Genomic DNA, 282167 nt, shown 5'->3' with positions numbered 1-282167 from the left:
CGAGATCTGGAATCAGGGCTGGGTGGGTAGCCGAGGTCAGAACGGCAGCGTGGGTGTCTGCATCCCATTCTGGAGCACCTGGGTTCAAGTGCTGGCTCTGTTTCCAATCCCAGCTCCCTGCTAATGCGCACCGGGGAGGCGCCCGTTGGTGGCTCAAGTGCTTGGTCCCTGCCGCCCACATGGGAGACCCAGACTGTGTTCCAGGTTCCCGGCTTTGGTTTGATCCAGCCTGGCTGCTGCAGGTATTTTGAGAGAGAGCCAGTGGATGCAAGATCTCTCTCCCTCTCTCTCTCTCTCTCTCTATATATATATATATATATATAGATAGATAGATAGATAGATAGATAGATAGATGTGTGTGTGTGTTTGTGTGTGTGTGTATCTGCCTTTTCCACAAAAAATAAATAAATATTTTTTTAAAAAAGGATCTGGGGCCCAGTGCCTTGGCTCACTTGGCTAATCCTCCACCTGCAGCGCTGGCATCCCATATGGCCTCTGGGTTCTAGTCCTGGTTGCCCCTCTTCCAGTCCAGCTCTCTGCTGTGGCCTGGGAAGGCAGTGGAGGATGGCCCAAGTGCTTGGGCCCCTGCACCCGCATGGGAGACCAGGAGGAAGTGCCTGGCTCCTGGCTTCAGATTGGCAGATCGGCGCAGCGCTGGCCGTAGTAGCCATCTGGGGGGTGAACCAGTGGAAGGAAGACCTTTCTCTCTCTCTCTCTCTCTCTCTCTCTGTTTGTAACTCTACCTGTCAAATAAATAAATAAATAATCTTAAAAAAAAGGATCTGGATTCCAATTACTGGTGTGTGATCTTCAGCAGACGTCTTCACTTCTTTGAGCTGTTTGTTTCCCTGTCTACCAAACTTGGTTACAAAAGCCAGCCGCAGAAGGTGGAAGCGACTGAGAGACCGAAGACTGAAGACAGAGGACAAATCCAAGACGACACCAAGTGTCTCTTCCTGGGGGGACTTACCAACAGGAGCATGACCTTGGCTTACCTTAGGGTCATCTTGAACACAAGAAGATGGCGATGATGTCCAAGACAGCAGCAGTCACGTCAAGAGCTAGAATTTCAGAACCCCTCTGTGCGCCTGCGTGCATTTCTGTAGGCCTGTGTGACAAGGCCAGGCTGCACAAGCCGCCAGCGGGCAATGCGGGCAGAGAATCAGGGCAAAGTGACTGAGTCTTGGGAGGGGCAAAGGGCGGTACTGTGGCGGAGAGAACAGCAAGAGGCATTTTTATACATATTAATCAGGGCAAGCTAGGTAATGCTACGGTAGCAAAACACCCAGGAATGACCAGGGCTGAACACAACCTAAGTGGATTTCTTGCTCGTGTCACATATGCCGGGTCCAGGACAGCTGTCTTCTGTGTAGTAGGCGGGCCCGGCGGGAGCGCTTCAGCTCACTGGGGGTGTTGCCCTCAGAGGCAGGTGCTGCGAGTGGGTTGGTCACCTGAGCTGGGCGTTCTGCCTCTGTTTACTGGCTCCCCACGTGATTGCTCCTCTACACCTGCTGCACCATGGCCGCCCCCCTCCCCCAGATGCCAGGCTGACAGCACTGCCCAATCCTGAACTATGAACCTCCCAACTGGAGCCTGTTTCTTCCCATGAGCCCCCCTCAGGTCCCTTACAGTGATGGGAAGCTGACTAACCCATGCAAGGGGGTGTGGTGGTGAGACTTCAGGGACTGTGGCCAGGAAGTGGGGGCAGGAGGAGTCGCCACAGTGGGTGGGTGTGTGGTTCCAACTTCTCTCCAGTGCCGAGAGAGGGAGATATGGTTTTCCTAGAGATGGAGCAAAGGAGGGGTGAGGAGGCTCTAAAGCAGCCATTGGCCAAATGTCCAAACTGGAGTGGTCATCTGCATTGCTTCATGCTTGCTTGACGCTGCCCCGGCTCAGAGGTCCCACAGGTCCCTGCCACCTGCCGGCAGTTTCCACAAAGTGGAGGGAAAGAGCAGGACCCGGGGCTGGCGAGATTCACAGCGCGGCCTGTGCCTTGGGGTGGGGGAAGGAACAGGAGGCTGAAGGGTAGAGACTCCACCTCCGGCCTGCAGAGGGAGAGGCCGGGAGCCTGGGCAGAAACCAGGCCTAGCAGAGGAGGAAGGGCGGGTTACACGAGGGGGCCTGGGGCTCTTCCTCTGCGTGTCAAGATTATCCCACAACTCAACCCAAAGAGGTTTAGAAGAAAATGAACTCACTAGGCCGGCGCCACGGCTCAACAGGCTAATTCTCCGCCTGCAGCGCCAGCATCCTGGGTTCTAGTCCCAGTTGGGGCACCGGATTCTGTCCCGGTTGCTCCTCTTCCAGGCCAGCTCTCTGCTGTGACCCTGGAGTGCAGTGGAGGATGGCCCAGGTCCTTGGGCCCTGCACCGGCATGGGAGACCAGGAGAAGCACCTGGCTCCTGGCTTCGGATCAGCACGGTGTGGCGGCCATTGGAGGGTGAACCAACCGAAAAAGACCTTTCTCTCTGTCTCTCTATCTCACTGTCCACTCTGCCTGTCAAAAAAAAAAAAAAAAAAAAAAAAATAGGCCGGCGCCGTGGCTCAACAGGCTAATCCTCCGCCTTGTGGCGCCGGCACACCGGGTTCTAGTCCCGGTCGGGGCACCGATCCTGTCCCGGTTGCCCCTCTTCCAGGCCAGCTCTCTGCTGTGGCCAGGGAGTGCAGTGGAGGATGGCCCAAGTGTTTGGGCTCTGCACCCCAGGGGAGACCAGGATGAGCACCCGGCTCCTGCCATCGGAACAGCGCGGTGCGCCGGCCGCAGCGCACTACCGAGGCGGCCATTGGAGGGTGAACCAACGGCAAAAGGAATACCTTTCTCTCTGTCTCTCTCTCACTATCCACTCTGCCTGTCAAAAATTTAAAAAAAAAAAAAAATGAATTCACTGGCTTCTGTGACCTCAGAGTCCAGGGGGTAGAGCCAGCTGGCTGAAAGCAGAGCGTGTTCCAAGGCTCAGAGGAAGGTGCCGGAACCTGGCTCCACTCTCTCCTCTGTTGGCTTCAGTCTGAGTCCACATGGTGATAAGGTGGCTGCCAGTAACCAGAGCCAATGTTCATGTCCAGGGGAAAAGACAGCCTCACCTTTGTGACTCTTGTACAAACCCTCTGACTGCACAAGCTGGTTTTCATGTTCCTCCAAACCCACTGCCAAGGCCATGGCACCACGATGAGTCTCATGGCTACCCCTTGAAGCAACCTCTGAGTCTGGAGGGTTCCGAGTTCTGGCGTGGACAGAGCTCTACTCAGCTTCATGGACGGAGAATGGGAGAGGGAATTCAGCGTTACCAAGAGAAGGGGAGCAATGGGCCTTGGTCACGCAGGATCTTTGCTAATGGGAGTCTATAGGGGACTAACTTTTGTATCTAACTCAAAGCCATGCAAACCATCATTGGCACAACTTGTATATGGTGTATTCAATCTTTACTGGTTTCCAAATGATAGAAGTCAAAGTATTATAAGATGGTCGGTGACTCGCTACCAATTTCAGCTCTCTTCCTAATGCAGTAGTGTTAGGAATGAATTCTACCCACTTCAGGGGGCTTAGCTGTCTTGCCCACTTGCATGGTGATTCTCTCTATCAGTCAGTGCGCAGGCAGATACTCAGGGTGTTTGAAATCAACAGAATTTACTCTAGGGAAACAGTGAGGCAGCTCGGAGCTCAGCAGCCACCGAAAGATGTCATCAGTGATGTGATGGGGGTGATGGGGGTGATGGGGGTGATGGGGGTGGGTGCAGGGCCACAGATCTGGGCCCTCTTAAAGGAGCCGGATCCACGGGGGAGACAGGAGAAGGCTCCGGACATCGCAGGGGAGGAAGGGTTGGGGAGGGGAGAACTACCTGGCCTCGCTCTTCCCCTCCCTCCAATCTTCAGGCAGATCCAGAAGCCGGAGAGCAAAGGAGGCTGGGAAACAGATCCCAGGGATAGTGGGCAGAGCAAGGGAGGCCCACAGGTGAATGACCAGCATGCTGTCTCCTCTTCTCTGTCCCTCTCCTGCCCTCAGGTCTAGTGCAGTGCTCTCCTGGGAGGGGACCGACGGGGAGGAGAGCTACACCTGCCGCACACAGCCTGGGGTTGGCACAATTTCTGTGTTCTGGTTGGGGAGACACACTGGTCTGCGAAAGGGACTTTGTACTTGAACTTCTTAAACACTTTCCATCTTCATGAATATGTTGCCAATTTCACCTGCTGAAGAAAAGAAAGTGTTAAGGGTGTAGATACCCTCGGCCATTGCACTGTGGTTCTGACTGTGTCCAGCTGGACGTGCTGGGCAGTTGGGGGCCAAGTGCTCCCCTCCCACGACTGCCGTGGCCATGGCAGAGAGTACACAGCCTTCTAAAGGTGCAGGTCAAGAAAGAGCAGCCCGACAGCACCGCTGGCTCTGTGTCCTTGCTTATTAGAATAATAACACAGGGGCAGATATCGTGGCACGGGGAGCTGAGCTGCCACCTGCAACACCTCCCATCCTGTCCTGGAGCACAGCTTCAAGTCCTGACTGCTCCGCTTCCAATCCAGCTCCCTGCTAATGTGCCTGGGAAGGCAACAGAAGATGGCCCAAGTGCTTGGGTCCCTGCCAAACATGTGGGGGACCTAGGTAGAGTCCCTGGCTCCTGGATTCAGCCTGGCTCTGCCTTGGTCATTTTGCCCATTTGTGGTGGGAGTTTGGCACAGGAGGTAAGACACTGCCTGCATCCCATATTCAAGTGCCTGGGTTTGAGTCCCGGCTCAGCTTCCAACTCCCAGCTTCCTGCAAATGTGCACCCTGAGGGGCAGCAGATGATGGCTTGCATACTTGGGTCCCAGCAACCCACTGTGGGAAACTCCAGGGGGGTGGGGCTCCTTGCCTTAGCCTGGCCCAGCCCTGGCTGGTGGGGACATTTGGAGAGTGAAACTGCCGATGGAAGGTCTGTCCATTTCTCTGTCTTTCTGCCTTTCAAATAGAAAATTAAAAACAAGTAAATTTAAAAAAATAAATAAACCTCAGGGCTGGTGCTGTGGTGTGGCAGGTACAGCTGCCGCCTGCGGTGCCCGCATCCTGGGCACTGGTTTGAGTCCGGGCTGCTCCACTTCTGATCCAGCTCTCTGCTATGGCCTCGGAAAGCAGTACAAGATGGCCCAAGTCCTTGGGCTCCTGCACCCACGTGGGAGACCTGGAAGAAGCTCTTGACTCCTGGCTTTGGATCAGCACAGTTCCACTCATTGCGGCCATCTGGGGAGTGAACCAGCGGATGGAAAATCTCTCTCTCTCTCTCTCCCTCCCTCCCTCCCTCCCTCTGCCTCTCTGTAACTCTGCCTTTCAAATAAATAAATCTTTAAAAATAAATAAATAAATAATAAAAATAAATAAGCTTCTAAAACCAGAACTTCTGAGTTCTAACTGGGTTCGTGGATGTCCAGATGAAAGCTGCCCTCCCATCTCCCTTGCAGCTAGCTGCAGCGATGTGACGATGTTTTGCTCAACAGGATGTGGCTGAAAGACTCAGGGGACTCCTTGCACTGCCCCTGAGAGGCAGGGTAGGAATTCACTGTCCATCTCTCTCTCCTCTCAGTGGAATGTGGACCTTGATCTTGGAGAGGAAGAAAAACACTTCCAGGGCAGAGCTTCCTAGCTGGTGTGCTGGGGACACCATCCCCTTAGCTCTCAGGACAGCCTCTGCAGGGACCCCAAGCCCAGATACAAGTAGCCCTCAACCTATGATGGTCCAACTCACGAAGGTTCAACTCAACATTTCTCAATTATATGATGGTGCAATGGGGAAGAAGCACAGCCTACAACTATCTTGTTTTTCACTTTCGGGAGAATAATAAATTACGCGAGATATTCAGCACTTGATTATAAAACAGCTTTTGTGTTAGATGCTGCCTGCCCCGCTATAGGCTAACATAAGCCTTCTGAGTGCATTTAAGGCAGGTTAGGCTAACCTGTGGTGTATCAAGTGCATTTTGGTCTTATGATATTTTCAACTTACGATGAGTTTCTTAGGATGTAGCCCCATTATGCACTGAGCAGCACCGGTATCTTGTTCCCCGGGTACCAGGTTGTAGGAGAGACGGGTGGGGCAGGAGAGCAGCAGGTGACTGAGTAAGAGGATGGGAAGAGGTGGGAACACAGCCCCACCCAGCAGAGCCTCCTCCAGAGAAATCACTGGCCTTGCTTGAGCCATTGTTAGGCTGAGGTTTTATTTCTGCAGCCATAAATGTGTATCCTAAAGAACAGAGATAGTTTGCCTTTGGAAATGACCCTGATGTCTGCCCATAGGGAAATAGCTACCTGGCCCACATAATAGTAACTGGGCAGTCATTAATGTTTTTGAAAATGCTTTGGGAGAACTGACAAGATACAGTGACAAAGAGAAAGAGCCAGCCCTCATCTGTGGGAGAGGCAGAGGGTCTCCGAGGCACCCTGTGGTTACGGCAGGGGAGGGGTGGTGCTGCAGCTTGACTATGTCCCCCGGAGTCCAGGTGCTGGAAACAGAGCCCTCAATGCAAAAGCCCTGTGCAGTGTGGCCTAAGGGGCGGGCACGGGGTCCTGAGAGCAGTGCGTCACGGGCTCTGGAGTGGGTTAACCACCGAGTGGGCAGGCTTGTTACCAGAAGCACAAGCTCTGCCCCCTCTTGTTCTCTGCACCTGCTCTCTCGCCCTTCCACCTGCTGCCATGGGACGACGCAGCAAAAAGTCCTCACCAGCTCCTGAGCAGCTGTTAGGGCCATGCCGTTGGACGTGTCAGCCTCCATAACCATGAGCCAAGCGAACGTCTTGCCTTTAGCGATTCTCCATTCTGTTGTGTTCTGTTCTAACAGCCAAAACTGGACTGAGGCCGGTGGTGAGCAGGTCGAGGGCAGGGGGCTCCCAGGGCACATTGAGCTTAGGGTGAGGGATGGACTCAGGGTACCAGTGTGACCAAGAAGAATGAGAGAGCCGAGAACAGAGGTCTTCAGCAGGGTCTGGGGAGGAGAAGAGGCAGAGGTCTGAGTTCCACCTCTGTCAATGCCTTTCCAGGCTATGGGGACAGCAGGTAGAACCTGAACACATCTTTCCTTTAGCATTTCCCATCCTGCACGGAACCCACAGCAAACTCTCAACAACGATTGGTGCAGGAAGACTAAGCCAATTTTATCGGGATCAGTCTTGGGATGTGGGCTGAGAACCATGCAACAGCGATGCTTTCTTTCTTGGAGGACTTGGCTCGGTGCGGCCAGTGGGCTTGTAGTTAAGACCCTGTAAGTCCCAGCTCCACCCCTTACTCTGGGATACCAGACACCCTCTCTGTAGAGTGGGCATAATTATAGAACTTCCCGTAACCTTGCCCACAATGAGCTAACAGAGCCAAGAAAGCACTTTGCACAGTGAATGGACCCCAGGGAGAGCTCAACAAACCTTAGCCGTGGGTCTCAGGCTCCACCTGCAAATGTTGCAGCTGCTGGGAAGGAGTCAGCCTGGGGGCCTTGGAACCTGGCTGGATTCACCCCAGCCTGAGGCCTGCCCTGTCTCTAGGACTTCCACTTCCCGCCACCAATAAATTCTTCCTTCGTCTAGACTAAGTGTGGGTTGGCTTTTCAGACACCCGCAGCAGAAAGGGTCCTGGCTGAGATGCCGGTGGCAGGATCCAGGGCAAGCCAGGCGGCTCCTCTGAGCCTCAGCGTCTTTATCCATACAATGGGACCAATGCCAGATGAGTGAACAGAGAGAAACGTCACTGCACCACGTCTCTTCCTAGCACCAGCGTGCGTGTTTCGGCTCCTTCTCCCAGTTGCTCTCCCCACCACCCTCATCTTCAGCTCAACAAAACCTTCTGGTCCCCAGTCCCTGCCCACCACACACACACCCTCAGGCACCTCAACCTCCTGTGCTCGCCAGGTGCATCCCTCAGCCCCATCCCTCAGCCCCCCCACACCTTCCTGCAGCTCCACCCTCCTCCCCACCCCAGGACCTGCTTCCCTGTCTCCAGCTTCCCCTGCGGCTCGCCCCCAGATCGGACCCATCTGCCCCGGGGCCCCTTGCCCAGAAAGTGCAGACAAAGGCCAGAGCCAGCAAGTGAATTTAATGCATCAGGGACTGGATTTGGAGCAAGCTGGGGGAGCCCAGGGCCTGTGGCCCGGAGGAGGGGGAGGGGATGGCAGTGAGCAGCTCGTGTCCTCCTCTAAATGATGTGACACCGTCGGGGACACATCGTGTCCTTGGCTATGCAATTCAAGCCCCGGCGGCAAGGGCACATGAGGTTGAAGGCTCCCTTGGTCTGCAGGGGTGGACACGAGAGGGGGCAGTCACCAGCGTGCAGGAAGCAAAGGGACTTGGGCTTCCCAGGGATGCAGAGAGAGAGCACAGGTGCTGGAGGGAGACGGACCCGGGGTCTCTGGCCCAGTCTTTAACCTGCAGGACCTGAGGCATGGTAAGAGGCTTCTCTGGCTCAGTTTCCCCATCTCTCAAATGGGGATAATGCCAGTAACCTGCTGTGAGATAAAGTAGATCCCATAAAAAAGTATAGCAGCTGGGGCCAGAGCTGTGGTGTAGAGGATGAAGCACCTCCATATGGGCACTGGTTCAAGACCTGGCTGCTCTACTTCCAATCTAGCTCTCTGCTGCGGCCTGGGAAAGCAGTAGAAGATGGCCCAAGAACTTGGGCCCCTGCACCAGCGTGGGAGACCCAGAAAAGCTCCTGGCTCCTGACTTCAGATTGGCACAGCTCCAGCCATTGCAGCCATCTGGGGAGTGAACCAGCAGATGGAAGACTAATCTCTCTCTCTCTCTCTCTCTCTCTCTCTCTGTTTGCAACTCTGCCTTTCATAAATAAATAAATCTTGAAAAAAAAAAAAAAAGGTGCACCAGCTGCCTTAGCTGTGGGGTCAGGCCGCCACAGGGGCCCAGCTGGTTTCTTAGGGCCCTGGCAGCTCCCCAGATGGAGGCACGGGGCTGGGTCCACCCTCCTAAGAAAGGTCTGGGCCTGGGGCCAGACAAGCAAGGACAAGACCTTCTGCTCCCCGCTAGTGATGGCTGCGCTTGATGGCACACGGCCCCGGCCAAAGCCCAGGTGCCCTTCCCAGCAACCTGGCGGGCAGGTACTTTAGTCGCCCTTGACAGATGAGGCAGCCAAGGCTCGGAGCGTGTGACGCCCCATCTGCAGTCACAAAGACAGGGACAGAAAAACCTGCCTTTCCAGTGCAGCGCTGTGGTCCTGCCCCTGCTGGTCACCGTGGCAGGGGACAGGGAGGGGAGGGGCCAGGCCTTTTCCCACCCACCTTGCTTCAAGGATGTGAGGGTAGAGACATGCCTGCATTCAACAGCACGAATTGAGCACCTGCTATGTGCAGATACTATGTTAGCAAAAACGATGCAGTCAATCCCTGCTTTTGTAGGAGCTCCCACCACCAGGGAGGCAGACGGCAGCGAGAAGACACAGCTCTGCTCGTAGCGTGGGGCCTCCAAGCAGGGAAGACGCCTCGGAGGAGGTGGCTGAGGTGCCACTGCAGGATGAGCAGGAGTTTGTGGGGTGGAGAAGGGGAAAGGCACACGAGGGCAGAGGATTCAAGCGAATGTTCCCCCACCCTCCCTGCTCACCTGGGGCAAGCACACGTTGTTGAGTCTGGCCTTGGGGGCGCAGAAGTTCCCACCAGTGTCCAAGTCCATGAGGCAACAGTTGCTGAAACACTCGGTGCGGTGTGAGCACCTGACCCTGTTTGCCTGTGGGGACAGGCGGGGTGTCTGCCAGGCTGGGGATGGCTCCCGAGTCACCAGGACTTTTGCCAGGAGGGCTCTGGGCACCGACAGAAAACCCAGAGGGTGAGGGAGAGGAGCCGTGAGACTGTCACCCCCACATGCCCCTGCAAGACTCGGGAGCCGGAGAGAGGAAGATCAAGCATTAGCACTCTTGCTTTCCTGGGGCCCCCTCATCTCTTCCGGTCCCAAAGGGTGACCTGGACTGGGAGTGGGAGTGGGGCAAATATGCTGGCTCTAACTTTAGTGGGGGGTGGACAGACTGAGAGGAAGCGAGAAAGGGGGAAGAGAGGAGCCACTGTGTTGGAAGGGTCACCAGGCAGTAGGGTGGGGGAGAGGAACCAGTGCAGGTGGGGGATGGCGGGAAGAGTGGCTGGGGATACCTGTGGGGGGTGTCTGGAGGTACCTTGGGAGGGGGGTGGCTGGGGGTACCTGTGGGAGAGGAAGTGAGCCCAGGACTGAGAGCCAGGGTAGGGTGCTGGGATCGTGTGGGTCATAACAGTTTCCCTTGCTTCCAAGACCACCAGGTAACACGGAGCTTTGAAGTCCTTTTGGGAGCCCCCACTTCCAAGCTTCCAGCCTGGGCACAAGTACCAAATTTGAGGAAGGCTCCTGCTACCCCCACCTCTCTTTCCCAAGCTCCCTGGCTCGGTGGGCCTCCCAGAACTGGAGCACAGACCACCGCCCTCTCTGTCCAGCAGAGGGCGCACGCTCTCGTCTCACCTTTTTTGACTTGGAGAGCTCGCCGCAGCAAAGTAGCAGGACGCCCATCAGCAGCACCAGGGCTGTGGCCATGGGCCTGGGTGGCCGCTGGGAGTCTGGCTGCCGCTTTAACCCCTTCCCCCGCCTCGTGACCTGGCGCCCGGGCCGCTCTTGTGGAGAGGGCGGGGGAGGGTGGCAGGTAATGGTCACAGAGTGCTTTGCCCTGTGAGCCTCAGCAGCTGTGGGAGGGGCAGGCATGGGATGAGCAAAGGCCTGGAGCAGGATTTCACATGGATGTGTTGCTTCCAAACACAATAAAACTGTTTCTAACAATCATACCACATGCTGACCTCTGCACCAAGTCGCCAAGCTGTCTTGGGTAAACCCAGAGCCACCCTCTGCTGCCCCACTGTGGGTCCCAGACCTCCCTCTGCAAGGGGCAGGGGGCGGGGCCAAGGTGACCTCTCCAGCCTAGAGGCTTCCCACTGAAATGGCTCCCTGCATGGTCTGGGGCGCTGTGAATCTTAGGAGAAGCAGGAGGGGGCAAATGGAGGGGCAGGGGTTGAGGGCAGCTGCATGCAGCCTGTGGTGAAACCAGGGGCGCAGGTCTTCCTCAGGGCCTCCCCAGGATGGTGCTCCCACCTGGGCCTGGCCCTGCCGCCCACCGGCAGACTCATCTGGGGAGGTCTCTCCTCTCTCTGGGCCTCGGAATCTTTCCCTTGAGGTGAACAGCCAGTCATTTCAAGGAGACCTCTGGGGGTGAGGACATGCCCGGGACTGTCCCCAGACCCAGCAGGAGAGGCTGTGCGAAGCCTTAAAGGGGGACTGGCTCTGGGACAGCAGAGGCGGAGGGCACAGAGTGGGCACAGGTTTGGAGGAGAGAGGGTGGGGGCTGTGGAGGCACGGGGTGGGGAAGGGGCACCAGGGTCTATCGAACGGACCCCAGCTGGGGGAACGCTGGTGGTGGCAGCGCTGGAGTGAGGGCTGGGGCCCGGGGAGCGGTGGGGTCCCAGCCTGGGAACTCAGGGCGCTCTGACAGTCTCCTGAGGGAGGTGGAGGCTGGCGTGCCCCGAGGGAGACCCATTCCCGCCCAGCTTCCGGTCGGTGCACCACGAACCCGGGCCAGCTCAGAACACCGCCGGGACAGGCTGTGCCCGGTGAGGGACAGAGGGACACAGTGTGTCCGCACCGCTGCACACCAGGTGTGCTGCCCCACCTCCTTCTGCCTACGGGAGGGACCAAGCCTAGGCTGACAGGCTGGCCTATGACGAGGGCTTTCCTCAGAGGGGCTGGGGGCTCCCCACAGTGTGTGTGTGTGCCCATGCTGGCGCAGCAGGGGTCCCAGGGCTCCGTGCAGCTTCAGGGCCTGCAGTGGGCACACCGCGCCCTGTTCCTTGCCCACACAGGGCCCTGCTCACCCAGTGGGAGCTGCCGCAGCAGCCAGTGGCTTTGGTGGGGAGAGCTCCTCACTCCCCTCCAAGAGCCGTCAGGTGATTGCAACCCTAGTAGCTGCCAATGAAAGAAACCCAAGCTGAACTAATGTATTTTATTTCCTGTTCACTTACTCTAATGTTTAGCTACTCGAAAGGCAGAGCTATAGAGAGATCTTCCATCTGCTGGTTCACAGCCCCAGTGCCTGCAACAGCTGGGGCTGGGCCAGGCCAAAGCCAGCAGCCTGGAGCTTCTTCCAGGTCTCCTACGTGGGTGGCAGGTGCCCGAGCACTTGGGCCACCATCTGTGGTTTCCCAGGATGCATTAGCAGGAAGCTGACTCCCAAGAGGCGCAACCTGATTCATGAACCGGCACTCTGGTGTGGGATGCGGGTGAACCAAGTGGTGCTTAACCGGCTGCACCACAACTCCGGCCCCCTAAACTAATAGGCTTTAAGAATAAAAACCCGGGGGCTGGCGCCGTGGCTCACTTGGTTAATTCTCCGCCTGCGCACTGGCATCCCCTATGGGCGACAGGTTCTAGTCCTGGTTGCTCCTCTTCCAATCCAGCTCTCTGCTGTGGCCCAGGAAGGCAGTGGAGGATGGCCCAAGTACTTGGGCTCCTGCACCTGCATGGGAGTCCAGGAGAAGCACCTGGCTCCTGGCTTCGGATCGGCGCAGCGCTGGCTGTAGCGGCCATTTGGGGGGTGAACCAATGGAAGGAAAACCTTTCTCTCTGTCTCTCTCTCACTGTCTATAACTCTGTCAACAACAACAACAAAAAAGAATAAAAACCTGAAGGAACAGTCCTGGTCAGCAGCTACGAGAGACTGGCCTCTGGGGTCCAAAGATACACACAGTTACTTTAGGGGTCTCTGTCCTGAGCTCGGCCTTCCTGGAGGCCTCATTCTCTCTCTCTCTCTCTCTCTCTCTCTCTCTCTCTCTCTCTCTCTTCAGGTTCTCCCTGTCCTCTGGGAATTTGGACGTCCCCCTGGAAGCCACTGAGATTCGTACACTTGTCCTGGTGGCCTGGCTCTTCTGGTGCCTTCTGTAGAATCCCAGGAAACAGCCGGAGGTTTAGTCCCAATTCTTGAACTCAGCTCTCGTTGTCTGCCTGTATTCCTCTCTCACTCTGTGGTACGTACCTGGGTCACTGCATCTCGAACAACAATACTAAACTGTTTGAAGAATCACCTTTCTACGCTTTCCGGTGAGTGCTTGCTCCTTGCTCACTCATGCTGCCATCTGTAACTCCTGAGCTGATAAGCTACAGCAGGTGCTGGGTATTCGGGGAGTGACGATGGGAAAATTCACTCATTCATTTACCTTTGCGCTCCCAATCAGGAAAAGTGAAGCATCACCTAGTTTTAACCATTGAACTCCTTGGCGTGAACGAGAGACATTCTGAGTGGCGATCCCTGAGAAACTGGCGTCTGGACAGAGTTTGGGGGAAAGCAAAGGGCAACTTCTCGGACTGGGGTTTGGGTTCAGCTTTTGGCTCGGTGAAAGCAGGGGTCGTGGAGGGGGGAAGCTCTCTCTCCACCCTCGTTTCCCTCAAAGAAATCCAGGTCATGTTCCAGGACACACACAGCTGACCACAGGGGTCACAGCCAGTGAAGGAGCTGCCCTTGGACGTGGTGTTGGGGTCTTCTCATCCTTGAGTGGGGGAGGGGAACTCACCTGAGCCCTGGGTCAGGCATTTGTGACTTGGTGACCCTCCCTGCATATGGATTGCCTCAAGGTTTTGTGGTTTTACACTTCCTTCATTTTTTAAAAAAAGATTTATTTATTTGGGGCATCATTGTGGCGTAGCAAGTAAAGCCACTGCCTGCCCTGCAGGGCCAACATCCCATATGGGCACTAGTGTGAGTCCCAGCTGCTCCACTTCTGATCCAGCTCCCTGCTAATGTGCCTGGGAAAGCAGTGAAGATGGCCCAGGTGCTTGGGTCCCTCTATCCATGTGGGAGACCCATGAGAAGCTCCTGACTCCTGGCTTTGGCCTGGGCCAGCGCTGGCCATAGCAGCCATCTGGGGAGTGAACCACAGGATGGGAGCTGTCTGTCTTTCCTTCTATCTCTCTGCCTTTCAAACAAATAAATCAATCTTAAAAAAAAAAAAAAAAAGATTTGCCTTCCATAGCCTTGGCAGTCCATGGCAAGAGCCTCGGGTGATCACTGACGTCATAAATAAGAGTGTCAATTGTTAAATGAACAACAGGAGTCACTGTGCACTTGCTCCCCATGTAGGACCTCTGTCCTTATTGAATTGTACTATGAGAATTAACTGCAAAACTGGTTCTCAAACAGTACTTTATGTGTTGTGTATGTGTGTGGGTGCAAACTGTTGAAATCTTTACTTGGTATAGAGTTGGTCTTCTGTATATAAAGTTAATTAAAAATGAATCTTAATGAAGATGGGAGAGGGAGTAGGAGGTGGGATGGGAGTGGGGGTGGGAGGGTGGGTATGGGGGGAAGAATCGCTATATTCCTAAAGTTGTACCTATGAAATTTGCATTCATTAAATAAAAGTTCTAAAAATTTTTTAAAAGGATTCACTCATTTGAAAGGCAGAGGTAGCGAGAGAGAGAGAGAGAAAGAGAGAGAGAGAGAGAAGGACATTTGTTACCTGGCAGCAGGTAACTAACACGTGGCTCCCCCTTCCATTGCCATCAGCCCAGGGCTAGCCTGTGCTCCTATGAGCAGGCTCTTCCTTCAAGGCCTTGGTTAGCAGTCAGATGTGTCCTTCTGCCAAAAAGAACCAGGTTTACAAGTACAGGCTTTAATTTGCCAAATGAGAGGTTGGGCTCAGAGGTGCTGTAGGAAGCACCAGAGGCTGGTGTAGCTGAAGAGCGAGCTTGGCTGGGGCTGGTGCCGTGATGCAGTAGGTTAGTCCTCTGCCTGCGGCACCGGCATCCTATGTGGGTGCCGGTTCTAGTCCCAGCTGCTCCTCTTCCAGTCCAGCTCTCTGCTGTGGTCTGAGAAGGCAGTGGAGGATGGCCCAAGTGCTTGGGCCCTGCACACAAAGACCAGGAGGAATCACCTGGCTCCTGGCTTCGGATCCGCACAGCGCCGGCCGTAGTGGCCATTTGTGGGGTGAACCAACGGAAGGAAGACCTCTCCCTCTCACTGTCAAAAAGAGCTCAGTTTCAGGGGCATGTGGTCCACACCGGAGGATGCCCTTTGTGGAAAAGAGCCAGAGGGCCGCTCTGAGCTGGGGAGGTGGTGCCGAAAGTGTAGAGGCCAAACCGCACAAGGCATGCTTAGGGCAGCCAGGACTAGTTTGTTCCAGTTTGGCTGGAGCAGAGATCAGCTTGCACAGCCTGTGAGTTGGAGCCCGTGTCCATTTTCATGGGGCTCAGGCCAAAAAAATGTGAGAGAACAAAAGCCAGAGACTAGGAGGTTCTCACCTCCTTCTGCCCCAGGCCATTCTTGTGACCTTGAGCCAGTGGTTTGTCCTCTTTGGGGCTATTGTCCTTCCTGTAAGTGCCAGGACTCCTCCTGGACTAGACCTAGCCTTTCAAATGCTGCTTCCACAGGGCACAGGGCTCCGCAGCTGGGCCGACATGCTCTGCTCTCCAACCCCAGTAACCATGGGGCTACTCCATGTAGCTCCAGTTTTTTAAATTAAATATTTAGTTTATTTTTATTTGAAAGGCAGGGCAAAACACAGAGAGGAAAAGACAGAGAAAGAGATCTTTTATCTGCTTGTTCACTCCCTAAATGGCCATGATGGTCAGGGCTGGGTCAGGCCGAAGCCAGGAGCTGGAGCTTCATCCGGGTCTCTCGTGGGTGCAGGAGCCCAAGGACTTGAGCCATCTTCTGTTGCTTTCCCAGGTGCATTAGCAGGAAGCTGGATCAGAAATGGAGCAGCCGGGACTCGAACTGGTGTTGCAGGCGGCAGCTTTCCTGGCTCCGCTACAGTGCCAGCCCCCAATGAAACTTTTAAGAGCCACTACCCACCACCACATTTGCTTTTCCTCCTCTAAAAGTGACAGAAACATGGGAAAGGAGCCTCCCTGAGTGTGGGACCCTGGGAAAGGATGCTGTGACGCAGGCATCCTCCCTTCCAGCCTCCCAGCCAAGCAGCAACGGCATGCAGCGTGAGTGGGGGTAACCTCTGTCATTTTTCAGCCGTTGAGGCTAGGGGCCAGTTCCTGTGCTACAGCCCAGCCTGTGCTGACCGGTCCAATCTGCTCCTGCCTCTGCTGGTTATCCTGGGTCTCGGTGCCCACACCTGCCTTCTCCCAACTCCCTGGCAGCACTGGCTTGCAAAGCAGCAGGAGAGGAAGGGGGTCAGTGCCCCCCACCCCCAGGAGTGGGGATGTGTCTTAGAAGATGCTGTGGGGCAGAGGTAACGCTGAATGAAATCCGCGCCCAGCCCTGAAGGCCACAGACACTAAAGCTGTAGGGAGCATCAACGTTCTCTCTCCCATAGTCATTTATTGGTTCTCCTTAATGTTATTCCGCGCTTTTAAAGTAGGAACGGGTCGGAGGGCAGGAGGAGGGCCGGACTCCCAAGTCCTGGGGGCATTGCAGGCTGACTATGACCTTGCAGGCCTGGATCTGGACCTCCTCGTCAGGGTGGATGACCAGGGCGAGCAGCCGGTCTGCCAGGCGAGACTCCTCCCCAAACAGGGCTTCGTGCAGGGACTGCTCGTTGTAATGCCACTTCACGGCGCGGTAGTGGGGGGAGTTGCGGCCCTCGCTCAGCCGCTCGGTGAACACCAGCACCTCGAACAGCAGACTCCCCGGCTGCGAGGACTGGAACAGCTTCAAGAAGTCACAGTGCACCTGTGATGGGCATGGAGCGAGGGGAATGAAATTCCAGGCAACTTCTCAAACTCTCCTCCTTCCATTTGCCTGTGGCCTCAGCTCCCTGAAATGCCCAAGTTTCAGACTCAACTGAATTTTTTTTAGTTTTTCTTTCACTATTGTTCTCTAATTAATTGCATCGTGATCATTCAACATGAGTGATACAATGATATTGGTTCTCGGAAGTTTGTTGAGACAAACTTTAAGGCTTAGTGTGTGGTTAATTTTCATAAATATTGTGTGTATGCTTGAGAGGAATGAACACCTGATAATTGTAGAGTGTTATAAGTATGTCTAATGGCTCCACTCTGTTTGTGTTATGCACAGCAAGTATGCCACTACTCATTTTAGTTTTTTATCCATCAATTGCTGAGCAAGTAATTAAAATCTTCCAAATATCCCACAGTGGGGGTAGAATTGTTCATTTCTCCTTATAATTTCATCAAGTCTTGCCATGTGTATTTTTGAAATTGTTATTAGGTGCATACAGGTTTTCAGTTGCTTCTGGTGAATTAAACTGCTGATTAGCGCATGGTAATACTTCCTATCCCTAATAATGCTTTTTGCCATATCATTTTCCCCCTAATACTAGCATGCTTCCATTAACTTATGCTTGATCACCAGTGTCCCTAACTCTCAGAGTTCAGAAAGCCCCCCAAAGAACATTCCTCCCAGGAAAACGGACTCCCCTTCTGTTGGGGGAATGGAGGAGGGATGGCTTTCCAGGCACTGAGGGCAGAGAAAGGAGGAAGAAGAAGCCCAGTCGTCAGGGGTAGGGGTGCCGGAAGAAGCTGGGATTCTTGCCTTGCCCGCACTGAGCCCCTCTGCAGTCCCCTTCTCACCTGGCAGTTGAGAATGTCATAAAGGAGGTCATTCTTCTGCGCCATGTAGCTCAGCAGCCGAATGACTTGCACCTGAAGAAAGGAAGGGGGAAAGCAGGGGAAGCCGGGGGAGGCTGGGCCTTAGTAGGGACGTCCCTCTCCGGGCTGTGTCAGGGCTGGGCAGGAGGGCAAGGCCTTGGCCGTGAGCCCCAGGCACCTGGGACAAGATGCAGTCCGACTGCAGGATCTCCATCAGGGCGGGCATCACGCGTCGCAGCTGCGGGTGCACGTAGTCGGGCAGTGGGAGGTTGTTGAGGAGCCGGAGGCCTGCGATGTGCAGCTCTGTGTCCCAGATGGTGGAGATGAGCTCCAGCACCTTGATGGCATGTTCCTGGCGTGGGTGTGGAGGGACAAGGGGCTGCAGCCTGCCCTCGCGGGCGCTACCCTAACCCACAATATTAAATGCTACCCAAACGTCGATAGCTCTCAAGTTCGCGTCTCCTGCTCAGGCCTCTCCCCAGACTCCAGACACACAGATACAGCTGCCAATTCTACTTTTCTCCCTGAATGTCTAACAGAACAACCAGCTGCTCAGGCCACACATCTGTGGAACCTCTGACTCAGTTCTTTTTTTTAAAGATTTATTTATTTGAAAGGCAAAGTTACAGAGGAAGGGGGTGGGGAACCTTCCATCCACTGGTTCACTCCCCAGATGGATGTAACAGCTGGGGCTGGACCAGGCTGAAGCTAGGAGCCAGGAACTCCATCCGGGTCTCCCACGTGAGTGGCAGGGTCCAAGCACTTGGGCCAGCATCTGCGGCTTCCCAGGTGCATTAGCAGGGAGCTGGACCGGAAGCACAGCAGCCAGGACTCAGCCAGTGCTGAGATACAGGATGCTGGTATTGCAAGTCATGGCTTAACCCACTGTGCCACAATGCCAGCCTCAAATATTTTAAACTTTAAGGAAGCACAATTTATTAATTTCTTCCCTTATAGACTATGCTTTTGTTGCCAAAACTCTACATTGAGCCTGAAGTCCCAAGAGATTTTCCGCACCCCTACCCCCACTCCGAGCTGGCCTTCCCCGCCCCTCCCCCTCCTTATTTCCCTGTGTGACCCTCACCCCATGGCAGATACCACATATTTCACTCTCGTGTGTTGCTTGCCTCGCCCTGTTAGAAGACACATTCCACAAGGACAGGGATCCTTTTTCTCCGGTGCCTTAGAACCATGCCTCAGGACAAAGTGCTCAATACACGTTTGTTGACTGAAAAAAGGGATCCTGGCTTCTGGGTTGCACAATGCTTGGATGGGAGGGGTTTACGGAAGACGGGGAAGGTCACAGGCTGTGCTCCTGTGAGCCACGTAAGAGGGAAGCGGGAATCCTGGCAAGCAGCCCACAGGCACCCTGCTCTTCCCTGCCCGCGTGCCTCGCTGTCTGCGGAGCACTGGAGAGGCATGGAGGAGTGGGCAGTCTGCGGCAGGGTTTCTGGGAGAAGGTGCCACAGGTGCGAGGGCCACAGCACCGGCCAGCAGGAAGCGTACAGAGTGAACCGATTGGATCAAAGCCTGATCTTCGTGCCCAGGGCCTCGAGAAGATGGAACGTGGGACCGATGGGGACAGGGCCCCCTGGGGAAGAAGGGGTCTGACCTAGGGGAATGGGGACGCGCTCTGTAACAGGTGCAGCAGCTGGCTCTGGGGAAGAAGTCAGCGGAGTCCCAGGCTGCAGAGACCCAGGCGAGCCCATCGGGGTGAAAAGAGCCCATGGGGTGAAAACTGAGATGGGGGAGGAGCTACTTGCACTTGGAGGTGAAACAGCAGCCCCAGGAACAGTGGGCAAAGAGCAACAGCAGGGCCCAGCCCGCTGGCATCGGAATCTCCTGGGGGGTGGGGGGAGCGTGAGAAACACAGCTCCCTGTTGAACAGGATGAAGGGAGGGAGGGAGGGGGTGAGACCCTCAGCCTTAGGGAAGTTGGGGAGACCGAGGCATAAGGCAGGGGACAGTCACAGCAGGCAGTGACACTGAGACTTCTTTTTCCCAAAAAAATGTTTGCTGCAAAAATGTAAAGGTTTGCCATCATCCAGTGCTGGCGAGGGCATGACACGACAGGCACATCCTGCAGGACGGGTGGGTGTGTAAACTGATGCGAGTCTTCTGGCCAAGTTCATGCACACCCTACTGCCACCCTCCCAGGGAGATGACCGCAAGAGGGTGGCACCGCCCGTGAAGCCACTGCTTGGAATGCCTGCACCCTGCCCGCAACCCACTTGAGTCCCGGCTTCTGATCCAGCTCCTTACTAATGCACCTGGAAAGGTGGCAGAAGATGGCCCAAGTCCTTGGGCCTCTGCCACCCACGTGGGTGCCACTCATGTGGGAGACTTGGATGGAGTGCCAGGCTCCTGGCTTCAGCCTGGCCTAGCCTGGCTGAAGGGGCCACTGGAGACTGAACTAGCAGATAGAAGATCTCTTTCTCTCTCTCTCATGCTCTGCCTTTCAAATAAATCAATCTCAGATCAAAAATCACAATTGGATTTACTTAATGGTCCCCTTTAGATCACACCAGGGTTTATGCTGATGAGGTGACTCTTGGTGGGCATTTAGCCTAGGGACTAAGATGCCCGGATCCCACATCAGCCTATAGGATTCAACTGCTGGCTCCGGCCTCCGAGTCCAGCCTCCTGCCAGTGCTGGTTCCTGCCTCCCACGATGGAGACCCGGATTGTCTTCCTGGCTTCCGCTTCCGCCTGTCCAGCACAGCCCCAGCTACTGTGGGCATTTGGGGAGTGATGCAGTGCTTGGAAATGCTCTCTCTCTCTCTCTCTCTCTCTCTACCTCCCTCTCCACATCTCAAATAATAGAAGACGAAGACGCCTAACGAGTGGGGGTCAGAGAGCTTCCGGGTTGCTGCCTGCATGGAGGGCCTGGGGGAGGGCAGGGGAGCCCCACCCACTCCTGGCGCTGTCCAGAGCAGTGCCATTTGTAATAAACTAGGAAGCAGAGGTGTTTTCCCGTGGGTCACGTTAGAGAATTTTCAAACCTGAAAAGAGTTGTGGGAACTCCTGAGTGTCTAGCTAGGTGGGCAGAAGCCACACATGTGCCTTGCATCTCCGGAGGGGGCAGTCTTGGGGGGGCCTGAGCTCTTAACGAATAACATCCGCACTCCACGCCGGAACCGAACTGAACTGTGGGACACGCAGCTGGTGTTTGGGCTTCCTGCTGTTTGGGTTCAGGGATGCCATTGGGGGCCTGGCTCGGCTTCACCCTGACATTCAAAGGCTTTCACAACCCTGCCGGGACCCTCACCATCATTTCCGCACTCATTTTTGGGATTCCAAACTCAGGCCAAAGAAACTTCTGGAACATGACCATTGATCCTGTGTCAATCAAAAGACCCGACGACTAGGACAACACCTGTGTGTTCTGCCCCATTGCCACCTGCCTCTGGGCTCACCTGGATTTTAAGCCTGAATTTTCTGATGCCAGAGAAAGCTTTAAGCGTGTTCAGAGCTTGGATTTTGACACTGTTGTCCTCATCGTCCAGCATGTCGCCCACCAACCTGATGTCATCAGTAGTACAAGAGGCAGCCTGGGGTGTGTGAGGAGAGATGGAAGGGGCATGAGACGACATGTCCCAGGCCCACTGCCCTCCATGTCACCAAGAACCCTTGGCACGCCCCTCCCACCACTGGCCCCAGAGGGCCAGTTCCCGGGACTCGATGCAATCAAGGGGCAGGGATGAGCGGGAGCCCCCGGGGGACAGGCTGGCTCGGAGGGCCCTCACCTCCGCCTCCAGCAGGTACACACAGCGAGTGATGCTGTGCAGGATCATGCTCTTGGCGTACTCGTCCTGCTTGTACTCCAAAGACCTGAGCAGCCTCCGGAGCTCGCCCGAGTCCCGCCCGTGCCGCTCTCGCTCGATGGCCAGGCCTAGACAGCCACCCCAGCCCAGTTCAGGCTGCGGACTCACAGCGGGTGACGAAGTGGGTTTGGGAAGTGGGAGAGAGCGATCTGGGGGCACGGCTGCCTTGTCTTCCCTGAAGAAGCACCCTAGTGTGTGCTGGGCAAGGGTGCCCTATCTGGTGTTGTACTGCCCGCGTCATCATGTCATAGATCTGTCTGCAGGAACACAAGTCGTTTCATTGTAACCACGCCACTGCCAAAAGCATTCCAGCAGATGGCAGCAGCGAGTGTGGCAGAAGGGACACTTTTTCCTGCTGTGCACAACAGTGCCACATGGGTTAGGGGAAGCCCCGATTTCCTCTTTTATTCAAGTCCTGAGCTCCTGGGACGAGGACAGGGAGGGACACAGCAGCTGCACTTCTGAGAAGCGGAACTCTCAGAGGGTGAACCCAGCATTTGCTTGTGGCGAGGGGTTGCGCAAGCAGGGACCCTGAACTAGCACCTCTGGTGGGGCCTTGCCTGGGGTACGGGAGGGTGGGCCTGAGGAAGATAGAGGAGAGAGAGGGAGGAGAGAAGAACTTGGACGAGTCACCTTCGGGCATTCCCACAGGGGAGGCCTCGGGAGCAGGTGCCTCCTGGGGCAGAGCCCTCTCCCCAGGGCCCGGACACTCACGGGCGATGCAGATGGGTGAGTTGGTGCAGAGGGGTGGTTGGCATTTTATGCCGGCCTTGATGGCCTTGTAGAGCAGGTAGATGGCCCCGGCGCCCGTGGCCAGGCTCACTACACTTTTGCGGATGTCCAGCTGCGCCAGGCACCGGGGGATGCTCTTGCCCATGTCCTCAGCGTTGCTTTGTGCCTGGGTGAGAGCTAAGCCCGAGGCACCTGGGAGGGAGCTTCCGGAACCAGAACTCTGACAGGGTCAGGAACCACGGTACCAGAATCTGGAACCCAGACAACAAAGGAAACTGGGGAGACGATGACATGGAGGGTGGCAGTCAGGAAATGGCATGCCAGAGGTGCTTGAAAGGACAGAAGGTCCTTCTGAGGCTCCCTTTTGAGGCTGCCGGCGACTTCAGGGACAATACAACACACAGCCTGTCTTTAGGGAAGCCAGGTTGGTGGGGCCCGGAGAGGCAGGATCAGCACCTGCCTCCTTCCAGTAGAGGGCAGCAGAGGCCCATTTCTGTGCTTAGGCCTTGGGCATTTCTGGGCTGGGTGTCGAGGTGGCGGGCTCCCTTGGCTCCCTTGGCCCTGCCCGTCTTGATCTTCCCACTTTACAATTACTCCTGGGCCTCCACCACCTGCCGTGCCCTGAGGACTTGGGGACAGAACAATGAGTCTGGAAAGTGGGGCTCCAGGCCCACTTAACCCTAACCGGGAAGGAGGAAGGGGCTGCCCTTGTGGGGGTCTTGCTTTCTGCCTCCTAAAGCTCTAGGATGAAAGTGTGCTGGGTCTGGACCTTTTGGTCACTGAGACCTAGAGCTGGGAATCCCACCTCCCAGCCTCCACACTGGTGGGAAGGGGCTGGACTCAGAAAATGCCTCTGCCCAGAGGGTGGGAGCCCAGCTGCGCTGGCTTTGATCTCTCCCACCAGGGAGACCAGATACGTCCATCCTGACCCCAGCAGCCCCCACACCCTCTGGCACAGAACAGGGAGGTGACCAGCCCCCAGCTAGGGTCAGCCTGTGCTGAACATGGCTGCTCGGGGTCCTGGGCTGCACCTGGGCTGGAGCGAGGTGGGGAGGCAGCACCCCCAACAGGTGCAGCGGCCAGCCAGGCCTGCCTGCCTGCTCAGAGCCGTCACCACCACATCCTAGGCTTCAGACAGGGGCTAGCAGGAGCTCCTGGGTCGCCAGTCTCTTCCTGTCCTCTCTGCCATCCTGAGCCCTCTGCAAAGGTCATTCCTGGCCCTCTGCCCAGCTCTGGGAGGGCGGCTCCCTGTCTGCTGGGGACAGCAGAGGCCTGCAGAAGCCTCCCGACCGCCATGGGACCCGCACAGCATGGCTCAGGAACTGCACACAGGAAATGGTTGCCTGATAGGGACTGTCATTTGTTGGTTCCCAGGCCACCTAGATCTGAGGACAGAGCCCTCAGGACAAACTCCCTCCAGGATAGGACCCAGAATTCCTGCTTCCTCCATTCCACGGAGTGGATCCTGCAACCTTCACATCTGAAGCAAAACAAAGGTGATACTCACTTGTTGCGGTTTTTTTCAGATTGATTTTATGGGGCCAGTGCTGTGGTGTAGTAGGTTAAGGCTTTGCCTGCAGTGCCAGCATCCCATATAGGCACTGGTTTGAGTCCCAGCTCCTCCTCTTCCCATCCAGCTCTTTGCTAATGGCCTGGGAAAGCAGCAAAGGATGACCTAAGTGCTTGGGCCCCTGCACCCACCTGGGAGACCTGGAAGAAGCTCCTGGCTCCCAGCTCCTGGCTTCAAATTGGCCCAATTCTGGCTGTTGGGATCATCTGGGGAGTGAACCAGTGGGTGGAAGACCTTTCTCTCTGTCTCTCCCTCTAACTCTGTCTCTCAAATAAATATATATAATTTAAAAAAAATATTTGCAAGGCAGAGTGACAGTGGGGGCAGGAGGAGAGATCTCTCATCTGTTGGTCCACTTCCCCAAATTCTCACAGCAGCTAGGTCTGGGTCAGGCCAGCATCTGCTGCTTGCCCAGGTACGCTAGCAGGGAGCTGGATCAGAAGCCGAGAAGCAACGACTCAAGCTGGTGCACTGATACGGATACCAGCATGGCAACCAGCGGCTTAACCATGGGTCACCAGGATGATGGGCGGCTCACTTGGGCTTAAAGATCACCAGGGACCTCTCCTTAGCTGCCGCCAAGGTGCTCGGCTCTTCCGAGGAAGCTAAGGCTGGGGTGAGGCCCTCACTTCATCCGGCGACTAGCACCGCGCTGGGCAGCGCCAGCACCGCCAGCCATGCACTCGTGCGCACCATGGCCTCTGTCTCTGGGCTCGCCCTGCACAAGGACGACGTGACGGTCACCGAGGACGAGCTCAGTGCCCTCATTAAAGCAGCCAGGGTCAGTGCGGAGCCCTTTTGGCCCGTCTTGTTCACAAAGGCCCTGGCCAGGGTCAACACTGGGAGCCTCATCTGCGGTGTATGGGCTGGGGCACCTGCAGCAGGTGCCGCCCCAGCAGGAGGCCCTGCCACCACTTGCTGTTGAGAACAAGACTCTGAGGAGTCTGGTGACGTGGGCTTGGGTCTTCTTGACTAAGGATTTTCTCATTCAAAAAAAATCAAGCAGCGTGGGTTCTGGCCTGCACCAGCCTTCTCTCGCCAGATCATTTCCCTGATGTGCCTTCCACTGATGCAGAGGGCTCAGAGGCAGAGTCACCCCAGGGCAGCATCCTCCACGGGCTGCAGTCCGGTGAAAAACAAGAGAGGAACACCTACCTGTCAGCGTAGAGTCAATGACAACCCTCCCTTGGGAATGCCCAGTTTCCATTCAGATGCAGCCGTTCCTATTTTGAGAATTACAGTGTGTTTTCTGGGGCCCACGCTGTGGTGTAGTAGGCTAAGCCTCCGCCCAAGGTGCTGGCATCCCACTAGGGTGCCCGTTCAATTCCCAGCTGCTCCACTTCCAATCCAGCTCTCTGCTATGGCCTGGGAAAGCTGCAGAAGATGGCCCAAGTCCTTGGGCCCCTGCACCCACGTGGGAGACCCAGAGGAAGCTCCTGGCTCCTGGCTTTGGATCAGCCCAGCTCTGATCACTGTGGCCACTTGGGGAGTGAACCAGTGGATGGAAGACTCTGTCTCTGCACTTCTACCTCTCAAATAAATAAAATAAAAATCTTTTAAAAAACTGTTTTCTTTGATTAAATACTGGTGATAAACAGACAGCAGGTGCGCTCTGAATGTTATTCTGGAAGATAAAGTCACAGCTGGGACTCTTTACAGACCCTGGCTTTTCTCTATTTCCATGTTTGTTGTTTTTCTATCAGATCCAGAATCTGCAACAACTGACCAGAACCAAAATGCAAACAGCACAGAAGAGGCTACGGCCACCAGCTCGGCCCCCCGGTCCCCTTGCCAGCCCTCCTTCAAGGCTGATTGATGTTACCTGTCACCAAGGGCACAGGCTGCCAGGGTTCAGAACCAGTTCAGCCATTGAGAGCTCTGTGATAGGAATCTTTGTGCCCCATTCCCCCACCTATAAGACGGGAATACTAAAAAGACCTAATTCATGGGGTTGTGTGTGTGGGGGGGAGGTGGGTTAAGTAAAGCACTTGGACCAGCGCCCTGCAAACAGAGCTCAAGGAACGCGGCCGACCATCATCACCGCACGCAGGGCTCACCTCGGCAGGACTGCTGTACGGGAAGGCACAGAGAGCCAGAGCCTGAGCGCACCCCAGCGGGAAAGGCGCACCACTCAGTCCCTGAGACTCACCCAGCAGCCCTCACCCTGATCTGCTGGCTAACCAATCCCAACTCCTGGAACCCATTTAACTACCCGCACTGACTCTGGGGCCTTCCATGAAGCCAGGAACACCATCCCCCCAAGCCATCAGGCCACCTGTCAGACCCTAAGACCCCTTCCTTGTCCTCTTCACCGGTGCCCCCAGGGCGGAGGGGTTTCAGTCTATTTAAAGCTCCAGGTGCTACTGGGGTCCACCGTGAGAGCAGTGCAGTGGCCGGCGCTGGTGCGCACAGAAGCCAGGGGGAGCCTCGCCTGCTCTGTACTTCAATGAAAAGCCCTCTGGAGTCCCAGCGGCTGGGGTTCCGATCCCAGCAGCGTGGGACTGGAGACTCCACAATCAGCGCCTACAACACCTATCTCTGTCTGCTACGCGGAGCTGCTGCGGCAGGACCGAACCGGAGAACGCGTGCGGCTTCTCCGGATGCACAGGGGATGCTCAATGCACGCGCGGTTCGTCCGCACAGAGCCGAGAGCCACCAGCGGACCCCGACCGAGGAACCAGATCCGGGAGCCTCCGGTTAGCCGAGGCGTGGGGCCGGGAGAAACCGGGCGAAAGCACGCGGGCGCGCGCAGGGGCGGCGCGCGGGGGCGGGCAGAGCCGCACCCCTCCCCGCCGGGCCTCCCCCGCCCGGCGCGCGCATCCGGCGGCGGGCACAGGATGTTCTTTCCTCGCGGCCCCCCCGCCCCCGCTCTCACTTTCTCTCCGCGCCCCTCCCCCGCCGCGCCCGGCGCCGGCACCTTGCTTAACTCCTTCGCCGCCGCGCCCGGGACACTGAGCGAGCCCGAGGGCTGCCTGGCAAGGGCCAGGCCAGGCCGAGCGCGCTGGGCCCAGGTTCTCGGGATGCTGAGGCCGGTCGGGGCCGGAGGGGTGGCGAGGGCTGGAGGGGCCGGAGGCCGGCACTCGCGGACCCCCCCACCCCGCCAGCTCACCGGGGCGGGGTGAGGTGCCCGGGTGACCAGGTGGGCGTAGCTGGCGTTGGAGCTGCGGGGAGCGAACGGGGTCGAGGGGCGCCAGCCTCATCCTACCCCCAGCTTGGGATAAAGAGGGGCCAGGGGTTGCGGCCGAGGATGGGGAGCGGCCACGCCCCCCGCTCACGTCACTATTTCCAAGGCAACCGAGGGAGGGGCCGAGGGAGGGCTAGGGGACGGACCCTGGGGAGCCCGGGCTGCCGGATGCTGTGGGAGCCGGCGGGGGCGGGCTTTTTAATCTTTCCTTCTCCCTCGTTGATGTCCAAGAAATTGAGGGAGGGGCAGCTTCTGTTCCCGAGTTCATTCCGCAAACATTCATGGCGCTTTAACTACGCTTGCTCCAGACTTGGGCACTGGGAGCTGCCCTCCTCGTTACTGTTGGCTAAGCTGGGGTGGCCATGCGCCCCGGCTTACGCCCTGCAGTGTGGTTAAGAGTAACACAGTCACTACTGATGGTGTCCCGGTCCGGGTGGTAGTTAGGGAGGCGCTTGTCTCCTGTCTCAGGGACGGCCAAGCCGCCCGTATGCCACCAGGCAAGGAGTGCTCTCGGCCGCCTGTCATTGTTGGCTCTCATTCTGCAAGACAGGTATCACCGGTGTCTTTTCCTGATGACGAAACTGGCTCAGAGAAATGGCCAAGCAGCCAACTGTTGCAACCAGGGTACAGACCCAAGTTTGAGGGCCCTGCCTTGTGTTTCCTTTTCCACATACATAGCTGATATAAAATAAAGTGACCGTCCCTACCGTGAAGGAGCCTGTAACCTATGTAGGAGGAGGGGTCGCAGATACCACGGGGTATGTGCAGGCAATAAAACAGCAGCACACTGAAGGCAGCGCAGAGCCCACAGCAAAGCTGGTGATGAATGGCCGGCTGTGGGTGGGGCCTGTCAGAACCTTCCTGTGGGAGGGAGCTTTCTAGCCAGGCCGTGGGGTGGCGATGGGGTCAGGATCCCTGGGGGTGTGTGTCAGGGGCATCAGACCAGGCAGGAATCTCTCCGCGGGCGAGAGGGTCCCTCTGCAGAGCCCACGCCTCTCTCCTGTCTGCCTCCCTCTGTGGATGTGTCTCTTCCTGGAGCAGAGGCCCCCAGGAGGCAGCTGCCCTCCCTCCACTCTGCACACAAGCTCTTTCCAGTTGGTATTTGGCACAGACTTCCTGCCGTTCACTTGGATGTGAGCTTCTCTCTTCACCACACCCCTCTGTAGATTTTGAGGAAATGGAAAACCGTGGATGCCCAAAACCAAGGGCCCAAGTGAGCAAGCATAGAGGAGGCCACAGGCTGGGTGGGCAGGGGGGGACCGAGTCTGCAGAGGGGAGCGGAAGGAGAAGGCAACAGGCCCAGAGGAGTTGGTCATCTAAGGAACACACGCTGTCCTTCTGCAAATGGGACACCAGGTGCCTTCGCCGGGATCGCGCGGCTACAGCTGGCGTGCCCCGTGCGCCCTGCTGAGGACTCAGGTTGATAACAGACACAGTAAATGGTGCTTGAGAAAGACTGTTCCGGGCGGGCGGGCGTGTGGGAGGAAGGCAGAGCCTGGGTCAGCAGGGACGGTGTGGGAATTTGGGCCAAAGGTGGCATCTGTGGTGCCAGAGGAGAAGGGGCGAGTGAGAAAAGCAATGTGCAAAGAATACGTTGAAATAAAAGCAACAGGGGTGTGTGTGTGTAGGGGGTGTTGCAGCCAGCAAAGCTGCCACTGGGACTCCTGCCTACTCTGCTTCCAATCCAGTTTTCACTAATATACACCCTGGGAGGCGCCACTTGGAAGACCTGGATGGAGTTCTGGGCTCCTGACTTTGATCTGACCAAGCCCTGGCTGCTGCAGGCATTTGGGGGATGAAGCAGCAAATAGAAGACCTCTCTCTCACTCTCTCTCTCTCTGTCTCTCTCTCTCTGTCTCTCCCCGTCTCTCTCTCTCTGTCTCTCCCCCTCTGTCACTCTGCCTTTCGAATAAATACTAAATAAATCTTTAAAAAAAAAAGAAGCAACAAAGGGAAGAATCTTCCGAGTTTGGTGACCAATCACATAAAGGATGGTGAAGGAGAGAAGATAGTTAAAAATTAATCTATCCCCCTGGTAAGTTTGGGGGTCCGGGAGAGACTGCAGTGGGCCACGGGGAAGAGCTGGTGTGAGCGGCAGGAGGATGCGGTCAGGCTGTGAGTGTAGCGGCCCGTGGGGGACTGCATGTGGCGAAGCCCAGGAAGGCAGTGCCCCCCGTCACAGCTGCAGACCTGGGACATCGGGGACGGCTGGCATGCATCACGTAGAAGGCTGGCACAGATGACAGCAAAGTGCCTCCCCTGGGGAGACTCGGTGACTGCTGGCTGAGGGGGAAAACACGTGTGGGACGTGTGCCTTGCGTGTGGGCAGGTGATGGTGGCCCAGGCCTGTGTTGGTATCCATCCGCCCACTTCGAGCTGCAGAGGGTGCAGAGATACAATCACACAGCCCTGGGGGCCGGGGGCCCCTCCCCCCAGCTCCACCCTTGAGGGCCCTGGAGCCCAGGCCTGTGCTGCCTGCCAGGGCCTTTCCTGGAATCCGACAGACGGCAAAGCCCCTCCCTGCCTGCCCTGGCACTCTCCAGGCACAGCGTGTCCCTCGGGGCACCTTGCAGACACCGCAGGAGGCCGAGCTGCTGTCATCCTCGCGATGGCCCCAGCAGGAAGGAGGAACCTGTGGCCGGGTGGGGGTGGCAAGGCACTGTGTGTGTTTGCTGTGGCTTGGGGGCAGGGGAGCCACAGCTCCGGCTTCAGAGCTGCACACCACCTGCTTCTCCCTCCCTCTCCGGAGGAAATCTTCAGGGGCCCTAGTGGTTTTGAGGGGAGGGGACAGGAAGAGACTCTGAACTCTGGGTCAGCTGAGGACAAGGATATGGGAGCTCTTGCCCCTTAACCCAGTTCTCCTGGGACCCTAATCCTCGGCTGCCGACCCCCGCCCGACTGCAACTAAAACACAAGGGCCTCTGGAGGCGGCCCAGAGTGGTGCGGTTAAGGGGACAGGGCCACCCAGCTGTGTGCAAGGCCGCACCTGTCAGGCAGGGTGAGGGGCGCGCCCCTCCCAGGTGGGCAAAGCCGGCGGGGCCCCGGGAGCCCAGGCAGCTGGGAGGAGCTTGCCGAGAGCAAGAGACGGCAGCGGGCCGCGCGGCCGGGCCACGTGGAGCGGCGCGCGCGGGCCGGGTGTCGGGTCGGCGGCGACCGCAGGCTGAGAGAGCGGTTGATCTGGTGAGCGAGCACACCCACTTACCCAGCTGCTGAGTCAGGCTGTTCTGCTCGCGCTCGCCCGCCGCCCGCTCGGGACATTGTGTTCCAGCCCCGGCGCGCTGGCAGCGGGCCCAGGCGCTCACACCAGCCTCCTCGCCCTGTTTGTGCTCGCGGCTTGCGCTCGGCGCGCAGCCTCCCCGCCGCCGCCGCCGCCGCCGACCCGGCCCCATGGCTGAGCGCGCCATCGCGGGGACGCGCGCCGCGGCCCTGCCCACTCGCCGGCGCCCCCACACCTACCCGCCCGGGCTGAGCCCCGGCTCGCGTGGGGCTTGCTGAGTACAGCTGGAGGGCGGGAGTGGGGCGGCCCACGAGAGAGAAGGGCCGCCCCCCCCCCCGCGGTCTGTCCGTGCCCCCCTCCACGCGCGCAGTCCAGGCGCATGCCGGACCCGGGCTGCGGTCACGTGACCACTGGGGCCTGTGTCGAGGGGGACCTCGGTCAAGCGATCCCCAGGAGGAGCCCCCCTCACCCCCACCTCCCCACCCCCCACCCCCCCCGTCCCTGATGCTTCACACAAGCCTGGAGCCCGGAGACTCCCGGGATTCCCGGAGCCCAGCCCTTTGGGGCAGCTTGGGAAACCCCTGGCAGGCTGCTGGCAGTAGGGCGAGTCGGACCCTGTGGGCGGCGGTGGGCGGCAGCGTAGACCAAGGGCAGAGCGAACGCGGACGCCCCACGCTGCCCCTGGCGCCCGAGCCTGCGCTTTGTCCGGCCTGAAGCCCTGGGTTTGGGCAGAGCCACGATTTCTCCTCGCCCTCCGTCCTGATGGCCGCACCCTCTCCAAACCGGCGAGGGGACAGGGAGGCCGCCTACGCTGAGCACCCACCCTGCGGAGGGCCCTGGGTTGGGTCCTGCTGAGGATGTCATGAAAAGTTTACGACACGATTCCTGAAGCCCTTTATTCTCCGCCCTTACCACCTCCGCAGCTGGCTGTGCCATCTCCTGGGCCAGCAGTGCCCGTCTTCCCCTCGTGTTCCAGTTCAGAAAGCTGCCTTGGCACAGAGCCGGCAGAAGCTGCCGGCCCCTCCTCCGGGCTTGTACCTTTCTCACGGCACAGCGTGTGGCCTGTCTCATATTCTAGCGATCTGTTGACTAATCCTGTTCTTCTCACCAGATTAAAAAGTCCTTGAGGCAGAAACAAAGTCTGCCCCTTCCTTGAGGGCCCCGCCCCCACCCCAGTCCCTGAACTCATCCCGCACAGGCCAAGCGAGGAATGGAGTTGATGGCCAATACATTGAAGTGTATGGAAGTGATTTCCTGTGGCTGGCCTGCGAGGTTAAACAGTAACCCAGGCCTGCAGGTGGTGAGTACCAGCCGCGTGGCACAGCCGCAGGCCCTCAGAGAGAAGAAGGTGGTGATGCCGGAGGAAGCTCCTGGGAGGTTGCAGGCTTGGAGCTGTGTGTGTGTGTGTGTGTGTGTGGAGGAGGACAGGAGAGTGTGGAGGTGACTCGTCTTAGGTGACGTCGCCACAAAGCAGCCTTCACGGGCAGGCGGCACTTCACATGCGTTATCTCCAGTATGCAGGGGTTTGGGAGGGCTGGAGGGGACACTGCCCAAGTCAGGCGTGCCCCTGAGCCAACCAGAACAGAGAGGCAGCCTTGGATCTGAGCTCCCCACCCTCTGTCCTGGGCACTGCCTGTTCCCTGGCCTGCCACTCCTACGTACTACGCCCAAGAGAGCTGCCCAGCGCTGCCCCGTGCTGGGTGCACTCTGGTCCCACCCTGGTGAACCACTGGCTGTAGGCACTTCCTTCCATCATCTTGCCCCCCCAAATCCTCCACAGGCCCTGGCGCTCTGAGTCAGTGTCCAACTGATGCTTGCCACCTCCCCCGTGTTACCTGGGCTGCCTGGCTGCCTACACCCTACCCCCCCCCCCCAGTCTGGAGCTGCTGAGAACACTGGGTACAGAGAGTGAGTAGGGATGCAGGCTTCCTGTGGTTGCAAAAGGAACATGGGGACTTTCCCTGCGGTGCCCGAGCTGTGGGAGAAGTGGGGGAGGTGGGGCCCGGCCAACCTCCAAGGAACCTCTGCTCCCTTCCCTCCCCTCCTCCTCAGTGCTCCCAGCTTTCAAAAAGGCTGGTACAGTTTGTTACGCTGGGCCGGAATGTTCCGTGTGTTTCGTGTGGCCTCTGTCCAGTCCTACACTGGCTGCTTTATATTTATACTTCCTTCTCCAGCCGGGGCATCCTGCTGTCGGTCACCCTTGCTCTCATCTGCCCATCTGCCTCTGGGCCCCCTGCGCCCCCATGGGTCAAGAAGGGAGTTTCCTGCTCCCCCCCAGTGTTTGCGTGGGTGGAAGGCTGGGATACAGACTGCCCAGGAGGGGGGAGGTTGGATTCCAGAAGGGCGAAGCCCCCAGTCCCTGCTCTCTCTCCCATCAGCCGGCCCTGAGGCTGCATCCAAAGCTGGGGAGTCTCCAGATTGGATCTGAAGCTTCTCTGGGCCTTTGGGATCGAGCCCTCCCCCCTCGCCACCCTCGTGTCCCCAAGGGACTTCATCAATATTCTTGAGCCCAGCTGGACAAGTGAGGGCCTGTGCAGGTTGTCGCTAGCAGCTTAGCAGGCTTGAGAATCGGTGATTTCCACCGCTCCTCCCCGACCCCAGCAGCCACAGAGAAGACAGAGGCAGGGCGCCTGGGGGAGACAGGGACCTCCCCATTGCTCAGCCCCAGGAGCCACACAGCCCATAGCAGCTACAAAATGAATTTGACACTTGGTGATTTCCTGATGAGTTTCAGAGTGGTGATCAGTTTCCTTTCCAAGTGGCTTTGATGTTCAGAGATGAAGACATTTATTGGGACCTGGCCTCCCTCTCCCAGGAGCATGTGATATTATTAATCATCATAATAGGTGATATTGATGGCTTACATGGGAGGTGCTCTCTGTACCACATCTCCCAGCCTCCACAGGTGTCTAGGACCCAAGGTGAAGGGGAGCAAATTATGGGCTCAGGGCTTTCTATAAAGGAGCTCATTTGCTCTCTGCAGCAACACAAGGGGGTTCCCTTAACAATTCAGGAAACTGAGGCACAGAGAACTGACACAGGGTTCAACTGACGTCAAAGCCCAGCACTTCTAAGTGGTTGGCTGGAGTGCCTAGATCCCATACCTGAAACAAATCCTGCATTTCTCAAGCCTCTCTCTCACCCTCTTCTCCCTTCAAATGACTCCAGGAACTCTGCCTCCTTGAAGCCCACACTTGACAGCCAGACAGCCCATTTCACAGGTAGCCCATTTCACAGGCTGAAACCTGGAGGCTAGCGATGCCCCAGAGGTCACTTTCAGCAGTGGAGTTGGGTGGGCAGGCCTGCAGGCTGTGGGCTCAGCTTGTCTCCTAGCCGGCTGGCATGCCTGCTGCCCCTCACCTTCTACCAGGAATAAACTGCTTCATTGTAATGATTTGCAGCTGGGATCTGAAAACTGGGAGCTGAGCCTAGGTTCCCAAAGTCTGAAGTCCGGTCTGCCAGTGGCTCCCAGTGACGTGGCGACCCATTCACAGAGGGCTTGGGAGATAGCACACCATTGTGTCAATCCGGGATGTTTGTCTCAGACTGTGCCTATTTCACACTCACCTGTCCTAACTCAGAATTCTCTTACAGTAAGAGGACTAGTACCCACTTTCCTGCTGGAAAAACTGAGGCAAGTGCAGCGAAGGTGCTCGTCCAAGGGCGAGAAGCCAGGGCTGCGGGTGCCGCCTGGGATGCTTCGTTCCTATCACAGGGCCTCTCCTGAACTAGGCAGAAATGATTTCCCAAGATGTCTTGAACGTGTGGCTTTTTACCCAGCTTGTCACCCTGGGAGGGGACCGCGGCATCGCAGCCCTGGCACCCTTTTCCGCCCCAGGGCGTGAGGCAAGGGCACCAGACATCCTGTGTTTCGTCAGCTCCACCTGGTCTCTGGCTTCCTGTCCTTTATGGCTGTGGTGGGCACATCGTGTCCCCGCTCGGCTTCTTCCTCTGTCCTCTCTCTCTTCCTCCTCTCGCTCTCTCTGCTGGGCCTGTCTCTCTGTCTCCATGTGTCCGTGTGTACCCTTTTACTTTTTATATTTCTGGTCGCCTGGGAAGTTCTCCCAGGGTCCCCTCTGCCTTCTTCCCCGACACCATCTTGTTTCCAAGGAAGCCCCTTCCCTTCCTACCCCCACCCCTCCTCTTTGTCTGGCCCTGGGCTTCTGCACCTAGCACCTACTTAACACACCCACTGTGTGCCTGAGGAATTGTGTTAGTTTCCTGGGACCCAAAGCCCAAATGCTGAAACCTGGGGACACAAAAACTGCTGCCACCCTCCCTCGAGACTCCTGGGCTACTTGGAGAAAGGCACAAAGTCAGATCTTTGTAATACTGTGGGACGTGGCCCCAGCAGAGGGCTCAGGGAGGGCTCCCAGGAGGAGGAGGAGGTGTTGGCGGCAAGCATTCAAATCTGAGAGGAGCCAGCCAGGCAGAGCGAGGGTTCAGGATGTTCCAGGTAGGAGGAACGGTGTGTATAAAAAAGGCACACAGGCGTGAAGCAGCCCCATGTTCTCTGGCCGGCACTTGGAGTTGTTTGGTCTGGCTGGACAAGGAGTGCAGGTTAGGGAGCCCAGGGAGATGAGGTCCAGAGGCAGGCAGGTCCAGATGGTGCAGGACCTCATGTTCCAGCGAAAGGGCTGACCTTTATCCCGGAGCAGCCGGAAGCCCAGGCAGCCCGGGAGCTTCAGGGCTGGGCCTGGACCAGACCCAAGGCACTGTCCTCCGAGCCTCCATTAACACACATTTAACTGCCCTTTGGCTCAGCAAGGCTTGGGGGAGAGTCAGACACTTAACTATCAGGCTGTTTCCCAAGCACATGCATTCATTCATTCTTAATGCTTAGCAAGCTCTGATGTTGGAATTCCACTCAGCATCTCAGAGGTCCCAGCACTCAGGAAACTCACACCCGTGGCAGGTGGGGAGGCAGACAAGCTACGAAGAAGTGAGACAAGTATATTAGCAAGATGATTTTTGCATCGTGAGAAGTACAAACAAGAAAAGAGAACAGTGATAGAACGGAGAGGGACAGGGTGTGCTGGGCGGTCAGGGAGGCTCGCTCTGAGAAGGGCTGAACCCTGGAAGGCAGGAGTGGGGTAATAATGTTGACATGTGCAGCCTGAGGATTCCAGACACAGGAAACAGCTCTTGCAAGGCCCCAGAATGTGAAAGTGTTTTCCAGGTCTAGAAAAAAGGCTGGGTCCAAAACGTTATTCTGGGGCCAGCACTGTGGCAGAGTGTTAAGCCACTGCCTGTGACGCTGCCATCCCATATGGGCGTTGGTTTGTGTCCTGGCTGCTCCACTTCCTATTCAGCTCCCCGCTAGTGCGTCAGGGAAAGTAGCAGAAGATGTCCAAGTACTTGGGCTCCTGCACCCACGTGGGAGACCTGGATGAAGTTCTTGGCTCTTGGCTTTGGCCTGGCCCAGTGCTGGCCTTTGTGGCTATTTGTGGGGAGTGAACCAAGGGATGGAAGACTTCTGTCTTGCTCTCTGTAATTCTGCCTTTCAAATAGATGAATCGTTTTTTGAAAAAATCCATTCAAGGATTAGTATACACATTTTATAGAGATGGAGAGTGAGGCTTGAAAGTGTTCAATTCCTTAGCCAAATCACACCTGGTAAACACTCCTGTTTTGGGTCTAAAGCCACTGCTGTGCTTCCTACCAAAGCATCAGGTGTAGAGCAACCCTGTGTCCTGGATCATCCAGGAAGTCCGATTTCTACCACTCTGTCTCATTGTCCTCTGGACGGTCACCTTGGACATTCTCCATGGTCCTGAGCATGACTCCAAGCCCGGTCTTAGTCGTGTGCCACCAACAGGATCCTCGTCTAGCAGTCCACCACGGTAACCCTCAGCTTCCCCATCTGCAGAAAGGGAGGGGAGTGACGTCCATTGCCGTGGGCTTGCGGGGGGGGGGGGGGGATTAAATGCGATCTTCCACTTCCAGCACAGGGCCTGGAACGTGGTGCACACTCCATTAACAGTGATTCTTCTTTATCATGACCTTGGAAAGCAGGCCAACTGTGGGCTGCCCCTGACCCGGAGGAGTTAAAGGCCCAAGCCATGCACAGAGAAACCAGCTCTGATGCAGGGGCCGGGCAGCCACCAGGGCCTCTTCCCTTCCCCTTGCTCAGCCTGGCTCTCTGCTGGGAGCCCGCGCGCAGACACATCTTGTACTTCCCGTTTCCAGGGAAATTCCTCGCCGCCGGACCACACCCACCCTTGAGGACCTCCCGATCTCTCCGAGTCCAGCGGAAGCCACACTGGGATGGGGACTAGGACTCTGAAATCCTCAACCTTGTGTGTGCCAGGAGCCCTCCCGGGAGCAGGCGACCCTGCTGCAGGATGGCAGCCCCTCCCCGCCCCCGGGTGGTGGGGGCCTAGCCTGGGCAGCAGCGGGACAGCGCAAGCCTCTCGGAGGCGGTGACGACCCCGTGGAGTACGTGACTGCACCCTGCAGTTAGCAGGACAGAGACCCCTCCCCACCGTCCCCAGACTGCCCCTGCTTCCTGCTTTGCTGCTGGGAGTCCCTGTGGCCCCACTCGCGCGCAGGCGCACAGAGCCCTCCCAGGCACCCCTGGAGGACCCGCAGCGGCTGGGGGTGGGGGGGTACAGGGAGCCCGGCCAGGAGTCTCAGATCCCAGCCCTCCCTCGCCCCCAGCTGCCGAGCCGTTTCCAGATTTAAAGCAAACCCGGCTGTGTCCTTCCTGCTGCTGGGGAGGGGGCAGCAGGATGGCCTGGGCTTATTTTTAGCAGGGATGCAGAGAAGGTTCAGTTCTCGACTTGGGCTGGGGACGACCGCACCCCCCTCCCCCCACTCCCCGAGAAGGCGCGCAGGGTACGGAAAGCCCCTCCCAGAAAGGGGAAACTGGTGTGTTTTCTGTTCCTTCAACTCCCCAGGAGTTGCAGGCACGCCTGGAGCTGTACTGATGGAAAAGTCTAGGGGTCCAGGCCCCATTCCGGGTCTTTGTATCCCCATGGATCTCGGGAGCAAGAGGCACGTGGTGTCTGGCATGGAGGTGACTGATCTGTGGGTGTGAGGTGCCAGGGCCATCGCATGGGGGTGCCTGGGCCCTGGGGACCACGCCAGGAACCAGGAGTGGCGGGTGGAGCTGACACGGTGCTGGCTTTGTGTTTGTTAAACTCAGCACGTGCTTTCTGTGTGTTTTTCTGCGTAGCTTTTAGATGCTGGCGTTGCTCGATGGAGGTTCCATCTGCGGACATTCTACACGCGGGAGAACGCCACGTCTTCAGGGTACGGCTTGATGGGTTGCGGCAGCTGCAGGTGCTTGCGTGGCCATCAGCGGGACCAAGATTCCCTAAGCTTTCCTCACCCCTGTGCCTCCTCCCAGCCAGTCCCCACCCTGCAGGGCAGCACTATTCTGGTCACCACAGGTTGGTTTCTCACGTGTGTGCGTGCCCTTCACAAAGTTAAAAGAGCTGCAGCTGCTGTCATGGCAGAGGGAAGTGAGCAATAAAATCCCGAGCGTGAAGAGGGGGCCTCGGAAAAGCAGGGTTCCGGAGACGCCAAGAAACCCAGTGGTGGGGACCGGCGGTTTCCTCGCGGGTGGACGGGGTTGGGATGCTTCTTGGAGCAGAAGGCGGGGAGTGGGGAGTGAAGGGGGGTAGGGCTGACCACCCTGCTTTCTGCTGCAGTTGGGTGCCCCTCCTCCAGCCCCTCGCCCACTGCACAGTTTTCAGCCAGGCCCAAGCTGCAGGGAAGGGCTCTCTCAAGGACATCCGCCCAGAGACAGGGAGAAGTCAGGGCTGCCCCCCTCAACACACACACACTGGGTTATTTGTCTTTCCTGCCTTCTCCTTCAAGGTCTTTGTGATTCCGGGCCTCCTTCACCCTTTGTCCTGCCTGGGGAGGGGAAAGGCTGGGGCTTCCTGGTAGACCGGTGGAGAAACCTCAGGGAGCTCCCCCTCTCTCCCTCCCTCTCTCCCTGCTTCCTTCCTCACATCCCTCCCTCCTTCCCTCCTCCCTTCCAAAACCCTTCTTTGAGCATGGGCACTGTGTGGGAGCTCCTGCCAGGTGCTGGGGCTCGTGATGGAGCCAGAGTTTGCAGCCCCAGCCGAGGCAGGGTCTTACCCATCCTGCATGTTGGAGATGAGGCATCCAGAGAGGTGACGTGCAGCCAGCCGCAGGGAGAGTGAGGCCAAGAACTCAGCTGTGGCTGAACGCTGATGCTGTGAAGGGAGTTAAGTCAAGAGCCCGGCTCCATGGCGCTCTCCCTTGTACCTGGGGCAGCAGAAAGAGCGCCACACGCTCCTCCCTCTGCCTAGATCTCCTCTCCCCTCCCCTTCTCCTCCTCCTCTTGTCCTAGAATCCCAAACCCTCTCTCTGTCTAGTTCTCCTCCTCTCCCTCCTCCTCCTCTCCCTCCTCCTCTTTTCCTTCCTCCTCCTCTTTATTTGAAAGGCAGCATTATAGAGAGGAAGAGAGAGAGAGAGATCTTCCTTCTACTGCTTCACCCCCTCCACCCCAGATGGCCACACTGGCCAGGGCTGGGCTGGGCCAGGCCAAAGCCAGGAGCCTGGAACTCTTATCTGGATCACCCGTGTGGGCGGCAGGGGCCCACATCCATGGGCCATCTTCCAAGCACTTGGGCCATCATCCGCTGCTCTCCCGGTGCCTTAGCTGGAAGCTGGATCAGAAGTGGAGCAGCCACAGTGCTTGTGTGGGATGCCAGTTGCTGGCAGTGGCATCACGCCAGCCTAGGTCTTTCTCAGAGGCACTTCCTCTCTCTGGTCCTGAGTTTTCTCCCATGAACATGAAAGCGTAGGCCCTTTCAGGGGCCCGTTAGTGCTAACTCTGGCGTGCCCTGCGGTTTCTGCCTCAGTGCCCTTGCTCAGTCCTTTTTTGCCGCTGGAACGCCCCTTCCCTCCCACTCCCTGCCTCTGACATTCTCCTACTCACGCATGACCTAACACAGAGGCTGGCCCTCAGTCTTTGAGGGGTCCTGCGAGGGGTGTCACCAGTCCCGTCCCCCACCAGAAGGCACGGATGGAGCCTCTCCTGTTTTCCAGGGCAGGGCAAGGCCTTGTCTGCTCAGCGGAGGAGCGGAGGTGAGTGCGTGCTCCCTCTTTCCACGGGCTCCTTTCTCACTCTGAGACTGATGTGTTCCTGCCTTCCAGAACTCCCTACTGGGCAGCCTGGCCCCAGTTGGAGCATCTAAGCCAGAGCATGGGCACTTTTGGAAAAGGGGATCCCAGAAGAATGAGGAGCAGCGGGGCCCCAGCCAGCCAGGTGGCTGTCCTGCGTCACCTGCCCTGTCCTCCTCATTCACAAACACCCGGCCAGAAGTCCCCCTCGCCACAAACACATGGCTCTGGCTCCCATCATCATGCCCAAACCCACTCCCTTCTACCTACCCACAAACGGACAGGAAGTGTGCAAACATGTACCCCACTGCTCCCCGCCCCTCCTGTTATTGCACATATGTGGCACATGGACAAGCATGCAGCACCTACTGGGCAACGCAGCACATACAGCGGTGCAGGCCCGGGCACTGTGCACAGACGTGGAGTCCCATGTGCACACACAGTGCACACTCGCGCACTCGCAAACACAGCCCGGCGCGCACTGTCCCCTCATGGCTCTTCCTGAGCCCCCGCTCACACTCGGCCCCAGCCTGCAGCTGCCCCTGGCTCTATTCTCTGATTTTTCCTCTGCGATGGCCTTGTGAGAATTACAGACTGTGGGTTCACCTCGGGGCAGCACCCCTGCTTTGGTGGCTGGCAGGAGTGGGGGCAGGGATTCTGTGCACAAATGTGTCCACGGAGCCGTGGTTTTGTGGGCTGGTAAACATAGGGTCGAGCTTCTCTTTGCTCTCCCTGCCACACTCCTCACTCCGTCTTCCCGTCTTCCCGTGGCTGCTCTCCTCTGCGGGCCGGCTGTGGGAAAGCTCGGCAGAGGGCCCCGTCCTCAGGGTGATGTGGCAGCTCTGGGGCATTCGCAGGGGCCCAGGCAGGCGACATCCCTGCAGATGGAAGTGCGGCTTGACTCAGATCCTCCCATGCACCCCAGTGGTCAGTGAGCACAGAACATGGGCCTGGTGTGCTGCTGGGGCCGGCCACGACGGGGAGGGGTGGTACAGAAATGAGTAAGACACAGCACCTGTCTCCCCAGAGTGTGTGTGTCTTGAATGGGGCCTAGGGAACGTCACCCGGGCAGTGGAACCCCCAAGTGGAGCTCACACACCGTCTGCTAGGCATGCAGCCCTCACTCCGCCCACCCCTCCTCACCTCCACCACGCTGCCAGACTGTCCTGTTTGGTTACTAATGCCACGTGGCAGCCTGAGGGCCACCCCAGATCCTGCCCTCTCTGCCCCTATCCAATCAGTCCTCCTCGTGTTCTAAGGACACTTGCCCCATCCCTGCAGTCCATACTGCCAGTGCCTTGGCCTCTCTCACCAGCTCCCTCCCAGGGGTTGTAAAGGAAGGAGGGACTCCCACCTGCAGGCTTATGCCATTCCTGCCCCCATCATGCTGCGGCTGGGATGACTGCCTGGAGCACACTGCTCACCTGTCACTTAGAACCCTTCCCTGGCCCCCCGTCGCCTTCAGGATGGAGGCCCCAGTGGGCTACACCTCAGAGCTTTCCTGCGTGTTGATCCTGGTGCCCAGAACGCCCTTCCCTCCATGGCCTTGCAAGGACATTGCCATTTTTCCAGGCTGGGGGAGTCCTTCTCAGTCTCCAATAGGGCACGTTTTACAAGAGTGACTTAAAAGCCAGCCTTTCTACAGATACACGTCCAGCACTGTAATGCAGGCACACCCTCTGCCCTACAGAAGCGTCTTTTCCACCCCCTGGAACACGGACAAAAACATCTCTTGACCAGGGCTGGGAAGATGGGATGAGCTTCCGAAGTTAGGAATTCTGGGAGACAGCTTAATTCATGCAGCAGCCTGGCAAGTGAGCACACCGCTGGGGTTCAGACGGCACTCGTTCCCCAGCAGTCTATGCAGGGGAGGCTTGGTCCTCCGAGTGGCTGCGTTGAAGTTGTGGAACCTGTATGAGGTGGGTCTGGCAGGAGGTGGTTACGTCGCAGGGGCCTCACCTTCAGGAGGGAGTAACTCGTTTTTTTAATATTTCAAAATAAAATTATTTTATAAAACATGATGTTTTTCTATTTTTTGTACTGCTGTGTCTTTTTAAACTTTTATTTAATAAATATAAATATAATTTATTTAATAAATATAAATTTCCAAAGTACAGTGGCTTTCCCCCCCATAACCTCCCTCCTACCCGTAACCCTACCATCTCCCACTCCCTCTCCCATCCCATTCACCTCAATATTCATTTTCAATTATATTTATATACAAAAGACCAATTTAGTATATACTAAGTAAAGATTTCAACAGTTTGCACCCACACAGAAACACAAAGTGTAAAGTACTGTTTCAGTACTAGTTATACCGTTAATTCACATAGTACAACACATTAAGGACAGAGATCCTACACGGGGAGTAAGTGCACAGTGACTCCTGTTGTTGATTTAACAATTGACACTCTTGTTTATGGCATCAGTAATCACCTGAGGCTTTTGTCATGAGTTGCCAAGGCTGTGGAAGCCTTTTGAGTTTGCCAACTCTGATCTTATTTAGACAAGGTCATAGTCAAAGTGGAAGTTGTCTTCTCCCTTCAGAGAAAGGTACCTCCTTCTTTGATGGCCCATTCTTTCTGCTGGGATCTTACTCACAGAGATCTTTTATTTAGGTAATATTTTGCCACAGTGTCTTGGCTTTCCATGCCTGAAAAACTCTTATGGGCTTTTAGCCAGATCTGAATGCCTTAAGGGCTGATTCTGAGGCCAGAGTGCTATTTAGGACATCTGCCATTCTATGAGTCTGCTGTGTATTAGGAGGGAGTAACTCTTAACAGGAGCAGGGCATTACAAAATGAGACCATCCCCCACTCTGGCCCCTTCCATGCACGCTCTTCGTTTCTGTTTCTCCACCACGTTGTGACACAGCCAGGAGGTCCTTGCCAGGACACAGGTGTCATGATGTTTGGACCTTCTGCCACCAGAACTGTGAGCCAAACAAACATCTTTTCTTGATATGTTACTCAGTTTAAAAAAAAATTATTTATTTACTTGAAAGAGTTACACAGGGAGAAGGAGAGAGAGAGAGAGAGAGAGAGAGATTCCATCCACTGGTTCTCTCCCTAAGTGACCACAATGGCCAGGGTGGAGCCAGGCTGAAGCCAGTATCCAGGAGCTTCTTCTGGGTCTCCCACACGGGTGCAGGACTTGGTCCATCTTCTACTGCTTTTCCAGGCCATAGAGGAGAGCTGGATCAGAAATGGAGCAGCCGGGTCTCGAACCAGTGGGATGCCGGCACTGTGGGCGGCAGCTAGCTGCTATGCCACAGCGCTGGCCCCACTCAGTTTTGTTATAGCAACACCAAACACACACACGCACACACATTGTGTGTGCTTCAGATCAACTTTATATTTATTTAATTATTTGAAAGGCAGAGTTACAGAGAGGCATAAGCAGAGAGAGAGAGAGAGAGAGAGAGAGAGAGAGTCTACCATCTACTGGTTCACTCCCCAAATGGCTGCAACGGCTGGAGCCATGCTGATCCAAACCCAGGAGCCAGGAGCATCATCCAGGTCTCCCACACAGGTGCAGGAGCCCAAGGACTTGGGCCATCTTCTACTGCTTTCACAGGCCATAGCACAGAGCTGGATTGGAAGTGGAGCAGCCAGGACTAGAACCAGCGCCCATATGGGATGCCAGCACTATAGGCGACGGCTTTACCCACTATGCCACAGTGCCAGCCTCTTGATCAACTTTAAAGAGGTGTAATTTATGTACAATACAATGAACCCATTTAAGTTTGTGGTTTGATGAACTTTGACAAATGTGCTTGTGTTGTCCCTATCACATTACAAATCAGTTCTGTAAGTTTTCTTATTCTGTTTCCCAATCAATTCCTTCCTGGGGAGAGGTATTTAGCCTACCAGTCATGAGTCCCACGTCCCACATTGGAGTGCTTGGGTTCTAGTCCCAGCTGCAGCTCCTGACCCCAGCTTCCCACCAGTGCAAACCTCAGGAGGCAGTGGTGATGGCTCAAGTGACTGGAGTCCTGCCTCCCAGGTAGATCTTGGTTGAATTCCCGATTCCCCATTTACGTGGCCCAGCCCTGATTACTGCAGGCATTTGGGGAGTGGGTAAGTGGATGGGATCTCTTTGTCTCTCCGCCTCTTAAATGAAAAATCAATTAACTAATTAATGAAGTCCCCACCTGGCCGTAATCTGCTCTCTGGCACGGTGAACGTAGATGTGCGTCTCCTGGAATCTCAGGTACATGGAGTCACACAGTGCATACTCTTGTATATCTGGCTTCTTTTGCTCAGCATAACGCTTCTGAAGCTTGCCTGTGATTTTGCCCAGGTTAGGAGTTTGATCCCTCTTCTTGCGGCACTGCACTCCACTGTATGGCGGTGACTCCACAATTTCTCCATGCTCTTGCCAATGGTCATTATGGCCACTCGGCCTTTGGGGCTATTCTGAAACAGCCGCTGTGAATGCTCTGTACAGCTCTTTTTGTGGGCACATGTTTTTTATTTCTGTTGGAAGAAGAATTGCTGATTGTTGAGCTGTATGTTAAGTGCACGTGCTTCCCTTCTGAAGAAAGGGTCAGCGGGCAGCGCTGTGCTGCACAAGGTTCCATAGCAGCACCTGCTGTTAAGAGTCCCAGCTGCTCCACTTCTGATCCAGCTCCCTGCTAATGCACTTGGGGAGGCAGCAGGAGATGGCTTAAGTGCTGGAGGCCCCCGCTACCCATGTAGGAGAGAGACCCAGATGGAATTCTAGGCTCCTGGCTTTGGCCTGACTCAGCCCTGGCCTTTGCACCTATTTGGGGAGTGAACCAGCAGATGGAAGATCTCTCTCTCTCTCTCTCTCCCCCTCTCATTGCCATTCAAATACATTTAAAGAGAAAGAGAAACTGCCAAGCTGTGATCCAAATGCTTTCATGTTCCCACCAGCAGGGCAGGGGCGATCCAGTTGTGCCACGCCTTAGCCAGCTCCTGGTATTGTTGCTCCTTTTCTTTTTAGCCTCTGGTTAGGCCCATGGTGATCTCTTGGCAAAGCACTCAGGTGCCCACCTCTGCTCTGACCTCCACCCCCAGGTTCTCCCCAGCGAGTGGCCATGCTAGTCTTCCCTGTTTCTTCACGCTGTAGGATCATGTCCTGGAATTCTCATCACTCGGGTCTCAGCACAAGCATTCGCTCCCCAGAGGCTGTTCCCTCACCACCCTCTCTGTGTCCTCAACGTATTTTATCCCCTCATCCTACCTGCCCCGTGAGAACGTCAGCTCCATCAGCATCAGCATCTTGTCTGTCTGTTTACCTGGAGCAGAGGAGCTCAGGACATACTGCTGCATGGACTTGCAAGTCCAAGTGTGCGTTCAGTGTGGTCATCTCTGAGGTCTGGAAATCAGCGTTATCGGGGCAGGTGTTTGTCGCAGTGGTTAAGATGCTGCTAGGGACGCCCACATGCCCTATCGGAGTGCCTGGTTACAGTCCCAGCTCTGCTTCTGATTCAGCTCCCTGCTAACATACACCCTAAGAGAAGCAGGTGGGGGCTGGCACTGTGGCGTAGCCCGTAAAGCGCTGTTTGCAGTGCCGGCATCCCAAATGGGCGCTGGTTCAAGTCCCGGCTGCTCTACTTCCAAACCAGCTCTCTGCTATGGCCTAGGAAAGCACTAGAAGATGACTCAAGTCCTTAGTCCCCTGCACCCATGTGGGAGACCTGGATGAAGCTCCTGGCTCCTGGATTTGGATCAGCGCAGCTCCAGCCATTGTGGCCATTTGGGGAGCGAGCCAGTGGATGGACGACCTCTCTCTTGCTGCCTCTGCCTCTCTCTAACTCTGCCTTTCAAATAAATAAATGAATCTTTTTTAAAAAGAGAGAGAGAGAGAGAGAGAGAAATGGGGCCCAGTAGGAGGTACTGGTACTTAGTTAACTGAGGAACTGTCCTTGAAAGGGATGAAGTATTTCCCAGGGAACCCTGTTTAAAACAAACAAACAAACGAACAAAAAAACATTATTTTAATTTAAAAAAGAAGAAGGGAAGGGCCCGTACGTGGCGTGGCGTAGAGGGTAAAGCTGCTGCCTGCAGTGCCTGCATCCCATATGGGCACCGGTTCGAGTCCTGGCAGCTCCACTTCCGTTCCAGCTCCCTGCTATGGCCTGGGAAGGCAGTGGAGGATGGCCCAAGTCCTTGCGTCCCTGCACCCATGTGGGAGACCAAGAAGAAGCTCTTGGCTCCTGGCTTCGGATCGGTGCAGCTCTGGCCATTACAGCCATTTGGGGAGTGAACCATGGGATGAAGACCTCCTTCTCTGTCTCTGCTTCTCTCTGTGTATAACTGACTTTCAAATAAATAAATAAATCTTAAAAAGAAAAAAGGGAAAACACGGGTGAGCTTACTTCTAAAATCTTGTAGCAAGGAAGGCTTTCATAAGCAAGATATAAGATCCTACAGAGAGCCGGCGCCGTGGCTCAACAGGCTAATCCTCCGCCTTGCGGCGCCGGCACACCGGGTTTTTGTCCCGGTTGGGGCGCTGGATTCTGTCCCAGTTGCCCCTCTTCCAGGCCAGCTCTCTGCTGTGGCCAGGGAGTGCAGTGGAGGATGGCCCAAGTGCTTGGGCCCTGCACCCCATAGGAGACCAGGAGAAGCACCTGGCTCCTGCCATCAGATCAGTGCGGTGCGCAGGCCGCAGTGCGCCAGCCCCAGCGGCCATTGGAGGGTGAACCAACGGCAAAAGAAGACCTTTCTCCTTTCTCTCTGTCTCTCTCTCTCACTATCCACTCTGCCTGTCAAAAAAAAAAAAAAAAAAAAAAAAAGAGATCCTACAGAGAAAAAGATTGATAAATATGTCTTCCTAAAAATGCGACACACCATAAACAAAGCCAAAAGGCAAATTTCAGCCCTGGGGAGTATGTATACACAGATGATAAAGTTTCTTATTAAAAGGCTCTGGAAAATCAGGAGGAAAAAACCAACAAGTCAAAATAAACAGGCAGGGAATACAAATAGGTAGTTTCCAGAAAGGAAAAAAAAAAGATGGTTTAAAAATGCATAAAAGGATCCGTAACCTTAGTCATAATAAAATAATGCAATTTGGGGTGAACGTGGAGGGCTAGCACTGTGGTGTAGCGGGTAAAGCTGCTGCCTGCAGCACTGGCACTCCATATGGGTACCTGTTCGAATCCCGGCTGTTCCACTTCTCATCCAGCTCTCTGCTATGGCCTGGGAAAGAAGTAGGATGGCCCAAGCCCTTAGGCCCCTGCACCCATGTGGGAGACCTGGAAGAAGCTCCTGGCTCCTGCCTTTGGATCAGCGCAGCTCCGACTGTTGCACCCATTTGGAGAGTGAACCAGCAGATGGAAGACCTCTCTCTTTCTCTGCCTCTAACTGTCTGTAACTCTACCTTCCAAGTAAATAAATACATCTTTAAAAATAAAATAAAATAAAATAAAATAAATAATGCAATTTAGTATGGTGATAACCCCTTTATAACCTATTTAATGGGTTAAAAATTGGAATATACAATTTAGACAAGGATGTGGGAAATAGAACACAGCCATTTTCAATTGTGAGAGCAGATTGTGTAAACTCTTTGTCAGGCAATTTAACAATGTTTATCAATTTTTTTAAAAGATTTATTTATTTATTCGAAAGTCAGAGTTACACAGAGAGAGGAGAGGCAGGGAGAGAGAGAGAGATCTTCCATTCTATGGTTCACTCCCCAGATGGCTGCAATGGCCGGAGCTGTACCGATCTGAAGCCAGGAGCCAGGAGCTTCTTCCTGGTTTCCCACGCAGGTGCAGGGGCCCAAGCACTTGGGCCATCTTCTACTGTTTTCCCAGACCATAGCAAAGATCTGGAACGGAAGAGGAGCAGCCAGGACTAGAACCGGTGCCCATATGGCATGCCAGCGCCTTGGGCCAGAGCATTAACCCGCTGAGCCACAGCGCCAGCCCCATGTTTATCAAATTTTAAAACCTATGTACTCAATAACCCAATATTCTACTTCTAGGAATTTATTTTGGCTATATTCCTACACATTGGCAAATCTATACATACAAGATTATAGTGTTTGAAACAGCAAGACATTGAGGGCAATTCCATCATCAGTAGCAGGAGATGGCCTTAATAAATGATGGCTTTGCCACACAACATGTACAAGAACTTAAAATGCTAAAATATATTCACATCTCTATATACTGACATAAGAAGACCTTCAAAATATATTAGATGGAAAAGCAAAATGTAGAACTTAGTATAATGGATGTTCTCACTTCTTGTAAAAAATATGGATTTTTAAATACATGTTTAAACTATATATGTTTTAGTGTAAATTTATGAAAAGATATACAAAACTCCTAATGCTCATTACTCTGTAACACAATGGATGTGGGAATCTCAGTTAGGAAGAAGGAATAAAAGGTATTCCTCTTTATATCGTTTGCATGTTTCATCTGAATAACTTTCATAGTTTAAGTCACTGGTGAGTATGAAAAGACACTTGACTTACTGTGTAATGATAGAACTATAAGCAAAAACCATTTATGTTTATTAGAAAGTGATACAACTTTCTCCCTAAAAGACTGCTGAAGTTTTATAATACAAGAAGTTGCCAAGGTGTGAGAAACGTTATATTGGTAAGAGCACAAATTGATGAAATCTCTTCAGAAGGAAATTTAGCAATGACTAGCACAGTCTTTGACCCAGCCATTCTACTTCTGAGAATTTATCTCACAGAAATACCACCACACATGCCAAGGAAATAGGGAGGTGTAAAGATAGAGTTCATTGCAGCATCATGTAACAAATATAAGCAACTGAAGGTTTGCGAATGGACTAAATGACTTATGGTGCATTTGTACTGTGCAATTCTATGTAGCATTTTTTAAAGTGAGGCAAATCTAGGCTTATAGCAGAGATAGTCAGTCATACCCCATTATCCATTCTCCTCTTACCCTCTGATTTTTGAGCTGGTTCCATGGCTGTCTGAAAGAAAGAATAAATTTCCCAGACTCCCTTGCAGCTAGGTAGGATTCTGTGTTCTAGCCAATGGGAGGTGAGCAGAAATGAAATAGGGATTGTCCTTAAGGGAAGGAAGCTCTTGACCCTCTCTTTCCTACCTTCTGCTGGCCAGGTGCAGCTTGGTAGCTCAGGCAGCCGTGTTGGGCCTTATGGCAGAAGTGCTCTGTTGACGGAGGCGTAACAAACAAGAGGACCCCTTGTATTGCCAGGCGCTGTGGTTTGAATTGGGCTCCAGTGACCCCTGAAGGCCCGTGTGTTGAAGGCTTGGCACTCAGTGTGATGGTGTTAAGATGGTGGGGCCCTTAGGAGGTGGGTCCCCATGGGGGATCCTTGGGTTATTGGGGGACATGTCCTTGGAAGGGGTCACGGTGGCTCTCGTGTGACACCTCAGTAGTTCTCTCTCCAGAGTGCTGTTGTAAAAGCCTAGGACAGTGGGAAAACAGCAGAGGATGGCCCAAGTGCTTGGGCCTCTGCACCCACATGAGAGACCTGGAAGAAGCTCCTGGCTCCTGGCTTTGGATCAGCCCAGCGCCAGCTGTTGCAGCCATTTGGGGAGTGAACCAGTGGATGGAAGACTTCTTTCCCTCTCTCTCTCTCTGACTCTGTAACTCTGCATTTCAAATAAATAAATAAATAAATCTTTTTTTTTTTTTTTTTTTGACAGGCAGAGTTAGACAGCGAGAGAGAGAGAGAGAGAGAGACAGAGAGAAAGGTCTTCCTTCCGTTGGTTCACCCCCTAAATGGCCGCTACGGCCAATGCACTGCGCCGATCTGAAGCCAGGAGCCAGGTGCTTCCTCCTGGTCTCCCATGGGGTGCAGGGCCCAAGCACTTGGGCCATCCTCCACTGCCTTCCTGGGCCACAGCAGAGAGCTGGCCTGGAAGAGGGGCAACCGGGACAGAACCGGCGCCCCAACCGGGACTAGAACCCGGTGTGCCGGTGCCGCAGGTGGAGGATTAGCCTAGTGAGATGCGGCACCGGCCAAATAAATAAATCTTAAGGGGAAAAAAAGCCTAGGCCTGGCGCCACTCAGTGCCCCTCCGGCTTCTGCTGCTGAGACATGATCACTGCTCCCACACATGTGCCTGCTGGCCCTGCCGTCCACCACGATGTGGTCTAGCCTAAGGGCCCTCAGCAAACCTGAGCCAAAACCAGGGCCATGGCCTTGAACTTTCAAAACTGTGAGCTAAATAGACCTCTTTCCTTCCTAGGTAGCCGAGGCATTTCATTAGAGTAACAAACAGCTGACTAAAATACACCTGGCTGCTTACCTCTAGACTTCATTAGAGAGAGAAATCAATGCCTAATTTTACAAGGCGTTGATATTTTGAATTTTCTGTTACTTGCTGACTCTATTTTTTTGTTTTTTAAAAAAAGACTGATTTTTTTATTTTAAAGATTTATTTTATTTCTTTGAAAGGCAGAGCTACAGAGAGGGGTGGGGAGAAAAATCTTCCATCCATTGGTTCACTCTCCAAATGGTTGTAACAGCTAGGGCTGGGCCAGGCCAAAGCCAGGGTGCAGGGGTCCAAGCACTAGGGCCATCCTCTGCTGCTTTCCCAGGCACATCAGGAAAGTACTCAAACTGGTGCCCCTTCGGAATGTAGGCATTGCAGACGGCAAAAACGCAGACAAGCTTTACCCACTATGCCACAACACTGGCCCCAGCTGATTCACAGTTTCATATATATATATATATATATATATATATATATACACACACATATATATATATAATGACTATATATATATATATATATATATAGAATGCTGTGCAATGGTACCTAAGATAAATATTAAGTGAAAACCCAAGGTGCAGAACAATGCATACAGTACAGCACTAGTTTAGGGTGAGAAATGCAGATGCACATATCTATGTTTTTGTGTGGGCAGCCTTTTCTGGAAGAATATACTGTCTGAATTTTTTTCATGTACAAAGCTAACCTAAAATATTAAAAATTATAACATAGTAAAAGTAACTTCTGATTTTAAAAATTTGTTTTTATTTATTTGAAAGAGTGACAGAAAGAGAGGGCCACAGAGAGAAAGAGAGATCTTCCATCCACTGGTTCACTCCCCAAATTACCACAACAGGGGCTGGCATTGTGGCATAGTAGGTTAAGCCTCCGCCTGTGTCATTGACATCCCATATGGGTGCTGGTTTGAGTCGCAGCTGTTCCACTTCCAATCCAGCTCCTTGCTAATGGCCTAGGAAAGCAGTGGAGGATGTCCAGGTCCTTGAGCCCCTGCACGCATGTGGGAGACCCAGAAGAAGCTCCTGGCTCCTGGCTTCAGATTGGCCCAGCTCTGGCTTTTTGGGGAGTGAACCAATAGATGAAGACTTCTCTCTCTGTCTCTCCCTCTCTCTGTAACTCTGCCTCTCAAATAAACAAGTAGATCATTTTTTTTTTTTAATGGTCACAGCAGCCAGGCCAAAGACAGGAGTCTGGAGCTCCCTCCAGTTCTTTTAAGTGGGTGGTGTGGGCACAAGCATTTGAGCCATCTGTTGCTGCTTTCCCAGGTGCATCAGCAGGCAGCCGCATCTGAAACAGAATAGTTGGCTTTGTGAGCCATGGCCCAACCTGCTGTGCTACAACACTGGCCCCAGAAATAATTTATATTTTAAACTATAATAATTTGATAAAACTGTCATTGATTTTCCTCTTCTTTTCTGTGTTCTATATTTTTCAATTTTAAGATATATACATGCAAAATAGAACAGACCCAGACAATAAAAATAATTTGTGCTTTAAATATGTCTGCTTTATGGAGCATGTGCTATGGCGCAGCAGGTTAAAACATTGCTTGGGATGCCCACGTCCCATATCGGAATGCCGGGTTGAGTCCTGACTACTCCCCTTTCAATTGAGATCCCTGCTGATGTGCCTGGGAGGCAGCAGATGATGGCTCAAGTACTTGAGTTCCTGCCACTCAGGAGACCCAGGTAGCGTTCCAGGCTCCTGGCTTCAGCCTGACCCAACCCACAGGGCTTAACCTACTAGGCCACTGTGCCGGCCCCTAAAAGAGTGTAGTTAAAAACACTGCCCAGATGAAAAGCCAGGGCTGGGCCAGGTCAAAGCCAGGAGCCAAGGGGCTGACGTTATGGCACAGTGTGTTAAGCCACCACACTGGCCTCCCAAACAAACACCGGTTCAAGTCCCTACTGCTCCACTTCCTATCCAGCTCCCAGCTAACAGCCTGGGAAAAGCAGTGGAAGATGGCCCCTGCCACCCACCTAGGAGACTGGGATGAAGCTCGCGGCTTTGGCCCGGCCCAGCCCTGGCCATTGCTGACATCTGGGGAGTGAATCAGCAGACAGATCTCCCTCTCTAACTCTCCCTCTCCCTATGTAACTCTTTCAAATAAATAAATAAATCCACATATTTTAAAATTTTATTTATTTATTTGAAAGACAGAGTTACAGAGAGGCAGAAGCAGAGAGAGAGAGAGAGGTCTTCCATCTGCTGGTTCACTTCCCAAATGGCTGCAACGGTCGAAGCTACACTGATCCAAAGCCAGGAGCCAGGAGCTTCCTCTGGGTCTCCCACGTGGGTGCAGGGGCCCAAGGACTTGGGCCATTTTCTACTGCTTTCCCAGGCCATAGCAGAGAGCTGGACTGGAAGTGGAGCAGCCAGGACTGGAACTGGTGCCCACATGGGATGCCGGCACTGCAGGTGGCGGCTTTACCCACTACGCCACAGTGCTGGCCCCCAAATAAATCAATCCTTAGGAAAAAAAAAAAGCAGCCAGGAGCCACGAACTCAGTTGAGGTCTCCCACACGGGTGGCAGGGACCCAAGTACTTGAGCCATTACCTGTCCCTCCCAAGGTGTGCATCAGTAGGAAGCTGGAATGGAGAGTGGATCTGGTAGTTGAATCTAAGACTCTGAAATGGAATGCTAGTGTCCCAAGCTGTGTCTTAATGGCTGAGCCAAACACCCACCCTTCATGTTTCCTTTTTTTTTTTTTTTTTCAGTTTTACTTATTTGTTTGAAAGGCAGAGTTAGAGAGAGAGAGAGAGAGAGAGAGAGAGAGAGAGAGATAGTCTTCCATCCGCTAGTTAACTCCCCAAGCAGCCGCAAAGGTTGGAGCTGGGCTGATCCAAAGCCAGGAGCTAGGAGCTTCTTCCAGGTTTCCATGTGGGTGCAGGGGTCTAAGCACTTGGGTCATCTTCCTTGCTTTCCCAGACCACAACAGAGAGCTGGGTCGGAAGTGGAGTAGCCGGGACTCAACCTGGCGCACATACGGGATGCCGGCACTGCAGGGGGCAGCATTACCGGCTACACCACAGTGCCAGCCCCCCATGTTTTCTTATATTATCTTTATAATTTCATCTTTTACCTTTTTATCTCTGATCCGTTTGGAGTAACTTTGGAATAAAAAAATGTAGAACAATCTAGCCCTGTTCCTTCTCACCCAAATAGCTAGTTAGTTTTCCCAATGTTATTTATTGAATGTTCAGATGTTTCCCTTACTCTAAAGTGTCCATGGGTAGTTAGGACTGTTTCTACACAAGTACTTGATATTCTTTATATTATTTTGTTAAAAATGTTTATATTTCACATGCCAGAATCAAATTGATTCAGAGACTGTAGTTTCATAGTATGTTTTAATATCTGGTAGATCCGCATCACTCTTCTTTTTCAGAATTTTCCTTGTAATCAGTACATGCCAAGTTTTCCAAATGGATTTTAGAATCAATTTGTTAAAACAAAAAATAAATCATATTGCCACTGGATTTGCAAACAGTAAATATTTTTGTCCCTCAGTCTACAAAACCACACGGTTCCTGGGGCTGGAATTGTAGTTCAGTGGGTTAAGCTGCTGCTTGTGATACTGGCATCCCATATTAGAGCACTGGTTTGGGTTCCAGCTGCTCCATGACATCCATGTATGAGACCCAAATGGAGTTTCTGACTCCTGACATCAGCGTGACCCAGCCTCGGCTGTTGTGGCCATTTGGGGAGTGAACCAGTGAATGAAACACCTCTCTCTCTCTCTCTCTCTGCCTTTCAAATAAATTCATAAACAACTTTTTAAAAAAGACAGTTGTAAACAAGGGCCTATAAGTGATAGGTGTCTATAAAGCCCCCACATATGTTGGAAAGTTGGCAGTTCTTTTCCTAAGGCTCCAAAGGATCTTGGTATTTCCAAGCAGCTTCTGGAATAGCGAAGCTGTCTCCGGAGCTAAATCCAGCCACTCAGATCTGTTCTCAGTTTTCTCCTTGATAAATGTGGGAAGCCCTTCTTTCCCCCTTTAGACATCATTGGATCCTCAGGGACAGCCCAATCAACTGGAGGCCACAGGTGCTACATTAGAGCTGAGTTCCTCAGGAAGAAGAGAAAGAAGCACCTTCAGGTTCCCAGTGGCCACCTGGGAAATCACAGGTACCATGGCCCTTCTAGGTCCCCAGTCACTGCCTCTAGGGTTGGAGACTGTTGGCCTAGAAGACCCTTCTAGATGCCCCCCTGCCCATGTATCCCACCACACACACTCTGCAGAAGTGGGAACAGGCACAAAGAAGGGGGAGGAATTTCTCAAGTTTTCACAGGTAGGTAGTGAAAGATCAGAGTGTAGTAGGTACTTACTAGTGCATCTTGGTTGCAAACAACATAATCCTTTCTGACTAGACTGAGCAGAAAAGAGGCTAATTTCAGGTTATTAGGTAACTTGCAGAATCATTGGGAGAAGTGAAAAAAAAAAAAACCCAAAAAACAAAAACAGACTAAGTTTCCAGGGGCAGTGCCTAAAACCACATTGCAGAGAAAGGCTGCTGCCAATATTGCTGAACGCTGATGCCGAGAACTTGACCATGGCCACTGCTGCCACATTTTGCTTCAGAAACTGGCAAGCTGGCCCTTACAACCTCCGAGCAGCCCCCTCAGTTGCCATTGTGACCACTAAGCCTCCCAACTCTCCCTCAGGTGTGTAGCTGGTAGAGTTACAACTTGTTTCTATGTTCTTGTTGCAAGGGAGGCTGGGAATTTGAGTTCTGATTTTTAGGTTGAGGGGCAAAATTCATAACAGGAAAATTTCTCCAAGTATAGAAAGACCATTTAGAATTTGGAGCAATCTTCCTGCCTAAGGAAACTACATATGCAACACAAATATTTTTGAATCTTAAAAGCGCCAAAATCTCATGAAATAGTGAGGATTTGCTAAACTAACACAGAAGAAATTCACACTATCTGAATTTCAGATAGTCAATGCATAAATTTTTAGTGTATATTCTAGTTAAAGTTGAATTTCAGACAAACAATAAATTATTTTTTAGCATAAGTGTGCAATATTTGGGACATCTTTACACAGTACTAAAAAATTATTTGTTGCTAATCTGAAATTCAAATGTAACTGGAAGTCTTGAATTTTATTAAATCTGGCAACTCCACCAGAGAGGTGAGCCCAGCACCTGGGGCTGCTTTTATCCAAGAACATTTGTTTGCCAATCTGAAGGAACCATCGGAGAGGCTGAGCTGTACTTTTCAAAGCTTCCTGGAATTGAGGTTACATTAGAGTTCAAGGTACCCAGGGTGGAGAGAATGATACATAGCCCAGCGATAAATGGTTTCTTTGATGGCCCCGAAAGGGGATTCATGCCTTGTATATGCCTCTTGACTCTGGGATGTGCCTATGACTTACTTTAATCAACAGAAGATAGAGGAAATGGTGTGTGGGTTCTGGTGTGAGCCCACGTGTTGGCTCTGGGGAAAGCAAGTGCCATGTAAGAAGTCTGTGTACCCTGAGGACTGGGATCTAATTAGGGGATTGGGGACATGGACCCAGCTGTGTTTCAGGACGGCTAGGGGCCCATGGCTGCTGCATGCCTACCATTTTCTCTTTTTTATGGAGAATCTGTCTTGTGATTTTTCTTCTGTTGCCTCACCCCATGTGTGGGAGCAGATAACTTGAGTTTTTCACTCAAGATCTTTAGATCAAGAGCCACATGGAGATGCCTTGTTCATACTTGACTTAGATGAGGAAGTTACAGAGCGTGGGCTCCATCCTGGTATAGAAATGAGGTAAGATTTTGGGAGTCTTCAGGGGACAGCGAGTATATTTTCCATTCAAGAGCAAGGGAGTCTTTAGGATACAGGGGTAGACTGTGATCATTTGGTGGCCCCCAGTGAATAGCTCAGTAACTACACCATTGAACCTGGGCCCTGCTCTGGTCTGTTTGAATCAACAGAACCCAAGAGAAGAGATGTTATGTCAAGTACAAGCCTAAACCTTATGAAGGACTGGAAGTTTCCATATTTGCCCTCCGGGGGAAGCCAGCCACCATGTTCACAAGTCCAGCTACCTTGGGGACACAATGCTGTGAGAAACCCAGCTAGTCCCCTGAGGAGACCATGTGGAGAAGAACAACTGGCCACCCTTACAGATGACGTCAGCTTTCCTTCCGTGTGAGTAAAGCCATTGTGGAAGTGGACTGTCTAGCCCTGGTCAAGCTGTCCAACTAATGCCACACAGACAAGAGACCAGCTGCCCTGCTGAATTCTGTTCAGATTACAGAATTGTAAGCAAACACAATAATTGTTGCTTTAAGTCAGGAGAAAGTCAACCATGGCCCCTGGCTGGCTGCTTATTATTTTATTTTTTAACAGTTTTATTGAGATATAATTCACATGCCATACAATTCACTCATTTAAATTATACCACTTAATTGGCCGGCGCCGTGGCTCAACAGGCTAATCCTCCGCCTTGCGGCGCCGGCACACCGGGTTCTAGTCCCGGTCGGGGCACCGATCCTGTCCCGGTTGCCCCTCTTCCAGGCCAGCTCTCTGCTGTGGCCAGGGAGTGCAGTGGAGGATGGCCCAAGTGCTTGGGCCCTGCACCCCATGGGAGACCGCGGCGGCCATTGGAGGGTGAACCAACGGCAAAAGGAAGACCTTTCTCTCTGTCTCTCTCTCACTGTCCACTCTGCCTGCCAAAAAAAAAAAAAAAAAAAAAAAAAATTATACCACTTAATTGTTTTCAGCATATTCACTGGTATGGGCAACCATTACCAGGCTCAACATTAATACACTTCTAACATCTCAAAATGAAATTCTGTATCCTTCTTTCCTTCTTACCCTCCCCTCCCCCTCTCCCCAGTAGTTAGCATTGCTAACCTACTTACCATCTTCCCTTCTTCCCTGTTCTGGACATTTAATATGCATGTAATCAAATAATTGTGGTCTTTCTGATGGACTTCTTTCACTGTTTTTTTTTTTAAGATTTATTTATTGGGGCCAGCGCTGTGGCGTAGTAGGCAAAGCTCCCGCCTGCAGTGCTGGCATTCCATACAGGTGCTGGTTCGAATCCCGACTGCTCTACTTCTGATCCAGCTCTCTGCTATGGCCTGGGAAAGCAGTAGAAGATGGCCCAAGTCCTTGGGCCCCTGCACCCACGTGGGAGACCTGGAAGAAGTTCCTGGCTCCTGGCTTCAGACAGGCACAGCTTCGACCTTTGTGGCCAACTGGGGAGTAAACCAGAGGATGGAAGACCTCTCTCTCTCTGCCTCTCCTTCTCTCTTTGTGTAACTCTGCCTTTCAAATGAATAAATCTATTTATATAAAATATATAAATATATGAAATATTTATATTATTTATTCATATAAATATAATTCATTTATATAAATATAAATTATATAAATCACATAAATATACATTATATAAATATTTTTATTTATATTTATTACAATATATTTATTATAATATATTTATTATTTACATATAAATTAAATAAATATAATAAATAAATATAATAAATATTTATATTTATTATATATAAAAATAAATATAGATAAATATTTATACTTATTATAATATATTATATAAATATTTATATATGTATATGAATATATATTATATAAATATAAATTCATTTATATAAATATAAATGAATAAATTTATTTATATAAATATATTAAATATTTATATTTATTATTTATTTATTTATTCATTTGAAAGGCAAAGTTACAGAGAGGCAGAGGCAGAGAGAGAAGTCTTCCATCTGCTGGTTCACTCCCCAAATGCTGCAACAGCCAGAGCTGGGCCGATCTGAAGCCAGGAGCCAGGAGCTTCTTCCAGGTCTCCCACTTGGGTGCAGGAGCCTAAAGACTTGGGCCATCTTCCACTGCTTTCCCAGGCCATAGCAGAGAGCTGGATTGGAAGTGGAGCAGCTGGGACTCAAATCAGTGCCCATATGGGATGCCGGCACTACAGGCACTGGCTTTACCTGCTATACCACAGTGTCAGCCCCAAGTATAAGGTTTTCAAGATTCATCCATGTTGTAGCATCAATTAGTACTTCATTTTTTAAAAAAGTTTTATTTATTTATTTGAAAGACAGAGTCACAGAGAGAGAGAGGGAGAGGGAGAGACAGAGAGAATGAGATCTTCCACCCACTGGTTCACTCCCCAAAAGGCTGAAACAGTTGGAGCTGGGCTGGTCTGAAGCCAGGAGCCAGGAGCTTCTTCCTGGTCTCCCACAAGGGTGCAGGGGCCCAAGGAATTGGGCCATCCTCTACTGCTTTCCCAGGCCATAGTAGAGAGCTGGATTGGAAGAGGAGCAGCCGGGATTAGAACCGGCACCCACATGGGATGCCGGCACCACAGGCAGCAGCTTAACCTGCTATACCCAACACCAGCCCCGGTACTTTTTTTTTTTTATGGCCAAATAATATTCTGCTTTGTGGATATGCTATATTTTGTTTATCTGCTCATCAGTTGATGGACATTGGAGTTGTTTCCACCTTTTGGTTATTATGAATAATGCTGATATAAATGATTGGTGCATTAGTACACATATATGTTTGAGCTCCAATTTAAATTCGTGTGGTTATATAAGCAGGTGTGGAATTGCTGGAACATATGGTAAGTCCATATTTAACATTTTAGGAACTGCCAAACTATTTTCCACAAGGACTACATCATTTTGCCAGTAACACATGAGAATTCCAGTTTCTCCATGAATGTACCAACACTTGGCACCCTTGTGGAAAATCAGCTGCCAATAACTGTGTGGGATTATTTCTGGCTCCTCACTTCTATCGTGTGGATCCATGTCTATACTTATGCCAATACTACACCATGTTGATTACTGTGGCTTTGCTGTAAGTTTTGAAAGAAGAAAGTTTGAGTCTCATTACTTTGTTTTCCTTTCAAAAGATTGTTACGGGCTACTCTGGGTCCCTTGCGATTCTGTATGAATGTTACAGTCAGATCGTCATCACAGATTCCGATGGGGATTGCACTGAATCAGAAGACTACTTTGGGGAGATTACCATCTTATCAATGCAAAGTCTTGGAATCCATGATGATAGAATCTTTCCTAATTACTTAGATTTTCTTTAATTTTGAGAGTGTTTTCTAGCTTTCAGGGTGTAAGTTTTGCATCTTTTTTGTTAAATGTACTCCTAAGTATTTTATTCTTTTAATGCTATCACAAATGGATTTTTAAAATTTAATTTTCAGATTGCAAATGTATAAACACAGAATTTTTGTTGTTGATCTTGTATGCTGCCTGTTGAATTTAACAGTTCTCAGAGATTTCTAATGGAGTCCTCAGGATTCTCAATAAACAAGATCATGTATCTGTGAAAACATGGTTTTACTACTTCCTTTCCAACCTGGATTCTTTTTATTTGTACTTCTTGCCTAATTGCCCTGGCTAGAACTGCCAGTACAATATCAAGTAGAAGCAGCTAGATAGAATGTCTTTATCTTGTCTTTGTCTTGTTCCCTAGTGAGAACGTTCAGTCTCTTACCATTAAGTGTGACGTTAGCTGTGGGTTTCTTGTAGATGCACTTTATCAGGTTGGGATGGCTGCTTGTTTTTGTAAATAAAGTTTTATTGGAACATAGCCATGCCACTTGTTTATGTACTGTCTATGGCTGCTTTGCCTTACAAGCCTAAAAATACTGCCTGACCCTTTAAGAATAAGTCTGCTGGCATCTATTTTAAGCCACTAGATTTTGGGATAGTTTGCCATGGAACAATATATTACTGAAAGAACTCAATCTTTGGGACCTCAAACTCTTTGGGACCATTGAGTAAAGGGGAAACAGGAAGCAATAAGCCCTCCCGCAGATGATAGCCGGCTTCAGGTCATCTGGGCGGATCAGAAAATCTGGAGCCCTAACATTGAGTCAAGGTGATCCCAGACAGGTGACGCCTCCAGATGTCTGGCAGAAGCAAATGGAGTTTCTTTACAGAGGAAGACATTATCATCAAATGATGTTTCAAATATGATCTCCAAAACACAATCTCAAATGATTTGAGCAGCTCCAATGACTTTTTCAAATACAGTGTCCAAAGCATAATCAGATAAATGAGCTAAGACATGAACAAGAACCAGTGGTAAAATCAACAACGGAAGCCAACTCCAGATTGGGATGATCAGAAACAGAGCGTAAAGCAAGTACAGTGACTGTTTAAGAAGAGAAGAGCAAGCTTGGAAGCTAGGGCAGGGTACATAGCCACAGGAAGCAGCATAACAGATCTAAGAAAGACCCGAATGGAAATTCTAGAACTAAAAACCAGACTAACCAAATGGAGCTCAATGGATGAGTTCAAAAGATTTTTTTAAGCTGAGAAGAGAATTCTAGTGAACAGAAAAAACAGAAGAAACTCATCAGAACAAAGCATGGAAGGACAGAGATGGAAGACACAAAAGAAAGGAAGGACGTGTTCTAACACGTGTTTCAGTGGCGCTCACGAAGAGGAAAAGGGTCAGAAGTAGTATTTGAATACGTAATGGCTGAAAATGGATCAACACTGATGAAAAACTGCTCAAAAGGTGCTAGGTGGCCGTGAAATGACAGGTGTCCACTCCACCACGTGTTCTGATCTTAGTGCATCTTGCATGTACAAAGCGGCCTTTGAAAGGACCAGAACCAAAGTGGAGACAGCTCCACAGCAATGCAATGGGGCTCTGTGGGCTGAGTGCAGGTACAAGTGCTGCCCTTTTCTAGTGCCGCCTGGAAACGGCTGCCAAACTTCAGTGTTCTCGAATAATGAGAACAGAAAGGCATACTGACCTTCCCCGCGTTGCCACTGTGAGAATCCAGCGACACAGGCAGGCGAACCGGCCTAGTGCATGCCAAGTGCTTTAAACATGAGATGTGGTTTGAGCAGGACAAGCAGGCCCAGGCACACTGATGGTGACAGGTACAACCGGGTACAAAATTTGCAGGACTCAGTGCAAAATGAAAATGCAAGGCCCTTGGTTAAAAAAAAATTACTAAGAATTTCAAGAGAGCAATAACAGCATTAATCCGAGCATAGGTCCTTTCTAAATTTGGGGCCCTTGTGACACACCCATGACACCAAACCTCAGTGATTGCATTAGGAACGGGCTGCACCACCTCCTCCCCCACCCCCCACCCCCACCCACCAGGTATCTGCAGTCTTGCATTCTGAAGGGGAGTGATGTTTAGGAGAAAGGCAAGCAACATGTTTCCAAATGCCAAGAAGGGCAAGCCTGGTGACCAGAGTGGTTTTCTGGGGGAGTGGGTGCAGCCACCCAGGCTGCTATCTGAACTATGGAACTGAGTGTTCCCCACAGACTCTGGCCTAGAGGAAAAAAAAAAAAAAAAGGCTGCAGCTGTATCTACAGGGCCTGTTGTTATTTGCCGCGGTGTGTTACAACATAGCCTGGCAGCCTCACCGGCCTTTCTGTCTTCCTCCTGGAAGAGCCCGGTCCCGGAGCATGTGACCTGTCCACACGGCCCTGCAGACCTGCCCACTGCTCCTCGCTCTGCCTTTGCCCATTGGGCTTCCCCAGGTCTGTGTGCTTTTTTGCTTATGCTACCCCCGCCCCCTCAACACACACATGCTCCCTGCGGGGACTCCCTTTCCTTCCCTGTCCACACCCCTCTCTGGCAAGACCCAGGTTTTGTGTCACCTCTTCACTGAATCCTTCTCTGCCTCTCCCAGGAAAAGGATCCTGGGATCCCTCCTTCCTGGCAAGGATCCCTCCTTCCCGGGAGCCCTCCACGCTGCCCTGTGCAGATCCCATCTCAGCCCCTGCCGGGTGAAGAGCACTGAGATGTTCAACGTGGATGTCCCTGTGTCCTAGAGTGAAGTTCTTGAGAGCCGAGGCGATGCCTCCTCACTGCTGCACACCCAGCACGGAGCACGGTGCTGAATACTTGCTGTTATTTAAGCACGGTAGATGCCTACTGGATCAGTGTTAGTATGCAGAGTAGTTTTGATCGACACTATCTGGCTGAACTAATGCATGAATAAATGGTTTCAGTGACTCTGGCAGCTGGCAAAAAAGAGACGCTTCTAGACACTGAGTACCAATGACTGAGATAGGGACCCTTGAGGAGGTCTCAGGGTTGACTCTATTTGCCTTTTCTACAGATATCACTTTTTATTTCTATTTATTGGAGAGGGAGGGAGGCAAAGAGAGGGAGAGAAAGAGAGAGCAAGCCAGTACATTCCTGGACCAGGAACTGAAAGTAGGTCTTCCAGGTGAGTGTCGAGGACCCAACTACTTGAGCCATCATTGCTGCTGCCTCCCAAGGTCTGCATTAGCAAGAAGCTGGCATTGGGAGCCCTCGCCAGGTATGGATCCTACCACTTCCGGGGGACCTGGTGCCTTAACCTTTCGGCCACATGCCACCAACCTTCTCCCCACCTCCAAATCTTGAAGCACCAGGCAGCATGGTGACTGGTTTATGGGAAGGGCCTTTACAAAGACTTCAGTGTGACAGTGTGCAAAGCCAGGAGACACGGGTCCTAATCTGACTAGGGGACATCAGATTACCATAGGCAGCTATCATGTCCCATGGGTACCCAGCTTGAGACTTCAGGTTTCTGTTTCTTCAAAAATGATGGGGCTGAGCTAAAGATTCCCTAAGGTCCCCCGCCGCCCCTGCACCCCACCTCCGCGGGGACAGCGTGGGGGCCACAGGGTTCTCACGGTCCCTAGGGTATCCAACGGAGGTGCCGTGTGCTTACCTGGTTCTTGGGGCGGGATTTTCTCAGTGCCGACCGAGCATCTCTGGCTTCCTGGGGTAGTGTCCTGGAGCTAACCTGGACTGCTAACCTAACGCAAACAGTCCGACCTGACCCCTCTCCCGCCTCAGGCCAGGCCCGCAGGACAGACAGACACGGTACGGCTGTGGGGTCAACTATCTTGCTTGGGCGTTAGTTTCTGTGGAGGGAAGGGCTGAGGTTGAGGGGGTGTCGGTCAGCTTCCTCCATCCCTTTTCTCCAGCCCCCACAAAGGGCAAGGGCCAGACACGTGGGCTAGTGGGGGGGGGGCGGAGATGCAAATAAACGTGGGCGGGGCCTTATTTGCATGGACCGCGCGCGGCCACCAATCCGGACACGCGGAGCGACAGCCCGCGCGCCTTTTGGGGGCGGACTGACAGCCCCGGGGCCCTATGGAAGGGGGGTCCTGCGGCCGGCGGGGGCGGGACCATGCCGGGCGCTGCCCGGGGGATTCGGGCCGGCTCGCGGGCGCTGCCAGTCTCGGACTGCGGTGTCCGGCGCGCGGGCTGCCTGCTGGGCGGGCTGAGGGGCGAGCGGCGCGCGGGCGAGGCGGAGAGAGCAGGAGCTGGCCAGGCACCGTGGCGACAGGTACCGGCGCCATGGCCGCAGGGCTGAGGTGGGGCGGCCGCGGGGTCCCGAGAGCCCAATTCCCTCTTTTCAGGTTCTGCCGCTGCCGCCCGGCCCCTCGCGCGGCTCCCCAGCCCGGGAGGGAGTGGCGCGAGGGGCTGCAAGTCCTCGAGGTGAGCGCCCGGGGGGCTCCCGGCCCGACTGCGGGGGCCCCCGGGCCGAGGCTCCCTCCGGGGGGCCGCGGGAGCCGCTCTCCGCCCGCGCCGCGCTCCCCCTCCCGGTCGCGCCCGCTCGCCCTCCCTCGGCTTTTGTTTCCCGCCCGGGGCGACAGGTCCCGGCTGCGGCTGTCGTCGGCGGCCCCGGACTCGCCCGAGGCCCGGCGCCGCGGGACCCTCGGAGAAGCCGGGCGGCGCCCGAGCAGCCGCAGCCGCGGGCGGGAGCGCAACTTCGCCTTCCGGGACCGGGGCGGCCGGAGGCCTGGAGCCCGGGACGCCGCGGGCGCGATGGAGACTCGCTCACCTGGCGGGCCCGCGGAGGGCGAGGATAACGGAGCGCCCCGGCCGCGCGCGGGGTGGCCGCCCGCTGGGTGTGGACGCGGGCGTGCCCCGCCGTCACCTGCCGCCCTGGCGCTCGGTGCCTGCGAGCCGCACGGCCCCTCGGCGGGGTGCGGGCGCCGCGCCGCGCTCGCAGGTGACCCGCACTCTCCGGTGCGGGCCGAGAGTTGGCGGCCGGGGTGGGTCCGGGGACGCCTGCGGCTCCGGCCGCCCCGGGAGCCGTGCGCCCCGGACGGCTTGCAGAAGCCGCGTGCGGGACCCGGGCGCTGCGGGCTGCCTGCTGCGGGCGCAGCCGCCCAGTGCGGGGCGGCCTGGGCGGCGGCGGCGACGGCTCGGGCAGGTACAGCCGGGAAGGGGAGCGCGCAGAGCCCCCGCTGCCCTCCGCGGGCCGCGTGGTTTTGGATTCGCTTTCTGGGCTGTGCTTTCCAGGGGAGTGAGGCGTATAGCTCTGAATGGGAGCTTTCTTCGCTCTCTGACCTGGACTGTTTGCTCTCATTGTCTCCCCGCCTTGTTCGATGGGGGCCCCCGGGAAGAGTTAGGGCGGACTTGGGGTGGGGGTTTGCAGTCCACGGGAGTTCCCGCCCCTGCCCCCGCGCTGGGGTCTTTGCTTTAGAGAGTCAGAGGAGCTGCCTCTCCCGGGATGGGAGTCAAACTCCAAGGGTCGCCCAGTAAAAAGGCCTCACCCTGGTGAGAGCTTTTTGTCCTGTCGTACTTTCCCTGAGCGTTTCCGTGTGTGTGTCTGCCTGCCGACCCCTGCCTAGCCCGCCACACTTAGCCCTGACCAACCTGGACATGCTATACAGTTGTATTTCTAAAATGAGGACCCTGGGAGACACAGGGGATCTCGTGTGCTCGGGTTTTCTGTTTGATGCACATGTTGGATATGTTTGACTTCCTGGGAGCAGCGTTATTAACTTTAATTTGCTTATTTACCTTGCTAATTAGAATTATGTAACAGTTAATAAGAGGTCAGAACTGTTTAGCCAAAGTTGTGACTACTTCAGAGTAAAAAAAAAAAAATAAAGATGATCTTTCTAAATCGTTTTATTTCTCTCAAGCAACAAACTTAGATAACGGGGGTCTTTAAAATTCACAGAAATGCCTATTATGAAGAAACTGTCTGGATTTAAGAATGTTTTGTACTGAAATAAATCCATCTCTTAATTCCACTTTTTCGTGAACTTTTTGAACTTCCCACGTATGTTGTAAGGGCTTTGTCTTTCCAGCATTTTGTAAAGCAGGTATGTTTTTTGGAATCTTTAACTTTTTTTACTTATGGGAAATTTGAGTGAATTTTTATTTTTAAAACAATTGTTATCAGTTCAATATGAAAAACTTAATGAATTAGGCAACTAATTAAGTCTTTAATTTTCTGTTTACTCTTGCATTGGAAAAAGAATCCATGTTTCGGGCTTTTTAGTTTCCTGAAGGCTTCTCTACTTAGAACGGATTAGTCCGGAGAAGAACATCCTCTTTGTACACCCGCAGAAGTTATTGCTGTACAAGCTGAGCTGGCTTTCGGATGCTTAGGAATCGTAGAAAGAACAGTGACTTGTCCTCACGTAGAATGGGTTTCGCCTTTACAAAGTTGTAAAGGACTTTATGGCACTTGGGCTTTCATTGTTTCCCGTTATTTATTTAATTGCTCTTTAGTGTAAAGGAATATATTTAAGTGCTGTGCTGTTAGAGGGTTTATAATCCTTATCCTGTGATGGTGCTTTAATATACCAAATACCGTAAAGTTATGTCTCATAAATTTGTTTACACAAAAGTATATTTTAGGTACTTTAATTATGAACGTATCTTAAAATGAAAACCTATTTTAAAATTCAGTTTTTGCATATTTTAACTACTGAATTTTGTTCACTTTAATTTTTTTTGTCCTTTTTTTTTTTTTTTTTTTTTGACAGGCAGAGTGGACAGTGAGAGAGACAGAGAGAAAGGTCTTCCTTTTGCCATTGGTTCACACTCCAGTGGCCTCTGCGGCCGACGCACTGTGCTGATCCGAAGCCAGGAGCCAGGTGCTTCTCCTAGTCTCCCATGGGGTGCAGGGCCCAAGGACTTGGGCCATCCTCCACTGCACTCCCGGGCCACAGCAGAGAGCTGACCTGGAAGAGGGGCAACTGGGACAGAATCTGGTGCCCCAACCGGGACTAGAACCCGGGGTGCTGGCACCGCTGGATGGAGGATTAGCCTATTGAACTGTGGCACCGGCTGTTCATTTTAATTTTTTTTTGGTTCGCTTTAATTTATCAAGCACATTTTATCTTCAAAATTAAGCACAAGCTGAATTCTCACAATAAACACTGGCAGTTTTTTTTTTTTAAGCAGTTACCCTCAGCTATGGCTCCTTTTGATTGGGGGCTGGTGGTGCGAGTGGTAAATATTTTTAAGTGAATGACTTCACAAAAAAACAAGGACTTTAGCTAAATCCAAAAGATAGATTGAACAACACTGTTACAAACATTAATACTGCTTTATTTAATAGAAACATGCATTTTGTACCTGCTATTAGGAATGTCCTCCCTAAGCTTTTAATATACTTTTTCACAATTTCTAAGGAAGAATCTATATTGTACTTATTTTTTAAAATCACATTTTCATCTGAAACAGTTTCAACACATTAAAAAATGTTAGTATATTTATTTGAGATAGAATGAGAGTTTCCGTTTGCTGGCTCACTCTCCAAATGCCCACAACAGCCTGGGCTGGGCCAGGCCAGACCAGACCTTGGTGAAGCAGGGAGCCCAGAGCTCAGTCCAGGTCTCTCATTTGGGTGTCGGAAACCCAATCACTTGAGCCAGAAATGCTGCCTCTCAGGATCTTCATTATCAGGAAGGTGCAGCCAGGAGTCAGGGCTAGGTACCGAACCCAGGTGCCCCTGATGTCTTTTTTATTTTTAAAGATTTACTTATTTATTTGAAAGGCAGAGTTACACACACACACACACACACATACACACACAATTATTTTAAGTACTGATAATTACAACCTGTTAGTAACTTTTTAAAAAAGATTTATTTATTTATTTCAAAGTCAGAGTTACACAGAGAGAGGAGAGGCACAGAGAGAGAGAGAGAGAGAGAGGTCTTCCATCCACTGGTTCACTCCCCAGTTGTTCGCAACGGCCGGAGCTGGGCCGATCCAAAGCTAGGAGCCAGGAGCTTCCTCTGGGTCTCCCATGAGGGTGCAGGGCCCAAGGACTTGGGCCATTTCCACTGCTTTCCCAGGCCATAGCAGAGAGCTGGATGGGAAGTGGAGCAGCCAGGTCTCGAACCAGCACCCATATGGGATGCTGGCGCTTCAGGCCAGGGTGTTAACCTGCTGCCACACAGCGTCGGCCCCAGTAACTTGTTAATACATATAGTTCTACTATAAATTATTTTAACCTGTCTCATTTGGCTGATCTTTTACAAGGTAAATAAAAGTTTCATTTGCAAATTAAATCACACTTAAGTCACTACTGTTTTAAATCAGTAATTACATGATTTATATACTATCATCCACCCAGTTTCTGGTATAGGTAGGTAGAATTTTCTTTATACTTTTAAGGATGTAATTTCAGGATTTTAAAACACTGTAATGTACTAAAGAAAAATTCATAAGTATAAAATATTGAAAAAACAAAATTAAGTACTAATCAATAGGCTAGAAAGTCCAGATAGTTTCAGAATTATAAAATATAGATACTTAATTGCTTACTATAAATTAATTGCAGAATTGTGTATCACAATATGTACAACAGGGGGTAGGTATTTGACCTAGCAGTTAAGACATAGGGTCTGGGGCCAGCATTGTGGTACAGCGGGTAAAGCTGCGGGCTACAACACCAGCATCCCATTCAGGTGCAGGTTTGAGTCTCGACTGTTCCACCTCCAATCCAGCTCCCTGCTAATGCACCTGGGAAAGCAGTAGAAGATGACCCAAGTGCTTAGGTCCTTGCACTGCTGTGGGAGATGCAGAAGAAGCTCCTAGCTCCTGGCTTCAGCCTGGCACAGCCCTGGCTGTGGCAGCCATTTGGGGAGTGTACCAGCAGATAGAAGCTCCTGGCTTCTAGCTTCCGTCTGGCCCAGCTCCAGCCATTGTGGCCATCTGGGGAGTGAACCAGTGGATGGACGATTTCTCTTTCTATCTCTGCCTCTCTCTGTAACTCTTTCAAATAAGTAAAATAAATCTTAAAAAAAAAAAAAAAAGGCAGAGTTTACTGAGAGAAAAGGAGACAGAGAGAGAGGTCTTCCATTCGCTGGATCACTCCCCAAATGGCCGCAATGGCCGGAGCTAGGCCAGACAGAAGCTAAGAGCCAGGAGCCCCGTTCAGGTTTCCCAAGTACGTGGGCTGTTGCCTGCCGCATTAGCAGGAAGCTGGATCTGAAGCATGGAGTGCCAGGACTTGAACCATGCACTTGAATGTGGGGTGTGGGCATCCCAAGCAGATGGCATCCCACCACTCTATTACACCTGCTTTAATGTGTGCCTCTCAGAGTTTATGAGACCTGACCTGCATCTTATGTTTGATTTAGTATTTATGTCTAGCATTTTGGAAAATGTGATTATTGAGAATGCAGGACCACCAGAGCAAGTGTGGGGTCTACACATCTGATGCACTGGTTTTGTGCTCTTGACCTAGAAGCAAAACATTTTTAAAATAAGAATAAAATTTTACTGTAGTTCTTTAAAACAATCAGGCAAAGGCTATTGGAAGCTGGTTACTGTAGCTGTTTGGAGTTGCTGTCATTTTTGTAATAAAAATTAAGGCTTAATCAAGGCTTTTTTTAGTGAAAGGTACAATTATTAGAAAAATGAAAATATGTATTTTCAGAGTAAAATAATTTTTAAAGTAAACAGTCATACATCTGTGAAAGTTAGGGAACATCCAAATGCCATGAATGTTTTTTAAGATAAAAATGTACTACATTTGAATTTTATGTTTTTGAACTTACTTATTTTTTGGAAGGAGGAATAAAAGATGAAGAAAGATCAAAGACTGGAAGAGGGTTGTTTTTTCCCTTTTGTAGTTGCAAACGCCTTCTAAGGGAGGTAACAGTAAATTTCTAGAATCATTTGTAGAACACTGCTTCAGTTGTGGCAATTTAAAAAAAAATTGTTTACTTATTTGAAGGGCAGAGTTATATAAAGAGAGAGGAAGAGACAGAGAGAGAGTCTTCCATCTGCTGGTTCACTCCCCAAATGGCCACAATGGCAGTGTCTGTGCCAGGCCGAAGCCAGGAGCCTGCAACTCTTTCCTGGTCTACCATGTGGGAGGCAGCGGCCCAGGTATTTGGGTTATCTTCTGTTGCTTTTACCAGAACATTAGCATGGGACTGGATCAGAAATGGAGCAGCTAAGACCCAAACCGGTGCTCATACAGGATGCTGGGATCACAGCCAGCGTCTTAACCCACTGTGCCACAACACTGCTGCCCAGTCTTAGCAATTTGCAGATGGTAAATGAGGAATCCCCTGAAAATGATTATCAAACGCATGCTTGGCAATTTCAAATTGATCTCAAAAAAAAAAAAAAAATCACATTTGCTTGTTTCCTGATGTTCCTTTCTCTGGAAATTAAAGGTCTCCTGATTTATCAGCTGTATGTTACATAGTAGAATTTGAAAGTAAAAATGAGGCCGGCGCCGTGGCTCAACAGGCTAATCCTCCGCCTTGCGGCGCCGGCACACCGGGTTCTAGTCCCGGTCGGGGCACCGATCCTGTCCCGGTTGCCCCTCTTCCAGGCCAGCTCTCTGCTGTGGCCAGGGAGTGCAGTGGAGGATGGCCCAAGTGTTTGGGCTCTGCACCCCATGGGAGACCAGGATAAGCACCTGGCTCCTGCCATCGGAACAGCGCGGTGCGCCGGCCGCAGCGCGCTACCGTGGCGGCCATTGGAGGACGAACCAATGGCAAAAGGAAGACCTTTCTCTCTGTCTCTCTCTCTCTCACTGTCCACTCTGCCTGTCAAAAAAAAAAAAAAAAAGTAAAAATGTATTGGGTGCTTAAAGCTGCAGGAGGCTACTTTTTCGAATGGAGAACACATCCTAAAGATTGAGTCTTTATCAGAATATATCCTGAATGAGCACGGAATGTTCTTTGATAATGTTAAATATTAATCAGTAAAATAATTTCCATGTCTAACTTTTTAAAAAAGCAAGACAATAAAACAGTCTTGTAATCTTAGCACATATTTTAAGTATTGTCCATATGGTGAAAAACTACTTTGTAGTAGATGGTAGCCTCTAACGTTTTGAAATTCCAGTTTTGGAGGAGATATTTGTTATAAAAAAGTGTTTAATTGACCCATAACAGGGTAGATTATACGGAGAGAATTTTCTTTTGACTTATTCTTAGGTTAAAGAACTTATATAAATAAATTTATTAAGAAAAATTCATATGTCATCTTTCTCATTTTAGGTTTATTTTCACTATGAACTTACCCTTTTAAGTTATTTGAAAATATCTTTTTTGGTCCTAGGTGTACGTCTCAGAATTATTTAAGCATATGTAAGGTACATACATATATGTCAATAAATATAAAATACCTATTTTTGCATTACATGTAACTATATACACATAGCTCTTATATGTATATGTGCCGCATATAGCCCCATCTACTCTTATTTTCCAGGCTTATTTGTCTGTGAAACCCTTGTTTTTCTCCAAATGAAATCTTGCTGCACCAAGAGGAGTGAAATAGATGTCCACAAAAAATTTGGTACAAAATATCTGTTGCTGCTTTTTCCACAGTAGGATTGAGTTACTGATTCACACAACAATAGAGATGAATCTCAGAAAATATTCAGAGCAATAGAGGCGGGGGAGGGGTGGCACATGCACTATATGATGCCCTAATGAAAAATACAAGAATAGGCAAAACTAAGGGGTGGTGATAAAAATCAGGACAGTTGTTGCCTCTGGATACGGACTGTGGTTGACTGGGAAAGAGCACAAAAGAACCTTCTGGGGTGATGGAAATATTCTGTATCTTGACTCGGAGGATGAAAATGGAAGTATACACTTTTTGAATAACTGTATTTTCATATAATTTTTTAAAAATAATTTTTATCTGGGGCTGGCACTGTGGCGTAACGAGTAAAGTCACTGCCTACAGCGCCAGCATCCCCATATGGCCGCTGGTTCAAGTCCTGGCTGCTCCACTTCTGATCCAGCTCTCTGCTTTGGCCTGGGAAGGCAGTGGAAGATGGCCCAGGTCCTTGGACCCCTGCACCCTCCTGGGAGCTTCTGGCTCCTGGCTTTGGATCGGCCCAGCTGTGGACGTGGTGGCCACTTGGGGAGTGGACCAGTGGATGGAAGACCTTTCTCCATCTGTCTCTGTCTCTGCCTTTCTGTAATGCAGCCTTTCAAATAAATAAATAAATAAATAATCTTTTAAAAATAATTTTTGCCGGTGCCGCGGCTCACTAGGCTAATCTTCCGTCTTGTGGCGCCGGCACACCGGGTTCTAGTCCCGGTCAGGGCACCGGATTCTGTCCCGGTTGCCCCTCTTCCAGGCCAGCTCTCTGCTGTGGCCAGGGAGTGCAGTGGAGGATGGCCCAAGTGCTTGGGCCCTGCACCCCATGGGAGACCAGGAGAAGCACCTGGCTCCTGGCTTTGGATCGGCGCGGTGCTCCGGTCGCAGCGCGCCAGCCGCAGTGGCCACTGGAGGGTGAACCAACGGCAAAGGAAGACCTTTCTCTCTGTCTCTCTCTCTCACTGTCCACTCTGCCTGTCAAAAAAAAATAATAATAATTTTTATTTATTTTAATTTACTTGAAAGGTAGAGACAGAGACAGGCAGACAGAAATCTTCTACCTGCTGGTTTACTCCCCAGATGCCCGCAACACCTTGGACTTGTACCTTGCCAGGCCGAAGCCAGGAGCCAAAAACTCTCTGTGGGTCTCCTGTGCAGGTGGCAGGGACTCAAGTCTTTGAACCATCAGTTGCTGCCTCCCACGATGTACTTTAGCAAGAAGCGGGAATCGGAACCAGAGCTGGGATTCAAACCCAGGGGCTGTGATATGGGATGTGGGCAACCCAAGCAGTATTTTAATCATTGCACCAAATACTGGCAGCCTATTTTCATGTAATTTCCTTCCTTCCTTCCTTCCTTCCTTCCTTCCTTCCTTCCTTCCTTCCTTCCTTCCTTTCTTTCTTTCTCTTCTTCTTTTCCTTTTTCTTTTTCTTTTTTTTTTTTCTTTTTGACAGGCAGAGTTAGACAGTGAGAGAGAGAGAGAGAGAGAGAAAGGTCTTCCTTTCCGTTGGTTCACCCCCCAAGTGGCTGGTGCGCTGCGTCAATCCGAAGCAAGGAGCCAGGTGCCTCTTCCTGGTCTCCCATGCGAGTGCAGGGCCCAAGCACTTGGGCCACAGCAGAGAGCTGGACTGGAAGAGGAGCAACCAAGACAGAATCCGGTGCCCCAACTGGGACTAGAACCCGGGGTGCTGGCGCTGCAGGTAGAGGATTAGCCTAGTGAGCCACGATGCCGGCCTCATGTAATTTTCAACTGCAGAAAAGTTGCAAGTCCAGTACAAGGAACTTCTGTGTAACTTCATCCAGATTCACCAACTGTCATATACATTTGTTCACATTTACTGAGCTGGATACTTGAAATCTGTACATTTTATAGTATATAAGTTTTACCAAAGGAGAAAACCCTAAAAGTGTTTCAAATGAGATGATCTTGTTATCTGGAAAAAGTGAAATACTTCAATTATCAATTAATCAGTAGTTTAATAATGATGGAAAAAAGAGTCATTGGCTGTCTTTGTACTTATACAAAGGGTCTTCAAAGAGTTCATGGAAAATGTGTATTATGAAAAGACTGCATGGATGTCAGGGTGTTTTTCTTGCACCGAAATAAACTTGTTTTTTAATTCCATTTTTTCATGGAATTTCTGAATACACCATTGTGTGTATTCTGCTTTTCACTGAAGTTTCATGACAACATGTTTTTGTGAGAAGAAACAGGAACCTGAAAATGACTCAAGGTAGAACTGCCAGCAAGTAAACCTGCTTCATTTTGTTATCCTGTGCACATCACCTGGGGAGTAAGACTGATGTGTAGCAGTAGCTTTCTGGGAGGTGAAGGTGGTTATTATTCCTGTTGGCAGAATTGCACACCTGCAGTGGGCCAGGTTTCTTGCAGACATGTGCAGGCTTCTCTATCCTGGATTTTACCAAAGAAGTCAAACGTCTGGTTGGTGTTTTGTGGTGGTGAGGAGGGGTGGGTGCTTGCAGATCAGATGAACTGTTCATGTCATCAGGAAGTGGGAAATGGTCAGCTACTCTCTACTGATTTTAGTGTCCATAGCCTCAATACTGTGATTTGATTTAAATTAACTCTATTTAAATCATAGCTTAAGTAATGATAATTGTTAAGAAAAATTCAACTTTCTTATTGTTTTATATCCTTTTAAATATGTTTTTATAACAGAATTATGTGTAATTTATTAATATTGATTCATTATTTAAAAATATATATTTTTGTATCTACCCCAGTATCTTGTCTATTTGGCTACTTTACTAGTGTAGAAGATTTTAGAAGTAACTGAAGGGCTAACCAGATGCTCAACAAATTAACCATTGATACTAAAGAAAAGCACTCACTTTGCCTTTACTTATCAAAACCATACATTTATATGTCATATATTTTTCAACAAGACCACAAGTCCATTGAGGATAAAAATCACAGATGTCTAATATCAACCACCATGGATAAGACTGTTTCCATTTAATGAATGTAATGTATTCATGTTTCTCTGAATGACAGGAGAGGCCTTTTCTCTCTTTTATATACACTTAATTTCACTGGTCTATTGAGAGGAGAAGTGCATTATTAGAAAATTATTTATCTTTTTTGAGTTGCTAGCCTTAACTGAAGATGTATTTTAAAAATATCTGTAGAGGGTAAAGCCGCCTCCTGCAGTGCCGGCATCCCCTATGGGCTGCTCCATTTCCCATCCAGCTCTCTGCTATGGCCTGGGAAAGCAGAAGATAGCCCAGGTCCTTGGGGCCCTGCACCCGCATGGGAGACCCAGAAGAAGCTCCTGGCTCCTGGCTTCGGATGGGCTCAGTTCTGGCCACTGTGGCTATTTGGGGAGTGAACCAGGGGATGGAAGACTTCTCTCTCTCTGCCTCTGCTTCTCTGTAACTCTGACTTTCAAGTAAATAAATAAATCTTTAACAAAAAATTTGTAGGTAGCCCTTTTTAGCCTTTTTTATTATGCAAGTTTCACACATTCACAGAACCGAAGAGAACAGTATAATGAATATCCATGTATCCACTCTCCAGATTCATTAATGTGATTATTCTTCAGACTCATTAATCCTTAACATTTTGGCTAATGTGTGTGTGTGTGTGTGTGTATGTTTTTAGGTTTATTTATATGAAAGTCAGAGTTAACAGAGAAAGAGGAAGAGACAGGGAGAAAGATCTTCCATTCACTGGTTCACTCTCCAGATGGCTGAAGCCAGGAGCCAGAAGCTTCATCTGGGTGTCCCATGGGGGTGGCAGGAACCCAAATACTTGAGCCATATTTCACTGCTTTTCCCAGGCCTTTAACAGGGAGCTGGGTTGGAAGTGGAGCAGCCAGGATACCAGCATCGCACATGATGGCTTTACCTTCTATGCCACGATGCCAGTCCAAGTTAATGTGTTTTTTTTGTTTTATTTATTTATTTATTTTTTTGACAGGCAGAGTGGACAGTGAGAGACAGAGAGAAAGGTCTTCCTTTTTGCCGTTGGTTCACCCTCCGATGGCCGCCACGGTTGGCGCGCTGCGGCCAGAGCACCGCGCTGATCCGATGGCAGGAGCCAGGTGCTTCTCCTGGTCTCCCATGGGGTGCAGGGCCCAAGCACTTGGGCCATCCTCCACTGCACTCCCTGGCCACAGCAGAGAGCTGGCCTGGAAGAGGGGCAACCGGGACAGGATCGATGCCCCGACCGGGACTAGAACCCGGTGTGCCGGCGCCGCAAGGTGGAGGATTAGCCTAGTGAGCCGTGGCGCCTGCCAATGTGTGTTTTTTTTTTTTTTAATAAGATTTATTTTACTTATTTGAAAGACAGAGTTAAGAGAGGGGCAGAGCCAGAGCCAGAGTTCTTCCATATGCTGGTTCACTCCCCAAATGACCACAATGGTCAGAGCTGAGTTGATCCAAAGCCGGGAGCCAGGAGCTTCTTCCAAGTCTCCCACATGAGTGCAGGGACCCGAGGTCTTGGGCCATCTTCCACTGCTTTCCAGGCCATGGCAGAGAGCTTGATCGGAAGTGGAGCAGCCGGGACTCAAACCGGAGCCCATATGGGATGCTGGCTCTGCAGGCTGGGGCTTTAACCCGCTGTGCCACAGTGACAGCCCCTCATAATGTGCTTTGAAAAACTGGTAGTATTGGTGTACCAAGTTTTCTTCTCATTTCTTTCAAAAGTTTTATAATAAATAAAACAAGCAGTGTGTTTTAACTCAGAAACTTGACTTTGGAAAATAGTAGTTGAGAGACTGTTTTTCTCTAATTTCTTTTAGTTAGTTCATAGTCTGAAAAATAAAAATTAATTTTTAAGCTTTTAATTAGAATAAATTGTTTTAGGTACTGCATATCTGTAGAATAAGTTGCTGGTCATCTAGAAAATTAGGTTTATCTCCAAAGTGTAGTATCTGAGATATGCAGCTGTCAAAATGTTCTTCTGTTACCTTGTTTTTCTCTGAAAATTCAATCATTGCCATACTTTTTTTTTTTTTATTTAGTTTGCAGGGTTTTTTTTAAAGATTTATTTATTTATTTGAAAGGCAGAGTTAGAGAAAGGCAGAGGCAGAGAGACAGAGAGAGAGAGAGAGAGACAGACAGACAGACAGAGAGAGAGAGACAAGAGGGAGAGGTGTTCCATGTGCTGGAAGCCAGGAGCCAGGAGTTTCTTCCAGTTCTCCCACGTGGGTGCAGGGGCCCCAAGGACTTAGGCCATCTTCCACTACTTTCCCAGGCCATATTAGAGAGCTGGATCAGAAGTGGAGCAGCCGGAACTCGAACCAGAGCCCATATGGGATGCCGGCACTGCAGGTGGTAGCTTTACCCACTATGCCACAGCACCAGCTCCCATTGTTATACTTTAACTGCCACCCCCTTTTAGATCTCCAGATCTATATCACTTTCTCAACTTGAGGTCTGTAACTGAAAATATTTTTACATACTCTCTCTGTAGTAGCTGTATACCAGCCCACATCTGATCTGCCCTCTCCTCCAGCCAAAACGCTTCTCCTGCTGACTTCCCTCTTCACCTGTTAATGACCCAATTATCCTTACTGGTTGTTTTTGACTTCTTAAGCTCAGTGAGCCACTAACTCCCTTTGTTTCTAACTTTATAATAACCACATTTGATCTTTTTGTACCTTTCATTTCCACTACTCTTGGCCCAATTTTGTTAGCATGTTAAAACAGGAAGTTATCCCTAATCTGTAATGAAGTTCATACATACCAAAATTAAGATATGTCCCCTAAATAAAACAGGACATTTCCTTCCAGAGAAGGCTTCAGTCAGACTTGTAGGACGAACACATACTTTTTGAGGCCAAGATAGTAATTATATTTAAACCAAGGTGATATGGAAGATTGCCAAGTCTCTCAGCTCGAATACGCTGGTGGCTGGTGGGGCCTACATTTATCCAGAGGTTTGGGCAAGGGACTTGGATGTGATCGAGGAGAACTTCCTCCAGGTTCAGAATATCTACACGTGCTTTGCAGCAAGGCAATGAACTGAGTGTACATAACATATTTTCAGGACTTTTTAGTATTTTTATGACTAAAGTGCAGGTCTGTGGGTTCAGGGATAGGGAATCTTTTTTCTTCCAATGGCCATTTAGATATTTATAACATAATTTGTGGGCCATACAGAATTATCAACTTAAACATTATCCTGCTATAGTTATTGAATTTCAAGTCCCACCTGTAGTTGCCTTGGTAGGGCCAGACCTGATGATTTTGCAGGCTGCACAGAGCCTGGGGGCCTTGACGTTCCCCACTCCTGCTTTACATGAAGACTCTCCTATCCCTTGTCCCTTATTTCTTGGTTGAGATAGTTCCTGTTAAAAAGCTACCGTTCAGTGGGGCTGGCTGTGGCATAGTGGGTAAAGCCGCCGCCTGCAGTGCTGGAATCCCATATGGGCTCTGGTTCGAGTCCCAGCTGCTTCTCTTCTGATCTCGCTCTCTGCTATGGCCTGGGAAAGCTGTAGCAGATGGCCCAAGTTTTTGGGCCCCTGCATCCACGTGGGAGACCTGGAAGAAGCTCCTGACTCCTGGCTTCAGATCTGCACAGCTCCGGTGGTTGTGGCCAATTGGGGGAGTGAACCAGCAGATGGAAGACTTCTCTCTCTCTCTGCCTCTCTTCTCTCTCTCTGTAACTCTGACTTTCAAGTAAATAAATAAATCTTAAAAAAAAAAAAAGCTACCATTCAGGGCTGCTCCACTTCCGATCCAGTTCCCTTCTAATGCACCTGGGAAGGCAGTAGAAGACAGACCAGGTGCTTGGGCCTCTGTACCCATGTGTGAGACCTGGAGGAAGCTTCTGGCTCCCGATTTTGAACTAGCCCATCCCTGGCCATTGCTGCCTTTTGGAAGTGAACCAATGGATGGAAGATTCTCTCTCTCTCTCTCTCTCTCTCTCTCTGTTTCTCTCTCAACTTTGCCTTTCAAATAAATAAAATGAAATCTTGAAAAAGAAAACTACCTTTCCTAAAAGTGATAGGATACTCTATTTCATTACTTTGCCTTTTCTTTACAGGCTCCTGGAATTGAAGTTTTTCTGACAGGTAGGAGCCTGAGGTTAGTTGGGAGCATATAACATGCAAAGGGAAAACTAAGTTATTAGCCATTGTACTTTCCACTAGCAGTTGTGTGGTCTCAGGGGCTTTGGGCCCATTCCTTTCTAGATAAGTTGTAGTTTATCAACTTGGCTTCTTTTTGATCGGCTTATGGAGACCTTTCTTGGTCTACTCTTCTAGGAGACATTAAAATTTTTTCCTTGTAGGAACCAAGACCTAATTTAAGATTACTGACTTTGGGGTTAAGAGAATGAATACTATATTATCCTAGATACCCTAGAATAGCTGATTAATTTCTTCTAAGGGAACTATGAATAACTATGGGGATTCTTGAAATATATATGCATAAATTAATTTAATGGTTATTAAGGGTGGAAAAAGGAGAAAAATACACAGCGTCTGGAATGCCTGCTGTGATAAAAACAGACAGCGGAATGAAGTTCAGCAGTGTTGCTACTAAGTAGCTCCATGTTCTTCAGCACATTAAGGTGTTTTAACCTTTCTAGCTTTAGTTGTAAAAACATTAAAATTTTAGAATGCAGCTCTGAAATCCCAGGGTGACTGGTTTCTCAGGAAAAAAAAAAAAAACCTCCTAATTTATATGTTGTTCCTAGTTAATGATTTTTCAGTGGCAGTTTCATAAATTTTTGTTTCCATTAGAGATTAGGAAAAGGAATAATTAAAGGAGTTGGCATTCATAAAATAGTGTTTTATCTACATCTGTCCACTGAATTTACTATGAACCTTTACTTTCACCTTCTGTTTGTATCCACTCCCTGCTTCTCTTCCTTTTTCTTATCTTTACAATGTGACTTTCAAATCTCTTTGCTGTTTTGCTGCTGCTTTTTTCCAGCTGCCCTTCAATACACATGTTTGACTATGGGTATGGAATTAAAATATCCAAGCTGTCTCTAATTTCAATTCAGATGCCCCAGTAATTGTTAGGATTAATGGGGGGCCATTCTGCTCTCTATTCCTGCAACTTAAGTCCTACAGAAAGGCTGTGGGCAAACCTGGAGGAGAAGGAATGATGCGGAAGATCATTTCCAAGGATTCCGAGTTTTCACGATGGTGGCTATGCCATGATAGCAAAGTTTGGTCCTGAATTCTTAATGGGGTGTAAGTTTCTTGAAGGCAGTAGCTGTGCCTCTAATTCTGAATCTTCAGGATCCAATAATGCCACAGTATGCTGCTGAGTAAGGACAAGTTGGATTGTTAGGACTGATTGTTTTATTTCAAGGCGTTTTGTAGTGGGCTGGGGATTAAGAGGATGGTATACACTCTTAAGTCAGACTGTGAGGTTTGAATCTTATCACTCACAAGATGCATAATTTTTTTAAGCCTCCGTTTCTTTATTTGTAATGTGGAGGAGCGTTAAAATTAATACTACCTCAGGTTTGTTGTGAGGCTTAAATGAACCATGTAGAGCACTTAGCTCAACATTTGTTATCTCTCTTCAGTAAATAATAAATGCTTTCATAGTTTCATTGATAAACATTGCTGTGTTGTAGATGTTTATTAAGTTGTGTTGGGTTCTAAGTAGTGTTATAAAATAAGAAAGACACTGTCCTGCTCTCAGAAAAGATAGAACACGTGTTCAAAGGATTAATAACAAACTACATCCCCTGGTGAGCAGCAAAGGAGTGGTTTACTCCAGGGATCAAGAGGCAGGAATAATTGCTAAGCAGATAAGAACATCAGGAAGGTGAAGGAACTTGACCTGAGCTCTGAAGGACTAGTTAGCAAGTTGACAGGCTCCTTGGAGCCATACTGCCAGTGTTGGAATCCTAGCTCTGCTACTGTGTAATTTTGGTAAGCCAGTTCTTTAACCTCCTGCTAGAACTGTTGAGACAACTAGAGAAGCTGATAGAATAGTGCCTCAAACATTGTTAGAGCTTGATAAATTATTGTTAATAAGTTGAGAGAAGGGAGAATGCATTTATGATAGAACATTGAGTGATAATGAAGGGGAGATAGCCAAGGTTTGTTTGAAATGATTAAACCAGATTAGCCAGCAGTAACCTGTTGGAGAGTCCATGGTGATTGTGCACGGGCAGAATGATGAGTGATTAAGCCAGGGAGCAGGACATCTTTTCCATATGTGCTGGGGGAACTTGGAAAGTCTTCTTGATTGTCAAGGCTCTTGTGTGTTGCAGATCACATTTCTAAGTCTGCATCTAGCATTTCTCACTATCTTTCTTGATTTCAAAGTAACTGAAATTTCTTCTCTAAGTAAGTTTGACAGTGAAGTTCATGATCATCTGTCCTGAACCATTATGCCTCTTGGTCCATTTTTCTTGTAAGCATGTTTGTGACTTTTTCTCCATCTTCTAGTTGTTTACATAATCCTTATTCCTTCTCTCCAAAGTACAAGTGGTATCTGCTGCTGTTTTCTCTCTGTCCTCAAAACCCCAGGCTAGAACCTAAATCACAAAGCCAAAAGTAGAAAGGAACAGAGAGGGAGAAAGGAAGAAGGTGTATGTGGGGATATCCTCTAGTCCAGCTGTCTTGTTTTCTAGACAAGGAAATTGAGGTGCCGAGGAAATAAAGTCAAGATCTACAGCTAAAATAATGAGCAGGCCTGCGCCTTCAGGGCTAGCCTCAGACTGTTTCTTGCGGTGTCATAGTGTGATTTAAACCCATGATTGCATTTCTTGAATGAGCGTCACTATTAATATGCTTAAAACTAGGATTCCAAAGTCTGCTGTGACAAGAAAAGGATTTATTTCTCTTGTTTCTAGAGTTGTAAATTATAATACTGTTGTAAACATAAATATCATTCTCTAAAAATGCGGACTTTTTTTTTCTATCATGTTGAAACATAGGTTCTTTTACAGAGCTATTGGTAGAGCAGTAATATTAGCAGGAAAAGTTGGGAATCCTTGTACTTTTTACCTGACAGGCCTGATCCTGCACTTCTATTGCATAGTCCCTAAGCTTACATCAGCTGTCTTTAGCCTCTTACATTTTAATATATGCCACTCATCACTCTGGGAACCTTGTTTAAGCATTGTTTTCTTTTACACTGATTTCCTGCCTAGATGCAATATGACAGAATAAATATATATAAAGCTTAGAGTCAGGGTACAGCAGTTGTTCAGTAATAAATGTTCCCTTCCCTTTTGACAGAACAGGTAATTTTTTCTCATACGTGAATAATGTCTTGTCAAATACCAGTTACTATCATATCACTTCTGCTTCTTCCCTGGAAATGTTGTTAAGTGGGAGATGCCCTCTCTGCACTTTGCAAATCTTTAGAGTGTACAAATATTTTGTAGTTACTATAGACATAATTTTATCATGAAATCATTTTGCAATGGGTAATATTTTTGTGTTCTGTGTTTACCATGATTAAAGAAAAGAAAACTGGTCTGGGTTACAAAAGGGTGCCCAAGACCTCCGCAAATTCTGGGACATTCTTTCCAAAAACCCAAAAACACCAGGCTCTGAACTAGATTCATTTTCACTGAAACACTGATTTTTCTTTATCATTTTTAAACACTGCAAGGTTGAATTGCATAATCTACAAATGTTTGTACGAGAAAAGATTCTTTGCCATATCTTCAATGCCTGTATCAGTTCAGTTGTTTCTGTTGCCTATGGTTTGGTTTCTTTTTCCTGTCTTCAGTTTTCTGAAGGGAGAAGGGGATTATTCCCCCTGCTTCAGGTCTGTGACTTGTATTTGGGTGGTTACCTCTTATAATACATTTTATCTTCTAATTATGCTATTAAAAGCAAGGAGAAATGCTTCAAAATTAGATTTGGGTTTTTTGGAGGGCTGAATTTGTGTGCATGTGTGTAGGTTTTTCTAAGTCCCTTCATGTTCCATCTTTTTTTTTTTTTTTCAGTTTTATTTATTTAATTTTATTTATTTATTTATTTCATGTTCCATCTTTAAAATTTTTTCTTATGTTGAGTTATCTTATTGTTGTTTGAAAAAAATCTGTTAAACCACATATCTGGGGGGTGATTGCTAGCTTTTTCTTTTAAATTATAATAGTAATAAATTTTGCTGTTACCTTGATTTTTAGAATATTAATTTTATTGTAATTCAGCTTCTTTCAGTAATAATCCTCTAGTTCTCATACTTTGAGAAAGGGACGGGATTTTTTGGGTAACTAATTTTTACATGTATTATCTAGCTCTTTTGATTTATTATCATTTTCTAGTTTATATTTGTGTCTCCTAAAATGGGAAGCTTTAATATTACTTTATACATTCTTACAGATTGTTGTCTTTAATAATAAAATTTGTTCATTTCTGTTTTCTGTTTTTAATATGACTACATTGTAGATTTTCTTTGTCTAATTCATTGTATTTTTAATTTAGGTTTTGACTACATTTGTCATTTTAGTTTGTGGTTTTTTTCTTTTTCATTTTGTGTTTGTTCATTTAAATAACACCTCACTTTTATCTCCATTTAACAAACCTTTTGGTATTATCATATACTGAACATTTTCATGTCTTTGTGTGTGTCTGTAATTCCTAAACAGGTGTGACTCAGCTTTTCTACTTTTTCTTAGACTCCTAGACTATTTGAACATTTTTATATCTATTGTCTATTTTATATCTAAGGGTGCTGATAATGGTATATGATAAGTTAAAATATTATGTGTACTTTAGTATGTGAGAATTTATTACTTTATGTGCTTAATATTTTATGTAATGTTTTAAAATTATGAGTTAATTTTTTTTACAATTTGCTAAATGAAATTTGTTCATAAATTAAAGACATTTGAACATTTCAAATCCTCCTAATCAGTGTCTCTAAATAACTTAAGCTTTGTGCTTGTGTCATTTTTATCCTTTTTTAAGCCATTAGATTTTCTAGAAATGAATCATGAGTTAATTGAAATAATTAAAGTGGAAAATATGTGAAAATCTACATTTTATATAAATTGTATTATGCAGTGAGGTAAAATATGAACTTAAAATGAACTTTTAATCCAATTTTAATTTACAATTTATGTTAACCTATTCATTGAAAAAGATTTGACAATTTATAATTAAAACAAAAAAGACAAAGACCATTAAAAGCCAAGTTGGAAAATGCGCATAAATCACGTCGGAAATCATGAACAGGATGAGAGAGGGAGAAGTAATCTTTACACCAATAATCTGAGGCATGGTAGTTTCTTGAACATTAAATTTAGCTCTGAGCATCCTGGCAAGCAAGAGAAAAAAGGAAACAGGATGGGTTTTATAATTATTGTCTGATAAAGCTTATCAGTTTTTCAGAAGAAAGAAACTTTTCCTGAGTTTTAAAAGTTATAAAGGAAGTTTGTTATATGAATTCTTCTATAAGGAACATACTTTATAGTTGCATTTTTGTAAATTATTAAGTTTCTGCCTTTTGCTGTCGTAGCTGCTATGTATTATTATATACACTATAATTATTTTGATCACATTAAGTTCACGTCCACTGTTGTCAAAAGTGGAAATACTGTGCTGGGGTGTGTTTATGCATTGCCATTGACGAACAGGAAACTGAAAGCTAAAAGTTCAGGAAATGGATTGTATTTAGACTGTGGAAAAATATATATGATACTTAACTACTGAAATCCAAGACTATTTGAAAACTGGAAATTTTGTTAATGTAGTTACTTAGGGATGAATATTAAGGATTTGTGTAACAATGCTGTCAGATCCTTAAATATGATAATAGCTACAGTGTGTGCATTGTGGGCCAGGAACATTGTGCAATGCTAGGGGAAAAATGCAGCAGATTATTCTATGTGTTCAGCTATATTCTTTCAAGAAATAAAACATCTGGCACATCAGTTGAATTCTTCAGGAATGTTTTATTTTCAGAGAATTACAGAGTTTAAATTTTAGTTTGGTTCCAAGGACAAAGAGATCCCTGTTTTACAAGATAGCCCATTTCACTCTTAAGAGAGTTTTCTTAACATTGAACTTTGTTTTCCTGTAACTTACTAATATGCTCTATAGTTTTCTTGGTGTTAAGAAGAAAATGATTAATTGATCAAAATTATTTAAAAATTAAATATATTAATTTTTTCTTAGATATTGTGGTGTTTTGGGTGTCTTATAAAACATAACCCATAGGAGTGTTTACTTTTTGAGTTATAAAAAATTTCTATCAGAGGAGATGTAATTAATGTATATGCCTACTAGACCTGTATTTCCTTAGATTTCTACACTTAGCTGTTTTAACAGGATGTGATCTTATGGTATTAACATTCTTATTGTTTGAGACGAGTATGAAGTTTAGAAAGTTTCTTAGAAATGGAAATGTTATAATATATTTGTTGCTATTTCGTTACTGTATACTTTTTAACAAAAGAAGTAACACGACCGTCTCACTGCCAGTTTTATGATTTGAAACCATTGTTACGCAGAACATTTAGGGGTTATATTAAGCAAAAATTCTGTTTGTTACAAAGTTGTTTTTAAGAATTTTAGCCACATACTAATTTTAATAATTTCATTAAAACTGGTCACTTTTCAGGATTGATTTTTGTTTGAATCTGTTGGGTTGTGTGTTCACCTGTGAGCTCTTTTGATGGTTGAGGGGTCTACTGCCTGGTACAGACTGGAGGGTAGGCCCAGGCCAGGAGGTGAGGAGCAGTGGCTTCACAGAGGAATGTCCCAGAATATTGTCTTCCAGAAAGGCAAATGGGCGTTGGACTGACAGAAACAAGGCGTCTTAACAAACCCAGCACATAAAGGGCCTGGTTTATGAGGAAAAGGAGCTGAGCTTTATGCAGTAGCTACCTGTTCCTGTTCATGCAAAGGGTTCTTTTCAAGGATAATTTTTACTTTCTTCTTATTTTTTTAAAGATTTATATTATTTGTTTGAAGGGCAGAGTTAGAGAGGTAGAGATGGAGAGAAAGGTCTTCCATCTGCTAGTTTACTCCTCAAGTGGCTGCAATGACCTGGGCTGGGCCAGGCTGAAGCCAAGAGCTAAGAGCTTCTTCTGGGTCTCCCACATGGGTGCAGGGGCCCAAGCACTTGGACCATCCTCTGCTGCTTTCCCAGGTGAAATAGCAGGGAGCTGGATCAGAAGTGGAGCAGCTGAGACTCAAACTGGCGCCCATATGGGATACTGGTGCTGCAGGCCACGGCTTTAACCCGTTGCGCCACAGCACTGGCCCCACTTTCTTCTTGTTACATTGCACATTGATTATAGAAAAATGTAGTAAACATAAATCAATAAAAAAAAAAACCCTTTTTTTTCTTTTTAAATGTTCTTAGCTAATTCCCTTAAATTTCACTTATCGTCTAGGTTTCTTTAAAATTTTTAAAAAATATTTTTGTTTTTTATTATTTTTAAAGATGTATTTATTGGCCGGTGCCGCGGCTCAATAGGCTAATCCTCCGCCTGCGGCGCCAGCACACCGGGTTCTAGTCCTGGTTGGGGTGCCGGATTCTATCCCAGTTGCCCCTCTTCCAGTCCAGCTCTCTACTGTGGCCCGGGAAGGCAGTGGAGGATGGCCCAAGTGCTTGGGCCCTGCACCCACACGGGAGACCAGGAGAAGCATCTGGCTCCTGGCTTCGGATCAGCGCGGTGCGCCGGCCGCAGCGGCCATTGGAGGGTGAACCAATGGTAAAGGAAGACCTTTCTCTCTCTGTCTCTCTCACTGTCCACTCTGCCTGTAAAAAAAAAAATAATAATGTATTTATTTATTTGAAGGGCAGAGTTACAGAGAGGCAGAGGCAGACAGAGAGAGAGAAAGGCCTTCTATCCGGCCGATCGGAAGCCAGGAGCCAGGAGTTTCTTCCGGGTCCCCAACACAGGTGCAGGGGTCCAAGGACTTGGGCCACCTTCCACTGCATTCCCAGGCCACAGCAGAGAGCTGCATTGGAAGTGAAACAGCCAGGACATGAACTGGAGCCCATATAGTATGCCAGGACTGCAGAAAGCAGCTTTACCTGCTACACCTGGGTGCCGGGTCCTTGTTTTTCATTTTATTTCAGAGGTAGAGACAGACCGACCTTCCAGCCACTGGTTCACTCCCCAGATGCCTCTAATAGCTGTGGGGCTGGACCAGGCTGAAGCCAGGAACATGGAACTCAATCCAGGTCTCCCACATGGGTGACAGAGATCCAAATACTGAACCATTATCCACTGCCTTCCAGGATGCCCCTTCCAGGAGGCTGGATTGGAAGCTGAGGAGTTATTTTCTCCCAAAATATTTCACATATTTATTACTGAACCAACCCACTAGTGCAGGGCATAGAAACAAATGGAAAGTCACACTCCCAATTAAACATATCCAACTGTCCAGACAATGGTGACATCTTCAGTTTGATGTGACTAAGATGGTGGTAACCTCGGTAATAACATAAATGTACAAGCCATCTCATACAATTCCTTATAGATACACCTTGGTTCTTCTCCAGTGTCTCCTTTTGGAGTTGTACCTGGTTTTATCAATAGTTTTTATCTGAATCCACTGGGGAATGGGATAATTTTGTTTTTGTTTATGGCCAGGAATTTTTTTTTTTTGGATTTATTTATTTATTTGAAAGCCCGAGTTACACAGAGGAAGAGACAGAAAGAGCTCTTCCATCTGCTGGTTCACTCCCCACATGGCCACCAAGGCTGGGGCTGAGCCAGGCCAAGGCCAGGAATAAGGAGCTTCTTCCAGATCTCCCAAGTCAGCACAGGGACCCAAGCAGTCGGACTATCTTCTGCTGCTTTCCCAGGCATAATAGCAAGGAGTGCTGGATACGAAATGGAGCAGCCAGGTCTCAAACCGGTGCTCATATGGGATGCTGGTGTTGCAGGTGGTGGATTTACCTGATACACCACAACTCTGGCCCCCAGGAATCTCTTGATATTGAAGGTATTGTGAGAAGACATGGAGAAGAAGAGTCAGGGATGCTCACCATGATGGGTGTGGCTTAACTGCAAGGCTAAATGTCTGCCCCCAAAGCGGTTTGTCTTTGTTTGATATAAAGATTCAATTAATTAATATCTATTTTATGGGAGGGCATACTATGTATAATGAGAGCACAAACCTGTATGTCAGAGTAGTTCTTACAGGGGAAATAGGAAAAATGGAGACTTAAAAGGCCATTATGTGAAGTCTAGGGGAGCAGAGAGTAGACATTTTTTGCTCACCATTATGGTCAGTGTCACCGGGCACAGTGCTGGACACATAGTGGGTATTCCGTAAGTAGCTGAATGAATGGAAGCGTTTCCCATGAAGCACTGTTCGTATGTTTCCTGCACTGTGTATAGTCAAGATCAGTAATGTTCATCTAAGGTTAAAAGCCTTTGCTGTATTTAGTCTCCTCTTTTCTTTTTCTTTTTCTTTCTTTTTTTTTTTTTTTGACAGGCAGAGGGGACAGTGAGAGAGAGACAGAGAGAAAGGTCTTCCTTTGCCGTTGGTTCACCCTCCAATGGCCGCCGCGCCTGGCGCGCTGCGGCTGGCTCACCACGCTGATCCGATGGCAGGAGCCAGGACTAGCCTGTTGAGCCATGGTGCCGGCCCCTCTTTCTTTATTAATAAAAAATTTAGCTGATTATTTTTAGAAAGTACAAATATATGTTTCTATCTACACAGACACACGAAACAGAAAGTTAAAATGCCTTTCTTCCCTTGAATCCCATTCTCCAGAATTAGCTACTATTAATGGTTTAGCATACAAGTATTTCTTTCTAGATATTTTTTCTGTATTTACAAATGCATATGCATTTTCTTTATACAAACAGAATATTTACATCCTATTCTGTAAATTGCATTTCTCCCCTTTGTGCCATTCTTTTTTAAGAGATGTATTTATTTATTTGAGAGACAGAGTGACCAACAGAGTGGGACAGACAGAGAGAGAGGGATTTCCATCTGCCAGTCCATTCCTCAAATGCTTGCGACAGCCAGGGCCAGGGCAGGCTGAAGCCAGGAGCCAGGAACTCTATCCAGATCTCCTATATGGGTTGCAAGAACCCAATACTTAGGCCGTCTTCCACCACCCAGAAGCTGGATGGAAGCACAGTGTAGCTATTACTGGAGCCAGGCACTCTGGTATGGGATGTGGGCATCCCAACGGGCAGTTTAACCTACTCTGCCATAACATATGCCCAGTTCTTAACATATTTCATGTCAGTTCTTGTATAGCTGCTTCTTTATTTTTAATTGTTCTGTAATTTTCCATTATAGATATAGATAATAACAGCCCATTAGGGAAATTTCCTTTTTCTTTTTTTTTTTTTTTAACTGTTGCAGCAGGGTTGTGTTTTGCATGTATTTTTGCTCCCTTGTATAAGAATATCCTCAGGTAGATTCTGATTTCCCGGATGTTATGCTGCTGGGCTAAAAGATATTTGCACTTAAACTATATTTTTAAGATTTTTAAAAAAATATTTGTTTTTGTTATTACAGAGATAGATAGATAGATAGATAGATAGATAGATAGATAGATAGAGGAGAGAGAGAGAGAGCGAGCCAGAGAGGGGGTGGAAAGAGAGAGAGAGAGAGAGAGAGAGAGAGAGATCTCTAATCTGCTGGTTCACCTCGCAAATGGCCACAATGGCCAGGGCTGTGCCAGGCCAAAGCCAGGAGACTGGAGCTTCTTCCAGGTCTCCAACATGGGTTCAGGGACCCAAGCATCTGGGCCATCTTCCGCTGGCCTCCAAGGCACATTAACAGGTAGCGGGATCAGAAGTGTAGCAGCCAGATCTCCAACCTGAGGCCATATGCAATGCCATTGTCGCGGGCAGTAGCTTAACCCACCATGCCACAGCGTGGGCCCCTGCACTTAAACTTTTTATGGATATTGTTAAATTTGCCATTAAAATACCAATCTACACACACACTAGAGATAAGAAGGGGCCAGTACTGTTTAGCAGGTAAGGCCGCTGCCTGCAGTGCCGATATCCCATATGGGCAGCGGTTCGAGTCCCAGCTGCTCCACTTCCAATCCAGCTCTCTGCTATGGCCTGGGATAGCAGTGGAATATGGCCCAAGTCCTTGGGCCCCTGAACCCACGTGGGTGAAGCAAATAGAGAAGGGGCCCCTTTTAAAAAAGTTAACTTTCTTCATAAATGTAGGAACATAAAAGGGTTCTGAGGCAATCAGAGGGTGATCAAAGGCTGGAGAGAGAGAAATGATGACTAGATTTGGAAGTTATCCCAACAGAGATGGTAGTTGAAACTGAGTGGATTAATTCTGGTATGAAGCAGTAATGGGGAAGGTTGTGGATTGAGAACCACATTTTGAAAAGGTGATAACAGCTGTGGGAGATGGGATGAAAGGATGACCAAGAAGGGCAGGCACTGTGGTGCAGCGGGTTAAGCTGCTACTTGGGATGCCTGCATCACTAATTGGAGTGCCTGGGATCAAATCTTGCCTCTGCTGCCAATCCAGTTTCCTGCTAATACACCTGGGAGATAGCTAGTACTGCCCACGTACTTGGATTCCTGCCACCCACCTGGGAGACCTGGATGGAGTTTGGCTGTTGTAGGCATTTGGGGAGTGGACCAGCAGGTAGAAGATTCTCTCTCTCTCTCTTTTCCTCTGACTCTCCATTTTCCTCTTCCTGTCTCTTCCTCTCCCTATCACTCTGCTTTTCAGTAAATTAATTAAAAATAAAAGAAGGAATAACTCCCCCCAAAAGGGGAGAGGTAAGCATTGGCCTAGTGGTTAAAATGCTGCTCTATTACCTCTGTCCCAAGTTGAAATGCCTGGGTATGATTTCCAGCTTCAGTTCCTGATTGCAGATTCCTGCTAATGTACACCTTGGGAGGCAGTAGTGATGGCTCAGTTAGTTGGGTTGCTGCCATCTACATGGGAGACTTGGATTGAGTCTGTGGCTCTAGGCTCCTGGCTTTGCCTTGGCCCAGCTCTAGCTATTGTGAGCATTTTGAGCATGATGTCTGTGTGTGTGTGTGTGTCTGTCTGTCTCAGTATCTGTTTCTCAAATAAATAAATAAGACCTTTAAAAAAAATGAGAAGAGATGCATAATCTTAGAAATAAGAAAAGAATGAGAAGAAATGTTACTGAGTCCTCACCTTCACCCTTTCATTCTGTGCATGGTACTCTATTTCCTGCATGCTTTCCTGGTAGATGTCATGTTCTTCCTTAGGAGTGACATATCAGAACAGTTTAATGATTTTATTTTAGTGAAAGGCAGAATGATAGGGAGAGATCTCCCATCCCCTGATTCACTCCCCAAATGGTTACACCCATCTCCTGATTCACTCCCCAAATGGCTACAACAACCTGGGTCTGGACCAGGCCAAAGCTAGGAGCTTGGAACTCCATTTGGGTTTCCCATGTGGGTGGTATGGGCCCAAGTAGTTGGGCCATCATTAGCTCCTTTCCCAAGTGCATTAGCAGGGAGCTGGATTGGAAGTGGAGCAGCTGGAACTCAAATCAGCAGTTTGATATAGGATGATCAGGATGTAAGTGGCAGCTTAACTTGCTGCACCACATTGCCAGTCCCTTGATGGTTATCTTAAAGATACAGTTAAATTTTATTCCTGAAGTTGAATATGATACTTGGAAGAAGACCTTAGAGAATAGTTCTGTATAAAATGCTACATTCCATCTAGTTTCTTAAATTCTTATATCTTGTTTGAGTATTTGTGAGTTTAAAACAAAAAATTTAGATAATTGTTGGATAAAATTCAGCTACCTTTTGCATATTAATTCATTATTTTAAAAAATGTTTCCTGGCTTTTAAAACACTAGCTAGGGGGCTGGCACTGTGGCATAGCATGTTAAGCTGCTACCTGCAGTGCTGGCATCCCATATGGGTGCCAGTTCGATTCCCATCTGCTCCACTTCTGATCCAACTTTCTGCTAATGTGCCTGGGAAAGCAGCAGAAGGTGGCCCAATCCCTTGGGCCTCTGTACCCTCATGGGAAACTTGGAAGAAGCTCCTGGCTCCTGGCTTCAGTCTGGCCCAGCTCTAGCTATTTGGGGAATGCGCCAGTAAATGGAAGATAGATATTCTCTCTCTCTCTCTCTCTCTCTCTCTCTCTCTCTCTCTCTCTCTCCCCCCATCCTCCTCCCGCCTTTTAAATAAAATCAATCTTTAAACAAAACAAAACTGGGCTAATAACAAATTATAAGTCTGTATCTTTTTCCAAGGACATAGGTGAATTCAGACTTCTTGTTATCTTAGTGCTTGTCAACATGGAGCCTGGTCAGAGGAGATTATCCGGAATCTGAATCAGAGACCTGTGGCACTAGGAGGCAGTCAGTGTGTGAAATGGTTAGACTGCAGGCTCACTAGTAGTTCTAGCTGGTTCCTCTGTCCACTAGCAGTATATCCAGTATATATGAATTACTTAGCCTCTCTGACTCTGAGTTTCACTGTCAGGAAATGACAGAAATGCTAATTATCGTAGAGTTACTGAGAGAGTTTATCACGCAGCTTACATTCTCGTAAGGAGGAAAGGTCAATGTACAATAAATATATGTGCCAGGTGGTGAGTGGAGGAAAAAATACAATGGAACTGTTTGCAATAATTTCTTGTTCCTTTACATCAGATAATAGGGAAATCCTCTCTGATAAGAAAATCAACAGAGACCTGAGGGAAGTGAGGGCATGGGCTGTGGAGCTCTCTGGGGAAGAAGTTCAGGGAGACAGAGAAGAAGGTGCAAAGTGTAGCTAAAGCCGGGGGTGAGGGGAGAGTAATAAGTAATTTCAGAGAAAATCAGTCACTAGCATGTAGGGGTTTAAGTGAAAGGAAGACTTTAGATTTGGTTCTGTGTGAGATGAGCAGCCATTGGAGTGTTGCCAGAGTAATTTTTTTCAAAGCCAGTCTGATTGTCACTTCTTTTTCTTAAGAATGCTTTGGTTTCCCATTTCCTTTGGAATAAAGTTCAGATCTTTATTCTGGCACACAGGGCCTTCACAATCAGGCCTCTGCCTGTTTATTTAGCATCATCTGCCTGTTTCCCACTTCAGCTGAATTGGATCACGGTAGTTCCCTGGATGGGTCACAATGACGTGTGTCTTCATGTCTTACTGCACACTGTTCTCCTGTGGTGAAAAACTTCCCTTCAGCTCACGAGGTTGCTGGCTTTGTTGTAGAGGATCCTCTCTCCCTTGCGTTCTCACCATTCTCTGCCCAGTCATTCTGTACTGAAGCCACATAGTCACCACATAGTCTTAGAATGGGCTTTTTTTTTTTTTTTAAAGATTTATTTATTTATTTGAAAGGTGGAGTTACAGAGAGGGAGAAACAGAGTCAGAGAGAGAGGAAGTCTTCCATCTGCTGGTTCACTCTCCAAATGACCACAATGGCCAGGGCTGGGTCAGACCGAAGCCGGGAACCAGGAAATTCCTCTGGGTCCCCTACGTGGGTGCAGGGGCCCAAGCACTTGGGCCATCCTCACTGCTTTCCCAGGAGCATTAGCAGAGAGTTGGATCTTAAGTGGAGCAGCTGGGGCTCGAACTGGCACCCACATGGGATGCCAGCACCGCAGAGAGCAACTTAACCCGCTACACCCACAGCACTGACCTGGGTTGTGTTCTTATACCAGCCTTGATTTGCACTTTGACTGCACCCTTGCCAGTTGAACATATGCCCATTTGTTGCAACAAAATGGATGGAATTGGAGATCATTATACTAAGTGAAATGAGCCAAACATAAGAAGACACGTACCACATGTAGAAGCTAGCATGTAGAAAAATGTGTGGATGTAGTATTATTTGATATATAGATAATTATAAATGTTGTCTTTACTGAATTACCTCCCTTAAATTATAAAACCTTCTTTTCTCACCTTATGATCTTTGTCATGAATCCCTCATTATGTGGTGTTAATATATCCATCCCTACTTTCAAGAAAAATACTACATATGTGTATGTATATAATTTTCACATATGAAGTGAATATGACAAAATATTAAATCTCTGTGTGCTCATTGAACTCTTCTTTATACTTCTGTGTGCTACTTCAAATAAAGAAAGTATGCACATTTTTTAAGAACCAGCTCAAACACTGCTATTTTCCCCTCCTTTGGATTTTTATAAATGCTTCATAGCTCTCTTCTACCCAATTATAATTTTCTTCAATTACAATGTCTCTTTGTCATACTTCACAAAAAATCCTTGACCTGACTTGTTTCCTTTGTAGCCCCTAGTATGGGATCTTAGACATGCTTCATATTCAGAAGGTACACATAATGTGCAGGATTAATAGGATAATTAGAAAATGATTGGGGCTGGCGCTGTGGTGCAGCAGGTTAAAGCCCCACCCTGAAACGCCAGCATCCTGTATAGGCACTGATTCTTTTCAAGGCTGCTCCTCTTCCTATCCAGCTCTCTGCTGTGGCCTGGGAAAGCAGAAGAAGGCACAAGTGCTTGGGCCCCTGTACCCATGTGGGAGACTGTTGCAGTTGATTTCTCAACAATGTTGCAGTGGATTGTTTCTGAGAGGAGGAGCGTGGTGGGGGCAGGCGTGGAGTCACCACACAGACCCGGGGAGTGGGGTCAAAGCCAGCTTGAGGCAAGCAGCCTGCAGACTTGTTTATTTCAGTTAGTACAACAGCTTATATAGCCAAGACCAGCCAATCTGGTCAAGGGGCGGTCTATGCCCCAACCAATCACAGCCTGTTGCCAGGCAGGCTGCATTGCCAGGTGGGTTACAAAGCTCGCTTGCCAGCCGCCATCTTGGCATGGCCTTCTCAGTCCACCACAGGAGACCTGGAAGAAGCTCCTGGCTCCTGACTTCAGATAGGCTCAGCTCCAGTGGTTACAGCCATTAGGGAGTGAACCAGCAGATTGAAGACCTCTCTCTCTCTCTCTCTAACTCTGCCTTTCAAAATTGATAAATAATCTTTAAGAAAAATATCTAGTCCGGCGCTGTGGCTCACTAGGCTAATCCTCCGCCTTGCGGCGCCGGCACACCGGGTTCTAGTCCCGGTCGGGGCACCGATTCTGTCCCGGTTGCCCCTCTTCCAGGCCAGCTCTCTGCTGTGGCCAGGGAGTGCAGTGGAGGATAGCCCAAGTGTTTGGGCTCTGCACCCCATGGGAGACCAGGAGAAGCACCTGGCTCCTGCCATTGGATCAGCGCGGTGCGCTGGCCGCAGCGCGCTACCGCGGCGGCCATTAGAGGGTGAACCAACGGCAAAGGAAGACCTTTCTCTCTGTCTCTGTCTCTCTCTCACTGTCCACTCTGCCTTTAAAAAAAAAAAAAGAAAAGAAAGAAAAATATCTAAAAAATATCTTAGGCACAAAAATTTTCACAGTAGTATTACATAGCATAAATAAAATGGCAATGAAGCATGTTCCATCCATTTAACAGAATAATTTTTTTTATATTTGTATTTACTTTTCACCTCTCAAAAGGCAGAGCGACAAAGAGCAAAACAGAGAGAGGGAGAGATCTTCCATCCACTGCTTCATGCCCCAGACACCCACGACAGCGAAGGGCTGGGCCAGGCTAAAGCCAGGAGCCCTGGACTCCATCCAGGTCTCTGCATGGGTTACATGGACCCAAGCATCTGAGCCATTATCTGCTGCCTCCCAGGATGCATTAGCAGGAAGCTGGATCGGAAGCCGAGTAGATGGGCTGCAGGTATCCCAAGCAGCAGCTTCACCCACAGTGTCATAATCCCCATCATAATAGAATAACTTTTAGAACAGCTTGGCTCTGGTAAAATTCTCATAATATTCACTCTTTTCTAATGCAGTAGTCTAGTATAGTAACAGAATTGTGTACCTGTCACCGCTGTCCCACCTCAGAACATTTTATCAGCCTGTCTTAGCCCATTTTCTGTTGATAGAACACGGAGACTATGTTATTTATAAAGAAAAGAGATTTATTTAACTTACACTTTTGGAGGCAAGGAAGTTCATCAGGTGGTCACCTGTGGTGAGAGCCTCATCCTGCATCATAACCTACTGGATGGCGTGACACAGCAGGAAGCTACAGGAGGGTGGCAAGTGGGCATGTGCAGAAGAGAGGAGGGGCAGAGGGCTGGCCTGCTGCAGAACAGTCTGCGGACGTGATGAGAACTGATGGTCTTGTTGGAAACACTTTAATCTCTCTTAAAGGACCACCTCCCAACACTGGTACATTGGCAGCCAAATTTCAACATAGGTTTTGGTGGGGAGAAACTACATCCAGACCAAAAGAAATCCATACCCATGTAGCAGACATTCCCTGTGTCCACCTCTTTCTCTTTCCCCTGTATCCCTAGGCAACCACCAGTCTACTTTCTGTTTTAACAGATTTGCCTATCCTAGATCTTTCATAGAAATGAAATAAAAAGAGACGACCTTCTGTGACTGGCTTTTTTCACTTAGCATAATATTTTCAGGGTTCATCTGTGTTGTAGTGTGTTACCAGTACATCATTGCTGAATAGTATTCCATTGTGTGGATATACCACATTAGGTTTATCCTTTCATCAGTTAATGGACATTTGGGTTGTTTCCAATCTTTATCATAAATAATGCTGTTACAAACATGTATCTGTACGTTTCTGTGTGGACATGTGTTTTCATTTTTATTGTGTGTATACCTAGGAGTGGAATTGTGTTGGGTCAGATGGCGACTGTTTAACTTTTTGAAGAAATGCCAGACTGTTTTCCAAAGCAGCCATGCAGTTTTACATTCTCACTAGCCATGAATGAGGGTCCTACTTTTTCTACACCTTTGTCATTACTTGCATTCTCTGTATTTTTTAAATTATTTATTTGCCTGGGAGGCAAAGAGACACAGAGAGAGGCAGAGAGCACTTCCATCTGCTTGTTCACTCCGCAGATGCCCTCAATGGCTGGGACTGGGCCAGGCTGAAACCTAGAGCCAGGAACTCAATCCAGGTGAGTGGCAGGATCGCAGTCACTTGAACCATCATCACTGCCTCCCAGGGTCTGTGTTAGCAGGAAGCTGGAGTCAGGAGCTGGAGCCGGATGTCAAACCCAAGGATTCTGATATGGACATGGGCATCTTAACTGCTGTGGTAAATACCCACCCTTCTGTCTTTTTGATAGTAGTCATCCTGGTAAGTATGAAGCTGTTTCTCATTGTGTGTGTATTTTTTTTTTAAGATTTTATTTATTTATTTGAGAGATGAGAGTTACAGACAGAGAAAGGTCTTCCATCTGCTGGTTCACTCCCCAAATGGCCTCAACGACCAGAGCTGTGCCAGTCTGAAGCCAGGAGCCAGGAGTTTCTTTTGGGTCTTCCATGCAGTTGCAGGGGCCCAAGCACTTGGGCCATTTTCCTCTGTTTTTCCAGGCCATCAGCAGAGAGCTGAATTGGAAGAGGAGCAGCCAGGACACAAACTGGTGGCCATATGGGATGCTGGAGCCACAGATGCAGGCTTAACCTACTACACCACAGCCCTGACCCCTGTTTAATCTTAAGACTTTTATACTTTTATAGCTTACATTTAGGTTTTTGATCCATTTTGAGTTAATTTTTATATGATATGTGGTGAGTGTTTAACTTTATAATCTTTTCCATATGCAGATCCAGTTGTCCCCTGTACTATTTGTTGAAAAGACTCTTTCCTCCCTTGAATTGTTGTAGCACTCTTTTTGGAAACAAATAAATATAAATATAAATATAAGAGTATATTTCTTGACTGTCATTTATATCCCATTGATCTACGTGTCTGTCCCTATGTCTGTAGCACATGGTCTTGATTGCTGTAGTTTTGTAGTAAGTTTTGAAACCACGAACAGTGAATCCTACAAGTTTGTTCTTTTCAGTGTTGTTTCCGCTACTTTGGATCACTTACTTTTCCATATGAATTTTAGGACAAACAGTTTCTGCAATGGAGGCAGTCCAGACTTTGGCAGGTATTTCATTACTAATCTGTGTGTGTGTGTGTGTGTTGCAGGGGAAGGGGGCACTCAGTAGAATATAATATGGTCATTTAAAATTGTGGTTATGAGGACAACAGTAGCATTTTAAAATATATGCTAGGAGACTTCAAAAACTTTGTAGAATGTGAATTCAAAGGTAACTTTGTGACAGGCATTTGCCAAGCAGATGGGACGTGAGTTAAGAGGTAGATGTCCCAAGTAATTGGGTCCCTGCCACCCATATGGGAGATGCAGCTTTGGCTCCAGCCTGGCCCTGTCCAAAAGTAAAATTTTTTTAAATTAAAAAAAGGTAACGTTACGAAATACGTTGAAATCCATGCATATATTGCATATAGTTTTTTCATGATGCACATTTTTATAAACTTTTTGAAGATCCTTTATGTGTATGGATTTATTTTTTAAAAATTTTTGCATCAAAATAAAAATCTAAATTTTATTTTCCATGAAATTTTTAAGTACTCTTTATTTGTTAATGACTTTTTTTTTTTTTAGTTTATTTGACAGATAGAGTTACAGAGAGAGAGAGAGAAAGGCATTCCCTCCGTTGGTTCACCCCCAAAATGGCCACCACGGCCAGTGTGCTGCGCCGATCCAAAACCCGGAGCCAGGTGCCTCCTCCTGGTCTCCCATGCAGGTGAAGGGCCCAAGAACCTGGGCCATCCTACACTGTCTTCCCAGGCCAAAGCAGAGAGCTGGATCGGAAGAGGAGCAACCGGGACTAGAACTGGTGCCCATATGGGATGCAGGCGCCTCAGGCGGAGGATTAACCAAGTAAGCCACGGTGCCAGGCCCCTGTTAATGACATTTTGAAATGTAGGATCACAACTTTTTTTTTTTTCTTGTAAGATTTTTTTTCTTTTTTTTTTAATTTTTTGACAGGCATAGTGGTCAGTGAGAGAGAGAGAGAGACAGAGAGAAACGTCTTCCTTTACCGTTGGTTCACCCTCCAATGGCCACCACGGCCGGCGCGCTGTGGCTGGTGCACCGCGCCGATCCGAAGCCAGGAGCCAGGTGCTTCTCCTGGTCTCCCATGTGAGTGCAGGGCCCAAGGACTTGGGCCATCCTCCACTGCCCTCCTGGGCCACGGCAGAGAGCTGGACTGGAAGAGGGGCAACCAAGACAGAATCTGGCGCCCTGACCAGGACAAGAACCTGATGTGCCTGCGCCACAGGTGGAGGATTAGCCTACTGAGCTGCGGTGCCAGCCTCTTGTAAGATTTAACATAACTGTTACAGGCTTTGGTTTTTGTAGCGTCGCGGAAAAATTATACCCTTCAAATTTCAGGCAGGCAAAATTTGATCAAATTTGTTTATTTTATGAGACACTTTTTCCCCTATTGGAAGTCCACTTAGAATACCTGTGTCTCTCTTTTTCTAGTTTAAAAATGTACTGATGAACTTGTTTTTCTGGCCAACATAGAATAACAGAGATTAGATTTGCTTTCCTGACTGTGATCAGAAAACAAGTAAACACTCAAAAACCCCAGACAAAATATATGAAGCAAGTTTCAATCATCAAACAACCTGCAGAACACAACAGTGATTCTGGAAAGGCAGAAACAAACAAGGAGAAGCCTGTGCTGATACTGGAAAATTCAGTCTGCAGGGGAACCTCAGACAAAGCTCCCTGCTCTCCTGGAGTTGAGCAGACTTGGAGCCCAGGAAGGCCAAGGCAGCTGGAGTTCGGAGATGAGAAAGCTGTACAAGGAGAGAGTTCCAGAGGTCTGCAGAAGGTTCCCGTTAAGTCTTTAGATGATTACTGCTCACTGAATGTGTGGAATCTCTCCAAACCCAGAGAAAAATTCCCACAAGGACTACAGGGAACAATCCCTGATTCTTTCTCAGGCTCAAGAATAGTTTGTGTTCCCATCAACCAGACCAGAAAAACCTCGTAAGTCACAGGACATCTGGTACAGTACTCAGAAGGGTTTGCTTTGGTACTGAGGCAAATGTAGCCCCAGACTGAAGTGTGCTCTGATCCCCTAACAAAGCTTAAAAGCAGGTCTTGAAAGGTTCAAATTGTTTCCAAATAACCAAGTCCCAGGACAAAAGTCAATATTTACAAGAATACAAAAATATCTGGCACTCACCAAGATAAAATTCAGATTTGGGTGCCAGTCAAAAATTACCAGACTTGTGAAGAAGTGGGAAAAATAAAACCGACAGGGAAAATCAATCAATAGAAACAGACCCAACAATGACATAGGTGATGGAATATTACACAAAGATATTTAAATTTATTATAACTAAATAAATCTTAAAAAAAAAATTCAGGGACCTGGCTTTGTGGCACAGTGGGTTAAAGCCATGGCCTGCAGTGTTGGCATCTCATATGAGCGCCGGTTCGAATCCTGGCTGCTCCACTTCCAGTCCAGCTCCCTGCTGATGTGCCTGGGAGGGCAGTGGAGGATGGCCCAGGGCTTTGGGTCCCTGCATTCATGTGGGAGACTGGGAGGAAGTTTCCTGGCTCCTGGCTTCAGATCGGTCCAGCTCTGGCAATTGTGGCCGTTTGAGGAGTGAACCAGCGGGTGGAAGACCTCTCTCTCTGTAACTCTCTTTCAAATAAATAAAATCTTTTTAAAAAATAATTAAACTCTCTTTAAAAAGTAAAGTTATTATAACTATACTTCATACATTTAAGAAATTAGGTTGAGAATATTAAATACAGGTATAAAGGATATAACCCAAATTGACTGTCTAGAAATGAAAAATAGACAGCAAATTAGTGCAAGAGAAAAGATTAAAAAACCCGAAGCCATAGCAATATAAACTACCTAAAGTATTCTCGAGGTTGGGGGAAGACTGGGAAAATGAATGAATAAATATCAGTGAGCTATGCAGCAACTTCAAGTGGCCTGATAACACGCAGTCTTCAGTAATGAAGAGATGGAAGGAGCAGTAGCCAAAAATGTTCTAAATTTGAAAATTTTAAGTCCAGAGATAGAAGAAAAAGGAGAAAAGGAACAAAGAACAGATATGATGAGTAAAAAACATAAGATGTCAGGCTTTTACAAACTCATGTCAGTAATCACATTGGATATAAACTGTAGGTCTGGCAGTGTGGCATAGCAGCGAAGCCTCCACCTGTGACACCGGCATTGCGTGTTGGTGCTGGTTCAAGTCCTGGCTGCTCCATTTCCCATCCAGCTCCCTGCTAATGCACCTGGGAAAGCAGCGTAAGATGGCCCAAGTGTTTGGGACCCTGTACCCTTCTTTGATAACTGGAAGAAGTTCCTGGTTCATGGCTTTGTTCTAGCCCAAACATGGCCATTGTGGCGAATTAGGGAGTGAAGCAGCAGATGGAAGATTCTCTCTCTGACTTTTAAATAAATAAATCATATGTGTGTGTGTGTGTGTGTATGGCATAAACAACACAATGAATAGGCAGGATTAGTAGACTGGATAAAAAAGCAAAACTCACCATATGCTGCCTATGAGAAACTTTTACAGTCAAAGGTACAAAGAGGGGCCAGCGTCCTCCGCCTGCGGCACCAGCATCCCATATGGGCACCAGTTCTAGTCCCAGCTGCTCCACTTCCAGTCCAGCTCTCTGCTATGGCCTCCCTACATCCACGTGGGAGACCAGGAGGAAGCTCTTGGCTCCTCGCTTCCAGTCAGCACATCTCCGGCCATTGTGGCCATTTGGGGAGTGAACCAACGGATGGAAGACCTTTCTCTGTCTCTCCGTCTCACTGTCTGTAACACTAACTCTCAAATAAAATAAATTTTAAAAATCTTTTTTTTTAAAAAAAGGTACAAATAGACTATAAGTAAAAGATTGTAAAAAGAATATTCCTGGGGCTGGGCTGTGGCACAGCAGATTAAAGTCTCAGCCTGCAGTGCTGGCATCCCATATGGGTGCTGGTTCTAGTCCCGGCTGCTCCTCTTCCAATCCAGCTCTCTGCTATGGCCTGGGAAAGCAGTAGAAGATGGCCCAAGTCCTTGGGCTATGCACCCATGTGGAAGACCCAGAAAAAGCTCCTGGCTTCTGGCTTCACATTGGCACAGCTCTGGCAGTTGCAGCCATTTGGGGAGTGAACCAGCGGGTAGAAGATCTCTCCCTCTCTCTTTCTCTGCCTCTTTCTGTAATTCTGCCTTTCAAATAAAAAATAAATAAATAAATAAAATCCCAGTAGTGTTGTCTAAGTCTACTTTAAAAAAAAAAAAATCCATTCTAATGCTAATCAAAAGAAAGCTGGAATAGCTCTACTAATTTCAGCAAATTAGATTTCGCAGCAAAGCATATTATCAGGAATAAATCTTTTAATAAGATAAAAGGGTCAGTTTATCAAATGAAATCAATAGCTCTAAATATTTACGTTCCTAATAATATTGCCTTAAAGTACATGAATCAGAAACTGATAGAACTGAAAGAACTAGATCTACAATTAGAGTTGGAGACTTCAGTACCTTGCCTCTCTAAATAGAACAAGTTGGCAGAAAAACAGCAATTTAGAAGACTTGAATAACACTATCAGCCAACAGACCCAATTGGAATTTGTGTCATGTTCTACTCAATATAGGAGAATACACGTTATTTTTCAATTGGATGCAGGACATTTTTACCAAGACAACATTTTGATTCATAAAACAGTGGAAATAGTTTTAAAATTGACCAAAATCATAAAGTATATATTCTGACCAAAAGGGAATTAAATTAAAAATCAATGTTAAAAAGATAGCTGGGGGCAGGTGTTGTGGTTCTGTGGATTAAACCACTACTTGGGACATTCACATCCCCTCTCGGAGTGCCTGGGGACGAGTTCTTTCAGCCTGACCCAGCATTTGCTGTTGTGAGCATTTGAGGAATGAGCCAGATTCTCTCTCTCCCTTCCCCCACTTCAAATAAATAAAAAGGAATAAGTAAACATAAAAAAATATTTCTGGAACACTCCTAGACATTTAAAAACTAACAAATTTCTAAGAAGCCCATGGTCAAAGAAAGGTAAAAAGGTGAAATTGGAAAGTGTTTTATATGGGGCCAGCATTGTGATATAGTGGGTAAAGCCTCCTGGGATGCCTGCATCCTATGTATATATAAATATTATAAAAGCTTAGACAAGGGGTCAACATTGTGGCATAGCAAAGTCACTGCCTGTGATACCATTTGGGTGCCAGTTCATGTCCCGGCAGATCCAATTCTGATCCATTAGCTCCCTGCTAATGTGCCTGGGAAAGTAGCAGAGGATAGCCTAAGTGCTTGGGACCTTGCAACCCATGTGAGAGACCCAGATGAAGCTCTTGACTCCTGGTTTTGGCTTGGTACAGCCCTTGTTGTTGTGGCCACGTGGGGAGTGAACCAGTGGATGGAAGACTCTTTTGTCTCTGTCCCTCTCTGTAACTCTGACTTTCAAATAAATAACCTTTTTTTAAAAAAAAAAAAATTTGTACTGACTAAAATAAATCAAAATGTGTGGGCTTCACTTAACAGAAATGCTCAGAGGAAAATTCATGGCTGTCTATATTGAAGAAGTAAAATCACAAATCAGTATTCTCAGCTTCTGCCGTAGGAAACTAGGAAAAGAAGAGAAAATTAAACCTGGGGCCAGCATTGTGGCATAGCAGGTAAAGCCACCGCCTGTGATGCCAGCATCCTATGTGGGCACTGTTCATGCCCTGGCTGCTCTACTTCTGATCCAGCACCCTGCTAATGGCCTGAGAAAAGTAGCAGAAGATAGTCCAAGTGCTTGGGCCCCTGCACCCATATGGGAGATCCTGAAGAAATTCCTGGCTCCTGACTTGAAACTGGCTCAGCCCTGGCCATTGCAGCCATCTGGGGAGTAAACTAGTGGATAGAAGATCTCTCTGTCTCTCTCTCTCTCTCTCTCTCTCTCTCTGCCTCTTTCTTTCTCCCTCTGTAACTGTGCCTTTCAAATAAATTTTAAAAAAACTTAAAAAAAAAAGAAAGTTAAACCTAAAGTTAATAAAAGAAAAAGTTAAAATCAATGAAGTAGAAAATGGAAAAATAGTAGAGAAAGTCGATGAAATAAAAAACTGACTATTTGAAAAGACCAGTAAAATTGCTAAACCTTGAGCCTGGCCAGAAGAAGAGAGAAAAGACACAAATTACCAGTATCAGGAATGAAAGAGATAAAGGTACGGACAAATGAGGGAGTGACATGAATTATTCCTGCCAACACATTAGACACATAGGTGAAATGGAAATTTCTTGTAAGACACAAAGTACCAAAGCTCACTTGAGAAGAAACAAATAACAAAGAAACGAAATTCCCACAAAGAAAAGTCTTAAGCATACATGACTTCACAGATGAATCCCAGCAAACATTTCAGGCAGTCATAGTACCAGTTTTACGTAAACTCTTCCATAAAATTTCTTTCTTTCTTTTTTTTTTTTTTTTTTTAATTTTTTTTTTTTTTGACAGGCAGAGTGGACAGTGAGAGAGAGAGAGAGACAGAGAGAAAGGTCTTCCTTTGCCGTTGGTTCACCCTCTAATGGCTGCCGCGGTAGCGCGCTGCGGCCGGCGCACCGCGCTGTTCCGATGGCAGGAGCCAGGTGCTTCTCCTGGTCTCCCATGGGGTGCAGAGCCCAAGCACTTGGGCCATCCTCCACTGCACTCCCTGGCCACAGCAGAGAGCTGGCTTGGAAGAGGGGCAACCGGGACAGGATCGGTGCCCCGACCGGGACTAGAACCCGGTGTGCCGGCGCCGCAAGGCGGAGGATTAGCCTAGTGAGCCACGGCGCCGGCCAAATTAATTTCTTAACTCATTCTGTGACACCCTGATACCAAAACCAGAAAAGAAGATTATAGATTAATATCCTTCATGGACATACTTGTAAAATTCTTAACAAAATTTTAGCAAGTTGAATCCAACAGCATATAAAATCAATAAAAGGCAATGACCAAAGAGGATTTATCCCAGGGATGCAATGTTGGTTTAAAATCTGAGAACCAGTGTCATGTACCCCATTCACAAAATGAAAAAGAGAAACTATGATCATCTCAGTAGATACAGGAAAAGTGGGTAAAACTCAGCATACCTTGTTGATAATAACTTAGCAAATTAGGAAAAGAAGAGAATTCCCTCAATCTGATAAATAAAATCCATCTATGAAAAACCAGTAGGTGGAATTATGTGTGATGCTGAAAGACTAGCTGCTTTCCCTCCACGGTCAGGAATCCATGTCTGCTGTCAGCATTTCCATTCAGTGTTGTATGGGAGGTCTAGTCAGTGCAGTAAGACAAGACAGACAGACGGCATCCAGACTGGAAGGGAAGAAGTGAAACTCCTTCACAGATGACACGATTGATTGCCTGTGATTTCTACCAAAATGCTGTTAGAACCATCAGTGCACTTAGCAAAGTGGGATACAAGATCAATGTGGAAAAGTCTATTTTTATATAGTAACAAACAGATATTGAAATTTAAAAAGAATACCATTTACATTTGAATCCATGGGAATGTTTGACCCCTGGGCCATTTAAGGCCCATGAAATCATTTGCTCTGGCCTTGCCACGGCAACCCCAGGTGGCACTTGAAATCAGTAAATCTATAGCAGACTAATTTTTAAGTTGATGATTTTGTATGGCCTGTGAATGACGTTATAAATATCCAAATGGCCCTGGGCAGAAAGTAGGTTCCTCACCCTGATAAAATAAAAAAAAAATTCGTTCCCTAATGTGCAAGACCCATACACTGAAAGCTGTAAAACACTGCTGAGAGGAATTAAAGAAAACCTAAATAAATGGGTTGGGAGACTCAATATTGCTGTTTTCCCCCAACATATAGACTCATTGCTTAAAAAAGTGACAATTTATAGAAATAAATAAGCTGATTCTAAAAGGTATATCAAAATACAAAGGACTTAGAATAGCCAAAACACTTAAAAAAAAAAAACAGAGATGGAGGACTGATTTCCAAAACTTATTGTAGTTACAGGACTCAAACTATGGTGTTGAGGTAGGTGTTGTGGCACGCTATTGCTTGGGATGCCCACATCACATATCAGAATTTCTGGTTCATGTGTTGGCTATTCTACTTCTGAAGCAGCTCCCTGATAACGTGCCTGGGAAACAGCAGATGATGGCCCAAGTACCTGAGGCCCTGCTACCCTCATCGGAGACTCGGATGAAGTTCCTGGTTCCTGGCTTTGACCTGACCCAACCCTATCCTGGCTGTTGCAGGCACTTGGGAAGTCAACCGTCAGATGGAAGATATCTCTCTTCTCTGTCTTCCCTCTGTCTCTATTACTCTGCCTTTAAAATAAATAAATCATTTAACAAATATATGACATTTGTGATAACTGCTATAATAATAAACAAGTAGATCCATGAAACAGAGTCCAGGGAAAAAAATGATAATTAGAAAATGGATAATCTTTCCAAAAACTAAAAGCTTTTTTAAAAAAAGATTATTTATTTGAAAGTCAGGATTATACAGAGAGAGGATAGGCAGAGAGAGAGAGAGAGAGGTCTTCCATCGCTGGTTCACTCCCCAGTTGGCCGCTATGGCTGGAGCTGTGCCAATCCGAAGCCAGGATCCAGGAGCTTCTTCCAGGTTTCATGTGGGTACAGAGGCCCAAGGACTTGGGCCATCTTCTGCTTTCCCAGGCCATAGCAGAGTTCGATAGGAAGTGGATTAGCTGGGTCTCAAACCAGCGCCCATATGGGATGTCGGCGCTTCAGGCCAGGCATTAACCCGCTGCACCACAGCGCCGGCCCCCAAAACAAAAAGTTTTAATGCATCTTCATATTTTAAAAATGAGCCTTGGGACCGGTGTTGTGGCCCAGTGAGTAAAGCCATTGTCTGCAATGCTGGCGTCCGATGTGGGCACCAGTTTAAGCCCTGGCTGTTCCACTTCTGATCCAGCTCCTTGCTAATGTGCCTGGGAAAGCAGCAGAAGATGGTCCAAGTGCTTGGGCCCCTGCGCCCATGCAGGAGACCCAGATGGCGTTTCAGGCTCCTGGCTTCGGCCTGGCTCAACCCTGGCCACTGAGGCTCTTAAGGGACTGAACAGCAGATGGAAGATCTCTTTCTCTCTCTCTCTATCACTCCTTCTCTGTAACTGTACCTTTCAAATACATTAATCAATCATTTTTTAAAAGAACCTTGATCCATATCTTTCATCATATGTAAATGTTAACCCAAAATTGACCATAGACCTAAATGTAATGCCCAAATCTATAAAATTTCTGGAAAAAAAATTTTGTGATGTTAGGTTTGGTAAAGATTCTTAGGTACACCACTTCATCAATATTATCTTTTCAAGGGGCCGGCGTTGTGGTGTAGTAAGCTAAGTCTCCGCCTGCAGCACCAGGATCCCTTATGGGCGCTGATTCCTATCCTGGCTGCTTCTCTTCTGATCCAGCTCTCTGCTATGGCCTGGAAAATCAGTAGAAGATGGCTCAAGTGCTTGGGCTCCTGCACCCATGTGGGAGACCCAGAAGAAGCTCCAAGCTCCTGGCTTTGAATTGGCCCAGCTCTGGCCATTGCAGCCATTTGGGGAGTGAACCAGCAGATGGAAGAGCTTTCTGTCTCCCTCTCTCTGTAACTCTATCTCTCAAATAAATAAATTAGTCTTTTTTTTTTTTTTAATATCTTTTCAAAGCCACTGTTAAGAGAGTAAAAGGACAAGTCATAGGCTTGGAGAAAATATTTTCAAATCATGCATTGATAAAAGACTTGTATTTAGAATATCTAAGGATCTCTGCTAACTCATTAACACAAACAACCTAAACAAAAGTAGGCAAATGAACAGATACTTCATCTAAGAAGACATATGGCTGGCAAATAAACACATGGGATGGTGACCAGCAGCTTTACTCACTGAGGACGTGCAGGTTAAAACCCAGTGAAGACAGCTACATTTTAGAATGTCTTCAGTCAAAGAGGCTGGTAGAGATGCCCGTGTTGTGGTGCGGGTTAAACCACCACCTGCAACCCCAGCATCCCATATGGGGGCTGGTTCAAGACCTGGCTGCTCTCCTTGTGATCCAGTTCTCTGCTAATGCTCCTGGGAAAGCAGCAGATGGCCCAGTGCTTAGGCTCCTGACCCCACATTAGAGACCCAGAAAAAGCTTCTAGCTCCTGGCTTCAGCATGGCACAGCCCTGGTGGTTGCAGTCATTTGGGGAGTGAACCAGTGGATGGAAGATCAATCTCTGTCTCTCCCTCTCTATAACTTTGCCTTTAAAAGAAATAAAAATAAATCTTAAAAAAGACACTAGTAGTACTAAGTGTTGGTGAGAAAGTGAAATATGTGAAACTTTTGTACATTGAAGGTGGGGATGTAAAATCAGACAGACAGCCGGTTTGGAAATAAATTTGACACTTTCTTAAGGACTTGAAATAGACACCTACCACTGACCCGCCATTTCCATTTCCAGGCATTTATACATGAGAAATCACATATGATCACATGGAGATCCGTACACAGATTTTTTTTTTTTTTTGGACAGGCAGAGTTAGACAGAGAGACAGAGAGAAAGGTCTCCTTTCTATTGGTTCACCCCCCAAATGGCTGCTATGGCCTGTGCTGCGCCGATCCAAAGCCAGGAGCCAGGTGCTTCCTCCTGGTCTCCCATGCGGGTACAGGGCCCAAGCAATTGGGCCATCCTCCACTGCCTTCCTGGGCCACAGCAGAGAGCTGGAGTGGAAGAGGAGCAACTGGGACAGAATCTGGCGCCCCAACCGGGACTAGAACCCAGAGTGCCAGTGCCGCAGGCAGAGGATTCACCTAGTGAGCCGAGGCGCCAGCCATGTACACAGATATTTGCAACAGCTCAATTTGTAACAGACCAAAATTGAAAAGAACCCAGATGTGCAACAACAGGCAAATTTGTGGAATATCCACACACTGAATAGTGTTCAGCAACAAATATGTTGATACCTACACCATATTTGATTCTCAGTAGAAAAAAGGACATACACGATTCCATGTGAAATTCTATAAAAATACAAACTATTCAGAAAGCAGGTCAGGGATTGCCTGGAGCTGAAGAGATGTATATTAAGAGACACAAGGAAATGTTTGTTAGTGATAGATATGAGTGTTCATTATCTTGAGTGTGGTGATGGCTTCATGGGTATATGACTATGCATGCATGGATTTCAAAATTTCTTGCACTAAAATAAACTTACCTTTAACTGTACAATTTAAGTTTAATTTAAAATTTTTGAAGTACCCTTGTATATACTATGTTGGGACTTACAAAGTTGTATACTTAAACATGTACAATTTATTGTAGATTAATTATAAAATAATTAAATTTAAATTTACAAATTAGAATTAAAAATTAAAATTAAAAAAAACAGGCAGGCTTTGTGGTGCAACATATTAAGCCACCACTTGTGAGTTCTGCACTCTATACTGGAGCACTGGTTTGGGTCCTGATTGCTCCATTTCTGAATCAGTTCCCTGCTAATGTGCTTGGAGGCAACGGATGATGACCCAACTACCTGGGGCTCTGCCACCCACGTGAGAGACCTGGATAGAATCCCCCGCCTGACATTGGTCTGGCCCAGCCCTGGCTATTGTAGCCATCTGGGGAGTGAACCAACAGATAGAAGATCTCTCTGTGTGGCTCTCCCTCTCTCTCTGTCACTCTGCCTTTTGAATAAAAAAAAAGTCTCCTTAACGAAGAAAAGATACTTGTGTGTTCAGGATAAGCACGCTGATGTTATTTCAGAATCACACAAGGGACTCAGATTAATTTGTAAAGTAGTTTTTCAGTGAGTGAGTAAATTTGAGGAAGTAGTAAAATATACATTTATGTATATCAACTTATACTTTTAACTTTCTACAAAACTCAGAAATCAACTATTTTCAAATTCCAAAGGAACTTGAAATTGATATATATTGAGATCGATAGGTATTGATATGTAATATTTGTATATAAATGTTAGATTTTATTTTACTGTCGGGGTAGAACATCATTATCCAGATGGATGGTAAATGATGGTAAATGGATGGTAAAGGGAATGATAGGAAAGACTGTTAAGAGTCCTAAGTGCAAAATGGAGGCAGTCAACAGAATTCTAGGCGTGGGAGAAATTCTTGTGATCTTAGTCTATGGGAGGTGGAATAATAACCCCTCAAAGATGTGCATATCCAGACCCCCAGAACTTGTGTGTGTGTTTCTTTATAGGGCAGAAGGACCCTTGCAGAGGTGGATAAGATTAAAGACGCGGAAGTGGGGTCATTGTCCTGCATTCCCCAGGTGGGCTGTATGTGATCATGTGGGTTCTTTAAATTAAAAAAAAAAATTTTTTTTTTTGACAGGCAGAGTTAGACAGTGAGAGAGAGAAAGACAGAGAGAAAGGTCTTCCTTCCGTTGGTTCACCCCCCAAATGGCTGCTATGGGCGGTGCTGCACCGATCTGAAGCCAGGAGCCAGGTGCTTCCTTCTGGTCTCCCATGCGGGTACAGGGCCCAAGCACTTGGGCCATCTTCCACTGCACTCCCGGGCCACAAGAGAGAGCTGGACTGGAAGAGGAGCAACCAGGACAGAACTGGTGCCCCAACTGGGACTAGAACCCGGAGTGCCAGCACCACAGGCTAGCCTAGTGAGCCGCGGCGCCGGCCAGCATGTGGGTTCTTTAAAATGGAGAACCTGATCCAGCTGTGGTTAGAGGGAAATGCGGCCACAGAAAAATGATCAAGAAAGCGCAGCTCTGTGACATCTGAAGACAGGAAGAGGACCACCAGCCTCTAGAATTTGGAAAAGGCCAGGAAGTGGATTCTGCCTCTGGCCACCAGAAGGAACACAGCCCTGCTAACACCTTGAGTTTAGCCCAGCAGATGCATTCTGGGCTTCCAACCTCTAGAACTGCGAATTAATAAATCTATATTGTTTCTGCCACCAGGTTTGTTACAGTTTATTATGGCAGCTCTAGAAAACTAAGCTAAAGCTCAGAGAAGGGGTTAAAACTTAGAATTAATGTTTTGCCAGTGGGTTGCAATAGAAAGTGAACTCTGGAATACTAAAATAACATTCTCCATTCCTTGGGAATTATTTTCCCTTGCACATATCAGACCTTGTTTTCTCATAAAGAACAACATATTTATTCATTAAAAGGTAATTCTAAGTATATTAGAGTTGGAATAAACCTTAGATGTCATTGTGGCCTTACCTCCTGAAATTTACAGATGGAGAAGCTGAGTGAGGGCCAAATGTTAAACAGCTCCTTACTGGCAGATCTGAGTGTCCTGGCCCTGTCTTCCCTCCTTACATTTTTGTGGGGATTTAAGGTAGCCAGAGTTTTTGTTCTTTTCACATAGATTTTGTTCACAGACCCAGGATGCTATTTTTTTTCCTTATTTTTATTGATTAATTCCATGTGTTCAAAACCTTGGAATAGCTCCAGAAATCATAAAGGTATACAAACAGATGTTTTACATGAAATTTTACTATCGTTTCTCTTTGAAGTACAGGAAATTTATTTTTAGAGATAATTCAAATTTTATTCTTTAATACATTTTCAAATGCTGTAAGGAAATCATTAGTTCATATCTTCAACACTCTTGATACCAAACGCTATTCTTGTATGGTTCTTCTCTTAGACATATAATAGATTTAAAAAACGTGGGGCGAAGCCATGTTTTAAATCTGCTGAACGTATTTTATAATGTTTTAATGAGACAATACTGCATTGTAAGAGGATGTGGTACTCTACAAAACTTTTATCGTAGGTTTCTTCCCTCTGCGTCTCCATCCACTGAACCATCCCTTCCTCTAGTTGCTGGTTATTATACATTCACAAACTGACAGCCAGTGTGGTCCCTTGTTCTTGACTGCCCATATTTAAACCACATTAATATAACTAATAAGATAAATAGATAAACATATTCTTATATTTATAATGTAATCCAGAGATAGGTTTTCACTGTGCTTAGGTTTTCTGAGTTATCAGTCCTGAGTAGAACTGAGTGTTATTTTGCTTTTATAGCTGGCCCTTCAGGTACAGTGTAATTCTTTAGATTAGATGGTCCAGATTAAATTTAGAGAAGAACATAGTCAACTTGTAATGGTATTTCAGCGCTGATTACAGGGTCTGATATTTGTATTGACTGTTTTTGAAAATCACAATTCATCTCACCAGTTTTTGAGTGCTACTGAAATGCCATTGTACTAGGTGATAGAAGTACAAAAATGAGCAGGACGTTCTCCACGCTGCAGTATTGACAGACTTTTGTCACACGTGGCCTCACTGACTGTTCTTAGAAGTCATCAGCAGACTTAGAACCAAACTGGCCCTTGTGATTCAACTCGGGGTAATAATCTGCCACTGTGGCACAGGTAGAAATGTGATTTTTCTATAAAAACATGAACAAGTAACAGAGGCTCACTGCTACTGTCTTCAGTACCAAAATGTGAGTTCCAGGGAGACAGGAATTGTGGTCTGTGCTTTACTGCTCCATCTCCACTAGAACGGGACCTGGCACATAGTACTCAGGAGATATTTGCAGAGTGAGTAGGTGGATAGCTTCCACTACTGATCTTTCAGCTCAGAGTGTTCTTCCCCCTGGACCAACCCTCTCTGGCTTTAAGGGCATTTTTTGCTTACATTTCGTTGGCCAGAACTTAGTCACATGGCCACACTTTTCTGCAAGAGAGGACTTTGTTGTGGGGATCTTTGTGTCCAGTTTAAAAGCAAAGGTTTTTATTGGGAAGGAAGCGTTGAAGACAAGGGTAGCAGTCTCTGACACAGCTTGAACAGCGATGTCTTTCAGACATACCTTTGAGCTCTGGAGCCTCATGGCCTGCTGTAGAACTGGATAATGCATGAGAGAGAAAAGAGGCAACGCATCACGTCAAGAAAGTACCATGGCCGGCGCCACAGCTCAATAGGCTAATCCTCCGCCTAGCGGTGCTGGCACCCCCGGTTCTAGTCCCAGTCGGGGTGCTGGATTCTGTCCCAGTTGCCCCTCTTCCAGGCCAGCTCTCTGCTGTGGCCCGGGAAGGCAGTGGAGGTTGGTGTGCAGTGGAGGATGGCCCAGGTCCTTAGGCCCTGCACCCTATGGGAGACCAGGAGAAGCACCTGGCTCCTGCCTTCAGATCAGTGCGGTGCGCCGGCCACAGCGGCCACTGGAGGGTGAACCAACGGCAAAAGGAAAACCGTTCTGTCTCTCTCTCTTTCATTGTCCACTCTGCCTGTCAAAAATAAAAATAAATAAATAAATAAATAAAGTACCAGAGGCCCATCCAGATGCTTGCTCAGGAGGTTAAAGAACAGTAGAGGGGGCCGGCGCCGCGGCTCACTAGGCTAACCCTCCACCTGCGGCGCTGGCACTCCGGGTTCTAGTCCCGGTCGGGGCACCAGATTCTGCCCCGGTTGCCCCTCTTCCAGTCCAGCTCTCTGCTGTGGCCAGGGAGTGCAGTGGAGGATGGCCCAAGTGCTTGGGCCCTGCACCCCATGGGAGACCAGGAGAAGCACCTGGCTTCTGCCATCGGATCAGCGCGGTGCGCTGGCAGCAGCGCACCGGCTGCAGCGGCCATTGGAGGGTGAACCAACGGCAAAGGAAGACCTTTCTCTCTGTCTCTCTCTCTCACTGTCCACTCTGCCTGTCCAAAAAAAAAAAAAAAAAAAAAAAAGAACAGAACAGTAGAGGGTTTTATTTCAAGGATGCTGTGCTATTGAAGGACAGTAAGAGGAATGGTGCAGCAACTCAGATGCTTTCTTTTTTTTTATTTTTTAATTTTTGACAGACAGAGAGAGAGACAGAGAGAAAGGTTTTCCTTTGCCGTTGGTTCACCCTCCAGTGGCCGCTGCGGCCGGCGCACCGCGCTGATCCGAAGGCAGGAGCCAGGTGCTTCTCCTGATCTCCCATGGGGTGCAGGGCCCAAGGACCTGGGCCATCCTCCACTGCACTCCTGGGCCACAGCAGAGAGCTGGCCTGGAAGAGGGGCAACCGAGACAGAATCCGGCGCCCTGACCGGGACTAGAACCCGGTGTGCCGGCGCCGCTAGGCGGAGGATTAGCCTGTTGAGCCGCGGCGCCGGCCTCAGATGCTTTCCTAGGGCTGCAGATCTTTTTATCGTAGGAAGTTGCTGATTTCTTCAGTGATTTTGAGTTTTCAAAACTGTTTAACTGTTCTGCCAAAGACCTGAGACTTGGACATTAAAACTGGAGAACAGCTGCAGCAGTCCTTTCGTTGTCATTACCACCCAGAATCGGGTGGCTTGCCTGCATGTGACTGTCGCCCAGCGTCTCTCCTGGGTTCAGGCTCTTCCCCTGGTTGCCTTCTGAAGAGCTCACAAGTACCCCTTGCTCACCCCAGCCAGAGTTCTCTTGCTCTCTCCAAGGAAGGCAGTCCAAACGTTTGAACTGAACTGAAGAGGAATGATAAAAAGTCCTGATAAGAGGGACCGTGAAGCATTTTGTCTCTTTCATAAATTTTAAAAGATCATGAAAATGTTATAACAGGGTTATACTATTTAAATCATGTGAAAATAGAATTTAGGACATGAAAATTACATGTTATCCCCTCTCTCAAGTCTTATTCTTCACAGGTAACACTTTTTTTTTTTTTTAAGATTTATTTATTTAATTTGAAAGGCAGCGAGAGAGAGGGATATCTTCTATCCACTGGCTTACTCCCCAGATGGCTGCAACGGCCAGGGCTGGGCCAGCCAAAGCCAGCAGTCCGGAGTCCTGAGTCTCCCACGTGGGGGCCAGAGCCCAAGCACTTGGGCCATATTTTGTTGCCTTTCCCAGACCATTATCAGGAAGCTGCATTGGAAGTGGAGCAGTTGGGACACAAACCGACCCTGAGATGCCAGTGTCTCAGACAGTGGCTTTACTTGCTAGGCCACAGTGTTGGCCCCAAGAGGTAGCACTTTTTTAACTGTGGGTATCAGTTTAGCAGACTTCTTGTGCTCTATGTAAGCAAATACATACAGATATATGCACTTTTTTTCCTAATAAAATCAGGATCATATTATAAGTTGTTACGCAACTTTTCATTCCTCCCACTCACCTAATAAGTATATCTTGTACATCTTGCCATCTTTTCATGTCAGTATTAAAAGATTATTTATTTGGAATAGCTAAGACCTTAGCTGTTCCATATTAACAATATTTTCAGAGGTTAGCTGTCCTAACCGAAGGACAACAATGATGAAAAAGATATTTGACCGATAATATGTAATATTTGTGTATTTGCAATACAGTGCTCTAAAATGTTTGCACCCACCAAAAGTTTTAAACATCTGGGAGGATGGTTGTGCTGCAGCTAATTATACCCCCCTGTTAGTATTACATATACTACTTACTTGTTGTGATATTGTCAACAGACTTCTTTTTTAAAAGATTTGCTGCTGCAGGGCTAACACTGTGGAGTGGCAGGTAAAGCACTGCCTGTGGTGACAGCATCCCATGTGGGGCACTGGTTCGAATCCTGGCTGCTCCACTTGTGGTCCAGCTCTCTGCTATGGCCTGGGAAAGCAGTGGAAGATGACCCATGTTCTTAGGCCCCTGCACCCACATGGGAGACTTGGAGGAAGCTGTAGGCTCCTGGCTTCGGATTGGCCCAGCTCTGGTCATTGAGGCCATTTGGGGAGTGGGCCAGTGGATGGAAGACCTCTTTCTCCCTCTCTGTCTCTCTTTATGCCTCTGCCTCTGTAACTCCACCTTTCAAATAAGTAAGTCAGTCTTAAAAAAAAAAAGAGTTGTTGCTTTCTGCTTTATTTTTATTTGCTTACTTATTTTAATTTGAGAACAAGTGGGAGAGTAAAACAGACAGAGCTCCCATCTGCTGGTCCACTCCCCAGATGCTGCAATGATCAGAGTTGGGTTGGACCAAAGTCAAGAGCTGGGTTGCAGAAGCCCACTTATCTTAGCCATCACTATTTCTTCCCAGGGTCTGCTTTAGCAGGAATCTGGAGTTAAGGGTCCAGAATTGAACCCTGCACTCCAATGTGGGGGTGCTAGCATCTTTTTTTTTTTTTAATTATTTACTTACAGAGAAGCAAAGGCAGAGAGAGAGAGAGAGAGAGAGAGAGATCTCTTCCATCCACTGGTTCACTCCCCAAATGGCTGCAATGGCTGGAGCTGAGCTGATCCAAAGCCAGGAGCCAGGGGCTTCGTCCAGGTCAGAAGTGGAGCAGCCGGGACTCAAACCGGTGTCCATATGAGCACCGCTGCTTTACCTTTCACGCCACAACGCTGGCCCCAAGGGGTTCTAGCATCTTAACCAGTACCTTAACCACTAAGCCAGATGCCCAACCCTCATTTTTATTAAAGGCATGGAGGGCTGACTCGTCATTGGGCACCATGCACCATAATAGTAAACCTCATTTATTACAACAATCTTTTTTAATAGATGAACATTTACAAAATCCTTTCCCAGTTTGTTTGTTTTGATGTTATTGGTATTTGGACTCTTAGCCAAATGGTATCCTACTGTATAGATTTATCTCATCCATTTCAAAAACTGCCTAACATTTTCATAGTGTATATTTGCTAAATTTTATTTAACATTCCCATGACCATCCTGTTGGAAAACCTGAAATATTTTATTTAGACATAAAGTGGATTAATTAACAATTAGCTAGCAATGGCTTAATCAGTCCGTGAATGAACAGATCTGTGCCTGTGTCCTTTCTACACTTGAATCACCTTTTCATTTCCCCTAACTCTTTCCCCTCTGTCATATGCATATCTAGTTCTTTCTTCCTCTTAATTCTCTGCTCTCCACTCCCATTTTACCTAAAGCCTCTCATTTTTTGCCTTTTACAACCCTGGTACAAATATCACCCTTCTAACCCACATTTTTGCGTCTTTACACATCTCCCATTACTCAGCATTTCTGCTTATAATACCTTTCTCTCATTTCTAGTTCTTACCTTCCCAACCATTACCTCTGTTTAGTGCCCTTGGGAGATAATAGGAAATAGATAAAATCAGTATTTTTCCCCTGAAAAAACTTTCAGCCAAATGCTTGTTCCTATCCTAAAGAGTATGCTCAGATTTGGGAGGTAATTGCATTCACAAATAGATAAAGTACTGAGAAAAGTGAACATCAGATAATAAAAGTATATAGAAATGAAAAGTGGTGTTACCAAAAAAAATTTTTTTAAAGATGTATGTATTTATTGGAAAGTCAGAGTTACACAGAGAGAGGGAGAGACAGATCTTCCATCCCCTAGTTCACTCCCTAGGTGACTGCAATGGCCTGGGCTGAACCATGCCAAAGCCAGGAACTTCACGTGGTTGGCAGGGTTCCAAACACTTGGGCCGTCTTCTGCTGCTTTTTCCTGGCCATTGACAGGGAGCTGGATCAGAAGTGGAGCAGCCAGGACAGTAATCGGCACCCACATGGGATGCCAGCGTGGCAGGCAGCTGCTTTACCCACATGCTACAAGGCCACCCCGTCCACCATTTTTTAAAAATCTCTTGAACAGACTAAATGATACATTGAACATAGCTGACTGCCAAATGATCTGAAAGTTCTGTTGAATCTCTCATAGAATATAGAGCAGAGAGATGTGTCTGACTGTACATTAGAATCACCCTGTGTGCCTTTTAAAGCATGGATGTCCTGGCTCTTCCACACATCAGTTAAATCCAGGTTCATGGGTGTGGGTGTCCAGCATCAGTAGCTTTTTAAGGCTCCAAAGGTGATTCTGATATTTAGCCCAGGTTTAGAAAAGTGCTTAAGAAACCTGAAGGATGAAATCAAAGCATTCAAAGACTCTAATAAAACTTCAGAAATAGAGCACAGAGACTTTGAAGGAAAAGAAATAATTGTAGGAAATGTCCTGCACATTCACAAAGCCTCATCTTCAGCAGTTAAAGGTCGGGATGTCAGCCCCCATTAAGGCAAATCCTTCCATGTATCCTTGTGATTGATCTGCATTCTTGTGTTTTCCAGAGAGGATGAGATCGGAGCAAACCTGTACATTCTGGTTGGAAAGAAACACACCTGGCGTAATTGCTCCTTTCCCCAGATGTGGTTCTCTAAACTCCCTCGCCCCCTCTCTGGGACATCTCAAGGCTCCCTTGGGAAGAGCTGTGCTTGGAGTTGGTGTTTGAAAGGCAGTTTGCTCTTTCTTGTTCTCTTCAGTCCGATCTCATTGTTTTCCAGCTTCCAGGAATTCCCCCAAGGTTCTAGTTCAATGACACACACCTTGTCTTGTTTTCCAGCTCCGAGTTTTACAGATACAAAAAACGTTTTGTTGTCCTTCCAGTGCCACCTGGGAGACAGTTGATGACTTAACACCATGTTTCAACCTTTTTGAGTCCTAATAGTATAAAATTATGTTGGGGGGGGGCAGGGGGATGCTGTGTTCAGGTTCATTTATTATATAATGTTAATAGTTGACTAGTATAGTATTTTCTAGACTTCTTTAGTCTTAGTATTAATATAACCATTTTTTCCTTCTTTAAAAGCGAAATTTGTCTGGCTAAGCAGTCAGAGACAAAGCAAATTTGGTCTGTTTTGCTTTATTTTCTTTAGTAATTATGTGTACTGAGAAGAAAAGTGAGTTTCCCAAAGCATTTTATGTATTTAAGAGGTACAATAAATGAAGAAAGAATCTGTAGCTAAAAGGCATCAGTTCCATTTAGGATTCTCTCTTCTTCCTGTCATCATGAGCTTTGGTCCGTGAAGAACCAATGTCATCAGAGCCAGAGGCTCAGCTCGGAACTTTGGGAACAGACGGGAGGAGACGTGAAAGGAAGGTGGGAGGAATTGAGGGGAGAGGAAGAGAGAAGTTGGGTCTGGCTGACCCATCTGTTCTAGCCGTAGGGTTGTTTTCTAATTGTGCTAAAATATACACAACATAAAACGTGTCATTTTAATCATTTTCAGTGTACAGTTTAGTGGCATTGAGTACATTCATAATGTTGTGTAAGTGTCACCCAGCTTTCCATCATCCCTAACAGAAAGTCTGTTCCATTAAATAGTAACTCCGCTTTGCTGCTTTCCCTCCAGCTCCTGTAACCTCTATTCTACTTTTTGTCTCTGTGAACTTGCCTTTTCTAGGTATTCAACATAAGCAGAATCACACACAATAGTTGTTCTTTAATGTCTGGCTTATTTCACTTCTAGGGTAATTTTTTTTTTTTCACAGTTCAGCTATACTGTAGCATATCAAACCATTTTTATGGTTTGATAGTGAGGGATCTTCACAAAGTTCATGGAAAATGCAAATTATGAAAAAAACTGCATGGATTTCAACATTTTTTATACCAAAATAAACTTGTCTTTTAATTTTCCACAAACTTTTTGAAGTACGCTTATATTCATGATATAACACATACATGCATACATAGCACATTTTGTTTATGCGGCCCTCTGATGAAGGACACTTGGATGGTTTCCACGTTTGACTGTTGCGAAATGCTGCTGTGAGCACCAGTGAGCAAGTATCTGTCTGTTTCAGTTCCTGCCTTCAGTCCTTTTGAGTGTATACCTGCGAGTGGAACAGCTGGATCATGTGGAAACTACATTAAGCATTTCTATTTAATAACGTTGAGCATCTTTTCATGAGCTTCTTGGAATTTTATTAAAATATCTTCTTATGGGGCCAGCATTGTGGCACAGTGGGTAAAGCCGCCACCTGCAAGGGTGGCATCCCATGTGGGTGCCAGGTCATGTCCTGGCTGCTCCACTTCTGATCCAGCTTTCTGCTATGGCCTGGGAAAGGCAGTGGAGAATGGCCCAAGTACTTGGGCCCCTGCACCCTTATGGAAGACCTGGAAGAAGCTCCTGGCTCCTGGCTTCAGACCGGCCCTTCTCCGACCATTGTGGCCATTTGGGGAGTGAACCAGCAGATGGAAGATCTCTTTTTCTGTCCCTCTCTCTCAAAACTCTGCCTTTCAAATAAATAAATATTTAAAAACAAAATAAAATATCTTCTTATGAATTTCTTTTTTAAAAAATTATTTAATTATTTTCATTTTATTTGAAAAGCAGAGAAAGAGACACAGGAAAACAGATATTCCATCTACTGATTCACTCCCTAAGTGCCTGCAACAGCCAGAGCTGGGTCAGGCCAAAAGTAGGAGCCTGGAACACTCCCATCTGGACCTAAGTATTTGAACCATCATCTGTTGGCTCCTAGCATGCACATTAGCTGGAAGCTGGATCAGAAGTGAAGTAGCCAGAAAAACTAGGCACTCCAATATGAGATACAGCCATCCTAAGTAGGAACTTTAACTGCTGCACCAAATGCCCACCGTATGCTTCTTTTAAAAGTAAAAACATAAGTGGGAGTGTGTAGAGGAGCATTGTTCTTCATTTTCCCATTCCTGCTCCAGTGTGGAGGAAAGAAATTTCCTGGGACATGTAATTGAATAAATACAGTCCACAGTTTCACACAGATGTGTGATCGATATCTTGTTTCCTCTCATGCATATTTATCTCTCATTTTGTCCATATGTCCTGTTTACAATTAGATAACGCCTCCTGGTTCTCCTTTGTCACTGGACTTCAGTACTTTAGAAAGGCCTGGGGCTGAAATTTACGTAAGGGCTTCCCAGCCCACCCTTACACTTACACAGTAAGGTTCCATTTATATTGCATTCCATTAGGAGCCCCAAGTGGGCCTCCTCCCTTGTGTGCGCCATCTTTCTTCTGTGTTTAGTTCTAGGAGGCTGGAACACCTGCACCCCCAGACAGCCCCCTGTCAGCGGTGTTGGGAAGCAAGTTGCTGTGCTTTTCAGTGCTTCTCACAGAGTAGCCAGATCCCCTGCTCTTACCTCCTTTCTGAACACTCTCCTGTTACATGATCTGTTGTCTAACAAAGAGAACAACAAAGTAGCACAAAGGATTAGTGAGTAAGGCTTTATACATTTATCATTTGGGGATCAATTAATTTGCTTATGGGAGCTGAAGTTTTCAGCACACTGTGGGTGAAATAGGACGCGGATTCTCATGTTTCTGTTGGTCTCAGGTGCTGGCTGAGAGTGCCTGCTTACCTGGCACATCCACACAGAAGGAACTGTGTGTTCCCTCTCGGGTGTGCTGGATAGCAGGTCCCTCCGTGGGCAGTGCAGCACAGTGAGCTTTATCACAGATTAATATCCATAGCTACACAGTAGCCTTTAAATGCAGAGTAAACCTGGGGTGACGAAGGAAAGTCTCTCTGATGAAGACAGTGAAACTTCCTCAGTGTGTCTTCAAAGCTTTTACAAATTGTCTGTTTTTACTGTCTTTTTCAAATAGCCCTCAATAAAGAAAACAGTTTTTAAAATGTATTTTGTTTGCTTACAAAAATCTATGCTCTTGGTGGTTTCATTGTAATTAAGGGAAAAAACTTGGAAAATTCAGTTTCTTTATTCTACCACATTTATCTGCTTTGAAAATTCAAAAAAGATCATTTTCTTATTTCTATCTTTGCATTTTAATTCTTCACGGTACTTCTTGTCATGCAGACTTGGGATAGCCACAAGAGTCCTCTGAGGTCACCAAAATTACTTGCATCCCTTGAAATATTAGTACCAAAAATCAAGAAGTGCTTTCTCCTATGGAAATTACAGACTTAACAGGTCAACTTACATGTAAACATTCCTTGTTTATTTGAATTTAAGTAATCCTGTTGCCAAATCAGCAAGGTTGAAACCAAATGAAAATGTATCTCTTGGCGGTATTTTCATTTGAAAATGTAGCTGAACTTTCAATGAGCATTCAGAAGACTGTTGCCTTCCCATGTGGGCTGCATGTTTGCTCAGCACTCTGCTTTCGATTTCTCCTGGTCTGTGCATGTGATCACTCACTCCATCCTAGTGATCTGAAAGTAAGTCCTGACCTGCCACCTCCAAATACTTCCCTGTGTGTGCTCCGAGAACAAAAATGTTATTCCATGCCAGACCACAATAGTGTGTCATATCCTAGAAAGCTAACAGCACGCAGCCTGGTTTTTTAAATTTTTGTCATTTCCCAAAAAATGTCCTTTTGTATCATTTTGTCTCCCACTACCTCTGTTTAGAATCCAGCTGAAGATTACTCATGTGGTTGGATTATCAGGTCTCTAGTCTAGAACAGGCTTCTTGTCTGTCTCTCTCTCTCTTCTCTTATTGTTTCTGGATCCTTTCTATCAATAGTAATTTTGAGGAGTCTAGGCCACTTGTCTTGTAGAATGCTCCACAGTCTGCTATGCATCTTTGATAGGAAAGCTGCCCAATAGTCAATTTGCCTCCCGACTGGTGGTGCAGAGTTCGGTTATGACGCAGGTCGTTGTTCAAGGGGTAGCCATCATCAATCAGTTCATTGAAAAGGTCCTTCTTCCCTTTTTAATAATAATTACGGTAGTGCCCTCTTATCTGCAAGCACACTTTCTGTATTTCAGTTAGCCACAGTCAGCTGGGATCCAAAATCATTAAATGGAAAATACCAGAAATACATAATTCATATTTTAAATTGTACTCCATTCTGAGTAGTGAGATGAAATTTCTCACTGCCCTGCGTCTCACAACCCCAAATGTGAATCATTCCTTTGTCCAGTGTTTTCATGCCATTTGTGCTGCCTGCTATTAGTCACTTAGTAACTGTCTTGGTTATGTCAACTGTCATAATATCCCCGTGCTTGTTTTCAAGGAACCCCTACTTGATGCAATAATGGCCCCAAAGTGCAAAAGTAGTGATGCTAGCAATTGGATATGCCACAGACAGATCCTAAGGTGCTTCCTTTAAGTGAAAAGATGAAAGTGCAATAAAATACTTTTTAAAGATTTATTTACCTATTTATTTGAAAGGCAAAGAGAGAGAGAGAGTGAGCGCTTCTGTCTTCAGGTTTACTCCCCAAATGGCCACAACAACCAGGGCTGGACAAGGCTGAAACCAGGAGTCAGGAATTCCACTTGGGTCTCCCACATAAGTGGCAGGGACCCAAGCACTTGGGCCGTCTTCTGCTGCCTTCCCGGGCGCATAAGCAGTTAGTTGGATGGGAACTAGAGCAGCTGGGACTCTAACTGGCACTCCAGTAGGGGATGCCCAGTTCTCAAGTGGCACCTTAACCCACCGCACGAGAGTGCTGGCCACAGTACAACAGAAGATTTTGAGAGAGAGGCTTCTGTTGTGGTGCAGCAAGTTAAACAATTATTTGTGATGCAGGCACCCCTTCCTGGAGCACCTGTTTGAGTCCCTGATGCTCCACTTCTGATCCAACTTCCTGCTAATGTTCCTGGGAGGCAGCAGTGATGGCTCAAGTACTTGAGTTCCTGTCACCCACATGTGAGACCAGGATGGGGTTCCTGACTCCTGGCTTTGGCCTGGCCCAAACCTAGCTGTTGCAGCCATTTGGAGAGTACAACCAGCATATGGAAGCTAGCTCTCTCTCTCTCTCTCTCTCTCTCTCTCTGTCTCTCCTTCTCTCTCTGTTGCTCTGCCTTTCTAATAAAAAAAAAATAAAGCTTTTTTGAAATTATTAGAAAAAAATTTGAAAGATCACTTAACTGCTATTATACCATATTGTTATAAGTGTTCTATTTTACTAAATATTTGTTATTGTTAATCTCTTGCTGAGTCTAATCTGTAAATTAAACTTTATTATATATGTGCATCTAGGAAAAAAACATAAAATATATAGGGTTTGGTACTATTTGTCATTTCAGGTATCCACTGGGGGTCTTAGAATGTGTCCCTCTGGGGGAAGGGTACTTCTGTAATCTATGGAGTGGTAGTGTGGTGTCCTTAACCAATACCCTATTACCGATTGGTTTTAATTTGTTTGATGCTTTAATCCAGGGTTTCTCAGAGGTCTCCTGATGGATATCTATCTATGAAGCCCCAGGTAACTTTCCAGGGATACAGTCCATGATCCCTAAAATATTTAAGGATCTTTTCCCTATGTTATTGAGGTGCCTTCTACACCTAAACAGGAGTATCTGTTGTAAGCAGTGGGTTTTTAGGAGCCAGCAAGCAATCCTGTTCATCTTATTTTCCTGATTTTCCAGCCCAGCGTCATGTAGAACTAGGCACTTAATTTTTGTTATTTGTCTGAGAACGATTTGTTCTGGCCTTTCACTTATCCTGAGCCAAACATTTGGATCTTTTATGTTTGGTATAAACTGTACTAGAAAATAAAGCAAAGGGGCTTAGCCCCTGGTTTTTGGTGTTCTCCTTGAAGATTTTTGGGCACAGCAGTTTGCTTTGTGTCTCCATTGACAATGAAGTGAGCTTTAGTCATTTGGAAACAAATCAAAACACAACAATATATGTCTTAGTTTTCTAATTATTGGTTGTATCATTAAGACACTTTTCACCAGTGCAGAATGGCTGCTTTTGACTATGTAGAGAAGAGAGCTCAGGAGGTAACTTTAGCCTTAAATCTACTATTAGCCTAATATAGAATGTCTTTGCAAGTGGTTGATTCTTTCTCCAGGCTGAACCAGGGAGCAATGTGGGCTTAATCACAGCAGTGGCAAGGTGTGTTTTGTTTAGCCTATTGATTAACCTATTGGTAAATTGGTTGGCCCAGAATAAAAACTGTCTGACAACTGACAATGACAATAAAAGCTAACATTTGAATATAAAAGTCTTCAGTAGGTGCATGGAAAATGCGATAATGAAAAAATTATACATGGATTTCAAAAAGCTTTGCTCTAAAATACACTTTATAAATTTCATATTCCTTGAGCTTTTCAAGAACCCTCTAAATACAGTTTATATATTATACCACTTAATCTAGGAGATCACTCTATGAAAGCAGATATTTTTATTCTAAATACACAGGTAGAGGAAAAGGCTTAAAGAAGTTAAAATAGCCAGTTCTCAAACAGCTTGTGAGGCCTGGGCTTAGCTGCAGCCATTGTGGCCATTTGGGGAGTGAACCAGCAGATGGAAGAGCTTTCTCTCTGTCTCTCCCTCTGTCTGTAACTCTACCTCTCAAGTAAATGAATAAAATCTTAAAAAAAAAAAAAGAAAGAAAGAAAAATGACTCCCAGTAGTGATGATAAGTGCTTATATTTTTAAGATGTGGGGGCCGGCGCCGTGGTTCACTTGGTTAATCCTCCGCCTGCGGCGCCGGCATCCCATATGGGCGCCCGGTTCTAGTCCCAGTTGCTCCTCTTCCAGTCCAGCTCTCTGCTGTGGCCCGGGAGGGCAGTGGAGGATGGCCCAAGTGCTTGGGCCCCTGCACCTACATGGGAGACCAGGAAGAAGCACCTGGTTCCTAGCTTTGGATCGGCGCAGCGCCAGCCGTAGCGGCCATTTGGGGAGTGAACCAACGGAAGGAAGACCTTTGTCTCTCTCTGTCTATAACTCTACCTGTTAAATAAATTTTAAAAAAGAAAAGAAAAGAAAAAAAAAACTCTTTATCCCTCTCCTTCTGTCTGATTTTCAAATAAATAATAAATAAATATTAAAAAAAAAAAGATGTGAGTAGTAATCCCCTAACATAGGTTATCTCATTAATGTACTACTGTAACCCTGTGTCTATTTCACAGATGAGAAACTAAGGCTTAGTGAAAGTAAGTAAATTGGAAATGTCAAGAGAAGGGACTAGAACTTAAACTTGGGCCTTTCAGATCTTCAAACGCCTGTTTTGTTTCCTACTATGATATATTGTCACTTATTTGTGTGTTTGTTTTAAGATTTGCTGTTTATTTTTATTTGAAAGAGTTACAGAGATAGAGATCTTCAGTCCTGTGGTTCATTCCCAAATAGCCATAATGGCCAGAGCTGGGGCAGGCCAAAGCCAGGAGCTTCATCCAGGTCTCCCACATGGGTGACAAGGGTCCAAACACTTAGGGCCATCTTTCAGCTGTTTCCCCCAGGCCCTTAGCAGGGAGCTGGATCGGAAGTGGAGCGGCCAGTACACAAACCCATGCCCATATGGGATCCTGGTATCACAGGAAGCAGCTTTACCTGCTATGCCACAACACCAGCCTCATGTCACTTTTTTTATCAGATCACCTAACAAATTCTTAATTCTCTATTAAGAATGTGGCTGTAAGAAAAGGACATTTTCGGGGGCCAGTGCTGTGGTGTTATTAGGCTAAGCCTCCACCTGTGGCGCCGGCACCCCATCAGGGTGCCGATTCATGTCCTGGCTGCTCCTCTTCCAATCCAGCTCTCTGCTTGTGGCCTGGGAAAGCAGCAGAAGATGACCCAAGTGCTTGGGCCCCTGCACCCACGTGGGAGATCCTGAGAAGCCTGCTGGCTTCTGGCTTTGGATATGCCCAGCTTTGTCCACTGTGGCCATTTGGGGTGTGAACCAGTGGATGGAAGACGTTTCTACCTCTCAACTAAATAAATGAAAATTAAAAAAAAAAAGAAAGAAAAGGACATTTTCAGAATTCTGACAGGACTGCTTCTTCCTGTGTAATCATATTAAAGGATATATTACTACCAAGTCTCACTTACTGTGCTTCCTAATTTGGTGCCAGAGCTAGAGGGAAATTGAAGAACTGGATACGGTGTTATTTGCATTGCCGGTGACACCGGTGCATGCTCACACAGATGCTTGTTTCCATTTCAGTGTCTAACCGTCCTGCCTCTAAGTAAATCTCAGGTCGAGTCAAGCTCAGTTTCCAGGGGATATAAAAGATGAATAAAAAATTATGTTTTTCATAGTTGAAATATGTTTCTTCTTGGCAGGTCTTCTACTTATAAAAGACAATGACTACTGATGAAGGTGCCAAGAACAATGGAGAAAGCCCAGCAGCCACTGTTGCTGAACAGGGAGAGGATATTACCTCCAAACAAGACCGGGGCGTGTTAAAGGTGCGTATGCAAAGATGAGTGACATACAGGGAAAACTGCTGTCCACAGAGATCCCTTATAAAAACTGTTTTATACGAGGGGATGGGGCAGATCATGTTTACTGAGGTTACCGAGTATAAACTCTGCAGCTAAATTCTTTTTTTATTTTATTTATTTTTTTGAAAATTTTAAAATTTATTTTAATATAGTTTATATATTATACATATTAAAGTATATTTTCAATATAGTTCACAGACAATTCTTTTTTTAAATTCTTCCTTTTTTTTTTTTTAGATTTCTTATTTATTTATTTGATAGGTAGAGTTATAGACAATGAGAGAGAGAGACAGAGAGAAAGGTCTTCCTTCCGTTGGTTCACTCCCCAAATGGCCACCACAGCCAGCACTGCGCCAGTCTGAAGCCAGGAGCCAGGTGCTTCTCCTGGTCTCCCATGGGGTGCAGGGCCCAAGCACTTGGGTCATCCTCCACTGCCCTCCCGGGCCACAGCAGAGAGCTGGACTGGAAGAGGAGCAACTGGGACTAGAACCGGGCGCCCATATGGGATGCCGTTGCCGCAGGTGGAGGATTAACTAAGTGAGCCACTGCGCCAGCCCCCACAGATACAATTCTAAGAATATAACGATACTCCTGTCTTCCTTACTCCCTCCTCACTTCTTCCTACCTTCCCTGATCCTTTCTTTCTGGGTTTTTTTTTTTTTTTTTTTTAGTTTTGAGATAACAAATGGTTCTTTTTTTCTTTCTTTTTTTTTTTTTTTTCTTTTTTTTGACAGGTAGAGTTTTAGACAGTGAGAGACAGAGAGAAAGGTCTTCCTTCCGTTGGTTCACTCCCCTAATGGCCACTACGGCCGGCGCGCTGCAGGTGGCAGCTTTACCAGCTAGGTCACAGCACTGGCCCCGTTAATGATTTTTTAATCAAAAAAATTTCATATGTCACAACACAGATAATCAGAGTATGTCTTGATTTTACGCATATAAGTAAATAAACTAAAGCTGAGAGAGGTTACCTGGCTTTGGTTGCTTTAAGTAGTTGCCTGTCCTATGCCATTATGCATATAAGTTTTGTACAGTTAAATTTTTTTTTTTTGCGAAGATTATCTTAACACATTATAATACTATTCAGTGGTTTCTTTTTAAGATTTTATTTATTTGAGAGGTAGAGTTACAGACAGCCTTTCAAATACAGAGACAAAGAGAAAGGTCTTCCATCCACTGGTTCACTCCCCAAATGGCTGCAATGGCTAGAGCTGGGCCAACTCAAAGCCAGGAATCAGGATCCAGGAGCTTCTTCCAGGTCTCCCACATGAGTGCAGGAGCCCAAGGACCTGGATCATCTTCCACTGCTTTCCTAGGCCATAGCAGGGAGCTGGATCAGAAGAGGAGCAGCCAGGATAGGAACTGGCACCCATATGGAATGCTGATGCCATTGGTGCAGGCTTAGCCTACTACACCACAGCACCCGCCCCTACACAGTTTTAATATCTCCCATGTCAGCAGCAGCAGATGAGAATTTTTGAGTTTGTTTTATGTAATCTCACTTACGTGGAGCCTTTCTTCTGTGCCCTGACTTTCTCTGAATGCACGTGCGTTCCTGTTAGCTTGCTCTGTGCGAAGCCAAATTTTGAAAACTTGCAGCTATTGAGAAAGGGCTTCTCAACCTTGTAGCTGTATTTGCTCATCCCAAACGCCAAATGCTCCCAGAGACACTGGAGACTCTGCAAGCTGTCCTTGAATCTCACTACTTGTGTTGGAGAGTTTCTCTTCTATGTTTTTAGTGTCCACACCCAGAGAGCATGGTCCCCAACATATTTCAGATCCAGGCTTTAGTCAGTTTCCTGTTGCTATACTAGAGTATCTGAGACTGGGTGACTTAATAAACCACAGAGGCTCATTTTGGCCCCTGGTTCCAGAGCTGAGGGGAACAAGAGCAAGGCTCTGGCATCTCTCCAGCTTCTGGAGAGGGCCCTGTGCTGCTTCAACTCATGAAAGTAGACGGGCAAGCAGGAGGGTGAGAAAGACAAAACTTGAGAAGTGGACCAGCTTTGTAACAGCCCTTTCCCAGGGACAGTTGATCCAGTCCCTCAAGAGCGAGCGCCCCCATGAGAAAGGCGTCAGTATTAAGCACTCTTAATGAACTGATCACCTCGTACAAGTCCTAAATTCCAACACAGCCACAAAGCAATACATTTCAACACAAGTTTCAGAGGGGACAACCTGTAATAACCTTAGCACCTTGCGTTGCCCTAGAGAGCAAATCTGATAACAAGACTTACAGGTTTGTAGAAATACTTGAGGCTGGAAGCCCTTTAAATCATGTCGTTTATCTCTACCTGGAGTCTCAGACGTCAGCACGGCCGTTGGTTGATTACACAGGTCTAGTACCTGAGTCCTGCGACAAAGTATTAACCTCTCTGTGGTTAAGTTTCCTGTTTGTAAAATTAGAACAACACCATCACTCTTGTAGAGTTATCAGAATCAGATAAAGCATAGTGCCTTCCTATAGTAATTTCTCTGATTAACTTTTATGTGAAAATGAAATTAAAAGCTAAGTTTTGGGTCTGGCATTGGCATAGTGGAATAAGCTGCCGCTTGCCACACCAACATCCCGTGTGGATACCGGTTCTAATCTTGGCTGCTCCACTTTTGATCCAGCTCTCTACTAATGACCTGGGAAAGCAGTGGAAGCTGGCCTGAGTGCTTGGGGCCCTGCAACCACATGGAAGACCCAGGAGAAGATCCTGGCTCCTGGCTTGTCTAAAGCCGGCCTAGCTCCGGCTGTTTCAGCCATATGGGGAGTGAACCAGTAGTTGGAGGGTCTCTCTCTGTCTGTAACGCTGCCTTTCAAATAAATAAATAAATCTTTAAAAAAAAGATAAAATAAAATAAAGGTAAGTTTGTAGAAAATGAAATTAAAAGTTCATTTGTTGAAATCAATGCATAGCTTTTTCGTAATACCCATTTTTGTGAACTTTTTGAAGACCCTTTGCACTTGATCTTAGCCAAAAGGCCAAGAAGTGATTTTGAAGACCCTTTGAATACGTGTGTTTCAAAACTATTTTGCACCAAAATAAACTTATCTTTTAATTTCATTTTCCATAAACTTTTTGAAGTATCTTCATATATTAAGAAAAAAAAAAAAACAAGGCAGTTTGGAAAGTCAGTTTTTCTCTCAGGCAGATAAAATCTAGGTTTACATTTTAAAATATATAGATCATGTTTTTAAATTATTTCTAGTTGTATTTACTATCTGAGAGACAGAGAGAACCCCCAACCCCTGAGTCACCACCCAAATGCCTGCAGCAGTGGGGGGCGGGGGCTGGGGGTGGTAGCTGGGGACTAGGAACTCAGTGTAAGTCTCCCACGTGGGTGGCAGGAACCCAACTACTTGAACCATCACTGTTGCCTCCCAGGGTCCTCATTAGCAAAGAACTGAAGTCAGGAGCCAGAGCCTGGCATTGCTTCAGGTGCTTCAGTGTGGAGTGGGCAACAAAGGACTTAACTGCTAGGCTAAACACCTGGCCCATCATGTGATTTTGTTTAGATTTATGCTTTGAAACTGTTTTTTCCTTTGGATGTCTTAAAAAGACAGTAATATTTCTTTTCCTTAAAAGATCACGTGAGTTTTTAAGTTAAGAAAGTTGTGAAACCTACGTTTGTGACTGCATATGTATAGGGATAGGGGCACATAGATTCAGGGACAGGCATTTTGGTGCAGTGTGTTAAGCAGCCACTTGGGATGCCCACATCCCATTATCCCAAAGATAATGTTCATCTTGGGGGCAGCAGATGATGGCTGAAGGACTTGAGTCCTAGCTTCCCATGTGGGAGGCCCGAATGGAGTTCCTGGCTTTTGACTTTGGTCTGACCCAGCCCTGGCTTTTGCAGCCATTTGGAGAATGAACCAGTGGATGGAAGTTTTTCTCTCTCTCTTTTTCTCTCTTCCTCCCTCCCTCTCTCTCTGTCTCTCTGCCTTTTTAAATCACAAAAAAAAAATTTCAAATAGTTGAATTCTTTAAATAAAAACTCAAACCTGTCCCCCAAAAAGATATACACTGGATGTTACCTACTAAAAATGATTAATTTGGCATACATGATTGACAGAGTAAATTACAGCACCACACGCCTGGATTTGATTTCTTTTTCCAAGAACTGACCAACTGCATTAGTGGTTTGCTGTGCCAAGAACAAAATAAATACACTGGATTTTACAATAGTTAAATACTTTTCAGCTTGGAGCTTTTTTTTTTTGGCATTTTCTTTACTAGAAAACAAGATATTCAGTAGTGAATCAAACTGTGCTGTGATACTAATGTCTTTTACAGATTGAATATTTTTAAATTACAGAAAGTATAACCTTTATACCAGGATATTTGGCTTTCTGAAATTAAACGAAACAAACAGAGCCTAGTCAGAAACTAATGTTCTTAGCAAAGGAGCAAAGCAAATAAAATCACACCTTGAGACAGCTTTAGACTTCCCTTTTGAGTCTTTGCTAAAGCCTACTGTTCTTTTCTATCAAATTGTATATAGACTAACTTACAAGTCTGTGACTGGAGAGATTTTAGTGTCAAAATATGAGGCATTACATCAGTGATACAAAATGTATTGGTTAATCATTTTGAGAGAATAAATAGTGTGACTAGCAATAAAACTAAATAAAACATAAGCGACAGATTAGTAAGGTAGTTTTCTGACAGTGAGGGTTATTGAAAGAACTATGAAGGAAGCCTTAGAAAGCACAGACACTAGTGTATTTGAAAATCTGCCTGGATAACTTGGAATGGACTGTGTGACTTCACTCTCTGATTATGAGTAAAAAGTTCCACTCCTTTTTCTTGATGTTGCCTTTTCTAGATTGTCAAAAGAGTGGGGAATAGTGAGGAAACACCAATGATTGGAGACAAAGTTTATGTCCATTACAAAGGAAAATTGTCAAATGGAAAGAAATTTGATTCCAGTCATGATAGAAATGAACCATTTGTTTTCAGTCTTGGCAAAGGTAAGAGGGTATTTTTTGAGTTGTGTTTTGCCTAAATTTCTTACTGTTTGTGTTACATAGGAGCAGTAGATCCTGTCCTTGAAATAAAGCTATTGTAGAGCAGTGATACTCAAACTGAAGTCCTCGGATCCTTTGGGGGGGGGGTGTCTCTGAGATCCTTCTAGGGGGTCCACATTGCCAGTTATTTTCATAACAATGCTAAGATTTATTTGGTTTTTTACTATGTTGGCATTTGCACTGATGACATGAAAGTTGCAGTGTTTAAAAAACAAAACAAACAAACAAACAAACAAAAACTCCTGGTTCCTTAACAAGAATCAAGAGAGTGATATACAGCTATCTCAGTAGTTAGGGTGTTTTTCACTGCCACTCGCTCACAGTTTATACAAGTGTGTGTGTGTTGGGGGTCATTTAAGAATGTCCTTGATAAAACAGTAAAAACTCTAATCTTATTAAAATGCAGTCATTGAGTTTCCCATCGTTCTGATGTTCTGGGAGGGAAAGGGAAGCTGGCAGAGAACACCTGTGCATGCTGAAGTACGATGGTTGTCTCGAGCAGAGCACTTGGCACTTGTTTCAGCAGGGAGCTGAACCTGCTGCGTTGTTTCCGTTTTTGCTTGAAAGGACAGACTCTGGTTATTTAGACATGATTCTTCAGTACCGACATGATTCTTCAGTACCTGGCAGGCATTTCCCTGAAAGTGAATGAAGGGAGCTGTCACTTCAAGGAAAACAGCCAGCGATGTTTGCCGCCATTGAGCTTTCAAATGAAAATCATAATTTTGGAAAATATGTCTCTGCCACTATGAGCTTGACAGCCTCTAAGGACTTAGGAGACTTTTCTGCTAGACCAGTGGCTATTAATGAGTGTGATTCTTTAATATTATACAGTGAAATTGTCAACATTTGGAAGATCTCAGGAACTCATTGGACCAGTATTTTCCCCAAGATGTTTTAAGATTGTGTGTGGGTAAATAATCTATCCAAAGTATATGCCAAACCAATAGATTTTAATGTAATACAATATGAAAAGTTTGTTGTTGTGCTTTCAAATTCCACGTTGCAACTAAGCTTGTAAGACCACAGCTTGTCCAGTTTTGATGTAGTGTCAGATGATTTTATTCACAATTATCTGAAAGGGCCACTAGAGTGCTCTCAACTCTTCCAACTCTCTATCTTGGTGGGCTTGACAATTTGTCATATGTTTCACCCAGAGTTGCAGCAGATGAATGCAGAATTAGATGAGAATTCAGTCGTCTAATCTTAAGTGAGAAAGATTTCACAGGGGCTGGCCCTATGGCATAGAGGATAGGACCACCGCCTGCTGTGCTGGCATCTGTGTGGGTACTGGTCCGAGTCCTGGCTGCTCCACTTCCAATCCAGCTCCCTGTTAATGTGCCTGAGAAAGCGGCAGAAGACAGCCCAAATCACTGGGCCCCTGCGCCCATGTGGGAGACCTGGAGGAAGCTCCTGGCTCTTGGCTTCAGATGGGTGGCCATCTGGGGAGTGAACCAGCAGAGGGAAGATCCTCTCCCTATCTCTCTCTCTTTCTCTCTTTCTAACCCTGCCTTTCAAATAAGTAAAATAAATCTTAAAAAAAAAAAAAAGAAACATTTTACAAATGCCATTCTCCTCACTAATTCTGTTTTATGTTTTGGAAGCTTCAGCTATTTTTATTATTTAAATATTTTATTATTTAAATAACTATTAACTGTTTTAAAAGCTTGCCATTTGATTTTTGTGTTTTATTTGAAAGTCAGAGGAAGAAAGAAAGAGACAGACAGGGAAAGATTCCATCTGCTGGGTCACTCCTCAAATGTCTGCCCCCAGCCTTCAATTTTTAGTATATAAAGAGGTCCTGAAAAAAATGATGAAGAACTACTGTTTCCAAGAATTCAGTGTAATTTTTTTGCTCATTTCTTTTCAGTGTTTTTAAGTATTTTTAGTTAATTTAGTGTTCTTTTTAGAAATTATTTATTTATTTATTTATTTGAAAGGCAAAGAGAGAAGGAGAGACAGAGAGAGAAAGAGAGATTTCTTCCATCCGCTTATTCACTCCAAAAATGACCACAACAGTGAGAGATGGGCCAGGCAGAAGCAAGGAGCCTGGAGCTTCATCTGGGTCTCCCATGTGAGTGGAGGGGCCTAAGCTCTTGGGCCATCTTCTGCTGCTTCCCCAGGTGCATTAAGCAGGGAGCTGGAATCGAAGTGGAGCAACTGGAACTCAAACTGGAGCCCATGTGAAATGCCAGTGTTGCAGGTGGCAGCTTAACTGACTACACCAGAACACTGGCCCCATGGTATTCTTATTTTTAAAAAATTTTAAAAATTATAGCCGGCCGGCCCTGTGGCTCAATAGGCTAATCCTCCGCCTGCGGCGCGGCACACCGGGTTCTAGTCCTGGTCGGGGCGCCGGATTCTGTCCCGGTTGTCCCTCTTCCAGGCCAGCTCTGTGCTGTGGCCCGGGAGTGCAGTGGAGGATGGCCCAGGTCCTTGGGCCCTGCACCCCCATGGGAGACCAGGAGAGGCACCTGGCTCCTGGCTTCGGATCAGCACAGTGCGCCTGCCGCAGCGTGCCGGCTGCAGCAGCCACTGGGGGGTGAACCAATGGAAAAGGCAGACCTTTCCCTCTGTCTCTCTCTCTCACACTGTCCACTCTGCCTGTCAAAAAAAAAAAAAAAAAAATTATAGCCAATACTTCAAGTTGAACTTGCTGGACCATGTGGGTTATTGGAAGTTAAAAGCTGAGTTATAATTTTTTAAATTCTTGTCTGCCACAGATACAAAAAGCAGTTCTAATTAATCCCTAGATTAAGTATGAGCAAAAAAGAGTCATCCCCCTGTCCATCACTACAGCTCACGTTTGCTTCTAAGTCCCTCTTCATTCTGACTGTATACATGGTTGGATTGTTAGCTAAACATAGATCTGGGAGAGGAAACAGCGAATGATGAGCCAGAGTTAAACTCTTGCTGCCTCCGTACCTTCCCTAGTACCTACAGTCATTTGTGTGTTGTGTGACATCTGTCTGTGTTTTTCTGCCCAGCTGTGCTTTTTTCAAGTTCTAGTCCTGGCTGTGTTACTGTTCCCTTCTCCATTGGGTCTTTAGTGAGTTAGTGGCTCATGCAATATTAATTTTTTGTTTGAATAAGACAGCAATCAAAATCAGACAAGTAGTCTCTCTCAGTGTAGCAGATAATTATGACTATTACTTTAGATTTTGTTTTTGTTGACTTAGGGATATGAACCTTTAGGGCTACCAAAATGAGTAGGGCATCTTATTTAATTTAAATTACCAGAGTGGGGCCGGCGCTGTAGCATAACGCGTAAAGCCACCGCTTTCAGTGCTGGCATCCCATATGGGCGACGGTTCGAGTCCCGGCTGCTCCACTTCCAGTCCAGCTCTCTGCTGTGGCCTAGGAAGGCAGTAGAAGATGGCCCGAGTCCTTGGGCCCCTGCACCCATGTGGGAGACCCCGAGGAAGCTCCTGGCTCCTGGCTTCGGATAGGCGCAGCTCCAGCCGTTGTGGCCAATTGAGGAGTGAACCAGTGGATGGAAGACCTCTCTCTCTCTCTCTCTCTCTCTGCCTCTCCTTCTCTCTCTGTGTAATTCTAACTTTCAAGTAAAATAAATAAATCTTTAAAAAAAAAAAGACTTCAGAGTGAGTGCCTTATCAGACCACCTTATTTCCTTTGTCCCCCATATTTTTATTCAACCCTTATAATTTCTGTCCTGAGAAAGCTGATAGATTTAAGATAACAGGTCCTCTCTCAGCAGTTATCTTGGCAAGAAGAATTAAGAGTTGCTGAGAATTTACACTGCTATTTTGTCTACCCAGACTTTCTCAGTAAAACAGTGTGGTGAATGAGTGTGTCATGTTTCCTAGAATTTTGAACTAAGTAAAAACATTTCCTGAGTTCTTTTTTTAAAATACAAGTTGGAAGAGAAAAGAGACAACTTCCAGTTGATTTCATACCTAGACATAACTATTTAAAGACAGTGTGGTGTCATGGGAAGAGCATCTCGCAGGGTGTCGAGACACCAGAGTTGCTGTTTTCACTGTTCCTGGTAGTACATTAACGTGAGGAAGCCACTTAGTGCGTCCTTCTCCTTTATTAAGCAGGCGTCTATGAAGAGCTTTAAGGTTAGTTTTTAATCCATTTTTGTGTCTTCTATAAAGAATGCAGGCACAAAGCCATAAAAGGCTAATGCAAACATGATGACAGAGACCTTTAGAACCCTTCTTGAGATGCTAATTAGAAATATTAGGATACGGGGTGAGGGGCCAGCACTGTGGCATAGCAGGTAAAGCCGTCACCTTTGGCACCAGCGTTCCATACAGATGAGAACTGATTCAAGTCCTGGCTGCTCCCCTTCAATTCCAGCTCCATGCTAACGCACCTGGGACAGCAGCAGAAGACAGCCCAGGTACCTGGCCCCTGCCATCCACATAGGAGACTTAGATGAAGTTCCAAGCTCATGGCTTCAGCCTGGCCTAGCCCTGGAAATAATGGCCGTTTGGAGAGTGAATTAGCAAAATGGAAGATTCCCCCCCCCCCCTCTCTTTTTTGTAACTGTGCCTTTCAAATAAATAAATAAATCTCTTTTTTAAAAGGAATATTAGAATAGAGTACCATACTTCTGGTGAAACTTCTATTACATAATGTACTCAGTTGCCTATAAAACAAGAAACACTGGTTAGGTAGTGTATAGTTTCATACTTATATTTTATAGTAGCTACCACCAAAATGAAGAAAATAATTTCAATAGTTAGCATAAAGATTGTCCATTAAACTCTCCTGACCCCTTGTACTATACCTCTCCCAAGAGAATAAATAGAAATATTTCAATGGAAGGTCATGGTAATGTTGAGATTCTAGTATGACTTCAATATTTAGAATAGGATTTTAAAAGCCTAACCATAAAAATTGCATGGAGGGGCCAGCGCTGTGGCATAGCAGGTAAAGATGCCCGCATCCTATATGGGTGCTGGTTCAAGTCTGATCCAGCTCCCTACTAATGTGCCTGGGAAAGCAGTGGAATATGGTCCAAGTACTTGGGCCCCTGTACCCACATGGGGGACCTGGAGGAAGCTCCTGGCTTCAGACCGGCCCAGCTCTGGGCGTTGCAGCCATTTGGAGAGTGAACCAATGGATGGAAGATGTCTCCCTCAGCCTCTCCAACTCCAACTCTGCCTTCCAAATAAATAAATAAATCTTTTCAAAAATTGGGTTAAAAATTGGATAAGGGAGATGTATGAATTTGAGCTCCACTTGTACATTGTGTGTATCCACTGCTTTTTCTGTACCATCTATTGAACTCTGTGCTTTACTTTTCTTTATCTGATGATTATGGTGTATACAGATACATATTTATTATATGCTACTATATTTGTGCATCACTGTCTCTGTAATGTTGAGGATTAAGTAAATAGTACACCCATTGCTTAGCATTCGGCCTCACACACAGTGACACGCAGTGTTTATTAGTGCTGTTACAGTGTCAGGATTATTAATCAGCTTTATAGTGGAATGGTAATAACTGTGTTATAACAGTTTGAGTCCTAACACCATCTACAAAGTGTTTGCCATGCATGCACACAGACCTTTTTAAATAGTGCCTAAACATCTTTTCATCCCCCAGGAAGTTGGGAAAGACAAAACTGAGTCGATCCAAGAGAACTCATTACCACCACAACAGAGTATGTAACAGAAATGAGAATGAGAAGGTGATGGTTTCCCTCACTCAACATTACAGTTTCTGAATTCCTAGAACAGTGTTCATAACCCATTAAAAAAGCTGAAGTAAGAATGACTTGGGGTTTTTATATATATTTCAATCGTAGGATTTCTTTTTGTTTTCCTTTGCTCTGTGCCCAAGAAATACATAATCACCAAGCTGGAGTGGGGAGATAGATTTGGGGATGAAAAGAACTACTTCTACCACTGTTGTCAGAAAATCCAAGAGCACTAAACCCTCACCCCTTCCACACTTACATAAAGCCCTGGTGAAGATAGCCACTACTCTAATAGAGGGCTGCTTTATTGACGTTGCTGCTGATGCTCTTGGCATGTGACTAACATAGCTGGGAATGATAAAGATAAACATCCTGTCTATTATATTCCTCTCCTCCAAACTTGAGGAGAGCAATAAACTAATAACTTTGGATTCTTGACATAACTATACTTTCCCACTCTTATTAAAATTAAACCATCTTGAAGTAAATATTAGTGATCTGTCTTTAAATAATCTTACTTATTGCATTGTGATCCACAACTGTTAGTAAAAATATCTGTTTATTTATTCAGCCATCAATATCATGGGATAGAAGGTACTGGGGTGGGGAAATATGTGTTAAAGGACTAATAGCTAATAGTTTTATTTTTTTTATTTTTCTTAAGATTTATTTTATTTATTTGAAAGACAGGGTTACAGAGAGAGGTAGAGCCAAAGAGAAAGAGAGGTCTTCTATCTGCTGGTTCACTCCCCAGATGACCACAATGGCCAGAACTGAGTCGATCCAAAGCCAGGAACCAGGACCTTTCTCCAGGTTTCCCATGTGGGCGCAGGGGCCCAAGGTCTTAGGCCATCTTCCACTGCTTTCCCAGACCATAGCAGAGCTGGATAGGAAGTGGAGCAGCCGGGACTGGAACCTGCGCCCACATGGGATGCTGGCGTTGCAGGCTGGGGCTTTTAACACTCTGTGCCACAGCGCCAGCCCCAGCTAATAGTTTTTAAATACTTACTATGCCAAGTTAGGAGTTTGAAGTGTATTATGCCATTTAATCTTCACATCAATACATTTTTTTAAGATTTTTTTTTACAGTTTATTTGGTATTGTTTAGGCGACAGTCATATTAACATTTGTATCTAAGTATCTGAATTTTTATTGAGGTAATATTTACATATAATAAAAGTCATCATTTTTCTACGGTTTATTATTTATTTATTTAAAAGGCGGAGTTACACAGAGAAAGAGGGAGAAATAGACAGAGATCCAAGTTCCAGCCACTGGTTCACTTCCCAGATGGCCACAACAGCCAGGGCAGGACCAGGTCAAAACCAAGAGCCAGGAATTTCCTCTGGGTCTCCCACGTGGGTGACAGGGGCCCAAGTACTTGGGCATCTTCTGCTTTCCCAGGCACGTTAGCTGGGAGCTGGATCAGAAGTGGAGCAGCTGGAACTGGAACCGGTGCCCATATTTGGTGCCAGCATTGCAGGAGGTGGCTTAACCTTCTACACTACAACACTGGCCCCCAAAAGTCATCATTTCAAGCATACACAGTCACTTTCCTCCCCTAAAAATTGTCCTGGATCCTTTTGCAGTCACTTTCCTTCCTGGGATCTAGGGTCCAGCCAATCACTAATCTAGTTTCTGTTATTATAGTTCTGACTTTTTGAGGATTTCTTATAACTTTGTTCACCCATATGGGTGGCAGGAATACAACCACTTGAGCCATCACCTGTTGCTTCTCAGGATGCTCATTAGCAAGAAGCTAGAATCGGGAGTGGACCTGGCCCTGAACCCAGGCACTTAGATATGGGATGTGGGCATCCAAAATGGCGTCTTAACTGCTAGACTAAAATCCTGCTCCCACCTTTTTCTTCTGTGCTTTGGTATCTGCTGTAATTAACTGTTTTTATTTTGGGGTGGTTTTGACTTTGTCCACATATGAGGAGACTAAGGTATAGAGAGGTTAAGTGATAACGATGCACAGTAAGTGGCAAAGCCAATATCCAATCCCAAGCAGCCTCTTTCCAGGTACATCAGATCTTAGATTTTAAGCATAGCCCAAACCATGTATAAAACAAAGGAGGTTCCTATCAGCAGTATTTACTGAGTTCCTGCCATACACCAGATGTTTTTCTTACAGGAATGGAATGTCATAGCAAATGATGTATCAAAAGTGAAATTATTGATAGTATGGGCCTAATTTCTATTCCTCAGTAGAGAAAGAACAGTCTCTCTCTCTCTCTCAATTTGAGAGGTATAGTCAAAGCAGAGAGAGGGAGAGACAGAGAGAAAGATCCTCCATCCATGCTTCACTCCCCAGATGGCCGAAATGGCTGGAGAAATGAGCCGAGCCAATCCAAAGCCAGGAGCCAGGAGCTTCCTCCAGATCTCCCACATGGGTACAGGGGCTCAAGAACTTGGGCCATCTTCTACTGCTTTCTCAGACCATAGCAGAGAGCTGGCTTGGAAGAGGAGCAGCTGGGACACAAACCAACACTCATATGGGACGCCAGCGCTGCAGATGGAGGTTTAGCTCACTATGCCACAGTACCAGCTCTAAAAAAGAACAATCTTTTCAATACATGGTGTTGGGAAAACTGGATTATGCAACACGTAAACGGTTGAATTTGGACCCTTACCTTTCACCATATGCAAAAAATAGCTCAAAATGGATCAAAGATCAAAACATAAGGCCTAAAACTGTAAATAACACAGAAGAAAACAAAACTTCATGACATTGAATTTGGCAGTGATTTCTTAAATATGACCCATCAAAGCACAGATAACAGAAGTAAAAGTAGATACATTGGACTAAACCAGAATTCAAAACTTTTGTACACCAAAGGATACAACAACAGAATGAAAAGCAATCTAAAGAATAGGAGAGAGATATTTACACATCATATATTTGTGATAAGAGGTTAGTATTCAGAAGATACAAAGAACTCTTAAAACTCAATGAAGGCCGGTGCCACGGCTCACTGGGCTAATCCTCCACCTGCGGCGCCGGCACCCTGGGTTCTAGACCCAGTTGGGGCACCAGGTTCTAGTCCCAGTTGCTCCTTTTCCAGTCCAGCTCTCTGCTGTGGCCCGGGAGGGCAGTGGAGGATGGCCCAAGTGCTTGGGCCCCTGCACCCCCATGGGAGACCAGGAGGAAGCACCTGGCTCCTGGCTTCGGATCGGCGCAGCACACTGGCCACAAAGTGCCGGCCGTAGCGACCACTTGGGGGGTGAACCAACGGAAAAAGGAAGACCTTTCTCTCTGTCTCTCTCTCTCTCTCTCTCACTGTCTAACTCTGCCTGTCAAAAAAAAAAAAACAACAACAACAACAACAAATAAACAAACAAACAAAAAAAACTCAATGAAAACAACAACAAAATAACCTGATCTAAAAGTAGGAAAGAACCTGAATAATAGACATTTCTCCAAAGAACATATACAAATGGCCAATAGCACATGAAAATGTGGTCAGCATCACTAATCATTAGGGGAATGCAAATCAAAACCACAGTGTTTTATCACCTCACACCTGTTATGATGGATACTAAAATAAATACATAAATAAAAAAGCAGAAAAAAATTTTTAAAAATTGTTGAGAATATAGAGAAATTGGAAACTGTGCGCAGTTAATCAGATTGCAAAATGAGGCAGACACTGTGAAAAGCAGAATGTCAGTTCCTCAAAAACTATAAATAGAATTTCCATATGATCTAGCGATTTTTCTGAGTGTATGTCCAAAAGAGCTGAATGCAGGGTCTCCGAGAGATATTTGTACATTCATGTTCCTAGTGGTGGTATTCACAGTAACCAAAAGGCAGAAGCAATCTAAGTGTTCGTCAACAGGAGTAGATAACTGAAAAGTGGTGTAACTTGCCATGGAATATTATTCAGTCCTAAACAAGAAGGAAATTCTGACACTTGCCACAACATTGATCCACCTTGACGGTACTATATTATGGGAAGTGATCTAGTCACAGAAAAATAAGTACTGTATGATCTCACTTTTATGTGAGCTATCTAGAGCACTCAAACTCATAAAAACAGAAAGTGGGATGGCAGCCACCAGGGGCTGGGCGGAGGAAGAAATTAAGCTTTTTAGTGGGTACAAGTTTCAGTTTTGCAAGATGAAACGGTTGTGGAGATTGGTTACACAACAGTGAATATGCTTCATACTGAACTTTATACTTCTAGATGGTTACAGTGGTAAATTTTAATGTGCATTTTGCCACAATCAAACAATAAAGCTGAAACTGGTAGAAAACCAGCAGTCACTCATGTTAGCCAGGAGAAGGGGACATTTGGTATTTTGCAAGGTACGCAATCACTGGGTTTTTGGTTTTGTTTTTATTTTTTTGGTCCTAGTTTAGACATGATTTTGACCTATTCTTGTTTTGTCTCACTTTATCATGGTCTCAGAGAGGCCTTGTTTGATGTTGATGTTTTTGTCCAAAGGAGAATTACATGCCTCCCCTGTGAGCCCCGGCCAGCTTTAAACAACACGGAGGCCTGGTGGTCAGTGTCCGTGCAGTTCCAGTGTCACGGACTGCTTTGTTCTTTCTCAGACTTTTCCTAAGTTATCAGTTAGAATTTCACTAGATGTTATGTAAAACAGTACAGTTAGTGTAAAATCAAAAAATTATTTCCATGAAAACCAAGCTGAATGCTCTGGAAAGAATTAAAGTGAAATGCTAAAAGCAGTTTTAAGATGGCTATTGATTTAGGGGTAGGTGAAATGCAGGTGAAATAAATAAGTGATTCAGAACATTTTTACTGGAAGGAGTCTGCATACAGATTGCTTTGTAAGTGTCTTGTCTGGTACTTGCTCCAACTTAAAGAAACCCACATTGTCAATGCTATGTCACCAGTGTGGTTTAAAGAACTCATCATTGTGGCCGGTGCCGTGGCTCAACAGGCTAATCCTCTGCCTAGCGGCGCCGGCACACCGGGTTCTAGTCTTGGTCAGGGCACTGGATTCAGTCCCGGTTGCCCCTCTTCCAGGCCAGCTCTCTGCTATGGCCCGGGAGTGCAGTGGAGGATGGCCCAAGTGCTTGGGCCCTGCACCCGCATGGGAGACCAGGAGAAGCATCTGTCTCCTGCCTTTGGATCAGCGCGATGCGCCGGCCGTGTCGGCCATTGGAGGGTGAACAAACGGCAAAGGAAGACCTTTCTCTCTGTCTCTCTCTCTCACTGTCCATTCTGCCTGTCAAAAAAAAAAAAAAAAAAGAAGAAGAAGAAGAAGCAGCCACACTCAAAAACAAGACCTCGAGGCCAGTGCCGTGGCTCACTAGGCTAATCCTCCGCCTGCGGCGCCAGCACTCTGGGTTCTAGTCCCGGTTAGGGCACCAGATTCTGTCCCAGTTGCTCCTCTTCCAGTCCAGCTCTTTGCTGTGGCCTGGGAGGGCAGTGGAGGATGGCTCAAGTGCTTGGGCCCTGCACCCACATGGGAGGAGGCACCTGGCTCCTGGTTTCGGATTAGTGCAGCGCACCAGCCGTGGTGGCCATTTGAGGGGTGAACCAACGGAAGGAAGACCTTTCTTTCTGTCTCTCTCTCTCACTGTCTAACTCTGCCTGTCAAAATAAAAATTAAATTAAATTTAAAAAAACCAAGGCCTTGGCCTGTGTGTGTGTGTGTGTGTTTTAACATTTACTTATTTATTTGAAAGTCAAAGTTACAGAGAGAGAGGGAGAGACAGAGAGAGACTGAGAGATTTTCCATCCACTGTTTTACTCCCCAGATGACCACAACATCCAGGGCTGGGCCAGGCCAAAGCCAGGAGCCAGGACCTTCTTCCGGGTCTCCCACATGGTAGAAGGGCACAAGCATTTGGGCCATCTTCCACTGTTTTTGCCAGGCCATTAGCAAGGAGCTGGATGGAGAGTGGAGCAGCCGGGACTTGAGGCACCCAAATGGGATGCAGGCATTGCAGGCAGCACTTCTACCTGCCACAAGTGCACCAGCCCTGGGCCTTGGCCTTCTAACAGAATGATCCACACAATAATCCTATACAAGATACGCTTTTTTCTTTTTCATGATTGATTGATTGATTTGAAAGTAAGAGTCACAAGAGAGGGAGAGATCTTCTATCTGTTGGTTTACTCCCCAAATGCCCATGATAGCCATGTCTGAGCCAGGCCAAATCCAGGAGCCAGGAACTCCATCTGGGTCTCCCACATGGGTGGTAGGGGCCCAAGTGCTTGGGCCATCATCTGCTGCCTTACCAAGAGCACAAGCAGGAAGCCGGATCCAGAGCAGAGCAGCTGATACCCAAGCCAGTGCTCTGACACAGTATGCAGTTGTCACCAGCAATGGCTTAACTTGCTGCACTACAACGCCAACACTTATGACTCCAATTTTAAGACTGAGTATGTGAAAATTTAATATACAAAGTATACATATATAATTGGAAGGAAATGAAACAAATCAGCAGTAGCCACATGCTGAGATTTCAGAGGTTTTAAAGAATGTATTCTCTATGCTTCTCTATGCCTTCCAGATGTTCTGAGTATGTATGATGTATGATTTTTTAAAAATCAGGGGGATATGCTATATTTTGAGAAAGAGTCCCAACCAAGGACAGCAATTTGAGAAACACCCTTGTATTCCTATCAGTCTGGCTCCCTGCTCAGTGTATTTGATTCAGTGTCTGAAGCTTTGTATGAAAGAGCCTTCTGTGTTCCCAGTGTTCTTCCAAGCTCCAAAGAAGAAAAGCAGAGGCACACGCATGATTTATTTAGCCTGAGCTCCTTTGGATTTAATTGACAGGGCTGTGCTTCCAGCTCCCAAGGCCTGGCCTAGATACCATCTGTGCATTAAGCTTTTGCTGACTGCCCCTATTCTCACCTCAAACAGAATAATGCCCCCTCCTCTGTGCCCCTGGTGTGGACTCTATTTTAGTGCTTACCACTCCTGGTGAAAACAAGAAAGAAAAGCGTGTATCTTTCTCCTCCAGTAGACACTGTGTTGCATGCTCCTGGGAAGGAAGAAGGGAATGGCCTACCCTCTTATTCTTGGTACCCAGTAGAGACCTTTGCTCCTCAGTAACTGAGTGTCTTGAGCACTGTTGCAATAGCACTCCCTCAACTACAGCTTTCCTGAAGGAGTGGGTAAGGTATTTGTCTTAAGATATTCAAGTTGATAATAAAAAGCCAAAACTCTCAGTGGCTCTTTGAAGAACATCAGTGACAGGAAAGCAGCCTGTCAATAGGAAATCTGGGATATTTCTTCTGATGATTCTGGACTGTTCACAGGAGAGCCAGTGTGATGGGCATACACTGATGTAGCTATTTTGAAAAGGCAACTGGGCAATAGATACCAAATATAGAATGCATTATCATCTTTGCACTTCAGGGAGTTTACCCCGCAGAGTAGGCAAACATGTGGTCACGGATTCTCGCTGTTAGTAGTATGTTTCTCAATAGGAGACTATAGTATTATGCAGCCATTAAGAATGTTGTAGACTGAGTGGTGGGTGTTGTGACACAGCCAGTCAACCCACCACGTGGGACACCCACATCCTATATCAGAGTGCCTGGGATCAAGTGCTGCCTCCACTTTTCAATCCAGCTTCTTCTTTCTTTCTTTTTAAGATTTATTTATTTATTTATTTATTTGAAAGGCAGAGTTAGAGAGAGAGAGAGTGCTTCTATCTGCTGGTTTGCACTCCAAATGGCCACAACAGCCAGAGCTGGGCCGATCCAAAGCCAGGAGCCAGGAACTTCTTATAGGTTTCCCCTGTGGGTACAGGGGCCCAGTCACTTGGGCCTTCCTCTGCTTCTTTCCCAGGCACATTAGTAGGGAGCTGGGTGGGAAGTGGAGCAACTGGGACTTGAACCAGCACCCATATGGGATGCTGGAGCTGCAGATGGTGCCTGCCCTTCCAACGTCCTTTCAATGTGCCTGGGAGGCTACAGATGATAGCGCAAGTACTTGGGTTCCTGCTACCCACATGGGAGACCTGGATGGAGTTCCTTGCTCCTAGCTTCTGCCTGGCTCAGCCATGGATGTTGCAGCCATCTGCAGAGTGAACCAATGAATGAAGCTGTCTCTTCCTCTCCCTCTGTCTCTCTGCCTTTCAAATAAATAAAACTTTATTAAAAAAAAAAAAAAGAATGAGGTCAATCTATTTGTGTTAATGATGGTGGCAGCTTTTTTTCATTAAATATATGTTCTACACCATGCATTTGACATTTTACTTACTAATTCTTATCACAACTATGGCAGGTTACTGGTAACCACCTACATTTTGCAAATGAGGAAACTGAGGCACAGGGGTTAAATAATTTGCACAAGGCCACTCGGCTAGTAAAGTACAGACCTGAGACTCAAGTCCAGGTGAGCTGGGAATTAGAACAGGCTGACTTTTAACTTCTAAAATGCATAGCCTCGTTTCTACTGATGAAGAAAGAAGGCCACGATGTCTATTAAATGAAAAAGCAACTCAAACTCGAAAATGTGGGATGCTGTTATTTGTGTTTTACATTTTTTTAACATGTGTAGTGTATGCTTTGGCACTCATTTTTTGTTTGTTTTTAAAGATTTATTTATTTATTTGAAAGGCAGAGTTACAGAGAGGCAGAGAGAGAGTTTTCCGTCCGCTGGTTCACTCCCTAGATGGCCTCAACGGCCAGAGCTACGCCGATCCGAAGTCAGGAGCCAGGAGCTTCCCCCAGGTCTCCCATGCTGGTGCAGGGGTCCAGGGAATTGGGCCATCCTCCACTGCTTTCCCAGGCCACAGCAGAGAGCTGGATTGGAAGTGGAGCAGCCGGGACTAGAACTGGCACCCATATGGGATGCTGGCACTGCAGGCTGCAGCTTTACCTGCTGCCACAGTGACGGCTCCATGTTTTGCATTTTTAAAAAAGTGACAGCACACACCAGGAAGATGAAAGAGAAGCATAACAGTGGCTTCCTACAAGGAGGGTGCAAATGACCTTTTACTTTTTGCTTTACATCTTTCCTGTGTCTTTTAATAATAGATATGTATAGGCATGCATTTGCATAAATTTTTCACTCAAATAAATGGAGCTGATAGTTTTAAAAGTTATAGTATTTAACGAAGACTAAGCTGAAGTCTTGAGTAACAAATGCTTGCTCTACCCCTAGTAAAACACCTCCCACTGTCAGCTCTCTCTCAGCCCAAGGGAGCAAACAGCTCACTTCAAAATTGACTCCCTTGGGGGCCGGCACTGTGGCTTGGCAGGTGAGGCCATCACTTGCAGTGCTGGCATCCCATGTGGGCACTGGTTTGAGTGCTGGCTGGCTGCTCCACTTCCGATCCAGCTCTCTGCTATGGCCTGGGAAAGCAGCAGAAGGTGGTCCAAGTCCTTGGGCCCCTGCACCCGTGTGGGAGACCTGGAGGAAGCTCCAGGTTCCTGGCTTCAGATTAGCCCAGCTTTCCATTGCAGCCATTTGGGGAGTGAACCAATGGATGGAAGATTTCTCTCTCTCTCTCTCTCTCTCTCTCTCTCTCTCTCTCTCTCTTAACTCTGCTTTTCAAATATAACTGGGTAAATCTTAAAAAAAAAAAAAAAAAGGACTTCCTCAGGGCTTTGGTGCTGATCTGACCCCACTTTGAATACCTAAGATTTTGGTTAACTTAGCCCCTCAAGTTTTAAAGGCCTCCCTTTTCTGTGGTTTTCCAGAGGATTAGAGACTGTGCAGCAGGATAAAGTGAATAATGCTGGACATGATAAAAGCTGTGAATATTGGCATTGTGATTACATAGCCAAATACAGTTCTACAGTTAAGCAGTAAATGTGACGTTTTTAGTTACCTGGAACTGGCAGAAAATAAAATATTCTGAGCTCTATCACTGTGCTTTGGTAAAAGGACAAAGGCATTTGTTTGCAGAAACATTTTTCTGATTCTAAATTTTAAGATTAAATTTGTTTCATGGACCCTTTCACACAATTTATACTTCACAGAAAGGTCTTATTTTTGTCTACCAAACTAAATTACAGCCTCTTTAGAACAAACTCCAGTTTCTATACTATTTTTGTTCCATCTTTGCCTAGAAAACATGCATTTATTATTATGGTTGAAATGATAAATTAAACCACAATTGCAACACAGCCACATTTTGTGGATTATGTTACTGCCACTTTTGAAAAACTTGATCTTAATTTAAGAATTGATGCTACATTTATCCTACTCAGCAGAGAATCTTCTCTGATAGCCTTCCAAAAAAATCGTAATTTATTTCTTTGCGTGTAGTTTCTGCTGAGTTTTGTCATCTTGTAGCTCGTGTTTGTTAGCTGAGTACATATTGTAAAGAATTGGAAATTTTTCTGAACTCTTGTTTTATGAAAGTTAAATCTCTTAAAATACGGCTGATATATTTTAATTGCATTTTCCTTTCTCAGGTCAAGTTATCAAGGCATGGGACATTGGGGTGGCCACCATGAAGAAAGGAGAGATCTGCCACTTGCTGTGCAAGCCAGAATATGCGTATGGCTCTGCTGGCAGTCTCCCCAAAATTCCCTCCAATGCAACGCTCTTTTTTGAGGCAAGTATGTGTGTGAGGTTGCCTTGTCAGCATCTGCTGTGCTTTAGGGCTCTCTTTGCAGCAACAGGCAGTGGAACAAGGAGTGAAGTTTGCAGAGGAGAATCAAATCCAACTTATTTATTTTGGAGCCTGGCTTCTTGAATTGTTTCCCACAAACCGAAGGGGTGTGTGCCAGTGCTTTCTTAGAAACGTATCTCTGGCACAGAAAGGTCATATCCAAATAAACAAAAGACACTTGACTTAGAAAGAAAGGCTGTGGTTAGTGGTGTGAGTACAGCATGCTCAAAGGTGACCTGAAGATAGGGTGGAAATGCTGGAGACAAGTGTTGAAATATGCCTATCCTGAGTTGGTAGGTATTTTCATGCTATCAAGGTTTATAAATGTCACAGATCTCACCCCTTCAATAGAAGCAGCAGATGGAGTTTTTATTCATCTTGTGTTGAATTGCACATATTTAGCAAAACCTAATTTAAAAAGCTACCCTAACTAGATAAAATACACCTTCAATCAGTTGTCAGCCAGACACATGGGGTTTATTGCTCAATTTTACTAAGGCAACTTCATAAATCGGGTGGGAAAGTGGTGGCCTCAAAGTCAGACAAAATAGTTCTGCGCCAGTCCTTGTGTCCTGGCCTTTTGCCCACGAGGCAGTGTTCCTAGTATTTCCTGTCTGTCTCTGCACTGCAGCCTCTCGGGGTAGTGCTGAACATTGTCACTACGTGAAGTTCCATCACACATCGGTAAAAGGAGCAGTGTCCTTTGTCCTTTTCCTCCTACTTTTCCAATAACTAAGATGCAGGGGTAAGTGCATTTTTGTAAAAGCAGAGTTTTATTTTGTAAAGCAAAAGACTAAATGGACTTTGTCTGGTCTTTGCTCAACCAGATCCCTTTTTTCCTTTCTAGATTGAGCTCCTTGATTTCAAAGGAGAGGATTTATTTGAAGATGCAGGTATTATTCGCAGAATCAAACGGAAGGGAGAGGGATATTCAAACCCAAACGAAGGAGCAACAGTAGAAAGTAAGTATTGCTGTGAGAGAGAACTAAACCTTAAAAGTTAGGTTCCAGGCCAGCGCCGTGGCTCAATAGGCTAATCCTCTGCCTAGCGGCGCCGGCACACCAGGTTCTAGTCCCGGTCGGGGCACCGGATTCTGTCCCGGTTGCCCCTCTTCCAAGCCAGCTCTCTGCTATGGCCCGGGAGTGCAGTGGAGGATGGCCCAAGTGCTTGGGCCCTGCACCCCATGGGAGACCAGGAGAAGCACCTGGCTCCTGCCTTCGGATCAGCGCGGTGCGCCGGCCGCAGTGCGCCGGCCGTGGCGGCCATTGGAGGGTGAACCAACGGCAAAGGAAGACCTTTCTCTCTGTCTCTCTTTCTCTCACTGTCCACTCTGCCTGTCAAAAAAAAAAAAAAAAGTTAAGTTCCATATATGTGGATGAGCAGAACTTTTTTTTAAACTCTACATTCAGAAATAAACATATTGAATAGGGCTAGCATGGTGGCATAGCAGCTAAAGCTGCCACCTGCAGTGCTGGCATCCCATATGGGTGCTGGTTCCTGTCCTTGCTGCTCTACTTCTGATCCAGCTCCCTGCTAATGGCCTGGACCAAGTGCTTAAGCCCCTGCCACCCAAATAGGAGACCTAGAGGAAGCTCCTGCTCCTGGCTTTGGCCTGGCCCAGCCCCAGCCATTGCATCCATTTGGGGAGTGAGCCAGAGAATGGAAGATATCTCTCTCTCTCTCTCTCTCTCTCTCTCTCTCTCCCCACCCCTGTCTCTCTGTAACTCTGACTTTCAAATAAATAAATAAATAAATCTAAAAAAAAAAGATGACAGCATCTACTATTATTTAAAAAATCCCATCCATTGAAGAATTTTTAATCTATGGACTCCTTGGTGTGTCAAAAAGTTTATTAATTGCTTCACATATTTATTTCATGCAGTAACCTTATGAGATAAGATGTATTATCACTGAGTGAGAATAGTGAGTTCAGAGAGGTTACATATGTTGTCCAAGATTATAAAGTTACTAGACAGAGCAGTATATTGTAATCCTTTCAAGACTCTCAAACATTTTACTAGCTGTCAGCAAGATAAAAAATCGGCCGGCGCCGGGACTCACTGGGCTAATGCTCCACCTGCAGCGCTGGCACCCCGGGTTCTAATCCCGGTCGGGGCGCCGGATTCTGTCCCAGTTGCCCCTCTTCCAGGCCAGCTCTCTGCTATGGCCCGGGAGTGCAGTGGAAGATGGCCCAAGTCCTTGGGCCCTGCACCCCATGGGAGACCAGGATAAGCACCTGGCTCCTGCCTTCGGATCAGCGCAGTGCGCTAGCAGCAGCGCGCTGGTCGTGGCAGCCATTGGAGGGTGAACCAACGGCACAAGGAAGACCTTTCTCTCTGTCTCTCTCTCTCTCACTGTCCACTCTGCCTGTCAAAAAAAAAAAAAAAAAAAAAAAAAGATAAAAAATAGTTCTCGGTGAGTCAAATTTGAATGCTAGTGGACATTTCACTGGGTCCAGGTCCTTCATTGTGGATTACTAGCAACCTAAAGCTATTCCATTTCTTCATTTGCTAAGCAGGAATAAAGACTTCTGAGGACTAGGGTAACTGATTATTCTTCCTTCCACGTGTGTGTACAACTGTGCATATCTCTTGTCACTTTATATTATAATCAGCATTTGCACTCATACAGTGAGTGCTCGAGGACCAGAATATTTCCTCAACTTTTTGTTTTCAGCATCATTTACAATGCCTGACACTATAGTTAGTGTTCAGTAAGAGCTTTGTGCATGGATGACTGCTTGAAAGGTAACATTACTGGTCTGAAGTAGTTGAAAAGGAAGTTGTGAGAAAACACGGAGGGGAAAAATCAAATTACTAAACAAGAATGGGGACATGAATCCATCTTCCATTTCTACAAGTCTAACAAATTCATTCAAATTTAGTGTTTTTTTTTTTAAATTGAAAGCATTTACAAGTGCTACTACCATATTATTTCAGTAGAAGTGTTTAGATCATTGTCACTCATACTAAGTTTTAGAATAGGTGGAAAAGAGTTCAGATGTATCCTGTCAGAGAAACAGCCCCAGACAGAGAGTCAGGAGATGGAGTTCCAAGTTGAACTCCAGCTTCCCTGTTCCTAACCAGGCCTCCCCTCTGACCGTTAGCTTCCTTCCTAATGTAGCATGATTGGACATGTGGATTTCTAAGGTTCTACTAGCCCTAAAAATCCATGTAGAATTCTAAATATTTATGAGAGTCGGGAATAATAGAAAGTTATCTTTACGTGTTGATAAACACTTACAAAGCTTGTCCATAATATATAGTTTAACTCTTATTATGAAAATTTCCAAACATACTCGTATATACAAAAGAGATTTTTTTCCTCCTATGATATAGGAGCTCCCCAGATTCAGTATTTTTAAAGCCTCTTGGGGGCTGAGCCACTTTTTTTTCTTAATTTTTATTTTATTTATTTTAAAGGCAGAGCTAGAGAGAGAGGTATCGTCCATCTGCTGGTTCACTGCTCAAATAGCTATAATGGCCAGAGCTGGGCTGATCTGAAGTCAGGAGCCAGGAGCTTCTTCCAGTTTCCCACATGGGTACAGGAGCCCAAGCACTGGGCCATCTTCAGCTGCTTGCACAGGTGCATTAGCAGGGAGCTAGATGGGAAGTGGAGCAGCTGGGACTCGAACAGACACTCTTGGGATGCTGACGCCACAGGCAGTGGCATTACCCACCAGACCATAGCACCAGCCCCAACAGGTATTTTTGAACTAGAAGCTTTTGACAATGAAATTAAAGTAAAAACTTCCCTAATTATGGACAATGCCACAAAACTATTACTGAGGAGATGACTTTGGAGCAAGTCAAATTACAATAAAATCTTGTTTATAGTAATATTTTTAATGGGAGTCAATTTTAATCCTTTGTTTTGAAGTAATTTGGGATTTACAGAAAAGCTGTAAAACTAATATAGAAAATTCCATTTTGTGCTTGACAGCTTTCCCTAATGTTAAGATCTTACCTAACCACAGTATACATAACCACAATCCAGAAATTAACATTGATACAATGTAAAGGAATTTAAAAAAGTTCACAAAACATGGAATTAAAATACAAGCTTATTTTGCCACAAAAAAATTTAAATCCATATTTTCCATGAACATTTTGATGCCTCATTAACTGTTCTGCAGATATCGCTTGAATTTCACTTTCCTTTTCTGGTCCAGAGTCAGATTCAGGCCCCAGCACTGTATTTAGTTGTCATGTCTTCTCCTTCAACCCATGATAGATCTTCATTCAATCTTTGCTTATCGTGACTCTGACACTTTTGAAGACAACTGTAGAATATTCTTCAATTTGAATTTGATGTTTTCAAGGATTAGATTGAGGCTATCTATTTTGGGGAACATACCGTATAACTGACGTCAGGCCTTTCTCAGTTCATCGCTATCAGGAGGTACGTGATGTCTCATTACTGGTGATGTGAACAGGCCACTCCGTGAAGGTGGATTCTGCCCCATTTCTCTTCTGTTTTCCTCTATAATTACTAAATACCTCATGAAGAGGGAAATAGGAGGAGACTCTAAATGTCTTGTTTCAGGTCATGTCTTCACATACTCATGTTAGCATCCATTAATGATTTTTATATGCTACGGTTGTTACTTTGTTATTTGACTAAAGGTGATTTTTGTGTTTCCATTATTCCTTCTATATATATTAGTTGGAATTATTCTGTAATGAAGGACTTCTCTTTCTCTGTTTTTTAAAATGTGTGATCATTTATTTGAAAGGCAGAGTGATAGAGAGAAAGGGAGATACAAAGAGAGGGATCTTCCATCTGCTGGTTCTCTCCCCAAATGGCTCAACAGCCAGGGCTGGGCCAGGCCAAAGCCAGGAGCCAGGAACCCTATCAGGGTCTCCTTCATGGGTGACAGGGGCCCAAGTATTTCAGCCATCTCCTGCTGCCTTTCCCGAAGCATTAGCAGAGAGCTTGATTGGAAGCAGAGCTGCCAGGCTCAAACCAACACACTGATACGGATGCCAGCAAACAGGCTTAACCTGCTGTGCCACAACGCTGTGTCCCCCCACCTTGTATATTTATTTAGTTGTTTATTTGTATCTATGTTGACCTATGGATACTTATTTTATTCCGTAAGTTATTACTTCTTACTATTCTGGTTTATTTTGTGGCTTCAATTGTCAAGTTGACCATTGCAAACTCCTTCAAGTTGGCTGTATACCACCATCCTAGTTTTGTTTATTTGTTTGCACTTCCTTACTTGCTGGCACCACAAAATGCTCTGGATTCACCTTAAAATTTGCTTCTCCCAGGCCTGGAATCAACCAGTTCTCCAGGGAACCCTGATTCTTTTTATTGGCTGTTTGTATTTGGAAATTAGTATCTAGGTGCTACGTGTGCCCTGCCTGACACTGCTTCTAGAATGTTTCCCGCAGAGCTAAGAAATACATGTGCCTCAGCACACAAGCACACACATGTCTGTCAGTCTGCGTCAGAAAGCCAGGAGGCCACCCTGACCGCCACTTTCAGCCCGACAGGCTTCTTCCCCCTTAGCTCACTGACAGCTTCTTCCAGCAGTGAGACACCTGGCTCTCGTCATCGCCATATACCTACCTATTTACACAGTCCTAGTAGATCCGTAAAGTAGTTTCAGAATTGCTAACCCGTACTGCTGTAGAAAACAAATACCCTAACTAGGAACTGTTTGTATATCATTTCTTTTTTTTTTTTTTTTTTTTTTTTTAATTTTTGACAGGCAGAGTGGACAGGCAGAGAGAGAGAGACAGAGAGAAAGGTCTTCCTTTGCTGTTGGTTCACCCTCCAATGGCCGCTGCAGCCAGCGTGCTGCGGCCGGTGCACCACGCTGATCCGAAGGCAGGAGCCAAGTGTTTATCCTGGTCTCCCGTGGGGGGCAGGGCCCAAGCACTTGGGCCATCCTCCACTGCACTCCCTGGCCACAGCAGAGAGCTGGCCTGGAAGAGGGGCAACCGGGACAGAATCCAGCACCTCAACCAGGACTAGAACCCGGTGTGCTGGCGCCGCTAGGCGGAGGATTAGCCTATTGAGCCGTGGCACCGGCCTGTATATCATTTCTTTTGTTAGCCTTATAGAATACATTTCAAGACTATGTTTCCAAGATGCTACTTCCCCTCTCCCTTCAGCATGGCTACATTATTCATTTGTAGTACATTTTATTTGTTCCTAGGTGTTCCAGTGTGGGTTCTCCTCACATTCAAGCTGATTTTGATTATTTGTGTTTTGGGCTTGTGACATATTACAGTTCTAAACTGTACAAAAGGCATGCACTTGGAAATGTTATTCCCCCTTCATCCCTACTTAACTGTTCACATTATTTGCATGCTATTCCCCCTACCCCTGTAGGTAACCAATCTCACTAATTCCTAGTTTTTCTTCCTTTCTTTTTTCAGAAATGAGTAGATACATGATTGGGTTTTTTCTTATAATTCCTGTATTTTTCCATAAAGAATAGCGTAATGTGGATGAAACTTTTAAAATATATTTAAATAATCCTTTATGTAACTTTATGTTTTCCTGTTTCCAAATATATTAAGAAGGGGTAATAATTATTCTTCTGTCTCTCATCTTGTTAGAATGTACTTTCCCAGGAAATTGTAGAGTAAATTTTTTACTTTTTCTCCCAGAAGCCTTTTTGGTTTTCTGGAACAAATCAATTTTATAGAAATTTAGTGTAGTGAATTTTTATTTACCAAGGTTAAGGTGTCCTGCCTTCCCTCTTAAACAGGTTAGCTACTGTGTGGGGGAGAAAGAAGGAGGTAGCCTTAAAAGTGATTCCTGTTCAAAGCCAAGATCACTTTGTTCCTCCTGAAGCCTTCGTAGTTAAGTTTGCCCGTCTCTTTGTAGCATCATTCATACTCTTAGAGTCAAACCCAGGTGTACAGCTGGAACCAAGGCTGGCCCTAGAATGAAAGCACAAAGACAGGGCCCATCCCTGACAGTGTCACCGCAGACACGACAGATTTAATGAGCTTATCATTTCTGTGTGAGGGTGCCATGGAGCAGTGTGGGGAGGGGACAGGGGCTTTGGAAGTGATGAGCTTTGGAGTTTTCAACCCTAGAATTACTACCTGATGTTTCTGTGAATGTAGGCAATTTATTTAACCTTTATTTAACCTTCACATCCAGTTTTCTCATCTATGAAATGAGAATAATAATCTTTTACTCCCACAGGTTGTCATAACAGTTTTGAAGAAAAATGCCTAGCAGGTGGCGAACATTTTAATTTCTTTTTTCCTAAACCTAATGTCATGTTTCTTTTTTTTTTTTTTTTTTGCTTCCTTTAAATGGACTTGAGGAAAGAAGTCCTTAACACCTTTCCTATCTCCTGTGTCTAACCCATCAGCAAGTCCTTCAGGCTCTAACAGGTTGACTCAGAGCTCTTGGTGAATGCGTCTCTAATTTTGCTCTTCAAACTACTTTTGTGTCTACTTAAGGGGACTGAACCAAGGCTTTCACTTAATTGTGATACTGGGCTTCCTTTTCTATGTGGAAGAAAGAACTTACATTTGTTTGACAGAATTTGTTCTTTCTCTAAAAAAAAAAAAAAAAAAAAATTGTTTTTTACTCTGTATCAGTATCCTACTGCTAACAAATCAGTCTTCACACTCTGTTCTTTGTGCTTTTTCTCCTGTCAGTTAAGATGACCATTTTGTAATTTCTATTCAGCATTGTTATTTTCCATTTAAAGTGATGAAAAAGTCACAGTGTTCTAAGGTACTCTGACTGACACGGTTATGATGACTGATACTTTAGTCATCACACTTCACTTAATTGCCAGTAATGGCTGCATCAGTACTTATAAGCTTTACTTTCTTAGAAAATCCAGTCTGATTGACATAATCCTCTAAACAGCTACCAGTTCTCCTCCCTCAACTCTCAGCCGCTCATGTCTTCTGATTCATCACCCTCGGTTGGAACAGGCTCTCGCCTCTTGCCCCAGTGCTTCTGCCCACATTTAAATTCAGAGAATGTGGGCAGTCGGCATTATGTATTCATTACAAGGCAGAGAAACAGAAAGAGAGGGAGAGAGAGATCTTCCATCTATTGATTCACTCTTCAAATGCCCACAACAGCCAGTGCTGGGCCAGGCTGAAGCCAGGACCCGGAACTCCATTCAGGATTCCCATGTGGGTGGCAGGAACCCAAATACTTGAGCCATCACCTGCTACCTCCCAGGCACGTAACTAGGAAGCCAGATCAGACGCAGAGGTAAGACTTGATCTCAGGCAGTCTGGTGTAGGATGCAGACATCCCAAGCAGCAGCCTAACCTGTGGCACCACAGCACCTGCCCCCCATGCAATATTTTTTAATGTGAACATTTCAACAGCGTGATCTGCAGATTCATTTTTGGAGTGCCTCCTTTCCCACTCACCTCCTAAGCCATTAAAACTATAAGTGAGGGGACAGGGGCCAGCACCATGGCTCACTTGGTTAATCCTCCACCTGCGGCGCAGGCATCCCATATGGGCACCAGGTTCTAGTCCCAGTTGCCCCTCTTCCAGTCCAGCTCTCTGCTGTGACCCGGGAGGGCAGTGGAGGATGACCCAAGTGCTTGGGCCCCTGCACCCGCATGGGAGACCAGGAGGAAGCACCTGGCTCCTGGTTTCGGATCGGCGCAGCACCGGCCATAGCAGCCATTTGGGGAGTGAACCAATGGAAGGAAGACCTTTCTCTCTGTCTCTTTCTCTCTCACTGTCTATAACTCTACCTGTCAAATAAAAAAAAAAAAAGTGAGGGGACAAAGACTTTCAAAAAAGAGGGGAAAAATCAATAATATATGCTAGGAAATGGGAGAATACAAAAAGTGAGTCAAAAATTATGAAAAACTTATGGACTCTGTAAAATAGTTTAAATTGGGCTGATGGAAACAAACTTCAGCAAACCAACCCAAAACAGGTGTATAGCAGACCTCTGCTGAGGCACACACTGTTCTCAACAAATTTAAGCAGAACGCCAAGCTCCCAATCATCTGATATGCAAGGAGCCAAGGCAGGCTATGGGGTAATCATCAGGGTTGCAATAAAATAGTACAGAAGAACTGGGCCAGTGAACCTCCAATACAGCAGTGTTCAGCCTTGGCCAAATTTAGAATTATCTGGGGAGTTTTTAAAAATCCTGATGCTGGAATGGGCATTTGGCACAGAGATTGAGACACGACTTGGAACTCCTACATCTCACCAGGTTCAAGTCCTGATGCCTGCACTTCTGACCCAGCTTCCTGCTAATGCAGTAGATGGTAGCTCAAGTACTTGGGTCCCTAAGACCTGCACGGGGGACCCAGATGGAGCTCTGGACTCTTACTTAGTCTTGGCCCAGCTGCAGCTCTTAATGGGCATTTGGGGAGTGAACCAGTAGTTGAACGTTCTCTGTCTCTGTGCCATTCAAATAAAAATGAAATTAAAACTTAAAAAAATTTTAAATCCTTTTGCCCAGGCCTCAGACCAGTTGTATAAGAATCTGAAAGCTCAAAGGATGGAATTCCAGGCACAAGTACTGTTCTAAAACTACTCGGTGATTCTGGTTTGCAGTCAAGGCCTGAAACTACTCTAGGGTTCAGCTGGATGTGAGTTTTGCCCCCAAGCCAAAGCCATTCAGACCAGGTTTTCAAATAAAATAGGGATCTGCCTAGAAGACTTCAAGCATTAGGACTTGGAGTGCAGAAGGATAATATAAAGTTTCTTTGAATGTTTAAAACAGATCTGGGGAGAAGAGGTGATAAGTGGGTAATGCTGAAGTGCTCTACTCCTGAAGTAAAACTGCTCCACACATTAGCAGTGAGGAAGGGTGTCCCCAGCCTTGCTCAGTAAATATCTATGGGATATTCTCATGGATCCCCACAGGAAGCCCACCCTTTTGGGATAAAGCCCACCATGAAAACACATTCTACTGCTTAGAGAAAATGTACCAGGTAACCACAGTCACTTGGTCACCCAGAATTCTTCCGGACAACAAAGAATCATAAGCAAATATCATGAGAAAGAAGCAGTAAGGTGGACTAACAAATAATAGAAGACAATGTTAACAAGACTGACTACTGTCTTTAGAGATAGTTAACCATGTATGAAACCCCTACGGCAGAAAACCAACTTCTCTTGAAAAAGGAAAGGAAGGATGAGAAAGTGTCTGGAAATTAATAATGTTTATCCAAATTAAAACCCAGAGGAAGGGCCAGAGCTGTGATGCAGTGGGTTAAGCCGTGACCTGCAGCGCCAGCATTTTATATGCTGGTTGAGTCTCGGCTGCTCCACTTCCGATCCAACTCCCTGCTAATGCACCTGGGAAAGCGGAGGACAGCCCAAGTCTTTGGGCCCCTGAAGCCACATGGGAGATCTGAAAGAAGTTCCTGGCTCCTGGTTTTGGCCTGCCCCCCTCCTCAACTAGTCATTGCAGCCATTTGGGGGTGTGAATCAGTAGATAGAAGATTCTGTCTCTCTTTTCTCTCTGTCACTCTATCTTTTAAATAAATAACTCAGAGGAAGGGCTGAGAGCAAAACGGGAAGTTCCCGCAGTCTGAATCGCTGATCTGAAGTATGGTCAAGGATATCTTCACACACAAAGGGAAAAGGGAAGGACAGGTGCAAGGTTAAAGATAAATTCAAAGACATGCTGATAAACCCCAGGGAGACCAGGCACGTCTAACCAAACGTGTAAAAGAAAATTTCCTAGAGAATATAGAAGAGTTTTAAAATTGAATGGGCCAAATGATAATGGCAAACAAGAATAATGAGTGATTTTTCACCTCAAAACATCCTAGTGAAATTTGAGCCCACAGCTTTAGAAGAAAACTCTAAACTCTTCCAGGGAGAAACAAGTTATGTCAGAGGAATGAAAATCTCACTCATGAGGTAAATATCAAGGCCATTTAGGTGTTTGGCCTAGTGGTTAACAATGCTGTGTCCCCGTATCTGAGTACCTGGGGTGGATTCTTGGCTATGGCTTCTGACTCTAGCTTCCGGCTGATGCGAACCCTGGGAGACAGCAGTGAGGGCTCAAGTAGTTAGATTCCTGCCACCCACATGGGCCACCTGGACTGAGTTCCTGGCTCCTGGCATTGGTCCTCAGCCATTGTGAGCATCAGGGGAGTGAACCAGCAGATGAGAGTTCTCTATCTCTCTGCATCTCAAACAAATGAGTTAATTAATTAATAAAGGATGAGCTTATAAAAGAAGTAAATACTAAAACTAGCACATAAAGCATTGTCTATAACTATGAGTTTTTTGGAACCTAGAATCCTGTACTCAGCCAAATTATGTAAATATAAGAACAAAATTAACTGTTTGGATAATGCAGACTATTTTTGTAGGATATACAAAAACATAAGAAATAAAGTCTGGGGCCAGCGCTGTGGCATAGCTGGTAAAGCTGCTGTCTGCATACTGTCATCCCATTTGGGCGTCAGTTTGAATCCCAGCTGCTCCACTTCCGATCCAGCTCTCTGCTATGGCCTTGTAAAGCTGTAGAGGATGGCCCAAATCCTTGGGTCCTTGCACCCACATGGAAGACCTGGAGGGAGCTCCTGTCTCCTGGCTTTGGATTGGCCCAGCTCTGACCATTGTGGCCAGTTGGGGAGTGAACCATTGGATAGACGACCTCTCTCCTCTGCCTCTCCTTCTCTCTGTGTGTAACTCTGATTTTAAAATAAATAAATAAATAAATCTTAAATAGAAAAAGAATAGTAATGAGCAAAAAATAATTTCTATATTGGATGCATTTACCAGAGAGGCCCTGAAATGGTAGAGCTGTAATGCTAGAGGTGATATTAATAATTTAGCATTCTAGACCTAGGTTTCTGGGTCATTTTATCAGTGGATAGGGATAGGAAATGGAGAGGGGAGGCATAATTGGATAAAGTTATTTTCTTTTTCCAGGATAATTGCTGCAGATTAATGCTTAATGTTGATTAAACAACAACAACAAATAAGAACAATAAGAACCTGCATATACCTTTCAATGATTCATTAAACGTTTAATGGAATGTTTTGTTAAGAATAACCTGTAGGGGGCTGGTATTGTGGCATAGCAGGTTAAGCAGCCAACTGCATTCCATAACTGCTGCTCCACTTCAGATCCAGCTCCCTGCTAATGAGCCTGGGAAAAGCCACAGAAGGTGACCCAACTGCTTAGGCCCCTGACACCAATGTGGGAGACTCAATGAAGCTCCTGGTGCCTGGCTTTGTCCTGGCCCAGCCCTGACTGCTAGTAGTCTTTGGGGAGTGAACCAGCCAATGGAAGATTTCTCTCTCTGCCTCTCCCTCTCTGTAACTCTGTCTTTCAAAAATAAATAAATAAATAAATAAAATCTTTTGGCCCACGTGCTTGGGCCCCTTCATCAACATAGGGAGGCTCAGAAGAGGCTTCTGGTTCCTTGTTTCAGACTGGCCCAGCTCTGGCCGTTGCAGTCATCTGGGCAGTGAACCAGCAGATGGAGGACCTTTCTGTCTGTCTCTCCCTCTCTGTCTGTACCTCTGCCTCTCAAATAAATAAATAAAATCTTAAAGAAATAAAATCTTTTAAAAAATAAATAACATATAGATAGGGACGAGTGTTTGGTCTGGTGGCTAAGACCCCAGCTGAGATGCCTATGTCCCCTATGAGAATGCCTGGGCTGGATTTGGTTTCCAGCTTGTTGCTAAAGCAGAGCCTGGAGGCAGCAGTGGTGGCCCAAGTAGTTGGGTTCCTGGGGCAGGCGTTGCGGCACAGAGGGTTAAGCTGCCAACTGGGACACTTGCATTCCATATCAGAGTGCCAGTGCGAGTCCTGGCTCCTCTGCTTCTGATCCAGCTTCCTGCTAATGCACCTGGGAAGAGAGTAAATGATGGCCCAAGTTCTTGAGCCTCTGCCACCCATGTGGGAGTCCGGAAGGGAGTTCTGAGCTCCTGGCTGCAGCCTGGCTCAGCCCCAGCTTTTGCAGGCATTTAAAGAGTGAACCAGCATGGGCCGGTGCCATGGCTCAACAGGCTAATCCTCCGCCTTGCGGCACCGGCACACCGGGTTCTAGTCCCGGTCGAGGTGCCGGATTCTGTCCCGGTTGCCCCTCTTCCAGGCCAGCTCTCTGCTATGGCCCAGGAGTGCAGTGGAGGATGGCCCAGTGCTTGGGCCCTGCACCCCATGGGAGACCAGGAGAAGCACCTGGCTCCTGCCTTTGGATCAGCGCGGTGTGCTGGCAGCAGTGCGCCGGCCGCGGTGGCCATTGGAGGGTGAACCAACGGCAAAAGGAAGACCTTTCTCTCTGTCTCTCTCTCTCTCACTGTCCACTCTGCCTGTCAAAAAAAAAAAAAAAAAGTGAACCAGCAGATGAAAGATCTCTCTTTATCACTCTGTCTTCAAATATGTAAATCTGTTTGGAAAAAAAAATAAAATAAATAGTTGGGTTCCTGTCACCAATCGGGGAGACCTGGATTGAATTCCTGGCTTCTGGTGAGGGCCTTAGCTCATCCTCTGCTGTTGGGGGCATTTGAGAACTCTGTCTACATGTCTGTGTGTGTGTCTCTCCCTTTCTGCCTCTCAAAAATGATTTAAAAAAAAAGAGCAGATGTCTGGCATAGCAGTTGGGACACTGCTTGAGTTGCCTGCCCATGTCCCATGTCAGTGTGCCTGTGTTCAAGTCTCAGCTCCACTTTCGACTCTGGTGCACCTTGGGAGGCAATGGTGATGGCTCAGGGGTTGGGCCCAGCCCCCCAGGGAGACCTTGATTGAATTCTTGGCTCCTGGGTTGAGCCTGGCCCAGCCCTGAATGTTGCAGTATTTTGGGGAGTGAACCAATAGAAGGCAGATCTCTCTGTGTCTCTCTCTCTGACTTTCAAATAATTAATTAAATTTAGAGACTAGCATGTAAAACTTGCAAATCACTCAGTGTGGAGTTGAGAATAAGAAGAACAAAGAAAGCTTCATCAATCTAGCAAAAATAATAAAAATACAATAAAACACTGTATAAGAAACCTAATACAAGGATAAAACCACTCAAATCAGTAATTACAAAAATTATGCATGAGATAAAGTCTCTTATTAAAGACAAAAGGTTTCATAAAGTGAAATTATCACAGCAGAAAAATCTAGTTATATTTTCTTTATAAATGAAACACTAAAAACAAAACGATACTAAAAATTGAAAATAGAGGCAAGATTCCATGTATGTCCATGTTGAGATCTGACAGAACTGTGAGGCCTTTGGGACTTGTCTGTTTTTCACACAAGGAAGTCCAGGAAGAGAAAGCAAATTCCTGAAACCCTTTTATTATATGTTTTCACAAAATAGTGTATTATGATAGTTGGTCTAAAATAGATGATGTTTATTCTCTCAAATATTTTGAATTTATTTAGATCCTTTCTTCCAGAAGTCTCCACATGGAGTAAAATCATAGTAGAAAACAGTTGGGTGTTTTAAATGTTTTATTTATCTTCATTTTATTTGACAAAGGCAGACAGAGATCTTCCATCTACTGGTTCACTTCCTGAATGCCCATAACAGGGCTAAGCCGTGCTGAAGTCAGGAGCTCAGAACTTAATCCAGGTCTCCTGCATGGGTGGCAAAGACACAACCGTTTGAGCCATCACCTGCTGTCTCCCATGGTGTACATATAACAGGAAGCTGGAGCAGAAGTGAAGGAACTGGGACTCGAACCAACCACTCTGATAAGAAATGCAGGCATATCTTTACTTCTGCACTAAATGCCTGCCCCAGTTTTTATTTTTTATTAAAAAAAAATGGAAGCAATGGATCATTTATTTTAGAATAGTATTTTTTTAAAAAGCTCCATATCAGTAAAAATGTGAATAACCTCCTGAAATTTACCAAAATAAGGTGACTCATGGATTGAAGAAGAAAAATTCCTATAAATTAGTGGCAATTACCACCCTTCATGCCCTGTTTTCAGATTAGTCATTAAGTAAATATTTGCTTTCTGGCCTGAACTGTGTGTGGATCACTATGAGGTACAAAGGAAGTATAAGACATTGCCTTTCCTCCTAGGAATTTTATTCATACATCGACAGAACTCTGTGTGGAACCATTAAATGTTTTCTTAGAGTTCTAAAACATTTCAGTCTTGTTAACACACCACAAATTCAGCAACATGATCGCAGCTAACACTCATTGAGCTCATCTCTGAACATTTCACACCATGTTCTCACATAGTAGGCACCCCCAGATATGAGTGAGTGAGTGTCAGATGATCTAAAAGCTTCAATTCAGCTCCTAATCTAATCCCTCTTCTGTACATGAAGAACCTGAACTCCAGACCATTGACTGAGCTTACCCGAAGCCACGATTGTTGAGTGGCAAAATGAGACTAGAATCCAGGTCTAGCTCAAGTGCTATACTGGTGTAAAAGGAAGAGTGATATGGTTTGTCTTGGTAGAGAAGGTATTGCTGGGTGTATGCTTCCTGTGTAGACTAAGAAATCCGAGTCATTTACATAAATGTCATTCTGCTGCAAGAGCCAGCTTCCACCCCTGCCCTCAGTCAGCATCTTCCCCTCAGCCCCCAGAGAGAGCTCAGCAGTGGTGCTTGTTCATCTCCAGTGGCACAGACCAGTACAGAGGAGGACGGGAGGCAGTTGGGGGAAGTTTGACCACCATGCCTGATAGAACCATATTTTTATGGTCGGTGATTAATATGTCCCTTGCTTTCAGAAAGCCACCCCTGCCGGCCTTTTCCTGAGGTTATCAGGAGCCCATTCGCTCTTAGATTCCCTGTTCTATTGAGCAAGAACCACAGGCAGACAGAAAGCTCAATTGGCATGAGTCAGGCAGCAGAGAAAATCCTTGCCCAGTGAGAGTAACCTGTCACAACCTGGCTTTCTCTGGCCAAATGGCCAGTCTTGTCTAGCAGTAATGCAGTTACAACATTCCCATTCAGATCCCCATGACCCAGTAATTGTTTTGGGAATGAGTGCAAAGCTATCAGACACCAACTACTATAATTAGAAAAGGGAAAAACAGACACTTACCAGAGCTAACGTCTTTAGGCTGGAGCGTTTACAGCACTTTTTTTTTTTTTTTAAGTTATGGAGCCTCTTTCTCAGTTTTGCTTCCTGAAATACAAACTGTACAGTTTTTGGGTTCTTGCATTCCAGTTTTTGTTACTGCTGTGTGCTCTCTTTCCTTTTTTTCCCCCCTATTTTAATCGGAGTACAAATTGCTGTCAGCACATCGAGTTCATGTGCCAGCCACATTCAGAACAGGGTGTTCTGTGCTCTTCAAAACAAAATTGCTCCAGGGCAGTAAGAGAACAATAAGTCAGAGCTCCAGTTTAAATGATGTTTTGCATCGGACCAGGCTCACTTGATGTGGTTACACTCGGATTGCGCAGCTAAGCTTGGGTAATTTGGTTTGGTTTGACTTTATAGGGTTTGGTGGACCTCCCCCCTTTAAGATACATAGACTTCAAGTCAAGAGAAGATGTCTCTTTTTAACTTGTTTATTTCTTTCTCTACCAAGAAAGCCCTAAGTAGAAGCATCCTGTATGTCCTTTTATTCTCGCTGGCACGTCATAGATCATTTGCTTCCCGTAAATCATGCTGGTTGGGATTAGCAGCCGGCCGTCTGAGCCTGAGAGGCTGAGGTCCCAAGTGAGTCATGACGGTTATTATTAAATATTTATTAAGTTAGTATTTGCACTAAAAAAAAAAGCAAGGTCAGAAGCAACCACAGGTCTTCCACAGCCAGAGCTACTAAGGTTCTCTTTGGTAGCAATTGTTAAAATTGATATTTAAAAAAAAAAAGAGTAACTGGCTGTATAGGAGCTAGGCACCAAGAACCAGGCCCCTGCTATGGCAGTCAGCAGTCTTTTTTGTGGTTCCAAGTGGTGTGTGAGTTCTTGTCAGCAGTCTGCAGAACTTGTCTCACCAGTGTTCCAACTTTAGAAACCAGTTAACTCAGCAAGTGATAGCATTTACTACTTGTGGATGTAAAGAGCTATGGCCTGTATATAGCCTGAGGCTATGATACCTCCTCTTGCTCTAACGTTCCAGATATGGTCAGTATTACAAGGTTGTGGCTTTATATATACTTGCCAACTACAGTGTGTGTGTGGTGTGGTGTGTGTGTGTGTGTGTGTGCGCGCGCATAAACACACATGCACCTGTCACTATAAAGATTTTATGATACTGTCGGTAGTGCTTATTCAGGTTCAGTCTTGAAGAGTTAGATTTACTGGAAAAAAGGATTAGTCCATATATAAAGCAGTAAGTATAAGAGCTATTGCAAATCTTTCATTATTACTAGATAGCCACAAAAAATGATTATTTTTTAAAAGATTTTATTTATTTATTTGAGAGGCAGAGTTACAGGTAGAGAGAAGGAGAGACAGAAAGGTTGTACATCTGCTGGTTCACTCCCCAGATGGCTGCAGTGGTTGGATCTGGGCCAATCTGAAGCCAGGAGCCAGGAGTTTCTTCTGGGTCTCCCACATGGCTACAGGGATTCAAGCACTTGGGCCATCTTCCACTGCTTTCCCAGGCCATTAGCAGAGAGCTGGATCCAAAGTGAAGCAGCCAGAACTCAAACCCGCACCCAAATGAGATGCTGGCGATGTAGGCCGAGGCTTAGCCTACTACGCCCTAGCGCCAGTCCCAAACGTTGATGCTGCCGCTAATTATCTAAGAGAAACTAACTGCAATGGACATGTTCCTTTCTTAATTATGCCTTCGTTACACTTTGACTGTCTGGCTTACTGACTTCGTTTCTTCCCAACATGTTTATCTGTAGCCATCTTTTTCTCTCTCTCTCTCCTAATAGTGAGTTATCATGTCTAAAAAGACATTCTGAAATTATTTGTATAATTTCAAGTACATACAAGCTGAAAACCAACCGAGGAAATTGACACACAGGCAGGAATCCTTTGCAGAGTCTGGATTTCCTGTTTTGGAAACACATTCAAACTTGAGCAACCAAAAGACACAACAATTGTACTGATAATTTCCTCCCCACTAAATGTACTCTCCTTTAGGGAGGAAGATGATACTTCCAACAATAAACCTCCAACAAAAAGATCTGTTGACTAGGTTGTGAGCTACTAAGGATAATGAATCTCAATACTTGAGACAATCCACAACTTGTGGGCTGAAACTCACTTTGCTCAGCAAATCATTTTCATGAAAAGTGGCACCCATTGGTCCTTTTTTTTTTTTTTTTTTTTTAAGATTTATTTTATCTGAAAGGGTTACAGAGAGAGGTAGCGACAAAGAGAAAGAGGTCTTCCATCTGCTGGTTCACTCCCCAAATGGCTGCAACGCCGGAGCTGGGCTGGCCCAAAGCCAGGAGCTTCTTCCAGGTCTCTCACGTGGGTGCAGAGCCCCAAGGACTTTTCCAGGCCCATCAGCAGGGAACTGGTTTGGAAGTGGAGCAGCTGCTACAGACTGGGGCTTTAACCCGCTATGCCACAGCACCCCACCCCCATTAGTCTTAATTAAGCTTCTTGGGCAGATTTTAAAATATTTAGAAACACATATTTCTAAGGGAACTCTCCCCTTTTTTTGAAACATCATATTTTACTCTACTAAAAATATCTCCAAACCTAGGCTTCCTACAGAACCTCTCTAGTATGCATGTATTTGAAAATAATAAAATTGAATTTGTTTTAAAAATATTTTCTAGGAGTGGACATTTAGTCAAAGTGGTTAAGACACCCACGTCCCATATTGGAGTACCTGGGTTCAATTCCTGGATCTGCTTCTCAACTCCAGCTTCCTGCTGGTGCAAACCCTGAGAGGCAGTGGTGATGACTCAAGTAGTTGGGTTCCTGCCACTCATGTGGGAAATCTGGATTGAGTTCCCAGCTTCTGCCTGCTCTATCCCACCCCCAGGCATTTGGGGACTGAATTAGGGGATGGGAATTCTGTTTCTCTCTCTTTCTCTCGATAGATAGATAGGTATAGATATAAATATATTCCCCCCAACTCTCCCATAAAAGAAAAACTAAAAAAAATATTTTCCAGTGCAGAAGTCTCAATTTGCTGGAAGTTAATTCAGTTTTGTTTAATCAAGAACATTCCAACGGTGTGCATAATATGGAGGGAATCATCTGCACTTGTGGGTGTGGAATATGAAAATGCCATGTGCCAGCTCCACCCTGAGAGCCAGTCCAGCTCCAGCCCTCATTTGGAGGAGCTCACCGGAGAGTCAGGCCCTCTCCAGTCTGGCCCCAGCTTCCTAGACTCAGTCCCATGTCTGTGTTCAGTCAGGATGGTATTGATCCTAGTGAACTAGATGGAGTGAAAACGTGAAAGAGATAGAAAACTTCAAAGCATAAACGTCCATGTGACATTTTGGCCCCTAATGTTGGCACCATTGCTGTGTACTCTTAGAGTTTCACTTCTCAGGCCAGGGCTACAGGTAATCCAACAAAATGACTAACAGCAGGAATTAGCTTTGAAACTGGTTATATTCCTGAGTCATGGAGTTTTAGAGCTTCAAGGGACATTTGAGATCATGTAGTTCAAAAGTAGAATACATTGGGATTGAATTTGTGTTTGGAAAATAATAATTATCTTACAAAACATGGAATGACTATAGCCAAGTGAATGCTTTTTAATCTCTCTAAAGCAGGTTATTGATTTAAACTAGACAAAGTAGTATTAGAAAAGTGCTTGGCCGGTGCCGTGGCTCACTAGACTAATCCTCCGCTTGCGGCGCCGGCACACCGGGTTCTAGTCCTGGTCGGGGCACCGGACTCTGTGCCGGTTGCTCCTCTTCCAGGCCAGCTCTCTGCTGTGGCCCGGGAGGGCAGTGGAGGATGGCCCAAGTGCTTGGGCCCTGTACCCGCATGGGAGACCAGGAGGAAGCACCTGGCTCCTGGCTTCAGATCAGTGCGATGCGCCGGCCGCAGCAGCCATTGGAGGGTGAACCAACGGCAAAAAGGAAGACCTTTCTTTCTGTCTCTCTCTCACACTATCCACTCTGCCTGTCAAAAAAAAAAAAAAAAAAAACTGCCACTACTAAAAAAAAAATTAAAAAAAAGAAAAGTGCTTTAGGAAATCGCTAGTTTAGTATAGGCCATTATACATATTAGAGAAGTAGAAACAAAGAATTTTTTTTTAATTTGTTTATTTGAAAGATGAAGTTACAGAGAGGCAGAGGTGAAGAGAAAGAGAGGTCCTCCTTCTGCTGGTTCACTCCCCAATTGGCCACAACAGCTGGAGCTGCACCAATCTGAAGTCAGGAGCCAGGAGCCTCCTCCAGGTCTCCTACGTGAGTGCCGAGGCCCAAGGACTTGGGCCATCTTCTGCTGCTTTCCCAAGCCATAGCTGAGAGCTGGATTGGAAGTGGAACTTTTTGTGTGTCCTCATATCCATACAGGTCAATTATCCCTACTCCAGAAATCCCAAAGTCTCCAAAATGTAGTGTCCAAAAAGTGTCAGGTTTCAGATTAGGGGTCCTGAGCTGGTGAAGTCTATGTAAATATTCCAAAATCCAAAAACCTCCAAAATCTGCCACAATTCCAATGCTTAGCTTTTAGATAAGAGATGCTCAATCTTCAGGAGGCTTAAACTCAACCTGTGTTCGTTTGCTTTATCGCCCACTGAGCTATCTTACTGGTCCAGTTACCAATAATTACAAGTTTAACACAAAACTGAAAGAAATACGGTTGCTCTTGAACTTTCAGACCGGGTGAACTAAGCTTCAACAAGATACACCACAGGGTTCTCAAGGACAGGAGAAAAGAGCCATGGTGTTGGCCACACTGTAGCCACACTTGGCACTTCTCTAAGTTAACCAGGCTGAAGAAGCCCCTTGGTTGATCACCCTGTCTCCTACCCCGCAGTCCATCTGGAAGGCTGCTGCGGTGGAAGGATGTTTGACTGCAGAGACGTGGTCTTCGTTGTGGGCGAAGGAGAGGACCACGACATTCCGATTGGAATCGACAAAGCGCTGGAGAAAATGCAGCGGGAAGAACAGTGTATTTTGTATCTCGGCCCACGGTAAGGAGCATGCCAGTTCGGTACACAGGAAGGTTATCTAAAGAACAGGGATAGTCTCGCCTTTTCATTCAGTGTTCTGGCTTTTCAGTGAAGTTGATACAGAACTGGAAACAGTTGGTTAAATTACAGTTAGTCATCAAGCAAATTAATGGACCTTTTAATATCAAAATGGTTTGTAAGCATGTTTACTTGATTGATGTGAATTAAGGATAGGACCCACAAACAAATTTTCTTTCTTGTTTTGTCTGCCATATTGCCACAAGAGGCACGTGTTAGTTCTTCTCTCATGTGGTTCTACTGCCGTCTTCCCTTTTCTCTGAATTGGGCACAGGAGGCAGTGAAACATGTGGGTGCTGGGAGGCAGAAGAAGCATTTGGATAATATAGTACCACTTGAATTTGTGCCATCTGTTTTTATCCAAATTCCCTGAATTTAAAAAAAAGTGTTCTTCCTGGATCTAAAAACAGGGGATATGACTCATTTTTTGCCTAAATTTTTTCCATAGTAGGGATACCCGTTAGCACTTCCATGCTTAGAACTATCAGACACTGATAGTGTGTCTTGTGAAAACATGATTGGTGTTATTTTTAGATCTAAAAGGATACCATGACTCCAACCCTTCCATGTTGAGAAGTGGACCTCTGAGAGAAGCCAGCATGTTTTGATTCTGTTTGCATGAATTTATTTAGTTTATCCTCTCTTTGGTTCCATGTATTTCAGATGGTAGGATTTTGAGTTACTGAGAATCTTGGTCACCTCCACTTCCCAGTAGGTACTGCTGTGCCTTTCGCGTAATCTTTTGCCTTTGTGTAGCCTCTGCAGTCATCCGGAGGTGTGCAGGTCCTTGCCCTAGGCCTTGATGCATGACCACATTTCTCAGCTAACGCTTCAGCCATGCCACTACCTACTTGAAAATCTGTCCTTTAAGTCTTTAGCTTTCACTAAGGCATTTTTTTAATTACCTTTTTTATACTTTATTCCCCTTTCTACTACCGTAGACCCACTTTGGTGTATTTTTGTTAAAGACTTATTTATTTGAAAGTCAGAATTCACAGAGAGGAATGGCACAGAGAGAGAGAGAGAGGTCTTCCATCCACTGGTTCACTCCCTAATTGGCCACAATAACTGGAGCTGTGCCAATCCAAAGCCAGGAGCCAGGAGCTTCTTCTGGGTCTCCCACATGGGTGCAGGGGCCCAAGGACTTGGGCCATCTTCTACTGCTTTCCCAGGCCATAGCAGAGAGCTGGATCGGAAGTGGAGCTGCCGGGTCTCAAACCGGTGCCCATATGGGATGCTGGCGTTAACCCACTGCGCCACAGCACCAGCCCCCGTTCATTAGATTTTTTTTTTTTTTTTTAACCTGAGACGGCAGTTGTGGGGGCAGATGTCTCAAGTTTAATGTCAGAGAGAAACACAAATTATCTTCACATGTATTAATGCAAATAGTTGCTCGTGAGTTTAAACTGTTCGTTGTTAGGCTCTTGGTAGTGGTCAGCGCTGCTCTGCAGCTTACCAGCTGTGTGCTCTCGAGCAAGCCCTGTGGTTCCCCTGTGCCTGCACTTCCCCTCTAGCTGGGGATAGCCATGTCCACCTCACAAAGCCGTGGGAGACTAAATGAGATCATGCCCAGGAAGCACTTAGCAAAGTGTCTGGCACACACGGGCCCTCAGAACATCAGCCATCATTGCTGTTGTCCTGGCTTTCTCTTCCGTTTCACCCTCCAGCCACAAGAAAAAGCAAATTCTGTGTTAACATATGGTAGTTTTTCAGCTCTTTTCAGGAATAAAAATAGCTGATGAGTTTTCATAAATTCCTAGGTGTAAAATTTTTTCATATGCTTTAGGGATACAATTTAGCATAGTTAGAAAGGAACATGTTATTTTCTGTGCAAGGTATCTCTGTGTTGAGGAGTCACGTAAAGTGTGTTCTGGGCAACATGAGACTGCACATGCATTGCACAACACTCTGGGTGTACGTACAAAATTCCTACAAAACAAGTGTGTTTTGAGTGCATGCTATGAATTTACTTGTTTTACTCCGATCCCCCCATACCACAGAACATGGCATCTGAATGTTGCTATAAACACGGCTGTTGGAAACATATGTTCTTAGCATCATCTGCATTTCATTCTCCACAAACTTTCCAAAGCATTCCTTCTCTTTGACTCTGATAGACTTCCTGGCAGAATGTCCTCATAAGAAGAAATCCATCAATGTTTCTCTCTTCTTATTGGGACAGTAGCTTCCCTTTTTATTGTTGTTTTGAATACTGTGGATTGATTAATTTTTTTTCATTTTAGGTAAAATGCAGATAGTTCTTCCTTTTTTCGTTTGCCTTCCTTTCCTTATGTTTCTGTCCTGCACCAACCCCAAGCAAAAACACAGGCTTCCAAGAGCCATAGTGTCTAATTATGAGGCTGTGTGGGTCAAAAAACTGAACAGTTTTCTTGAGACACACGGAGTCTGAATTTAAATCCTTGCTCTGCCACTGCCTTTTTGTTGATTTCTCAGGAAGCTCTTCTCTCTGAGCCTCAGCTTCTTCATCTGTAAAATGGGGGAAGTTGGTTAAGAACTTATAGTACAAGTACTTCTTTATGTACATAAAAGCTTACTAGTCATTAGTAGTGGTTACTTGTATCTCTACTCTCAAGAGACAGCTGTTAATTCAAGGACATGAATACTGAACTCCTTCTCTCACTGTAGCTCAGCTTGTCTTCTGGTTAAGTCTTTGAATTCCGTTTGTGGTGTTTTATTTTCCAGTCTGATGCACTGTCTGCCATGGCTCTGTCTTTGTCCAGGCTCATCCAGAATGAGTCAGACAACTTTCTGTATAGGACGGAAGCCAGCATAGATTCTCTCAGAACAGTCTGGTGTGAGCACATGCCTCTGCACAATGTTGTGCTGCACTCTTGTCCTGACAGCATCGCCTCACTGTGGCCCAGGAGGGATTGTGGGAGTGACACCTTAGTCTTCTGCACTGGCAGTGATAACACACAGGGAGCCTTGGTGTCCCCTGCTCCCCAACATGCACACTTTCCCCCCGACACACACACCCCACCACTGGCCATGGAGACTCTATCTGGGAGTTCCTCAGAAGCAGGTTTTCACATCTTCGGCATTATTGTAAATCTCGGTTGTAGGGGTGTCTTGTGCATTGTAGGGTGTTCAGCCATGTTCCTGGCCTCTGTCCAATAGATAACAGTAGCACCCTCCTGGTTGTGACAACCTGAAATGTCTCTGAACACTGCCAGATGTCAACCCCAGTTGAAAACTGGTGCACAGCAAGTGCCAGACCATGGGTTGCATTTGTGCCTGCCCACTTGGACTCCAGGCGAAACACACTTTCAGTAAACATGGACTTGGTGAGGCCTCACCTCCCTACCTGGTTTCCAGCAGGTAAGGGCTTTTGTGTATCTACCAGATGGCAGAAATGAAATAGGAGACACACAGATCTAAGAGCTCAAAGTAGCAAACCAGGCACCACTTCCCAAATCTAGCCATTGGTAATTATGCTTTTTGTTTCTTTGCTGAAGATACCCTTTGCCCTGCTATTAAAACCACCGCACCCCAGTCCTACCAACTCTCATTGTATCTCTATGCCTCCCTCTGGCTACAACTTCCATGTTCTTGTGTAATAGTGGAGGTGAGTGAGTAAGCATTTTTTCCTGAAAATCCAGGCAAAGGGTGAAGAAAGAAAGCAGTGCAAGCCACCTCGGGCCCCTTGCCCCAGAGAAGATAAGCGGTGTGAGCATGGGCCTGGGGCTGACATCTTCCAACACGGAACCCCGAAAGTCTGGGCCTCTGAAGTTTTCTGTGACACCATTTCACGAGTTAAGGGGTGGCGTGGCTTGCAGCAACTCTAAGAAAGTGTTTCCCAGGGAACACTTGACTAGTGCGGTGGGCATTGTTCTGAGTGCTGAGAATCCACTGAACCAGACCGACAGCTCCGCTGGAGCTTCCAGGCTAGTAGATGTGTGTTTTAACTTGTTAAAGATCTCCAGTGATCCTTAGCCACACAGGTTCCCAGTAGGTTTTCGCATTGTACAACGCGACAGCTACAAAGCTGTAAGAGTCGTTCTATTGATGAGGGGTTGGAGCTTGCTTGGGCTATATGTGATTTGATATTTCTTATATCCTTGGTGATTTCTAATGTGCTTTTTGAAAATCTTAAAGAAATACTGTGAGGATGTATTTCTTTCCTGATGTGTGAGCCTTTCCCCCCGTTTTTGTGACCAGAAGCGATGCTATCAGAAAATGATAGCATGCTACAGGTAAAAGCTTATTAAAAACACCTCTGACAAATCCCACAAAAATTACAGTGGCTGTGTCTTCTCTGTCCTTCCTGCTGATAAAGCTTAGGGGAACGCTGCTAATCGCCAAATGATAGATGTTTTATAAAAAGAACTAGATGTAAAACGGAGTCGGGAAGAGAACAGAGACATTTAAAATCACATTAAGTGAGCTGTCTGGCAGAGGACAGGTGTTGTATGACACGTGACTGCAGGAGAGCAGGAACTAAATCAAGCCTGGTTTCTGAGAAAACCGCCGCAGCAATACTTGGCGTCGGATCTCCTGATCAACATCTGGTTCGTCTTCAGGGTCTCTCATGTGTGTAGCTTGCAAACGATAGCTGTATGCTAATATGATGCCTCAAAATACCGAAGGAAGTGCCTGGAAATACACCAATTCTTTTAAAGTTTTATTTTTTACTCTCCATTTCAGATATGGTTTTGGAGAGGCAGGGAAGCCTAAATTTGGCATTGAACCTAATGCTGAGCTTATATATGAAGTTACACTTAAGAGCTTCGAAAAGGTGAGAAAATACCAACTTCTCTGCAATTGTGGTAGATTCCTTCTCCATCCACCCACTTCCTATAATCAGTATCTTACAGGTGGTGTAGATAGACGGTGTTCGTTTCTGTATTGTACTTTTCATGATCCAGTTTGTGCCTTGGCTCCAGTGCTGCCACTGGAGTCCGGGCCAGCTGACATAGCACAGCTGATATACAACCCAGGGAGCTCAGTGTTGTTATTTTGTTCCTATGTGTCAGCCTTTTTTTTTTTTTTTAACGTTTTTTGGGTAGAATCCAAGACTTGTTCCCTTATTTGTTCCTAGACTTGTTCTTTTTGTACTTTTTTCCTGGGTTGAGGACAAAAAGGTTCACGTTCTGCCAAGCAGTTCCTTGGGGGAGTGGGGCGCAGCTCTGCAGTGCTGAACGGACTGTACCTTCACAGGAGTCACAAAGAGGCCTGCGCTGCAACTCCCAGTTACAACCCCGGTTGCAGGGCCTCAGGGCCACCAGGCTGTGTGACCAGGGACTTAGGAAAGAAGCCTGTTCGTCATGGCTCTTTTTATACCTGTCCAAGTGGAGAAGAGAGAGAATTTGTCCACCGCCCTGGGCTCCAGAAACCCCCTCGAACATATTTCTATCTCCCCCCACCCCCCTGCCAACAGCAGATTGCCTGGATGGACACGCAGCACGTGCTAGAGCGAGCCTCGTGGCTGTCCCCGTTGCCGCCGCCAGCACACCAAGCTGCACTCGAGGGCAGCCTTTTGGGCTCCTTGTTTATTCCTGCACGGTGCTGCCTCCGTGTCCTGGACGTGAAGCTGTCACTGCAGCTGTGACCTTGTATATTTTATTAGAAAGGAAACTCTTGTCCTGGGGCCATAACACCAGGGCTAAGAAAGTGAGGGGAGGACACTTTGGGATTCCCTCCCCCAGGGATGTTCCTCACTGTACCCCCTGCTTCCCGATCCCCCAAATAAACACATGCTCCTGCCACGCCCAGCCATCCTGCTGTCTGTCCTGTGCTGAAGGCCCTGCAGCGTGCGGCTGCTCAGACCCGAGCTCTGCGCAGTGCACAGAGTAACCCCTTCCCTCCCGTGGCCCAGTGGACGCCGCTTATTTGGCAGATTCTCCCTGGGGATTGCTCCAGCGAGCTGTGCTCAGTCACCACCACTTGATGGGGTGTGTGAAACCACGCGAAGGATGGGATAGTGTTTGGGGCAGTGTGATTGAATTCTCTGCCTTGTAGGACTAAAAATACATTTATACTCCGTAAAGGTTGAAGCCACTATAAAAATTGCAAAGGGTCCCTACTCACTAGGTTTTTAAATAATTAAGCTAAATTGTTAGGAAGCAATATGGATCTAGACTGGTATCCTTCCCATCATTCATTCAGGAAAAGCTGGAGTGGGAGAGCTGTGACACCAAGAACACACGCTGATTATGGAATAGAGAAAATTTCACAGTTACCGTCTTAAACTTGGTGATGTGTGTGCTGTAGCTAGCACCAACCATGCCCCTTGTCACTTTTCCTAAGGACTCCAGATTGCTCTGTTGGCTTTTATGATCCTTTAAATGCAGCCGTTCACGTGGGCAGTGCGGTTGTTTCTGTGATGGTGGCGAATAATGATACAAGTGGTACACACGAGCAGATGATGGCGTCACTTATCCACAACCCTGAAGTGATGTTTTTGCATGAGCTTTTCCCTCCCGGTGGTGTTTTCCCTGAAATCCCCCGAGTACACACTCACAAGTCACTACAGCTTCAAGGCTTTAGTATAGCTGGTGGTCTCAGTGAGGAGATGGCCACCCGACCTAGAATTTGGAATCCCCTACAGGACTAAACCCTCATGACCGACTATCCTAGTGTTCTCATTTTAGAGTTGAAAAACTGAGGCCTGAGAGAAACAACTTAGTGGAGTGAGAGCAGCTTCGAGGCAAGGCCTGCAGGTCTGCCAGAGGGACCCCAGCTTTCCCGGGGTGGCCTCACTGTGTAGTTCTAAAGACACACTCTTCAGCTGTGCTCAGCAGTTCATGTTCCTCACTGTGATTCTGCCTGCTCCACCCCCGGGGCGACACGGGTCAGCAAAGCGCGTGCTGCACGGGCAGAGCAGCCACCTGGCAGCGGCCCTGGAAGTCTCAGCCAACCCTCTAGAAGTAGCTGCTGTTTGTTCTGTTGGCATCACCTGATGCTTTTCCTTCTGTGTTCATCTAACCATTGTCCCGAATTTACACACAGGCCAAAGAATCCTGGGAGATGGATACCAAAGAAAAGTTGGAGCAGGCTGCCATTGTCAAAGAGAAGGGAACTGTGTACTTCAAGGTGTGTGAGCCCTTGTATAACCCCATCCATCACAAAGAATTCCCCCAAAGTGTCAGTAATTGTGCTGATAATTCCCTGCTCTGAATTCTATCAGCACCCTTCTTCTAACAGGAAGCCTGAGATTTTACAAGTCTGTCATTTTCACTATTACAAATGGTTAAAAAGAAATAATGGGAAAAGGAGAATACAAACACGGTTTGACACGCTCTCCGCTAGATTCTAACCTCCCACCTTCCACTGCATGGCTCAAGGCCTAGAGCATCATGGTTGGGTAACATAGTTTTCACTCAACAAGTGTGTGTGGAATGAAAGAAGAATGATAGGGTAATTGTTAGCGAGAAGTAGAACTCACCCGGGGGTAAGTTTCACATCATTGTCCTTTCCACTGTCTCAGTGATACTAGGGCACGTAACAAAAGGCAGAGAACATGCACAGATGTCCAAAGAAGCCGACTTGACTCTAGCGGCCAAGACAATCCACGCACACTTGCTTTTGTAAGCGTCTTCAGAGGTTCCTGAACGATGCTCATCATCAGTTCTTCTCAAGAGCCCTTTCTGGGAGTGGATGTTTAGCCCGACAGTTAAGACACCTGTGTCACACATGGGCGTGCCTGGATTTAGGTCCTAGCTCCAGTCCCTGACTCCCAGCTTCCCCCTAATGCAGATGCTGGGGGGCAGTAGTGATGGCTCAAGTGACTGGGTTCCTGCCACCCCTGTGGGAGACCTGGGTTCTGTTTCCTGTTCCTGGCTCCAAGCCTGGCCCAGCCCCAGCCATTGTAGGCATTTGGGGAATGAACCAGTGGATGGGGGAGCACTCACTCACTTTCTCTGTTTCGCTCTCCTTCTCAAATGAATATATATTAAAAGGTGTTTCTTTTGTCTTTATTGTCATTTTATTTAAAAGACAGAGAGTGAGTCTGCTGGTTCACTCCCCAAATGCCCACAACCACCAGGGCTGGGTCAGGCTGAAGCTAGGAGTGAGGAGCTTGATCTCAGTTTCCCCTGTGAGTGACAGGGACCCAAGTACTTGCGCTATCACCTGTTGCCTCCCAGGGTGTAGAGTAATCAGGACTCAAACCACGCGCCCTGGGACGGGTTGTGGATGGCCCAAGCAATGTGTTATAGGCCCATCCTGCAGCACATGCTTGCAGTGTGTAGGAATGCGATGCTTTGTCACATAGATCTTAAACCCCTACATCCGAGGAAAAGGAAAGATTGTTTTATATGATTCCTACTAAGGTGCCTCCCCAGTGCTTCTCCACCCCAAAATGTATACTTTTATGCCTTCTCCCTGTCCAGCAGAGTGGACTGAGTGATGAGGATCAGGCAGTGAAGGGGAATTTTGTCAAGGCTTCTTTATTTTTGTCCCTGAGAGCCATGAACAGCAATTAGATGCTGTGTTCAGCCATGCAAGGCAGTGATGCACAAATAGACTTCAGTGTGTCTTTGTGGAACACCTGCTCTGAAACACGCTGTGCAGTTCACAACCTTGTCTTGCAGGGAGTGGAGGCAGTGTGAAGCCAAAGCAGAGAGAAGTATGTGAAATGTACAATCAGTGCAAAATCAGCATGGACAGAGCAAAGTGTTTGGTTCTGTTTTTCATACTTTGAGCTGAACCCCCCTATCAGGACATAAAATCAATTTGGTGAAATGTGTAATAAATTTTGTTTCATAAAACTTTCATTTATTGAGTATGAGTGGGTACTGGGCTGCAGTTTAAAACATTTCTTAATGTGGGTTGTAGTCAGACATTTTAATTAAATTAAACCTATAGGTTTAAATTATATAGAATTATTTATATACTCATATTTGCTTCTATATAATTGTTAAATATGCTGAGATAATGCATGGGTTACCAGAAACCGTGGGGAATTTTAGAAAACTGGCTCTATTGCTATTTAGATGATTTAAGGTCAGTTAAAAGGGTCCCAAGAGGTTCTATTTTCGTGTCAAAAGTGAAAGAATTAGACTAGATGATCCCCAAGTTTCTTTCCAGCTCTAAATTTCTCTTAAATTTCAAAACTCATGAGAGCAAGACTTGTTTTTTTTTTTTTTTTAAATTCTAAAAGAAATAGATACTTCTAAACTATTCAAGTAACATTCCAGATGGGTTATCTGTATACTCAAATGCACAATACATTACAATAAAAAAGAAAGTTTTTATCAAATTCCGTAAGACCTAGGTCCCGACTGTCCTGTGTTTCTGGAGCCGTGTACTGTATAGCAGAGTTACCATTGGTGAAGGGCCCCATACACAGCCCTGGTACCAGCAGTTCTAATGCAGCCAAACAATTCCTAGTGACTGTAACCATTATAAAGTTACAGCGCCACACTTTTCCCATACTGTGATGCCAGCCCACTGTGCTACCAGCCATGGGAGGGTGCTTTTAGTGAAAATAAATAACTGTGCTGCTGGCTTATGTATCTACTGTGCTATACTTTTATCATTGTTTTAGCACATACGCCTTCAACTTGTAAAAATATAAAAGTTTACCATAGAACAGCCTCAGCAGGTCTCTCAGGGAGAGACAGCAGCTCCACGTGTATGTTGATGATACAAGATGAGGAAGTTACAGTCCTGACTCTGTGCAGGCCTGCGCTAACGTGTGTGTCTGTGTCAGGTTATAACAAAAAATCAAAAAAGCTTATACGGTAAGGATATAAAGAAAAAAAATATTCTCATTCAGCTACCCTGTGTGTTTGGATTTTAACCAAAATGTTTTTACAAAAGAGTCAAAATACTTTTAAATGTTTTCAAGTTTATAAAGTAAAAAAGCTACAGTCAGCTAACGTTAATTTATTATTGAAGAAAGAAAAATATTCTTCCAAGTTTAGTGCCGCATGAGTGTCCAATGTGTTTAACGTCTGTCTCTGTGAACAGCAATGTCCTTGGCCTTCATAATCGCTCACTCACCCCCCTGAGCCACTTCCAGTCCTGTAAACTGCCCTGGGCAGGTGTACCGTTTACCTTGTAGGCAGTATTTTCACTGTGGTTTTTCTATGCTTAGATATACATAGAAGCACAAAGACTTACATTGTGTACAGTTCCCTAGAGTGCAGTAACTGGCTGTCAGGTTTGTAGCCTAGGAGCTGCATGGACACACCATATCATCTGGATGTGTGATGGGCTCTACCATGCAGCTTCCTGGAAGATTTCACACAGGATAAAATCAACTAACAGCACATTTCTCAAAGCACCTCCTCACCAATAAGCGATGCATAACCATAATTTATGTTTCCCAAAACTTCCAGATGGAATTGTATCTGTTTGGGACGTTTGAAGTTATCGGCATTTGACTAAAATTTTATCAGCTCAGGATAATAAAACAACTCATCTAACCAGAAGCTCTAATTGGCTGCTGATGGTCCAGAGGACATTACTGGTAACTAAGTAATGTCACCAGCCCATGTGTCCTAAAGCTGTGTGGCTGTGTCCTGAGAGCCCCGGGGAGCAATGCACAGCAGAAAACAGCACTTAGGTGTCTGAGTGACTTAACGTTGGTGCTTAATAGTGTCACAATGGCAACCGTGGCTTGTGCATGTCTTAACGTCGTGAGCCTTCCTAAAGTTACCGCTGGATCAGCATGCACACATATGGAACAAATTATTTTTAACATGCAATTTGATAGACGAAGTCTTTCAAAACATTAGTCCACTGGGGAAAAATTAATGAAAGGTTCAAAACCACTGACCTAAGACTTTTCTCCCAGAATGTCTCGAACATTTTGTACCACTGAAAACTTCCCTGGAGGCACCTTCCTAATTATAGGTAAAAGATCCTAGCCTTTACTGTAAGACTTCAAGTTGGTTGGTAGATAGCTTCCTGTACACATTCCCTTCTCTCTTCCACCTCAAGGCAGGTTCAAGTCTGCCACACTGCCCTCCTGGGCCTCACCTTTCAGGGTATTTGACTTGGCACGCTGTACGCACGCACAGAGTCCAGATGTGTGGGTGAGAACAGAAATGTGCCAGACTGAAAAATCTATAGTTCATGCCATTTGCACAGCGGAGTTCTCTCTCCACTGACCTGTCACCTTGGTTTATATCTAATGGGCAAGTCTCCGCACTTGTAAGACTGAAGGTGCTCAGCTTTTAAATGGGAATGATTGTGCTGTACAGCCTGCGAAGTCTTCATTTCAACCTCTGAACACTGCAAAGAAAAATACGAGAGGACTCTCTTCCATTTAACTCTGAGAATAATTAAGTGCAAGTAACAGCATGATACCAGGCCAGGCATTGTGCAAGCCGGTTAAACAGACATTGATTTGTGCCCTTGGAGCTGACAGGATCTGCAGGACAAGAAAAAGCACTAGCTGTCACACCTGGTGAGTGCTGGGCTTCTCTGACTTGGCTGGAGGTGAGGAGCCTGAGGACTCTGGTGATGTGGGCTTCGTGCGCCCCCTTGTGCTCCTCTCGGAAGAAAGCGTTTCTAAAGCAAGCTGCTTAACCATGTTGATTCTGCCAGCCAACCGTTTTCAGACAAACCAGTTGCCCTGGTTTGATCCAGGCTACCAGTAGTGCAGTTTAGAAACAAGTCATCTATGACTCTAGGAACTGGGGTTAAGAAAAACTCATAAACAGAACCCACTCCCTCTAGTTTTTTCTTCTTTCTTTCAGTGTGGGATTTTCAACCTTGACATTACTGACCTTTAGGGCCGAGTAACCCTCTGTTACGGGGCTGTCCCGGGTGCTGTAGGCTGTTTGGCAGCCGTGCTGGTCTCGACCCGCTGGATGCCAGCAGCATCGTCCACCGCCCAGGTGTGACGACTGCCCTTCGGGGAGTGCAAACTCACCCACAGCTGAGCACTGTGCTCTCTGTAACTCAGAGGCAGGTAAATTGTCGATAAGTGAAAGAGCTCTTTAAAAACCGGGACGCTCTCTAAGCGCAGAGGCACTGATAAATCCGTTACTGTTTCTTTGCCAGCTCCCCCAGAAGAGGTAAGTGGTGAGCCCTCGGCCTCTTTCCTCACTGGCTCTGGTTCCCTGTCCCTGGAACAGTATATTGAGAGAGGCTCAGAAAAGCCCATTGAGGGCGAGAGTAAGACACAAGGCCTGGCAGGCGACAGGCCAGCCAGCACCTTTCATTTCTACCTGCCCCCACGTTTTTATTTTCAGCGACAGAAGTTTTAATCCCACAGCTGTGGTCCTTGGGCTTTAGTGTTTACTCAGCATTACTTTATGGAAGCCTCTTTGTGCTGAGTCACGCCTATAGCAGAAAGGAGAGACATCCTGCCCAGCTTCAGAGAGCTCATGATCCAGAGAGAGAAGAGTGAGTGGCAAGAAGAAAATGCTAGCCCCTGAAGCTGAGCAGGATTTTATTCTGTTTTGGGCACTATAAAAAGAATGAGAGGTAGGCCTAAGGCTATGACAAAACACAAGTATTAGCTCAATGTGTTCAGCTACTGTAACCAAATGCCATAGACAGGGTGGCTTAAATAACAGGAATCTACTCCTCACAGTTCTTCAGACTGGAAGTCCAAGATCAAGGAGCCAGCTTAGGGGCTGGTGTTGTGCTGTAGCGGGTAAAGCCGGTTTGAGTCCCAGCTGCTCCACTTCTGATCCAGCTCCCTGATACTGGCCTGGGGAAAGCAGCGGAAGATGGTCCAAGTGCTTGGGCCCCTGTCGCCCATGTGGGAATCCTGGAAGAAACTCCTGGGTCCTGGCTTCCGATCAGCTCTGCTCCAGCCATTGCAGCCATTTGGGAAGTGAACCAGCGAATGGAAGACCTCTCTCTCTGTCTCTCCCTCTGTCTGTAGCTCTGCCTTTCAAGTAAATAAGTAAAACCTTTAGGGGGAAAAAAATGAGCCAGCACAGTCAGTGTCTGGTGAGGGCTCCTTCTGCTCTGTCCTTAACATGGCCTGTCTTTGGGTACTTGTAGGTGAAGAGACAAGGAGTAAGTTCTCTGGTGTCTCTCTTTTTTTTTTTTTTGACAGGCAGAGTGGATAGTGAGAGAGAGAGAGACAGAGAGAAAGGTCTTCCTTTGCCGTTGGTTCACCCTCCAATGGCCACCGCAGCCGGCGCGCTGTGGCCGGCGCACCACACTGATCCGATGGCAGGAGCCAGGTGCTTCTCCTGGTCTCCCATGGGGTGCAGGGCCCAAGCACTTGGGTCATCCTCCACTGCACTCCCTGGCCACAGCAGAGAGCTGGCCTGGAAGAGGGGCAACCGGGACAGAATCTGGCGCTCCAACTGGGACTAGAACTCGGTGTGCCGGCGCCGCGAGGCGGAGGATTAGCCTAGTGAGTCGCGGCACCGGCATCTGGTGTCTCTTCTTATAAGAACATTAAAAAAAAAAAAAAACTCAATCCCTTCGGAGGCCAGGGGGGCTCATCTAAACCTAATCACTGGAGCCAGTGTTTAGCATGGCGATGGGATGCTGCTTCACACATCCTCATCCTGTATCAAATTGCCTGGCTTCCAGTCCCAGCTCTGCTCCTAATCTAGCTCCCTGCTAATGAGCACCCTGGGAGGCGGCAGGTGATGGCTCAAGAACTTGGGTCCCTGTCACTCACGTGGGCGACTGGGGTTGAGTTCCTGGATCCCAGCTTCACCTCTGGCCCAGCACCAGTTGTTGCAGGCACTTGGGGAGTGAGCCAGCGGATAGGAGATATCTGTCTGTCTCTTTCTCTATCTCTCTCTTTCTGCTTTACAAATAAGTAAATAAAAATTTAAAGTAACTTAATTACTACCCAAAAGCCCCATCTCCAAATTCCATCACACTGGGAGTTAGAGCTTCAACATGTGAACTTGGAGTGGCAGATACAGTTCATCCATAGTAAATAAACTTTCCTCAAGAATTTCAGCATTTGTAATGAAAGGGTCTGGTTTTATATATTTTGTTTAAAATTGGTTTATTGAAAGGCAGACGGGGAGGGAGAGAAAGAGAGATCTTTTGTCTGCTGGATCACTCCCCACGTGGCCTCAATACCAGGTCTGGGCCAGACCAAAGCCAGGAGCTCTGTCCTGGTGTTCCATGTAGGTGGCAGGGGACCAAGCATTTGGGCCATCACCCACTGCATTCCCAGGTGCCTTAGTAGGAAACCGGATTGGAAATGGAGCAGCCAGGACTCGAACCAGCGCTCCAGTGTGGGGTGCCGGCACTGCGTGTGACAGCTTCACCTGCGGCACCACCACAGCAGCCCACGGTTTCACGTTCTTACAGATGATCTACGTCACGAATTTCTGAGACAGGATCATCGACAGATGGCGTGCCTGCCCTCCTCTTGTCTTCCTGCAGCAAAGCTGATGAGCTGCGAGACTCTTACCCTCCCAACCAAGGGACCGTTCAGTCCCAGGCCCTCTGCTTGGAACAGGTCCGCCCCATCTCCTCACCAGAAAGCAGCATCAGGGCTTCCTTTGTGCAGGCACAGCTCGTGTCTGATGCGCAGCCCTGAAGTCCTTCGTGACAGGAGTAGCCTAGACCCGCTGTGTGCATTTCCTGTCCACCTCTGGGTGAGGGCTGCCTTGTGTGGGGAGACGGCCGCCTTCACTGCTTGGCTCTGCTGGAAGCCGTGTTGGTTCAGTGTTCATCACCTAAACACAGGCGTTAACGTCCTGATGTGCCGGGTGGGGCCGCTCTCCTGCCATCCGGTCGGATGTGTCCTCCGTGTTTGAGAGCTGACAGTCACCTCCTGAAACGGGAGCCCTCACCTGTGCTCCCAGTTTGTGTGTTTATCAACTGCCACTTTGATTCATCTCACAATGAAAGTAAACACATCGGCTCTGCCTCCTGAGTTTCTTGTTTAGAACCCCCACAGCCTGTTTCCAGAAGCCAAGTGCTTGCAGGCCCAGCCACACCCCTGTATGTGTACTGTCTGGAGACGCTTCTGCTCTACAAATGACAGAGCTGAGTATTTGCACCTGACATGACTTTGAGAACTGAGAGTTGCTGTGTTTGGGACGGGAACATGTCAGAATCTGGTGTTCACTATGCAATGCTCTAAGTCAGGTGAAGACAGACAAGTGACCTCCGCTCCAAAGTGCTCGCTCTCCTCTGCAAAGGCTAGTGCACGTTAGCACCAAAGCTGGGAGCCCAGAGCCTGGTGCCCACCTGCCAGCCACTGAGGACCGGCGCTGGGCAGTGCCTGAGCAAGTCCTGCACCGGCTCCTGGGCTATTGGGCCTCCCAAGGGGGTGGGAAAGGGCAGAAAGAAGTGTGCATTCCAGGGTTCACACGGGTGGTTTTGATCGGAGGCCTTGGTTTTCCAAGGCAGGACTGTGCTCATGCTACTTCTGTTCGGCGTGTAAGCGCAGCAAGTCCTGAACAGCTTCTCTCTCCTAGGGCGGCAAGTACATGCAGGCGGTGATTCAGTACGGGAAGATAGTGTCCTGGCTGGAGATGGAGTATGGCTTGTCAGAGAAGGAATCGAAAGCTTCCGAGTCGTTTCTGCTCGCCGCCTTTCTGAACCTGGCCATGTGCTACCTGAAGCTCCGCGAGTACGCCAAAGCCGTTGAGTGTTGCGATAAGGTAAGAAGCAGAGGAGAGGCGCACTGTAGACATCCAGCGTCTTTAAGGAGCCGTCACCCCCAGCTTCTCAGCCAAAGCTTGGGAAGTTTCTCATTTTGCTTCATTTGTTTGTTTGGGATTGTTTATTTCTCCGTATCAATTGGGAAATTCAGGAAGATTCTTAGCGCAGACTTTGCTGGTACCTAAATTATCATAATTCATTATGAATAAAAGTTTTGATAAAGGAGCAGACTTGGCACAGCAGTGGATGAAGCCACTGCTCAGGACACCAACATCATGTCGAGTGCCACTTTGGGTCCCAGGTGCTCTGCTTCTGGTCCAGCTTCCTGTTAATGGACTTGGGAAAGCAGCAGATGATGGTCCAAGTGCTTGGGTTACCACCACCCACGAAGGAGACCCAGATGGAGTTCCTGACTTCTAGCTTCAGCCTTGCCCAGCCCCAACTGTTGCAGGCATTTGGGGAGTACACTAGCGAATGGAAGATCTCCGTCTCTCTGTCTTTCAAACAAATAAATATTTATCAAATTAAACATATAACACCTCCGTTTCAGTTTAAGAAGAGCAGATTTAACTTAAAATTTTCAGGACTTTTTGTTTTGTTTTGTTTTTTGAGACACAAAAAGAAAGAACTCACATCTGCTGTTCACTCCTCAAATGCCTACATCAGCCAGGGCTGGACCAGAGGTGAAGCTGGGAGGCAGGAACCCAATCCAGGGCTTCCACGTGGGTGGCAGGGACCCAAGTACTTGAGCCATCACATTTGCCTCCAGGGGTCTACATTAGCAGGAAGCTGGAGTCAGGAACCAGAGCTGGGTAGCAAGCCCAGGCACTGCAGTGTGGGACAGGGGCATCTCAACCAGTGTCTTAGCCACTGGGCCAGATGCCTGCCTCTCTTTCACATACCAGCTGCAGCTCTCCTGTGCAGAATATATACAAGCTAGTTTTTATATAATCCTGTTTATCCACGGATTAAGAATGCACGTAAGTCATGTGGAAGATGCAAAACATCAGCACCCTCCGTTTTTGCGTTTGCGGTGTTGAGGGTGCTTCTGGCCTCTGAGGACTTTTATGAGGTGCTTCATGACAGTGGTTCATCATGTGTGCTCTTCAGGTGTTGTTCCCCAGCCGATGCCAATAACTGATGAGTATGTGGTCTTAGAGTAGGAGTGTGTATGTAGGTAAGAACTAACAATTATATGCATTCTAAAACTAGAAATAAAGGATCAAGAAGAACAAAAGGCAACTATTTTGTAATTCTTCAAGAAGTCATTTTTGAGTTTTGTGAGTCAGTGTTTCCTATTATATCACACTAAATTTTTGCCTGAGAAAGGGATGTTAACAACGGTTAATTACATTTTTTTATTTAAAGATGTGTTTGTTTATTTGGGAGGTAGAATTACAGAGAGAGAGAGAGTCTTCCATCCACTGGTTCACTCCCCAAATGGCCACAATGGCCGGAGCTGGGCCAAAACAAAGCCAGGAGCCAGGAGCTTCTTCCCAGTCTTCCATGTGGGTGCAGGGGCCCAAGCACTTGGGCCATCTTCTACCGCTTTCCCAGGCCATAGCAGAGAGCTGGATCAGAAGAAGAGCAGCTGGGACGCAAACCGGCACCCATATGGGATCCTGGCTCCACAGGCAGAGGCTTAGCCCACTACGCCACAGCATTGGCTCCAGTATATATAGATTTCGATACAGTTTTATTAAAAACCAAAAGAAGAAGGATACCTTCCTGCATCTGACTGGTCCGCCAGACAGCTGTCCCTCGTCTTTAGGTCTGTGCCGGATTGTAAGCATCTGTCGTGGTTTACTTAGCCAGTCCCCTGTAGTAGATTTCCAGGTTTCTGACACTGAAGTCATACAGCGTCCTCTCTGCGTACTTGTGGTATTGGAGTTTTTTTCTCTTTTTTATTTAAAGATTTATTTATTTATTTGAAGGTCAGAGTTACACAGAGAGAGGAGAGGCGGGGGGGGGGGGGGGTCTTCCATCCACTGGTTCACTCCCCAATTGGCCGCAACGGCTGGAGCTGCGCCAATCTGAAGCCAGGAGCCAAGAGCCTCTTCTTGGTTTCCCACGTGGGTGCAGGGGCCAAGCACTTGGGCCATCTTCCACTGCCTTACCAGGCCATAGCAGAGAGCTGGATCAGAAGTGGAGCAGCCAGAACTCGAACTGGCACCCATATGGGATGCCAGCACTGCAGGCTGTGGCTTTACCCACAATGCCACAAAGCCGGCCCCATGGTGTTGTTTTCGTAGGATAAATTCCTCCAAGTGGAAGTGCTGGGTCAAAAGACAGAGCATTTAAAATTTTAATATATATTATCATTGAATATTTCAGTTTTTCTTTTTTGTCAATATTAATGGCAACAAAAACTTCTTATTCATTTTTATTTTTTAGTTGCTATTAAAGTTACACATCTTTTCTTTATAAAAATTTTTTTTTGTTATTTATTTGAAAAGGAAAGAGAAAGAGAGAGAGAGATCTTGTCTTCTTGGTTCACTTCCCACATGCCCACAACAACCAGGGTTGGACCAGGCTATAGCTGGGAACCAGGAACTGAGGTGTGGGTGGCAGTGACCCAGGCACTTAAGCCATCGTCTCCTGCCTCCCGGGAAGTGCATTAGCGGGAAGCTGCATTGGAAGCAGAGCCAGAACTCCTTAATCCCTGGGCCAGATCCCCAGCCCCACATCTTTTCTTCCTGTTGTATTTGTGTTTCTCCTCTGAAATGACCAGATCATCCGCCTCTCCTATTGTGTGAAGCAGCTCTGCGCTACCACTTTCAGCCCTCCACCTACAATAGGAAGCCTGTTCTCCCTTGTTTATCTTTCTGGATGACACCTTTTTCAGTGGAGAATGTTTCAATATTTTCATAGTAAATCTACCTTTTCCTTTCTAGTTGGGAAGGTCCTCCCTACTCTAATGTTACAAAAATGACCTTGCTACGGACTTTTGGCACAGTAGTTAAGTCACCGGTTGGGACACCCACATCCCCTGACAGGGTGCCTGGTGTGAACCCTGGCGACTCTGCTTCTAATCTAGCCTCCTGGAAGGCAGCAGGTGGTGGCCCAAGTACTTGGGTTCCTGCCGCCGACATAGAAGACCCAGACTGAGTTCCCAGCTCCTGGCTTTGTCTTGACCTAGCCCTGGCTGTTGTGGGTATTTGGGGAGTGAACCAGGAGGTTGATAATCTCTTTGTCTCTGTTGCTCTCTATGTCTCTCTTTCAAATAAAATTTAAATTAAAATTTAAAAAAATTTAACCCTGTTATATTTTTATAGTTTTATTTCTAACAGGTAAATATAGTTGGTCTAGAATCACTTACTGTTTATGATGTGCGATCAGAATTTTATCTATGACTTCCTGCCCTGGCAGCCACTGCCTGGCCCCGCTGTGCGCAGAGCTCAGCCTCTCCCCGGGTTCACACCACCCGCAGTCCCCACCTCAGGGTTTTTGTTCACATCCACATCCCGCGGTGTCAGCTTCAGTCCTTCCACTCTGTGGCTTTCCTCTGGGAGGAGAACTCCCTCGTGCTTTTTTGTTTGTTTGAAGATTTATTTATTTATTTAAAAGAGTTACAGAGAGGCAGAGAGAGAGAGAGAGAGTTCTTCCATCCTCTGGTTTACTCCCCAAATGGCCGCCTCAGCCAGAGCTGCACCGATCCGAAGCCAGGAGCCAGGAGCTTCGTCCAGGTCTCCTATGCAGGTGCAGGGGCCCAAGGACTTGGGCCATCTTCCACTGCTATCTCAGCCCATAGCAGGGAGCTGGGTCGGAAGAGCAGCCAGGACTCAAACTGGCGCCTGCGGCATGAGAGGCCGGCACTGCAGGCGGCAGCTTTACCTACTACGCCGCAGCGCTGGCCTCTCATATTATTTTCGTTTTCTTTTTTTCCCCAAATGTGCTTGGGAGTTTTCTAAAAATTGCATTCAATGCAGAAAGTAACTAGAGTAGTATTTTTTTATCAGTAGTATACAGTTATCTTGCGCCCATTTTTTCTTTTTTTAACATAGATATTTATTTTATTTACTGGAGAACAAAGTTACAAAGAGAGGTAGAGACAGGTCTTCCATTCACTGGCTCACTCCGCAAATGGCCACAATGGCCAGAGCTGAGCCGATTCGAAGCCAGGAGCTTCCTCCAAGTCTCCCACGTGGGTGCAGGGGCCCAAAGACTTGGGCCATCCTCCATGGCTTTCCCAGGCACATTAGCAGGGAATTGGATCAGAAGTCCAGCAGCTGAGACTCAAACCAGCGCCCACGTGGGATGCTGGCACTGCAGGCTGGGGCTTTAACCCACTGCGCCACAGTGCCCGTCCCTTGAGCCCATTTTTCCAACTGCTTTTCCCAGTTGAGCTTCAGTACGCTGTTTAACTACAGAATTCCTTGTTGAAATTCCTACAAATGAGAAGGATTACCTTCAGCTTTGTTTGTTTGTTTTTTCTGTTCCTAGGCCCTGGGACTGGACAGTGCCAATGAGAAAGGCCTGTACAGGAGGGGTGAGGCCCAGCTACTCATGAATGAGTTTGAGTCAGCCAAGGGGGACTTTGAGAAGGTGCTGGAAGTCAACCCCCAGAACAAGGCTGCACGGCTGCAGATCTCCGCCTGCCAGCGGAAGGCCAAGGAGCACAACGAGCGAGACCGCAGGATCTACGCCAACATGTTCGCCAAGTTCGCGGAGCAGGATGCCAAGGTGCGTGCAGGCCCCGCTGCCTGCCTCAGGGCGGGCGCAGGGCAGGCCTCGCCCCCTCGATGGGCGCCCCTAGAAGGCTAAGGGCAGGAGGCAGAGACAAGTAGACAGCGGCGCGAGAGGCCCAGGAGTTGGGAAGATCACTTCCATCGTGACCCGAAGCTGGTTTGCAGCCGGAGGCTGAGGTGGCGCTGTTCTGCTCTCCAGAGACACCGGTTGGGAGGCCCTGCCCTGTCCACACAGCACACAGAGGACACACCTTCCCTGGAGACGCACTAAAGCATGTGCTGTTTACAAAGTCATTAACCCATCAGGTTATTTTCCCCCCAAGTGATACTGCTTCCTTGTTGAGACTTGGGGAAGGGTTCCAGGAGCCTTGCCATCATGCCTCTTCCCTGGAGGGCGAGCGTGACTGGAGACGGGTGTCGGCAGGGGCCTCGGGCCCCTGGCCCTGAGTGCATCCTCCACTCCGGAACCCCCACTGGCACATGGACTTGAGGACCCAGCAGCGGTCCCAGTCGGCAGGCTAGTCACATCAGTAAACTTACTTTTTAAGTTTCTGTCATCTTAGTGCACACGCCCATCTGCTAGGTCACTCCCCAGCTGTCCACAGGGCCAGGGCTGGGGACTCAGTCTCCTAGCTGGGCAGCAGGCACCCAGTCCCTTGACTCATCACCGCTGCCTCCCAGGGTCTGCATTCGCAGGAAGCTGGAGTCGGGGGCTCCAGGCGGACACTGAGCCAAGTCCCTCCAGGAAGGCTGCGGGCTAGCCCAAGAAGAGCACGCCCCCCGTGTAGCCGTGGGGAGCACAGCCCTGAGCGTCCTGCGGGGCGGCCCCATCAGGTCACCGCTGTGCACTTTTGCCTTGGGCCTGGTGAGAGCTCCTCTCCCTTCCTTTGGCTCTAACCCTCTTGATCTCTGACTTCTTCCTCAGGAAGAGGCCAGTAAAGCACTGGGCAAGAAGACGTCGCAAGGGGTCCCCGGCGAAAAACGCACCGAAAGCCAAGCGATGGAAGAAGAGAAGCCTGCAGGCCACGTATGACGCCACGCCACGGAGGGACCAGAGTCCCCCGAACTCGGCCCCTCCTCGTGGGCTTTCACCCAACTCAGGACTAAACAGTGTTTAATGTAAACTTTTGCTCTAGTCTATGTGATTCTGGAAGCATATGGAAAACTGGTAGCTTCCCAAGAAACAGCCACCCTGCTGCTGCCCAGTGGGTCCCTGGAGAGGGTGGTGTGGGACCACTCCAGGTGGCCAGAACAGCAGTGCCTGCTGGGGCGGAGACTGAGCCAGCAGCTTAAGTCCAGGTCATTTCAGTGGATGTCAGTTTTGCGTATCCCGTGTAAGGTCCCCTTGTGATAATCCTAACCATTTGGAGCTGTCTGTTCGGTTTTACATCTGAACTCTAATAGCACTGCAGAGACCTTGTAAAAACACTCACTCACTGAATTTCTCCTTTCCTACACGTCGGGGGAGGGGGTCTGGTTTCCTAAATGACTGAAGTGCCCTGGACACGGCTGTTGCACGTGCACCCCGCAGGTCCCCAGCTCCCCGCCGCTCACAGCAGCGCCACACACTTGAAAGCCAGGGTGGAGGACGCTCGCTTGCTGCAGGCTTAGCCACCTGCCCCACCCCTCCTCAGCCGCCTGGCCTCTGGGGTTAACTCTGTCATTCCAAGCCACTCTTCAGCCACCACGAGGAGTTTCGGGAGCAGCCTTCCCTGTTGGGGCAGGATTCTGGGAGGCCGAGAGGCCATCAGAACCATGCTTTCGCTCCCTCCTCCACGCCCTCTGGGAGCCAACGCTGAGTCCACAGCACTTCCTGCGGGCACTGCCGGCCACACGGCTTCTCTTCCTCCGTTCCCACCCTTGCTGTTGGGAATGCCAGACCTGTTCTTGCACCACCTTGGACCTGGCGTGCATTGATTTCCACGTCCGGTCAGGACAGTTGCAGCCCTTTTTGTCCGTCTTCACTCCCTGGCCCGTACGTGGCTGTGTTCTGCTCTGTGGAACCTCACACTCCTCCCTCCTGCCAAAAAGATCCTGAGTTTTCACTACCAAGTAGCCTAATTTTTAAGAGCAAAGTCTGCGGGGTGAACAGACAAGCAGTGGCTCTCCACGTGAAGGGTTTTCCCTGCAGCTTGGAAACACAGTCTGTCCCCGTGCTGTGGCTCCTCCGCACTGGCCAGCTTCCCACACAGGTGAATCAGCCTCGTCCACTCTCTGGTCCGAAATCAGCAGGTACATGAGGCTTAGCCTCAGGCCTCACAGGCGAGTGAGATCCTGCAGGGCTCTCGGTGCCTGTAGGCTAAGAAGCACTCGTGGGGATGCATTTGGCCGGGAGAGCATAAGCTCGAACCCAGAACGTGGCTCTGTTCAGTCCTAAAGAACACTGACAGGTGTATTTTAAATTAGTGCTCGCTTTTATGGTGGTTTTAACAAAGCACTCATTGTTAGGTTAGGACCAATCTTAACACCTAAAAGTCAAGTCGTTTCCTTTCATATAAACAATTCTCTTCTCCATGGAACACATCCAATTAAATTGTGAGCTTTTGTCTTTAACGGTAACTGAAACTTCTAATTTCCTATCTACGCTTTTTTTTTCTTTTCTTCATGCAGTATTTCTTTAAAAAGCCTCAGTGTCGCCTAAGACATATGAAGGGCAAAAGTTGGTTTTGCTTCCTGGTCAGGGTATGCAGCTCTGTTGACTGGGTCTGGACTCCAGTGAGGCCAAGGTGGGACCTGGATCCTCTGCAGGCAGTTAGCATTTTGCAGGTAATTAGAAACCAATTCCAAAAATTGGGTCCCAGCCCACTGTCTCCCAGGAGTGTGTGCCCAGCGGGGAGTGGAGGAGGACAAGGGCCCTCACCACCCACAGGAGGGAACACCACGTGGTCCTGGGGCAGATTCAGAGGCCGGGAAGTGTGCGGCGGCCGCTGGACGTTTCTGGACCACCTTCCAGACTGCCCGCGAGTGGTGAATCGGCATATGACGACTTAAAAACAAGTTATTTTTTAAAAAAATCATTTAGATGCGTTTTTGTGTGTGTGCTCCTTAAATAAATCCAAAGCAGCAAAATATGATTCCTCATTGTCCCTGGTTTTGCTTAAATGGTCTTCAAGGAAAGTGGTTTGGGGCTGGGGAAACCAGGGTCAGGGCCAGCCTGAAGAACTGCGGCATCAGACAACTGGCCGGGGCTGCGCCAGGCACTCACTGCCCTGCTGACGTCCCCAGCAGCTGGCCGCTCTGGGAGGATGAGCCACATCATCGGGAAACCGAGGCCTTTGGTTTGTCATTAAACACTGGACATCCCGCCGTTTTAACATCTTAAGATGAGTTCCGTCTGGGAAATAAAATCTAACTGCGCCCTTTAATAAATACAGCAAGCTTAAGCAAGCACACCCTTGTCACGTAGGCGTCTCCGTCCTTAACGGGCGGCTCTGCGTCCTGGCAGGGGAGGAGAAGGCTGGGCCATCGGCCCCGTAAGGCCCACGACATCAGCTGGCCTGCCCCCCCGAGGCAACCGCAGGCAGGCCTCACAACTGGGTACAATGACAGCAGCCTCATTTTGAAGTTGCTAGCTTTGGCCCACGCGTGACCCTCCAGAAAGGCTCCCCGTCCCTGACTGATAGACTCTGAGGCCTAAGGGGATGATGTCACATGCATTCCATGCCGCCCTGGAGGGGCCCCGCGCTGGGGCAGCCGTGCAGCTCTGTCCAGCAGCAGTGCTGAGGCCTGCAGGCGTCCGCCCAGGTTCTGAGCACCCTGAATTCCCTCCGAATTCTTTGCCTCATCTCTGGGTCTGAATTCTGCTTCCTGTGCTGTTACACTATTTGCTAAGGAAGTAATTTCCTTTATTTGCATATTTTCATTTTAAAGACACCACCTTTTTGGGTGGTTTTTATTTATTTGAGAGTCAGGGTTCTCAGCACTGGTTCACTCTCCCCAGACACCTGCAACGGCCAGGGATCCAAAGCTGGGAGCCTAAAACTCATTCCGGGCCTCCCACACAGGTGACAGGCACACAACTACTCGAGCCATTACCTGCTGCCTCCCAGGGATGCATCGGCAGCAACGGGGAGTCGGGAGCCAGGCATTCTGATGTGAGATATGGGCATCTTAACATCTAAGCCAAATGCCAGCCCAACACTTACTAAGCAAGTGACAACCACACTAGGGATCTTGAGGATGGGCGGGAGAAGGGTCCCCAGCTGTAAACCTGGGGCTCTCAGACCCCCGGAGGCAGCCTGCACACCCTCCGAAGCATGAGGAGACTCGGTGAGGGCTTAGACCATACTTACTTGGCCTTCTTATCAGAGCTGCTACAGGCCAGTGTTGTGGCACGGAGGGTTAAGCCACAGCCTGTGATGCCAGCATCGAATCCGAGCACCGGTTCCAGTCCCAGCTGCTCCACTTCCGATCCAGATCCCTGCTAATAACACCTGGGAAAGTAGTGGAAGATGGCTCTGCCAGTCACATGGGAAGCACAGGTGGAGTTCCAGGTTCCCGGCTTCATCTTGGCCCAGCCCTGGCTGTAGCGGCCATGTGGGAAGCAAACCAGCAGATAGAAGACTGTGTGTGTGTGTGTGTGTGTCTAACTTCCTTACAAATAAATTTTTTTAAGTAACTTTTAGCGTTGTTAGTACATGAGAATCTTGTGTTCTCAGTCACCCACACTGGTGACAAGCTGCATTGAATTTGAAGTTTTCAAAGTTCCAAAACCCAGAACTCCCCCAGGTAGCTGCATATTTCTTCCATCGGCTGGCTGCTTGTGCATGTGAGTGGCGATGGCTGACGCGAAAGGACATTCTCCAAGGCCCCGGGGAAGTCTGGGGAGATCCCTGACGCCACTCCTCATGCTTCGCTCTCCCGTGTGTCTGACAGATTTCTCCGGGAGGTTAGGGAGAGGTGGGAAGACCCGTGCTGCCTCCCTGAGGATCTACACCTGCCCGTAACCTACTTAATACATTGCAAGAAAGGGACATTGCTCTATGTAACTCTGAAGCTATTTTTTTTTTCATTTTCTTTGAAAGGCTGAGATACACAGAGAGGTCTTCCATCCACTGGTTCACTCCCAAAATTCTTACGACAGGGCTAGGCCAGGCTGAATTCCAGAGCCTGGAACTCCATCTGCGTCTCCCATGTGGGTAGCAGAGACCCAACCACTTGAGCCGTCGTTTGCTGCCTCCCAAGATGTGCACTGGCAGATAGCTGGAGCTGGAAACAGCCAGAACTTGAACTCAGACACTGTGGCACGATATCTTGGCTGCTGTGCCAAAGGCCTGGCCCCTTAGATCTTTGACAGCATCCTGTTAAAAGTAACTACCGCCAGTAACTAGGACTCCAAGGACACTGTCACGTGGGACAAACAGTGCAGGAAGGGGTTCTTTATCTTCCAGGGAGGGAGGAACCTCAGAGAATCAAGAGTGTGGGGCCAGCACTGTGGCACAGCAGTTCAGCATCCCACATGGGCACTGGTTCAAGTCCCAGCTGCTCCACTTCCAACCCAGCTCCCTGCTGATGTCCTGGGAAAGGCAGCAGAGGATGGCCCAAGTGCTTGGGGCCCTGCACCCACATGGGAGACCTGGATGAAGCTCCTGGCTCCTGGCTTCAGCCTGGCTCAGCCTCAGCCATTATGGCCATTTAGGGAATGAATCACTGGATGGAGGATCTCTCTCCCCGCTTCTCTCTCCATAACTCTTTCAAATATACAAACTTTTTTATTTTTATTTTTATTTATTTTTTTTGGACAGGCAGAGTGGATAGTGAGAGAGAGAGACAGAGAGAAAGGTCTTCCTTTTTTGCCGTTGGTTCACCCTCCAATGGCCGCTGCGGCCGGCGCATCTCGCTGATCCGAAGCCAGGAGCCAGGTGCTTCTCCTGGTCTCCCATGCAGGTGCAGGGCCCAAGCACTTGGGCCATCCTCCACTGCCTTCCCGGGCCATAGCAGAGAGCTGGCCTGGAAGAGGGGCGACCAGGACAGAATCCAGCGCCCCAACCGGGACTAGAACCCAGTGTGCCGGCGCCACAGGTGGAGGATTAGCCTGTTAAGCCATGGCACCGGCCAAATATACAAACTTTTAAACAATTAGCTGGTGGGGGCTCACCGGATGGTGCACAGACAGCAGTCCTGCTTCCGAAGTGTGCGCCAGGCGGGTGTTGGGGCACGGCCTTTGCCCTTCTTCTCTCAGGGACTACATGTCCACCATTTACCTCCTCGGAACCCGGTCAGAGCAAGAAAACGCAGTTTCCCTCTGTGCTCTGCTGATCTTGAGCAGCCGCTTAAATATTCATGCTTGAAGGGACCACTTTATTCTTCTTTTTTTTTTTTAAGAATTTTTAAAGGTTTATTTTAGGGGCCAGTGCTGTGCTGTAGTAGGCTAAGCTTCTGCCTGCGGCATCAGTATCCCACATGCACACCAGTTTGAGTCTTGGCTGCCCCTCTTTCAGATCCAGCCCTTTGCTATGTCCTGGGAAAGCAGAAGATGGCCCAAGTGCTTGGGCCCCTGCACCCACGTGGGAGACCTGGAAGAAGCTCCAGGCTCCTAGCTTTGGAACGGCGCAGCTCCGGCTGTTGTGGCCATTTGGGGAGTGAATCAGTGGATGGAAGACCTCTCTCTCTCTCTGTCTCTCTGTCTCTCTCTCTCTCTTTCTCTAGCTTTGCCTCTCAAATAAATAAATAATCTTAAAAAAAAAAGACTTATTTTATACTCATTGATTTTTGAGTCAGAGTTAGAGAGAGAGAGAGAGAGAGAGAGAGAGAGAGAGAGAGAGGAACATCTTACATCCACTGGTTCACTCCCCAGATGGCCTGGCTAGAATGGCCTACTTTAGGCCAGGCTGAAGCCAGGAGCCAGGATCTTCTTCCAGGTCTCCCATGCTGGTGCAGGGTCCCAAGCACTTCGGTCATCTTCCGCTGCTTTCCCAGGCACATCAGCAGAGGGCTGGATCAGAAGTGGAGGTGCAGGAACACAACTTATTGAGCCCTCACCGGCTGTCTCTCAGGGTACACATCAGCAGGAAGCTGGAGTCAGGAGTGGAGCTGGGACCCAAACCCAGGCCTTCCCATGTGGGTTACAGATGTTGCAAGTGGTGTCTTAACCACTGGACTAAATGCCTACCCCTAAGCCTTTCTTAATGTATTAAATATTTCTGAGGCTACTTTGGAGTACAATTTACATTCCTCTATTCCCATTAAATGAATTGAAGACTTCGTATTTTATCCGCTCACAAACATGTTTCCACATTCGCGACTCCTGTTGTTTTCAGTTTAAAAACATAAACCTACATGTGCACTACTGCCCCCTGCAGATACCATAGTTGCCCCAAGGATGGGGCAGGCTACCACTTTTTTTTTTTTTTTTTTTTAAGGCAGAGTTACAGAGAGGCAGAGGCAGAGGCAGAGAGAGACGTCTTCTACCCACTGGTTCACTCCCCAGATGGCTGCAACGGTTGGAACCGAGCTGATCTGAAGCCAGGAGCCAGGAGCTTCTTCCAGGTATTCCATGTGGGTGCAGGGGCCCAAGGACTTGGGCCACCTTCTGCTGCTTTCCCAGGCTGGAGCAGGGAACTGGATCAGAAGTTGAGCAGCCAGGACTTGGACTGGCGCCCATATGGGATGCCAAGACCACAGGCCAGGCCTTTAACCCACTGTACCACAGCACTGGCCCAAGGGCAGACCACCACTTGTGATGCCAATGGCCCACATGGAAATGCTAGTCTAAGTCCCTGCCATTCCACACCTCCTATCCATCTTTCTGCTAATGAGCCTGGGAGCCTGCTCATTAGAGTTGGCCAAACTGCTTCCCTAGTGCCACCCACTTGGGAGACCCGGATGATGTTCCAGGCTCCTGACTTCAGCCCGGCCCGGCCCTGGCTGTTGCAGGTATGTGAGGCGCGAACCAGTGGATGGAAGATCGATCTCTCTGGGGCCAGCGCTGTGGTGCAGTGGGTTAATGCCCTGGCCTGAAGTGCCGGCATCCCATATGGGCGCCGGTTCTAGTCCCAGCTGCTCCTCTTCCGATCCAGCTCTCTGCTGTGGCCTGGGAAAGCAGAGGAAGATGGCCCAAATACTTGGGCCCCTGACCCATGTGGGAGACCTGGAGGAGGCTCCTGGCTCCTGGCTCCTGGCTTCAGATCAGTGCAGCTCCGGCCATTGCAGCCATCTGGGGAGTGAATCAGCAGATGGAAGACCTCTCTCTCTCTCTCTCTCTGCCTCTCCTCTCTCTGTGTAACTCTGCCTTTCAAATAATTAAATAAATCTTAAAAAAAAAAAAAAAGAAGAAGATCGATCTCTCTGCCTCTCACCCAACACCTTTCAAATAAATAAAGAAGCAATCTTTAAAATGAGGCCTACAGATGGCTGCACCACGGCAGAGCAACAGCCGTATGCTACAGAAACCTACGCGTCCCGGGAAACTCAGTCCTGCCTCTGCTGTCCGGCCGGGGTCACCCGCCGCTGGGTCCAGACGGCTCCACCCAGAGGGCCTTCCACAGCCTGCCCTCCGCACTGGGCGGCACAAGGTACCCTCGTGGGCAACAGCCCCCAGCTCGGCCCTGAGCCTCGCAGGTGCTCTGGCCCTGGGCTCAGCCTAGGTGGCCTCTCCCGGTTGCTAGAGTCTCGCTGTCCTCCTTGGAGCAGTGCCTCCCCCTCCTAGGCCTCCAGGCACACGTCTGGGGAGCAGGGAGCTGTGTCCCGAGGTCCTCTCTCAGTTCTCTGTCCCCTGGACGGCAGCTGTGCGAAGAGGAGCCCGGCCCGGCCGGCAGCAGAGAAAGCTGCCTGGGGGCGGATCGGTGCTCACTCGCTCTCTCTCTCTCACACACACACAGCAGTTTCTGCACAGATTTGTTTCAATGAACCCAGAGCTGCCGGCTTGACAACGGCGTGAAGCGTGCATGCTTCGGCTGGGCTCCAACATGACAGAAAGCAAACCAACTACACCATCTTCTGGCTGCCAGCCGGGCTCAGAGAAGCGACGGCTGGGAGCAGGCTCCCTGCCACCCGCCTCTGTCTCCCCCGCCATCATCTGACTGTCTGGCACACAGGCTAACTTGCCTGTCTGTTGACGGACACGTGGGGGGCTTCCACCCCTTGGCCACTGGGAAGAGTACCGCTGTGGCCGCCGATGTGCTGTGTACATAGCTCCTTGAGCCCTGCTTCCAGGTCTTGCACACATGTGGGTCCCCAGGGGACTCCAGGGTCCCTTGTCACTAGTTGCCAACATTTGGAGGAACAGCACCTATGGCCTCCCAGCCCCTGCCCCTCCAAGGGCTCCGATGTTGCTGCAATGTCGGGGACACTTACTGTTTTCTGTTGCTGAGGATTTGTGCGTTTTATTTATTTTATAGATTTCTTTTTATTTGAAAATCAGAGGGACAGACATTCATGGCTTGCTCCCCAAATTCCCATAGCAGCTGAGGCCAGGCCAGATGGCAGCTGGAAACCAGCGCGGAGAACTCCACCCAGGTCTCCCACGTGCGTGGCAGGGACCCGCCCACTTGAGCATCGCCTGCTGCCTCCCAGGGTGAACATCAGCAAGAAGCCGGAACCGGACTCAGAGCCGGCACTCAGCTAAGGAACCCAGACGTAGGGTGCGGGCATCTTAACTGTGAGACCAAACGCCCGCTGCTCTTGCTGCTCTCTGACGTTCCGCGTTCTGTTGGGTGTGAAGTGGTGTCTCCTTGTGGTTTTGATTTGCTTTCCCCTGATGATGAGTGATACTGGGCAAATTGTGTGTGTGGGAGACTTGGATTAGGTCCCTGGCAAGTGGCTTCAGCATGGCCCACCTGCTGTGGCACTGAGGGTAAGGCTGTCTCCTACAGTGCCAGCATCCCGTATGGGTGCCAGTTTGAGTCCCAGCTGCTCCACTTCCAATCCAGCTCCCTGCTAATGCACCTGGAAAAGCAGCAGAGGATGGTCTAAGTGCTTGGGCCACTGCACCCCCATGGGACACACAGAAGAAGCTCCTGGTTCTTGGCTTCAGATAGGCACAGCTCCAGTCATTGCAGCCATTTGGGGGGTGGACCAGCAGATGAAAGATCTCTCTCTCTCTCTCTCTCTCTCTGCCTCAGATAAATAAATAAATATTTAAAAACAAAAAGAACACATTATACATAGAAACAGACTCAGCAATTCATTTCTGCTGGCCACAGATTTTTCTACAGAAACCCTTTTTCTGGAATTCTTGTTCTGGCTTCAGTTTTTGACTCCGTGTTATTTTTTTTTTTTAATTGTTGTTGTTTTGTTTTTTTGGTTTTTTTTTTACAGGCAGAGTTAGATAGTGAGAGAGAGACAGAGAGAAAGGTCTTCCTTCCTTTGGTTCACCCCCCAAATGGCTGCCATGGCCAGTGCGCCGCACCGATCTGAAGCCAGGAGCCAGATGCTTCCTCCTGGTCTCCCATGCGGGTGCAGGGCCCAAGCACTTGGGCCATCCTCCACTGCACTCCCGGGCCACAGCAGAGAGCTGGCCTGGAAGAGGGGCAACCGGCACCCCAACCGGGACTAGACCCCGGTGTGCTGGCGCAGCAGGCAGAGGATTAGCCTAGTGAGCCACGGCGCCGGCTTGACTCTGGTTTTTTAAACTAGAGACAGTCTTGGGAGGCAGGGCGAGGGGCTGTACCTGTGGGTCCTGAAATGATCGCTCCCTCTTGGGGAGTCTCAGAGCACGGCTCAGTGCCCCAGGGTCCGCAGATGCAGAGGGAGCCTGCACTCGTGTTGTTTGCCGCGGTACTGAGAAGAGCGGCGGGGGGGGGGGGGGGGGGGGGTGTGTTCCAGCCAGCAAAGCCTTCCACTTCTCCCCTGGGCGTGGGGTAGCTCGCCTTCCAGCAGAGACCTGAGCTACGGGCACCAACTTCTGACTTGCTGAAATGATTCCCTTCTTGCATTTGAAATTAGGAACTACATTTGAAATAAACGAGTTACTTATTTATTTTATTTGAAAGGCAAAGTGATAGAAGACACAGAGAGATCTTCCATCCACTGGTTTGCTCCCCCTAGTGGCTGCACCAGGCCGAAGCCAGGAGCCAGGAACTCCATGCGGGTCTCCCACGTGGGTGGCAGGGGCCCAAGCACTCAGACCATCCTCCGCTACTTTTTCAGGTGCATCCTTAGCAAGGAGCTGGATCAGAAGCAGTGCGACTGAGACTGGAACCTGTGCTCTGATATGGGTGCGGTGTCACAGGCAACAGCTTAATGTAACCCACTGAGCCACAACGCCAGCCCCAGGCACCTGTTTCTAAAAGTCAGAGAACTAGGTATCCACATACCTATATAAACAGATGTTAACATTTGTGCCGGGGCTGGCGCTGTGGCATAGTGAGTAAAGCCGCCGCCTGCAGTGCCGGCATCCCATCTGGGCACTGGTTCAAGTCCGGCTGCTCCACTCCCAATCCAGCTCTCTGCTGTGGCCTGAGAAAGCAGTGGAAGATGGCCCGAGTCCTTGGGCCCCTGCACCCATGTGGGAGACCCAGAAGAAGCTCCTGGATTCAGCATGGGCCAACTGTGGCCATTGCAGCCATTGGGGAGTGAACCAGTGGATGGAAGACCAACCTCTCTCTCTCTCTCTCTGCCTCTGTCTCTCGTAACTCTGCAGCTTCAGCCGTTGCAGCCACTTGAGGAGTGAACCAGCGGATAGAAGACTTCTCTCTCTCTCTCTCTCTCTCTCTCTCTCTCTCTCTCTCTCCTCTCTCTGTGTAACTCTTTCAAATAAATAAATAAATCTTAAAAAAAAAAATGTACCGTCCTTGCTTCCAAGATTTCATTCTTGAGAAAGAAATGTTACAGATTCAACCCAAGTCCCTCCTCTTCTCCCTGCCTCCCTCACTGGAACCTGCGCTCACGGGGCTGGGCACGTCACCCCCTTGAGTGACTGCGGGGCTGGGGGCGTCACCCCCTTGAGTGTGTAACTTCCTCCTGTCTCCTCCCTGCCTCGGGATCTGTAAGTCTTATGTAAATACTGGCTCTGCACCGTTTGTCGCGTTAGGGCTGCTCAGCCCTTGCTGTGTAGGAGGCGTGAGTGCAGGCCAGCTCCCCGCCTGCCCTGGCCGCAAGGGATGGGCACTCGACCCAGGCGCTAGCCCGCATGTGGCGCTGAGGAGCTGCAGGGGCGGCCTGAGACGGGGCAGCTGGAAAAGAAGTTTCCCAGGCAGCAGCAGCTCCAGGGACAGCACTGTCGCTGCCCACAGCCGGTGGGTGACAGTCAGGCCTGGTGAGCTCTCCTGTGATTCTGTGAATTTCCCAAAACCCCGCCAGGGAACCCATTTTCTGCTTCATTCAGAAGCCTTTCCTGCAGCTTAGTTAAGAGCCTGAAGTTCTGCTGAGCCATTGACACAACTGAGCTACGTACGTTACATGTGGTTCATGTACGGTCACTGCCCACACTGGCCCCTGGCGTAAACAGCACCCATTCCGTTCCCGGGCTCGGGCTGGGCTCTCTCCAGGCGTCTGCTCTTATGCACGGGCCCTGCCCTGGGCCGGTGCAGGGAGGCACAGCTGGGGTACGCACGTTTGCAGCTTGGCCTGGTGCTGACCTCTGCCAGGTCATTGTATCTGTTTGCCCGCCCATCTGTGTGCCTACATGGTCGGCTTTCCTACCTAACTACCAACATCTGGTTTCAGCAAACTATTTGTTAATTTTCTTCAGTCTCCTTATTATTTTGATCTTCACTTTCTTGATTGTGAGTGAGTCTATGCATTGTGTCATATGAAAGATTACTGGGGAAGCCGGTGCTGTGGCACAGTGGGTAAAGCCGCCGCCTACAACACTGGCATCCCATACGGATGCCAGTTCGAGTCCTGGCTGCTCCACTTCCGATCCAGCTCCCTGCTAATGCATCCTGGGAAAGCAGCAGAGAACAGCCCAACTTCTCGGGCCTCTGTACCCAGATGAAGCTCCTGGCTCCTGGCTTCAGCTTGGTCTAGCCCTGGCTGTTGCAGCCATTGGGGGAGTGAACCAGCAGATGAAAGCTCGCTCTCTCTCTCTCTCTCTCTCTCTCTCTCTCTGTGTGTGTGTGTGTGTGTGTCTTTATGTCTCCATCTCTCTCTCTCTGTAACTCTGCCTTTCAAATAAGTAAATACATTTCTTTTAAAAAAGAAAGAAAAGAAACAGAAAAAAGCGTATTGGGACGCCCTCCGCGGTCTCCCTGGGCTCTTTCCTTCCCAGCGGCTGGGACTTTCTGGCTTCCTGCCTGGAGCACAGGAGCCCGGCTGCCCCCAGCCCTCAGCTGAGGTGGGAAGGGCTCTTCCAGGCTGTGATCCCCTCCTCGGCTGAGGTCACTGCGCCCAGGATGGAGAGGGCGCAGGCGCCCCGCTCTGAGCTGAGCGGCAGTAGCAGCGGCAGCCCCATCCCAAACCACCCCTCACAGCACCTGCTCCCCCGCCAGGGTCCATGTTGCAACGCTTCCCTGTCCTTGGCTCAGCCCTCAGTCTGTTTAGGTGCCACCCTCTTGCTGCTGCTACCTGAGTGGCCATTTGGCTTCCAGAACGTTCTCATCTCTTGCATACAGCGCTCTCCTCTCCTGCTCTTCCTTCTTACTCTCCCGGGTCTATGCCTTCTCAGGTCTTTCTCTCTCCTCTACAGGGGCCACCACATTGATTCATTCATTTATTTATATACATTTTTTAAAATAGGATCACTTTTGGGGCCGGTACTGTGGCATAGTGGGTACAGCTGCCATCTGCAGTGCCGGCATCCCATATGAGCGCTGGTTCGAGTCCCAGCTGCTCCACTTCCAATCCAGCTCTCTGCTATGGCCTGGGAAAGCAGTAGAAGATGGCTTAAGTCCTTGGGCCCCTGCACCCGCGTGGGAGACCTGGAAGAAGCTCCTGGTTTCCAGCTTCGGATTGGCACAGCTCCGGCCATGGCGACCATCTGGGGAGTGAACCGGCGGATGGAAGACTTCTCTCTCTCTCTCTTTCTGTCTGCCTTTCCTTCTCTCTCTCTGTAACTCTGACTTCCAAATAAAAATAAATAAATCTTTAAAAAAAATAGAATCACTTTCTAAGTTTGTCAAATGTATGTTATTGGAAAGGCAAAGAGCGACAGAGAGTTCTTCCATTCATAGGTTCACTCCCCAAACGCCCACGACATCTGAGGCTGGGCCAGGTGGAAGCCAGGAGCCAGGAGCTTCTCCAGGTCTCCCACGTGGGCCATCTTCCGCTGCTTTCCCAGGCCATAGCAGAGAGCTGGGTTGGAAGTGGAGCAGCCAGGACTCAAACTGGCACCCATATGGGATGCCGGCACTGCAGGCGGCGGCTTTACCTGCTGCGCCACAGTGGCGGCCCCCAGCTTCTCGCTAATGTGCGCCCCGGGAGACCACGGTGATAGCTCAACAAACTGGGCTCCCAGGGCAGGCGACTGGCTCGGTGGTTGGGCACCGCTTAGTGCTTGGGTCAAGTCCCAGCTCCTCCACTCCCATGTCTGGCTTCCTGCTGACGGCACCCTGGGAAGGCTGTAGAGGATGGCTCAAGTAGCCGGGTCCCGGCCACACATGGGAGCAACTGCATTGGGTTCCCAGCTCCTGGCTTCAGCCCCTGGCCCAGCCCAGAGCTGTGGGGGACATTTAGTCAGTGAACTAGCAGATGAGAAGATGGGAGTGAGTGCCGACTCTCTAAATATACGTATAAACATAAGGTATATATACAGAAATCTATCAAAACTTTTACAAAAACTGCTGTCAGCCATAGTTACCCCGCTGCGAGCTGGCAGAGAAAGCCTGTTCCTGTTTTAGCTTCCAAATTATCTAATCGGGCTCCTGGTTTGAATGCAGTTGAATAAAATCAGCCTTTTGCGACCTCCTTCAAAAAATCACTCCAAAAGAAGGCAGAAAATAAGATACAGTTGCCCGAGGTCCATCTCCAGGGAACCCAGTCGCACCTCAAAGCCCGAGCTACAAAACAGCTGGGATGTCCCACAGCAGCCGCGATCAGGCGGTAGGGGTGAGGGACGGCCGCGGCGGGGCACAGGGACCTCAGCGGTGGCCACGGCCGACACCCACACAGCATTCACAGGAAAGACAAGGGATGCCCACGCACACAGTTCGTACGTGGCAGAGGCAGATTCAAGCCCGGGCCATCTGGCCTTGGTCTCTCTGTCTCATGCTGCCTCGCTTGCATCCCCGCTACACACACGGGCACGCACACACACACACGGGAAAAGTGGCAAAGTGCATGCCTTGAGGGTGAGAGGCGCACCCCAGTGTTTGGAAGCAAAATCTCTGTTGGCAGCCATTGCAGCCGATCTGCGCTGCGGGCTGCCACACGCCCGGATCCACTTTGTCCCAAGGATGCAGTGGGGGCTGGCGGAGGGTCACGGGCCGAGCCACCCGGGGCCGGTGGTGACGGGTTAAAGGTGGCCACAGTTTGCCCCCTCTCCTCACATGAAGAGTGGAGGTTGTTTCCCTTCCTTTGCATCGCGACCAGCTCTGTGACGTGTTCCTATCAGTAGGATGTGTCAGAGAGACGCTCTGTGACTTTCGGGGCTTAAGAAATTGAAGCTTGCACTTTCACCACCGAAACGCTGCTTGCAGGTACCTGCTGCCATGCTGTAAGGAAGCCCAGGATGGCACAAGAAAAGACCCTCTTCTGGGAGAACTGCAGTCCCAGCTGACTACACCAACTGCACCCCTGCGAGTGGGAGTTCCACCTGGGGAGCCTCCGAGCCCCTGCAATCCCAGACACCACCACATGAGGGCAGAATTGAGTTGCATCATGCCTTCTACGCTTAGCCTATGCTGCTATTTTAAGTTCACTAAGTTTCGGAGTGAATTGTCATGCAACAATAGACAATTGAAACACTATTTCCAGAAATCAGACTCTGGTGAGAGAAAAGTAGCTTTGCATTGTCTAGTTTGTTGATCATTTCAAAACCCAACTTTTGGGACAGGCATGTGTCTTAGTGGGTAAGACGTCACTTAGGACGCACACATCCCATACTGGAGTGCCTGGGGTTCGCGTTCCAGCTCTGCTTCCAACTACAGCTTCCTCCTGCTAATGTGCACCCTGGGAGACAGTAGCCGTGACTCAAGTACTTGGGTCCCTGCCACCCAAGTCAGACACCCAGACTGAGTTCCCAGCTCCTGGCTCCAGCTTGACCCAGCCCTGGCTATTGCACACATCTGAGAAGTGAACCAGTGGATGGGATCTCTCTCTCTCTCTCTCTCTCTCTCTCTCCCCCCTCTCTTTCAAAATTAATTAATTAAAACACACACACACACTCAAACCCAATTTTGGTTTTATTGATTTTCTCTACTGTTTTATGACCTTTATTTTATTGATTTCCTCTCTAGTCTTTATTATTTCGCTCCTTCTGCTTCTTTGGGCTTAGTTTGAGCTTCCCTTTCCAGCCCCTCCAGGTTATTGATTTGAGATTTTCTCCACTGTGAACACGGGCGCCCACAGCTCTGTGTCTCCTCTCTGGGCTGCTGTCACTGCCTCCCACACTCCCTGGCAAGTTGCTCTTTTGTTTTCATTCACCTCAAAGTACTCTCTAATTTCCCTTGTGACTTCTTCTTTGAATCATAGGTTACTTAGGAACATGTTGTTTAATTTCCACATATTTGCGAATTTTCCAGATTTCCTCATTGTTAATTTCTAGTTTCATTCCTTTGTGGTTAGAGAAGGTACTTCCTGTGATTCTTTGTGAATCTAAGTGAGACTTGTCTTGTGGCCTAACATAAGGTCTCTCGTAGAGAATGAGACGAACCTGCACTTGTCATGTTGCAGGTGGTCTGACAAATGTCTCCTAGGTCTACTGGCTCACTGTGTTGCTCAAGTCTTCTAGTTGTTTATTATTATTATTATTTATTTGAGAGGAGAGAGAGAGAGAGAGAGAGAAATCGCATCCAGTGGTTCACTCCCCAAAGGCACACAGTGTCCAGGGTTGGGCTAGGGCCGGGGCTGGGAGCCCGGCACACAATCCAGGTTTCCTATGAAGGTAGCAGAAATCCAATTTCTTAGGCTGTTATCACCTCCTCCCAGGGCCTGCACTGTAGCCAGAGGCTGGGGTCAGGAGCTGGGGCTGGGAATCAAACCCAGGCACTTTGACATGGAAGGTGGGCCTCTTAACCTCTGGCTGAAACATTCACTCCCCAAATCTGTTTCTTTGTTGTTTCTGTCTTTATAAAATGTTCTTTGTTTCAAATAACACTGTTTATCTTAACATCTCTTTCCCATGATATTAATTTAGCCCTCAAGCTCTGGTGGTTACCATTTGCATAACTTATCTTTTCTCCAACTTTTTATGTTTTAGACTCTAGTGAGTGTCTCCTATAGACAACATATAGATAGAACATATTTCTAAACTCACTCTGCCAATCTTTGTCTTTTAATTAGAGTGTTTAGTCCATTTACATTTAATGTCATCACTAATAACACAGGATATTCATCTGCAATTTTTCTATGTAGCTAAATGCTTTGTCCTTTCTGTTCTGCTATTCCTCCCTTACTTCCTATTTAATAGTGTAAACATTTGGGGTGGGTGTCAAGGGTCAGCGGGTTAAGCCACCACCTTGGATGCATGCACCCCATTGCAGAGTGCCTGGTTTGTCCTGGCTACTCTGTGCTTCTGGTCCAGCTCCCTGCAAAGGAGCACACAAGTCCCTGCCACTCATGTGGGAGACCCAGATGGAGGGCCTGGCTCCTGGCTTCATCCAGCCCAGCCCCACCCGGGGAGTGAACCAACAGGTGGGAGGACCTCTCCCCTGCAACAAGCAAACAGATCCCATATCCTAGGAGTATGCTTCTGGAAGTTCATGAGGGGTGGGCGGGGTGGTGCAGGGGTCAAGCCAGGGCTCCGGACATTTGCATCCCCTATCAGAGCCACTTCCCAGCTGCCTCACTTCTGGTGCAGCTGCCGGCTAACGTGTCCTGGGAGGCAGCAGATAATGACTCAGGTGCTGGGGCTCTTGCTGTGTGTATAAGAGACCTCTCCCTCTCCCTCTCCCTCTCCCTCCCCCTCCCCCTCCCCTCTCCCTCTTCCTACCCGTCCCCCGCTCCCTTTCCTTCTCTCTCTGTAACTTTGCCTTTCAAATAAATAAATAAATCTTCTTTTAACAATAAAAATATTTTTAAAGTCAATGAGAAAATGGAATTAAATGATAGGTTTGTTGTGGTGCAAAAAAATTTTTTTAATTCATGCAGCTTTTTCATAATACGCATTTTCCATGGACTTTTTGGGGACCCTTCATTTAGGAAGAAAAGACCACAGCTGGGCAGTGACGTCTCACACCCCATCCAGCATTACAGGACAGTGAGCAAGAGAGGCCTCAGAATCCTGAAAGAAGGGGCCAGCGCTGTGGCATAGTGGGTAAAGCCTCCACCTGCAGTGCTGGCATCCCATAAAGGCACCAGTTCGAGTCCCAGCAGCTCCACTTCCCATCCAGCTCTCTGCTGTGGCCTGGGAAAGCAGTGGAAGATGGCCCAAGTCCTTGGGCCCCTGCACCCATGTGGGAGACCCAGAGGAAGCTCCTGGCTCCTGGTTTTGGATTAGCTCAGCTCCAGCTGTTGTGGCCATTTGGAGAGTGAACCAGTGAAGGGAAGACCTCTCTCTCTGTCTCTCCCTCTCTCTGTTTGTAATTCTACCTCTCAAATAAAATAAATAAATAAATAAAAGAATCCTGAAAGAAGCCACGGTTGCCCGAGACGTTTATACGCAGCCCAAACACGAACATGCCCGACTCTGGAATACTTTCTCCCAAGCTCTTCCTGAGGAAAACACTAGAAGGTGAAACACAGACCCCAGGCGGGGCGGCCTTGGCAGCAGGTGCAGCAGGGAGATCTCCTGGGCTGACCCACGCAAGGGTGCAAGGGCGCCCGTGCCTGTGCTGACGGCAGAGCTGGCACCTGTGCCAGCCCAGGTGGGTCACCCTAACACCCTTTGCCCAACAGTGAGAATCCTGTCCCAATCAGCAATAGCGTGTCTTCTTCTTTCTTTCTTTTTTTTTTTTTACAAGCAGAGTGGACAGTGAGAGAGAGAGAGAGAGAGAAAGGTCTTCCTTTGCCGTTGGTTCACCCTCCAATGGCCGCTGTGGCCCACGCACCGCACTGATCCGAAGGCAGGAGCCATGTGCTTCCTCCTGGTCTCCCGTGCGGGTGCAGGGCCCAAGCACTTGGGCCATCCTCCACTGCACTCCCGGGCCATAGCAGAGAGCTGGACTGGAAGAGGAGCAACTGGGACAGAATCCTGCACCCTGACTGGGACTAGAACCTGGGGTGCCGGCGCTGCAGGCAGAGAATTAGCCTATTGAGCTGCGGCACTGGCCTCTTTGTTTTTTTGGTTTTTTTTTTTAAGATTTATTTATTTATTTGAAAGGCACAGTTACGAGAAGCAGAGGCAGGGAGAGAGAGAGAGAGAGAGAGTGAGAGAGACAGGGCAGGGAGAGGTCTTCCATCCACTGGTTCACTCCCCATATGGCTGTAATGGCCACAGTTGGCCCACGCTGAACCCAGGAGCCAGGAGGTTCTTCCTGGTCTCTCACGCAGGTGCAGGGGCCCAAGGACTTTGGCCATCCTCTGCTGCTTTCCCAGGCACATCAGCAGGGAGCTGGATCAGAAATGGAGCAGGCAGGATTCGAACTGGCACCCATATGGGATGCTGGCACTGCAGGCGGTGGCTTTATCTGCTATGCCACAGCACTAGCCCCTTCTTCATCCTTTTTTTAAGACAACAAAAAATGAGCTCAAATTTTTTAAATATTGCTCAATCATGTAAACTATTTCATGTACCAATTAAAATTTACATGGACCAAAAGGAAAAAAAATCACACATTTGTGCTCTACACTATTTTGCTGCTTTAAATTTCAAGAACAAAAATTGAAACTCCAAGTTGGAAATGACCCAAGTTCTGTATCATAATTCTTTTAAAAATATTTATTTATTTGAAAGTCAGAGTTTACAGAGAGAGAGAAAAAGAGTTCCCCCATCCGCTGGTTCACTCTCCAAACGTCCACTACGGCCAGAGCTGGGCCAACCTAAAGTAGGAGCCAGGAGCTTCTTCCAGGTCTCCCATGCAGGTGCAAGGGCCCAAGCACTTGGGCCATCTTCCACTGCTTTCCCAGGCACATTAGCAGGGAGCTGGATTGGAAGTGGAGCAGCCGGGACTTGAACCGGTGCCCGGATGAGATGCTGGTGTGCAGATGGTGGTTTAACCCTCTACGCCACAATGCCAGCCCCCTCTGTCATCATCTTTACACTGTGCACAATCACTGTGTCATCATTAGTTTGGAAATGCAGGACTGTGTGTGACTCAGGGGTTGGGGGTGAGGTGAGCAGCAGGTGCAGCCCTCCGAGAGCTGAGGCACGTGTTTGGGGTGAGGGGTCTGCTGCATTCGCTGGGAGCCTGAGCCAGCTTCCATGCGGCATGCAAAGGGCGAGGGACCAAAGTGGCTGATTTGAAGCACACAGACAGAGCGTGTTTGTTTAAATTCAACCATGGCCAAAGCAATCAGTGAGAATTTTTTTGAGAGAGAGGGGTAACATCCTTTAAAAAAAATTATTATTTATTTGAAAGGCAGAGTTACAGAGAGAGAGGGAGAGACAGAGATCTTCCATCTGCTGGTTCACTCCCCAAATGGCCAAAATGGTAGGACCTGGCCAGGCCAGTCAGGAACCAGGAACTCCATGTTTCCTATGTGGATGGCAGGGCCCCAAGGACTAAGACCATCGTCTGCTGCTCTCCCAGGTGCATTAGCAGGGAGCTGGATCAGAAGTGGAGCAGCTGGAGTTTGAAGCAGCACTCATATGAGATGCCAGCATTAGAGGCTGTGACTTACCCCACTGTGCCACAACGCCTGCCCCAATCATATAGAACTTAGATCCTAACGAAAGTCCTGGGAAGAGGAACGGCTTATCACTGCCATTTTTAGGATTTACAGCACCAGGGGCTGCAACAATAAAGCAAACAAGCCAATCGGCTTTGTTTAAAATTCTCTAGAGCCCATGGACCTCCTTACGGCCAGCACCTGGGGCTCATGTGGCCACCGCCATGCCCTCAGCACCCCTCCCCTACAGGCCAGGAAGACAGATGGCCGCTGAGACCTTAGGAAGCCAGCTACGGCATGAGGCCCGGGAAGGGGTAGAGTGGAATGGGGACGGGCAGGGGACAGGGACTAGTTGACGGGAGAGGACTAGTGTCCTCTGGCCTGGATGCCCCTTGCCCACTCTGGAGCAGGACAGAGGGCATTATAAGGCTGGTCCTGGGGCCAGCAGCATGGTTAAGGAAGTTAAGCTGCTGCTTGGGATGCCAGCATCCATATGAGTGCTGGTTCGAGTCCCAGGTGCTCCACTTCTGTTCCAACTCCATGTCGATGCGCCCAGGAAAGCAGCAGAAGATGACCGAAATGCTTGGGACCCTGAACCCACATGGGAGACCTGGAAGAAGCTCTTGGCTTTGGCCTGGCTCAGCTCCGGCCATTGCAGCATTTTGAGGAGTGAACCAATAGCTGGAAGACCTCTCTCTGTAACTCTAACTTCCAAATAAATAAATAAATCTTTAGGAGGGCTGGTGCTGTGGCATTGTGGGCTAAGCCTCCACCTGCAGTGCCAGCATCCCACATGGGAGCCGGTTCTAGTCCTGGCTGCTCCACTTCCAATCCAGCTCTCTGCTATGGCCTGGGGAAAGCAATGAAGGATGACCCAAGTGCCTAGGCCCTGCACTTGCGTGGGAGACCCAGAAGAAGCTCCTGGCTCCTGGCTTCAGATTGGCCCAGCTCTGCCCATTGCAGCCATTCGGGGAGTGAACCAGTGGATGGAAGACCTCTCTTTCTTTCTATTTCTCCCTCTGTCTGTAACTCTACTTCTCAAGTAAATAAAATCTTCAAATAAAATAAACAGATCTTTTAATAATAAATAAAACTAAATATTTTTTGGAAAGCTGGGCCTGACTGCTGGAGGGAGCAGGGAGCTGGCTGGGAAGCCCTGTCTGGTGGCTGCGGCCAGTCACAGAGCCCAGCCTCGGAGAAGCAGGGGGTCCTCAGCATTTGCTCCCCCCCCTCACTTCAGCCTCCTCTTCAAGCCTTCAAGGTGGTCTCAGGCCCCTGCCCCAGCCCCCCCCCCCCCCCGCCCCTCCAGCCTCCTGCCCCAGTCCTGCACTGGGTGGCCAGGTGGGGGAGGGGCTGAGGCCCAGGGGAAGCTGTCTCAGCAGATCCGTGTGTGTGCGGTGAGCAACCTGGCCCAGAAGACAATGGAACTGGGGCGACCCTGACAGAGGCACCGCCAGAGAAGGCAGGCCAAGCTCGTAGGTGGACGAGCCCAAAGGTGAGCAGAGGACAAGCCAGCCCTCCTCACTGGCCACACGGGAACCACCTGGGGGGCCATAAAAACTGATGCTGGGCCCACCCCCAAAGGGCCTCAAGGTGCTGCCTACTCCAGGTGATTTTAAAAGCTCTGCAGCTGTAGCCAGTGCTGTGTCATAGCAGGTAAAGCCGCCATCTGCAGCGCCGGCATCCCATATGGGCACCGGTTCGAGACCCAGCTGCTCCACTTCCGATCCAGCTCTCTGTTGTGGCCTGGGAAAGCAGTAGAAGATGGCCCAAGTCCTTGGGCCCCTGCACCCATGTGAGAGACCCGGAAGAAGCTCCTGGCTCCTGGCTTCAGATCAGTGCAGCTCCAGCCATTGTGGCCATTTGGGGAGTGAACCAGCAGATGGAAGACCTCTCCCTTTCTCTCTCTCTGCCTTTCCTTCTCTCTCTGTGCAACTGTGACTTTCAAGTAAAATAAAGAAATCTTTAATTAAAAGAAAAAAAACTCTGCAGCTGGGGCCGGCACCATGGCACAGAAGGTTAAGTCACTGCCTGCAGTGCCGGCATCCCATGTGGGTGCCAGTTCAAGTCCCAGCTGTTCCACTTCCAATCCAGCTCCCAGCTAATGCACATGCTGGGAGGCAGCAAGTGATGGTTCAAGTACTTGGATCCCTGCACCAGACATGGGAGACTCAGGTGGAGTTCTTGGTTCCTGGCTTCAGCCTGGCCCAGCTCTGACTATTGTGGGCATTTGGTGAGTGGACCAGTGGATGGAAGATCTCTCTGTGTCACTCTGCCAATCACATAAACTTTTTAAAGCTATATTTTTTCAATATTTATTTATATATTTGAAAGGCAGAGTTACAGAGAGGCAGAGGCAGAGAGAAAGAGAGGTCTTCCATCTTCTGGTTCACTCCCTAAATGGCCACAACAGCTAGAACTAGGCCAATCCGAAGCCAGGAGCCAGGAGCTTCTTCTGGGACTCCCACACAGGTGCAGGGGCCCAAGCACTTGGGTCATCCTCTGGTGCCTTCTCAGGCACATTAGCAGGGAGCTGGATCAGAAGTGGAGCAGCCGGGACTCAAACTAGCACGTATATGGAATGCCGGCACTGCAGGCAGTGGCTTTACCCGCTACACCACAGTGCCAGCCCTAAAGCTACATTTTTAAAGGGTGGTTGTTTAGTTTTGCACGGTCACGGTGGGGCCACTCATCCCCTCCAGAGCCCCTGGCACAGCTGCGTCCATCAGTGAATCAGGTGCAGGTGCACCTGATGGAACCAGGAGCCCACTCGAGCCCCACACTACAAAACGGGCAAAGGCAGTGCCCAGAGCTCTGTCACCAAGAAGTCGGACCTTCAGGTGAGAGGCTTGTCCCTGGCACGGGCACCGCCTGGGGATGGCCGCGGGTGGACAGGTGTCATGAGGGTGGGGAGCCTGGCGTCAAACGCTGCTAAGGACCAGGACTCGCCCAGGGCCACTGAAGGGCTGCAGCGGGAGTTCTCTGGAAGGCACAAGATCTCAAGCTGGGGACTTGGGGGGAAGAGAGGACACTTCCGGAAGCGGAAGCGGGAGCCGGCCCCACCTCCCTGCCCAGCGGTGGCGTTGGCGCCAGGATTGAGGGATCTGGGGGGAGCCAGGGTGCGGCAGAGCTGGGGATGCGCAGGCAAGACGAGCGCTAGGGTGCCCCGTGCCTGTCTGGGGGCTCCGCGGAGGCCATGGGTCGTGGGCTGGGTGGGGATGGGAGCTGGGGTAGAGAAGGGGACGCGGGGCCAGGTGGGGATTAGACGTGGAGGGGGGTGGGGCAGCCGGCTGGGGAGGCCGTGGCCTCGCCTGTGAGCAGGGATAATGCGCTGATGGGATTAGCCCTGGGCTGGCGGGGAGCAAGCAGGTGCAGAGGCACGCAGGGAGCCCCACGTGTAGGGGAGGGACCACCACCCTTCAAGCCTGGTCGACGGTGTGGACACAGATGGAGTTTTCCAGGCCGGCACTGCGGCTCACTAGGCTAATCCTCCGCCTGCGTCGCCGGCACCCCGGGTTCTAGTCCCGGTTGGGGCGCCGGATTCTGTCCCGGTTGCTCCTCTTCCAGTCTAGCTCTTTGCTATGGCCCGGGAAGGCAGTGGAGGATGGCCCAAGTGCTTGGGCCCTGCACCCCATGGGAGACCAAGAGGAAATGCCTGGCTCCTGGCTTCGGATTGGCGCAGCACACTGGCTGTGGCGGCCATTTTTGGGGTAAACCAATGGGAGGAAGACTTTTCTCTCTGTCTCTCTCTCTCTCACTGTCTAACTCTGCCTGTCAAAAGAGAGAGAGAGAGAGAGAGATGAACTTTTCCAGAACTCTGACTCCAGCAGTGCCTGTCTAAGAACGGTTAAGAAGATGATCAAGTCGGTGCAGAGAAGGAACCTCTGCACGCAGATTTGAGCTGCCAGCCATGGGACGTCGGTTGGTGGGAGAGGATGGCACCTGCTGGGTGCTAAGTGCTGCTGATGGGAGAGCCAGGCCCACAGGGAGACGACGGGGCCCAGCCCCTGCTTCACCTCACAACATTTCAGGTGGCTCAAGCACACACATGCAAACACTAGCCAGAATCTATCAACTATGCATATTCCTTTCTTAAAATTTATTTTATTTATTTGAAAGAGTTACACAGAGAAAGAGGTCATCCATCTGTTAGTTCACTCTCCAAATGGCCCCAACAGCCAGGGCTGGGCCAAGTCGAAGCCAGGAGTTTCTTCTGGGTCTCCTACATGGGTGCAGGGCCCCAAGCACTTGGACCATCGTCCACTGCTCTCCCAGGTGCATATGCAGGGAGCTGGATCAGAAGTGGAGCAGCTGGGACTCAAGCCTGCACCCATATAGGATGCCGGCACTTGAGGGGAAGAGGCACTCGTCCAAGTCCCAGCTGCTCCACTTTTGACCCAACTCCCTGCTAATGGCCTGAGAAAAGCAGCAGAAGATGGCCCACATGGGAGACCCACATGGAGTTCTTGTCCCTGGCTTCAGCCTGGCCCAGTTCTGGCCACTGAGGCCATTTGGGGAATGAACCAGAGGGTGGAACAAGATATCTCTCTCTCTCTCTTTTTCTCTCTCTCTCTCAACTTCTGACACTATGCCTTTCAAATAAATAAAATGAATATTTTTTAAAAGTGTATACGGCAAATGATATCTCAATCAAAGTCAAGAGAACAGAACAGAAGCCACTTGAAGTCAGTGCAACAGGGGCCGGCACTGTGGCATAGCGGGCAAAGTCACCACCTGCAGTGCCGGCATCCTATATGGGCACCAGTTCAAGTCCCGGCTGCTCTACTTCCAATCCAGTGGAAGATGACCCAAGTGCTTGGGCCCCTGCACTCGTGTGGGAGACCTGGAGGAAGCTCCTGGCTCCTGGCTTTGGATCAGCTCAGCTCCAGCCATTGTGGCCAACTGGGGAGTGAACCAGTGGACTGGAAGACCTCTCTCTCTCTCTCTCTCTCTCTCTGTGTGTGTGTAACTCTTTCAAATAAATAAATAAATCTTGAAAGAAAGCAAGCAATCAGTGCAACAGACAAGGAGTGAACTTCCGAGAGGTAAGAGCTCATGTGTTACACAAAGTGCTCCTACAAAAAAGAATCGTGGAAACAGATGTGCCCAGAGGCGCACGCCTGCAGGTCTGGCAGGGGTCAGGGAACTCAGGTGTGTGATCACCAAATACCCACAGATGAACAAAATGGAAAATACAAATGCAGGGCCAGTGGGGGCGTAGTGTGTGGAGCCCACCCACATGGGAGACCTGGATGGAGTTCTTGGCTCCGCCATTGGCCTGGCCCAGCCCCAGCCACTGGGGACATTTGGAGAGTGAACCAGTGGATGGAAGCTCCCTCTCATTCTCCCTGTCTCTCAAACTAAAAATGTTTTGGCGCTGTGTGAGGAGCGCCGTGGCGCACTGAGTTTAAAGAGTTTGCAAGCAGAGAGCTTTGAAATCACAGGTGGAGATGACCCCTTGCAGGTGGGGCTAAGAATGGGAGGAAAGGCAATGGCCAGGCTGAGGGGCCTGGGCCACGGCCAGGAGGCTTGGCTTACAGGGACGGGCTGGCTGGCCCTGAGACAGCTGAGACGGAGGGAGACCACGGAGGGTGAGGGCTCCGTCACATCTGTAGGGGCGAGGGCAGGGGCGCGGGCGGGAGTGTGTGGAGCAGATGGATGGACATGGCTTTGCCCACGGCTTGGGATCCACCAGGAGCCCAGGAGGGACAGAGTCTTGTGGCTTGAGGGCCCACAGGGGGGAAGATGAGACCTGAGCCTACCTCACACCACAAATAAACTCCAGGTGGCTGGAAGTCCTAAATATGGAGAGCAGAACAATAAAGCTCACAAAAAACAAACAGGGGCGGGTGTTAGGGCGCGGCCAGTTAAGCTGCTTCTTGGGAGTCCTGCCTCTCCCCCAGCTTTCGGCTAATGCACACCCTGCGAAGCCGCAGAGGCTGCCCGTCACCCACGTAGGAGACCTGGATGGAGTTCCTGGCTCCTGGCTTGGCCTGGCCCAGCCCCAGCTGTTGTGGGCACTTGGGGAGTGAACCACCTGATGGAAGCTCTCGCGCGCTCTCTCTCTCCCCTCCTCTTTCCCTGTCACTCTGCCTTTCAGACAATAAATAAATAAAACTTTTTCTAAAAATAGAGAGTGCAGAGAAAATCTAGGATAAAAGCCACAGTATGGCGAAAGATTTCTCATGACTCAGAAGAACTGACCTTAAACGAAAAGTCTGGCCAATTTGGCTTCGTTAAGATGAACACATAACCCCATTGACGTCACATCCCGAAGCAGGCAAAACTGAGCCTGGTGCTTAGGGACACACGTTCAGACTGACAGTTATGGCAGGAAGCAAGGAAGTGACAGCCATCAGAGTCAGGGCCATGGCTGCCTCTGGAGGGGCGTGACCGAGGCTCTGGGGGCGTGGCTGAGGCTCTGGGGGCGTGGCCGAGGCCCTGGAGGGGCGTGGCTGAGGCTCTGGGGGCCTGATGCTGTTCTGTTCCCTGATAATTTGACAAGGTAAATGTGAGTTGGCTTTATCATATTGGATCCATTTGCATTTGACTTTTTAAAAAGATTTATTTATTTGAGAGCCAGAGTTACAGAGAGAAGAAGAGGCAGAGGAGGGATCTTCCATCCACTGGTTCACTCCGCAAATGGCCACAAGAGCCAGAGCTGGGGCGATCCGAAGCCAGGAGCTTCCAGGTCTCCCACATGGGTGCAGGGACCCAAGCACTTGGACCATCTTCTGCTACCTTGCCAGGCCATTAGCAGGGAGCTGGACTGGAAGTGGAGCAGCCAGGACTCAAACTGGCACCCATATGGGATGCCAGTGCTGCAGGCAGAGGCTTAACCTACTGTGCCACGGCGCTGGCCCTGCATGCTGATGTTTTATGCCCTTTCTGTATGTTTCACATAAAAGCTTTTTTTTTTTTAATTGCTGTTCTTTTTCTAGTTTCTTTTTAAAAAAAAAAAAGATTTTATTTTATTTATTTGAAAGAGTTAGAGAGAGGTAAACACAGAGAGAGGTCTTCCATCTACTGGTTCACTCCCCAAATGGCCACAATGGCCAGAGCAAAGCCGATCCGAAGCCAGGAGCCAGGAGCTTCCTCCAGATCTTCCACATGGGTGCAGGGACCCAAGCACTTGGGCCATCCTCCACTGCCTTCCCAGGCCACAGCAGAGAGCTGGATTGGAAGAGGAGCAGCCACAACTTGAACCGGCATCCATATGGGATGCTGGTGCTGCAGGCCAGGACTTTAACTTATTGTGCCACAGTGCCAGCCCTGGGTTGGTCTGGGGTTTTTTGTTTTTTGTTTTTTGTTTTTGTCAGGCAGAGTTAGTGAGAGAGAGAGAGACAGAGAGAAAGGTCTTCCTTCTGTTGGATTACCCCCCAAATGGCTGCCACAGCCGGCATGCTGCGCTGATCCGAAGCCAGGAGCCAGGTGCTTCCTCCTGGTCTCCTATGCGGGTGCAGGGCCCAAGCACTTGGGATATCCTCCACTGCCTTCCCGGGCCATAGCAGAGAGCTAGAGTGGAAGAGGAGCATCCGAGACAGAACCAGCACCCCAACCGGGACTAGAACCCATAGTGCTGGTGCCACAGGCAGAGGATTAGCCTAGTGAGCCGCGGCACCGGCCTAGTTTTTGGCTTTTAAGATTTATTTATTTGGGGCCGGCGCCGCGGCTCACTAGGCTAATCCTCCGCCTTGCGGCGCTGGCACACTGGGTTCTAGTCCCGGTCGGGGCACCGATCCTGTCCCAGTTGCCCCTCTTCCAGGCCAGCTCTCTGCTGTGGCCAGGGAGTGCAGTGGAGGATGGCCCAAAGTCCTTGGGTCCTGCACCCCATGGGAGACCAGGAGAAGCACCTGGCTCCTGCCATCGGATCAGCGCGGTGCGCCGGCCGCAGTGCGCTACCGCGGCAGCCATTGGAGGGTGAACCAACGGCAAAAGGAAGACCTTTCTATCTGCTTTCTCTCTGTCTCTCTCTCACTGTCCACTCTACCTATCAAAAAAAAAAAAAGATTTATTTATTTGGAAGGCTAAGTGACAGAGAGAGATCTTCTACCAGCTGGTTCTCTCCCCAAATGTCCACAACATCTAGGGCTGGGCCAAGCTGAAATCAGCAATCAGGAAATCCATCCGGGTCTCCCACATGAGTGATAAGGACCCAAGTGCTTGGGCCATCATGTGTTGCTCTCCCAGGTGTGTTAGCAGGAAGCTGCATCGGAAGTGGAGCATCGGGGGCTTGAACCAACACCCACATGGGATGCCCACATCACAGGTGAGGGCACAACCTGCTGAACCACAATGCTGGCCCTCTTTTTAAGTTAGTTTATTTATTTATATTTATTTGGAAGGCAGAGAGAGAGAGAGAGAGGGGAGAGAGATCCGCCCTCTGCTGGTTCACTCCCCAAATGCCCACAACAGCCAGGACTGGGGCGGGCTGAAGCCAAGGGTCCGGAACACCCACGTGAGTGCCACGGACTCAAGTGTTTGAGCCGTCACCTGCTGCCTCCTCCTAGGTGCTCATCAGCAGGAAGCCGGATCGGAAGCAGAGGCGGAACCTGTTCCCAGGCACCCCAGTAGGGGACGCGGGCACCCCAAGCAGCAGCTTAACCCACTGCAGCACAACCTTACCCCTACAGAGAGGTGTTCAAGGGGGAACAGAGTTCACATGTGATTATGATTATGATTTCATGATTATGTACAGGAGGGACACGGTAACAGATCCGCCTCAAATGACTCATGGATCTGCAACACTGATTCACACATCTGAAAAGCCAAGGCAGTTTCAGGAATGGCTGGTTCCAGATACCCCAGGATGATGGAGAATCTCCTCCCATAGGCTCTCCGCCCAGGACGGCCCCCACAAGGCTCAGCTGTCCTCCCAGCAGATGCTGGAGTTCTGGGGTTGGCTCTTCCTGGACCGACTGGCGCCCCAGCCCTATCCCTGACCAGTGTTTGCCTGAGTGTGGCCAGGGACTGCCCTGGAGCTGTGGAGGGCAGAGGCAGCCCGCAGAAGAATTCTGTTATTCCTATGGGGGCATAGGAGTCTTCCTCAAAGGAAAGGCTGGGTGCCGTTCCCAAGGGGAAAGGGAAAAGACGCCTGGGCAGAAATCCGGAGATCCAAGTCCCAATGGGGTCAAAGGTGAGGTGTGGCGGGGAGGGAGGGGCAGGCGCTGGAGAGTGGGGTGCTCACTCCGTAATTGCAGGGGTGGGGCAGTTTCAGCTGATGACAGGGCCCAGGTGTGGCCACGGCAGTGGGTGGCCAGGCTGTCAAGGTGCCAAGACGTGAAGGCACGGCCGGCCTGAGAGCCACATGCCCACGTCTTCCTGAGCGAGGGCGCGGCTCTGGTCCAAGTCTCTGCTCAGAACAGCATCCGAGTCAAGAGCGATGGCCACCTAAAGTAACCAAAAACCCATTTCATTCTTTGCGGCTGCTTCTTCTTCTTCTTCCTCTTCTTCTTCTTCTTCCTCTTCCTCTTCCTCTTCTTCTTTTCTTCTTCTTCTTCTTTTTTTTATTTCAAAGGCAGAGAAGCAGAGAGACAGACAAGAGAAATCTTCCATCCACTGGTTCATCCCACCAGGCCAGGTTGAAGCTAGGAGCCAGGAACTCCATCCAGAGCTCCCACGTGGCTGGCAGGGACCCAAGTACTTGAGCCATCACCTTGATGCCTCTCAGGATACGCGTTAGCCGGAAGCTGGAATTGGGAGCCGAGCTGGGACTTGAACTCAGGTAATCTGATGTGGGAGGCTGGCGTCCTACCACGGTGCCCCACGCCCGCCCCCAGCCACTTCTCAGCCTGCAGCTCCGTGGCACTGTCCTGCTCACCGCACAGCCCGTCCGCTCATCCTGCAGCCATTAAACAGCAGCCCCTGCCCCGAAGCCCCCGCTCCCCTTGTCTCCCTGTGAACGTGACTCCCCGGGGCTCCTCGTACAAGTGGACGCAGGCAGCCTCCTGCACGCAGCACACTGTCCCCCAGCTCGTCTACACGGCAGGGTGTGCCAGAACTTCCTGTGTACGACCAAGCCGTCACCCACTGTCTATGGGTGCCCCATTTGGCTTGTGCACTCGCCTGTCTGGGCTGCCTCGCGTCTCTAAGGCGGCTGCACGCGCGGGTGCCCCGGTCTCTCCAAGCCCCTGTCTCCAGCTCTTGTGGATCTACCTGCAGCAGCAGAAGCGCTGTATCCAAAGCACGCAGGGCAGATGGGAAGGGCAGCCTGGCTTCCGGCTCCGAGGGCTTTAGGCACCTGGAGCCATGACCTTGGACAGAGTGTTCCCCTGTGGGCACTCATGCATGGTTCTGGCTCCGGGTGGAGTGGGGTGGGATGGGGTGGCGACTCCTGTTAACCACTCACATCCCCAGATCTACTTTCCTGGGAGATTCTAATGCAGTGTCTGGCCCGGGATGCAGGCACTTGGAGTTGTTGTTGTTTTGTTTTTTTTTTTTTTTTTTTTTTTTTTAATGCCTCCTGGGGCTGGCGTTGTGGTGCAGCGGGTTAAGCAGCGGCTTGCAATGCCAGCATCCCATTTGAGTCCTGGCTGCTCCACTTCCCATCCAGCTCCCTGCGAAGGCACCTGGGAAAGCAAAGGAAGATGGCACAAGTCATGGTCCCCTGCCACCCATGTGGGAGACTCAGATGGAGTTCCAGGCTCCTGATTTCAGCCTGGCCCAGCCTAGGCTGTTGCAGCCATTGGGGGAGTGAACAAGCGATGGGAGAACTCTCGCTCGCTCTCTGTCACTCCGCCTCTCACATAAATAAATAAATTAATTAATTCATACATCTTTTTTCCAAAAGAGCACCAGGTGATTCTTAGGGACCACAGAACCTGTCCCGGCCCCAAGGCCCCTGCCACCTCCTGTGACTCAGGTTGAACCTGACCTGAAGTCACGCCCCCGTCCCCCCAAGGCAGCTTCCTCAGCCCCTCCGGGAGGGTGATGGTGTTGCTGCAGGGCGGTTGCCCGGAGTAAATGGAAAGGAAAGAAACTCGGGCCCTAGCACACACCCAGCCCTCGACCAAACCCACTCCTCCACCTCCTGAGCTTAGTTCCCAGCAGCCGTCCTCCCCGAGGGCGGGTTGTGTCGCCACCTGGTGGCGAGGATGAGTCACTGCACTCACACAGCCTCGCCGCCCTCACCCCTTCCCAGCCACGCCGCAGACAGACCCCTGGGTGGAGGGTAGAAGCCCAAGGTGGAAGGCTCAGAGCTCAGGGGTCCCAACAACCCCCGAATTGCAGACGCAGCCCCATCGCAGCGTCCGTGAGCGGTTGGCGCTGCTCTGCCCCCGGGGGTGGCTCTGCCCAGCCCTGACCCTGCCGCCAGGCCCCTCATCAGTGAGGAAGGGACTCTGAGCCAGCTCTGTGCTAGGGACCGCAAACATGAGCTCAGCGGCCCTCCCAGCCCCGCCATAAGGTAGGGACAGCTGTGCCTTTTCCACAGGAGGACATGGGTTCACAGACGTTAAGCGAGTGGCACGGGCACACAGCTTGTACTGATGGAGGCGAGTGTCAGACCAGGTGGCTCTCAGCCCACGGCTGTGCCCAGGAAGCCACAAGAGCTCTAAACCAGTAGCCTGCACCTTGGCTGGACACTGAAGAATGCCGATGCCCGGGCCGCACCCCGGAGGGTCTAATGACCCAGCCTAGGAGATTTTGTGGGGCTCTGGTTCTGACCAGCAGCCAGAATGAGCGTTAAATGTACCCACCCTGTTTCCCATCCCCTGGGACCCCCCTGAGGCTGCCCAGGGAGGCGCACGCTCAGGACAGGGCCTGGCGGAGCCCACCCCCTTGCCTCCCGCTGCGAGGGTGGAGTCGGGTGTCCTCCAGCGCGCCACACTCTCTCCCCTGCCCCTGTCACTCCACACAGGCCCACTGCAGCTGTGAGCGGCGTGGACAAAGTCCCTCCGAGGGCTTCTCAGAGCTGGCCCAGCCATCCCCGAGGGCCCCTGTGGCTGTGCTTATTGTGCGTCCCCACCCTGCTGGGCTATACGGGGCGGCTGGGCCCACCCGGGCTCCTTGAGGTCGGGCAGCCCCTTCCGTGCCCCTGTGCTGCTGGTCCCGGGACCTCACTCCGAGAACCACTGCTTTACTAAGCAGTCACTTAAAGAGCGAGCGAGGTGGGCATTTAGACCTGGTTGAGACATCCACATCCCTCTTGGAGCACCTGTGTTCGGTCAAGTTCATGTCCCAGCTTCCAAGTCTCCCTGCCTGCTGTTGGGCACCCTGGGAAGCAACACTGATGGCTCCTGTAGTTGGGTCAATGGCACTCACACGGGAGACCCGGATAGCATTGGCCTGGCCCAGCCCAGCTGTTGCAGGCATTTGGGGAGGGGACCAAGCAGATGGCAGCTCTCTCTGCCTCTTTCTGTTTCTCTCACTCAAATACATTGTTTTTTAAAATTAAGAATGAAGAGTGAGAGTTGCAGACCCAGAAGGCCCTCGTTGCTCCAGGGGCTTGCCAAGCTCCCTGTACCCAGCCCACCACATCCCATGAACCACCACGGTTGGCACCACTGCCCTAACCCAGCTCAGCATCAGACTGAACTCCAGCTTCCCCCGGGTGGGTCTTCTCCTGGCCCGAGCTCCAAGGACATCCTACCCGCTCGCCCACCCCTCGCCCAGCCCCGCGCTGGGCCGTCTGCAGGGTTCAGGGCACTCCGAGGTATGCGTGCGTAGGGCCCCGGGCCGGCCCTGAAGCGTGGCTGTAGCTCCCCTGATGACAAATAGTACCCCTCTTGCTCTTTCAAGTGGCCAGGACAGGAAGCCGCACGGCCGCAGCCCCTCTCAGCAGCACCTGACACAGTGGCTTGCCTCGTCCCACCTGCCAGGATCTGCCCCTTCCTCCCCTGGGCTCCTTCCCAGAATCCTTTGCAGCTCCCCCTGTCCCCCCCACCCCCGGACCTCCACACTCTGCAGTGCAGCCTCAGCCCTGGGTCCTCTTCCCCGCCCCCACCTCTGCCTTCCCTCGGCCATCCCAGCCAGGGACTTTGCTGGCAACGCCCAACTTTCTCTCTCCTTGTGTCTAACTGCTCGTGGGGCACCTCCACATGGATGTCCTGTGGCTCACCAAACTGGCCCCATGTCCTACGTGGCCATGTGGCCCCGTGGTAAAGCTCTGGCTGAAACTCCTGCAGCCGGAGCAGGTGTTACAGCACAGCGGGTTAAGCAGCCGCCTGCAATGCCTGCATCCCGCATCAGAGCACCTGGTTCGAGTCCTGCCTCCTCCACTTTTGATCCAGCTCCCTGATCCTGCACCTGGGAAGCAGGGGCCCAAGGACTTGGGCCATCTTCCACTGCTTTCCCAAGCCATAGCAGAGAGCTGGATTGGAAGTGGAGCAGCCAGGTCTCGAACCGGTGTCCATATGGGATGCCGGCACTGCAGGCAGTGGCTTCACCCACTATGCCACAGCACCGGCCCCTCAAATAAATTTTAAAACTGACCATGTCCCTCCCCAACTCCCCACAGCCCTCCTCGTCCCAGTTAAGGGACTCTCAGTCCTCAGAGCTGCTCGGGCCCAAGCCTCAGGGTCACCCCTGGCGTCCCTGTGGGCCAGCATAGGCCACTTCCTCCACCCCTCCTCACCCGGGGAACAACCTGCCAATCAGCAAGAGCCTCCTCCCTGCCCCCTCCCCCACATCTGCTCTCTATACAAAAACCAAGCCCTGTCTCCCTCCAGGACCCTCAGCCTTGCTGCCCAGTGCCCTCTCCTCCCCACTACCCCTCCGACCTTGTCTCCCGCTCTGTCCCCCTCACTCTGCTCCAGCCCCTCTGGCCCCTTGCTCTTCCTCCACTGTGGCCAAGCCGGTGCCTGCCTCAGGGCCTTTGCCCTCGCTGCCCCAGCTGCCGGGATTCTGAGGCAGCTCACCCCGACCTCTTCAGGGGTCTCCTCCTCAGTGTACCCCCACACCCTTACTGCTTCTCCTTTCCCTGCTTTTGTGCCCTGCACCTGGTGGCACCCGACACGCCACGCAGTCACTCAGAACATTGGCAGAGCAGGGGCAGGGCCTTCTGGCCAACCCCTTCCCTGCGGAGTGCTGCCCGCCTGGACTTGCCCGGCCCACAGGGAGCCTTGTTCTGTGCTGGGGCAGCCCACCCTTCCCTGCAGCCCCTCCACCTCGCCCCTGCCCCCACCCCAGCAACAGGTCTGGTCCCCACTCACGTGGGCTCCCAAGCTGGTGGCCAGTGGCTGATGCTCTCTTTGCAGCCTGGGTCCCTGGGACCTTGAGAGGTGGAAGCCCTTCTCTGGGTGAGCTCAGACCGTGCCTGGCCCACCGAGCGGGGCTCAGCCCACCAGGAGTTCTCCCAACCGTGCCTGGCCCAGCGTGAGGGCTTTGGGAGGCGTGAGCACAGGGGAATGTGTGTGTATGTGCGCGTGTGTGCACAAGCTTGCATGGGGATTCCTGACCCTGCAGCAGGCCGGCTCAGACCCATCCACCGACTTCTGTGAAAAGCCATGGCATCCCCCAGTGGTGTCATTTGTCACATTTAACTTGCATTGATTTATGTAATTATTCATTTTACTTGAAAGAAAGACATACAGAGAAATGCTGGCGTTGTGGTACAGTTGGAAAAGCCGCCACCTTCAGCATCCAGTACAGGTGTGAGTTCGAGTCCCAGCTGCTCCATTTCTGATCTCACTCCCTGCTAATGTGCCTGAGAAAGCACCAGAGGATGGCGCAAGTGCTTGGGCCCCTGCACCCACGTGGGAGACCCAGAAGTTCTTGGCTCTTGGCTTTGGCCTGTGCAGCTTTAGCCATTTAGCCATTTGGGGAGTGAACCAGCAGGTGGAAGACCTTTCTCTGTGTGTGTGTGTGTGTGTGTTTAGCTCTGCCTTTCAAATAAATTAATCTTTTTTTTTTTTTTTTTGACGGGCAGAGTTAGACAGTGAGAGACAGAGGCAGAGAGAAAGGTCTTCCGTTTGTTCACCCCCCAATGGTTGCTACAGCTGGCAGACTGCGCTGATCCGAAGCCAGGAGCCAGGTGCTTCTCCTGGTCTCCCATGCAGGTGCAGGGCCCAAGCACTTGGGCCATCCTCCACTGCACTCCTGGGCCACAGCAGAGAGCTGGCCTGGAAGAGGAGCAACCAGGACAGGATCGGTGCCCCGACCGGGACTAGAACCTGGAGTATAGGCGCTGCAGGCAGAGGATTAGCCTAGTGAGCCGCGGCGCCAGCCAAAATAAATCTTTAAAAGAGAGAGAGCAGTGGAAGATGGCCCAAGTGCTTGGGTCCCTGCCATCCATGTGGGAGACCCGGATGAAGCGCCTGGCTCCTGACGTCAGCCTGGCTCAGCTCTGGCCATTATAACCATTTGGGGAATGAAACAGCTAATGAAAGTATCTCTTTCCCTCTCATTCTCTCTCTCTCTCTCCCCCTTTCCATATAACTCCAACTTTCAAGTAAATAAAGAGAGAGATCTCCTATTATCTCACTCCCTAAACTCCTGCAACAGCCAGGGCCAGGGCTGGGCCGGGCCAAGCCCAGGAGCTGGAAACTCCATCCAGGTCTCCATCCCACGTGGGTGCAGGGATCCAAGTACTTGGGCCAGGAAGCTGGGATCACAAAAACAGAGCCAGGACCCAACCCCAGGAACTCCAACACGGGATGGGGGCATCCCAAGCAGGGTGTTACCCGCTGTGCCAAATGCCCACTCCCATACACCTTTCCCAACGTGAGTGTCACGTCTCATTCCCTGTCCCCTCCTCCAGCCGCCACAGCTGGCTGTCACCTGCCAGCTCTCTCCTCTGCGGGCCTCCGTGGGGCTCTGGCCCAGCTCTGAAGCCCACTCCCTGCCAGCCCAGCTGCTCTCTGGGTGGCAAGGCCAAGGCCTGGGGTTCACCGAGAGAGGCTTCCTGTGAGCCCCGTCTGCCAAGGGGGTGTGATGCGGCTCTACGTGCACCACCAGGTAAAGCCGGGCAGACCCCAGACCCGCTGTCTCTTCAGCAGGAGCCTCCCCCGAATGGGTCCTTTGGAGACCCAAGTGCCCTTGGCCAGGGCCAGATGGAGAGCTGGACTCTGGGCAGTACGAAGGCAGCCAGTCTCAGGTGCCCTGGCAGGGGCCTGGCCCGGCAGCTTCCAGGGCAGAACCAGCAGTTCTCCACACCCACTTTCCCTAGAGCCCCTCCTCTCACCTGCAAGCTGCATGAGCTGAACCAGAGAGCGCGGAAGAGGCTCCCACTGTTTAACTGTCAGGATGACTTCCGGGAGGTTCGTGCAATTTCTGTCACCACTTTACCAGCTGGAGGAACCGAGGCCGGCCCGGAGATGAAGTCACGTGCCCACTTGCATGTTAGTCTGCAGTTAGCACAAGAAAACCCCAGGCACGTAACAGGTGCTCGGCCAGCGGTAGGCCGCCCCTCCCCTGTCTGAGCAAGTTACTGAACGCCTCTGAGCGCCACTGTTGATGGCAGCGAGTCTTTCTCTTCTGAAAGTACATTTGAATTTTTTTTATTATTTTATTTGAAAAGCAGAGGCACAGAGAAGTTTCCATCAGCTGGTTCACTCTCCAAGTGGCCAAGACAGCCAGGACTGGGCCAGGAAGTTCCAGGCGGAAGCCAGGAACCTGCAACTCCTTCCGGGTCTCCCATGTGGGAGGCAGGGATCTGAGCTCTTGGGCGTCACGGGAGGTGGCTTAACCTGCTACGCCACAACGCAGGCCCCAGGTGCATTTGCGAGAACAGCTGACACGCATGTGGCACTGAGTGTGGTCACCAACGCCAGAGATCAAGATGAGAAATGTCGTCTGTAGACCAGAACCAGGTGTGCTTCTAGAACTCCAGTCCATCGGCCAGTGCCGTGGCTCAACAGGCTAATCCTCCGCCTAGTGGCGCTGGCACACCAGGTCCTAGTCCCGGTCGGGGCGCCAGATTCTGTCCCGGTCGCTCCTCTTCCAGGCCAGCTCTCTGCTGTGGCCCGGGAAGGCAGTGGAGGATGGCCCAAGTGCTTGGGCCCTGCACCCGCATGGGAGACCAGGAGAAGCATCTGGCTCCTGGCTTCAGATCAGTGCAGTGCGCTGGCCGCAGCGTGCCAGCTGCAGCGGCCATTGAAGGGTAAACCAATGGTAAAGGAAGACCTTTCTCTCTGTCTCTCTCACTGTCCACTCCAGTCCTGGAGGACACCCCCCACCCCCTGAGGTCACAGAGGACCAGAGAGGATCCCTAAACCGAACTAGCACAATCCTTCAGATGCTGTTGTTATTCATGTGGGAGACTGTGAGCAAACTGCCCCCACAGCCTGCAAAGCCTTGGAGAGAAAGCCCGCACCCGCAGGTGAGCGCTGCAGGAGCCCTGTGCAGGCAGGGTCAGTTTCATCTCAGCCTCCGGAGAGACTTTGAGCAATCCTTTGTTCTTTATCTGCACATCCCTTATCTGTTCCCAGAAATGTCCTTCTCAGAACTCACCAGGAGCCTGCTTTTGGGCGGCCTCTTTTCAGAGGCTGTCTTTTGTTCTAAAGGAAGTAGCCGTCTGCAACCCCCACTTACCCACAGCGTGCCCGGGTATGTTCACCGTGCAAGTGGAAACTGACTGTGGCGGGCCCACGGATTGGGACTGCAGTGGGACGCCTGCGGGACACCGCCCAAGACTCACTAAAAGTCACGGGACTTGTCTGTCCACAGCCTGAGTAGCTCCCACTCTGCCCTGGGCGAACCTTTCTACAGTGCCCGCTTCTTGCTCATGGACAAAACAGACAACCAGGCAGACGGTGAGGGTTCCCATTCCCTGCTTCGCTCCCCAGATGTCTGCAAGGGCTGGCCCAGGCCAAGGTTGGAAGCCAGGAACTCAGGCCAAGTCTCCCACCCGGCTGGCGGGGACCCAGCTACGCGCCCATCACCTGCTGCCTTCTCCTGAGGTGCATGGGACGCGATTGGAGCTTGACCCCAGGCACTCTGGTATCGGATGCGGGTATCACAATCAGCGACTTCAGCTCCAGGCCAAAGGCCTGCCCCTCATTTTCACTGAAATCTTGACGTGCAGTCCTAGCTCCTGACCCAAATCTGAACTTGCATACTGCCCCCTGGATTCGGCACTGCAGCCCCACCGAAACCAAAAACTCATGAAGTTCCTTTTTACTTTTTTCTGAGTTCCACTTTGGTACTTTCTCCATCTATCAAGATCTGGACCTGTATTAACCCCCAAGGGACAAAAATGTAATTGCATTCCAAGTGCAAAACTCGCACACATTCTCTTCAAAAAGTGACTAATGGAGATATAAACAGATTTGATAGAATTTTTTTCACCTAGGCTGTCAAAAGTGACTTGCTTCAAATTTCTTCCAAATTATGTATTAAAATTAAAAGGTGGGAGGATGCTCCTTGGGACCCTCCCAGCCCATGCTGAGTGCCTGAGTTCAAGACCTACTCTGCCTCCAGCTCCTGCTGCCTGCTTATGCACACCCTAGGAGGCACCAGACTCCGCTCAAGCACCTGGGTCCCTGCCATCCTTGTGGAAGATGCAGACGGAGTTCCAGATTCCTCGGCGAGCAGTAGACAGGGAGGGGACAAGGCACGGACACACCGGACACAGAGGTGGTTCACATCGCAGGCTGGATGGCACAAGATCTCATCACACAACGCAGACAGGTGCACAGTTGAAAGCCTGGAAGTTGCTTGCTCCTGGAACGTTCCTGCCTGCAGGTGATGGAAACTAAGGAAAGTGAAGCAGAGGACAAGAGGGGACATCGGGTGGCCTGGGCGTTTGCAGTTCTGGGTCCTCGGGAGCTCCCTGCTGTGCCTGCAAGGGTGTCTTTAACTGTTTCGCCTACAAGCTCTGATTAAAAATTCCCTCCTCAGACTGCCTTAGTGCTCAGCACATGGCAGGTGTTCAGGAAGCACCCACTGACTGCTCTTGGCTGCCAGTTCCCTTACCTTTCATATCGGGGCGTTGCTGTCTGGGAGCAAGGGGTCTGAGAAGCCGGTGCAGCGGCTCAATAGGCTAATCCTCCGCCTTGCGGCGCCGGCACACCGGGTTCTAGTCCTGGTCGGGGCGCCAGATTCTGCCCCGGTTGCCCCTCTTCCAGGCCAGCTCTCTGCTGTGGCCAGGGAGTGCAGTGGAGGATGGCCCAAGTGCTTGGGCCCTGCACCCCATGGGAGACCAGGAGAAGCACCTGGCTCCTGCCATCGGATCAGCGCAGTGCGCCGGCCGCAGCGTGCCTACCGCGGCGGCCATTGGAGGGTGAACCAATGGCAAAAAGGAAGACCTTTCTCTCTGTCTCTCTCTCTCTCTCACTGTCCACTCTGCCTGTATAAAAAAAAAAAAAGGGGGGGGGGTCTGAGACGCAGCAAGTGGTCCACAAATGCTATTATTGGAGCAAGTGTTGTGGAGCAGCGGGTGGGCACCCACATCCCGTGTTGGAGAGCCAGCTCGAGTCCTGGCTACTGCGCATCCTGCTAATGCATCCAGGCGGCAGCAGGTGATGGCTCAAGTGATGGCCCTATCACCTACGTGGGACACCTGGGTGGGAGTCCTGGCTCCTGGCTTCACCTGGCCCAGCTCTAGCTGTTATGGAAATCCGGGGAGTGAGCAATGGATGGAAGATCTCTCTCTCTCTCTCTCTCTCTCTCTCTCTCTCTCTATCTCTCTCTCTCTCTCCCTCTGTTGCTCCACCTTTCAAGGAGATGGAGATAATAAACAAACAGAAAAGGAATGGATGTGCTGTGATTAAACATGCAGAGCAGGTGAGGACCAAGGCCTGCTGGAGGCAGGGACTGCAGGGGCAGCTCAGAGTGGAGCAGGTGTCCTGGGACCGGGAGGGCCGGCCGGGAGGAACCAGCTTGAGCAGAGGCGTGGCGGAGGCGGTGGGGAAACCTGTGTGACTGGGTGAAGAGTAGGGGCGGGAAGGCGGGCCTTTAGCTCAGGGGTGAGGACACAGGTGGGATGCCCACGCCCCTCATCCGAGTGCCTGGGCTCCATACCTGGCGCTGGCTCCTGACCCCAGCTTCCTGCTGATGTGGGCTCTAGGAGGCCGCTGGCTTCTGGATCCTTCCTTCTGCCCAGCTCAGCCCCAGCCATTAAGGTGGACAGAAGATCTCTCTCTCTCTCTCTCTCTCTCTCTCTCTATTTCTCTCTTTAATACATTAATTAATTTAATTTAATGAAGAATTAAACAGAGAGGAAGATTGGGGCCAACTCAGGGACGGCCTTGAATTTCAACCTAACCTATTTAAATTTGACCCTTAGGCAGTGTAGAGAGCTAATGAATGTTTTTGAGCAAAGAAGGCACCTACAGTAGTGTTTTGGAAAGAGTGATTATGGAGGCCGGAGCTGTGGCGTAGCAGGTAAAGCCACCACCTGCAGTGCTGGCATCCCAAACGGTTGCTGGTTTGTGTCCTTGCTGCTCCACTTTTGATCCAGCTCCCTGCTAATATGCCTGGGAAAGCAGCAGAGGATGGCCCAAGTGCTTGGGCCCCTGCACCCACGTGGGAGACCCGGGAGAAGCTCTTGGCTCCTGGCTTCTGCCTGGCCCAGTGCTGGCTGTTTTAGCCTTCTGGGGAGAGAATCAGCCGAAGGAAAATACCTCTCTCTCGCTCTCTCTCTTTTTATTTATATATATACACACATACATATATATAAATATATATATAAATACATATATATATATAAAGTGTCTATGCCAAGTTCCTCCGGGACCCTGAGTCCAAGACCCCTGTATATATCAGATAGACCAAGGAGTAAAGGAAAAAAAGCATGACTACCAAGTGGGCATTTGACCAGTGGTTAGGACACTGCCTGGGATGCCTGCTTCCCACATCTCAGTGCCTGGTTTGAGTCCTGGCTACCCTACTTCCGATCAGCTTCCTGCTAATGTCCACCTGGAGAGGAAGCAGATGGCTCCAGTGCCTGGGTCCTTGCCACACCCTGGGATACCTGGATGCATTCCAGGCTCCTGGCTTCAGCCTGGCGCAGCTCCGGCTGTTTTAGGAGTTTGGGGAGTGAACCAGCAGATGGAAGATCTTTCTGTCTCTGTATTTGTCTTTCTACCTTTCAAATAAAATAAAAATATATTTTTTTAAGTATGACCATTTCATTCAGCTTCTATCTCTCTGATCCTGTGTGCAAGGAGATTAGGAGCAAGACAGGAGAGAGATCTGGATCTGAGCCTGGGCCCAGCAGCTCCCCACTGTCACTGAGCAAGTCCCTCCGGCTCTCTGAGCCTCAGCTTCTGCTCCCGTGGACTGGAGATGAGCGGATCTCTACCCAGCCTACCTCATCGGACGCCTGTGAGAATCAGAAGAGATAAAGCCGCACTCATGCACAAACTGAGCACCAACCAAGTGTCAAGTTCTCGACGCTGGGGAGACAGACATGCAGCACAAGTGTTCGGAAACGGGACGCCGGGTGACCGGTTACTGAGAGCTCACTGTAGGCAAGCTCTTTCCACCTGTCACCGAATTCAGTCCGCAGCACACCATTGCCAGCTCGGACCTAGTATCAGACCTGTTTTTAACATGAGAGCAGAGGCTCGAGAGGCTAGGCACCTCACCCACGGCCATTCGGCTCCCCAGGGCTCAAGGCTGACAGCTCCAACCCTGCCGCCTCTGGCACACAGGCCCACCCGTCCTTTGTCTGGTAGCTCCTTTTCCTGGTGGCCTGTCCCTGGTGTTCTGCCCTGGAAGCTCTCACTCAGCTCTCAAATTCCAGCTGAGGCTTCGGGAAGCTCCCAGGATCCCTGATTGAGCCCCTGCTCCCCACAACCCCTATGGCACCAGGATGCTCTCGCCGGGCTCCAAGCCTTTGCAAAAGTGAGTGCCCCTGCAGCGAACACATTTAAGCAGACACTCTCTAAATAGGCCATATGCAGATGCACCTGCCAATCACAAACACCAGGGAACTTCAAAAAGATTGTGGAATTAGAATAACTGAAGCATAGGTTGTCCGTAAGAGGCACTTCCTCCAACTTTTTTGAAGTCTCCCGCGGTATTAGTCAATCCTCCTTATTTTTTTGTGAGAAATAAATACAAGATCCTGTCTCCTATTTTTTTTTTTTTTTTCTCCCAGGCCTCGTTGACCGCTGATGGATTAGGAGTGGGCCCTTGCGTGCGACCCCAGGCTTTGGAAGGCGGCTGGAGCTGGTCCCACCCTCCCTTTGGCTGCCAGGGTCTGGGTACGCTGCAGTTCAGCCTGGCCCCGCGGGGAGAGGGGGGGCAGGCGCTGAGCCGGGATTAGCTCGGGGCCGCTGGGTGGCCAGAGCCGCGGTGCCACAGGCGGGCACGATGCCGCTGCAGGACGAGACCCTGCGGGAGGTGTGGGCCTCGGACAGGTGGGAGCCCCCCCATGCCCGGCCCCGCGGAGCCCGGGTGCGGGGCTGGGGGCGAGCCGGGAGCAAGACAGGCCGCTTCCTTTCTCCCCGCAGCGGGCACGAGGAGGAGGAAGGTCCCGGTCCCCAGGCTGAGCGGCGTCCGCAGCAGGTTCGCCACCCTTTGGGAGGGGCAGAAGGAGTCCCCGCCGCTGTCGGGTCGCGCAGGGCGGAGGTCCCAGGTGGAGCGGGAGTTGCACGTTGGAAGGTTCTGGGGGGAGGCGGTGTTCGGAGGCGTGGGGTTTGGGGGCGTTGGGACACGGTGCGGGGAGCGGCGGTGCCTGGGAGGCGTCATCCTTCCCCACCCCGAGAAGGGGCTGCAGGTCCCCTCCGGATAATCCGCGGTTATTTCTGGCGGCTCAAGGGATTAGAGGGTGTCCGGCAGCCCTCGGAGCCGCCCCCACTTTCCTCCCTGACCCCCCCCCCCAACTCCGCAGCGATCCGCCCCGGGGCAGAAGTTGAGGAAGAAGAGGACCGAGGCGCCCGGGTCCCCCAGCGCCCCGGGATCCAAGCCCCGTAGACCCGGAGGTGGGCGGGAGTGGGGTGGGGACCCCGAGGGAGGAGCCGAGGGCGCGCCCCGGGGCTGCGGGAGGGGCAGGGCGCTGCGTCCCGGGCCCGGGAAGCTGGGGGGCCCTCCTGAACCCCACGTTTCGGCTCAGCGGGGCGGAGGGGGCGGCCACGGGAGGAGAGCGCCCCCGACCCGGCCCAGGCCGGAGCGCCACAGCCGAGCGTCTATGCCAAGTTCCTCCGGGACCCTGAGGCCAAGAAGCGGGACCCCCGGGAAACCTTCCTGGTAGCCCGCGCCCCAGGCGCCGCCGCCGATGGTGAGAGACGGAGCGCCTTGGGGAAAGGGGCTGAGCGGAGAGGAGGGGCTCAGGGCTGGCAGAGAGGCGGACCCCTACGCGAACTGCCCGCCTCCGGCCTAGCCTTGGAGCCAGGGCCTGTGCCACGGTTAGCAGATCGGTGCTCTTGTCCACTTTCCTCCGTTTTACAGATAGGGAAACTGAGGCACAGAGCGTTCGGGACGGAGGAGGGCAGGGGAAATGGGAGTGGGGGCAGCGAGAGGGGCGGAGTGTAAGGGGGGACGCGGCAGGTAGAGGGGTGAGGACTAGAAAACAGGTTTCATCTGTTGCGACCCCCTCTCCCCACAAGCCCAGCCCCTAACCGTGTGGTTCCAGGGAGGTGCCAGTACTCCCCCACCTGGCTCCAGCAGGCAGGCTCCTTCCCGGGTAGCGATCTGCAGGGACTGGGCTCCCCGGAGAAAGGGACCACCCTAGCGCCTGCTGTGAGAGGTTTCTACCTACAGAAGAGGAGGAGGAGGAGGAGGAAGATGAGGAGGAGGAGGAGAAAGAGCAAATCCTTGGGCCTCCCAAGAAGCCTCCGAAAGAGAAGCCTTCTGCGGCCGCCAAGGAGAAGAGAGCCAAGGCCCAGGGTAGGCGGGCTGGGTGTGGGCACGGCACGGCGGGGACACAGCCCCTGACTTTGGTGCATCATGGATGCCCAGGAGCAGTGGCCTCCTGAGGGCCTCCAGCAGGGAGAGGTGGAGAGACAGGGACAGAGGCAGAGAGACTGAGTTCTACCCTCCATCCACTTTTTCACTCCCCAGATGCCCACAACAGCTGGGGCAGGGGCAGGCCAAAGCCAGGAACCCAGAACTATATCCTGGTCTCCCACATGGGTGGTAGGGACCCAAGCACTTGAGCCGCCACCTGCTGCCTCCCAGGAGGTGGAGTATCCCAGCTTCAAGCAGGCACTCTGATTTGGGATGCAGGCATCCCCAAGCGGTGGCTTAATCATCGTGCCAAATACCGGCTCCCAACCAGGAGGTCCCTAACCCCAGGCAGTCCTTGAAGACAAAGACCAGTGTGTGCTCTATCCCATCCCTGCCTTTGTGCTCTGTAAGCACAAACTCCTTCCAGAGCTCCCACATGGGGTGGCAGGGACCCAAGTGCTTGGGCCGTCATCTGCTGCCTCCCAGGTGCGTTTTCAGGGAGCTGGATGGGAAGAGAGGCAGGACTGAACCCCAGGCACTCCCAAATGGAAGCAGCAGCTTACCCGACCGTGCTACCATGCCTGTCCCTGGTTGACTTAATGTGAATGTCGGTTATGATTTTAATAAAAGTATCAAAGTGATTACAATAAAAAGAAATCAGTGGATAACTACAATGAAGCTTCCCCCAGCCAGCACTTCACCCACCAGGCACCCCCAGTCTGGTCTGAATGTGCACAGACCCCCAGAACCTTGGGCCTCTGGTGGAGGGAGAGCAGTCTCTGTAGCAGGTATCTTGTAGGAGGTGGGGCGGGAAGCAGGACCCATCCTCATTTGCTCATTCAGTTGCTCCTGGTTAAGCTCCTGGTTGGCCCAGTGCTTTTTTTTTTTTTTTTTTTGGACTTGGGAAAAAGTGGACACGAGCAGAAGGCAGGCTGAGGGCCCTTGGCAGCCATTCAGGCTCCCTGGGGGTGGGGGTGGGGGTGCATTGGAAAACAGACTGCACAGGCTCCTTGTCTCCCTCCACCCCATCTTCTGTGTCCAGGGGACCTGGGCAGCCCAGAGCTGGCAACAAAGAAGAAACCTCTCCGCACTAAGAAGAAGGAGGCCGCAGCTGGGGAGGGGACCAGGGTGAGGAAGGCAAAGAAGAAAGGTGAGCCGTGCCTGGAGGAGCAGGGCCCTGGGACGTGGCGGGGACTGTGACCTTTCTCGCCTACACCTGCAGGGCCCGGTGAGGCCGAGCAGGACCCCCCTGAGAGCCCGGCCACAGTGAGGAAGAAGAGCCCGGCAGCCTTGTTTCTCGTTGGGGAAGGCGGTCCCACCGAGAAAGCTTCAAAGAAGAAAGGTGAGCACTGTGCCATCCGGAGATGGGGCTGGGGTCCTGGGGTGCTGGGCACTCCTGCCTCCACCCTGGGGTGCCCTACAGGAGATGCACACGTCGACAGCTGTGTGACCCTGGCAGGTGTGCAGCCATCCTAAGGCTCTGACCGGAGTAACGGGGGACTACGGCGAGGGTCTGCATGAGATTTGGGGCTCACGGCCTTGTTTCCCCTGCACGCCCAGGTACACCCAAGGGCCCAGAAGAGGAGAGGAAGGAGGAAGACAGTGAGGAGGAGGCGGCAGCAGCTGTAGCAACCAAGAACAGCAACCAGAAGGGCAAAGCAAAGGGAAAAGGCAAAAAGGTTAGGTCCCAGGGCGAGGCCTGAGGTCCCGGAGGGAGCAGTGGCAGGGACCTGGGGTCACCTTGGCTCCCCTCTGCAGCAGGTTACAAGGACAAAGCCCCAGCCTTAGGAGAACAGGAGAGGCCCTGGTGGGATCACCAGTTTAGGTCTGGCCCACTCATCTGATATCTGAGGTCTCCCCACTGCAGCATAACCATCAGACATAGCCGGAGAGGTCCCTATCAGTCCCACGTGAAGAGATAGGGCAGTGGCACAGGCAGGTGGAGGCACAGGTGTGTGCAGCTCTGGACACAATGACTGGTGGTCAGCTCTGCCCGGGAAAACCTTTCTATGTTACTGCCCTGAGCTCCCAACCCAAGACCGCCCACCCACCCAGCACCCAAACAATCCAACAATGACTGTCAGGGCCTTCCAGCCTCCACCTGAGAGCCCACTGGGCACTCCCGAGGGTCAGAGGAGACTGAAAGCTTGGGAATATGGCCCCAGCCCGCATCTCCAAGGTGCAGGGCCCAGGTCTCGGCTCTGTGGGTTTATTAGTCTGCGCAGGAGTGGCCAGGTCTTCGGGGACCAATTCCCAGTAACCAAGATCACCAGGTGCTGATGTATAAACGGAAAGTCCAGTTTATGACCTCCCCAGAGGGGGAATGTGACTGCAGGGCCGCCTCCAGACCCACAGGCCCTGAAACTCACAGCTGCCGGAGCTCTGGGCTAAGTCCCGGCTGTCTTCAGTCACATTCCAAACATATCTGTGTGTTTCCCAAGTTTCTTCTGGAGCAAGCCGGGGTGGAGAAGAGATGGTCACTCGCCCCCAGGGCCCCTGCCCGCACCCCAGGGCTGTCTGTGTTTCGCAAATAGCATCTGATTCTCAAAAGACCCAGCCCAGGTTGCAGTGCGCACCGTCCCCTGTGGGGAGAGCTAGGCTGAGAATCCATGGGGCATCCCTGTGTGGTTAGCGGAAGGTTCTTTCTGAGCCAAGTGAGTATTTATTTGGCCATATATCGGCCAGGCACTGCTGTATAACAAAGCACCCCCAGACTCAGCGGCTTAGCAGGGCAGCTCGGCCCCGGTGGTCCCGGGAGGTGGTGGCCAAGGGGTCAGCAGAGCTGCAGTGGCTCTGGGCATGACTGGAAATGAAGGGGGCGCTTTGCTGTCTCGGTTGCTGGCTATGACTCCCTCCCACCGCTGGGCATGACAGCCAACGTCTCCTGGAACCCAAGAGACAGAGCCAGAGGAGCCGAAGTGTCTTTTACCACCACCACCCAGCCTTGGACGTGACCCTCCCCCACATTGCTTCTTCCAACCCTGATAGCCTGTGCAGGCGGGCGCCTCTCAGGGGCCACTGGGGCCTTCTGGGAGGCTGGCCACCACGTTCACTGAGGGCGTGCTGTGTCAAGAATCCTAGTAGGCAATACTTGCATGGGCTTGCCCTGCGCTGGGGACACAGCCGTGTCCTCGGGAGGGAGGCTGTCTTAGGCTGGACTGCACCTCTCCCCAAGCTGCTTCACTTCTCTGAGCCTCAGCGTCCCCGTCTGAGCAGTGGGGGACAACCGCCTCCGCGGGTTGTTGAGAGGATGAAATGAGTTCGGATTTGGAAAGTGCTTAGAACTACACGGCGCACTGCTGGAGTTTACGGGGTGCGGAAATCCACGGGGGCCTGTCCCAGGTGTCCACCCTCCCCATACCCACTTCTCAGATGAGAAAAAAGTGAGTCACAGCATGGTTAAGACAGAAACAGGACCCTCTGTGGCGGGCCCTGGACTGGAATCCAGACTGGCTCCAGAGCTTGGACCCTTGCCCACGAGCTAAACAAAATAACAAAGTTTCAGGGAGCCCCCAGGAGGGGGCCTGCTGGGCCGCTGGGAAAAGTAGGGGGCAGGGGACCGGTGGTCCGGCCCAACTTGTGCCCATCCCGACCCCCCTACCCCCCCACCCTCTCACCCCGCGGGCGCGTGCCCGGGGCCTGCTGGGGTTGGGGTTGGGGGCGGAGCTGCAGGCTGAGGCACCCTCTGTCCCACGCAGAAGGAGGAGAGGGCCCCGTCTCCCCCCGTGGAGGTGGACGACCCCCAGGAGTTCGTGCTGCGGCCTGCCCCCCAGGGCCGGACCGTGCGCTGCCGGCTGACCCGAGACAAGAAGGGCATGGACCGGGGCATGTACCCCTCCTACTTCCTGCACCTGGACGCCGAGAAGAAGGTAGGCAGAGAGGTGAACAGGGCAGTGCGGCTGCCAGGCCGGGCTGAGCTAGCGCCACCCTGCCCTCTGCCCCATTGCCTGGCCCCTTCCCCTACCCCGTCTCCCACCTGCCTCCCCTCTCTCCAGGTGTTCCTCTTGGCTGGCCGGAAGCGGAAGCGGAGCAAGACGGCCAACTACCTCATCTCCAGTGACCCCACCAATCTGTCTCGAGGAGGGGAGAATTTCATCGGGAAGCTGAGGTGGGGCTGGGCATGGGGCGCGGTCAGCAAGGGGGCCACGACTCGCGTGCTCTGTGCCGCCAAGCCCGCCCACCGCGTGGGATGCTCTGCGCATCCCAGGCCCAGGGCTCACGCTTTGATATGCCCAGTTCCTGCGGGGGACCTTGTTAAAATGGCTCAGTGGGTCTGGGGCGGCACCTCGGGAGGCTCACCAGCTGCGGGGCGGGGCTTAAGCTCCATCCATGAGGGCAGGGGCCACACCTGTCTCCGTTGAGGTTGAATTCCTAGCGCCTAGCACACAGTAGGTACTCAGTAAACGCGGCACAGCTGTGCTGTGTCTGCTCTGCTTGTCACCCAGGCCTCAGAGGTGCAGACAGAGCTGGCTCCCAGCCAGGTCTTTATTTCACGCTTGCGTTTAACAAAAGTCAGGGCATGACTGTGTGTCAGGGAACTTGCAGAACAACTTTTTTTTAGTTTGAAAGGCTGAGTGGCCCAGAGAAAGAGACAGAGGGAGAAAGATATCTTCCATCTGCTGGTGCACTTCTCAAATGCCCAAAACAGCTGGGGGCTGGGCCAGGCCGAAGCCAGGAGCCCAAGAACTGCATCTGGTCTCCCATATGGGCGACAGGGGCCAAGCACTTGGGCCATCTGCTACTGCCTCCCAGGGTGCACATTAGCAGGGAGCTGGATCAGAAGTGGAGTGGCTGGGACTCTTACTGGCACTCTGATGTGGCTTGTGGGCGCCCCGAGGCAGCGGCTTAACCACTGCACCACAACGCCCACCCCTACTTCCAAATGTTAGCCCATGCAATCCTCTTGGCAGCCAAATGAGGGAAATACTGTTGCTGCGCCCAATTTACAGATGGGGCAGTCAAGGCTCAGTTTGAGTAACCTGTTGAAGGTTACACAGCTAGTAAAACATGGAGTGCTGCCCGGTCTGATAGCTGTAGCTTTTTTTTTATTATTTTTATTTTTTATTTTTATTTTTTTTGACAGGCAGAGTAGACAGAGAGAGAGAGACAGAGAGAAAGGTCTTCCTTTTTGCTGTTGGTTCACCCTCCAATGGCTGCACCATGCTGATCCAAAGGCAGGAGCCAGGTGCTTATCCTGGTCTCCCATGTGAGTGCAGGGCCCAAGGACTTGGGCCATCCTCCACTGCACTCCCGGGCCATAGCAGAGAGCTGGCCTGGAAGAGGAGCAACCGGGACAGAATCCGGCGCCCTGACCGGAACTAGCACCTAGTGTGCCGGCGCCGCTAGGCGGAGGATTAGCCTGTTGAGCCACGGCGCTGGCTTTAGCTATAGCTTCTAAACAGACCTCCCCATGCAGCCTGGGGTAGGAGACATTAATCGCTCAGGTCTAAGACACCGTTGACACAGGAGTTGTCAGAGCTGCCTAGCTTGGAGGGTCTTGGGGCCCCCAGCTCCCCGCCTCTGCTTGCAGGTCCAACCTCCTGGGGAACCGCTTTACCGTCTTTGACAACGGGCAGAACCCGCAGCGTGGAGGCAGCGGCGCGGATGTGGGCAGCCTTCGGCAGGAGCTGGCGGCCGTGATCTACGTGAGAACCCCGCCTGCTCCCACCCCCACCACGCTGCTCCCCGCACACGGAGGGGAGGGCTGACCTAACACACACCTCCCTTCCAGGAAACCAACGTGCTGGGATTCCGCGGTCCCCGGCGCATGACCGTCATCATTCCAGGCATGAGCGCGGACAACGAGAGGGTCCCCATCCGGCCCCGAAATGTGAGCCCCGCACCCGAGGGCCCTGTCTGCTGCGAGACCCACTGGTGGGGGGGCGGGGAGGCAGAAGGGTGGGGGCTCCTCTCACCCCCGTCCCACCCCCAGCACCCCCACCCCTGCAAGTATTATGCCAGGCACCTGAGACCTGCCACGTTGCAGCTGGAATTCTAGTGGCAGATGACAGAGCAGGCAAATACCACGATGACTGAGGCAGGTAGGGAGCAGGTTAGAAAGGAAGAAAAAGGTGAACAGGAGGACAGTGGCAAGTGTGTGGAGTGTTCAGTATCAAACAGGGCGGTCAGGTGGGTCTCGCAGACAAGGCGGGGGTTGCACAGGGTCTTGGAGAGGAGGGAGTGAGCCTGCAGGTATCTGGGGGCTGAGTGTCCAGGCAGTGTCCAGCCACTGCAAAGGCCCTGAGACAGAGTGGGGTGGCTGGTGGGCTTGAGGAACTAGGTGGCCAGGGCGGCTGGAGGGAGGTACACAGGGAAAGGGGAGGCCGGGGGCAGATACGGCCTCATGCCCAACTGGTTTTCACTCGCAGAACAATGAGAGCAGGATTCTGAGTGAGGGAGTGGTGTGAAGTGTCTGTAAAGGCAAAGGTTGCGCGTGTCTGGTGCAGGGGGAGATGGGGAGTGGCCCCACCGTGCCGTGGCCTCCCCCGTGCCAGTCCTGCGCCCTGCTCTCCAGCAGGCCCAGGAGTTCAGAGATGGGGTAACGTGCTCACAGGAGACTGATGTCACTTTACTCATTTAAAATGAAAAATAATACGCCTGTCAGCTGACCACACATCTTTCCCACTGGAAAGTCACACCATCGGCAGTCAGAGGCCAGGCTGACCTGTGGGGCGCCAGCCCTGGGAGGGTTTGCTTAGCCTGTGGGTCCCTCAGTTGCTCCTTCCATGCCTGGAATAAACACACAACCCCCTGGACCCAGCACTGCCTGCCCGTTTGGGCGCGGTAAGAAGTGTCCGTGCTGCTTTGGGTCCTGTCTTCAGCCCATGGTGCGTTTATTCCATGGACTCTGTGTCAGGCACCGGAGAGCAACAGAGCAGTTAGCAAAAGAACGCCTTGATAGGCACCACGCACCAGGAACTGGCCCAAAAAACACTCCATGTGCTGTTTACTTACACGGTCCTCACAACACCCCACTGTGAGGGAAACTGAGGCACGGATACATGAGTAAAATACCGATCCTGCTCTCAGAGTGTCTCATTGTGTCCACTGCAGTGCAGTGGGAGGAGTGGGAAGCCCGAGCCTTCTGGAAGCTCAAGGCTGATGGGTCAGGAAGCCTTGGAGGGGGTGACCTTGAGAGCTCCCCGCTCAGCCATGAATGTGAACAGGGAACAGGAAAGTCGGCAGGGAAACAGCTCCAGACGCGGCCCCTGTCTTTTAGAAGCTCTTCCCCGTGGACATTTTCCTTTAATGATTGCTTACCTGTCCGTCTCCCCAAGCTCAACTGTCAGTGTCTCCTAGCTCTAGAATGTCTGGCACATTCTTGAAACCAGACGCCAGCCAGTGGCTGCTTCCTGTACTCATGGGTACCTATAGCGCAATGGGTTGGACAGACAAATATTAAGCACCAAGTATTACTCTAGCACCTGGAAGATATCAGTGAACAAAACAAAGATCTGCCCTCTTCTTAAAAATTTTTAAAGGTGTATTTATTTATTTGAAAGGCAGAGAAACAGAGACAGATTTTCCATCTGCTGGCTCATTTCCCAAATGCCAGCAACAGCCAGGGCTGGGCCAGACTGAGCCAGGCGTCAGGAACTCCATCCGGGTCTCCCATGTGGGTGGCAGGGTGTCAAGGACTTGGGCCATCTTCTGCTGCCTTCCCAGGTACATTAGCAGGGAGCCAAGCCATAGCTCTGATATGGGATGCTGGTGTTGCAGGCAGCAGCTTAACCCGCTGCAGCACGACCCCAGCCCCGTGGATTTGGCCTCTGGAAGCCGGCGTTTTAGTGGAAGGAGACAGTAGAGAGAAACTGTGTCTGATGCCCCTTTCCATTTTCCAGCCTTCCACCTTGGCATCCCACAAAGCCCCCTTCTCACAGACGTGTGCCCTGCCTCCGGCCAATGCCCAAGCCTGCTCTTAGGGTACCCTTGATGGACATCCAGACCCAGGCTGTCTGGCTGCATACACATGCCAGGGCGTGCACAGGTGCCCAGTCCTCTTCTGTGTTCAGTCCTGAGCCATCCAGGCCACTTCTAACTGTCTTCTCCCTCTTTATCTCCGGGGGCCGCAGGCCAGTGACGGGCTGCTGGTACGTTGGCAGAACAAGACATTGGAGAGCCTCATTGAGCTCCATAACAAGCCACCTATCTGGAATGAAGACAGTGGCTCCTACACCCTCAACTTCCAAGGCCGGGTCACCCAGGCCTCGGTCAAGAACTTCCAAATTGTCCACGCTGATGACCGTAAGTACCTGAGGGCCCAGCCCAGGCCTTTCCCCATTCTGTCTCTCTCCCTTCCCCTCTTTCTTTTTCTTTATTATTTTTTTTAAAGATTTTTATTTATTTATTTGAGAAGTAGAGTTACAGACAGAGGGAGACAGAGAAGTCTTCCATCTGCTGGTTCACTCCCCAGAATGGCCACAATGGCCAGACCTGAACCGATCCGGAGCCAGGACCCAGAAGCTTCCTCCAGGTTTCTTACGTGGGTGCAGGGGCCCAAGCACTTGGGCTATCCTCCATTGCTTTCCCAGGCCATCCCAGAGAGCTGGATGGGAAGAGGAACAGCTGGGTCTCGAACCGGCGCCCGTGCGGCACCGCAGGTGGAGGCTTAGCCTAAGCCACAATGCTGCCTACCTCCTTTCTCTTTCACGTCCCATAGCTTGGCCCTAGCCTCTGGGTCACTTCCTCCTCCCTGGCTGTGACACTGCTCCCAGGAGCCTCAGATATCCCAAGCAGATGTCCTGGGACTCATGGTTCCAGGTTCTGGTTCTGCCACTGGCCAGAGCCATGGGTTGCACACTGGAACACTCTGGGTGAGACTGTGTGGCAATGTGTTGAGCAGCTGGAGTTTGAAAGCCAGAGAGCCCAGGCCCTTTGTGGTCAAAGAAAGAGCTGAGGCTCCCAGGGGGGTACCCTATGCCCAAAATCTCAGCTCCCCCAGGCAGTTACCCTGGCCCTCAAAATGTCATTTACAGAACATGCAGAGTGCTTTCGGCATGCCAGGCACTGTTCTCAGGATTTTACAGATACTGAATCTTAATTCAACAACTCTGTGAGAGGTTACTATTACTTCACTTCCCATCCTGCCCTCTGCTTAGCTCTTGGCTTTGGCCTGGCCCAGCCCTGGCCGTTGTGGCCCCTTATAGAGTGAACCAGTGGATGGAAGATCTCTTTCCCTCCCCTTTTCTCTCTGTAACTCTGGTTTTCAAATAAATAAATAAATAAATAAATCTTTTTTTTTTTTTTAATGGCTGTAGCAGGGATTTTTTTTTTTTTTAAAGATGTATTTATCTGAGGGGTTGGTGTTGTAGTGTAGCAGGTAAAGCTGCTGCCTGCAATGCTGGCATCCCCTATGGATGCCTGGCTGCTCCACTCCTTTCCAGATCCCTAATAATGGTCTGGGAAAAGCAGCAGAAGATGGCCCGAGTACTTGGGCCCTTGCACCCACATGGGAGACCTGGACAAAGCTCCTGGCTTCAAGCTGGCCCAGCACTGGCCATTGTGGCTATTTGGAAAGTGAACCAGCTGATGGAAGATCTCTGTCTCTCCTCCTCTCTGTAACTCTGTAACTTATTTATTTGAAAGGAAGAGTGACACAATGAGAGAGAGAGAGAGGGGGACAGAGAAATCTTCCATCTGCTGGTTCATGCCCCAAATGACCACAATGGGCAGCACTGGGCGGGGCTGAAGCTGGGAGTCTGGAACTCCATCCGGGTCTCCCACGTGGGTGACAGGCACTCAGATACTTGGGTCATCAGCTCTGCCTTGCCAGCTGCATTGGCAGGAAGCTGGACCAAAAGTGGAGTGGCCGGGACTCAAACCTGCACTCCGACATGGGAAAGGGGTGTCCCAAGCTGCAGCTTAACCCGCTGTACCACAAGGCTGGCCCTGTAGCAAGGAATATTAATCCAGCATTTCTGAGGGCTTACTCTAAGTCTTTTCCCAAATGAGGTCAAAGGACTACCCTCAAGGAGTTCGGGAAACAAGATGTACTGGGAACAACGCTAAGCAAAAATGTCCCTGTTGCAATTCTGGAGGAGAGGTCCCCTCTGGGGTGAGAGTTTGGGACTCCACCTTCTCAGGGTTGGGACCACACAGCCCCTCCGCCACTGCACCCCAGGGACGTGCCCCTACTGTCACCTGCCCAGTGAGCTGGGGGCTGACTGCTCTAGATCACTTTTTGGGTTTGGGGTTGTTGTATTGTCAGCAGCTTCTGACCTGATGGAAGCTGGGGGAGGTGTTGAGATTGGGGCCGGGAACCTGGCCGTGAGAAAGGATGAGGATGAGTGGGGTCACTGGCAGAGGTCAGGAAGGGGGCAGGAGGTGAGCCCAGCATCTCAGGTGGGGCTTGGGGGCTGGGATGGGAAAAGGAGAACAGCAGGTTGGAAAGGCGGGGTTCTGGGATTGGCTAAATTTGACAAGGTACTACAGTACTGGATGAAGTGCCTGCTAGAGACATGGCCCTGGGCCGCCACCGATAAGGTCCCTGCCCTTGGGGGTGTATAGCATGACAAGCCCTAAAGCTACAGGTGGGGCTGGTTGGGTGAGATAAGAAGGGGGGATGGGTGGAGGGGCAGTAGGGAGATGGAGACTGAGGCTTAGGGGTCCAATGCAAAGAGGGGAGATCTCCCCCCCGCACCTGAGGGCGCTGTCTGCCAGGATCCTGGTCAAGGGAGTCTCACTCGCTCTCCGCTTGGTGTCTTCAGCCGACTACATCGTGCTGCAGTTCGGCCGCGTGGCGGAGGACGCCTTCACCTTAGACTACCGGTACCCACTGTGCGCCCTGCAGGCCTTCGCCATCGCCCTCTCCAGTTTCGACGGCAAGCTGGCTTGCGAGTGACCCCCAGCCAGCAGCCAGAGACTCCCACCGGGTCCCTCCACGGGAGCCCCAGCGGGCGACTCCCCCCTTCCCCACACACACACCCAGTCGGAGGCTGACTCCTCACTGCCTCTCGGTGACTTCCGTCCTCTCCCCAATCTGGCACAGTCCCGGCAGGAGGGGCTCCGGCGGCCGGTGGACCAAGAGGAAGAACATCTGGGTTCGGAGCGGCACATCTGTAGCGGAGTCGGCCCGCGCCGCGCCCGCCCCGCGCCCCAGTCACTTCCTGTCGGGAGCAGTAGTTGGTGTTGTCTTAACCTCCTCCCCCTACACTGGGGCAGCGCGAGGCCGGGGAGCCGGGGCGCGTGGGTGACGGGGGCTAGGACCAGACGCCCACATCTCCAATAAAGCCTTGTTCCTGGCTAAGGGCATCGGGGGTTCCTTGGCGCGCATGGAGACCGGGGCGCCGGCGCGCGGAGATCCGAGGGCGGCTCGGCGCCGCCTCCTGCCCAGGCCCGGGCGTGCCCGTCGCGGGTCCTACCGAGACTCGGAGGGCGAGCGGTGTCCAGACGTCCCCCCTCCCCCCGCTGGGGGCCCGGGGAAGCTGGGCTGAGAGGGAGGGCCCCGGAGGTCCAGGAAGAGGGAGAAAGGGAGAAATTCGAGAAACAAGCCTCTCGGGGAGAACCAGACAAACCGGGTCCGGGCAGGGCGGGCGCAGCCGTCAGGGCGGAGCTGGGCTTGGGGCCCCGGGAGCGGGGGGCAGCTCGCGGGCAGGAGGGGGCGCCCTGCCCGGGCGGCTCGGGCCGGGGGTGGGGGGGTGGGGGCCGGGGCCGGGGGTGGGGGGGACAGGCAGCCCCTAGGCCCGTGTGCTGCGGCTCCGCCGGGCTGCTCGTGACGCGGCACCCAAGGCCCCCTCACCGAGGGGAGCCCGGCCCTCGAGGCGGGAGCTCCGCCCTCCGCCCCGCCCCAGGCCGGAGCCCCAGATTCTGCAGAGTGCCAGGGAGTGGTAGGGCCCAGCGCACCGAGGCAGGTGGGGCGCGTCGCTCCGGCGGGCGGCCCAGGGGCGCCCAGGCCCGGCGGGCTGGCCACGGGGGCCCGGTGCCCGCGGTCGCGGGCTGGGCGGCCTGAGCGCCGACGGGGGGCGGCCCCGAGCGGCCCCGCCCCCAGCCAGGGTCCGCCCCCCGCGCGCCCCGCCCCCTCTGCCGCAGCCCCCACCCCCCGCCCCGGCTTCTCAACACAAACTTTCCGTCCCGCTCGCTCCCTCCTCCGCTCCCGGCGCCTCCCGCTCCAGCCCGGCTCATTCCGCACATTCCGGCCAGCCCCCTCCCCACGACCCCCCTTCCCCGGCCCCCCTCTCGGCCCCCTCGGGCCCGGCGGAGCGGCCCGGCCGGAGCGCCCCCCCGAGCTCGGACCAGGTAAGCCGGGCGGACGCCGGCAGGAGGCCTCGCTCGGGAGAAGGAGTTGGTTGGTTGGTTTGGATGGGGGGCCCTTGAGGGGGGCTGGGTCCCCAAGCTATTGTCCAGCCGGAGCCGGAGCCCCAGATGTGGGTGCCGGGAAGTTTAGAGGGAAGGGGGAGACGATCTCTCTCCGGGAAGCCCCGCCCCCCCGCCGCCCCCCCGCGCCCGGGGCGAGTTGGTCGGGGGAGGTGGGGAAGCCGGGCGATTGTGTCCCCCGTGCGGTCCGCGGCGCCGCCGGCCGCGCTGGGGGTGCGGGCTGCGGGACTGGGGGCCGTAGGGCTTGCCGGGCCTGCCACCCGGGAGCTGGCATCCGGGGCGCCCAATCCCGGGCCCCGCCGCCCTTTGGACTCCCGGCCCGCGCTCTCCTGGAGCCCGCCGGGCCCCAGCTCCGCGCAGGCCTCGGGCCCGGCTCCTGGCGCCCAGGCCGGTTCTTGCGCGCGGTGTCCGCAGCTGCGCTGGGTTTGCCAGGGAGCAAAGTTGTGCGCTCTGGGCGTGTGCCTCCCCAACCCCAAGAGACAGGGGTTCAGCTACCCTCCAGCTCCACCGTCTGCGTCGGCGTGGGGGCTCCGAGCTCGGAGCTCAGTGCGCCTGGCTCTGGAGAGGCCCGCAGTGGGGCCTTTTCGCCCGCACGTCCTGAGGGCCCTTGTTTATAGACTTCAGAGGGTTAGAGGGAGGCGAGTCCCCTACAAAGTCTGCCCTACCGGGCCTGGTGTATTCCTGCCTGGTGCTGGGCCTTCCCAGCCAGGCCCTGGGGCAGCGTCCTGGAGACCCCACTCTGCCACCTTTCCTGGAGACGAGTCTGATGCCCGGCTGAGATTGTTCCAGGGCCTGGGGAAAAGAGGCCTTGGGGGAGGGCTTCTCAGGGTCTCACCTCTCTCCAGGTAAGGGCAGAGTCTGCTCAGGCCTGGACTTGTAGCCCAGGAGAACAGGGGATGAGGGTGGGGGCTGGACACAGCACAGAGGGGCTGGTGCCCGGGGCTGCCGCCTGTAGGGCCTGCTGCCTCCGGCTCTGTGAACACATGTTCCACCTCAGTGCGGGCCCAGGACACTGGGGGCAGCCTGGGGCAAAGAGGGATGGCAGAGCTCCCCAGAAACTGGCCGTCTGGGGCTACTATGTGCCCCTCCTCTCCTAAGACCCCTCCCCTAGAGGCACCCCCGGGAGGATGTGGTCATGTGTTCTTCTGGGCCCCTGCCTGCCCAGCCAGAGCTGGGCAGATGTCTCTTTCAGGACTAGGTTATCTTCAGGGGCCGGGGTGCCTTCCTCAGGGAGGGGCTGGAGCCTTCCTCAGCTCTCCTAGGGAGGGAACCGTAATTAATGCTAATTAGCGCACTTGGGCTGGGGAATGGCTGAGCAGAGTGGTCAGTGGTTAGCAGGAGGGAGCTACGTGCACGAGCACTTTGCACACTGAGTCCTGCTCCCACCCTCACCCTTGGGTGTGCAGACCCTGGTGCATCCTGCTGTCGACAGAGAAGGTCGGGAATCAGGGCTGTGGTCCCACTGGACCTCCAACAGGCCGGGTCACCTTGGCAGGCCCTTTGGGCCTCGGTCTCCCTACTTGGAATACATAACTTCTTGGGTCCCTGTTCTCCGATCTCCTCCCAGAGACGAGACTCTTTCTCCATCTGCCTTCTTCCTCCGCCTGAACCCTGTGGGTTCCAGAGAGGTGAGTGGGTGATCCAGCCAGAAAGTGACCCGAGGAAGGAGGCAGGAACCAGCCAGGGGGCCACAGAGGAGGGGCCGGAGCAGGTGGGCCCAGCTGAAGAGGCTGCGGGCAGCAGGGGCCAGGGACAGGCAGGCCTGAGGGAGTTGGGGGAGCTCATCTGTTCAAGAGGCAGTGGGGTCTGCCCCTCTCTCCCACTCCCAGCCCCCTCTGGGACCCCTGGAGGTTCAGTGTGGCTGCCAGCCTAGAGGAGAGGAGAAGCAGCCCGGCTGCCCACCTCCTGGCCCAGGAAGGGGAGGAGCAGCGGGGTCAGCACACGGTGAGCAGAGTGAAGGGAGCTGGTGGTGCCAGGCCCCAGGGAGCTGGGGGCCAGCTTCCTGTGTGGAGGTAGCGGGGAGGTCCCAGCCTCCTTTTCCCACATGAGACGGCAGAAACTGAGCCTCAGGGGTGGCCTGGAGAATCCCGGCCTTTGAGCGGCTGCTTCCCCAGCCAAAGCTGGGAAGATTCGTGGGTCCCACCAGACCCTGGCCCCATGGCCTTGCCCACCCCTCCCACCCCTCCTGGTGCTGGGCCAGCCGAGGGGCGTCTGTGTGCAGGAGAGGCTGCTGCCCGCTCTGGGGAGGATGGCAGAGGAGCACGGACCCTACGTGCCCGCGTGGCTGCAGCCGGGCCCCCCTGCACATCCCCAGAGCCTGGGCCTTGGTGTTTCCTCGACTGCGATTGTTTCCTGTGCTCCCTGCCAGGCCCGAGAGGACAGGAAGTGATAGAGGGAAATGGGAGTGCAACTGTGTGCGACGCCGAGAGTGTGAGAGGAGCTGGGAGCGGGGAAGGCTGCGTGTGGGGCTGCGTGTGTGTGGTGGGCTGAGACTGGGTGTGAGCCGCTGTGCCACACCGAGTGTGTGACTGGTGGTGTGCACCAGAAGACCGGTGGGTCTGGGTGTGCCACTGCATGTGACTGCCGGTGACATGGGGGTGTGTGTGTGTGGGAAGCAGAACAGGGCACACTCGGTGTGACTTGGTCCTGTGGTGTCACCGCTGGGACCTGGGTGCTGCAGGCCTGTGCATGAGAGGGTTCCAGTTTGTCTCTGTGTGACCAGTCCGCCACGGTGCGACCCGCGGGCAGGCCACATCCCCGTGTGTGAAGCGGGGTGCAGCATGAACTCGTGTGCGGGCGCCATGGGTGGTGGGACCGAGACAGCCGTGTGGGTGGTCACAGAACGTGTGTGTGTGTGATATCCTCGGTAGCTGTGCCAGGCAGGGCCTGGGCACCCTGTGGGACGCCCATACGTGTGACTATGTGGAATATTCTGGAAAAGGTACTAAGACTGGAAGAAGGGATGACGAGGCTAAAATGGTACATCTTAAGTATTTTTTACCAAAATTTTTAAACAAATGTTTTTAAGCCAGTAAAGAACAGAGTGCAGGTAGGAGCATGTGGCGGCAGGCGGACCGTGAGAGGGAGAGCAAGGGTGCTAAGAAACTGGTCTTTGCAGAAGCGGCTCTTCTGGTGGGGAGCTGACCCGGTGACTGGTGGCAGCTCACTGGATGACCAGGGTCAGGGCTGGGAGGCAGGGACACCCACCCAGGAAGTGACTGAAGACTGTGAAGCCTGGAGCCACCCCCCTCCCTGCAGTCTGTCCCCCACTGGACACCTGGGAGGATCCCCTCCCTGGAAGGGGGGCCAGATGAGGGGACAGGGCAGTCACCGGGAGGGGGCTAGGGGAAGTCTAGGAACTGGGCCCCTCCTCTCTGGGCAGGGAGCCTGCCCATGGATGAGAAGGGAGCCCAGGGGGTCCACTGCCCCCAGAGAGCCCCTGCCCCATGTTCTGGGGGAGGAGGGGTGCGGAGTCTGGATTCCCAAATTAGAAGCATATTAATAAGCAGGGGTGGGGGGAGGAGGCCCCCACTCATTCCTCGTGGCCTCTGCAAATTGCTTCCTCCTGGAGAAATCAAGCCCCTGCTCCAGGGAGGAGGGTCCTCCCTCCCCAGCCTGGCAGGGTGTGGCCACTTGGCAGGGTCTCTCTGGGGTCCTTGGGCTGGAGGTGGGGGAGGCAAACGCCATCCCTCCCCCTCCGCTACCCCAGCCTGGTCCCAAGCAGAGCATAGCCACTTCTGGGGTGGAAGCCTCTGGCAGCTGGAGAACAGCTGGCCTGCCGTGGGGGCGGGGTGGGGAGGCAGAGGGGGTGGGGAGCTCCTGGAGCCTTCCTCAGCTGCCCTTCTGTGTCCCCAGCCCCTCGGCTGGGCAGCCTGGCCCACCCGGAGTTGAGCGCAGTGGCTCCGGGAGCAAACTGCTGATTTTGCTGATCTTCCCACACTCTGAGCGAGAGCATCACCCAGGGGGAGAGCGTTTGGGGGCTGGGGTCCCTGCCAGGGCGGAGAGCTGCTGTCTGCTAGACCCAGCAAGGTCATGGCTCAGTCTGTCCTCCCTGTGGGATGCATGTGGGGGTGGGGGCGGGGTGCAGAGGAGCCCACCTGCCCCAACTTGCCTGGTCTGCCCCTCCACCAGGGCAGTACTCCTGAGCCCACACTTCAGACCTGTCCTTCCTTCCCCCTAGAGAGAGGCTGGGTGGTCTGCACGCTGCAGGGCTGATGGGGGTGGGGGTCCAGGGCCTCTGCAGCTGCCCTGGCTCTGGCCTCCCCCCTGGAGCTGTCCAGCCAGTTCTTCCAGCAGGTCTGGCCCCAGGGTGGGGAGTGGGCAGCAGTGTGCCCCTTATCTCCCTGAGGGCCCCAAAGCCTGCTCGCCCAGCCTCCTAGCCCCCATCCCTGCCACCACCCAGAGGCACCTTCTGACCCCGGAAGGCTGAGGGCCATGGGCCAGGGACAGTGGGGCGTGGCTGGTCGGGTGGAGGGTGAAGGTGGGGCGAGCTGCCTTCTGCAGGGGGAGATGCGGGCTGGCTGTGCGGGGAGGGACAGGGCTGGAGATGTCCTGACTGCAGCCCCAGCATGCCCCCCCATCGCTCCCTCCCTCTGGCTTTCTGTCCTTCGCCTCCCTTGCTAGCGCCTGTCCCATGGGAGTGTATTGGCCTTTCCCTTCACGCCCCCGACTCCCGCTCTGATCTCTCTCTGGGTCTTCGTGGGGGCGATCACACAGTCTCTGGCCCCAGCTGTCTGTCTGTGGGTCTCACTGCCCCTCCAGCCTGTTCTGCCTCTGCCTCTCCGCACAGTTCGCCCTGCAGGCCTCCTGGTGACTCCCCTGCCAGGCCTGGTGGGCCCTGCTCTCTCTGCCCCTGGCCCTGCAGGCCTCTGTCCGCACTCCTCTCCCAGGCTCTGGACACCTGCCCCTCTCTGCCTGTGGGGCTGCCCTCTTGCCCCCAGCAGGATGTCTCGCCTTCTGCCCATCATGAGCCCACGTCTGTCAGGGAGCCCATGCCGGCTGGCTGGGTCCCCGTGGTGCGGCGGTCTAGCGGGGGTGGGGGGGGTGGGGTGGGGGTGGGCACATGCTTGCCTCTGCTCTCCCCCCAGCACAGCAGCCCCGACTTCCTTGCCCAAGCGGACGTCCTCCCACCACTCCTGAGTGGAGGCTTCACATGAGACCCCCGTTCGGCCTCTGCCTGCCACTGCCCACCTGTGTACCTCGCTTGAGGGTGCAAACGTGACCCGTGCCCACGTGTGCGCCCATGCATGGCTGTGTGCTGGGGCACCACCTGCCTGCTGCCCCTGGTGACTGCCTCTGCCCCAGAGCGTTCCTAGAAAGTGATCCTGGGTGTGTCTCGGGGCAGGCACGGTGGTGGTCCCGCTAGTCTACTGACCCGACCCGTGGGCCACCCCCGCCTCCCCTCCCCCTCAGCAGCTGCCAGCCGTCCCAGCCTGGGGCTGCCCGCCCCGCCCCCCGGGCTGTCCCAGCTCCCAAGCGCTGCGTTCGCCATATTTGGCCACAGTGCTCCCGCGGGGGGCGGGGCGGGGCTGACATCACCCAGAGGGGGGGCACTGCTTAGGGGGAGGCGGGCAAGTTGCTTTCCAGAGTCGGAGCTGCCAGGCCCCCCATGCGCCCCGCGCGCTGCTCCGAGGGAAGCCTCAGGGCTGGAGCTGGAGGGGAGCGGGCTGAGGACCCGGCTGGGAGAGGTCTCCGCTCTTCACAGCTGCTGGGACAGCCCCTTGGTCTGCCCCTCAGCCTCTGTCCCTTGTGCTTCCCAGGCCCAGCGTTCTGCCCAAGGCTGAGGGACTGGCCGTGGGAGAGCAGGGACCCTCCGAGACTCCGGGGGGCCTCGCAGCATGGGGTCCGAGCAGGGCTGGCGCGCCTGGACCCCACTGCAGACTGGAGGCAGTTGCTGGGACAGCCAGGCCTCCTTGCCCACCCCACGGTGGAGGGTTTCTGCCCCTCCCCTCATCCCACTTAGTTCACAGACTGAAGCCAGATTCCCTGGCTCCAGGATTCAGCTCTAGCCTTACGTGCTGTGTGTCCTTGGCAAGTTGTTTAACAACTCTGTTCATCGAGTAGACATAATGGGTGTCTGCCCATAGGGTTCTTTTTTTTTTTTTTGACAGGCAGAGTGGATAGTGAGAGAGAGACAGAGAGAAAGGTCTTCCTTTTTGCCGTTGGTTCACCCTCCAATGGCCGCTGCGGTCGGCGCATCGCGCTGATCCAAAGCCAGGAGCCAGGTGCTTCTCCTGGTCTCCCATGCGGGTGCAGGGCCCAAGGACCTGGGCCATCCTCCACTGCACTCCCAGGCCATAGCAGAGAGCTGGCCTGGAAGAGGGGCAACTGGGATAGAATCCAGCGCCCCAACCGGGACTAGAACCCGGTGTGCCGGCGCCGCAAGGTGGAGGATTAGCCTGTTAAGTCACGGCGCCGGCCACCCATAAGGTTCTTGTAAGGCTAAATGAGGCAGTGCAGGCGGACTCTCAGAACACTGCATGCCACGGGGCAGGTGTTGCTGGCGGTGATGTGAGGTCCACACTCCACACCTAGCTGACACTCCTGCCTCCCAGGCCCTTGCCCATCCACAGGAAGAAGCCCCTCCCCCCCAGCAGCACCTGGGGTTCATGTTCCCCTACCGGGCTGCTGACAGGCCCTGCCTGTCCCCCTGCCTCCCCCCACTATCCCCAGAGTCCTGACATACTCTGAGAAGGTGGGTTTGGGGGCTATAGGGAGGTGGTGTGTGTTGGGGGCACCATCTGAGTGTGGTTTAGATTGATAATCCCGCCCAGCAAGCGTGGGGGAACTCAAGTTTACAGAACCAGGGCTGTCTGCGCTGTGGGCCAGGGTAGGGGCGGGTGTGTGGGTGGTTTATGGGCTGCTGTGGGGCCTGGAGGTACAGGGACAGGAAGTGGGATGGAGGAGCCGGTGGGTTGAGGCTGTCGGCCTCGCTCAGCTGCCATCACCCTTCTTGCCAGCCAGGGTTCCCTGCAGTGGTTTATCCTGGGAGGGTGAGGCCTCGCCCTTCCTGGATCAGGAAACCCTCTTCCTCCCACAAGGGTCCTCCATGCTGCATTGAGGCTGGGGGCGTGGGGGGAGCGGGGGTGGTTTCCCGCCGGGGATCGGGACGGCAGGAAGGAGAAGCCCACAGCCGGGGATGGAGAGCCCCTGCCCCTGCTGTTCATCCCTTCCTGGGTCACTGGGTAGTGGGTGCCGCTCCAGCTCCCTGCCTGTGTGGGGAAGAGAGGCGCTCTGTCACCCTTGTCATCACCTCCGGCTCTGAGCCAGGCACTGAGGCTCGGGTCCTTTAAATGTCCGCCCTGGCAACCTGAAGGAGCCCCCCTCCTTATACCACAGAGCGGGGCCCAGGGAGGGGTAGGAGCTCATCCAAGGTGACACGGTTCTGAATTCGACACACTCTGCTTCCCTCCACCCCCACCTGAAGCACCTGCCCCTGGGGACCAGTGGCTGGGGGTGGGAGGGGAATGGCTGTGCTCAGGGAGACCCCCCCCCCCTTGCTCTAACCCCTCCGTGTCTTCCCCCAGGCTCAGGCAGCCCCGTGGGCTCAGGCCCAGAGCCCGGAGCAACCAGCACAATAGCGTCCAACAGCTGGAACACCAGCAGCAGCCCCGGCGAGGCCCGGGAGGATGGGCCCGAAGGCCTGGACAAAGGCCTGGACAACGATGCGGAGGGCGTGTGGAGCCCGGACATCGAGCAGAGCTTCCAGGAGGCGCTGGCCATCTACCCGCCCTGCGGCAGGCGCAAGATCATCCTGTCGGATGAGGGCAAGATGTACGGTGCGTGTGGGCGGCCCAGGGACACTGGACTGGACTCCCCGGCCCCTCCCCCTGCTCTCTGGCCCCTCACCCAACCGGTTTGGCAAAGTCCTGGAGGCCGCCAGCCCGCCACGGGGCGAGTCTGGGCGTGTGAGCCTGTGTGTCCGGATCCTCCTCATAAACAAGGCAGCCCCCACAGCGCAGCCCGCACCCCCACCTCCGCCCGCCCGCCGCTCCTCCCCCTGCCGGCCTGGGCCTGGAGCGTTCGGTGACTCAGTGGGCCCAGGAAACTGGGTCAGTCTGGTCTGCCCCAGACCTGGGAGAGGGTCCCTGCCCTGGGAGGAGGGGGGGAAGGGCATCCTGGGGTGAGGCTGTCACAGACGCCTGTGTGGGGAGGGGAGCCGCAGAGGAGGCGCCCCGCCTCCAGACAGGCTGACCCAGGGCTGCCTTTGTGGGCTAACTTGACCCCTCCAAGGGGTGCCAGGTGGGTGTGGAGGCTTGGCCCAGAAGGGCGGGGTGGGGGATGCTAGCCCAACAGCCCCTGTGCACCAGAGCCCACTCGTGGGGCAGGCAGATGTTCTGGGTGCCTTCTGTAGGGCAGGGGCGCCTGCCCCATTGCTACATCGCAGATGGCTGGGGCAGCCCCACAGAGTATTTTTAGACAGGGTGGAGGGAGTGGGGCGGAGAGGGGCCCAGCCGGGGAGGGAGGAGCAGTGGGGCTGGTTCTATCAGCAGAGAGGAATTAGGGGAATGTGGCTGTTCTGGGGGAGCCCATGGCGTGCGGGGACAGGGAACCTGAATTTGGGGTGCGGATGCTGGCATCAGCTCAGCCAGGGGCCAGCGGGGCCCGCAGACATCTGTGGTGCTGGGGCTCGCAGGCATCTGGGCACGTGCGCACAGGGCGGGAGAGACACTGGCAGCCATGACCCAGGGGGCTGGGCACAAGGTCACAGTGAGACGTCCTGCACAGGCTGTCAGTGTCGGAGGGGGCATATGGGAGGCCACCCACTCCTTCCTTCCTGGTCGCCCTCCTCCACGGAAGTGAAGGGACCGGTCCAGGGTCTTGCCCACTTGGCAGGAACCCAGTCCGATGTCTCATTCGTGCACGGGGGACAGATGCCCGTGGCATGGCGCATTCTCACACTGGGCACCCCTGCTTGTTCCGTGGCTGCTGGCTCGGGAGGAAGCGGTGTGGGTGAAGTAGTACACGTGGCACTCTGGATAGCATTTCTAGGGAACTTTAAGGGGCTACATTTCAGTGTAAATTTTAGAGGGAGTGCCGGGGATGCTGCTGCCCTGTGTCCACCTGCCCAGTGTGTCTGCAGGGTCAGCCTGTCAGGGCTACGTGACGGGTGCAGCCCCTTCCTCCCCCTCCTCGGTGGCCCCTCCCAACCCCTCCCATCGTGAGCAGCCCCGCTGTGGTCCCGGACTCCCTGGCCTCCCGCATGCTTGTGTGGCTTGGGCTGGGGCCTCGGGCAGGGAGGGCAGAAGAACAGCACTTGGGGAGGTCCCTGTGGGGTTTCCTGCGGGGATGGGGAGTCCTCGGCCCCAGCGCCTCCCTTTGCCCACTCCTCATTTTTTTTCTCTCACCCCAATCTAGGTCGAAATGAGCTGATCGCGCGCTACATTAAGCTGCGGACAGGGAAGACACGGACAAGAAAGCAGGTAGGGAGACGGTCCGTGCAGCAGCCCCTAGCCCACACAGCCTCCATGGCCGGCTCTGTCCTGCTCCCCTCCTCAGAGCCGCCCGCGCCCAGCTCACCACCTGCCCCCTTTCTCATCCCAGCCCCCACCCTCCCTCGCCCAGGCGGCTCCATCCACTCTCCCCACTTCTCATGGAGGGCACCCCCACCCGTAGCCTTTACTTCAGGGACCACATAAGCCCCGGGGGCAGCTGCCTTATCCCTGCCCCGGGTGGCTCACCTGCCAGTCAACGAGACAGAGGACAAGTACAGTATAGGGGGCATGGCTGAGGGGCTATCTGCAGGGTGTGGCCAGACAAGGGACCAGTCTCCCCCAGACCAGGCAGGGAGGCTGGGAAGGCTTCCCAGAGGAGGTGACATCTTTAAGAAGGAATTGGGAGTCAGCCAGGCAGAGGGGAGGGAGTCAGAGGTAGACACAGCAATTGTTCCCGTTTTCCAGATGAGGAAAGAGACACTGGCTGGTGGTGATCCAGGATTCAACCCACAGGGCAGGAAGGAGCTGTGGTGTCGAGGAGATGGGGCAGGGCTGAGGGAGGCCTGGGGGACTGGCTCCCCCCAGGGCATCAGGGTCCCTGGGCGGGAACAGAGCAGCTGGGCGGGGGGCTGGAGAGGGCCAGGTGGATGGAGGCTGAGCCTCACTCGGCAGAGTGGGGACGGTGCTGGTGGTGAGAAGTGTTGATGGTTCCCTGTGCAGGGAAGGTGGCCGTGTGGTCACGCAAAGCCCGAAGGGGCGTCCATCCGGCCTTAGGGTTCCTGGGAGGGCAGCCAGGCTGGAGGAATGGTGGTCAGCGCTCGCCCTCCGCCCTCGCAGCCTCCCCGTCCGGGTGCGCACAGGACAAAGGTGGCCTGCCTCATGTCCGCTTCTCTGAAGCCCTCCCTCCCTGGCCGCTGTCTGTGCTTGTAGCCCTGTACTCGGTAAATGACTCAGCTACCGCTACGTCCTAGCACCAGGGATACGGCAGGGGGCAGCAGCAGCAAGGGCCCCCGTTCCGTTCCCTGGACCTTGGTGGCTTAGACATCAGACCTTTGGGCTCTCACAGCGGGGGACTTCAGAAAGTCTGGGGGAAGTGGAGCGAGACGATAAGCTTATTCCAATGCGACACATCCATGCAGTTTTTTCATAATACACATCTTCCATGAACTTTTTGAAGACTCTGTGCCATTTGCCTTCCAGCCTTGATTCCATGCCACACACACACCCTGCCCCCCCGTGAATTAATGCGTGAAGACACTCAGGACAGAGAGGCCGCCGCTGCTGTTCCTTTAGACAGAGCGCTGTCCATGTGGTCACAGGGACCCTGATTGTCCAAGTGATCAGAGACTCAGTCACCCTGATCCAAGGCCCAGCGCAGTGGCAGAGCCTGGGGCACACCCCCAACCTTTTTTTCTTCTTTTTTTAAAGATTGTATTTCTTTATTTGAGACGCAGAGTTACAAAGACAGGGAGAGACAGAGAGAGAGGTCTTCCATCCGCTGGTTCGCTCCCCAAATGCCCGCAACAACCGGAGCTGGGCCAATATGAAGCCAGGAGCCAGGAGCTTCCTCCAGGTCTCCCACGAGGGTGTAGGGGCCCAAGCACTTGGTCCATCTTCTGCTGCTTTCCCAGGCCACAGCAGAGAGCTGGATCAGAAGAGGAGCAGCCAGGATTCGAACCAACACCCACGTGGGATGCCCATGCCTCAGGCAGAGGCTTAGGTTTCTGTGCCATAGCACTAGCCCCTTCCCCCCCCCCCCTTTTTTTTTAAAGGTTTATTTATGCGTTTATTTCAAAGGAAGAGTAAGACAGAGAGAGAGGAGGCTGGGGAGATCTTCCACCTGCTGGTTCACTCCCCAAAATGCCGCAATGGCTGGGGCTGGGCTAGGCTGAAGCCAGGAGCCAGGAACTCCATCCAGGTCTCCCACATGGGTGGCGAGGGCCCAAGGACTTGGACTGGCTTCCACTGCCTTCCCAAGAGCATTAGCAGGACGCTAGATTGTAAGTAGAGCAGCCAGGACTGGCACCGACACCCCGACACGAGATGCCAACGTGCCGCAGTGCCAGCCCTCGCCGGCCTCTTAACTCTGGGTGCAGCATTGTAACTCACGGTACAGGCATCTGTTACGATGGGGTTTCCAGGCCAGCTGTCGGCAGGCTCAGAATTTTCAAAACCACTGTTCTTAACCATGTTGCTGGTGTAGGGTTCTCCTGAATTCATTCTTTTTGGTTTTTAAACTTTTTTTTTAAGATTCTTTCTTTTTGAGAGGTAGAGTTACAGAGAGAGGGACAGACAGAGAGAAAGGTCTTCCAGCTCCCCAAATGGTTGCAATGGCCAGAGCTGAGCAAATCTGAAGCCAGGAGCCTGCCGCTTCTTCCAGGTCTCCCACATGGGTGCAGGGGCCCAAGCACTCGGGCCATCTTCTGCTGTTTTCCCAGGCCATAGAGGAGAGCAGATGGGAAGAGGAGCAGCTGGGACTCGAACTGGCGCCCATATAGGATGCTGGCACTGCAGGCGGAGACTTAGCCCACTACACCACAGCGCCAGCTTCTGACTTTATTCTCAAACCTCAAACTCTGGGTTTTCTAACACCCGGTTCAAATGCGCTCCATACTGTGGCTGTGAGGAAAGGCGTGTCATCAGGTGTTAGAGAGAGCAGCCAACAGCATAGGTTTGGGGTTGTTTTTATTTTACTCTTGCAAAGAAACACAGTGTGGCTGTCTTCAGACCCCTGCAGCAGTGCAGAGCTACACTGTAGACCCCTGTAGCAGTGCAGTACTGACAGAGCAGCTACATAAATGGTCCCCGGTGTCACAGAATCCACCCTCTGGGCTCGGGTCTGATGCTTCCCGCTAGTGTAGCCGGTGGTGAAGCAACGGGGGACCCTGGGGTCAGACTGCCTGGGTGCCCATCCCAGCTCCAGCACCCAGCTGTGTGACCTGGGGCAACTTGCCTTACCTCTCTGTGCTTGGGTTTCGTCGTCTGCAAGTCAGGGATAATGGACGTAGTAGTAGAACCTTCTTAGTGTTGCTGTAGAGATCACTGGAGGCCTTAGGCGTGCAGCACCGAGAACAGCAGCACGCATGCTCAGAAGCATCTGTGTTGTCATTGCGTGACGCCATCAGTCATTTCGTGGGACCTGAGTCTCACTCCTGTGTGTGGAGCGCCTGCCTGCGTCCCAACCAGGGGCCCCCCCTAAGCCCCCAGTGTCATGCACCTGGTGGTTTTCAGGCTGCGATGAAAAAGAAAAAGAAACTCTTCCTTGTGTGGATGCAAGCAGCTTCCGAGGGAAGCCAGTGTGACGGGGGTGCCTGGGGCTGCTGGGGAAAGCAGGTGCCCCTGGGTCTCCGAGGCTCAGCATCCCGGCCCTCAGTGGCAAGGGTCTGTGTGCAAGCCGGTGCATGTGTGAGCCGGTGCGCCAGCCCAGGGGTGCCTGTGAAGACTGGGATTAGCCCAGGTCTGCCAGTAGCCGCTTGGGGAGAAGCCTGCTGGGATAGCAGCTCCTGTGTCCGTCCGTGAGCTCTCATGTCAGTACAGGGAGAGGGCACACATGCGTGTGGCGTGGGGGGAGGTGCTGGGAGCCCCGCAGCAGGAGGAGGCTGTTGGGTGGGACTTAGGCAGTGTGTTGTGGGGGGCACCCTCGCTGGAGGGTATGGCCTTGGTCGATGATCCAATGGGCAACAGGAGCGTTGCGGCTGCCACCAACCAGTTAGAATCAGCTCCCCTGAAGACACCAGGAAGAAAAAATGGCCCTGTTTTCCTGGGGGGGAGAGGGCAGCCCCCTGCCAGGGCGCGCAGCTTGGCCGGTTTCAGCTCTCACAGGTGCCCTCCTGGCCAGGTCCCGTGTGCAGATGGGGGCTGGGGTGCTCCTCGCCCGTGGCGCCCGCGCCCCGCCTCCTCACTATCTGTGTTTTCCTCTCTGGCGGGCGCGGGGCGGCCCCTAGGTGTCCAGCCACATACAGGTTCTAGCTCGGAAGAAGGTGCGGGAGTACCAGGTTGGCATCAAGGTACGTTGGGCGCCTGCCCGGGGCCTGCAGCCCCTGCCTCGGGCCCCTCCCCACGGCGCCTCTGCTGCTGTCTCTGCACGGCCCGGCCTCTGCCTCTTCTCCGGCTGAAGCTCTGTCCTGGCCTCTCCTTCCACTCTCTCTGTTCTCTCTTTCTCTCTCTCTTTCCCTGCAGGTCTCTAGCCACTTGCAGGTTCTAGCCAGGCGGAAATCTCGGGAGATTCAGTCCAAGCTGAAGGTAGGGGGCCTCCTGCCACTTAGCCTGGCCCTAGCCCAGTCCCCCTCCCAGACCCAGGCCTGGGGCAGGGCAGGGGCCCGTGAAGATGCGAGGGGGTCTCGGAAACACAGGCAGCGACAGGAAGTTGGCAGAGGGCCACAGTCCAGGGAGACTGAGCGGGAGCCCGAGGGGACAGCCAGCCCTGCAGTGGGGCAGACGGTGGATGTCTGGGTGCCTCTCAGGCCTGCCTCGCCTTGTCTTCATTTTCCTTTTTCTTCTCCTCCTGAGTGCTGCTTGCCGGTTGCCCGGGGACATCAGGTGCACAGGGCGACGGGCTGCAGAGCCGGTGCGGCAGCTCCCTGTCCCCTGCTGGCTGTGCAGCCAAGGATCTAGGTTCAGGGTTTACAGCCCATGCCCTTCTCTGGGCCCACAATGGCTGAGTGCCATCCCCCTGCCCCTGTCCCCCATGCCTAGGGCATGGGGCCAGAGGACACAGACCCCGGGGCGCCAGCGTGGCCCACCCCCTGGGTCTCCGGCTTGCTGCCCCCTTCCCAGGGCACCCCCCCCAGCTGGCAGGCAGTCCTCGGGGGGCAGGGGGTGGCTCACGGCTGCCTCTCAGCTTGCTTGGGTTCCCTGGGAGCAGGGGGTGCTGGGTGGCGGGAGGCTGGAAGCCGGAAGCCGTGTCCCCCACCGCACTGACACATCCTTCCCCCCCTCTCTTTCACAGGCCATGAACCTGGTGAGTGGCACTGCCCCTCAGGAGTAGAGGTGGTGGGGAGGGCCTCAGCACATCACACAGGCTCGCAAATCGGGGATTGTGAAATCAGTGTAATGGGTTTGCAAGCACCGTTTTTAATTTTATTTATTTTAAAACCGTCTTTATTTATTTGAAAGACAGAGTGACAGAGAGAGGAAGAGACAGGGACAGAGCCTCCATCCACTGATTCACTCCTCAAATGCCCAGAGAAAGATAGCTGAAACCAGGAGCCAGAAACTCCAGGTCTCCCGTGGCGGTGCAAGGAACCCAAGCACTTGGGCCATCATCCCATGCCTCCCAGATGTATGAGCAGGGAGCTGGATCCGCGGGAGAAATTCAGAGACCTGAACCGGCGCTCTGATATGGGGTGCTGGCATCACAAGAGGCAGCTTAGCCCGCTGTGCCAGGCCTGCCGCCACCCCAGTGTCTTGTTAATAAAGGAAAATCAGCAGCTCTCACACTTGAGTGTGCATCGAATCACCTGGAGGGCCTCGCCCTCAGCCTGATCCAGGAGTCTGGGCTGGGGCTTCGGATGCACCTGTCCACCAGGCTCCCAGGGGATGCTGGAGCAGCTGGGCCAGGGCCCCTGCTTTGAGAACCACCAATGAACAGAAGAGAAATAGAACAGAACAGAAAACAGGACCGTGTAGGGGCCCTGATAAGGATTACTGTTTTGATGTGTCCCAGCTCATGTTCCCTCTCACTGTGGCCATGGTCTGTGGGGCGATGCCCCCTTCGGAGGCTGACACCCAGGGAAGGGTAAAGACTTCCGGAAGTGCAGAGCTGGGGCTGGAGACCAGACTGGGACTCCCAGAGCCCAGGCCTCACGCGAGCCCTCCCTCCCCAGGACCAGGTGTCCAAGGACAAAGCCCTCCAGAGCATGGCGTCCATGTCCTCTGCCCAGATCGTCTCCGCCAGCGTCCTGCAGAACAAGTTCAGCCCGCCCTCCCCTCTGCCCCAGGCCGTCTTCTCCACTTCCTCACGGGTATGGGGGCACGGGGTCCTGGGATGGGGAGCGCTGGTGGGGGCGTGCCCTGAAGCATGGGCTCCCGGGGCCCCTGGACGCTGAGCGCCCTTGGCTTGTCCCATCTTGCAGTTCTGGAGCAGCCCCCCTCTCCTGGGACAGCAGCCTGGACCCTCTCAGGAGTGAGTATTGTGCTCATTCTCGCCACGGCCTCCCCTCCCAGCTGGGTTCTAGCAACAGCTGAGCCAGGTTGCCCTTCAGAGGTAGAGGGACAGGGAGAAGCCGGGAGCGATAATGTGTCTGTCCATTCGTTCACCAGCCGCTCATCCTGTTATTTCTCACTCAGTTCAGCTCTGAGCCAGTCTCTCAGTTGACAAGTGAGGCGGTCCAGGATGCTGGGTTTCTTCGGCTCCAAGACAAGGCACAGCCTCTGTGCAGTGAGGGCGTGGGGAGGGGTTGAAATGGCATTGCAGGTGCACCTGTTGTGAGATGCAGTTCACAGAAGATGAGCAGACGGCAGAAAGCTGTCAGCTTGTGTCTGGGAGGGTCTCTCAGGGGGTCCTGGATGAGGCTGGGGCAGGTAGGAAGGAAAGAAGAGGGGTCCCTTCTGACCACGCTCTGCTCCTGTTCGCAGCATTAAGCCCTTTGCACAGCCAGCCTACCCCATCCAGCCGCCCCTGCCACCGCCACTCAGCAGTAAGTGCCCCACGGGAGGCTGCCCTCTGTCTGGTGGCGCCTGCGCTCCATCTGGGAGAGCCAGGGCCCAGCTGTGTGTGTGTGTGTGTGTGTGTGTACAGGGAGGGAAGGGGTGTGGCACCTGTAGGGGGGTGGGACCGGCCAGGAATTGCCTCTGCCTTGTACGACGTGGCCTCCGGAACCCTGGCACACCACTGCACGGCCAACGTGCAGCTGTGGGCGCCCACCGTCAGAAGTAGCACATTTGTAGTGATTGCTGTGTGAGTCACAAACTCCCTTGGTCTAGGAAAGTGCTCTTAAGTCTTCACAGGGCTGTACTCTCTCTGGGTGGCGGGATTCTGGAAACTGTTATTTTCCCTTTTTACTTCCTGTGTTTTGTGTTTCTATTAATGCATGTCACACATTAAGAGTGACACGGGGAAAATGTCTTTTTTTTAAAAGATTTATTTATTTATTTGAAAGGCAGAGCCTACAGAAAGACAGATAGCAAGAGGACCTCCATCCGCTGATTCACTCCCTAAACGCCCATAACAGCCAGGGCTCGGCCAAGCTGAAGCCAGGAGCCAGGAGCCCCAGTACTTGGGCCATCACCCACTGCTTCCCGGGCATATTAGCAGGAAGCAGAAGCACAGAGGAGCTGGGACTAGATACCAGGGACTCCAGCATGGTTATGGATGTCCCAGGCCGTGGCTTAACCAGCTGCGCCACAGCACTCACCCTGGGAAAATGTCCTTGATGGAAGCCCTTGGGGCTACCACATTCAGTAGTGCAGGTTGTAGACTGTACAAGGACACCTGTAGGGGAGTCAAAAGCCAACCAGGTTCCTTCCCAAAGGGAACCGTTTTCCAGTTTGCACAGATACTGTGGGCGGGGCAGGGGCAGCTTCATACAGAAGCATGCATGTGCAGACGCAGCTCCATCTCCCTCCCAGGCTACGAGCCCCTGGCCCCGCTGCCCCCAGCCGCTGCCTCCGTGCCCGTGTGGCAGGACCGCACCATCGCCTCCTCCCGGCTGCGGCTCCTGGAGTACTCGGCCTTCATGGAGGTGCAGCGAGACCCTGACACGGTAACGTGTGTGGGTGGGGGTGAGGCTCCCTGCCATCCTGGAGACCCTGCCACAGCAGGGCCATGGGGCGGGAGTCCGGCCTGCTCCCCTGACCCCGTCTGGGCCCCCCCCACAGTACAGCAAACACCTGTTTGTGCACATCGGCCAGACGAACCCCGCCTTCTCAGACCCGCCCCTGGAGGCTGTGGACGTGCGGCAGATTTACGACAAGTTCCCCGAGAAAAAGGGAGGCCTGAAGGAGCTCTATGAGAAGGGGCCCCCCAACGCCTTCTTCCTCGTCAAGTTCTGGGTGAGCTACCCGCTACCCCCTCTCTGCTGCCAGCCCCTCCCCCACCCAACATGGGCAGCACCCCCAGCACCCGTGCTGCCTCCTGCCCATGGCCTGTGGAGTGTGCTGGATAGGAACCTGGGCAGGGCGCCCAAGTGCTGTGGCGCAGGCCTCCCTTGGCCTCTGCCAGCCCCTCATGCGCCCGCCCCGCCCACAGGCGGACCTGAACAGCACCATCCAGGAGGGCCCGGGCGCCTTCTATGGGGTCAGCTCCCAGTACAGCTCTGCCGACAGCATGACCATCAGCGTCTCCACCAAGGTGTGCTCCTTTGGCAAGCAGGTGGTGGAGAAGGTGGAGGTGAGTGGGGGCCAGGGTGGGGAAGGGGCGTGGCGGGGCCGGGAGCAGGCAGGCTGAGTGATGGCTCCTCGGCCGCTCTGTGCAGACCGAGTACGCCAGACTGGAGAACGGGCGCTTCGTGTACCGCATCCACCGCTCGCCCATGTGCGAGTACATGATCAACTTCATCCACAAGCTGAAGCACCTGCCTGAGAAGTACATGATGAACAGTGTGCTGGAGAACTTCACCATCCTGCAGGTGCGCGGGCGGCAGGGCTGGGGCGGGGCCCGGCGAGGGCCAGCGGCCTCAGGTGAGTGGAGACTGGGCCCCTGCCCCTATCTGCCTGACCCTGTGACTCTCCTGCCTGCCCCCAGGTGGTCACCAGCCGAGACTCCCAGGAGACCCTGCTCGTCATTGCTTTTGTCTTCGAAGTCTCCACGAGCGAGCACGGGGCCCAGCACCATGTCTACAAGCTTGTCAAAGACTAGGGGCCCTCGAAGGCGCACAAGGCTTCAGAACTGGCGCCTCTGGGGGGTCCAGGATCAAGGACTCATCCACCCACCAGGCATCTGGCCCGGGACCCAGGAGGCCACCCCGCCCACCCCCAGCACACACACTCCCTGCCACTGTTCTGCGCTTTAAATGTGGGAGAAGAGAGGAGGGCTGGGCCATGGGGCAGCCAGGCTGCAGCGCTGACCCACTCGCGCAGCTCTGTGTGGCTTGAGTGACCTCAGAGAGCTGGGGCTGGAGGACACCTTCGGGCTCCAGCAGGTGTGGCCACTGGGTGTCCCCCCCAGGGGCGTGTGGTAGGCGCAGAGGCCCTAGGAGAGGAGTTGGGGTTGTGTTGGAAAGGGCCCCCACTTCCTCACATCCACTGGGTGTCAGGCCCCTTGCATGCCTATACTGTCCACAGAGCCTGCAAAGCGGGCATGAACTTGGTTTCAGGCGAGGTGCCAACGTAGAGCCCCAGGATGAGCGAGTTCTCTCGGGGCTGCTCATCCTGGAGCCCAGGCTTGCACTACCTCCCTGGAGCAAGGCTGGCTGCATGGGGAGAGTGGAGCAGCACCTGCCCAGGGAGTGAGGGGGCCTCGCACAGGCTCCAGGAGAGGTAGCAGGAGGCCTGGATATTCTCCCTTGCCTGAGCCGAGGTCGCCAAGCCCTGGAAGGGTCCTACTGCCTTCTGGTCCTTCCCACCTCAGTCCCCCTGCCCTGGGCCATCAGCTGCCCAGGCCTTGTTCTGGGGCTGAGGGTCAACCCTTTGCTGCCCACCAGCCCTCTGGGTATTTATGAGTTTCATATGAAGTACTGTGCCCCTTCCCTTCCCTGCCCCACCCTGCCCGAGCTTCCGGAAGGTCCTCACAGTTTGCATATCGCTCAGGCCACCCCCCAACCCCCACCTAGGTTTTATAATGTATATTATATATATATTTTTGTGTATTTTTTAAATTCAGCTGTGATGGGTTGTCATAGATGCGGCTCTGGGCTAGGGCACTGGTCCTCAAGGCCCAGCTCCTGCTCAAAAACAGAATTAAAGTTATGTTTGTGGGTCCGCCACATGACCGGCCATGCACCAATCCTTGGTTAGAACAGCCTTAGGTGGCCAGTGCCCCTCCAAGGCCCTGGTGTCACCCCCACCGTGCTCCTTCCTCAGCCCCCAGTTTCCTCACGTTTCTCCCAGCACTGGCCTGAGCTTCTCCAGATTTCCTGCTCTAGCCTCAGCTCGAGCCCCTGCTAAAGCAGTCCTTTTCATGGGTGCCATGGCTACTGCTGGTCATCCTGGCCTTGAGGGGTGATGACTCTCAGTGGATAACTGAGCCACCTGTTAGGGGTTGAGAGGTCCAACAACTTGTTTTCCTAGGGGGCTGCTGACCCAACCATCACATTTAGAGACTAAATGTGTTCATCATCAAGCCAGGCCTCAAATTCTATCCGCCCAGGGCTAGTCAGCCCATACTCATCAGTGTGAGGGTGCATTAGCAGACTGTACCCAATCACCAGCTGGAGTGCAAATATCGGTGTTTAGGAAATACGCAAAGTCCAAGGGGAGGGGAATCACCTACACCCTATTTTAGCTTCAGTATGTAAACTTGCAGCTGCACAAGGGTCCTTTAAAGTGCAGCAAAACACACACCTTTTAGCCCCATGCGCCCTCCTAGAATACCTCAGCTACTGAAATTCACAGCTCCTCCTGGCAGATTACAACTTTAAAGGCAGAAATACTTCTTAAATCGCTCATGGGCTGGTTCACTCCCCAAATGGCTCATCCTGGTCTCCCCCAAGTGGACCCAGTACTGCAGGTGAAGGCTTAGTCACCTCTGCCGCAGGACCCGGCCCAGCCTACAGCTCTTACCTTAAAGCCAAGTTCCAATCTAAAGCTAAAGTGGTCTGACCCTGAACTCAGTATTCACAAAGCTGGGGAATGTAGCCGCCATCCTGGATTAACCTGATAGTTCCCAAGACCAGTTAATGGGCATTTTCCACACCAAAACCCACCTTTCCAGTACTGGGTCTGCCTGGGGCAGGGCTGTTCCGTAACCCAACTACTCAATGCTGGGTCCCATCAACCCCAATTTTGAGCTCTGTTGCCCACGATCCTGAACATTCTACCTACTGTTACTGACCCGAGCCAGAATAAGACTTGCAGCATTCAACAGAGGGCCCACAAACCCACCTAAGGACCCGTCACTGATGGATGGTGCGTATGTTTCAGGGCTTAGCTGGAGAGCTGGCCACTGGTGTCTTCATTATAAAGCCCCACCCCTCTCCCCGTCAGTAGATGAAGTGGGGCATGGCTCCTCAGGGTTACTTGAAAGCTCTGGTGGGCAGCCCTACCACACTCTACAGATGAAACAAGACTGCACACTGATGGCAGAGGACAAGGTTCACCTACCACCAGCAGTGCCCGACCATCCCTCACCAAGGAACAGAAAGCCCTGACACCCCGTGAGCTCATGAAGCCCTTCAGCCCCAACCACAGGTAGACGGACGGTGGCACCAGTGTTTATTAGCATGTGCTTTAGTACAGGCGCTGGGGCTTGCCCATGGTGCTCTTGATGTACAAGGCCCGGACGTTCTGCCAATTCTTCTTGAGCAGTGACACCAGGAAGTTGACAGCCAGGTGGATGTTGTACACAAGCTCGTCGTCTGTCATCTTCACGTGGCCGACTGCCACAGCCAGACACAGCACCTGGGGGAACGGGAGGATCGGTCCACATGGCAGCCGGCCAGCCCAACCCCCTCGGTGACCAGCTGTGCTCGGGCTCAGGGTGAGGGCCGACCAAGGTTATTCCAGTCCTGGTCAGTGCCCTTACTGTCTAAGCACCCACAGAAGTACAGGCCAGGGAACATAACAGCTCCCACGCTGAGCGACTGGGTAAAACCTGAACCAGACTCTGCACCTCCACCCGACAGTTCTTACCTTCTTCATCTGGAACTTGATTGTGGACTTCACCTCATCAACTTTGGCCACCATGTTCTCATTGTGTGTCAGCAGGGAGGGGAACTTGCCAGCCTTATTTAGGCCTGGGCCCAGGATTCGTGGGATCTGCTTAATCAGAGACTCTGAGGCCAAAAAGGCGTCATACTTCTTGGCTGGTAATGAGAAGCCATGGGATGCTTAGGACCTGTCCACGGAGGCAGACCTCCTAACCGGTCAGGACAGACAGCAGCTCCGAACACAGAAATCCACTCTGAGCCTCTGCACCCCACCCGGACACACCGTCCCGCACCTGTGCGCTCGTCCCCCGGGCTAAGCTGCAACCTCGGCACTTTTACTGCTCCTGGGAGCTGACCCAGAGCCACGCACTGCAGGCGCGATGGGTGCTGTGGCCCACACTCCAGGCTGAGGGCTGCACTAGTCCTGGCTGTGGGGTTTGGGCATTTTGCAACCAAGGGCACGTTTCCTATCTGTACAAGTCTGAAATCACTGCCTGCCCCACACAGGCTCAAGACCGGGAAGAAACACAACGCCCAACTTGAATTCACAGCTCACCCCAGCACCTGGGCACTCGACTTGCTGACATGAAAACCAATGCCTGGTCCATCTCTTTAAAATGTAAGCCTCACAGCACATTAAGAAAACCCACCCTCAGGCTAGCCTGCCAGCCACGACAGCCCCTCTCCTATCTAACTCCAGCCTGCTTTGCCGGACCCCAGGAACACGTTCCCATCAGCCCCCGCGGCGCCCTCACCCAGCTTCTTGACTAGCTTCTTGTTCTTGTTGAGCTTCTTGAGCGCCTCAATGTCCATGTGGGGGATGTCCACAGCCTTGGCCTCATCGCAGTGCTGCTGGTCGCCCAGGACACACACGGAGAACTTGGGGCGGGGGGTGGACTTCAGCCTGTGTTTCCGGGGACAGCCAGGTCATGCCCTGCCCGGGACCCCCAAAAAAGCAGGTGAAGGGGGGGGAGGGGAGGTCTGGGGCCAGAGCGGACACCGAGCCTTACCCAGAGCGTGCAGTCACCAGCAGCTAGCCTGTCTTCTCAGACTAGCCGGCGGGCTCGGCCGAGGCCTCCCCACGCCTCCCCTCATGTTTTAAGACCCAGGGTGGGGGTCCGTCCAGCCCCGCCTGCCCGGAGCAGGGGGGTCTGAACTACCCGAGCGCATCAGCCGCGCACGCGCCCGCCTCGGCTCGGCCCGGCCGGGGCCTCAAAGGGAGGAGGCGGGCGCGCGGGCCCTGAGGGCTGGGTGGGGCGAGATGGTGCCAACCTGACGGTGCCCGAGAAGCGTTTGTCTTTCTGGGGGTCATAATTCTTCAAGCTGATCTGCAGCTCCACCGTCTCCAGAAACCTTGGGCAGAGAGGACGCGAGGTCAGCAGGCGGCGGCCCTGACGCCCCTCCCGGGGCCCGGCCTGCCCTTCCCGGGGTGGGGGCCGGGGCCGTGCTTACTTCCGGCGCTTGCGCTGGTTCCCGTGCAGGACTTCCCGCACCGCTTCGTACAGGGTGTCGCGAGACACTTTGCTGCTGCGGGACACAAGCCAGAGCGCGCTCAGCGCCGGGACACCTCCGGGGGTTCCGGTCACCGAGCCGGGTTCCTAGGGCCGAGGATTCCGTCCTTTCCTGGGCGCCGGACTCGGGAGCAGAGGAGACCCGCAGGCCGGCGCCCAACAAGAGACGCAACGCCGGGAGAGGCGGCGCGAGGACCACCCCCGGCGGGGTCACCTGAATAACGCAGATGGATACGGATATCACCCATCGCCGCTTACCTCATGGCTCCTCGCGCCGCGGTAACCGGAAAAGAGAGTAGCCGGTCTCGCGCATGCGCTCAAATAGTGCTCTCGCTCTCGCGAGAACTGCCTGTGCTGTGGCCTACGCCCCCCAGAGCCCGAGCCCGGCGGAGCGCTGCCGCCGGCGGCCACGGGAGGGCGCAGCCGCGCTCTTCGCCGCCGGACCCGCGCTAGGACCCGCGGGGCTGCAGGTCCGCTACCCGGGCAGTGTCCGCGCCAGCTGCGTCCAGGGGCCAACTTCTGCAGTCACAGCCGCCGCGTGCTGGCCGCCGACGGCGTGCGGTTCCGGCGCTCTCCGCACACTGCCCTCCCTCCCCCGTCAACTTGCTGTCACGGGGATTCATGGCTTCCAAGGAAGCTGTCTGCTCCTCATCCCTCAACGCCTGCAGGGGGTCAGGGCTGAGCACTTTAAATTTTTGGTTGCTGCAATAACATCTACTGGTTGAATCTACGAAAATACAGACGGGCCCGCGCTGCGGCGACGCGGTCGAGCCGCCGCCGGCCCATGCGGGTGCCAGTTCGAGACCCAGCTGCTCCACTTCCGATCCAGCTCCCTGCTAATGGCCTGGAAAGGGCCCAGAAAATGGTCCAAGGCCTTGGCCCCTGCACCCACGTGGGAGACCCAGAAGAAGCTCCTGGCTTCGGATCAGCTCAGCTCCGGCCATTGCTGCCATCTGGGGAGTGAACCAGTGGATGGAAAGCTTCTCTCTCTGTGTCTCTACCTCTCTAACTCTTTCAAATAAATAAATCTTTAAAAAATAAGTAAACAGATGTGAAAGAAATCCCCAGTGCTGCACACTCACGAAGTGTCATCTGCCAAGTGGGTCCCCCTTCCTCTTCTCAGCCCGCAGGAAACCTCAAGAGCCCACAGAGCCCTCAGCCTCCCCCAACTCCAGAACCTCTCCCATCCCCTCTACAGGCAGCTGGGGTGGGTGACATCACACATAGTCTGGCCAACACACCATATCTGGATGAACTCAGGAAACTTGATAACTGCCGCTTCCACCAAGAAGATGCCCCATGTCACTGGGCAGGGGGCGAGGGTGGGCAGCAGGGGGTTCAGTACACACCCAGGAATAATGGGAAGGCAGCACAGCTTCTAATAAGACATTTTATTAAATACCATCCTTTTTATTAAATACCATCGGTAAACTATTATCAAGTCACATGAAACATTGATGGTCAGACATACACCTGAGCAGGAGACGTGTGCTGTCACACAGGACGCTATCTCCTGGAGCGCCTTGTGCCCACCCTGGGCCTGAATGGGCTGACCTAAGCCGGCGGCCCAGTCTCTGTGCCCACAGCGAGAAGTGATGAGAAGCGAGCCCGGGGCCAGCAGCCCTTGCAAACAGTGCTCATCCGGCTCCAGCCCAGGAGGAGGGCCCTGCTCTCCCGGCAGCCTCTGCAGCCTGGAGCAGGGAGGCAGCTGGTCCCCGGGAAGGCCTGGCTCAGCCTTCTTCCGAGGCTAGGGGTCAGCGCAGCCACGTCCTGCAGGAGTCAGGTGAGGGGCTCCAGGCCAGGGGTCCCCTGGTGGGCGGTCAGGAGGCCAGATGTCGCAGGGCAGCCTGCAGGGACTTCCTCAGGAAGGTGGTGTTGGATTCCAGGGCCGTGGCCAGGCCCAGCTTCTGGGTCTCTGTGATCTGGGGAGAAGGAAGAAGAATGTCAGAACTCCTTCCCCTCTCCCACTACCCTGTGGGCTCTGCTTGGGAAAGGAGGAAGAGGAGGCTCCGGGCCATCCAACCTCATCGCTTCCCACAATGAACCAACCACGGACCAGGAGTCGAACAGAAGGCACGCGGCCCACTAAGCCAGCCGCACCAAACAGGGTCAACAATTCCCGGGCGCTCTCTGTGGGGCAGCACCACACACACACCTCACTCGTATGTGCATTAATTCAAGTAAACCTTACAAGTCTCCCACTCTACAGAAGAGAAAACAGGTTCAAAGCCACACTGTACAGGCTGCCTTCTGACAGAGCTCAGAGGCCTCTTTTAATGCAAATGTGCCGGTCACTGGGCAGGCTGAGGATCCAAGGCCACTTCTGATGCCTCTCACATCGGATGTCCTTCTTCTAGGGCCTCCAAGGGTCCAGGAGTCCCCTGAAACTATGCATCAGATGCATGTTCACATGTCGACTTTTCTGGATCCAAAGCATCACACAGGCCTGGGATTCCTCCCGGCCTCCAAGGAGAGTACAAAGGGGTGAGCTGTTGGTGCAGTGGTGAAGACACTACATCTCGTATCACAGTGCCTGGGCTCAAGTCCCAGCTCCACTTCCAACTCCAGCTTCCCGCTACTACGCATCCTCGGAAGCAGCAGGTGGTGCCTCAACTACTTTGGGTCCCCACCACCCACACGGGAGACACAGAAGAGCCCGACTCCTGGCTTAGGCCCAGCCCAGCCCTAGCTGCTGTGGACACCTGGGATGGTGAACCACCAGATGGAAGATTTCTGTCTACTTTTCAAATATATTTTTTTAAAAGATTTGTTTATTTGAGAGGTAGAGTTACAGACAGTGAAGGAGAGAGGCAGAGAGAGAGGTCTTCCATCTGCTGGTTCACTCCCCAAATGGCCGCAACAGCTTGGAGCTGCACCGATCCAAAGCCAGGAGCCAGGAGCTTCTTCCCAGTCTCCCATGGAGGTGCAGGGGCCCAAGGACTTGGGCCATCTTCTACTGCTTTCCCAGGCCATAGCAGAGAGCTGGATCAGAAGAGGAGCAGCTGGGACTAGAATTGGCACCCACATGGGATGCTGGCACCACAGGCAGAGGATTAACCTACTGTGCCATGGCACCGGCCCCTCAAATCTATTTTTAAAGAACAATTTTAAGAGAAAATGGCAAGAGGTTGGCACTGCTGTGGAGAAGGTTAAGCCTCTACCTGCAGTACTGGCATCCCATATGTGTACTTGCTGGAGTCCCTGCTGCTCCACTTCCAATCCAATTCCCTGCTAATGCGCCTGGGAAAGCAGCAGAAGATGGCGCAAACAGTTCAAGTCCCAGCTGCTCCACTTCTGCTCCCTCTCTCTGCTATGCCTGGGAAAGTAGTAGAGGATGGCCCAAGTCCTTGGACCCCTGCACCCACGCAGGAGACCCAGAAGAAGCTCCTGGCTAATGGCTTCAGATTGGCCCAGTACCATCTGTTGTGGCCATTTGGGGAGTGAACCAGCCAGATGGAAGACCTCTCTCTCTCTCTCTACCTCTCTACCTCTCTGTAACTCTGCCTTTCAAGTAAATAAATAAATCTTAAAAAAAAAAAAAAAAAAGAAAGAAAGAAAGAAAGAAAGAAAAGGGTAAGAAACCAACAGGTAAGATCACCTGGACTTCAAGGTAAAGCTCCAACATACCACCCACAGAGCCCTCCATAAAATGCTGCCAGTCCCAGCCATGGGACGCCAAGCAAGTTGCTTTTACCTCTCTGAATCCCAGTTTCCTAATGCAGCTAAAAACAGCATCTCTCATAGGGCTGACTCACAGAATAAGCCAGCAAGTTCATCTACGTGAGGGGTTTGGAAGCAAGCCTGAGCCCCAGCAGGAGTTACGGAAGCACGAGCTATGAGAACTGTGGAAGTCTGACCTTATCCCCAACCCCTCCACTCTCTGTTTTAGGCCCTCCCGCAGTAATGCCTTGCAAGTCCCCCAGAAACCCACTGCTCACATGGACGCTCTCCCTGGAACGCCCCTTCCACCACCTCTGACCCTTGGCGACCATGCACCCTATAATTATGGGACCCTTGGCGACCACACGCCCTATAAGCATCAGGAAGCCTGTCCCAATTCCCACCCAGAAACAAGAAGCCCCTCTTCCTTTGCCACGAAACACGTGTGCACCCCTCTTACCTGGTTCCTGCACACATCACAGATACCTGCTTACCATCCCTTTCCCCTCTCACTGGCCGCAGTTGAGGGACAGGGCTGTCTCAAGGGCAGTGGACTGTATTATGGTCACTGTTGATTTCCCAACAGCCCGCACAGCACGTGGCTCAAAGAGGTGCTGGCTGCATAAACGAACTCACAAGCAAGCCCATTCCCCAGTCCTGCATCTGACCGTGTGTCTTCCCAGGTACACAGCTCGGGGTTTTCTCCCTGGCAAACGTATCTGCAGCCCCTCGGGGCAGGCCCAGAGCAGCCCCTGTCAGCACTCACGCTGGCCTGGTACTTGGTCATCACCGTCAGCATGAGTTTGGCGCAGGCCATGGAGGCGGGGGCCGCCAGCCCCTCTTTACAGAGCTTCTCCATCAGAACGCTGAACTTTTCGGGGGTCATCGCCACCTGCAACATCGGGAGGTGGAGCATCGTTAGGAGAAGGCCCTGGGCTCCGCATCCTGCCGGCCCCGGACTCAATTCCCGACTCCCCCACTTCCAGACTGAGCCTCGGCTTCCACATCGGTAAAGTGGGGCTCGTGATACCTAACCCTGCAAAAAGGCTGATGTCACGCACATAGGAGCAGACACGCGGGCCTTAGCGGATGGCAGCTACTGCTGCTCAGGCTCAGACGAGGACCCAGAGGAAACCGTGGTTAGAGACACACAGGAGCGAGGGGCCTGCGTAATCACCAGCGCCCTCTAACAGCAGTGTGTAACCATGGCGCAGCAGGCCCCGCTGGGCACTTTACACCAACGAGCTCACTTGGGCTTTGCCTGGCATCTGGGGGAGGCTCTGGCAGAACCCCCCTTGTTTGGGTGAGAAAACTGAGACGTAGAGCAGTGAGGCTGCTCACCTAAGACAGATACAGGGGAGGCAAATCCCCTGCTAAGCAAAAGCGGCGGGGTGCAGAGCCCTGGCCCTGGCGTCACAGCCCCGAGGGACACAGCAGCTCTGGGAGGGCTCCTCTGCAGCTGCTGGCACTGGCTAGCCCGGGGAAGGGAATCTGCACGGCTCGGGGAGAAACGGGGACTCTTCCTCACTGTATCCTTTTGAGCTTTTAAAATTATGAATGCATGGGGCCGGCACTGTGGTGCAGCAGGTGAAGCCGCCGCCTACAGCACCGGTATCCTGGTTCAAGTCCCGGCTGCTCCACTTCTAATCCAGCTCCCTGCTAATGGCCTGGGAAAGCAGCAGGAGATGGCCCGAGTCCTTGGGCCCCTGCCATCCATGTGGGAGACTGGGAAGAAGCTCCTGGCTTATGGTTTCGGTCTGACCCAGCCCCAGTCACTGTGGCCATGTGGAGAGTGAACCAGCAGATGGAAGAACTTTCTTTCTGTCTGTCCTTCTCTCTCTCTGTAACTCTTTCAAATAAATCTTTAAAATAAATAAATAAATATTATGAACACATGGGGATGGGCGTGGTGGTGCAGTGGGTTACACCATTGCTTAAGCACCACATCCCCTATGAGAGCGCTAGTTCAGGCCCTGGTACTCTGCTTCCAGTCCAGTTTCCTGCTAGTGCATCCTGGGAGGCAGTAGAGGACAGTTCAAGTGCTTAGGCCCCTGCCACCCACATGGGAGACCTGAATGGAGTTCTGAGCTCTTGGCTTCAGGCTTCAGTTTGGCCTGACCCTGGCTCTTGCAGGCATTTGGGGAGTGAACCAGCAGATGGAAGACATCTCTCTCTGTCTCTCTGCCTTTCAAGTTGATGACCATAAATAAGTAAACTTAAAAAACAAACACATGATCTTTTACCTATTCAAAAAAAAAAGCTGACACACACCAAAAAAAACTCACGTCCAAGCCCCACAGGTGGGAAGAGGTGGAACCGGGTGGACCCTACAGTCAAGCCCCGGCTATCTGCCTTGTCACGGCTACAGGGTGCCCGCTGCAGGGCAGCTGTCCAGCCTGCCCCTCCACCCCTGAGGGACTCAACCCAGGAGCCCCGTGGCCCTCCACAGCCCTGCAGCTGTTCTTGGTGCACTCTACCCCAAGGCAGCCAGCTCACCTGTTGCTCCAAGAGTGACTGCAACACCAAGAAAGTCTCCTCCTTCCAGGGCAGATCCAAGATTTGCCTGCAAAGCAGAGGCAGGCTGAGTGAGGCCTGGACTCGCACCCAAGCCTGGGGATCTACTGCTCCTATTCCCTGGGAAGCCCACCCAGATCCCACCCCCCACCCCCAGCAGCAGGGCCTCTGCTGCAAAGCCCAAGGGTGTGCGAGGAAGATGGCAACCCCAAGATCCCCAGGAGCTGACAAGGAAGGATTTGGTAGTGAGAGGTGCAAAGGTCCCTAAAAACAACCAGGAGGCGAGAGTGCATCCTGACGGGCAAAGGAGACCCAGGGGGAGGCAGGGGGAGGCAGGGGAGCCTTCCCTGCAGGACCCCACCCGCTGCTCAGCTGCACGGCCCTCCCCTTGGCAGAAATGACAGCGTGCCCCAGTCATGCTGTGGCTCCTTGGGTGCGCAGGCCTGGGTCTGACGCCAGGCGATACCACTTGCTGGCTGTGTGACCCTTGGCCAAGTCCCTGTACCTCTCTGAGGGGTTTTTCCATCTGCGTCACAACCCTGCATGAAGACTGAGAATCCAAAGCAGAGGAAGTGCTTGACAAGTGGGGGCTGGCATGATTCGGGGGCTGTTCCCTGCTCACACTCCCCATGATGCACTGCACGTCTGTGTTCAGCAGAATTGATTGTCTCACACGTCTGTGTCTTGACTCCCCAATTTTAACAGCCAAGTTTAACACTAATTTCATACCGATTCTGAGCACTCACTGGATGCCAAAGAGTGTGCATACATTACATGTACTATCAAACGATCTCGGAAAGAACCTACAAAGTAAGTATCACCCTCCTTTTCCATGAGAAAACTGAAGCTCTGGGAAATCGAGTACGTTGTCTGAGCTCACACATTGACATGAGCGGCAAGGCTGGGATCTGAAACCATGTCGGTCAACAGCTGTGCTGTGGCAGCCCCACAGCAGGGCCCATCAGCCCCTGCCTTGCAGTCCTTAGGGCACCCGGCCCAGGACGAGTCCCACACTCTGCAGAGCCAGAGCTAGGAAGATTGGGGCCCTGGGCTCTGGAAGTGCACGGGCTGCAGGTAGAAGGCCCGGGCCAGGTTCCGGTGACAGGGAGGGGGACATGGGCCGTGCCGAGGCCTGTCTTTGAGGCATGGAGTCTGGTGCCCATCTCCAACCTCAGAGTGCCAGGAGCAGGCCTGGCCAGTGGAGAAGGTGGGAATGGGGGCAGCAAGGGGGCTGCACACTCACTCTAGCATTAGAACCCGTGTGGCTGGCTCCAGGGACTTGTCCTTCACAAGGCAACACAGCAACTCTGTTTGAGCTACACCTGGTGGGGGAGGGCAGAGGGGAGAAGTCTGGGGGGCAGATGGCAGGAAAAGATGGCGCTGGGGGCAGAACACCAGCCTGGTGTAGGGGCATCAGCAGGGAAGCCTCGGGCACCTTTACCCACCGAACTCCTCCCAGGGCCGCCCTGGGTGAAGGCCGCAGAGTTCCAGAATTACCTGTGCCTGAGGCCTGGAGCACGGGGCCGAGGAGGGCTCTGCAGAACGGGTAGGTATACTTGGCACAGAAGGCGGTCAGGGCAGCCGTGAGCAGGCGGGAGGCTGAGGAGGTCAGGGAGAGGATCTGCAGCCGACAGGGAAGGGGAAATGCCCTGAAGGACGCATGTGGACCCAGCCAGTGGGAAAGACACGCACCACGCTCCCCAGCTCCCAATCCCAGAAAGCTCCTTGGTGAGCTGTTGGAAGGGTCTTGGGGAAAGATCAGATGCCATGAAGGTGGACGGAAGTCCAGGGGTCCGTGACCTGCTGTTTGAGCCAGGATCCTTTTTTTTTTTTTTTTTTTTAAAGGCAGGGTTACACAGAAAGAGAGAGAGAGATCTACAAATGGCCTCAATGGCCAAGGCAGGGCCAAGCCGAAGCCAGGAGCCAGGAGGTTCATCCAGGGTTCCCAGGTGGGGACTTGGGCCATCTTCTGTTGCCTTCCCAGGCAGATTAGCAGGGAGCTGGATTGGAAATGGAACAGCCAGGACCTGAACCTGCACCCATGTGGGATGCCAGCATTGCAGGCGACGGCTTACCCGTTACACCACAATCCACAATGCCAGCCCTGAGCATCCTTTACCCTTGACTGCCCGGGAAGCCCTTCTCCCAGGCACCCCCTTCAGATGGCTCTTCGGACGCTCTCCCCATTGTCCCTGGCACTCTCAGTACCTCGCGATGCACCTACCCGTCCAAGAAAGAGGCTCCTGGTCAGCACAGTCGCATTGCTGAGGCTAAGATCTGGGGAGAGGGCCAGCAGCCAGGTGCAGAGCTGCAGGACGCCCGTGTCGGAGAGCTGGGGGAGCTGCAGCTGGGCACACAGCAGGTCCACCTGCAACAGCAGCAGGAAGGCGCTGGGATGCTCAGTCTGTCCCGGCCAGGCTGTCACAAGCCAGCTGGGGCAGGGCACTGACGTTCCAAGGCAAAGGCTGACAGCTGCCCTGGGAGAGGGGACTGGGAGCTGAAAGAAACCACCCTGACCCCAGAAAACTCCCACGAGGTATGGAAACTAACTTAAATGGGAAAAGGCAGGGAAGCGCAGTGGTAACCTCAAGGCCAGGATGGCTTTCTGGACTTACCTGGTCAGGACTACATTCGTGGAGTAGCTGCAACTCTATTGGGGGGGCGTCCTCGAACCCCTCCAATCCCTAGGGAGGCAAATCCTACGTCAGGGCTGGCAGAGGGCTTAGTGACAAGTCGCCGAGGCCACCCTTCCATCAGCAAGGGCAGAGGCAGAGATCCTGGAAGGGGCCATCGGAGGAGAGGGGTCTGCACAGGCATGCATTGCGTAAGGAAGCTTCAGTGATGAGCCACGTGTGTGACAGCGGGCTGAAGGCATCACCTGCCACCTGGGCCTGCGGAAGCTGGAGCCGCCTCCACTTGTGAGGTATGCTCTGGGATGCTCACACAAGGATGCGATCACTCCAACCCTGCCTCCCCCACCAGCCCATGCTCACTGCACTGGGCCTCCCTGGGCATGGCTGAGGGCTGGGCAGAAGCAAAAGGAAGCTGTGGTGAGCAGGGGAGGGCCAGTCACCTTCCCAGAAGTCTTCAGCAGCTGCTGCAGCCTGGGAACCTGGTCCTGTGGAGGAGAGCCCAGTCAATGCCAAGTCCCCACCCCAGCCATGATGCCCCAAGCCCTGGCCTGGCTCTTTTTCCTGAGATGCAACCCTCCCCTGGCCCCTGGTCAGTGGGAGGTGGTGGGCAAAGAGCAAGAACATGAAGCCTGTGTTTTAAAAAGCATGTAAGAATCCAAAGTAGGCAAGACCATGTGCGACCAGCTGTCTGAAGCTGTCTGTCGTGCATCCAACCCTAGCGGGGTAGAGCGAGGCTTTGGGCTGGGAGGGCAGACAGATGCTGGCATGATTCTCCTCTCCACATAGGATGGGGTGGCCGGGGGCAGTTCCAGAGCCTCTCCCCGTACTCTTTACCCTCTGACCCCACATTAGAGCGTTTCCACCTCTAATGGCTCCCCTCCCTACCCCTAGTGTGTGGAGTAGAAGCTGAACACCCTCCACTCCATCCCCCAGCTCCACGGACTAACCACCCCACTGGGAAACAGCACCCCAAACAGTCTTCCCCAGTCCTGAAGCATCACTCCAAACCCAGCCTCCCCACCGCAGTACCTGGACAGCTTTGGGCAACTCCAAACTCTCAGCAGGGCCCCGCACGTCTTCCGGGCTCCGGCTAGCCTCACCGCTCTCAGCTCCCACACCAGAGTGGCTCTCAACCGGCACCACGACTCCTCCACCTGCCAAGGATTCCAGTGACTCGTGCTCAGATCCCCCCTCCTCCTCCTCCTCTTCTTCCCTTTCTGAGTACCGCAACCTTTTGGGGGCCCTCTCCCCATCAGAAGCGGCAGGCTCTTCCTCGGGCTCCTTCCTGCGTTTCCCACGCTGCTGGGAGTCCCTGTCCTCTTCCTCTTCTTCCTCCTTGGGGTCTGGTGCCTGGGGAAATTTCAACCTCCTGCCCCCGTGCCCCAGCCGCCCACACAGGCCTTGGAGCTGTTTCTGGCAACTGTCAGACAGTGGGGAGGGTCCCTGGCCAGAGGCCTCGACCCCCACATCCCTTCGCAGCAGTTCTCCCAGGGCCTGGAGCCAGGCGTCAGGGTCCGAGACGCAGTCCTGCCGGGCAATCTGCAGCACAGAGAGGAGCCCGCTTTCGGGCAGCGACGGCCGGACAGCCATCAGCAGGGTCATCAGGTTCTTCTGGCATAACTGAGGCAATCGTAGCAACAGCGGTTTCCTGGGTGGCAGAGGGAGAGCAAGTTCGTATCAGACCAGACTGGGTAGAGCTGGGAGGCAGGACCTGCAAGGGTCAATGTGGATGGAGCTGGGGACAGCACGAGAGAGTACCGAGCATCTAAAAACACCAGGCCCTGCTCTTTGACCTCTCTGACGCATTTTAGCTCCAGAATTCCTGTTAGGTGGCCTGGTGTCGTGTTGTGGCACGGGTGGGTTAAGCTCCTACTTGCAATGACAGCATCTCATTGCAGAGCAGTTCAAATCCTGGCTGCTGAGCTCCCAATACAGCCCCAGCCGTGGTAGCCATCTGCTAAGTGACCCAGTGGATGGAAGGTATCTTTCTATCTCTCTCTGTCACTCTTTCAAACAAATATATCTTAAAAAAAAAAAAAAAGGAATTCATATTGGAACCTACTGTATAATAAATCTATGATTTTTTTATCTTTTTTTTTTAAAGACATTTATTTACTTGAAAGGCAGAGTCGCAGAGGCAGAGGCAGAGAGAGAGGTCTTCCATCCATTGGTTCACTCCCCAGTTGGTTGCAATGGCTGGAGCTGCACCAATCTGAAGCCAGGAGCCAGAAGCTTCTTCCAGGTCTCGCACAGGGGTGCAGGGGCCCAAGGACTCGGGCCATCTTCTACTGCTTTCCCAGGCCACAGCAGAGAGCTGGATCGAAGTGGAGCAGCCGGGACTTGAACCGGCGCCCATATGGGATGCCAGCACTGTACACCACAACGCTGGCTCCTTTTCAAGTTCTTTTATGTAAAAGTCATTTCCAGATTTTAGGTAAAAATAATACCCTAGGATACTGAGTAGTAATGTTTAGTGGGTGGCCCTGGGACCGCCCCTTAGCAATCACCGCCCCAGAATTCTCAGGGTTCTTCATCTGTTCAGCTCTGAGGATCCTTTCACCGAACCATGGGCTCCCGGAAGGCAGAGGCAGTGTCTCCTTCCTCTGTGTCCCAGTACTCAGCAGAGCACCAGCCCAGCAAAGGCCCAGGGCACACACTCAGTGGATGAACTAACTCCCTGTGAGCAAGCCTCACAGAGGAAGTGGAGCTGGAAACAGGCGATCAGATCATAACCTTCATTGTCACTTCAGGCTTCCCAGCGGTAGTCCCAGCAGCCAAGGGGGAGGCAGAGGGGACAGAGGCTGTTTCGGAGCCTCAGAAGTAAGAAGAGAATGAAGACTCCCTCCTACAAGCACCCAGCATTCTCTACTCAGCACTACTTCCTAGTGCTGTAGAGGCGCACCTTGCAACACATGGCCGTCCGGAATTTTGCTAACAAGAACCCAGAGCCCGTGTGACCTGAGGTTCCGTGTGGCAGTGTCATGGCGCCATCAAGCCCACCATCCACCATGCCTCAGCTCCTGCCAACGTGACGGTGCATCACCCAGAGGCACTTGGGATGTGAGAGAAACACACAAACTCTACTTCTTTATGCAAAACAGATACTATGTGAGGGAGATGGGAAGGTATTTGGTGGCTGAAAGGGAAGACCCAGCTTGCAACAAGGGTTCTTAACCGTTTTAGGGCCCCACACCCTTTATCACAGCAAGAGTGTTAAAGTGAATTACATCAAATACCTCGGATTACAAAGGAAGTCCATGTTCTATTCAAGGGCCCCAGTTTAAGCAACCCACCTTACCCTTACTCTATCCAGATAAAGCAGACAACTGGATAAACATTTTTTTAAAAGACTTATTTATTTGAAAGAGTTACAGAGAGAGAGGGAGAGAGATCTTTGGTCCACTGGTTCACTCCTCAAATGGCCCCAACAGTCAGGGCTGAGCCAGGTGGAAGCCAGGCACCAGGAGCATCATCCTGGTCTCCCACATGAGTCGCAGGGGCTCAAGGACTTTCACTGCTTTCCAAGGCACATTAGCAGGGAGCTGGATGGGAAGTGGAGCAACTGGGACTCAAACTGGCACTCATATGGTACGCTGGCATTGCAGGTGGTGGCTTAAACCACTGCTCCACAAAGCCAGCCCCCTGAACAAAAATTTCAAAAGCCTTCAAGTTGGGGATTTGGACACGTCCTCCTGACCCATCCGCTGAAAGAAAGAAATTCAAAATACAGTATGTGAAGAACATAACAGAACGTCTACTTCCACTTATTTGTCTAAAACCTGAGAAATTAAGCATTACTAATGTTTCCCATACAGACTGGACTTCCTACACCAGTCTCCAGCTCAGTGCTTGGGGAGGGGTATCCAAAAAGAGCAGGACGGCCTGCACCTCGAGGGGCTGCAGGTGCACCTCCCTCGCTCCTTGGCCACTTTCTGTGTATTTCGGTCAACTATGCTAGTCAGGGGCATGTATGGATGCCCTGTCATCTGTTCTAATGAAGTCGACGTGTCGCTTCAAAGGAGCCTGCCAAGAAACTGCAGACAACGCTAGTAGTGGGAGCACAACCCAACAGCACCTCTGCTCCTGGCAGAAGCTGTCTGCCCGCAGAGGTATTTAAAACACCAAACTCAAAAAGCAGTGCAGATGGCCCGAGAATTTGGGCCCCTGCTATCCGTGTGGGAGACCGGATGAAGCTCCTGGCTTCCACCTGGCTCACCCTGGTGGTTGTGGCCATCTGGGGAGTGAACCAGCAGATGGAAGATCTCTCTCTCTGTTTCTCCCTCTCTCTCTGTAACTGTCTCTCAAAGAAATAAGTAAATCTTTAAAAACAAACAAATAAACTCAAAGTCATCCAGAACGCTGACATACAGACTCACAGTCAACAATCCTGTGAGTATTAAGGAAACTGACGTGTCGTGTCATTGCTGTGGCAGAAAAGGCTAAGCCCCCGTCTGGGACCACTGCATCCCATATGGCTGTGGATTCCAGGCCTGGCTGCTCCTGGCTGTGCCACTTCCAATCAGCTCCCTGCTAATGTGCCTGGGAAAACAGCAGAAGATGGCCCAAGGACCTGGGCCCCAACACGCAGGTGGGAGACCAGATGAAGCTCCTGGCTTTGCCACTGCGGCCATCTGGGGAGTGAGCCAGTGGACGGAAGACCTCTGTCTTTCCTGCTGGCTCTCTTTCTACCTTTCAAGTAACATAATGAATCTTAAAAATAAAAAAAGTGCTCTTGCCTTAAGTTATTATGTTTCAAAAAGGAACTGGATGAAGCCAGCAGGCTTAGCCGTTTATCCCATCTTTTAAATGTTGTAACCATTTTTGTGCATTCTATGATGTACTTTTTTTTTTTTATAAAGATTTATTCCATTTATTTGAAAGACGGAGCCACAGAGGTCTTCCATCCGCTGGTTCACGCCACAATGACCGAAGCTGGGCTGATTCAAAGCCAGGAGCCAGGAGCTTCTTCCGGGTCTCCCAAGCGGGTGCAGGGGCCCAAGGACTTGGGCCATCCTCTACTGCTTTCCCAGGCCATAGCAGGGAGCTGGATTGGAAGTGGAGCAGTCGGGACCAGAACCGGCACCCATATGGGATGCCTGCGCTTCAGGCCAGGGCTTTAACCCGCTGCGTCACAGCGCCAGCCCCTATGATGTGCATATGTTAACACACGTGTACCTTTTATACATAAGCATACCTACACGGGAGGTAGATGCTCGAGTTTTTTCTAGCTGAAAGCATGCGATCAAATCGCTCGACCCCGCCTTAACACCCCACGCTTCCGCCCGCGGAGGGCGTGCGTCCTCTGTCACCCGGGGCCGCCGCGCGCACCTGCTGGCCGCGCCGAACCATCCGCCCGGCAGGGCGGCGGTCCCCGCCTCCCGTGACCGTGGGGGACTTACAGTTCCAGGCGGCCGGCAGGCCCCTGCGCGACCGGCTCCTCCCGGCACAGCGCCTCGAGGAAGCCGCCCCAGCAGAGGGGCTCCCCGCCGCGGCGGCGCAGCGCCCGCAGCACCCCGAGGCCGCGCCGCGCGCCCTCGGGCCCCGCCTGCAGCGCCCGCAGCAGCAGGCGGGCGGGGGCCTCCAGCCGCGCCCAGGGGTCCGGCCCCGCGCCCTCAGCCGCCGCAGCGGCGGCCGCGTCTGGGGTCGCCATGTCCAGGCCGCGCCGCCTCCGCTCTGGGTGGGGAAAACCGAGGAGCCCACGGTGAACCCCTCTACCGCCCGCCACAACGACGCCTCACTTCCGGGTGCCCGCCCCAGCCGGCCACTGCCGGCCGGAGCCCCCGGCGCGCGGTCCTGAGGGGAAGAGTGGAAGCAGGAGGCGGGGCCGGCGCGGGAGGCGGGGTGCGAGGCCGGAAAGGGCGGGGTCAAGAACGGTCCCGGGCAGAGGGGGCGGGGCCACGATGGGCGTGCCCTGGGCGGGGTTAGCCCTGAGTGGGGCGGGGCTTCGTGAGGGGCGGACCCTCGGGAACTGACCCAAAGCCGCCACCTCCATCACTTCCGAAGTAGTGGACAGAATGGATGCCAGGGGTCAAAAATGTCCTAACTTTTAGCTGATGCCCGTGTTGCTTGTAAATCATAGGCTTTGCGATAAGGCTTGACCACAACTTAACAGCCCACTTAGCTTCAGCTTTTTCATAGGCCAAAGACTGTCATCGTTTGAGTTTCCGTCCTCACCAGAAATATTATTGGATGTCCACATATCCCTGAGAATGGGATTGCAGTAAAGCTCAGTGCCATCTGTATAACCAAAGCCATTTAATTAAAAATAATTTGAGGGACATAGCAGGTAAAGCTGCCGCCTGCAATGCCAGCATCCCATATGGGCGCCGGTTCCTGTATTGGCTGTTCCACTTCCGATCCTGCTCCCTGCTAATGGCCTGGGAAAGCAGTAGAAGATGGCTGAAGTCCATGAGCCCCTGCACCCATGTAGGAGACTGGGCGCCGGTTCCTGTATTGGCTGTTCCACTTCCGATCCTGCTCCCTGCTAATGGCCTGGGAAAGCAGTAGAAGATGGCCTAAGTCCATGAGCCCCTGCACCCATGTAGGAGACTGGAAGAAGCTCCTGGCTTCTGCCTGGCCCAGCCCTGGCCTTTGCAGCCATCTGGGGAGTGAACCAGCAAATGGAAGGTCTCTTCCACTCTCTCTGTAACTTTTTCAAAACAGATAAATCTTTTTAAAAAAATTTTTAAGAGAGAGAGCCCCCATTCACTTCATTAATGCCTGCAATGCCTGGGAACTCAATCCGGGTCTCCCACGTGGGTGGCAGGAACCCAGTTTCTTGAGCCATCAGCACTGCCTCCCAGGGCCTGCATTAGCAGTGAAACTAGGCCATATCCCGTGTCTCTGATGCAGATCCTAGATACTCTCAGGTCCTCGTTTCCCACAGTCCCCTAGTCTCTCTCCCTAAGTGTAAAGTTGCTTTGCCCCCTTTTTACTAAGATTAGCTCACTGAAGAGAGGGAGTGG

The 282167-nt window shown here is 50.5% G+C and overlaps 6 protein-coding genes across 11 annotated transcripts; 3 read left to right on the top strand and 3 right to left on the bottom strand.

The window, feature by feature from the left end:
* Positions 1 to 16262: 16262 nt before the first annotated feature.
* Positions 16263 to 23887, bottom strand: ARMC12 (armadillo repeat containing 12). Its single transcript, XM_062186012.1, has 6 exons — positions 21966 to 23887; positions 21255 to 21400; positions 20925 to 21059; positions 17688 to 17861; positions 17492 to 17563; positions 16263 to 16628 (listed from the first exon to the last, which is right to left on the bottom strand). Exons 1-6 carry the CDS (start codon positions 22207 to 22209, stop codon positions 16296 to 16298), a joined length of 1104 nt encoding a protein of 367 aa, XP_062041996.1. The 5' UTR covers positions 22210 to 23887; the 3' UTR covers positions 16263 to 16295.
* Positions 23888 to 62575: 38688 nt separating this feature from the next.
* Positions 62576 to 189951, top strand: FKBP5 (FKBP prolyl isomerase 5). 4 transcript variants are annotated; one of them, XM_062186008.1, is made up of 11 exons: positions 62576 to 62683; positions 124274 to 124399; positions 129251 to 129395; positions 145492 to 145634; positions 146539 to 146653; positions 166457 to 166613; positions 171336 to 171426; positions 173640 to 173723; positions 182003 to 182188; positions 186633 to 186872; positions 187803 to 189951. In XM_062186008.1, exons 2-11 carry the CDS (start codon positions 124295 to 124297, stop codon positions 187908 to 187910), a joined length of 1374 nt encoding a protein of 457 aa, XP_062041992.1. In that variant the 5' UTR covers positions 62576 to 62683; positions 124274 to 124294; the 3' UTR covers positions 187911 to 189951. The 4 variants fall into 4 exon arrangements, with proteins under 4 accessions (XP_062041992.1, XP_062041994.1, XP_062041993.1 ...); XM_062186010.1 differs by lacking the exon at positions 62576 to 62683 and adding an exon at positions 64339 to 64457; XM_062186009.1 differs by lacking the exon at positions 62576 to 62683 and adding an exon at positions 94702 to 94760.
* Positions 189952 to 229819: 39868 nt separating this feature from the next.
* TULP1 (TUB like protein 1) lies at positions 229820 to 242234 on the top strand. The gene is made up of 14 exons (XM_062187180.1): positions 229820 to 229866; positions 229960 to 230014; positions 230340 to 230430; positions 230562 to 230726; positions 231209 to 231349; positions 232437 to 232544; positions 232617 to 232736; positions 232955 to 233073; positions 235093 to 235263; positions 235390 to 235502; positions 236925 to 237039; positions 237126 to 237224; positions 239467 to 239638; positions 242101 to 242234. The coding sequence occupies exons 1-14, from the start codon at positions 229820 to 229822 to the stop codon at positions 242232 to 242234; spliced, it is 1650 nt and encodes a 549-aa protein (XP_062043164.1).
* Positions 242235 to 242664: 430 nt separating this feature from the next.
* Positions 242665 to 263030, top strand: TEAD3 (TEA domain transcription factor 3). The gene is made up of 14 exons (XM_062187179.1): positions 242665 to 242767; positions 243422 to 243628; positions 251233 to 251484; positions 253064 to 253128; positions 257085 to 257147; positions 258089 to 258100; positions 258966 to 259103; positions 259215 to 259264; positions 259717 to 259778; positions 260710 to 260843; positions 260959 to 261132; positions 261329 to 261469; positions 261555 to 261707; positions 261824 to 263030. The coding sequence occupies exons 1-14, from the start codon at positions 242665 to 242667 to the stop codon at positions 261935 to 261937; spliced, it is 1668 nt and encodes a 555-aa protein (XP_062043163.1). The 3' UTR covers positions 261938 to 263030.
* A 1403-nt stretch (positions 263031 to 264433) lies between these two features.
* RPL10A (ribosomal protein L10a) lies at positions 264434 to 266695 on the bottom strand. The gene is made up of 6 exons (XM_062186007.1): positions 266654 to 266695; positions 266337 to 266411; positions 266157 to 266237; positions 265640 to 265788; positions 264868 to 265040; positions 264434 to 264636 (listed from the first exon to the last, which is right to left on the bottom strand). The coding sequence occupies exons 1-6, from the start codon at positions 266656 to 266658 to the stop codon at positions 264466 to 264468; spliced, it is 654 nt and encodes a 217-aa protein (XP_062041991.1). The 5' UTR covers positions 266659 to 266695; the 3' UTR covers positions 264434 to 264465.
* A 1085-nt stretch (positions 266696 to 267780) lies between these two features.
* On the bottom strand, positions 267781 to 280994 carry FANCE (FA complementation group E). 3 transcript variants are annotated; one of them, XM_062186006.1, is made up of 11 exons: positions 280602 to 280685; positions 277319 to 278906; positions 276232 to 276850; positions 275643 to 275687; positions 275185 to 275253; positions 274794 to 274937; positions 274067 to 274190; positions 273813 to 273891; positions 272552 to 272618; positions 270822 to 270947; positions 267781 to 268317 (listed from the first exon to the last, which is right to left on the bottom strand). In XM_062186006.1, the coding sequence occupies exons 3-11, from the start codon at positions 276802 to 276804 to the stop codon at positions 268216 to 268218; spliced, it is 1329 nt and encodes a 442-aa protein (XP_062041990.1). In that variant the 5' UTR covers positions 276805 to 276850; positions 277319 to 278906; positions 280602 to 280685; the 3' UTR covers positions 267781 to 268215. The 3 variants fall into 3 exon arrangements, with proteins under 3 accessions (XP_062041990.1, XP_062041987.1, XP_062041988.1); XM_062186003.1 differs by lacking the exon at positions 277319 to 278906 and having other exon boundaries at positions 280602 to 280994; XM_062186004.1 differs by lacking the exon at positions 280602 to 280685 and having other exon boundaries at positions 277319 to 280557.
* Positions 280995 to 282167: the final 1173 nt, after the last annotated feature.

Source organism: Lepus europaeus, chromosome 3 (assembly GCF_033115175.1).
Source record: "Lepus europaeus isolate LE1 chromosome 3, mLepTim1.pri, whole genome shotgun sequence".
NCBI classification, from domain to species: domain Eukaryota; kingdom Metazoa; phylum Chordata; class Mammalia; order Lagomorpha; family Leporidae; genus Lepus; species Lepus europaeus.
This window is presented reverse-complemented; position numbering and strand designations above follow the sequence as displayed.

Coding starts and splice junctions, on each gene's coding strand:
- RPL10A (XM_062186007.1), bottom strand. Junction 265,041..265,639: donor GAAGCTAGTCAAGAAGCTGG/GTGAGGGCGCCG, acceptor TCTCATTACCAG/CCAAGAAGTATGACGCCTTT. Junction 264,637..264,867: donor TCAAGTTCCAGATGAAGAAG/GTAAGAACTGTC, acceptor CCGTTCCCCCAG/GTGCTGTGTCTGGCTGTGGC.
- TEAD3 (XM_062187179.1), top strand. CDS start 242,665: ATGGAGACCGGGGCGCCGGCGCGCGGAGATCCGAGGGCGGCTCGGCGC. Junction 259,104..259,214: donor TCTTCTCCACTTCCTCACGG/GTATGGGGGCAC, acceptor CCCATCTTGCAG/TTCTGGAGCAGCCCCCCTCT. Junction 261,708..261,823: donor AGAACTTCACCATCCTGCAG/GTGCGCGGGCGG, acceptor GCCTGCCCCCAG/GTGGTCACCAGCCGAGACTC.
- ARMC12 (XM_062186012.1), bottom strand. CDS start 22,209: ATGGGCAAGAGCATCCCCCGGTGCCTGGCGCAGCTGGACATCCGCAAA. Junction 21,060..21,254: donor TGTACCTGCTGGAGGCGGAG/GTGAGGGCCCTC, acceptor CACACACCCCAG/GCTGCCTCTTGTACTACTGA. Junction 17,564..17,687: donor CGGACTGCATCTTGTCCCAG/GTGCCTGGGGCT, acceptor TCCTTTCTTCAG/GTGCAAGTCATTCGGCTGCT.
- FANCE (XM_062186003.1), bottom strand. CDS start 280,852: ATGGCGACCCCAGACGCGGCCGCCGCTGCGGCGGCTGAGGGCGCGGGG. Junction 272,619..273,812: donor ACACGGGTTCTAATGCTAGA/GTGAGTGTGCAG, acceptor TCTGCTTTGCAG/GCAAATCTTGGATCTGCCCT. Junction 268,318..270,821: donor TGACCAAGTACCAGGCCAGC/GTGAGTGCTGAC, acceptor CCTTCTCCCCAG/ATCACAGAGACCCAGAAGCT.
- TULP1 (XM_062187180.1), top strand. CDS start 229,820: ATGCCGCTGCAGGACGAGACCCTGCGGGAGGTGTGGGCCTCGGACAG. Junction 231,350..232,436: donor CCAGGGTAGGCGGGCTGGGT/GTGGGCACGGCA, acceptor TTCTGTGTCCAG/GGGACCTGGGCAGCCCAGAG. Junction 239,639..242,100: donor AATTGTCCACGCTGATGACC/GTAAGTACCTGA, acceptor TGGTGTCTTCAG/CCGACTACATCGTGCTGCAG.
- FKBP5 (XM_062186008.1), top strand. CDS start 124,295: ATGACTACTGATGAAGGTGCCAAGAACAATGGAGAAAGCCCAGCAGCC. Junction 173,724..182,002: donor AGGGAACTGTGTACTTCAAG/GTGTGTGAGCCC, acceptor TCTCTCTCCTAG/GGCGGCAAGTACATGCAGGC. Junction 186,873..187,802: donor TCGCGGAGCAGGATGCCAAG/GTGCGTGCAGGC, acceptor CTTCTTCCTCAG/GAAGAGGCCAGTAAAGCACT.